Genomic DNA, 254,937 nt, shown 5'->3' on the forward strand with positions numbered 1-254,937 from the left:
AAAAAGTAGAAAAGGGGGTGTTAACAATAATAATAGTGTGGCATTCAGTCAGTGAGTTCGTCATGTAACTAACGTCAAAATGAATTGTATATAGGTTACCATGACAACAGGACTATGACACAAAATTTCCTTTGTTCATTAAGATGTTTCTTTTATTTTGAAATTACCTGTGGTGAAGAGGAAGTAAGTCACATAATCGCATGACCCGGAAGGGCCTGTGCGTAGAGCGGGAGAGAAAAAAGACAAGGAAAGTCAAAGCAGTATGTAAAAATCAGATAAAGACACAGAATCTGCTTATGGTATCATTCTACTGCTGGTCAAACAGGCGCACACGGTAAAAGTTATTTTATCATGCTGTTTTTTCTTGTTACAGCCAAAAATGTGTGATTTAGGTTTAATGTCAATATGAATATGAGTTTGAAATGTAGCATTTCGTCATTTTAGTTTTCACGGTGTTCCCCACGACTGTTCCATGGCTGTTACACGAGCTGAATAAAGAAATAAATGTCTGTGGACATCAGTAAGGAGCGTGAAGTCCTTTTGAGCAGACCAGCGTAGTTACATGTCAATTTTGTGGAACAAACAGGTGTGAATCAGGTGTCCCCTATTTAAGGATGAAGCCAGCACCTGTTGAACATGCTTTTCTCTTTGAAAGCCTGAGGAAAATGGGACGTTCAAGACATTGTTCAGAAGAACAGCGTAGTTTGATTAAAAAGTTGATTGGAGAGGGGAAAACTTGTACACAGGTGCAAAAAATTATAGGCTGTTCATCTACAATGATCTCCAATGCTTTAAAATGGACAAAAATAACCAGAGACGCGTGGAAGAAAACGGAAAACAACCATCAAAATGGATAGAAGAACAACCAGAATGGCAAAGGCTCACCCATTGATCAGCTCCAGGATGATCAAAGACAGTCTGGAGTTACCTGTAAGTGCTGTGACAGTTAGAAGACGCCTGTGTGAAGCTAATTTATTGGCAAGAATCCCCCGCAAAGTCCCTCTGTTAAATAAAAGACATGTGCAGAAGAGGTTACAATTTGCCAAAGAACACATCAACTGGCCTAAAGAGAAATGGAGGAATATTTTGTGGACTGATGAGAGTAAAATTGTTCTTTTTGGGTCCAAGGGCCACAGACAGTTTGTGAGATGACCCCCAAACTCTGAATTCAAGCCACAGTTCACAGTGAAGACAGTGAAGAATGGTGGTGCAAGCATCATGATATGGGCATGTTTCTCCTACTATGGTGTTGGGCCTATATAAATCAAATCAAATCAATTTTATTTATATAGCGCCAAATCACAACAACCAGTCGCCCCAAGGCGCTTTATATTGTAAGGCAAAGCCATACAATAATTACAGAAAAACCCCAATGGTCAAAACGACACCGTGAGCAAGCACTTGGAACAACTCCCCTTTTAACAGGAAGAAACCTCCAGCAGAACCAGGCTCAGGGAGGGGCAGTCTTCTGCTGGGAATGGTTGGGGCTGAGGGGAGAGAATCAGGAAAAAGACATGCTGTGGAAGACAGCAGAGATCAGTCACTAATGATTAAATGCAGAGTGGTGCATACAGAGCAAAAAGAGAAAGAAACACTCAGTGCATCATGGGAACCCCCCAGCAGTCTAAGTCTATAGCAGCATAACTAAGGGATGGTTCAGGGTCACCTGATCCAGCCCTAACTATAAGCTTTAGCAAAAACGAAAGTTTTAAGCCTAATCTTAAAAGTAGAGAGGGTGTGTCTTCCTGATCCGAATTGGGAGCTGGTTCCACAGGAGAGGAGCCTGAAAGCTGAAGGCTCTGCCTCCCATTCTACTATAGTAGAGAAGCTTGAATCCTCAGCTAAAATTCTTGCTCTGGTGGTCTGACTTCTGTCTTGACTCTTGTAGAGAATAATAATCAAGAAGGTACAAAAGCTGGAGTTTTAAACCTAACCAGACCCCTCCTACCGAGAGGCAGACTGCTATAGGCTAGTGACTAAACAATAGCTCTAATTAGCACCTATTGTGCTCTAGTTAGCACCCTCCTAATGACAGGGCAGCTGTCCCTCTCCTGATGGCTCCCATTCTACTCTTACAAACCCTAGGAACTACAAGTAAGCCTGCAGTCTGAGAGCGAAGCGCTCTATTGGGGTGATATGGTACTATGAGGTCCCTAAGATAAGATGGGACCTGATTATTCAAAACCTTATAAGTAAGAAGAAGAATTTTAAATTCTATTCTAGAATTAACAGGAAGCCAATGAAGAGAGGCCAATATGGGTGAGATATGATCTCTCCTTCTAGTCCCCGTTAGTACTCTAGCTGCAGCATTTTGAATTAACTGAAGGCTTTTCAGGGAACTTTTAGGACAACCTGATAATAATGAATTACAATAGTCCAGCCTAGAGGAAATAAATGCATGAATTAGTTGTTCAGCATCACTCTGAGACAAGACCTTTCTAATTTTAGAGATATTGCACAAATGCAAAAAAGCAGTCCTACATATTTGTTTAATATGCGCATTGAATGACATATCCTGATCAAAAATGACTCCAAGATTTCTCACAGTATTACTAGAGGTCAGGGTAATGCCATCCAGAGTAAGGATCTGGTTAGACACCATGTTTCTAAGATTTGTGGGGCCAAGTACATTAACTTCAGTTTTATCTGAATTTAAAAGCAGGAAATTAGAGGTCATCCATGTCTTTATGTCTGTAAGACAATCCTGCAGTTTAACTAATTGGTGTGTGTCCTCTGGCTTCATGGATAGATAAAGCTGGGTATCATCTGCGTAACAATGAAAATTTAAGCAATACTTTCTAATAATACTGCCTAAGGGAAGCATGTATAAAGTGAATAAAATCGGTCCTAGCACAGAACCTTGTGGAACTCCATAATTAACCTTAGTCTGTGAATGCGATATACGAGGTCTATTAGAAAAGAATCCTACCTTTTTATTTAAAAAAAAACTATATGGATTTGAATGACGTGCGATTACACCAATCATGCTTGAACCCTCGTGCGCATGCGTGAGTTTTTTCACGCGTGTTGGTGACGTCATTTCCCTGTGGGCAGGCCTTGATAACTCTACTGGTGGTTGGCTCTCACTGCGGTATTGTATCACTTCCTGTTCCGGAGCACAGCGGTGTTTTTCTGTATCTGTTAGCTGTTTAATCTGCGCAGTTAGATTGATCTAGTTATCTAGATTACGATTTGTTTCCCAGTGTAATCTTTACGTGCCTTAACTAAAGCACTCCTTCTGCTGAATCACCTCTAAATTATTTACACATTATTCACTTTGCGTGTTTTTAGGAATCCGCTAGCTTAGCGTAGCTACTAGCTCTTAGCCGATTTAGCATGGCGGCTTCTCCTGTCTCTCCCGCACTTTTCTGCTCTGGGTGTGAAATGTTTAGTTATTCCTCGGCCTCCTTTAGCAGTAACGGTACTTGTAATAAGTGTAGCTTATTCGTAGCTTTGGAGGCCAGGCTGGGCGAATTGGAGACTCGGCTCCGCACCGTGGAAAATTCTACAGTTAGCCAGGCCCCTGTAGTTGGTGCGGACCAAGGTAGCTTAGCCGCCGTTAGTTCCCCCCTGGCAGATCCCGAGCAGCCGGGAAAGCAGGCTGACTGGGTGACTGTGAGGAGGAAGCGTAGCCCTAAACAGAAGCCCCGTGTACACCGCCAACCCGTTCACATCTCTAACCGTTTTTCCCCACTCGACGACACACCCGCCGAGGATCAAACTCTGGTTATTGGCGACTCTGTTTTGAGAAATGTGAAGTTAGCGACACCAGCAACCATAGTCAATTGTCTTCCGGGGGCCAGAGCAGGCGACATTGAAGGAAATTTGAAACTGCTGGCTAAGGCTAAGCGTAAATTTGGTAAGGTTGTAATTCACGTCGGCAGTAATGACACCCGGTTACGCCAATCGGAGGTCACTAAAATTAACATTAAATCGGTGTGTAACTTTGCAAAAACAATGTCGGACTCTGTAGTTTTCTCTGGGCCCCTCTCCAATCGGACCGGGAGTGACATGTTTAGCCGCATGTTCTCCTTGAATTGCTGGATGTCTGAGTGGTGTCCAAAAAATGAGGTGGGCTTCATAGATAATTGGCAAAGCTTCTGGGGAAAACCTGGTCTTGTTAGGAGAGACGGCATCCATCCCACTTTGGATGGAGCGGCTCTCATTTCTAGAAATCTGGCCAATTTTCTTAAATCCTCCAAACCGTGACTATCCAGGGTTGGGACCAGGAAGCAGAGTTGTAGTCTTACACACCTCTCTGCAGCTTCTCTCCCCCTGCCATCCCCTCATTACCCCATCCCCGTAGAGACGGTGCCTGCTCCCAGACTATCAATAACCAGCAAAAATCTATTTAAGCATAAAAATTCAAAAAGAAAAAATAATATAGCACCTTCAACTGCACCACAGACTAAAACAGTTAAATGTGGTCTATTAAACATTAGGTCTCTCTCTTCTAAGTCCCTGTTGGTAAATTATATAATAATTGATCAACATATTGATTTATTCTGCCTAACAGAAACCTGGTTACAGCAGGATGAATTTGTTAGTTTAAATGAGTCAACACCCCCGAGTCACACTAACTGTCAGAATGCTCGTAGCACGGGCCGGGGCGGAGGATTAGCAGCAATCTTCCATTCCAGCTTATTAATTAATCAAAAACCCAGACAGAGCTTTAATTCATTTGAAAGCTTGTCTCTTAGTCTTGTCCATCCAAATTGGAAGTCCCAAAAAACAGTTTTATTTGTTATTATCTATCGTCCACCTGGTCGTTACTGTGAGTTTCTCTGTGAATTTTCAGACCTTTTGTCTGACTTAGTGCTTAGCTCAGATAAGATAATTATAGTGGGCGATTTTAACATCCACACAGATGCTGAGAATGACAGCCTCAACACTGCATTTAATCTATTATTAGACTCTATTGGCTTTGCTCAAAAAGTAAATGAGTCCACCCACCACTTTAATCATATCTTAGATCTTGTTCTGACTTATGGTATGGAAATAGAAGACTTAACAGTATTCCCTGAAAACTCCCTTCTGTCTGATCATTTCTTAATAACATTTACATTTACTCTGATGGACTACCCAGCAGTAGGGAATAAGTTTCATTACACTAGAAGTCTTTCAGAAAGCGCTGTAACTAGGTTTAAGGATATGATTCCTTCTTTATGTTCTCTAATGCCATAACAACACAGTGCAGAGTAGCTACCTAAACTCTGTAAGGGAGATAGAGTATCTCGTCAATAGTTTTACATCCTCATTGAAGACAACTTTGGATGCTGTAGCTCCTCTGAAAAAGAGAGCTTTAAATCAGAAGTGTCTGACTCCGTGGTATAACTCACAAACTCGTAGCTTAAAGCAGATAACCCGTAAGTTGGAGAGGAAATGGCGTCTCACTAATTTAGAAGATCTTCACTTAGCCTGGAAAAAGAGTCTGTTGCTCTATAAAAAAGCCCTCCGTAAAGCTAGGACATCTTTCTACTCATCACTAATTGAAGAAAATAAGAACAACCCCAGGTTTCTTTTCAGCACTGTAGCCAGGCTGACAAAGAGTCAGAGCTCTATTGAGCTGAGTATTCCATTAACTTTAACTAGTAATGACTTCATGACTTTCTTTGCCAACAAAATTTTAACTATTAGAGAAAAAATTACTCATAACCATCCCAAAGACGTATCGTTATCTTTGGCTGCTTTCAGTGATGCCGGTATTTGGTTAGACTCTTTCTCTCCGATTGTTCTGTCTGAGTTATTTTCATTAGTTACTTCATCCAAACCATCAACATGTTTATTAGACCCCATTCCTACCAGGCTGCTCAAGGAAGCCCTACCATTATTTAATGCTTCGATCTTAAATATGATCAATCTATCTTTGTTAGTTGGCTATGTACCACAGGCTTTTAAGGTGGCAGTAATTAAACCATTACTTAAAAAGCCATCACTTGACCCAGCTATCTTAGCTAATTATAGGCCAATCTCCAACCTTCCTTTTCTCTCAAAAATTCTTGAAAGGGTAGTTGTAAAACAGCTAACTGATCATCTGCAGAGGAATGGTCTATTTGAAGAGTTTCAGTCAGGTTTTAGAATTCATCATAGTACAGAAACAGCATTAGTGAAGGTTACAAATGATCTTCTTATGGCCTCGGACAGTGGACTCATCTCTGTGCTTGTTCTGTTAGACCTCAGTGCTGCTTTTGATACTGTTGACCATAAAATTTTATTACAGAGATTAGAGCATGCCATAGGTATTAAAGGCACTGCGCTGCGGTGGTTTGAATCATATTTGTCTAATAGATTACAATTTGTTCATGTAAATGGGGAATCTTCTTCACAGACTAAAGTTAATTATGGAGTTCCACAAGGTTCTGTGCTAGGACCAATTTTATTCACTTTATATATGCTTCCCTTAGGCAGTATTATTAGACGGTATTGCTTAAATTTTCATTGTTACGCAGATGATACCCAGCTTTATCTATCCATGAAGCCAGAGGACACACACCAATTAGCTAAACTGCAGGATTGTCTTACAGACATAAAGACATGGATGACCTCTAATTTCCTGCTTTTAAACTCAGATAAAACTGAAGTTATTGTACTTGGCCCCACAAATCTTAGAAACATGGTGTCTAACCAGATCCTTACTCTGGATGGCATTACCCTGACCTCTAGTAATACTGTGAGAAATCTTGGAGTCATTTTTGATCAGGATATGTCATTCAAAGCGCATATTAAACAAATATGTAGGACTGCTTTTTTGCATTTACGCAATATCTCTAAAATTAGAAAGGTCTTGTCTCAGAGTGATGCTGAAAAACTAATTCATGCATTTATTTCCTCTAGGCTGGACTATTGTAATTCATTATTATCAGGTTGTCCTAAAAGTTCCCTAAAAAGCCTTCAGTTAATTCAAAATGCTGCAGCTAGAGTACTGACGGGGACTGGAAGGAGAGAGCATATCTCACCCATATTGGCCTCTCTTCATTGGCTTCCTGTTAATTCTAGAATAGAATTTAAAATTCTTCTTCTTACTTATAAGGTTTTGAATAATCAGGTCCCATCTTATCTTAGGGACCTCGTAGTACCATATCACCCCAATAGAGCGCTTCGCTCTCAGACTGCAGGCTTACTTGTAGTTCCTAGGGTTTGTAAGAGTAGAATGGGAGGCAGAGCCTTCAGCTTTCAGGCTCCTCTCCTGTGGAACCAGCTCCCAATTCAGATCAGGGAGACAGACACCCTCTCTACTTTTAAGATTAGGCTTAAAACTTTCCTTTTTGCTAAAGCTTATAGTTAGGGCTGGATCAGGTGACCCTGAACCATCCCTTAGTTATGCTGCTATAGACGTAGACTGCTGGGGGGTTCCCATGATGCACTGTTTCTTTCTCTTTTTGCTCTGTATGCACCACTCTGCATTTAATCATTAGTGATCGATCTCTGCTCCCCTCCACAGCATGTCTTTTTCCTGGTTCTCTCCCTCAGCCCCAACCAGTCCCAGCAGAAGACTGCCCCTCCCTGAGCCTGGTTCTGCTGGAGGTTTCTTCCTGTTAAAAGGGAGTTTTTCCTTCCCACTGTAGCCAAGTGCTTGCTCACAGGGGGTCGTTTTGACCGTTGGGGTTTTACATAATTATTGTATGGCCTTGCCTTACAATATAAAGCGCCTTGGGGCAACTGTTTGTTGTGATTTGGCGCTATATAAAAAAAATTGATTGATTGATTGATTGAGTGAGATGTGGTCCCGCCCTCTCGGCTGAATTCCTTTGTTTCACACGCTGCTCGAGACGGCGCGCGTTGCTTTATCAAAATTTTTTCTGGACCTGTGAGGAATATCCGAGTGGACACTATTCGAGAAATTAAGCTGGTTTTCGGTGAAAAGTTTAACGGCTGATGAGAGATTATGGGGTGTTTCTGTCAGTGTAAGGACTTCCCACAGAGCAGGACGTCATGCAGCGCTTCCAGGCGCCGTCGGCGACTGTTTCGACCTGAAAACATTCTAATTTAAGGCTTAATTCACCCAGGACATCGTGAGAGAACAGAGAAGATTCAGAAGAGGCCGGCATGAGGACTTTATGCGGACATTCCACTGTTTAAGGACATTTTGTAATGAAAGACGTGCGCGCCGTGACAGGAAAAACACCTCCGTGTTCAATCAATCAATCAACCTTTTTTTATATAGCGCCAAATCACAACAAACAGTTGCCCCAAGGCGCTTTATATTGTAAGGCAAGGCCACAAGGCCTCTTGGTAGAGGGTGTTGAAAACCATTTGTAAAATTCAGGCGGCTTTTGATGGCTTTCAACAAGTGAGTAACTGAGAAATTGTTTAACAGCTTGGGCATGTTCCAACTTGCCCGTTAAGGTTTCCAACGGAGGTGTTTTTCCTGTCGCGACCCCCCGCGGTCGGGTCCGGCCTGACATGCGACTCTGCCCGCACGTTCTTTCATTACAAAATGTCCGTTAACAATGGAATGCCCGAATAAACTCATGTCGACTTCTTCTGAAAGTTCTCTGTTCTCTGACGACTTCCTGGGTCAACAGAGCCTGAAATGTGGAAGTTTTCAACTTGAAACGGCGAGACGCTGCCGCCTCGAACCTCGAAGCGCAGATCGCCGTCAGGCGCCATGGGCTGTCCTTACGGTGACACTAACAGACCAAAATCTCTCATCAGCCGTTAAAACTTTTACCGAAAACCAGCTGTATTTATCAAATGGTGTCCACTCAGTTGTGCCTTACAGTTTTGAAAAAATTTTGATCAAACAAAGCAGCAGTCTCTGAGCCATTCCTAAACAATGAAAAAAACGACGAGAGGGTGGGCGACTCCTCACTCAAAGACTGCCCACAGGCGAATGACGTAACCGACAAGCGTGAAAAAACTCTTGCATGCCCACGAGGGTTCAAGCATGTCTGATGTAATCACACGTGATTCAAATCCATATGGTTTTTGAAAAAAATAATAAGGTCGGATACTTTTCTAATAGACCTCGTATACCTGGTATATATCGCATACCAGGTATCATGGATCAGTTTGGATATGTCAAAATACTTGAAGAGGTCATGTTGCCTTATGCTGAAGAGGACATGCCCTTGAAATGGGTGTTTCAACAAGACAATGACCCCAAGCAATCTAGTAAACCAGCGAAATCTTGGTTCCAAACCAACAAAAGTAATGCCTCGCAGATGTGAAGAAATCATGAAAAACTGTGGTTATACAACTAATTGCTACTATTATTGTGAACACCCCCTTTTCTACTTCTTTTTTTACTAATAGCCCAATTTCATAGCCTTAACAGTGTGCATATCATGAATGCTTGGTCTTGTTGGATTTGTGAGAATCTACTGAATCTACTGGTACCTTGTTTCCCATGTAACAATAAGAAATATACTCAAAACCTGGATTAATTTTTTTACTCACATAGCACTACTATTATTCTGAACACTACTGTATTTTGCAAAAGGCACATTTGGAGCTCTGAGATTTTTCCTGCTGGACGTCGTCACTTCTGCTGAATGAAGTGGTTGATGAAGTCGTGTTGCTCCGCCTCGACTTTACACAAGGACTCGTACTCGACTCGATACCTAAAACAAAGTTGTGAAAGGAGCAGGATTAGGACAGTTTCATTTCAGATGGAAGGATATTCCAGCAAGCAAAACTGAATGCGTTCTTTCCCCTTTCTGTTCGCACACAGGGAACACAAAAATTCAAAATGTCATTCGAATGTAAGGCATTGCAGCTTACAGTTCTCCGCAAAAAAGTAGACAAGTACGTAGGAACTCGCCCAATTAGAGCCTCATACACCAAAGACATCCAATGCGTGTGTTGCCTGACTGCCAAAGAGGGCATCAATCAATCAATCAACTTTTTTTCTTATATAGCGCCAAATCACAACAAACAGTTGCCCCAAGGCGCTCCACATTGTAAGGCAAGGCCATACAATAATTATGAAAAACCCCAACGGTCAAAACGACCCCCTATGAGCAAGCACTTGGCCACAGTGGGAAGGAAAAACTCCCTTTTAACAGGAAGAAACCTCCAGCAGAACCAGGCTCAGGGAGGGGCAGTCTTCTGCTGAGACTGGTTGGGGCTGAGGGAAAGAACCAGGAAAAAGACATGCCGAGAAGGGGGGCAGAGATCGATCACTAATGATTAAATGCAGAGTGATGCATACGGAGCAAAAAGAGAAAGAAACAGTGCATCATGGGAACCCCCCACAGTCTACGTCTAAAGCAACATAACCAAGGGATGGTCCAGGGTCACCCGATCCAGCCCTAACTATAAGCCTTAGCGAAAAGGAAAGTTTTAAGCCTAATCTTAAAAGTAGAGAGGGTATCTGTCTCCCTGATCTGAATTGGGAGCTGGTTCCACAGGAGAGGAGCCTGAAAGCTGAAGGCTCTGCCTCCCATTCTACTCTTACAAACCCTAGGAACCACAAGTAAGCCCGCAGTCTGAGAGCGAAGCGCTCTAATGGGGTAATATGGTACTACGAGGTCCCTAAGATAAGATGGGACCTGATTATTCAAAACCTTATAAGTAAGAAGAAGAATTTTAAATTCTATTCTAGAATTAACAGGAAGCCAATGAAGAGAGGCCAACACGGGTGAGATATGCTCTCTCCTGCTAGTCCCCGTCAGTACTCTAGCTGCAGCATTCTGAACCAACTGAAGGCTTTTTAGGGAACTTTTAGGACAACCTGATAATAATGAATTACAATAGTCCAGCCTAGAGGAAATAAATGCATGAATTCGTTTTTCAGCATCACTCTGAGACAAGACCTTTCTGATTTTAGAGATATTGCGTAAATGCAAAAAGGCAGTCCTACATATTTGTTTAATATGTAGCTTTGAATGACATATCCTGATCAAAAATGACTCCAAGATTTCTCACAGTATTACTAGAGATCAGGGAAATGCCATCCAGAGTAACGATCTGGTTAGACACCATGCTTCTAAGATTTGTGGGGCCAAGTACAATAACTTCAGTTTTATCTGAGTTTAAAAGCAGGAAATTAGAGGTCATCCATGTCTTTATGTCTGTAAGACAATCCTGCAGTTTAGCTAATTGGTGTGTATCCTCTGGCTTCATGGATAGATAAAGCTGGGTATCATCTGCGTAACAATGAAAATTTAAGCAATACCGTCTAATAATACTGCCCAAGGGAAGCATGTACAAAGTGAACAAAATTGGTCCTAGCACAGAACCTTGTGGAACTCCATAATTAACTTCAGTCTGTGAAGAAGATTCCCCATTTACATGAACAAACTGTAATCTATTAGACAAATATGATTCAAACCACCGCAGCGCAGTGCCCTTAATACCTATGACATGCTCTAATCTCTGTAATAAAATTTTATGGTCAACAGTATCAAAAGCAGCACTGAGGTCCAACAGAACAAGCATAGAGATAAGTCCACTGTCCGAAGCCATAAGAAGATCATTTGTAACCTTCACTAATGCTGTTTCTGTACTATGATGAATTCTAAAACCTGACTGAAACTCTTCAAATAGACCATTCCTCTGCAGGTGATCAGTTAGCTGTTTTACAACTACCCTCTCAAGAATCTTTGAGAGAAAAGGAAGGTTGGAGATTGGCCTATAATTAGCTAAGATAGCTGGGTCAAGTGATGGCTTTTTAAGTAATGGTTTAATTACTGCCACCTTAAAGGCCTGTGGTACATAACCAACTAACAAAGATAGATTGATCATATTTAAGATTGAAGCATTAAATAATGGTAGGACTTCCTTGAGCAGCCTGGCAGGAATGGGGTCTAATAAACATGTTGATGGTTTGGATGAAGTAACTAATGAAAATAACTCAGACAGAACAATCGGAGAGAAAGAGTCTAACCAAATACCGGCATCACTGAAAGCAGCCAAAGATAACGATACATCTTTGGGATGGTTATGAGTAATTTTTTCTCTAATAGTCAAAATTTTGTTAGCAAAGAAAGTCATGAAGTCATTACTAGTTAAAGTTAATGGAATACTCAGCTCAATAGAGCTCTGACTCTTTGTCAGCCTGGCTACAGTGCTGAAAAGAAACCTGGGGTTGTTCTTATTTTCTTCAATTAGTGATGAGTAGAAAGATGTCCTAGCTTTACGGAGGGCTTTTTTATAGAGCAACAAACTCTTTTTCCAGGCTAAGTGAAGATCTTATAAATTAGTGAGATGCCATTTCCTCTCCAACTTACGGGTTATCTGCTTTAAGCTACGAGTTTGTGAGTTATACCACGGAGTCAGACACTTCTGATTTAAAGCTCTCTTTTTCAGAGGAGCTACAGCATCCAAAGTTGTCTTCAATGAGGATGTAAAACTATTGACGAGATACTCTAACTCCCTTACAGAGTTTAGGTAGCTACTCTGCTCTGTGTTGGTATATGACATTAGAGAACATAAAGAAGGAATCATATCCTTAAACCTAGTTACAGCGCTTTCTGAAAGACTTCTAGTGTAATGAAACTTATTCCCCACTGCTGGGTAGTCCATCAGAGTAAATGTAAATGTTATTAAGAAATGATCAGACAGAAGGGAGTTTTCAGGGAATACTGTTAAGTCTTCTATTTCCATACCATAAGTCAGAACAAGATCTAAAATATGATTAAAGTGGTGGGTGGACTCATTTACTTTTTGAGCAAAGCCGATAGAGTCCAACAATAGATTAAATGCAGTGTTGAGGCTGTCATTCTCAGCATCTGTGTGGATGTTAAAATCGCCCACTATAATTATCTTATCTGAGCTAAGCACTAAGTCAGACAAAAGGTCTGAAAATTCACAGAGAAACTCACAGTAACGACCAGGTGGACGATAGATAATAACAAATAAAACTGGTTTTTGGGACTTCCAATTTGGATGGACAAGACTAAGAGACAAGCTTTCAAATGAATTAAAGCTCTGTCTAGGTTTTTGATTAATTAATAGGCTGGAATGGAAGATTGCTGCTAATCCTCCACCCCGGCCCGTGCTACGAGCATTCTGACAGTTAGTGTGACTCGGGGGTGTTGACTCATTTAAACTAACATATTCATCCTGCTGTAACCAGGTTTCTGTTAGGCAGAATAAATCAATACGTTGATCAATTATTATATCATTTACCAACAGGGACTTAGAAGAGAGAGACCTAATGTTTAATAAACCACATTTAACTGTTTTAGTCTGTGGTGCAATTGAAGGTGCTATATTATTTTTTCTTTTTGAATTTTTATGCTTAAATAGATTTTTGCTGGTTATTGGTGGTCTGGGAGCAGGCACCGTCTCTACGGGGATGGGGTAATGAGGGGATGGCAGGGGGAGAGAAGCTGCAGAGAGGTGTATAAGACCACAGCTCTGCCTCCTGGTCCCAACGCTAGACAGTCACAGTTTGGAGGATCCAAGAAAATTGGCCAGATTTCTAGAAATGAGAGCTGCTCCCTCTAAAGTGGGATGGATGCCGTCTCTCCTAACAAGACCAGGTTTTCCCCAGAAGCTTTGCCAATTATCAATGAAGCCCACCTCATTTTTTGGACACCACTCAGACAGCCAGCAATTCAAGGAGAACATGCGGCTAAACATGTCACTCCCGGTCTGATTGGGGAGGGGCCCAGAGAAAACAACAGAGTCCGACATTGTTTTTGCAAAGTTACACACCGATTTAATGTTAATTTTAGTGACCTCCGATTGGCGTAACCGAGTGTCATTACTGCCGACGTGAATTACAATCTTACCAAATTTACGCTTAGCCTTAGCCAGCAATTTCAAATGTCCTTCGATGTCGCCTGCTCTGGCCCCCGGAAGACAATTGACAATGGTTGCTGGTGTCGCTAACTTCACATTTCTCAAAACAGAGTCGCCAATAACCAGAGTTTGATCCTCGGCGAGTGTATCGTCGAGTGGGGAAAAACGGTTAGAGATGTGAACGGGTTGACGGTGTACACGGGGCTTCTGTTTAGGGCTACGCTTCCTCCTCACAGTCACCCAGTCAGCCTGCTTTCCCGACTGCCCGGGATCTGCCAGGGGGGAACTAACGGCGGCTAAGCTACCTTGGTCCGCACCGACTACAGGGGCCTGGCTAGCTGTAGAATTTTCCACGGTGCGGAGCCGAGCCTCCAATTCGCCCAGCCTGGCCTCCAAAGCTACGAATAAGCTGCACTTATTACAAGTACCGTTACTGCTAAAGGAGGCCGAGGAATAACTAAACATTTCACACCCAGAGCAAAAAAGTACGGGAGAGACAGGAGAAGCCGCCATGCTAAACCGGCTAAGAGCTAGTAGCTGCACTAAGCTAGCGGATTCCCAAAAACACACAAAGTGAATAATGTGCAAATAATCCAGAGGTGATTCAGCAGAAGGAGTGCCCCAATCAAGGCACCAAACAGGCCATGAAGCAGCACAGGCAACGCACAACAACGGTGCTAAAATAAAATAGTTAGCTTGCCAACGCTAATGAAAGTTAGCTGATAAAAGTGCTCCGTCGCGATGTTTCGACCGTTAGAGGTCTTCCTTAGGCGTTGGAGCACAGTAAAAAAGTAAAAAAAAAAAAAAAAAGGTAAAAAAGTAAAAAAGTCTTGAAAAAGACTGTTAGTTCAAGTCCAAAGCAGCAGGTAGCAGTCTCTGTGTAAACAGTCCCAACCAAAAAAAATCTGTCAAAGTTATCGTCATCACCATGCTAACGTCCGCAAAGTAAGTTCAAAGGTGTTATTAGGCTCCAAAAACTGCGTTTTCACTTTTAGACGTGTTTGTTTCTCACTAGCTTTTACATAAAGCTAGGGCATGCCAGCTTTGGCATAAAGTTCACAGTGGTGGGTAAGGCGACTACTACCAGTAATAAATCTAAGAGCACAATGATACACTGGGGACAAGGAGTGTAAACAAATGTTTGAAGCACACAAATACACAACATCACCATAATCAAGTAGCATTTATCAGATGCTTCCGAGCTCTGAGGGAGAAACATGACTTGTTTCTATAAAAGAACCAGGGCCCATATCCAGGAACCATCCTCAGGCTAAAAGTAGCTCCCAGTGACGTCATTCTAAGAAAAAAATCTTTCTTAGAATTTTCCCTTGGTAAGATAAAAGTTATTCACAAAGCACCTTCAGCCTTAAGAGATGTGTCAAACTGTTCAGAGGAGGGAGGAGAACTTTTAAGAAGCCTAAGAATGTCTTAAACAGAGAAGACGGCAGAAAGATGGAGAGGAAGCAGAGACATTCTCCGTATGTAGGACGACAGTGAGTCAGTAACACGCTGCCGGCTTGATGGTGCAGGAATAATGTTTGTGGTTGACCTCATCAGGAATGAACTGACTTTCCCACCCACCGTAGTAACACAATGACGCCTGAGATACAGGTCATCACAACACTGTGATACCTGGATACGGGAAAAATGTAACTTAGATATACATACATATCAAATCAATTTTATTTATATAGCGCCAAATCACAACAAACAGTTGCCCCAAGGCGCTTTATATTGTAAGGCAAGGCCATACAATAATTACGGAAAAACCCCAACGGTCAAAACGACCCCCTGTGAGCAAGCACTTGGCAACAGTGGGAAGGAAAAACTCCCTTTTAACAGGAAGAAACCTCCAGCAGAACCAGGCTCAGGGAGGGGCAGTCTTCTGCTGGGACTGGTTGGGGCTGAGGGAGAGAACCAGGAAAAAGACATGCTGTGGAGGGGAGCAGAGATCAATCACTAATGATTAAATGCAGAGTGGTGCATACAGAGCAAAAAGAGAAAGAAACAGTGCATCATGGGAACCCCCCAGCAGTCTACGTCTATAGCAGCATAACTAAGGGATGGTTCAGGGTCACCTGATCCAGCCCTAACTATAAGCTTTAGCAAAAAGGAAAGTTTTAAGCCTAATCTTAAAAGTAGAGAGGGTGTCTGTCTCCCTGATCTGAATTGGGAGCTGGTTCCACAGGAGAGGAGCCTGAAAGCTGAAGGCTCTGCCTCCCATTCTACTCTTACAAACCCTAGGAACTACAAGTAAGCCTGCAGTCTGAGAGCGAAGCGCTCTATTGGGGTGATATGGTACTACGAGGTCCCTAAGATAAGAAGGGACCTGATTATTCAAAACCTTATAAGTAAGAAGAAGAATTTTTAATTCTATTCTAGAATTAACAGGAAGCCAATGAAGAGAGGCAAATATGGGTGAGATATGCTCTCTCCTTCTAGTCCCCGTCAGTACTCTAGGTGCAGCATTTTGAATTAACTGAAGGCTTTTCAGGGAACTTTTAGGACAACCTGATAATAATGAATTACAATAGTCCAGCCTAGAGGAAATAAATGCTTATATATAAACATATATAAATACATATATAAACTAAATATATTCCAAGGTTCTCCTCAGAAATTTTTAGTGTAGTGGTGCTGTTGGGAACTATCACCACGCGCAACGCTTCCACTCTTACTCTCCATTTGTCGGCATTTCTCAGAGTGTGATGCACATTTTAGGAAAAGCAGAAACATCAGGCTGACAGTGAAGAAACGAACACTGCTTCATCTGATAACAAAACTTGTGAGCTTTAATTTGAAAGTAAAGGATTTACAGAGGTGGTACAGAGACAGGAGGAGACACACTTGACCTAAAAACACTTAATTTTTTCAGAGTCTGTCAGATTTTGAATTCTAACGCGTGGTGACCCTGCTGTTTGTGTCGCTGGACACTAATTTAGTCCCACTGTGAGCGTGCACGCGGAGTGTCTCCATGACGCTGTTTCTTTACAAGCTGGACACGCAGATGGATTTTTTTTTTTACACTGGGAAAAAGTCGGAATACGTTATTTTCAGAAGAAAATGGACTTTCTATCTAACTGTGAGCGAACTTTGTGAGGAGCTCTGCAAAACCAGCTGGCGATCACACACGATCCGTTCGTGGGGACTCCTCTGGTGGAGCGGACTTTGGAAATCACAAGTGGATGACTGTTCAGGTTTTTTTTTAATTCTTCTCAGTGGAGCTGGTAGGGTTTATTTTTTATTTTACTTTGAGTGTCTGTCTTGACGTGAGACTGTTCTGTAACGTTTTTGCACAGTGGAAAGCGGCTCCTTTTACCGTGACTGCATCAAAATTAACAGTTATCACTTAAAAAAAATGAGTCATCATAACACCACAGCAGGCTTATATAAACTTTGTAATTTATCTGTGGTTCCGTTTTTTTTCATTCAAGTGCATGGTTTCCTCTAAGAAACTCTGTTGGAAACACTCTGAAATGTTCTGATTTCAGTGCGACATGTCCTTTAAAACAGAATGGAAATTATGCACGCAGCTGTCCAGCACCAAAATCTCAAAGTGTGTCTTGGTACCTGAAGAATTTTAAATTCCGTTCTGCCGTTTTCTTCATTAAAGCCTGTTCACTGTCACAGAGGCTGCAGTATCGTTTTTAGCCTCTAATCTGATCGATCCCACAGCAGACAGCGTTGATCGAGTCGGCTGTGCACCTGCCTCCGTGATGCTCGGCGCCGGCGTGCCTCCTCCCCAGATGGCCCAGCGATCGCTGCATCCCCATCAACACAAAACAAAAAATGCAGAGATCTGGTTTTGTCATGGTTTGTGTCATCTGGATGTAAACAGGATAGAATAAAGCGCTGAAACTGTTTATGTGAAATTTCCAGTAAAAGCAGATTTGGGTGCCATTAGATTCCCACCAAGTCTCCCGCTAAAGCATCATGAGATGACACTACACTACAGCAGTGCTAGATGGCAGTACGATGGCACGGCGCAATTGTTCCATTGTCTGGGGAGAACCTCTCCAGCCTAAGAGTGAACCAGCAGGTGTCTGTGAGCAAGTCACAGCAAGGAGGGGACAGAAACTCCTAGCTTTGTGAGGAGGCGGGGTTGACCCCATTGCTAGGTATGACACAGTCCTCTAAGAGCTGTGACTGGTTGTCACAAAAAGGGGAGGAGAAATAAAAAAACAAACAAATGCACCCCACCCTCCATGAATTATTACACAGCTTGAAGATGTTTGAACATATCTCATTCACATGCCGATCATCTACATATTAAAAGTGTGTGTGGGTGCGTGAGTTTATTAATAAGTTCAGTGTAACTACATAATATAATTGTAAATCCATTAAAATTACATGGATGATGTTATGTGTCGTCGCGAGTTGAGGAGCGGACCTGCGTCAGACAGAACCCAGCGCTAAAAATAACCAGAAAGCGGTTCCAACAACAGAAACAATTTATTTTTCACCTGTGCATAATAATGTGTACAAAACTAAAAGAACGTCCTTCTGGTAGAGTGACTGTTGGCACGCTCTTAAGCGCCCAAAAGGATAGAAGCCCAGCGTTCCTGGACCCACTACCACCAGACAAACACCCCCCAGGTGGACACGACAAACTGACTCTCTGTGAAGCAAAGAAGAGGTGAGGTAAGTCAGCAGTTACAACAATATCTTTCAAAAGACACACGCTATCAGCAACACATTCAGGTCTGTATTTTTTTACTTTATGCAAATGAGCAGCTTCTCACAACAAGTGGAGGATCACTTATCCGCACGCCACAGCAGTGAGAAGCAAACTGCACAATTCTCATCACAATTCCAGTATACTGCGTAACAAAACACCAAGTTACTATCAACAATTAGTCAAACACTTAATCACCTTTAATGTGTGCTGACAGCAAGTGTCCTCACCCTTCCTTGCTTCACGGGCTCGATGTGTCAAACCCAGGCGCGGTCCTCAGCGTCTCACAAACGGACATCACAAGGTCGAGTTCCCGGCAGTTCTGCTTGAATCACACATGACTTAAATGCAGAACGCCATCCAATTATCTGCTTCAGCTGAAAGTCTTTAAGGTTGCATGTGAGCACCATTCACAGGTGCTGCACATGATGTTGATGAGGGTGAGGACTCTTCAGCCAGCACCTTCTCCACAGACAAATCAGTTTCCATGCCACCTGAAGAGCAAAGAAAAGAAAAGAACACCAAAATATCCAGCCACACCCCCCAACACACAACAGTACCCCCCCATCAACGGGAAGCCTCCCGGCGACCGAGCAGACCAGGCCCGAGAACAGCCCCTCCCTCCGGGGTCCTCGTCAAGAAGCAGACAGCACCACGCTCCTAAGGGCCACCACAGACAGCAGGACAGGCACCGCAGCTGGAAGGCCGGCTGGCATCAACAAAAGCCCCAAAACATTCCCCAGTACAATTCAACACACAGAAAAAAACATAAAACCCACCCAAAACCTCCCCAGGGGACCGTCCCATCAAACCCCGGGAAGAAAAGAAAAACACCCAAACGCAAAAACCCAACACAGCCCCACAAACACAATACAAACATAAATGCATAAAAGAAAAATAACAAACAACCCCCCCAGAACGACCTGCAGAGCACAACCCCCCCCAGAAGGCCTTCATCGCCAGTTCCAGGAGGAACAGCCAGAACCATAATCCCACAAAGGTCCCCAGGTGTACATGGAGCAAACGGCGCCCCCCAGAGGACCGTACCATCAAACCCAGGAGGTACCCTCCCCACAACCCCGGAACCCCAGACCCGGTCACACTTGGCTAGTTGGCCCCAAGCCAATTCCCCGCCAGAGGACCGTCCCATCAACCCTGGAGGTGGAACCCGGAAGGAAACAGAACAAAATCAAAAATCAACCCCCGGAGGACTACCAAAAACAACCCCGGGGGGATATAAAACGACCATAAACCCTGTTACCCTCCCCGGCACCCCGAAAGACCCCAGGTCCCTCCCAGAGCCCCTCGGCGGCTCAACTTTGGCGAACGGCTCAAAACATTAAGCCGGAGAAGGGAACAGGAAAAAACTAACCCAGCTCCAACCCCAAGGCGCAGCGGAGAACCGGAAACACGTCCGGTGCCCCAACTCGACCATACCCCAGCCTCTCGGGAGGGGTGGAACTACCGAAATGGCGAACGGCAACAGATCGGCCCACCCCTCCGACTGAGGTAAGTCTCCGCTGCACCGCACCCCGGCAACACCAATGACGAACGGTACAAAGGCTCACCGAGGCTGGAGTGGAACCGGGCCCTAACCAAACCAAGAAAAACGCCTCTAACACCCCCCCCCCTAGGTGCAGAGGTCTTCTGAGAATGCCCAGCGTGACCAACCTGCACCACCCCACAACCCACAAGACAAACGGTCTTGGGGCAAGTGAGGTTGGGGTTAGGGATGTAGAGAAATAAAAAACAACAAAATAAAACGACCCAACAACCCAAACAGAAAATACCTAAAAACACATAAAAATTAACAATTAAGTGAGCCCAGGCGGACTTCTAACCGCCTAACAATCACTCCACCAGATACGCCTCTGACTCCCCATACAATTATAACCCCTATTTAAAGAAAACAAAACATTTACTCGTGCTAGATTTTATTTTTGTTTTTTTTTTATGTGTGTTATTTTGCCTGTCCCAGAACACTTGGAGATACGTCACCATTATTTCTCTTGACGCTTACATGTCGGGGCAATACAGTAATCTCTGCTGGTCCGAGCTGCATGGGCTCGTCAACAGGAGGAGCCAGAGGTCCCGTCGGAGGAGCTTCAGTGGGGCGAAGAAGAGGCAGCCCAGATCTGTGTCGGGGAAAGCCCCGAGACGAAAAAACCCGCTCTGATGGGCGTCCTCTCTTGCATCCACGCTCCTTCATCCGATCATCTAGACGAATCACCAATGATATTAGCTCATCTAAATCGTTTGGCTCGTCACTGACTGCCGGCTCGTCTTTTAATGACTCATTTAACCCATCTACAAACATTCCTCGTAAAGCTGCGGCGCTCCAACCTGACTGAGCAGAAACCAGAGAACATTGCATCACCGCACAAGGCTCCGGACGACAAACAATCGGTTCGGACGCCGAATCTCTGGGTGACGAAGTTATCTGCACTAGTATCGATGATGCCGCAGCTGGAGCAGCAGGAAGCGGAACGGCTTGCGCTGCAAGCTCCGTAACACTGGCGTCTGTTTGTTTAATTTGGTTTGCGAGATGCTGTAATTGCTCCCATATTTTCTCCAAGTGTTCTTGAACTTTTTCAGCAAAAAGCCGCTGGGTCCATTATGGAATGGCCGGGAACTACTGTTATGTGTCGTCGCGAGTTGAGGAGCGGACCTGCGTCAGACAGAACCCAGCGCTAAAAATAACCAGAAAGCGGTTCCAACAACAGAAACAATTTATTTTTCACCTGTGCATAATAATGTGTACAAAACTAAAAGAACGTCCTTCTGGTAGAGTGACTGTTGGCACGCTCTTAAGCGCCCAAAAGGATAGAAGCCCGGCGTTCCTGGACCCACTACCACCAGACAAACACCCCCCAGGTGGACACGACAAACTGACTCTCTGTGAAGCAAAGAAGAGGTGAGGTAAGTCAGCAGTTACAACAATATCTTTCAAAAGACACACGCTATCAGCAACACATTCAGGTCTGTATTTTTTAACTTTATGCAAATGAGCAGCTTCTCACAACAAGTGGAGGATCACTTATCCGCACGCCACAGCAGTGAGAAGCAAGCTGCACAATTCTCATCACAATTCCAGTATACTGCGTAACAAAACACCTAGTTACTATCAACAATTAGTCAAACACTTAATCACCTTTAATGTGTGCTGACAGCAAGTGTCCTCACCCTTCCTTGCTTCACGGGCTCGATGTGTCAAACCCAGGTGCGGTCCTCAGCATCTCACAAACGGACATCACAAGGTCGAGTTCCCGGCAGTTCTGCTTGAATCACACATGACTTAAATGCAGAACGCCATCCAATTATCTGCTTCAGCTGAAAGTCTTTAAGGTTGCATGTGAGCACCAGTCACAGGTGCTGCACATGATGTTGATGAGGGTGAGGACTCTTCAGCCAGCACCTTCTCCACAGACAAATCAGTTTCCATGCCACCTGAAGAGCAAAGAAAAGAAAACCAAAATATCCAGCCACACCCCCCAACACACAACAGATGACAAAAAAAGTGAAAACTTATTTCTGTTGTGGTCCATTTAAAAATAAAATGACAAAATAGAAGTAATAATAAAATATCAATAATACTGACAATAATAAGAAAAATAATGATAATATCATCAGTGTGTATGTGATAACAAGAACCTAAACAATTTCTGAATACATTAGGACAGTAACTTAACATAAAATAATGACGTAGATCAAGCCGGCAGCGTGTTACTGACTCACTGTCGTCCTACATACAGAGAATGTCTCTGCTTCCTCTCTGTCTTTTCTGCCATCTTCTCTGTTTAAGACACTCTTCGGCTTCTTAAAAGTCCTCCTCCCCACTAAATCAAATCAAATCAAATTTATTTATATAGCGCCAAATCACAACAAACAGTTGCCCCAAGGTGCTTTATACTGTAAGGCAAAAGCCATACAATAATTACAGAAAAACCCCAACGGTCAAAACGACCCCCTATGAGCAAGCACTTAGCGACAGTGGGAAGGAAAAATTCCCTTTTAACAGGAAGAAACCTCCAGCAGAACCAGGCTCAGGGAGGGGCAGTCTTCTGCTGAGACTGGTTGGGGCTGAGGGAGAGAACCAGGAAAAAGACATGCTGTGGAGGGGAGCAGAGATCGATCACTAATGATTAAATGCAGAGTGGTGCATACAGAGCAAAAAGAGAAAGAAACACTCAGTGCATCATGGGAACCCCCCAGCAGTCTAAGTCTATAGCAGCATAACTAAGGGATGGTTCAGGGTCACCTGATCCAGCCCTAACTATAAGCTTTAGCAAAAAGGAAAGTTTTAAGCCTAATCTTAAAAGTAGAGAGGGTGTCTGTCTCCCTGATCTGAACTGAGAGCTGGTTCCACAGGAGAGGAGCCTGAAAGCTGAAGGCTCTGCCTCCCATTCTACTCTTACAAACCCTAGGAACTACAAGTAAGCCTGCAGTCTGAGAGCGAAGCGTTCTATTGGGGTGATATGGTACTATGAGGTCCCTAAGATAAGATTCAATTCAATTCAATTTTTCAATTCAATTTTTTTTTTATATAGCGCCAAATCACAACAAACAGTTGCCCCAAGGCGCTTTATATTGTAAGGCAAGGCCATACAATAATGATGTAAAACCCCAACGGTCAAAACGACCCCCTGTGAGCAAGCACTTGGCTACAGTGGGAAGGAAAAACTCCCTTTTAACAGGAAGAAACCTCCAGCAGAACCAGGCTCAGGGAGGGGCAGTCTTCTGCTGGGACTGGTTGGGGCTGAGGGAGAGAACCAGGAAAAAGACATGCTGTGGAGGGGAGCAGAGATCGATCACTAATGATTAAATGCAGAGTGGTGCATACAGAGCAAAAAGAGAAAGAAACAGTGCATCATGGGAACCCCCCAGCAGTCTACGTCTATAGCAGCATAACTAAGGGATGGTTCAGGGTCACCTGATCCAGCCCTAACTATAAGCTTTAGCAAAAAGGAAAGTTTTAAGCCTAATCTTAAAAGTAGAGAGGGTGTCTGTCTCCCTGATCTGAATTGGGAGCTGGTTCCACAGGAGAGGAGCCTGAAAGCTGAAGGCTCTGCCTCCCATTCTACTCTTACAAACCCTAGGAACTACAAGTAAGCCTGCAGTCTGAGAGCGAAGCGCTCTATTGGGGTGATATGGTACTACGAGGTCCCTAAGATAAGATGGGACCTGATTATTCAAAACCTTATAAGTAAGAAGAAGAATTTTAAATTCTATTCTAGAATTAACAGGAAGCCAATGAAGAGAGGCCAATATGGGTGAGATATGCTCTCTCCTTCTAGTCCCCGTCAGCACTCTAGCTGCAGCATTTTGAATTAACTGAAGGCTTTTTAGGGAACTTTTAGGACAACCTGATAATAATGAATTACAATAGTCCAGCCTAGAGGAAATAAATGCATGAATTAGTTTTTCAGCATCACTCTGAGACAAGACCTTTCTGATTTTAGAGATATTGCGTAAATGCAAAAAAGCAGTCCTACATATTTGTTTAATATGCGCTTTGAATGACATATCCTGATCAAAAATGACTCCAAGATTTCTCACAGTATTACTAGAGGTCAGGGTAATGCCATCCACAGTAAGGATCTGGTTAGACACCATGTTTCTAAGATTTGTGGGGCCAAGTACAATAACTTCAGTTTTATCTGAGTTTAAAAGCAGGAAATTAGAGGTCATCCATGTCTTTATGTCTGTAAGACAATCCTGCAGTTTAGCTAATTGGTGTGTGTCGTCTGGCTTCATGGATAGATAAAGCTGGGTATCATCTGCGTAACAATGAAAATTTAAGCAATACCGTCTAATAATACTGCCTAAGGGAAGCATATATAAAGTGAATAAAATTGGTCCTAGCACAGAACCTTGTGGAACTCCATAATTAACTTTAGTCTGTGAAGAAGATTCGCCATTTACATGAACAAATTGTAATCTATTAGACAAATATGATTCAAACCACCGCAGCGCAGTGCCTTTAATACCTATGGCATGCTCTAATCTCTGTAATAAAATTTTATGGTCAACAGTATCAAAAGCAGCACTGAGGTCTAACAGAACAAGCACAGAGATGAGTTCACTGTCCGAGGCCATAAGAAGATCATTTGTAACCTTCACTAATGCTGTTTCTGTACTATGATGAATTCTAAAACCTGACTGAAACTCTTCAAATAGACCATTCCTCTGCAGATGATCAGTTAGCTGTTTTACAACTACCCTTTCAAGAATTTTTGAGAGAAAAGGAAGGTTGGAGATTGGCCTATAATTAGCTAAGATAGCTGGGTCAAGTGATGGCTTTTTAAGTAATGGTTTAATTACTGCCACCTTAAAAGCCTGTGGTACATAGCCAACTAACAAAGATAGATTGATCATATTTAAGATCGAAGCATTAAATAATGGTAGGGCTTCCTTGAGCAGCCTGGTAGGAATGGGGTCTAATAAACATGTTGATGGTTTGGATGAAGTAACTAATGAAAATAACTCAGACAGAACAATCGGAGAGAAAGAGTCTAACCAAATACCGGCATCACTGAAAGCAGCCAAAGATAACGATACGTCTTTGGGATGGTTATGAGTAATTTTTTCTCTAATAGTTAAAATTTTGTTAGCAAAGAAAGTTATGAACTCATTACTAGTTAAAGTTAATGGAATACTCAGCTCAATAGAGCTCTGACTCTTTGTCAGCCTGGCTACAGTGCTGAAAAGAAACCTGGGGTTGTTCTTATTTTCTTCAATTAGTGATGAGTAGAAAGATGTCCTAGCTTTACGGAGGGCTTTTTTATAGAGCAACAGACTCTTTTTCCAGGCTAAGTGAAGATCTTCTAAATTAGTGAGACGCCATTTCCTCTCCAACTTACGGGTTATCTGCTTTAAGCTACGAGTTTGAGAGTTATACCATGGAGTCAGACACTTCTGATTTAAAGCTCTCTTTTTCAGAGGAGCTACAGCATCCAAAGCTGTCTTCAATGAGGATGTAAAACTATTGACGAGATACTCTATCTCCCTTACAGAGTTTAGGTAGCTATTCTGCACTGTGTTGTTATATGGCATTAGAGAACATAAAGAAGGAATCATATCCTTAAACCTAGTTACAGCGCTTTCTGAAAGACTTCTAGTGTAATGAAACTTATTCCCTACTGCTGGGTAGTCCATCAGAGTAAATGTAAATGTTATTAAAAAATGATCAGACAGAAGGGAGTTTTCAGGGAATACTGTTAAGTCTTCTATTTCCATACCATAAGTCAGAACAAGATCTAAGATATGATTAAAGTGGTGGGTGGACTCATTTACTTTTTGAGCAAAGCCAATAGAGTCTAATAATAGATTAAATGCAGTGTTAAGGCTGTCATTCTCAGCATCTGTGTGGATGTTAAAATCGCCCACTATAATTATCTTATCTGAGCTAAGCACTAAGTCAGACAAAAGGTCTGAAAATTCACAGAGAAACTCACAGTAACGACCAGGTGGACGATAGATAATAACAAATAAAACTGGTTTTTGGGACTTCCAATTTGGATGGACAAGACTAAGAGACAAGCTTTCAAATTAATTAAAGCTCTGTCTGGGTTTTTGATTAATTAATAAGCTGGAATGGAAGATTGCTGCTAATCCACCGCCCCGGCCCGTGCTACGAGCATTCTGACAGTTAGTGTGACTCGGGGGTGTTGACTCATTTAAACTAACATATTCATCCTGCTGTAACCAGGTTTCTGTTAGGCAGAATAAATCAATATGTTGATCAATTATTATATCATTTACCAACAGGGACTTAGAAGAGAGAGACCTAATGTTTAATAGACCACATTTAACTGTTTTAGTCTGTGGTGCAGTTGAAGGTGCTATATTATTTTTTCTTTTTGAATTTTTATGCTTAAATAGATTTTTGCTGGTTATTGGTAGTCTGGGAGCAGGCACCGTCTCTACGGGGATGGGGTAATGAGGGGATGGCAGGGGGAGAGAAGCTGCAGAGAGGTGTGTAAGACTACAACTCTGCTTCCTGGTCCCAACCCTGGATAGTCACTGTTTGGAGGATTTAAGAAAATTAGCCAGATTTCTAGAAATGAGAGCTGCTCCATCCAAAGTGGGATGGATGCCGTCTCTCCTAACAAGACCAGGTTTTCCCCAGAAGCTTTGCCAATTATCTATGAAGCCCACCTCATTTTTTGGACACCACTCAGACAGCCAGCAATTCAAGGAGAACATGCGGCTAAACATGTCACTCCCGGTCTGATTGGGGAGGGGCCCAGAGAAAACTACAGAGTCCGACATTGTTTTTGCAAAGTTACACACCGATTTAATGTTAATTTTAGTGACCTCCGATTGGCGTAACTGGGTGTCATTACTGCCGACGTGAATTACAATCTTACCAAATTTACGCTTAGCCTTAACCAGCAGTTTCAAATTTCCTTCAATGTCGCCTGCTCTGGCCCCCGGAAGACAATTGACTATGGTTGCTGGTGTTGCTAACTTCACATTTCTCAAAACAGAGTCGCCAATAACCAGAGTTTGATCCTCGGCGGGTGTGTCGTCGAGTGGGGAAAAACGGTTAGAGATGTGAACGGGTTGGCGGTGTACACGGGGCTTCTGTTTAGGGCTACGCTTCCTCCTCACAGTCACCCAGTCAGCCTGCTTTCCCGGCTGCTCGGGATCTGCCAGGGGGTAACTAACGGCGGCTAAGCTACCTTGGTCCGCACCGACTACAGGGGCCTGGCTAGCTGTAGAATTTTCCACGGTGCGGAGCCGAGTCTCCAATTCGCCCAGCCTGGCCTCCAAAGCTACGAATAAGCTACACTTATTACAAGTACCATTACTGCTAAAGGAGGCCGAGGAATAACTAAACATTTCACACCCAGAGCAGAAAAGTGCGGGAGAGACAGGAGAAGCCGCCATGCTAAATCGGCTAAGAGCTAGTAGCTACGCTAAGCTAGCAGATTCCTAAAAACACGCAAAGTGAATAATGTGTAAATAATTTAGAGGTGATTCAGCAGAAGGAGTGCTTTAGTTAAGGCACGTAAAGATTACACTGGGAAACAAATCGTAATCTAGATAACTAGATCAATCTAACTGCGCAGATTAAACAGCTAACAGATACAGAAAAACACCGCTGTGCTCCGGAACAGGAAGTGATACAATACCGCAGTGAGAGCAAACCACCAGTAGAGGCCTGATTATTCAAAACCTTATAAGTAAGAAGAAGAATTTGAAATTCTATTCTGGAATTAACAGGGAGCCAATGAAGAGAGGCCAATATGGGTGAAATATGCTCTCTCCTTCTAGTCCCCATCAGTACTCTAGCTGCAGCATTTTGAATTAACTAAAGGCTTTTCAGGGAACTTTTAGGACAACCTGATAATAATGAATTACAATAGTCCAGCCTAGAAGAAATAAATGCATGAATTAGCTTTTCAGCATCACTCTAAGACCTTTCTAATTTTAGAGATATTGAGCAAATGCAAAAAAGCAGTCCTACATATTTGCTTAATATTTTCATTGAAGGACATATCCTGATCAAAAATGACTCCAAGATTTCTCACAGTATTACTAGAGGTCAGGGTAATGCCATCCAGAGTAAGGATCTGGTTAGACACCATGTTTCTAAGATTTGTGGGGCCATGTACAATAACTTCAGTTTTATCTGGTCATCCATGTCTTTATGTCTGTAAGAAATTCCTGCAGTTTAACTAATTGGTGTGTGTCCTCTGGCTTCATGGATAGATAAAGCTGGGTATCATCTGCGTAACAATGAAAATTTAAGCAATGCTTTCTAATAATACTGCCTAAGGGAAGCATGTATAAAGTGAATAAAATCGGTCCTAGCACAGAACCTTGTGGAACTCCATAATTAACCTTAGTCTGTGAAGAAGACTCCCCATTTACATGAACAAATTGTAATCTATTAGATAAATATGATTCAAACCACCGCAGCGCAGTGCCTTTAATACCTATGGCATGCTCTAATCTCTGTAATAAAATTTTATGGTCAACAGTATCAAAAGCTGCACTGAGGTCTAACAGGACGAGCACAGAGATGGGTCCACTGTCTGAGGCCATAAGAAGATCATTTGTAACCTTCACTAATGCTGTTTTTGTACTATGATGAATTCTGAAACCTGACTGAAACTATTTTATCCCATAACTCCATAGAATTCAGTTACAGACCGTCCAAACCATACCTTTTTGGAATCTTTATGATTAGGTAAATAATATGCCCTAGGTCAGTGATTCTCAACCGGGGTGCCGCGGCACCCTAGGGTGCCGTGATCGATCGTCAGGGGTGCCGTGGGTATTTTTCATATTCACGATTACCATGAATGATTTATTTTATCCATAAAGCATAAAACGACTCAGCCTCGCGTGCTGCAGCCTCGCTCTTGTCTTAAGGCGGGACAATAACAAGGAGGCTGACGGCCGATTAAAACAGTGCCTTCTCCTTCAAAAGCCGTCTAAAATGCGGAGCTGTTGGTGTGTGTGTCAGTGCCTGTGTGTGCGCGCGCGCGCGCGGAGTTAACAAGCTGCAGACTGCGAGGGAGGGGGTGGGTGAGGGAGATTCCTGAATGCAGGCGCGACACGTTCAGTGCGCAGCGAGCACGGAGCAGAGAGAGGATTTTAACCCAAGTGAACGTTAACAAAACGGAAACATGAAGCTGCCTTTACTTCTCTCTGAACTTTCTCTAAAGGTGTGATTCTGCCGTTACCGTCCTGTTCACACCATGTGCACGTCGTATGCTGAATTTATGAGATCATGAGATGAAATAAATGGTCAAATATCTTTAAAAACATATTTAAAAAATGAGAATATATGAATGAACTGAGCCACAAAAAAAAAACAATGTTCAGACGCAGAGATCACAAAAAGCAGGTAAGAACTCTGAACTTTAACAGCTGTTATTTTCCAAAGGTATTTATTTGTTCAATCTTGAGCTTAATGCAGTGTTTAAGCACAAAACGTGACTGATGAGGAGAAACAATTTCAGAAATGCAACAGAAACAACCACAAATCAGAAAAAGTTGGGACTGTATGTAAAATGAAGATAAAAATAAAAATGTTGCACCATTCCCAGTTTCTCCACTCACAGAAGCCAAACGTTCTTCCAGAGTTCTGTAATTATACTACAATAGTAGAATATATAGAAGGGAAAAAAAAGAAAAAAAATAGACAACATATTCGTCAATCGCAATTATTTGTCTGACAATTAATCGTCTCCAGAAATTCGTAATCGTGACAGCCCTACTTGAGATCAGAGCGCAAAATGCTTGAGGATTTTCGAAATGCGGTGTTTTCTGTATCGATTTTCTATTGCGATAATTGGGTTCTGCGCAAAACCAGAGGTAATAGCATTATAATATTATTCTGGTTGGTGGTGTGCCGCAGGATTTTGTAAATACAAAAAGGGTGCCGCGGCTCAAAAAAGGTTGAAAATCACTGCCCTAGGTTTCAATATGATTGGAGCATCTTTTAATTCTGACTCCTGTGTAATTCTTCAATTGACCTCTACCTGAACGCCAACTGAAAATTCAAGTGGCCAATCAGTTTTTTCAAAAGAGGATTGTCTGAGGACTATTTCTGCTAAATTTGAAGCTTTTATCACCATTTTCAGGATTCTGCTCTAAATATTCTCTTATCTGCTGCACTATCATACAATCCCACAACTCTTCTCTTGGCACCCTGTCATAAGCTTTTTCAAAATGCACAAACACAATGTAACTCCTTCTGGCCTTCTCTATACTTCTCCATCAGTATTCTCAGAGCAAACATTGCATCTGTAGTGCTCTTTCTCAGCATGAAACCATATTGCTGCTCACAGATCTTCACCTGTTTTCTAAGCTTAGCTTCTACTACTCTTTCCCACAACTTCATGCTGTGGCTGATCATCTTTTTGCTTCGTCGCCATTCCTCGGGTATCCTCTAACTTTCACAGACTTTATTAAGCAATCCGGATATAAACTCCACTGTCATCTCTCCTAGACATTTCCATGCCTCCACTGGAATGTCATCTGGACCAACTGCCTTTCCACTCTTCATCGTCTTCATAGCTGCCCTCACTTTATCCTTACTAATTCCCAGCACTTCCTGATCTACTCGCCATACTCTCCATATCCATCCTTCTCAAAAATCTCAAAATATCCCCTCCACCTTCTGTTTAGTCATTGTTCCTTTGTTTTTATACCACAGCCAGTCTTCAGTTCCTCTTTACTGTCTCTGCATATGTCTTGGATTTAGTATTCATTTAGGGTTTGGTTTTTGTGCTCCTCACTTTGCGTTCTTTGTGGTTTGATGCGTCGCTCTGTCCGTCAGTCTGTGTGTGTGCTTGGAGGCGTGGTTTGTCACTTCCTGTTCATCATCACTGTCACCTCAATGTCACTGTTCTGCCGTTAGTTTCCTGAATTATTCCGGCTTGTTCCCCTTTGTTGCATTAGTTCTGTTTGATGGTTGCAGCCTTTCTCTCTGCTGTAGACTCTCCTGCATTGTTCTCATCATTCCCCAGTTTTGGACTCACCGTGTTTTAACTTTATAATTCTGTGTGTTTTTGGGTTCAAATCTATGGTTGTTTTTGCACACATCACATGGTACCAGTCTGGAACTTGCACGCTGCAACGGGAACCATGATCTTCACATGCCGGTTCTTGACCACGAGTTTCCAGGAAACATGACTGTGACAGTGAGAACAGAGCTCGAAACCTAACGGACTGTGATGGTCCAACGTCTTCATTCCAGGACTCCATGCTCAGTGTATCTGTCTGTCAGACAAATACACTAGTCTTTTGTTACCAGAGTGAAGTCAGTAAATTTAAGAAATTGTCTGATGCTGCTGGAATCAGGTTTCTGTGAATCCAGTTTAAAATCAGACTCCACGTTCCTGAGTGGAACCTGCTCTGTAGTAACAGCTGCTAACATGCAGTTACCGTTCATATGAAACTCTTCCAGCTTAGACACGAGCGCGATGTTCATGCATTCGAGAAGAAATTACGCTCGTCGCACTTTAAAGGCTGGTCAGTAAATGCTGATCAGGTTTAGGACCGTGGACTGCTGAGAGTACCCATGTATTTGCTGGAGCCAGGAGACACGTGCCACAGTAGACAGTGAAGTTAGCTTCACAATGACATGTTTGAGTACCGTCTAACGTTTGACACTAAACGATTTGACAGTGAACCAACAGAGACATTAACTAAAGTTCCTGCACCTCTTCAGCTGCCTGGAGCCATGTGGAGACATTAAGACCCTGAGGTCCTGGTCCTCTAGTGTGAGGTTTTACCGTTCCAGCTGCATTTTCTTCTCAGTGATCAGAGCCTGCAGGTGCTGCATCTGGGCGTCTTTTTGCTGCGCCATCGACTTCAACAGGTTCCTGGCACCAATGGCCTGAAGCAAATTTTAAAAAAAGAAAAAAATAACAATGAGAAGAGTTCAGTCAGCTTGATGGAACCACAATCATGGTTCCACAATCAAGGTTCCACAGCCATGGTTTCACATGGTTTTATTATTTAAAAAAAAAAAAACCTGTTTCATTTTCTATTTTAAAAATAAATGAATGGATCATTAAAAATGTCCACAAAATCAAAGGTAAGTCAAAAGACATTTGCACAGGTAGAAGCTCTCCCTCCTTATTGTGCACAATTTTAAAACATTCACAATCACTAGTCAAATTCATATTTTAGAAATGACTCTGTCCTGATCACAACATTAAAGGCAATCACATGTTTTGATGTAATTACAAGTTGAAATGACTCAATTAAAAAATATTTCATCATGAGGTTTATGTCACAGAAATCCTACTTTACAATCACACTGCAGTCATTGTTAAATTACTTCCTGTTGCATTTATAATAAACATTTGTATTTATTTACAAAATTCTCTGTGAATTTTCAGACCTTTTGTCTGACTTAGTGCTTAGCTCAGATAAGATAATTATAGTGGGCGATTTTAACATCCACACAGATGCTGAGAATGACAGCCTCAACACTGCATTTAATCTATTATTAGACTCTATTGGCTTTGCTCAAAAAGTAAATGAGTCCACCCACCACTTTAATCATATCTTAGATCTTGTTCTGACTTATGGTATGGAAATAGAAGACTTAACAGTATTCCCTGAAAACTCCCTTCTGTCTGATCATTTTTTAATAACATTTACATTTACTCTGATGGACTACCCAGCAGTAGGGAATAAGTTTCATTACACTAGAAGTCTTTCAGAAAGCGCTGTAACTAGGTTTAAGGATATGATTCCTTCTTTATGTTCTCTAATGCCATATAACAACACAGTGCAGAGTAGCTACCTAAACTCTGTAAGGGAGATAGAGTATCTCGTCAATAGTTTTACATCCTCATTGAAGACAACTTTGGATGCTGTAGCTCCTCTGAAAAAGAGAGCTTTAAATCAGAAGTGTCTGACTCCATGGTATAACTCTCAAACTCGTAGCTTAAAGCAGATAACCCGTAAGTTGGAGAGGAAATGGCGTCTCACTAATTTAGAAGATCTTCACTTAGCCTGGAAAAAGAGTCTGTTGCTCTATAAAAAAGCCCTCCGTAAAGCTAGGACATCTTTCTACTCATCACTAATTGAAGAAAATAAGAACAACCCCAGGTTTCTTTTCAGCACTGTAGCCAGGCTGACAAAGAGTCAGAGCTCTATTGAGCTGAGTATTCCATTATCTTTAACTAGTAATGAGTTCATGACTTTCTTTGCTAACAAAATTTTAACTATTAGAGAAAAAATTACTCATAACCATCCCAAAGACGTATCGTTATCTTTGGCTGCTTTCAGTGATGCCGGTATTTGGTTAGACTCTTTCTCTCCGATTGTTCTGTCTGAGTTATTTTCATTAGTTACTTCATCCAAACCATCAACATGTTTATTAGACCCCATTCCTACCAGGCTGCTCAAGGAAGCCCTACCATTATTTAATGCTTCGATCTTAAATATGATCAATCTATCTTTGTTAGTTGGCTATGTACCACAGGCTTTTAAGGTGGCAGTAATTAAACCATTACTTAAAAAGCCATCACTTGACCCAGCTATCTTAGCTAATTATAGGCCAATCTCCAACCTTCCTTTTCTCTCAAAAATTCTTGAAAGGGTAGTTGTAAAACAGCTAACTGATCATCTGCAGAGGAATGGTCTATTTGAAGAGTTTCAGTCAGGTTTTAGAATTCATCATAGTACAGAAACAGCATTAGTGAAGGTTACAAATGATCTTCTTATGGCCTCGGACAGTGGACTCATCTCTGTGCTTGTTCTGTTAGACCTCAGTGCTGCTTTTGATACTGTTGACCATAAAATTTTATTACAGAGATTAGAGCATGCCATAGGTATTAAAGGCACTGCGCTGCGGTGGTTTGAATCATATTTGTCTAATAGATTACAATTTGTTCATGTAAATGGGGAATCTTCTTCACAGACTAAAGTTAATTATGGAGTTCCACAAGGTTCTGTGCTAGGACCAATTTTATTCACTTTATATATGCTTCCCTTAGGCAGTATTATTAGACGGTATTGCTTAAATTTTCATTGTTACGCAGATGATACCCAGCTTTATCTATCCATGAAGCCAGAGGACACACACCAATTAGCTAAACTGCAGGATTGTCTTACAGACATAAAGACATGGATGACCTCTAATTTCCTGCTTTTAAACTCAGATAAAACTGAAGTTATTGTTCTTGGCCCCACAAATCTTAGAAACATGGTATCTAACCAGATCCTTACTCTGGATGGCATTACCCTGACCTCTAGTAATACTGTGAGAAATCTTGGAGTCATTTTTGATCAGGATATGTCATTCAAAGCGCATATTAAACAAATATGTAGGACTGCTTTTTTGCATTTACGCAATATCTCTAAAATCAGAAAGGTCTTGTCTCAGAGTGATGCTGAAAAACTAATTCATGCATTTATTTCCTCTAGGCTGGACTATTGTAATTCATTATTATCAGGTTGTCCTAAAAGTTCCCTAAAAAGCCTTCAGTTAATTCAAAATGCTGCAGCTAGAGTGCTGACGGGGACTAGAAGGAGAGAGCATATCTCACCCATATTGGCCTCTCTTCATTGGCTTCCTGTTAATTCTAGAATAGAATTTAAAATTCTTCTTCTTACTTATAAGGTTTTGAATAATCAGGTCCCATCTTATCTTAGGGACCTCGTAGTACCATATCACCCCAATAGAGCGCTTCGCTCTCAGACTGCAGGCTTACTTGTAGTTCCTAGGGTTTGTAAGAGTAGAATGGGAGGCAGAGCCTTCAGCTTTCAGGCTCCTCTCCTGTGGAACCAGCTCCCAATTCAGATCAGGGAGACAGACACCCTCTCTACTTTTAAGATTAGGCTTAAAACTTTCCTTTTTGCTAAAGCTTATAGTTAGGGCTGGATCAGGTGACCCTGAACCATCCCTTAGTTATGCTGCTATAGACGTAGACTGCTGGGGGGTTCCCATGATGCACTGTTTCTTTCTCTTTTTGCTCTGTATGCACCACTCTGCATTTAATCATTAGTGATCGATCTCTGCTCCCCTCCACAGCATGTCTTTTTCCTGGTTCTCTCCCTCAGCCCCAACCAGTCCCAGCAGAAGACTGCCCCTCCCTGAGCCTGGTTCTGCTGGAGGTTTCTTCCTGTTAAAAGGGAGTTTTTCCTTCCCACTGTAGCCAAGTGCTTGCTCACAGGGGGTCGTTTTGACCGTTGGGGTTTTACATCATTATTGTATGGCCTTGCCTTGCAGTGTGGAGCACCTTGGGGCGGCTGTTTGTTGTGATTTGGCGCTATATAAAAAAAAAAATTGAAAATTGATTGATTGATTTACAGTGTCTGTTTATGGTTGAAATGAGATATAAATAATCTACCATACTTAAATGTACAAACTTTCATGCTATTTTATGTCTAAAAATAAATGTCCAAGGTTCCTTATGTTAAACAAGAAATTATCTAATCTGAAATAACAGGTGGTTTTAATTTACAGATGAAGAAAGGTTTCGAAAGAACCTTTTGTTTGCTATTTTAATTACAAGTGTTCTAAACTTTTTTTTTACAGTAATCAGAAATTTTGAGGTTAAAAAAAAACATTTGCAAGGATTTTTCTTCAGAAAACTCTATAAATGAGCGGTCCTGTGACACGTTTCTGTTTTGTAGAGATCAGTGGTTTCTGCCACAAGTCTTCCGTGTTTTGGCCCGACACGTCGTTCTTATTGGACAGCGCAAAGCTACATCACAGTTCAGAGCGGCACAAGGTAGACTGGGTTGAATTTTGACCAAGTAAGCCTGTCGACAAGCGGCAATGCGTACTCCCGTCAGACGCGTCAGTTTAGCTCAGCTTTCGACGCGACGCTTCTGACGCCTCTAAAAATCACTGCATCTCAGTGAAAATAATGCTTTTTAGACTGATTTGTGACGCCTCTGACACTTCCAAAGCGTCCAGTGGGAAAGGCCCTTAAGGTCTAACCTTACCAACCCCTAGAGCAAGCACACAGGTGACAGTGGTAAGAAAAAACTCCTTCTGATGATTTCAGGAAGAAACCTCAAGCAGACCAGACTCAATGGGGTGACCCTGTGCTTGGGCCATGCTACCGACACAGTTGACAAAACAAATGTACAGGAAACTTTGGGAGTCCATGATGGTGAACAGGATGGGAGGCTGGCTGGTGAGGGGGCGGTTTGGGTTCATAGATCCTGTCTATTTCATGACCATGACAGAAGAAGACACCCACTCCCATCTCTGGCTGGAGCTGCACCTTAAACAGAGAGAAAAAACAGAATCAGGCATCAGAAAGACAAGAAATACTGTATAATCTGTCAGCATTAAACAACAAGAAAAACAGGAAATGCTAAGGTGATCACCGGCCACTAGCCCTAAACTTCACTAAAAGACCCAGAATTTAGAATTTAGATAAAGTTGAGGCCGCGGCATGCTCCGTTTCCTAATAAAATTAATTTAAAAGGGTAAAAAGCATAGTAACATACTACGCCAGTATGCTGGCCATACAAAAGGGAAAAGAAGTGTGTCTTAAGTCTGGACTTGAAAGTCACCACAGAATCTGACTGTTTTATTGATGCAGGGAGATCATTCCACAGAACAGGGGCACGATAAGAGAAAGCTCTGTGACCCGCAGACTTTTTATTCACCCTAGGGACACAAAGTAGTCCTGCAGCCTGAGAACACAAAGTCCGGGCCAGTATGTAAGGTTTCATTAGGTCAGCTAAGTAGGGAAGTGCCGGTCCATGAACAATTTTATAGGCTAGTAACAGAACCTTAAAATCTGATCTCACAGGGACAAGAAGCCAGTGAAGTAGGGCTGCAGCTATTGATTATTTTAGTAATTGAGTATTCTATTGATTATTCTGGCGATTAATTCAGTCATCGGATAAAAAGTACTTCTGCATTTTTAAACAATATCAATAGTCGCAGGGCTCTCCCTAAGCAACGGTACAATGTTGCTGCACCCAAGTGTTGACATTTTGCTGAAATGGTGATGGGATGTGGTGTTCTGTTTTGTTTTTTCCCCAACTTGTAAAATGCAACCATTTTTGAGGATTTTTTTTTCTTAAGGTTAAGCCTAGTTCACACAGCAAGCTAATTAGGCAGATATCGGACCCGATCTTCCCCTTCCGACAATCTTAAGGACGCCCCGATAATCGTGATGACGCTAAATATAATCTTATCAGATATTCCTGCCACGTGTGGTGTGTTCAGAGCACTCTGATCTGTTTGAAAGGACGTCAGGAGTGCTCAGATCACAAATCGGGGATATTCAACATGTTGGATTGTCTTGGCCGATATTGCAGCGCATGTTGTGTCCCTCTGACCACAAAGGAGCACGCAGCCTCCTGAATGTGACGTGAAGCCAATCAGAAAGTGAGGTGACGGACGCACGGAGCGGAAAATAAAATCAGCTGTTCTGACTTACCAGAAAGTCCGGTGGTCGCGCTGTCTCCACTCCTTTAAAGAACACCTTTTCTTTTTCTTTTTGTATCATTTTTTCCCCTCTGTTTTAAATAGTCCACAAACTATCTCCGTCTGTTTACTCTGAAGTCACGTTTAATCTCGAGAGATTTTGCAAGATTTTCTGTCTGACCTGGGAATGTTCAAGTGTGAAATCTGTTTATGTGTGGTGTTGTTGTCCTCACCGTGTGACTGAACACCACACACTGTACCACCAAACCTGTTTAGCCCCTTTCACACCGGGGGTGCTCCCGGTTGCTCCCAGTTGCGCCGTGCGTCATTATGACGACACCGCGTGGAAGCAACTCAGTGCAGAACGATGCAGCTCGGTGCCACCACAGCGCGAGGGTGCAAAGGAGGAAGCAAGTCAGGCGCCGAAAAATTAAACCTGTTTAATTTTTTTGGCGTCCTGTGCTCGACACAGAAAGGAAGTGGTTCCAGCGCAAGTCGGGGCAAAGAGGCGTAATTCAGGGCAAAGATGCATTACCCAGCGTGACTCGGAAGCCAATTTATGATTCCTGCTGTGTTCCATTGTTCCCACAGTATAAATCATGCAGGATTGTTGTTATACCGTGTACTTAATGCAGTAAAAACTACATGCTGAAGAAAAAAAAAAAAAGCAGAATGATTGCCAGAAATATCCAGTAAAAAGTCCAGACATCTCTAGTCCACTCATGGACAGTCTGTCTGCATCCAAACTGTGCACTCTGACTTCTCTGTGAAGAGAACCTGCAGGCTGCGTTCTCACCTCCTCTCTGCCCCCTGCTGTGCGCACCTGATGCAGAAATTCCTGCGTCGTCATGACGCCACAGGGAGCAACTGGGAGCAGCCCCGGTGTGAAAGGGGCTTTAGATATATTATTTTTATCTCCATGTGTGGTCTCTTAGGTTTTGGAAACCGACAGATAATTTTAAAATCCTGTCATGTGAACCAGGCTTTGGTGGACTGGGACCCTGCATGATTTTTTTTAAGCCATCTTTCTCTGCGATTCAGCAGATGCATTTCAGCTGGAGCCTCACAGTCAGTTTTTTTTATTACTATTATTATTATTTTATTTAAGTGACCATGTTTGTGAAGTGTTGTGTGTTGCCCAAAAAAGTGAAAATTAAAAAGCGAAACACTCAGTGCAAGTCATGAGCAAAACACAAAAGAAAGAGTGGACTTCTGCTGAGAGGATCTTCTTTCAGAGATGGTTTGTCAGTGTGGCCGGGGACGGAGCTGTGACTCGCCCGGTGTGAGGGGAGTGCTGAGCCCCTCACACCGGGCAGAGAGAGACAGCAGCCGGCCGCTGGGCAAATGGTCATTCCCCACATCGAGCGGACCGTGTGTTTTTTTATAAACAAACACACTGCTTAGCTTTAAATGCACAGTCAGTCTATTTCAGATGATCAGCATGGACCCTCTTTCTCTTAAAAGGCTTTATTTTACTCTGTGTCACGTTGGAAAGCTGCAGCTCACTGTGTGCGGTAAATGGCATTTCTCATCAAAAGTAAGCATAATAAATGTTTCCCAGTATATTGGACTGTGTTGTCTTGTTGTGTTTTATATAATTTATGTCATGGCTTTGTTTGTCCCGATACCGGAAGTGCGCGCCTGCGTACTTGTAATGCTGAAGTGGCTTATTGGTTAGCATTTACATGGCTTATGCGCATGCTCTAGTCTTCTGGTTTTTGTTTTTTTTTGTTTTTTTGGGGGGTTTTTTTAGGGCGGGGGGTGCGTTACAGCGCCACACACAGCCCTGGAATATATACAACAACATTAAACAGAGTTTCGAGGCACAGAATTTGCCTCGAACATTACATGCAAACTTTTACTTTTTATTTTTAAGTGAAAAGACACTTATTTATGGAGTTAATTTTGTCTCATTAATACCTGCAAATGCACAGAGGGTGATCTTCAAATAGTCCTTGATTTGCACACGTTTTGTGATCCACAAACACAAATTTCTGATTTGTAACTTGTGTGTTGGCTTTTACAAATAGATGTGTATTTTGTAAATACATTATTTTTCCAATTTGTAAAAAAAAAAAAAAAAAAATGCTAAACTGAAAATTCTGTTTATGAAGTGTGACTCAGCATGTTGGCTGCTTTTTTCACATCCAGTAGATGGCAGTGTTCTATGCGTTTTGGGGGGGACAAGATGAGTTTGAGTTCCCATAATGCCTTTTAGTGCTTGTGTCGGTTTATCGCTCAAACCTTCTTTATTCTTTTTTCTTCATTACTTTAAAAGTGTGATATTTTCACTTTGTAAAAATGACAATATTGATGTTAATATGTTGATAAACTGTCTGGAATTAGTCTGCTTATAAATGAACCCATGAATGAAAGTGCCTTGCATTTGACCTACACTGCCACCGTGAAAGGTAACCGAGACGTCTTTGCAGCAGCGGACAGGGTGTTTAAAGACACAAGCGCCGCATTGAATTTGCTAAGAAGCTTCTGCAGTGCTAAAAGTCAGACAGTCTGCAAAGTCAATGCTAAAAGTTAGCTATTAGCTGTAACTTCCACTAATTTTTTTTTTTTTTTTTTTAGGAGTTTAACGATTTAGCGGTATAAAAGTTAACTTTTTAGTTAGCGGATTAGTGTTTATCGAAGCTAACCTTTTGGTCAGGTGTGCCCACCACTATCTAAAACCCACCAAAGAGGAACCGATTCTACCGCCCGGATCTGAAACAGGAGCTGATTCTACTGCCTGCATCTGAAACCCACCAAAGTGGAACCGATTCTACCGCCCATATCCAAAACAGGAGCAAATTCTTCCACCTGCATCTAAAAACCAACCAAAGTGGAACTGAGTCTAGCGGCTGTGTGAAAATCCTGCCAAAGTAGAACTGATTCTAATGGTTGTAGGTTAGATTAGATTAGATAGAACGTTACTGATCCCTTGGGAAGAATTCCTCAGGGAAATTGAGGTCCCAATTGTACACCAAAACCCACCAAAGTGGAACCGATTCTACCGCCCGGATCTAAAACAGGAGCCGATTCTACTGCCTGCATCTGAAACCCACCAAAGTGGAACCGATTCTACCGCCCACATCCAAAACAGGAGCAAATTCTTCCGCCTGCATCTAAAACCAACCAAAGTGGAACTGAGTCTAGCGGCTGTGTGCAAATCCTGCCACAGTAGAACTGATTCTAGTGGTTGTAGGTTAGATTAGATTAGATAGAACATTATTGATCCCTTGGGAAGACTTCCTCAGGGAAACTGAGGTCCCAATTGTACACCAAAACCCGCCAAAGTGGAACTGATTCTAGTGGCTGTATCCAAAACTCGCCATCCCTGAAGATGTTCCAAACTGATCTTACCTTCATCTTCTCTGTTTCCACCTCTTTCGCAAGTTCATCGACCTCTTCAATCAGACCTCCAACCATCTTCTGGAACTTATTGGTTTCTGTCAAAGTTATATTTAGATCCCATGTAGGTCAAATCCACATTGACAGGCACGTTCATGGCATGAAGAGACTGAATAAAAGTGCCCTTACGTTCCACAAAGTCTTTGCACTCCTCTCTGATTTCTGTGGACTGGTGGCTTACGTTTGGCTCCAGGACCCGAAGCTTGTTGAGTTCATCAAAGTACACGCCAGCCTCCGTTAGCGGATCTTTAGCCATAGCTGCAGTCCCTGTTAGCATCAAAAGAGGGCAACAAAGAGGTGTTAAAGACAAGCTGGTGCAGAACATTCTCACATCGTCACCTGACAGAACTGACAACTACCCAGTCCATCGTACAGTCACTTGCCCAATTCCGGATCATTGCCAGTTCCGGATCACTGCTGTAGTATTTGCACTGCCGTTTCTCGTAATCAGCGAGAATAAGCTAATACTTGGTACCAATGGAAAGACTGATGTTTTGTCTACAAACGACCACAAGCTCGACCGGATCCAACCGTCCTTATGATCAGCAGAGGAATCCAAACATCCCGGTCTCCGTGGTGTGCACGTGTTTTCTCACTCACTCATTCCTGCAAGTGTGAAAGTAACGATCTCTAAGACGTAGCAAAGGTGAGTTAGCCATTCAGTGTTTTTGGTTCTAGAGTGGGAAAATACTTACTTACTTGGGTAGAAAATGTCAGTGTGTTATGTCTTGCTGTTTAATTGCTGCACACATTTATCTCTGACTGAAAATGTGCCGGTTGTGGATCACTGAAGCAGCAGCCTCGTGTCAGTAGTTGTGATCCATGTGGACTTTGGGGGTCATCTCAACATCACAAATGGGCATGAATGTGGGGGCTTTTACTTTTTTAATTCAGGATAAATCTCACCTCCACACATTTAAAAGCCTCCTTTCCTCTCCATCTCTAACAATATAAGGTGCAAAATGATAGCAAGTTGGGGCATCTTGTGCTATCCTGACCCACTTCATTGAGTTAAAAGCTTAGGGGGAGATATCAAAATCCAAGAATGTTTATTACCACAGATTTTATTTTATCTTCATTTATTAAGGAATGCCACCCAATTTGAGTAAACACTTCATTTTTTGTCGTAAAGACATATAATGGCGCCTTTCAAAACTAAGTAAATTCTCATTTAATAAGTATAATTTATATCATTTTGTGTTCAAAACACATTCTCGGGCACAGTGTGTATCATTCTGCATTAGAAGGAATGCCCCCAAAATGTCACAGAGTGTCTGTGATCAAAACCAGGCAAAGTGATTCATTTCCGGCAAAGATTTGCACCACACATAATGTGGCTTCACACTTTAAGTAGAAGGTTAACTCCATCCAGACTTCTTCAGCTAGATAACATCGGACAGCCTGCCAGACGACCTCAATGCCTTCTACACCTGCTTTGACAGCCCCACCCCCACCACCTCTACAGAATACAGACACACCGGCCACTCAACCCCCCTCCCCCCCGCCAGTCATCACATCAGAACAGGTACACAAAGCCTTGCGGAGCGTCCGCCCCCGGAAGGCTGCCGGGCCAGACAATGTACCAGGACGCGCCCTCAGAGTATGTGCTAACGAGCTGGCTGATGTTCTCACTTCCATCTTCAACCTTTCCCTCAGGCAATGCATCATCCCGAGATGCTACAAGACCACAACCATCGTCCCCCTCCCCAAGAAGAACCCCCCATCTTGTCTGAATGACTTCCGGCCAGTAGCACTCACTTCAATCATTATGAAGTGCTTCGAGAGTGATACCGTCTCATATTCATAACAGCATCCCGGACACCACCGACCCACTGCAGTACGCCTATAGGCACAACTGGTCTACATCAGACGCCATCGCCACCGCCCTTCACATCTCCCTCTCTCATCTGGAAAATAAAGACTCCTAGATTAGGATGCTCTTTATCGACTACAGCTCCGCCTTCAACACAGTCGTCCCCCACAAACTCACCCACAAACTGTTAGCCGTCGGACTTCACCCCTCCCTCTGTGACTGGCTTCTCAACTTCCTGACTGGCAGACCACAGTCTGTCAGGATCGGGAGAAGGACGTCAGCCACCATCACTACCAACATGGGACCCCACAGGGCTGTGTCCTAAGCCCCATCCTCTACACCCTGTTCACCTACAACTGTTTGCCGATGACACCGTTGTGATAGGACACATCACTGGCGGAGATGAGGCGGCCTACAGGAGGGAAGTGGACAGTCTGGTGACGTGGTATGGAGACAACAACCTCACCCTCAACACAGACAAGACCAAGGAGATGATAGTGGACATGAGGAAGGAGAGGAGGCCTCATAGCCGCTGTTCATCCGGGGTCTTGAGGTGGAGAGGGTGAGGAACTTCAAGTATCTGGGGGTCCACATCAGCGATGACCTCACCTGGACATTCAACACCACACAGGTGGTGAAGAAGGCTCAGCAGCGGCTCTATTTCCTGAGGAGGCTGAGGAAATTTGGGTTGGCACCCAAGATCCTCAGCAACTTCTACAGCTGCATCATTGAGTCAGTCCTGACCACCTGCATCACTGTGTGGTACAGCAGCTCTACTGTGTGAGACCGCAACGCCTGCAGAGAGTGATAAGGACCTTGTCTAAGATCACCAGGACCCCACAACCCTCTCTGCAGAGCATCTACCACCGCAGAGTCCACAGGAGAGCTGTCTCCATCATCAAAGACCCCACTCACCCCAACATGGACTATTCACACTCCTCCCCTCAGGCCACAGGTTCAGGACTGTGAGATGCAGAACCACCAGGTTCAAGAACTCCTTTCCCACAGCCATTAGACTGTTAAACAGCTGAACACCCCCCCACCACAAGGACAGAGCCCCCCGTCACTGGTCACTTTATCTTCTATTGGACACCTTACTATATTACGGACACTTTATTCTATTACACTACAATACCTGTTAACTTGAATGCATTGGCTCAATTGCACTAAATTGCATGAAACCATTTACTGCTGAATGTTGCACAAAACAGTGCATCAGTGTGCAACATTCACTATCATGTACATATGTAACGGAGGCCAGCAGGTGTCGCTGTGCAGATGTAGTTAGTAAATCTCACTCCCAACAGCTCAAAAGGATTCTCTGGTCACAAGGCCAGAGCCCTGGGTTTTAGCCTTCTGGTTAGAGAGTCTGACTTCCATGCCAAGGATCGTGAGTTCGCGTCCGGAGGGGAGCGAATGGGCGGAGTCATAACAACACAACGCAGAGTGCAGCCACTACACATATCATGTAGGCCATTACACAAGCATATTTTATATTTCCCTTCTTACAGTGTACATTTCTTTTTATTACATCATTACATTTTTATTACATTGCTTGTTATATTCTGTTGTTCTTACCAGCATGCTTATTTTATGTTATTTTATTCTCCCCCCCCCACTTATATATTACATATTTAGATATTTTATACTTAGTTATTTATATATATTTGGGCATCCAGTGTGGCAGCAAAGTAAGAATTTCATTGCACAGGGAAACATGTTTCTTTACTGTGCATATGACAATAGAAGCTTTGAATCTTGAATCTAACATCCAAATACCCAATACAACAATATGCAATTAAAGGATATTCAACTGCATTATGGCTCCGTATAGCGGGACTTTAAAAAAGGTGATCCAGAACTGGGCAACTGTCTGTACAGGGTCATCGTGACAGCAGCCATTCACCTACTCACTGAGTAAGTGAATGACTGAGTGAATGATCACCAGCACCACGAGTTAGATCAGTGGCAGAAAACGAATGAGTGACTGAGCAAAAGAATGAGTTAATGAATAATCACCTGCACCATGACTTACATTAGTGGCAGAAAAAGAATGAATGAATAAATGAATGAACGTGTCGATGAATGACAAGTGAATGACAGCCTGAAAACTAGAAAGGAGAATCTGCCCAGTTGGGGTCCCACCTGGTTCAGTCGAACAGAGTTCTTCAGTGTGAAATCCGGATTTGGATGAACTGGTTTTAGTTTGTTGAAAAAAATGAATCACGCAGTCACTCTCTGATCGACTTTACACTGAACAGAGTTAATCTGCTGATTTTGTGCTTTATATAACCACTTTCGATTTTATATTATTCCGCTTCCACGCGTGTTTAAATCACCGGGGGAATCCCGATTGTCCCGAGAGGTGTGTATGTTTTTTTCTTTAATCCTGATTTAATTCCGATTTCACTTTTTACATGTGAACAGTCACACATGCTAACTAGCATTAGCTGCCCGCTCGGTCGGCTTTATCGGACAGGTGCGGTACTTTGTTGTCTCACACATTACTTTCTTTTCGTTACAGTTTTGTATGAATCGGTTCCGGATGTTTTACCTTTGTTAAAAGTTGTCTGATGTGGCAGCGGATAAAAAACGGAGTTCAGAGCCGCGACGTTTGACACCGACGCGCGAAGCTTATTTCGGTTCGTTCGACACGGTGTTGAAGCAATGTACCGTTTCCACGTGGCTGATGACGTTTGAAGCTTCGTAATTTTTTTACGTCTGACTTTCATTGAATGACTTTAATGATGTCAATTTCATTTCATTTTGACTTTAAAGTGCAGTGGCGACATTCACTGGAAATGAAAAACATTTGACCGCTGAAAGGAGAACAAAATAGTTTAATTTCAAAACTCTTAAAATTGAAAAGCTGTGAAAACAAGGGTTTAGTTTAGTTTTAAAAACATTGAAAGTTTTGTTGCCATGGACACCATCTTTAGAACTGAAAATGATCTACAGAACAGTAGAAATACTATTAATATTTGGGTTTGAAGATATTTAGATTTCCAGTTTAGTTACTGGAAACAATCAAAAAAGCTTTTTGTGGAAATAAATAAAACTTGTTTGAAGAGAAGAATGGATGATGTGAGACCTGAGATCTAAATGCTACAAAGAAATAAAAATAAAATGTGAGTTTTTGGGTTGATCCTCTCCAAAATTTCTCTGACATTTTGGTGACATGAATTTCTGATGATGTTACTTTGTCCTCCATGACATCATAAACAATCACTTCACCTACACAGAATAATAGAAGGATGTTAGTGACTTTAAAAACTGCTCTATTATTCTCTCATTAGTGTCAGGAGTGGACAATGAGTTGAGACCCCAACATGGAGAAAAGACGGGTTGGCATAACAGTTTTATTTGCCAGAGCCAGGAACTGAACAGAGGTCGATACACGGGAAAGCAATCAGAAATGAACAACAGTGTGCAATAAGTGGCAGGCAGTCTCACAAATATATGGGGGGGGGCAGGTTCAGCAACAAATCAAATGCAAGAAAACCACAAGAAACCTCAGGACCCAAAGCGGGCAAAAGCGCACAGTATTCAAGCAATGCACTGGAGGAACACAGGGGTATAAATAAACACTCAAGGTAATCACACAGATAGAAAACAGGTGAGGGTAACCACAAATTGGAAACAATTTGTGGTTGTGTCCCAACCACAAATTGTGGTTGTGTCAAGGGACACAGGAAGAAAGTTAATCAAAACCCACAAGGAAACTGTGACCACCAAAATAAGACAGGAAGAGCAACAAAGACACTGGGAGTAATAAAATACTTAAAGGCAAAGCAAACAAGTAGTTGAGTGGACACACAGGAAATTATTTATAAATTACACACATAAAACTGCAATAAATAATAAAACCAAACCCAGGGTGGACATGAGAGGGAAACAGAGGACAAAGACAGACACAGACATGAAAACCCACAGGGAACTCTAGCCTGACAACCGGCCCTGAATTGGGCCATATACTGGCCTCTCTCTCTTAACCTGTGTTTGGTTGGCGGCCAAGACGCTGACGTCAGACCATGGGTCAGCCTCACATTGATGTGGCGAGCACTACTCTCCTATTGGTCGTTAAGGAGAGGGAATTCCAGCTCTGGTGTCCTACTGGTCATTTAAGAGTGGGAAATCTCACTCCAACATGGAGGTCAGTATCCAGCCCAATTCATGGCTGGGCCGGTTGTTGGGCTAAGGAAACTCCAAATAATAACATCAGGAATATTCACAAGGGGCCGCAGAGCATAAGGGTAGAGTCCCTTAATTGAAAGAGTAGCGTCAACTCAGAATATGGCACCATTTTGGTTCCAGCTGTGCTGAGCTACTGAATGAACCTTTTATGTTTTCAACATTTTTTATCATTTATCCACATGTACAGGTACTATCAAAATAAATATAAAATAGCTAAGCTATCAAATTGACATAAATTTAAAATTCATGATGATTTATTTCATTAATTTAAAGCCTGATTTATGCTTCTACAGCTCTGTAACTCCCATGCAATGACGTGCATGACAGTTTTAAAGTTCTCTGGTGCTGGAATATACTTTATTCTGGACTAATTTGACCCTCAACAAGCTTTTCTTTCTACAGTCATCATGTCCAATTCAAAGGAAAGCTGTATATTTTCCTCTTTTACCGACTTCCTGCTGTAAATGTGGGGACTTTCCTGATCCATTCGTAATTGGCATGCGCACTGTAAAAACTATTAAAATATGAGAGGAAAGACTGAAAGAAGAAAATTGTCAAATCATAGCCTTTTCCTTTGTCTGATTTAACAGGTGCACATCAGGCTGCAGGTCTGAGTCTGAACATGATGTGAAAAAAATAATAAACAGCCAGTTTTTAATCACGGAAATGACTCTGATCCCACATGCTCGGGGTTTTTAATGGAAATACATTGTGATTGGATGGGACATTTTATCCGATGTGAGCGAAAAATCTGTTGTACAAAATCCGTTATATACGTTGTTTATTACATGGAAAACAATACAAAAACTTTGGGACTTTTTTGTCTAGTGACTGTGGATATCTGGTTTATACGATGATGGCTTGGGTGAGTTTTACTGTACTGAACAATAAAGTTACCTCTTAAAGCTTTGACGATGAAGTCACTTCCATCCCACACAGTTTATTTTCTCAAATTTTTCTTCTATTCGGATCTGAAGGGAATCTGTACATCTAGTCACGTGACCGATCCCCTCCAACGTGTCATGTCGTGACTCTCTGTATAAAGGGGCTCTAGGGCAGACAGACAGAGAACATGACAATTATATACTTTTGAGGTAATGTTTTGTGGTACTTTCATTTGTTCCAAATGGGAAATAAATAGCCGAAACCACAGAACATCTTTACTGAAACAGTTTACTGAAACAGTTATGAGATATGAGATCAAAATATTCTGGTTCTAATTTAAGAAAATGTAAAGTTTGGCCTTCAGTTTTCAATTTCAATTTATTTTTATTTTTATTTGTAGCACCAAATCATAACAAAGTTGCCTCAAGGTGCTTCACACAGGTAAGGTCTAACCTAATTTATTATATATATATATATTTTAAAGTGCTTTTATAACTTCAGCATTATTCTGTGTCAGTATTAGCAATAATACATCCATCTGATAGCATTGAAACCTTTTATGTTTTTAGAAATAAATACAACCCCAATTCCAATGACGTTTGGACGTTGTGTAAAATGTAAATAAAAACAGAATACAATGATTTTCAAATCCTCTTCAACCTATATTCAATTGAATACACCACAAAGACAAGATATTTAATGTTCAAACTGATAAACTGTTGTGAAAGTTTATTAAACTTAATAAACTTAATAAACTTTAATAAACTTTATTATTTTGAAATGGATGCCTGCAACACATTTCTAAAAAGCTGGGACAGTGGTATGTTTCCCACTGTGTTACATCACCTTTCCTTCTAACAACACTCAATAAGCGTTTGGGAACTGAGGACACTAATTGTTGAAGCTTTGTAGGTGGAATTCTTTCCCATTCTTGCTTGATGTACGACTTCAGTTGTTCAACAGTCTGGGGTCTCCGTTGTCGTATTTTGCACTTCATAATGCGCCACACATTTTCAATGGGCGACAGGTCTGGACTGCAGGCAGGCCAGTCTAGTACCCGCAATCTTTTACTACGAAGCCACGCTGTTGTAACACGTGCAGAATGTGTCTTGGCATTGTCTTGCTGAAATAAGCAGGGACTGTTGTGGTTCTGTCAGTGTTGGGGTTTTAGTCTCTTGTCTCCTCTGTCTCTTTTTCTCACATCTGTCCCCAGCTCCTATCTACTGTTATTTCTGCACTCATCTCCTTATGTCCTCACAGTTGATCCCAGAGTATCTACTCATATCTTCTTTCAGCTCTTGTCTCCTTGTTAGGTCATCACATCTTGTCTTTTCACCTTTATCTTGTCAAGTAGTAGTCTCTGCCTTTGTCTGTCTATTATTTATAGATCTTAGATTATATAGATTATTTATAGATATTATTTTTAGCTTATTAGCTGTTGGGGGTCACAAATATAACTCCTTTGAGCATCTGATTCTCTGCTCTGCTCAGGATATTACGCATTGCCAAGGTCAGAATAATAAAAATCAGCCGTATTACTTTGTCACTGTATATAGGCCTCCTGGCCCATACTTTGAATTCTTAGATGAATTTGATGCGTTTATCTCTAACTTGTCAATGAGAGCAGATAACATTCTGATCATTGGTGACTTTAACGTTCATATAAATAAGCCTTCTGATCCCCTCTGCAAATCATTTATGGAAATTGTGGATGCATTAGGATGTCAGCAATGCATTCGGGATTCGATGCACATTAGTGGAAATACCCTGGATCTGGTTCTCGCACGTGGTACTGCTGTCACGAATATTGACATCATGCCTCTTACATCAGTGGTGTCTGATCACTCACTTATTAAGTTTACAGTTTCGCTGCCGTGTTTAGTGGAACAACAACCTTATTTATCATTACGGCGATGCATCAACTCCTCAATTAAGACTGAACTCGAAGCTAGACTGCCTGATGTCTTAGCTTCCCATTTGACAAATACCCAGTCAGTAGACAGACTTGTGGATAGTTTAAACTTAGTGCTCAAAACAACACTCGACATGATTGCACCACCTGTGTTAAAACCCCGCTCCCCTAAATCACAGTCACCTTGGTTCAATGATTACCTGCGTGACCTCAAGCATAAAGCAAGAGGTCTAGAACGGAAATGGCGTCGTTCAAAATTAGAAGTATTCCACCTTGTGTGGTGTGATGCTATCTTAGACTATAAGCATGCATTATTGGCTACAAAGTGGACATACTACTCTGATTTGATCAACAAAAACAAGCATAAATCAAAGTTCTTGTTTGACACGGTGGCAACACTTACTCATGGACAACCACCTGTAGTTCACTCTCCTTTTACAGCACAAGATTTCCTAGATTACTTTGAGAAGAAAATAGAAGACATTAGGTTAAACATATCCCAGCATGCCTTAATCCAGCCACTACACCCTGCTATTGAGGTGGGCGCCACTACTGAGGTATTGCCTAGATTTACAGAGTTTGATAGTATCTCACTAGACATTCTGACAAAACTCCTCATGTCAACAAAAAGCACAACCTGTTTATTTGATCCTATACCAACAAAACTGTTTAAGGACCTGTGGTCCACTCTTGGGCCGACTGTGCTGGAAATGATTAATCTTTCTTTAACTTCTGGATCTGTTCCTAAACGTTTCAAATCTGCAGTGATTAAACCATTACTTAAGAAACCTAATCTTGACCCTAGTGTATTGACAAACTATCGTCCGATATCAAATCTTTCATTTTTCTCTAAAATCTTGGAAAAAGTGGTGTCACGGCAGCTCGTGGACTATCTTACTGAGAATAATCTCTTTGAGCCACTGCAGTCTGCATTTAGAAAATATCATTCCACAGAGACGGCTCTCACTAAAGTGGTGAATGATCTACTGCTTACAATGGATTCGGACACCACTACGGTTCTGTTGCTGTTAGATCTCAGTGCTGCATTTGATACAGTGGATCATCATATTCTACTTGATAGGCTGGAAAATCATTTTGGGATTAGTGGGAGTGCCCTTGCATGGCTGATGTCATACTTGACCAGTCGTTCTCACTGTTTTGTACAGTAACACTACCTCTAACCTTAGTGACATGAAATTTGGGGTTCCTCAGGGGTCTGTCTTAGGCCCCCTGCTTTTCTCCCTATATATAGCACCCCTTGTGCACATATTGTGGTGTTTTGGGATTACCTTTCACTGCTATGCAGATGATACTCAGTTATATATGCCAATAACTGCTGGTAATCTCGTTCACATAAATCCTTAGAAGATTGCATTGCAGCAGTGAGAAGTTGGATGTCTAGAAACTTCCTACTTTTAAATTCTGATAAGACTGAAATGATGGTTCTTGGTCCAGTGAGACATTGGCATCAATTTGAACAGTTAACACTCAGCCTAGACTCGTGTGTCATACATCACACTGACAAAGTGAGGAACCTTGGGGTAATTTTTGATCCTTCGTTGTCCTTTGGTCTCCATATTAGAAATATTACTAGGACTGCTTTCTTCCACCTGCGAAATATAGCGAAGATTCGTCCCATCCTGTCTATGGCTGATGCTGAGACCCTGATCCATGCATTTATCTCTTCTAGATTGGACTACTGCAATGTTCTATTTTCTGGTTTACCGCAGTCTAGCATTAGGGGTCTCCAATTGGTTCAAAATACTGCAGCCAGACTTTTGACACAAAGCAGAAAGTTCGACCACATTACACCCATTTTGGCGTCTCTTCACTGGCTTCCTGTCCCAGTGAGATCAGATTTTAAGGTTCTGCTACTAACCTATAAAATTATTCATGGACTGGCACCCTCCTACCTAACTGACCTATTTAAACCTTACGTATAGGCCTGGGCTTTACGTTCTCAGGGTGCAGGACTACTTTGTGTTCCTAAGGTGAATAAGAAGTCTGCGGGTCACAGAGCTTTCTCTTACCGTGCCCCTGTTCTGTGGAATGATCTCCCTGCGTCAATAAAACAGTCAGATTCTGTGGAGACTTTCAAGTCCAGACTTAAGATGCACTTATTCTCCCTTTCATATGGCTAGCATACTGGTACAGTTTTATTTTACACTTTTTACTCTTTTAATTCATTTATTGGTAATTGGAGCGTGCCGCAGCCTCAACTTCACCTAAATTCTGGGTCTTTTAGTGAAGTTTAGGGCTAGTGGCCGGTGATCACCTTAGTATTTCTTCTGTTTTTCTTGTTGTTTAACGCTGGCAAATTATACAGTATTTTTGTCTTTCTGATGCCTGATTCTGTTTTTTCTCTGTTTAAGGTGCAGCTCCATCCAGAGATGGGAGTTGTGTTTGTGTTGGCGACCCTCCTGTCCTGTGCACTGTCCTGTGGTCTGCTTGAGGTTTCTTCCTCAGAGGGAGTTTTTCCTTACCACTTTTGCTCTGGGGCTTGGTAAGGTTAGATCTTGCCTGTGTGAAGCGCCTTGAGGCAACTCTGTTGTGATTTGGTGCTATATAAATGAAAATAAATTAAAATTAAATTGAAATTTATTTCCTTCAGTTTCTAGCAATGTCTGGCTATCTGCTGCCATCTAGTGTTCCCTTTTATTATCTTCAGTTTCAGGTAATATCTGTTTACTGCCATCTGGTGTTCTCAAATTCTTTACACATCAGTCTCTAATTAAGTGCACCTGCTTGAGTGTCCACCTGCAACAATTAAGGCTGGCTATATATTGTGACTCCTGTTTGGCCTTAGTTGTGGGTCCATTGCATGTATGCATCTTTGAATGTTGCTGGTGTTACTGCTGGGTCACTGGAATCCATTTCCTCTTGTGAGTACTCTGCTTCACCCTGCATTTTTGGAAGTCCTGCTTTGGACTGCTATTTCCTAAGTGCTCTCCCCCTTCAAGGAGGAGGCTGTTTTTCCCTCTGTTTCCCAGCCTCCTTGCTATTTTTGTATTTTGCATTTATCTTTTACATAAGGAGGAAGTTGATGTTGATTTGGGACATTCTGCGTAGTATGTTAAGTTTCCCTTTTTTGATTGTGGACTTTATGCTCTCCTTTGGTGAAGAAGATATTCCTCAGAACTGTCACCATTGATGAAGCTTACTCCTGTGTTGAACTCACCTTGCACCAAAAGACTCTTCTTCAGTTTTTATCTTTTGTGAATTAATAAACTGCTGTTCTTGATCATCTGTCTTCTTGTTTGGCTGACCTGCTATCTGGGTTCAATTTAGTCTGTCCCTACGCCCAACCGTAACAGGGACGTCCCTAAAAAAGACGTTGCTTGGATGGCAGCATGTGTTGCTCCAAAACCTGGATGTACCTTTCAGCATTGATGGTGCCATCACAGATGTGTAAGTTGCCCATGCCATGGGCACTAACACACCCCCATACCATCACAGATGCTGCCTTTTGAACTTGGCGCTGGTAGCAATCTGGATGGTCTTTTTCCTCTCTTGCCCAGAGGACACAACGTCCATGATGTCCAAAAATGATTTGAAATGTTGACTCATCAGACCACAGCACGCTTTTCCACTTTGCATCTGTCCATTTCCAATGAGCTTGGGCCCAGAGAAGGCGGCAGCGTTTCTGGATGTTGTTGATGTTTGGCTTTCACTTTGCATGGTAGAGTTTTAACTTGCACTTGTAGATGTAGCGACGAACTGTGTTAACTGACAATGGTTTTCTGAAGTGTTCCTGAGCCCACACGGTAAGATCCTTTACACAATGATGTTGGTTTTTAATGCAGTGCTGCCTGAGGGGTCGAAGGTCATGGGCATTCATTGTTGGTTTTCGGCCTCGCTGCTTACATGTAGAAAGTTCTCCAGATTCTCTGAATCTTCTGATTATATTATGGACTGTAGATGATGGAATCCCTAAATTCCTTGCAATTGAACATTGAGAAACATTGTTCTTACACTGTTGGACAGTTGTTTAAAGTGGTGATCCTCGCCCCATCTTTGCTTGTGAATGGCTGAGCCTTTTGGAGATGCTCCTTTTATACCCAATCATGACACTCACCTGTTTCCAATTAGGTGTTCTTTGAACATTCATCAACTTTCCCAGTCTTTTGTTGCCCCGTCACTTGTGATTTGATAACATTTCATTTTCAATGTTTTATAAGTGATTTACATACGAGGTCTGTCAATAAAGCAATGGTCCTTTTTATTTTTTTCAAAAACTATATGGATTTCATTCATATGTTTTTACGTCAGACATGCTTGAACCCTCGTGCGCATGCGTGAGTTTTTCCACGCCTGTCGGTGACGTCATTCGCCTGTGAGCACTCCTTGTGGGAGGAGTCGTCCAGCCCCTCGTCGGAATTCCTTTGTCTGAGAAGTTGCTGAGAGACTGGCGCGTTGTTTGATCAAAATTTTTTCTAAACCTGTGAGACACATCGAAGTGGACACGGTTCGAAAAATTAAGCTGGTTTTCAGTGAAAATTTTAACAGCTGATGAGAGATTTTGAGGTGATACTGTCGCTTTAAGGACTTTTCACGGTGTGAGACGTCGCTCAGCGCTCTCAGGCGCCGTCATCAGCCTGTTTCAAGCTGAAAACCTCCACATTTCAGGCTGTATTGATCCAGGACGTCGTGAGAGAACAGAGAAGTTTCAGAAGAAGTCGGTTTCAGCATTTTATCCGGATATTCCACTGTTAAAGGAGATTTTTTTTAATGAAAGACGTGCGGACGGGTCCGCGCGTCGGGACGCAGCCGACGCGGTGCGGCGGCGCAGGAAAAACACCTCCGTGTTAACCATTTGTAAAATCCAGGCGGCTTTTGATGGCTTTCAGTGGAGTAAGTATATGAGAAATTGTTTAACAGCAGGACATGTTCCAACTTGTCCTTAAGGCTTTCAACAGAGGTGTTTTTCCTGTGGCGGAGCGTCGCGTCGGCTGCGTCCCGACGCGTGGACCCGTCTGCACGTCTTTCATTAAAAAAATCTCCTTTAACAGTGGAATATCCGGATAAAATGCTGAAACCGACTTCTTCTGAAACTTCTCTGTTCTCTCACGACGTCCTGGATCAATAGAGCCTGAAATGTGGAGGTTTTCAGCTTGAACAGGCTGACGACGGCGCCTGAGAGCGCTGAGCGACGTCTCGCACCGTGGGAAGTCCTTAAAGCGACAGAATCACCTCAAAATCTCTCATCAGCCGTTAAAATTTTCACTGAAAACCAGCTTAATTTTTCGAACCGTGTCCACTTCGATGTGTCTCACAGGTTTAGAAAAAATTTTGATCAAACAACGCGCCAGTCTCTCAGCAACTTCTCAGACAAAGGAATTCCGACGAGGGGCTGGACGACTCCTCCCACAAGGAGTGCTCACAGGCGAATGACGTCACCGACAGGCATGGAAAAACTCACGCATGCGCACGAGGGTTCAAGCATGTCTGACGTAAAAACATATGAATGAAATCCATATAGTTTTTGAAAAAAATAAAAAGGACCGTTACTTTATTGACAGCCCTCGTATATTCATTTCTGTAACAAGCTGAAGGAAAGGCTCAAGTTCATTCATTCATTTTCCTGACGTTTGTCCAGGTCACTGTGGCACCAGACCAAGTAGCTCATCCTACACTTTCCCATCCTCAGCCAAGTCCTGTAACTCTTCCCAAGGTGTTCCCAAGCCAGATGGGAAATATGATCCCTCCAACCTGTCCTGGGTCTTCCCCAGGGTCTCCTCCCAGTTGCATGTGCCTGGAAGACCTGCCTCAGGAGACCACCAGGGGGCATCCTCACCAGATGCCCGAAACACCTCAGCTAGCTCTTTTAAGAGCAAAGAAGCAGCGACTCTAATCTGAGTCCCTCCCGGTGTCAGGAGTTCAGCCCAACCCCTGGCCTTCACTCCGTCATTTCTGAGCGTCAGCCGTCATTCACCGATTATCACCTTGTCTGTTTCAAACTGCACTTCAGTCATCATCTATGTCAGCGACAGATATCTGAAGCTTTTGTACAACAATCATTTCCACATAAAAGATGGGGGAGCGATCACAATGCAACAGCAGCACGTCTGTCTGACTCTCTTCACTCAAAGCGATCAAAGGGATTAATGTGATTAGCCATCAGATGACAATGTAAAACCTCTTAAATCATTGTACGGTCAGTTTGAAGCAGAAACAAGACAATCTGTTAATCGCTGCTGGCAGTCCGCCATGACACTACTACGACTCCGCCGTGACGCATGCGCAGTTAGGGCAGGGGGAGTGCTGAGTCTTGGAGAGTGCTGAGTCCGTGACACCAGATGGTCGATCTTCTCATCCTGTCCAGGAGTGTAACTCCAGAGACCTGACAGAGGATTAATATTTATATCAATATCATTAGCAATAATGATGATGATTTTCTTTGCATTGTAATTCATTTAATTTTTTATTTTAATTTATTTAGCACCAAATCACAACAAAGTTGCCTAAGGTGCTTCACACTTTGTAATGGTTGTGTATTTTCATACCTTAATCATAATGACAGACTTAAATTATTAGGGCCCGAGTAGGAAAAAGTCCTACGAGGACCCTATTGTAATTGCGTTATTATTATTATTATTCTCACTATTGAAATCTAAATTTCGGCCTGTTCCCGTGCTCAAAAACTCACCAAACTTTGGCGAGCTTTTCGGAGCACGCCGTTTCACTTCAAACAGCTGTCATGCCCACATACTTCATTGTAGATCCTTTAAACTTGCTGGACATGAGAGCTCCGCCCTGAACGTCTACATATATTAAGCTCCCACCTACGCCATAGCGCCCCCCCCCCCCCCGGTGGTGGTGGGGAAACGTCCTAATTTTACTTTAAGAGGTCCTGATGTCACATACTTAACCCAATCAATTTCATTCCACTTCTAAAACATGCAGAACAGGTTGGTGAACGTAGGCGATGAACGTCGTGAAGTTACGAGTAACGGTGTCCGTGTGGCGGCGTGCCGAATATTGCCCATTCACCATGAAATTACGTTCTTCCTTTTGATGGCTTTAATTTTGTCACATCATCATGAAAATTGATACACAGGTCAAGCATGACAACCTCTTACAGTTCATAGGGGCGTCACCCATGGGCGGGGCAAAATGCCTCAATAGTGCCCCCTTGAAACTTTCAAAAAAACCCTCCCCATAGGGTTTTTTTTTTTTTTTTTTTGGAGTAGGGAGATGAAAATTGGTACACATGTGTGACTTGCATAGATGTACAAAAAGTCTCTTGCACCATTGGTTTACTCCAAACAGTATGTCATTTTGCCATGATTTCCACATGTTGTATTTGAACGAACTCCTCCTAGGGATTTTGTCCAATGCACTTCAAATTTCTTTGACAGCATCCAGACATGATACTGACCAAAAGTTATCGAAAGCTTTTCTCTATGTTGAAGGGTGTGGCCGCTATGGCACCGCCATTTTGACCCTTCGCCATAGAACATCAAGTCATGATAACTCCTTCATGCTTTGCCTGATTGACTTGAAACTTCACCTGTATGATCACAGTTGGCCCCTGAACACACCTGGCCACTCTGTTTGTACACTGAGTGCCCCCTAGTGGATGAACCATCAACATGTCATAACTCCTTCAAGCATTGTGTGATTTGCTTAAAATTTTAACTGTGTGATGAGTGGTTGCCCCTGTATGCACATGCCCACATCTGGTCACAAGGGCATGCATTAGCCTGGGTAGGCGGTCGTGCGGAACGAGGGCCCATATATGACTGCTTGCAGTCCTAGTTATTGTTGTTTTGTGTCTATCCATAATGTACATTATAATTTTAACCCAAATTTATTTAAAGATTGCAGGATTATCAAAACAGAGAAGTACCCTTTTACCCATATAAGATGGCGGCTGCTCCATCTGTCTTTTACCACAGCCAGATCTCCTATCTGGTGATTTTATGCCTAATATCAATCTGTTGTCATGGAAATCAAATGCAGCTGTTTGTTTTTAATTTGGATTCATAAGCTTTATTATTTATCAGAAGAATATCTGCAAACCAATAATTATTATATTACTGTTTTATGTTATTTTATTTATCATTTCTCCGATGATGTTAAAGTGCAGACAAGTGAGGAGAGTGTGTTGAGAAGGTGGAGGGAATATTTTGAGGGGCTGATGAATGAAGAAAATGAGAGCGATAAAGGCTGGATGATGTGGAGAGAGTAAATCAGGAAGTACAAGAGATTAATAAGGATGAAGTGAGGGCAGCTATGAAGAGTGGAAAGTCTAGAGGAGATGGCAGTGGAGTTTCTAACCAGATTCTTAATAAAATAATGGAAAGTGAGAGGATGCCTGAGGAGTGGAGACAGTGTGCTGGTTCCTATTTTTAAGAACAAGGGTGATGTGAAGATCTGTGAGCAGCAATATGTTTTCAGAGCACTGCGTTGCAATGTTTGCTGAGAATACTGTTGGAGAAGTATAGAGAAGGCCACCAGAAGGAGTTATATTGTGTTTGTACATTTAGAGAAAGCTTATGACAGGGTACCAAGAGAAGACTTGTGGTATTGGTATTGGACTTAAGTCTGGAGTGGCAGAGAAGTATGTGACGGTAGTACAGGACATGTGTGGATATTGTTACAGCAGTGAGATGTGCAGTAGAAATGGCAGACTCATTTAAGGTGGAGGTAGGATTACACCAAGGATCAGCTCTGAGTCCTTTCTTGTTCACAATTGTGATGGACAGGTTGACTGAGATCAGACAGGAGTCCCCATGGACTATAATGTTTGCAGATGACATTGTGATCTGTAGTGAGTGGAGAGCAGGTTGAGTCTAGTCTGGAGAAGTGGAGATATGCTCTGGAGAGCAGGGGAATGAAAGTCAGTAGGAGCAAGACTGAGTCCATGTGTGTGAATGGGAGGGAGCCCAGTGGAATAGTGCAGTTACAAGGAGTAGAAGTGGTGAAAGTAGATGAGTTTAAATATTTGGGGTCAACTGTTCAAAGTAATGGAGAGTGTGGTAGAGAGGTGAAGAAGAGAGTGCAGGCAGGGTGGAGTGGGTGGAGAAAGGTGGCAGGAGTGATTTGTGACCGAAGAATATCAGCAAGAGTGAAGGGGAAAGTTTACAAGACAGTAGTGAGACCAGCTATGTTGGACGGCTTAGACGGTGGCACTAACAAAAAGCTGAAGATGTTGAGATTCTCTTGGGAGTGAAGAGGATGGACAAGATTAGGAATGAACATATCAGAGGGAAAGCTCAGGTGGGACAGTTTGGAGACAAAGTCAGAGAAGAGAGACTGAGATGGTTTGGACATTTGCAGAGGAGGGACCCAGGGTATATAGGGAGAAGGATGCTGAGGATGGAGCCACCAGGCAGGAGGAGAAGAGGGAGACCAAAGAGGAGGTTCATGGATGTGCTGAGGGAGGACGCAGGTGGTTGGTGAGACAGAGGAAGATACAGAGGACAGGGTGAGATGGAAACGGATTACCCACTCATCTGTATACAGATCAGTGGGATGACCAAAGAGGGGGATGACCTGCTGTGTCGCCCCCTAACGGGAGCAGCTGGAAGAAAAAGATTCGTTTTGTTGTCGGCCCTCCGGCCGTGTGGGGGCGGTAACACACTAAAAAAAAAAAAAAAAAAAAAACCTCAAACAGTGAAGAAGACCTCTTCGGGGTTCTGCTGTTTCGAGCTTTTGTTTTAAGTTTTTTTCAGCCTTTATTTTTGTGTTGTTAAACGTGAATAACTGCAGAAAAAAATAAGTAATGTCGCGTCGACTTCGTGCAGTTGATCAGTTTTGCTGACGGTCATCATTTTAACTCTGGCGTGAACAGATTATTGTGTAAGTATAATAAAAAGTTATTACTAAACATTTACTGTTGTTTCACAAAGTTATATAAGTTTACTTGTTTTTAACAGTCGACAGTGTTTGCATTAAGTCAGCTTTTGGTTTCCCAGAAGTATTAGCCTAGTCATCATAAGTCACTTATCAAGTTTAACCGCATAAGTTGTTAGAGTCTCTTCTTAATTTCTGTACACTTTATTATCCAGTTTTACATTTGTTAATTTTGTCGGGAAAGTGATACTTTGTTGTTGGAACGCTGACGCAGAGTAGCCATCTTACCACTCCCTGTCCAGGTGTACGGTGGCGATGTTTATTTTCAAATAAAAAAAAATTAACTATTATCTTGATTTAAAAGTCAGTGGCTATACGTACGTAGCCTTTTTCGTGTAGTGAAAATCTGTTGGTACCTAGCATGTCGCTTATAGTCGTTATACGTCACGTGATCACGTCTTTGCTATTGATAGTAGATAGCAGTGGCGGCTGCTGCTAAAAATTTTAAGGGCGGGGGGGGCGCACATTTGGAGGAAAAAAAAAACACTTCATATGGGTGCAACAAAAGAACAAACTATAGACAAATCAAAATCACAACACAATCTACTTTATTGCTGCCCAACACTATTTGAACAGAAATATTGCCTTTCTTTCTGGATTGCAAATTTCTCAATGACCCTCTGATTAAAGTCTGTCATCAGTTTCTTTTCCATTGACAGCATGGCCAGTACATTCAACTTGTCCTGGTTCATGGTGTTTCTGAGAAACATTTTGATTCTTTTCAAGGTGGACAAACCTCTTAACTTCTGCAGTAGTCATGGGTGTGGTGATGAGGATATTTAGGAGAGTAACAGTCTCTGAAAAGATCTCTTCAAGATTATTTTCCATGAACATCTGGAAAAGGTCCACAGCACCACAGCAGGCCTTGAACTCCTCCTTGCTGTAGTTGTGCAGCAGATAACTTAAACAATCCTACAAATGGTGATAGAAGCACCAAATTTGGCACAAATACGCCTTAGACATTCTCTTAGACATTACTCTTTTGAAAAAAAAAACACAACTGGCTACTTGAGTTTTCAATAGGCAGCCAAGTAGGGGTCAACTGAAGAAGGGGTCCAAATTAAAAAATGCTCCAATCAAATTGAAACCTACACCACATTATATGCCTGATCACAAAGATTCCAAAAAGGTATAGTTTGGACAATCTGACTGAATTCTATGGAGTTATGGGATGAAATCAGCAAGAATGGTGACAAAGGTCAGTTTCAGTTTGTACAGGGATCAGAAGTTAAAGTTGCTGCAATTTTGGTAAAAAGTGATGTAAATTATTGGTTTAGCTAATAATATGAATACATGGAATACTTGTAGTTTTTACTGTGTTGAATGCTTGGTTTCTAAAGAAAAGGTCAATCAATCAATCAATTTTTTTATATAGCGCCAAATCACAACAAACAGTTGCCCCAAGGCGCTTTATATTGTAAGGCAAGGCCATACAATAATTATGTAAAACCCCAACGGTCAAAACGACCCCCTGTGAGCAAGCACTTGGCTACAGTGGGAAGGAAAAACTCCCTTTTAACAGGAAGAAACCTCCAGCAGAACCAGGCTCAGGGAGGGGCAGTCTTCTGCTGGGACTGGTTGGGGCTGAGGGAGAGAACCAGGAAAAAGACATGCTGTGGAGGGGAGCAGAGATCAATCACTAATGATTAAATGCAGAGTGGTGCATACAGAGCAAAAAGAGAAAGAAACAGTGCATCATGGGAACCCCCCAGCAGTCTACGTCTATAGCAGCATAACTAAGGGATGGTTCAGGGTCACCTGATCCAGCCCTAACTATAAGCTTTAGCAAAAAGGAAAGTTTTAAGCCTAATCTTAAAAGTAGAGAGGGTGTCTGTCTCCCTGATCTGAATTGGGAGCTGGTTCCACAGGAGAGGAGCCTGAAAGCTGAAGGCTCTGCCTCCCATTCTACTCTTACAAACCCTAGGAACTACAAGTAAGCCTGCAGTCTTGAGAGCGAAGCGCTCTATTGGGGTGATATGGTACTACGAGGTCCCTAAGATAAGATGGGACCTGATTATTAAAAACCTTATAAGTAAGAAGAAGAATTGTAAATTCTATTCTAGAATTAACAGGAAGCCAATGAAGAGAGGCCAATATGGGTGAGATATGCTCTCTCCTTCTAGTCCCCGTCAGTACTCTAGCTGCAGCATTTTGAATTAACTGAAGGCTTTTCAGGGAACTTTTAGGACAACCTGATGAATAATGAATTACAATAGTCCAGCCTAGAGGAAATAAATGCATGAATTAGTTTTTCAGCATCACTCTGAGACAAGACCTTTCTGATTTTAGAGATATTGCGTAAATGCAAAAAAGCAGTCCTACATATTTGTTTAATATGCGCTTTGAATGACATATCCTGATCAAAAATGACTCCAAGATTTCTCACAGTATTACTAGAGGTCAGGGTAATGCCATCCAGAGTAAGGATCTGGTTAGACACCATGTTTCTAAGATTTGTGGGGCCAAGTACAATAACTTCAGTTTTACCTGAGTTTAAAAGCAGGAAATTAGAGATCATCCATGTCTTTATGTCTGTAAGACAATCCTGCAGTTTAGCTAATTGGTGTGTCCTCTGGCTTCATGGATAGATAAAGATGGGTATCATCTGCGTAACAATGAAAATTTAAGCAATGCCGTCTAATAATACTGCCTAAGGGAAGCATGTATAAAGTGAATAAAATTGGTCCTAGCACAGAACCTTGTGGAACTCCATAATTAACTTTAGTCTGTGAAGAAGATTCCCCATTTACATGAACAAATTGGACAAGGTCAACATCCATTAGATTCTGTGACATGTGTTACCCTGTAACGTGATAACTACGTATGATACATGGTCCAAACTATTCCTTTTTAAAACCCTGTTAAGTAACACTGTGGCTTTTTAAAGTGTTAACATTGAGGGTTTTTTTTAATATTAGTACATTGTAATCTAGAATTATTTTCCAACATGGTCTGCTTCACTTTACCCCGCCAGAAATTTGGTATGATATATCGTTAGATTACCTACTAATACTTTTTCATCAAAAAACGTGGTACAAATTCGCCACCTCACCCCTGCAGATGCAAGAAAAGACCTTGCAGTACTTCTCAATAGTTTGGATAATGTTCTGTCCATTTTAATTACCAATCTGATGATCTGTGGAAAATGTTAACCACAGTACACTTGATGTACCAGAGGAAGCCACGTTTTTTCATCAACTGCACATCTTAAATTCATGAGCCCCCCACCCCAAGGTAGGGACCTTGATATTTGTGATCAGGGACACATTTCCTACAAACCCATGCCACTTTTAGGTTGCCCCCACCATTGTTGCACGACAGTGAATAATGAAGCACATTCATGACATGTCCCACGGCCTAAATCAATTTTATTTATATAGCGCCAAATCACAAGAAACAGTTGCCCCAAGGCGCTTGGCAGTAGCGCTACTGCCTGCTTGGCAGTAGAGCTGCTGCTTCATCACATTGAAAGGAGCCAGCTGAGGTGGTTTGGGCATCTGGTGAAGATGCCCCCAGTGGTCTCTTGAGGGAGGTCTTCCAGGCATGTCTAACTGGGAAGAGGCGTGTCATTGGTCTTATTCGATCCAGGGCATACTGGAGGCATTATATTTCCCAGATGGCTTGGGAACACCTTGCAATCCCCCAGGAAGACTTAGAGGACTTGGCTGAGGATGGGGAAGTGTGGTCTGCTGCCATCGCTATCTGGATAAACAGCAGAAAATTATAATATTTGGACATTATCATTACATGAAAACTAGCTGAAAATTTCAAGTTTCACTTATTGTTTTTTAATTTTACACCATAAACCTTTTCATCAATTTCCCTGGTGGAAGTCACTGAGGTAGTCAAACAACTCCGCAGTGGCAAGGCCCCGGGGGTTGATGAGATCTGTCCAGAAATGCTGAAGGCTCTGGGTGTAGAGGAATTGTCTTGGATGAGACGTCTCTTCAACATTGCGTTGAGGTCTGGGACAGTGCCTAAGGAGTGGCAAACTGGGGTGGTGGTCCCCATATTTAAAAAGGGGGACCAGAGTGTGTGCCAACTACAGGGGCATCACACTACTCAGCCTTCCTGGTAAATTCTACTCCAGGGTGCTGGAAAGGAGTGTTCAGCCGATAGTCGAATCTCTGATTGAAGAGGAACAATGCGGGTTCCATCCTGGTCGTGGAACAACCTACCAGCTCTTTACTCTCACAAGGATCCTGGAGGGTGTCTGGGACTATGCCCACCCAGTCTACATGTGTTTTGTGGACTTGGAGAAGGCGCATGATCGGGTACCCTGGGAGATACTGTGGGAGGTGCTGTGGGAGTATGGAGTGAGGGGGTTCCTTCTCAGGGCCATCCAGTTTCTGTACTCGGAATCCTGTTTGTGATATTCATGGACAGGATATCGAGGCGTAGTCAGGGGAGGAGGTTTTCCAGTTTGGTGGGCTCAGGGTCTCATCACTGCTTTTTGCAGATGATGTGGTCCTGTTGGCTTCATCGGCCGGTGACCTCCAACACTCACTGGATCAGTTCACAGCCAAGTGTGAAGCGGCTGGGATGAGGATCAGCACCTCTATATCTGAGGCCATGGTTCTCAGCAGGAAACTGGTTTGACAACTCCGGGTAGGGAATACAGCCTTGCCCCAAGTGAAGGACTTCAACTACCTCGGGGTCTTGCTCATGAGTGAGGGGATGATGGAGCGTGAGGTTAGCCGAAGAATCGGTGCAGCAGGGGCGGTATTGCATTCGCTCTACCGTACTGTTGTGACCACAAAGGGAGCTGAGCCAAAAGGCGACGCTCTCGATCTACTGGTCAATCTTTGTTCCTACTCTCACCTATGGTCATGAGTGTTGGGTCATGACCGCAAGAACTAGATCGCGGGTACAAGTGGCCGAAATGGGCTTCCTCAGGAGGGTGGCTGGTGCTTCCCTTAGAGATAAGTTGAGAAGTTCGGTCATCCATGTGGAGCTCGGAGTAGAGTCACTGCTCCTTCGCGTTGAAAGGAGCCAGCTGAGGTGGTTCGGGCATCTGGTAAGGATGCCTCCTCAGCACCTCCCAAGGGAGGTGTTCCAGGCACGTCCATCAGGGAGGTGACCCCGGGAAGACCCAGGACTAGGTGGAGAGATTATATTTCCACACTGGCCTGGGAACGCCTCAGGATCCCCCATCAGAGGTGGTCAATGTGGCCCTGGAAAGGGAAATCTGGGGTCCCCTCCTGGTGCTTTTGCCCCCGCGACCCGAACCCGGAAAAGCGGTTGAAGAAAGTCAATAAAACCTCAGATTAGTGTGCAGTACTGTGTACATTGTAGTACTGTATTTTTTTTTCTAGGTTGACAACCATCACAGATCCAATGAGGGGAGTCGCAACATGGAAGACATTGGCGTCACTGCTGTTGGGCGCTGAATGATGCAGTTTTTATGGACATCAGTGGTTTTGACGAAATGCACAGAGAACCATTACATGTGATGCACTGAGGGAGGTCGACCATTTGAAGTACCTGGGGGTCATGGGATCATCATTGACGGAGGCTGATACCGAGATCAGGAGCCATGAATAAGAGGAACAGCATCTGAAGTAACATACAGTGGTATGTAAATGTTTGGGCACCGTTAATGATTTCAATGATTTTCCTTTATAAATCATTGGTTGTTTGGATCAGCAATTTCAGTTATATATATATATATATATATATATATATATATATATATATATATATAATATAGCAGACAAAGTGATATTTGAGAAGTGAAATGAAGTTTATAGTATTTAAAGAACGTGTGCAATAATTATTTCAACAAAATTTGGCAGGTGCATAAATTTGGGCACCCTTGTCATTTTATTGATTTGAATACATTTAGCACTAAATTATTGGAACACAAAATTGGTTTGGTAAGCTCATTGACCCTTGACCTCCTAACACACGTGAATCCAATCATGAGAAAGGGTATTTAAGGTGGCCATTTGCAAACGTTTCCCCTCTTTGCATCTCTTCTGAGTGGCAACATGGGAGCCTCTAAACAACTCAAATGACCTGAAAACAAAGATTGTTCAACATCATGGTTTAGGAGAAGGATACAAAAAGCTATCTCAGAGATTTCAGCTGTCAGTTTCCACTGTGAGGAACATAGTGAGGAAATGGAAGACCACAGGCACAGTACTAGTTAAGGCCCGAAGTGGCAGGCCAAGAAATATCTCAGATAAGCTGAAGCAAAGGATGGTGAGAACAGTCATAGTCAACCCACAGACCTGCTCCAAAGACCTACAACATGATCTTGCTGCAGATAGTGTCTCTGTGCATCGTTCAACTATACAGCGCACTTTGCACAAAGAGATGCTGTAATGCAGAGGAAGCCTTTTTTGCGTACATGCCACAGAGTTGCTTGAGGTATGCTGAAACACATTTGGACAAGCTGCTTCATTTTGGAATAAGGTGCTGTGGACTGATGAAACTAAAATTGAGTTATTTGGACATAACAAGGGGCGGTATGCATGGCTGAAAAAGAACACAGCATTCCAAGAAAAACACTTGCTACCTACAGTAAAATTTGGAGGTGGTTCCATCATGCTGTGTGGCCAGTGCAGGTACTGGGAATCTTGTTAAAGTTGAGGGTCACATGGATTCCAGTCAATATCAGCAGATTCTTGAGAACAATGTTCATGAATCAGTGACAAAGTTGAAGTTGCACCGGGGCTGGATCTTTCAACAAGACCAAAGACTGTAAACGCTGCTCAAAATCTACTACATTCATGCAGAGGAACAAGCACAACATTCTGGAATGGTCATCTCAGTCCCCAAACCTGAATATTATTGAAAATCTGTGGTGTGATTTTAAGCGGGCTGTCCATGCTCAGAAACCAACAAATCTGAGATGTTTTGTAAAGAAGAGTGGTCCAAAATACCTTCATCCAGACTCTCATTGGAAGCTATAGGAAGCATTTAGAGGCTGTTATTTCTGCAAAAGGAGGATCTACTAAATATTGATGTATTTTTTTTTCTGTTGGGGTGCCCAAATTTATGCACCTGCCAAATTTTGTTTAAAGAATTATTGCACACTTTCTGTAAATCCTATAAACTTCATTTCACTTCTCAAATATCACTTTGTCTGCTATATGATATACGAGGTCTGTCCGAAAAATAACGGACCTTTTTATTTATTTTTTTCAAAAACTATATGGATTTGAATCACGAGTAATTGCATCAGCCAAGCTTGAACCTTCGTGCGCATGCGTGAGTTTTTTCATGCCTGTCGGTTGCGTCATTCACCTGTGGGCAGGCTTTGAGTGAGCACTGGTCCAGCCCCCTCGTCGGATTTTCATTGTCAGGGAAATGGCTGAACGACTGCCGCTTTGCTCCATGAAATTTTTTTCAGAAACTGTGTGAGACAGCCAGGTGGAAACCATTCGGAAAATTCAAATGGCTTTCGGTGAAGATTCTATCGGCGTCACACAGATTAAGGAGGATTACAACCGGATTAAAGACAGCCCACAGCGTCGGAGGGCGCACCGCGCTTCGAGCGGCCATCGACAGGCTGAAACGACCAGATAATTTCCAAAGTGAAGGCTGTGTTGATCCGGCACGTCGTGTGACTACCAGAGAAATCGCAGAAAATGTGGACATCAGCACTTTTGCGGTACATTCCACTGTTACAGGAGATTTTGTAATGAAAGACGTGTGGAGGAATTCACGCGTCGGGATGGAGCCGTTTATGCCGCGCAACAAAAAACACCTCCGTGTTGGAAGTCTCACAGGACATGTTGTGGCATGCCCAGCTGTTACACAATTTCTCGGATACTCACTCGACTGAAAAGCCACCGAAAGCCGTCTGAATCTTCCGAATGGTTTCCACCTGGCTGTCTCACACAGTTTCTGAAAAATGGAGCAAAGCGGCAGTCGCTCAGCCATTTCCCTGACAATGAAAATCCGACGAGGGGGGTGGACCACTGCTCAGTCAAAGCCTGCCCACAGGCGAATGACGCAACCAACAGGCGTGAAAAAACTCACGCATGAGCACGAAGGTTCAAGCTTGTCTGATGCAAGCACACATGATTCAAATCCATATAGTTTTTGAAAAAAATAAAAAGGTCCGTTACTTTTCGGACAGACCTCGTATGTAACTGAAATTGCTGATCCAAACAACCAGTGATTTATAAAGGAAAATCATGAAACTTATCAGGGGGCCCAAACTTTTACATACAACTGTATGTCTTTGGAAGCCAAGTTGAGCTTCTTCATTTTTATTGTAGAATCAGTCCACTGGTACAGGTGAGAAGCTTGGGCACTAACTCCAGCTTTGGATTGGTCACTTAATGGCTGTTACACCAGAACAGGCGCGTCACGAAAATTACTACAATCAGCTTAAGTCCACAACTGATGTGCTATTGAAACATGGCTTCTGCTCACGTCACTCTAACTGGCTATCACCAGGGTTGCAGGCTGGTCACAGTGGGGTCTCTGTGGTCGGAACAAAGATTCCCCCTGGTTGTCATCACTAGCCAACAGGTGTGTGAGTGTAATCAACTGTTTAAAACCCTCACAGCAGTTATTCAGGTTTGATCAGACCTGAGAGAGAAATAGAGAGACACAGAGAGAGAGAGTGAGTGATGGAGGGAGAGAGAGCGAGCAAGTGACCGACCTGCTGTTTCTGTGATTTCTGAGTTGAGGTTCAATTCCCTGTTCTGATCAGAGGCGCTGCAGCTGCGTGAGCCTGTTCTCCAGCTGATTCACTGTGGATGCACGCACTCAGTTTTTTGCATGTGTACAGGAGCGCCATGTTGCACAGACCTGCATGCAGTAACACTGTGTTGCGCAGACCTGCTTAAAACTGCTTGGGACCAGGAGGCAGAGCTGTGGTCTTATACACCTCTCTGCAGCTTCTCTCCCCCTGCCATCCCCCTATTACCCCATCCCCGTAGAGACGGTGCCTGCTCCCAGACCACCAATAACTAGCAAAAATCTATTTAAGCATAAAAATTCAAAAAGAAAAAATAATATAGCACCTTCAATTGCACCACAGACTAAAACAGTTAAATGTGGTCTATTAAACATTAGGTCTCTTTCTTCTAAGTCCCTGTTGGTAAATGATATAATAATTGATCAACGTATTGATTTATTCTGCCTAACAGAAACTTGGTTACAGCAGGATGAATATGTTAGTTTAAATGAGTCAACACCCCCGAGTCACACTAACTGTCAGAATGCTCGTAGCACGGGCCGGGGCGGAGGATTAGCAGCAATCTTCCATTCCAGCTTATTAATTAATCAAAAACCTAGACAGAGCTTTAATTCATTTGAAAGCTTGACTCTTAGTCTTGTCCATCCAAATTGGAAGTCCCAAAAACCAGTTTTATTTGTTATTATCTATCGTCCACCTGGTCGTTACTGTGAGTTTCTCTGTGAATTTTCAGACCTTTTGTCTGACTTAGTGCTTAGCTCAGATAAGATAATTATAGTGGGCGATTTTAACATCCACACAGATGCTGAGAATCACAGCCTCAACACTGCATTTAATCTATTATTAGACTCTATCGGCTTTGCTCAAAAAGTAAATGAGTCCACCCACCACTTTAATCATATTTTAGATCTTGTTCTGACTTATGGTATGGAAATAGAAGACTTAACAGTATTCCCTGAAAACTCCCTTCTGTCTGATCATTTCTTCATAACATTTACTCTGATGGACTACCCAGCAGTGGGGAATAAGTTTCATTACACTAGAAGTCTTTCAGAAAGCGCTGTAACTAGGTTTAAGGATATGATTCCTTCTTTATGTTCTCTAATGTCATATACCAACACAGAGCAGAGTAGCTACCTAAACTCTGTAAGGGAGTTAGAGTATCTTGTCAATAGTTTTACATCCTCATTGAAGACAACTTTGGATGCTGTAGCTCCTCTGAAAAAGAGAGCTTTAAATCAGAAGTGTCTGACTCCGTGGTATAACTCACAAACTCGTAGCTTAAAGCAGATAACCCGTCAGTTGGAGAGGAAATGGCGTCTCACTAATTTAGAAGATCTTCACTTAGCCTGGAAAAAGAGTTTGTTGCTCTATAAGAAAGCCCTTCGTGAAGCTAGGACATCTTTCTACTCATCACTAATTGAAGAAAATAAGAACAACCCCAGGTTTCTTTTCAGCACTGTAGCCAGGCTGACAAAGAGTCAGAGCTCTATTGAGCTGAGTATTCCATTAACTTTAACTAGTAATGACTTCATGACTTTCTTTGCTAACAAAATTTTGACTATTAGAGAAAAAATTACTCATAACCATCCCAAAGATGTATCGTTATCTTTGGCTGCTTTCAGTGATGCCGGTATTTGGTTAGACTCTTTCTCTCCGATTGTTCTGTCTGAGTTATTTTCATTAGTTACTTCATCCAAACCATCAACATGCTTATTAGACCCCATTCCTGCCAGGCTGCTCAAGGAAGCCCTACCATTATTTAATGCTTCAATCTTAAATATGATCAATCTATCTTTGTTAGTTGGTTATGTACCACAGGCCTTTAAGGTGGCAGTAATTAAACCATTACTTAAAAAGCCATCACTTGACCCAGCTATCTTAGCTAATTATAGGCCAATCTCCAAGCTTCCTTTTCTCTCAAAGATTCTTGAGAGGGTAGTTGTAAAACAGCTAACTGATCACCTGCAGAGGAATGGTCTATTTGAAGAGTTTCAGTCAGGTTTTAGAATTCATCATAGTACAGAAACAGCATTAGTGAAGGTTACAAATGATCTTCTTATGGCTTCGGACAGTGGACTTATCTCTGTGCTTGTTCTGTTGGACCTCAGTGCTGCTTTTGATACTGTTGACCATAAAATTTTATTACAGAGATTAGAGCATGTCATAGGTATTAAAGGCATTGTGCTGCGGTGGTTTGAATCATATTTGTCTAATAGATTACAGTTTGTTCATGTAAATGGGGAATCTTCTTCACAGACTAAAGTTAATTATGGAGTTCCACAAGGTTCTGTGCTAGGACCAATTTTATTCACTTTATACATGCTTCCCTTGGGCAGTATTATTAGACGGTATTGCTTAAATTTTCATTGTTACGCAGATGATACCCAGCTTTATCTATCCATGAAGCCAGAGGATACGCACCAATTAGCTAAACTGCAGGATTGTCTTACAGACATAAAGACATGGATGACCTCTAATTTCCTGCTTTTAAACTCAGATAAAACTGAAGTTATTGTACTTGGCCCCACAAATCTTAGAAGCATGGTGTCTAACCAGATCGTTACTCTGGATGGCATTTCCCTGATCTCTAGTAATACTGTGAGAAATCTTGGAGTTATTTTTGATCAGGATATGTCATTCAAAGCGCATATTAAACAAATATGTAGGACTGCCTTTTTGCATTTACGCAATATCTCTAAAATCAGAAAGGTCTTGTCTCAGAGTGATGCTGAAAAACTAATTCATGCATTTGTTTCCTCTAGGCTGGACTATTGTAATTCATTATTATCAGGTTGTCCTAAAAGTTCCCTAAAAAGCCTTCAGTTGGTTCAGAATGCTGCAGCTAGAGTACTGACGGGGACTAGCAGGAGAGAGCATATCTCACCCGTGTTGGCCTCCCTTCATTGGCTTCCTGTTAATGCTAGAATAGAATTTAAAATTCTTCTTCTTACTTACAAGGTTTTGAATAATCAGGTCCCATCTTATCTTAGGGACCTCATAGTACCATATTACCCCATTAGAGCGCTTCGCTCTCAGACTGCGGGCTTACTTGTAGTTCCTAGGGTTTGTAAGAGTAGAATGGGAGGCAGAGCCTTCAGCTTTCAGGCTCCTCTCCTGTGGAACCAGCTCCCAATTCAGATCAGGGAGACAGATACCCTCTCTACTTTTAAGATTAGGCTTAAAACTTTCCTTTTCGCTAAGGCTTATAGTTAGGGCTGGATCGGGTGACCCTGGACCATCCCTTGGTTATGTTGCTTTAGACGTAGACTGTGTTTCATAATTATTGTATGGCCTTGCCTTGCAATGTGGAGCGCCTTGGGGCAACTGTTTGTTGTGATTTGGCGCTATACAAGAAAAAAGTTGATTGATTGAAAACTGCATATTGTCTGCGTCTAGTGGTCTACGCCGAAAGTCCTAATGCACGTAACCCTCAGCATACTGATGCATAGGGAGAAAAACTCAACGTAGAGCTGCTTAAAGTGGGTGTAGAGCTGCTCAACTCGGTATAGACAGTACACCACAATACACAGCTGTACGTTTGTGCCGGTGTGAAAGGATGCTGGAGGAAGGATTTAAGATTCAAGAGTGTTTATTTATCTATCACTCTCACTCATAGGTGCTGTTGGTCACATCACACCAACAGAGAGCTCTGTGAAAGACAGACAACAAAAGATGTACGCATTATTTAAGTGATGACTGAACAATAGCCATGCAAGTTGTCAGATCTTGGCTAAAATAAATGTATAATAGACAGACAAGAAAAGAGGAAAGTAAGTGTATTGCTCTTACAAGGAGAATGCTGGTTAACACGCATCAGGACACTGGCAGCAAGGAAGACAACCGTAGGTCCCTCACAGAGCGCACACACAGCATGGAACAAATACACAGCACTCTTCAGCCCTGTGAAAGACAGACATTAAGTGATTACAAATTGGAAATTAACAACCTATGCTGTATGGGGGACCGGTTGATATAGCACTTCTGTCTTTCTCAGGCTGATGGTGAGACCGAAGGCTCTTGCTGCTTCAGCAAAACAGTTGACAATGTGCTGCAAGGCTTGCTCCGTATGGGCGATGAGGGCGCAGTCATCTGCGAAGAGCAGCTCCATGATTAGCTGTTCTGTGATCTTAGTGTGGGACAGAAGGCGCCGCAAGTTAAACAGACTTCCGTCGGTTCTGAAGCGGATATAGCTGCCGTCTGTCAAGTCTTCTTTGGCATCATGCTGAAGAAGATGGAGAACAGAGTGGGCGTGAGGATGCAACCTTGTTTGACGCCATTTGAGATGGGGAAGCTGCCGGACAGAGTCCTGTTGTACTTCACTTGTCCCATCTGGCCTTCATGCAGCTGGCGGATGATGGTGAGGAGCTTTGGAGGGCAGCCAAGGCGTGCAAGAATCGTCCACAAACCCTCACGACTGACCGTGTCAAAAGCCTTGGTTAGGTCTATGAAGGCTGCATAAAGGGCCATGTTCTGTCCTCCGCACTGACTCTCGGAGTATTTTCATGCGCTATGGTAGGGGTAAGCCTGTTGAGCAGCACTCGAGCCAAAATCTTACCTGCTATTGAGAGGGGAGTGATGCCCCGGTAATTAGAACAGTCAGACTTCAATCAATCAATTTTTTTTTATATAGCGCCAAATCACAACAAACAGTTGCCCCAAGGCGCTTTATATTGTAAGGCAAGGCCATACAATAATGATGTAAAACCCCAACGGTCAAAACGACCCCCTGTGAGCAAGCACTTGGCTACAGTGGGAAGGAAAAACTCCCTTTTAACAGGAAGAAACCTCCAGCAGAACCAGGCTCAGGGAGGGGCAGTCTTCTGCTGGGACTGGTTGGGGCTGAGGGAGAGAACCAGGAAAAAGACATGCTGTGGAGGGGAGCAGAGATCGATCACTAATGATTAAATGCAGAGTGGTGCATACAGAGCAAAAAGAGAAAGAAACAGTGCATCATGGGAACCCCCCAGCAGTCTACGTCTATAGCAGCATAACTAAGGGATGGTTCAGGGTCACCTGATCCAGCCCTAACTATAAGCTTTAGCAAAAAGGAAAGTTTTAAGCCTAATCTTAAAAGTAGAGAGGGTGTCTGTCTCCCTGATCTGAATTGGGAGCTGGTTCCACAGGAGAGGAGCCTGAAAGCTGAAGGCTCTGCCTCCCATTCTACTCTTACAAACCCTAGGAACTACAAGTAAGCCTGCAGTCTGAGAGCGAAGCGCTCTATTGGGGTGATATGGTACTACGAGGTCCCTAAGATAAGATGGGACCTGATTATTCAAAACCTTATAAGTAAGAAGAAGAATTTTAAATTCTATTCTAGAATTAACAGGAAGCCAATGAAGAGAGGCCAATATGGGTGAGATATGCTCTCTCCTTCTAGTCCCCGTCAGCACTCTAGCTGCAGCATTTTGAATTAACTGAAGGCTTTTTAGGGAACTTTTAGGACAACCTGATAATAATGAATTACAATAGTCCAGCCTAGAGGAAATAAATGCATGAATTAGTTTTTCAGCATCACTCTGAGACAAGACCTTTCTGATTTAGAGATATTGCGTAAATGCAAAAAAGCAGTCCTACAAATTTGTTTAATATGCGCTTTGAATGACATATCCTGATCAAAAATGACTCCAAGATTTCTCACAGTATTACTAGAGGTCAGGGTAATGCCATCCAGAGTAAGGATCTGGTTAGACACCATGTTTCTAAGATTTGTGGGGCCAAGAACAATAACTTCAGTTTTATCTGAGTTTAAAAGCAGGAAATTAGAGGTCATCCATGTCTTTGTCTGTAAGACAATCCTGCAGTTTAGCTAATTGGTGTGTGTCCTCTGGCTTCATAGATAGATAAAGCTGGGTATCATCTGCGTAACAATGAAAATTTAAGCAATACCGTCTAATAATACTGCCTAAGGGAAGCATATATAAAGTGAATAAAATTGGTCCTAGCACAGAACCTTGTGGAACTCCATAATTAACTTTAGTCTGTGAAGAAGATTCCCCATTTACATGAACAAATTGTAATCTATTAGACAAATATGATTCAAACCACCGCAGCGCAGTGCCTTTAATACCTATGGCATGCTCTAATCTCTGTAATAAAATTTTATGGTCAACAGTATCAAAAGCAGCACTGAGGTCTAACAGAACAAGCACAAGACTTGTCACCCTTGTTCTTGTACAGGGAGACAATGACCGCATCCCGAAGGTCATGTGGAACCATTTCCTTTTCCCAGCAACTGGAGAAGAGAATCTGAAGCTTGTCGAGGACTGCCTCACCTCCATTTTGGTACACCTCTGCTGGGATGCCATCTATGCCAGGAGACTTCCCTGGATTCAGCTGCTTGGTGGCCTTTCGGATCTCTTCAAGTGTTGGGGGGTCATCAAGTTCCCATTTCACCTCCACCTGGGGAATCTTCTCGATTGACTCTTGCACAGTGCACTTGTCACTGAAGAGGTTTTCAAAGTGTTCTGACCAACGCTGCATAATGGTTTCCTAGTCTGTCAGAAGGGTGGAGCCGTCTGAGGAGCGCAGGGGTGCTTGCACTTGATGTGCTGGCCCATGGATGGTCTTAAGGGCTTCATAAAAGGAGCGCATGTCTCCAGCATCGGCATGTTGTTGTCTTCTCCGCAAAAGCTAGCCACCAGTCGTTCTGCAGTATGCGGAGCTTGCTTTGCAGTGTGGAGCAGGCATTTCTGTAAGCTGTCTTGGCAGAGTGGTCATCATCAGGTTTAGCTAAAGTCTTGTGGCATGCACGTTACTTTTCTAGTAGTTTCTGGATCTGTGCATCAGACTCATCAAACCAGTCTTTATTTTTCCTGGCTGAGAAGCCCACTACTTCTGTTGCCGTCTCCTGAAGGATGGTCTTTAATCTCATCCACTGTTGTTCAGGGTCGTCAGGCAGGCCTTCTTCTCCACCCAGTCTCCTCTAGTTTGGCCTGGAACTCCATTTTTGTGTCTGTCTTGCAGCTTGTGGACTTGTAGCTTCTTAAACTGTGGGCCTTTCTTCTTAGGAGGGGGCTTTAAAGTGAAAGCAATCTTGGAACGGACCAAGCGACGATCCGTATAGCAATCCGCGCTAGGCATCACCCTGGTATGTAGTACATCTCTTCTATCACGCTGTCGCGTCAGAACGTAGTCCAGAAGGTGCCAGTGTTTGGAGCGTGGGTGTCTCCAGGTTGCTTTGAATCTCTCTTTCTGTTGGAACAGGCTGTTGGTGATCGTCAAGTCATGTGCAGAGCAGAACTCCAGCAGCAGGCGGCCATTGTCGTTACAGTTGCCTATGCCATGTTTCCCTAGCACATCCTTCCATACATCAGAGTCGCGGCCACTCTGGCGTTGAAATCTCCCATGATGAGGAGCTTGTCCTGGGTGTCGACGCACTGTAGAAGGTTGTGCAGATCGCTATAGAAAGCCTCCTTAACTCCGATGTTGGCCTGCATGGTTGGGGCATACACACTAACAATAGTGGCAAAATCCTTGTTGTTGATGGGGAGCCGGAGTGACGAGTCGGTCAGAATGTCCAACTGGCAAACTGTGTAACCTATGTGCTATGGCGCTCTTAATCATGAACCCGACCCCTGAGAGTCGACGATCTTCTTTAGCCTTCCCTGACCAGAACAGTGTGTAGCCTGTACCTTCCTCTGTGAGTGACCCTTTGTCTGCAAAGCGCACCTCGCTGAGTGCAGCAATGTCTATGTCAAGCCTTGCTAGCTCTTTGGCGACTAAGGCTGAGCGTCTTCAAGGACGATCACTATTGTCTGAGTCCATCATTGTGCGTACATTCCAGCACGCAATTTTCAGGTTCTTTGTTTTTCTTTTCGCACCGCGTGTAGTGATGCCCGTTGGCAGCGGTGAGCCAACCGGGTCTAGTGAGACAAGCCATTTTTAGACCACCTTTTCTAGGTCTGTCTCCATGTGGAGCAAGCAGGGCTATCCCTAAACAGGGCTGCTTGGTCACCCAGGGCCCTGCCAGATGATGCTGTTGTCTCAGGTCAGCAATCAAACGACCATAGCTCCTGAGCCGCCTGCATGCAGGATCGAGACTGCAGCTCCCAGTGCCATCATGCACCTGCTGTTTTCAATCAATCAATCAATCAACTTTTTTCTTGTATAGCGCCAAATCACAACAAACAGTTGCCCCAAGGCGCTCCACATTGTAAGGCAAGGCCATACAATAATTATGAAACACAGTCTACGTCTAAAGCAACATAACCAAGGGATGGTCCAGGGTCACCCGATCCAGCCCTAACTATAAGCCTTAGCGAAAAGGAAAGTTTTAAGCCTAATCTTAAAAGTAGAGAGGGTATCTGTCTCCCTGATCTGAATTGGGAGCTGGTTCCACAGGAGAGGAGCCTGAAAGCTGAAGGCTCTGCCTCCCATTCTACTCTTACAAACCCTAGGAACTACAAGTAAGCCCGCAGTCTGAGAGCGAAGCGCTCTAATGGGGTAATATGGTACTATGAGGTCCCTAAGATAAGATGGGACCTGATTATTCAAAACCTTATAAGTAAGAAGAAGAATTTTAAATTCTATTCTAGCATTAACAGGAAGCCAATGAAGGGAGGCCAACACGGGTGAGATATGCTCTCTCCTGCTAGTCCCCGTCAGTACTCTAGCTGCAGCATTCTGAACCAACTGAAGGCTTTTTAGGGAACTTTTAGGACAACCTGATAATAATGAATTACAATAGTCCAGCCTAGAGGAAACAAATGCATGAATTAGTTTTTCAGCATCACTCTGAGACAAGACCTTTCTGATTTTAGAGATATTGCGTAAATGCAAAAAGGCAGTCCTACATATTTGTTTAATATGCGCTTTGAATGACATATCCTGATCAAAAATAACTCCAAGATTTCTCACAGTATTACTAGAGATCAGGGAAATGCCATCCAGAGTAATGCCATCTTTTCGCCTCTTCCCATCGCTGCAGGGCTTTCCTTCCCGCCTGCGCTCGTTGCTTAAAGTGAGGATCAGCTTGCGCACACCAATTCCACTCTTTAGGCAAGGTGGCACTCCACAGTGGCACAGACGAGCTGAGACGGCTGTGGCAACCACCAGGCTGTAGGTTTTACATCAGAGTGACCTTCTCCTAGCCTCTGGCTAAAGAACCTTCCTCGGAGGCACGGGGGCAGTAACTCAGGCTGGGGTTTAACATCAGGGTTTTCCTTCCCCTAGGTGGACCACCTTAACAGGGCTAATGAGTCCCATCTACCCACTGCGATAACCCAGTCAGCTGGGAGGCTCGTGATGGCGGGAGCGCCTAGATCCCGTATAGGTCATGGACCTACCACTGCCATACTTGAATAAACAATATCTGTGTTGTAAAACAAAAACACAAAGCCAACCTAATCAAAACCAAAGTGAGTGCAGCTCCAGGAAAACCTACCTGAAACAATCTAAAACTGACTGAAAATAAATCTGACTCAATCTAAACTGAAAACAGTTCATCTAGCGCAATGTAACTATAGCTTGTAAGCTAACAAACGGAATATCAAATCAATCAAATTTATTTATATAGTGCCAAGTCACAACAAACAGTCGCCCCAAGGCGCTTTATATTGTAAGGCAAGAGCCATGCAACAATTACAGAAAAACCCCAGCGGTCAAAATGAAACTGTTGAAAGGACAATAAACCATACACACGGTCTGAAACAAATATGTAAAACATGGATATTAGTGATGTTGTTAGATCAAAGTCCTTCATGAACAAATTGGACTCTGGGTGTGTTAGTGGATGTTGACGCTTTAAACACTTTAACTCTGGTGACCTGATTTGGGGGACGTCATTATAGGTAGAAATAATCAAAAACGGAAAATAGCAAGTCTTCATGTTCAAAGCACATCACACTACAACATGTGAGCTATAAACTTGTGGATCGGCAGTTATGTGGCATCCTTTGATGAAAGTGTAAAATAATGGTTAAGTGGTTATTAATGAACGCAACTAATCAGTTGATCAGGATATGAATATATTGTTTTCCAATAGTTTTGATAACTAACGTGTAACACACCACACTATGTAGTTACTATGAGAGTAGATTGATTTGAACGTTTATGGATTAACTCATTTATATGAATGATGAGTGACGCACACCAGCAAAAGGAGCGTGAGATCTTGGCAGCCCACACTGTGTAGGGCTTTAGTGGGTCTTCATTTCCACACCAGATGTCTGCAATACCACTGCAACAGTCTTTGAAGTACCACGCTCGGTAGTGAGTTAGCTATACTGAACCAGCTAAGATATCATGACAGCACATTGAATTAACAGTTTGGTATGTACATGGACACATGTGACAACTTGCTCGAACAATCCCACCAGTGTAACCGAGCCCACAAGGGTTCGTTGCAGACGTGTTGAGCATTAAAGCACAGGACAACTGAAGGTCATTCTTATTTATTCCGTGCCCCCACACTAACCACACACGTGCAGGCGGGGGGCACGTTGCCTTGCACCTCCCGTCCAGTGGCAACACAAACATGCCAAAATTAAAGCCCATACAACATACTGATAAATAAAAGCAAAACATCAGAAAGTCTCTTACATTATCATGAAAAAAAAACTACACCAGACTTGTGTGAAGCGCCTTGAGGCAACTTTGTTGTGATTTGTCGCAATATAAATTAAATCGGCTCATTTATTGACTGGCCCACCAGAAAAAATCCCGGTACTCTTAATGGGCAATCCGCCTCTGCCTCTGACTGTGGACTGTTGGGACTTGGCAGATTAATGCTTCTGCTGACTGTGGACGGTTGGCTCGTGGCTGAATGATGCCTCCCTCGTGTCGCAGAAGCTCGAGAGACAGTAATTTTTGCTTTACCTTGAAGGCATTTTGCGAATTCTGTCTCTTTCCAGGAATGAGCTGTAGCACTGAGCGTTGTCATCAATAGCAGTCACCACGGCGGGGGAGCCACGAACCTCCATCTGCAGGGTGGTCATCTACCTACAAAGGGACATGTCCAGGAACAGCTGCCTACACCGGCACCATACTCAGTCCATCTGTGCCTCTCCAAGCCTGGCCTGTCCCAAGACCTGCAGTTCCAGTGGACCATTTGGTTTGGGGAACAAGTATGTGCGACTCAATGTGGGCGGGAGTTTGTTTTACACCATGCTACAGGTGCTAACCAGGCAGAACTCCATGCTGAAAGCCATGTTCACTGGAAAGAAAGAAGTCTTCACTGACAAAGAAGGTGGGTGCTCTGAACTTTTTGAGCTGTTGCCGACTTTTCAAAGCTACGAACACCATGCTGAGACACGAGCGGAACCCCATGAACACATATGGCTCACCTGAACAGTTGTTAAGAAGAGCCTGATCTGTAAATATGACTCTTTTTTTTTTTTTTTTTTTTTTTTACAGAAAGCAGTGTTTTAGATATGAGAAATGTGACCTTCAAAACCTGTTTATAGTGCAAGTAATTGAGGAAAAAAAGAGAAGGTCTCTGTACGCTGGATTCAGAACTCCCTCATGGCATTTATTACCCAGTGCTTCAACTGTGACCTTGTCTAAGGCAGAGGTCTTCTCAGGTCCAAAATTTTAGAATCCAGTCTGAATGGACAGAGATGGGGGGCAGGTTGCCTTTAGCTTTGTGATTTAAAAAAAAAAAAAAAAAAAATATATATATATAGTACATACAACTACTACATTTATTATTTGCATGCTTTTTAATTAGCATACAAATGTATGTAAAATGACAGTTTTCTATACTTAAATATGTATTATTATTATATAAAGGTTTGTGACCATATTAGCAATTTAACATTTGATTGTAGTATGAAGGTTGCTTAACTCTTTGATGGCTTTTATTGAAAGTGTTTGATCATCATAATTTAGGAAGAATTGATGGAATAAGTTTCTGTCAGACCTTTCATCCTGCACAATAACACACTCAAATAGATTTTTGCATCTCTCTCTCACACACAAGCTGTAAAGATGTTTTCAGCACATGTCAATGATTAAGTCCATTGTGAATCGCAGCTTTAAGTCGCTCCCCTTGCTCATTTTGTCAGCTGCAGTTGACTTTTTAAGCTTTTATTGAGCGATGTGTCAGTTTTCTGATTCAAATGCGCGCCCCTAAAAGAAACATCTGAACAGCATTATTCAGCTGTGACTACATGTGAGGATTAACGGTCTACTTCCTCCTGTTCCCACTGTCGCCAAGTGCTTGCTCATAGGGGGTCGTTTTGACCGTTGGAGTTTTTCTGTAATTATTGTATGGCTTTTGCCTTACAATATAAAGTGCCTTGGGGCGACTTTGTTGTGATTTGGCGCTATATAAATAAAATTGATTTGATTTGTTTCATGTTCATTGACAGAAGATTCTCAAAAGCACCTCATTCAGTACCAGCAGAAGTTCAGCAGGTGGCGCAACAGTGCTAATGTGTGTGATCATGTGTTCAGGTTGGATCCTGATTGACCGTAGTGGGAAACACTTTGGCAGCGTCCTATGCTACCTGCGGGAGGGAACAGTCGCCTTGCCCAAAGGCCGCCAGGCAGTCCTGGAGTTACTGGCTGAGGCAAAGTATTACCTGATCCAGGGTCTGGTGGATCTCTGCCAAAACCATCTGCAGGTGAACAACGCCCACAGTTAACTGACACAAACATGTTCAAACCTTACATTAGGTTTTCAAACAGACCTCTGCAAGAGCTGATTTTAAAATCATTACAGTGGTTTTTATGATGCTGATTAAAATGTTTCAGCCAATCAGATCCAGGGATATGATTCTGTCTCCATATCGGACCAGGGTCAGCTGAGGAAATGTGGTCGTGCATCGGTCCATCCATTTTCTATACCTGCCTACTCCAACTAAAGGTCACCGGGGGGTGGAGCCTATCTCAGCAGTCATAGGGCCTGAGTCGGGGTTCACTCTGTTTCTGGGCAGCTTGTACATAGTTCAGAATTTTTTAATCATGTTAACAGAGACATTAGACATTATAATCAGCAACACTTCACGAAAGACAGAGATTAGAATGTCATCTTGTTAAATGGACTGCATTTCTATAAAGAGCTTTTCCATCTGAATTAGAAGCTTAAATCACTTTACGATCTTGCCTCACATTCATGCACAGATGTCAGTGCTGCCATGCCAGACACTCAACTGCACATTGGGAGCAACTGTGGGATTAAGTGGGTGTGTGCAGCACAACACACTGATCCTGAGACACACACACGTTCACAGTGGACCAACAAGGCTTCAGTCCAAACACCAAAACAATCAGCGTGGATCCACAAGATCGCTAGTTTTTCAACATTTCAAGACATTTTATTTGACTCTGCACTCGTCAGTGTTGAAGAGCTCATGTTTGACCCTTTGACCTTCTTTGTCATGGGGTCTTGACCTTTTGGATTTGGCCATTGCCCAAGCAGAGGGTCGCCCCCCCTGAGTCTGGTGTGCTTGAGGTTTCTTCCTCAAATCATCAGAGGGACTTTTTTTCTTAACACTGTCACCTGTGTTCTTGCTCTGGGGGTTAGTAAGGTTAGACCTTACTTGTGTAAAGTGTCTTGAGGCAACTTTGTTGTGATTTGGCACAATATAAATGAAAATAAATTCAAATTGGATTGAGCACCTTTCCCAAGGGCTCTTAGTGATTTTTCCAATCTGGCTGGGGTTTGAACCAAGAACCCTTTGGTCTCAAACCCAACATTTAACTACTAGACCATCACCTCCCCTCCCTTGTTCTTTTGCTGGTGTCCATTAGAGGGCACCACAGCAGGTCACTGGTCTCCATATTGCGTTGTCTTCTGTTACACTGGGATGATGAAACGGTTCATAGAAACATCAGAGGGACGTCAGTGCTCGGGTAAATTAATTATTCAAACAGCTGCACTCGCAGATTCGCGTTGCTCGTCCCGGACAATGTGTTAAGGGGCTGACCCTCATTACACATGTGAAGTTTCAAGTCAGTCAGGTAATGCATGACGAGTTGATGGTTCATCCACTAGGGGGTGCATAGTGTACAGAGGGGCAAGGTGTGTTCAGGGGCCAACTGTCTTCACACGTGAAGTTTCAAGTCAGTTAAGCAAAGCATGAAGGAGTTATATCATCATGACTTGATGTTCTATGGCGAAGGGTCAAAATGGTGGCGCCATAGCGGCCACACCCTTCAACATAGAGAAAAGCTTTCAATAACTTTTGGTTAGTATCATCTCTGGATGCTGTGAAAGAAATTTGAAGTGCATTGGACAAAATCCCTAGGAGGAGTTCATTCAAATACGTGTGGAAATCATGCCAAAATGAGAAGAAAATTCAAAATGACCGACTTCCTGTTTGGAGTAGACCCATGTTGCAAGAGACTTTTTTTTGTATGTCTATGCAAGTCACACGTGTACCAATTTTCATCTCCCTACTCCAAAAAATCTATGGGGAGGTGTTTTTGAAAGTTTCAAGGGGGCGCTATTGAGGCATTTTGCCCCGCCCATGGGTGACACCCCTATGAATTGTAAGAGGTTGTCGTGTTTGACGTCTGTATCAATTTTCATGACGATATGACAAAATTAAATCCGTCAAAACGAAGAATTTAATTTCATGGCGAAGGAGCGAAATTCGGCACGCCGCCACATGGATGCCGTTAGTTGTAACTTCACGGCGTTCATCGCCTACATTCACCAACTTTTTTTGCATGTTTTAGAAGTGTAATGAAGTTGATGGGGTTAACTATGTGACATCACTACCTGTTAAAGTAAAAATAGGACATTTCCTGTTACCACCGGGGGGCGCTATGGTGGAGGCAGGAAGTTAATGTATGCAGATGTTCAGGGTGGAGTCCTCATCATGTCCAACAAGTTTGAAGGATCTACAATGAAGTATGTGGACGTGACAGCCGTTCGAAGTGAAATGGCGTGCTCCGAAAAGGTCGCCAAAGTTTGACGAACCCTAGCAGCCACGCCTTTTGACCTAATTACATTCTTTTGATAACTTTTGATCACCATGGGTTCATGATGATATTGACCAAATTTGAAGACGATTGAATGAAATCCCTAGGACGAGTTTGTTCAAATGTAAGTAGTGGAAATGGCAAAAATTTGCTCAAAATCGAAACTTAAAATCAATATGGCCGACTTCCTGTCAATATTTCACCATGACAGTAAGACTTTTTCGTGCGTCCTGGCATGGTAAATATGTGTGCTAAATTTCGTGAGGCTACGACGAAAAAAGCCCAATGTGGAGGGGTTTTTGAAAATTTCTAGGGGGCGCTATTTCACGATTTTTCTGCGACCATGTGTGACGCCCCCAAAATATCGAATTTCGGATCCGGCCGGACAAGTTTGGAAAGTTTGAGTTTTTGAGCATGGGAAGAGGCCGAAATTTCGATTTCAAGAGTGAGAATAATAATAACTATGACTGCAAGCAGTCATATACGGGCCCTCGTTCCGCACGACCGCCTACCCAGGCCAGTGGGTGCCCTTGTGACCATGTGGGCATGTGCATGCAGGGGTAACCACTCATCACACAGTTAAAATTTTAAACAAATCACAATGCATCAAGGAGTTATGACATGTTGATTGTTCATCCACTAGGGGGCGCTCAGTGTACAGAGGGGCCTGGTGTGTCCTCATAGGACGTTGCCTACTCGGGCCCTAATAATAAATAATTAATAATAATAAACAGCGCAATTACAATAGGGTCCTCGTAGGACATTGCCTACTCGGGCCCTAATAATAATAAACAGCGCAATTACAATAGGGTCCTAGTAATAATAAACAGCGCAATTACAATAGGGTCCTCGTAGGACTTTTTCCTACTCGTGCCCTAATAATAAACAGCGCAATTACAATAGGGTCCTTGTAGGATGTTGTCCTGCTCGGGCCCTAATAATAAACAGCGCAATTACAATAGGGTCCTCGCAGGACGTTGTCCTACTCGGGCCCTAATAAAACAGAGTAAGCCCCTGGGCCTGAATAAGCCCCCAAACCTGCTTTTTAAAACAAACCCAAGAAAATATTGATGCTCATCTTTTTGTAATGGAGAAGCAAAGTTTATAACCTGTTCTCCCCAGAAGGTTATACAGTGGGGAAAATAAGTCTTTGACCCCTTGTCAGTTTTGCAGGTTTTTCCACCTAGAAAGAATGGAGAGGTCTGTAATTTTTATCGTAGGTATACTTCAACTGTGACAGAATTTAAAAAGAAAATCCAGAAAATCACATTATATGATTTTTTTTTTTTTTTTTAAATAATTAATTTGCATTTTATTGCATAAAATAAGTATTTGATCACCTACCAACCAGCAAGAATTCTGGCTCTCACAGACCTGTTAATTTTTCTTTAAGAAGCCCTCTTATTCTGCACTTTTTACCTGTATTAATTGCACCTGTTTGAACTTTTTACCTGTAAAAAAGACACCTGTTCTCACACTCCAACCTGTCCACCATAACCAAGACCAAAGAGCTGTCTAAGGACACCAGGGACAAAACTGTAGACCTGCACAAGGCTGGGATGGACTACAGGACAACAGGAAAGCAGCTTGGTAGAAGACAACTGTTATGATTATTTATTAGAAAGTGGAAGAAACACAAGATGACTGTCAGTCTCCCTCGTTCTGGAATTCCATGCAAGATCTCACTTTGTGGGATAAGGATGATTCTGAGAAAGCTCAGAACTACACAGGGGGACCTGGTCAATGACCTGAAGAGAGCTGGGACCACAGTCACAAAGATTACATTAGTAACACATGATGCTGTCATGGTTTAAAATCCTGCAGGGCAGCAAGGTCCCCCTGCTCAAGCCAGCACATGTCCAGGCCCATTTGAAGTTCACCAGTGACCATCTGGATGATCCAGAGGAGGCATGGGAGAAGGTCATGTGGTCAGATGAGACCAGAATAGAGCTTTTTGGAATCAACTCCACTTACCATGTTTAGAGGATGAGAACAACCCCAAGAAAACCATCCCAACCGTGAAGCATGGGGGTAGAAACATCATACTCTGGTGGTGTTCTTCTGCAAAGGGGACAGGACGACTGCACTGTATTGAAGGGAGGATGGATGGGGTCATGTATTGTGAGATTTTGTCAAACAACCTCCTTCCCTCAGTAAGAGCATTGAAGATGGGTCATGGCTGGGTCTTCAGCATGACAATGACCCCAAACACACAGCCAGGGCAACTAAGGAGGGGCTCTGTAAGAAGCATTTCAAGGTCCTGGAGTGGCCTGGCCAGTCTCCAGACCTGAACTCAATGGAAAAAAAATTTCTAGGAAGCTGAAACTCCAAACCTGAAAGATTTGGAGAAGATGGAGGTGTGGACCAAAATCCCTGCTGCAGTGTGTGAAACCCTGGTTAAGAACGACAAGGAAACGTCTGACCTCTGTAATGGCAGACAAATGTTTCTGTACCAATTGTTAAGCTCTGTTTTTCTAGGGGGTCAAATACTTATTTTATGCAATAAAATGCAAATTCATTATTTAAAAATCATATAATGTGATTTTCTGGATTATTTTATTTTATTTTTTTTAGATTGTCTCTCACAGTTGAAGTGAACCTGTGATAAAAATTACAGACCTCTCCATTCTTTGTGGGTGGGGAAACCTGCAGAACTGACAGGGGGTCAAATACTTATTTTCCCCACTGTAGGTCATTAAGAATAACAATGTGAGACAGCAAGTCTGTTTTATAGTGCCGTTTGTTAAGTCGACCAAACAGCTCTCCTTGGACTCTTGTGCCAAAATAGATTTTGTTTGTTTGACTTCATTATGGACCAGACTGTTCCGAAATTATGGGTTCAAATTTTCTAACCCCTTCTTCCTTTTCTGGGGGGTGGGGGGTTACTTCCACAATGTACAATGTGAGATTAATTTAAGGTGGAGGTGGGATTACATCAAGGATCAGCTCTGAGTCCTTTCTTGTTCAGAATTGGACAGGTTGATGGATGAGATCAGACAGGAGTCTCCATGGACTATGATGTTTGCAGATGACTTCTTTGTGAGATTAAAGAGCAGGTTGAGTCTAGCCTGGAGAGGTGGATATATGCTCTGGAGAGCAGGGGAATGAAAGTCAGTAGGAGCAAGACTGAGTCCATGTGTGTGAATGGGAGGGAGCCCAGTGGAATAGTGCAGTTACAAGGAGTACAACCCCTGGCAATAATTATGGAATCACCGGCCTCGGAGGATGTTCATTCAGTTGTTTAATTTTGTAGAAAAAAAGCAGATCACAGACATGACACAAAACTAAAGTCATTTCAAATGGCAACTTTCTGGCTTTAAGAAACATAAGAAATCAGGAAAAAAAATTGTGGCAGTCAGTAACGGTTACTTTTTTAGACCAAGCAGAGTGGAAAAAAATATGGACTCCATCAATTCTGAGGAAAAAATGATGGAATCATGAAAAACAAAAGAACGCTCCAACACATCACTAGTATTTTGTTGCACCACCTCTGGCTTTTATAACAGCTTGCAGTCTCTGAGGCATGGACTTAATGAGTGACAAACAGTACTCTTCATCAGTTTAGCTCCAACTTTCTCTGGTTGCTGTTGCCAGATCAGCTTTGCAGGTTGGAGCCTTGTCATGGACCATTTTCTTCAACTTCCACCAAAGATTTTCAATTGGATTAAGATCCGGACTATTTGCAGGCCATGACATTGACCCTATGTGTCTTTTTGCAAGGAATGTTTTTCCTCTATGGCAAGATGCATTATCATCTTGAAAAATGATTTCATCATCCCCAAACATCCTTTCAATTGGTGGGATAAGAAAAGTGTCCAAAATATCAATGTAAACTTGTGCATTTATTGATGATGTAATGACAGCCATCTCCCCAGTGCCTTTACCTGACATGCAGCCCCATATCATCAATGACTGTGGAAATTTACATGTTCTCTTCAGGCAGTCATCTTTATAAATCTCATTGGAACGGCACCATACAAAAGTTCCAGCATCACCTTGCCCAGTGCAGATTCAAGATTCATCACTGAATATGACTTTCATCCACAGTCCACGATTGCTTTTCCTTAGCCTATTGTAACCTTGTTTTTTTCTGTTTAGGTGTTAATGATGGCTTTTGTTTAGCTTTTCTGTATGTAAATCCCATTTCCTTTAGGCGGTTTCTTACAGTTCGGTCACAGACGTTGACTCCAGTTTCCTCCCATTCGTTCCTCATTTGTTTTGTTGTGCATTTTCGATTTTTGAGACATATTGCTTTAAGTTTTCTGTCTTGACGCTTTGATGTCTTCCTTGGTCTACCAGTATGTTTGCCCTTAACCTTCCCATGTTGTTTGTATTTGGTCCAGAGTTTAAACACAGTTGACTGCTTTTTTTTTTCTACAAAATTAAACAACTGAATGAACATCCTCCGAGGCCGGTGATTCCATAATTTTTGCCAGGGGTTGTAGAAGTGGTGAAAGTAGAGTTTTAATAGTTGGTGTCAACTGTCCAAAGTAATGGAGAGTGTGGTAGAGAGGTGAAGAAGAGAGTGCAGGCAGGGTGGAGTGGGTGGAGAAAGGTGGCAGGAGTGATTTGTGACCGAAGAATATCAGCAAGCGTGAAGGAGAAAGTTTACAAGACAGTATATCTCCCTGCGTCAATTAAACGGAGATTTTCAAGTCCAGACTTAAGACGCACTTATTTTCCCTTTTGTATGGCTAGCATACTGGTATAGTTTTGTCTTACACTTTTTTTTTTTTCTTTTAAATTCATTTTATTAGTAAACGGAGCGTGCCGCAGCCTCAACTTTACCTAAACTCTGGGTCTTTTAGTGAAGCTTAGGGCTAGTGGCCGGCGATCACCTTAGTTTTTCCTGTTTTTTTGTTGTTTAATGCTGCCAAATTATACTGTATTTCTTGTCTTTCTGATGCCTGATTCTTTTTTCTTTCTGTTTAAGGTGCAGCTCCATCCAGAGATGGGTGTGGTATTTGTGTTGGCGATCCTCCTGTCCTGTGCACCAACAGCATTTCCTGTATATTTGTTTTGTGAATTGTTCTGTACTTTATACTGTCTGTAATTTATGTCTGTATCATGACCCAAGCAGAGGGTCACCCCTTTGAGTCTGGTCTGCTTGAGGTTTCTTTCTCAGAGGGAGTTTTTTCTTACCACTGTTGCTTTGGGGGTTGGTAAGGTTAGACCTTACCTGTGTGAAGCGCCTTGAGGCAAGTCTGATGTGATTTGGTGCTACATAAATGAAAATAAATTGAAAGTAGTGAGACCAGCTATGTTGGATGGTTTAGAGATGGTGGCACTAACAAGAAGACAGGAGGTGGAGCTGAAGATGTTGAGATTCTCTTTAGGAGTGACGAGAATGGACAAGATTAGGAATGAACACACCAGAGGGACAGCTCAGGTGGGACGGTTTGGAGACAAAGTCAGAGGCGAGACTGAGATGGTTTAAACATGTGCAGAGGAGGGACCCAGGGTATATAGGGAGAAGGATGCTGAGGATGGAGCCACCAGGCAGGAGGAGAAGAGGGAGGCCGAAGAGGTTTGTGGATGTGCTGAGGGAGGACATGCAGGTGGTTGGTGTGACAGATGGAAACGATTGATCTGCTGTGGCACACCCTAATGGGAGCAGCTGGAAGGCAAGTTTGTAAATTGGTGTTTGTGTGATTGACAGGTGAGTCAGGAACACGCCCTGTGTGTGATCCCTGTGGTCACCTCCATTAAGGAAGAGGAGAGGCTCATCCAGTCCTGCACGAAGGTAAAACCACAACTCAGTCCAACAGTGATTTTTCCAGGAAACTAAAGCACAAGTTGTTTGATAGCAAACATTTAAACTGGGACTGTTTTAGGACTAGATCTTGTTGTAAACCAGACTTGTGTTCTTTTGTCAGCCTGTGGTGAAACTGGTATACAACAGAAGCAATAACAAGTACTCCTACACCAGGTAAGACAGCGCCTCCTGCAGGTCACAGCGGTGTAGGTTTGTGTCCCCACTGCCGTGTGTTTGTGGTGTCAACAGTAACTCTGATGACCACCTGCTGAAGAACATCGAGCTGTTTGACCGTCTGTCTCTGAGCTTCAACGGGCGTGTCCTCTTCATCAGAGACGTGATCGGTGATGAGATCTGTTGCTGGTCGTTTTACGGTCTGGGCCACAAGTTCGCCGAGGTCTGCTGCACCTCCATCGTCTATGCCACCGAGAAGAAGCAGACAAAGGTAATGAGCAGCTGCCTGCCAAAGCCCTTCTGCCCGTTCGCTGGGTTCAGTCCTGTTAGACTCCCTTAATTGAGAGAGTAACGACATGACGAGTGCCATCTTGGGGCCAAAATAGCGTTCGCTGTTAATCTGTCTGCATGTAAATACAGCTAATTTATTTATTTATTCACTGAAAATGCTGGTGTCGCAGACCGAACGGCCCCTAAAAACCGGACCATCTTTTGCATCTGCGCATGCGTCATTTCGGACCACAGCAGCACGTCTGAGATGGAGTCTCTTCACCCAAAGTGATCAAATGGATTAATGGGATTAGTAACCATCAGACGATAAAGGTAAAACCTCTTAAATCATTCTAAAGTCAGTTTGAAGCAGAAATGAAGCAAAATTCTATGACGCTTTGAAATGTCCTACACACAGTGAATGCATCAGCTAGCAGTTCGTTTAGACACGGTGCTCTGATCACTTTCACCGCCTTTTCTGATGAAATAATGCAGAATTTGTGGCAATGATTGTTCTACAAAAGCTTCAGATGTCTGTCGCTGAGACAGGTGATGACTGGAGGCAGTTTGAAGCAGAAACGAGGTGATAATCTGTGAACCACGTCTACAAGGGGACCGATTTTTAGGGGGATTGTTCGGTCTGCGACACCGAGTTGTTGTGCGCTTGGAGGCACAAATAGACACAACAAGGGCTTCAAGATGTACAGATTCCCTTCAGATCCAAACACTAGAAAAATTTGGGAAAATAGTCGGCCGTGTGGGATGGAAGAGACTTCATCACCAAAGCTTTGAGAGGTAAATTTATTTTAAGTCCATGTAGAGTAAAACTCACCTAAACTGTCATTGTATAAACCAGATAGTCTTTATATTGTTTTCCATGTAATAAACACCGTATGTAACGGATTTTGTATAACGGATTTTCACTCACATCAGATAAAATGTCCTGTCCGATCACAATGTATTTCCATTAAAAACCCTGAGCAGTCTGGACATGCACAGGTTCAGCAGTGACACTCGCTGATTTGAGTAAAGTGGGACCGGAGTCATTTCTGTGATTAAAAGCCCGACCGTTTTATTTTTTTCACACCTGCCTGACATGCACCTGTTAAAATCAGACACAAAAGCCTCTGATTTGACACTTTTCTGCTTTCACTGCTTTGTCTCCCATCATATTTTAATAGTTTTTGCAGTGCGCACGCTGATTACATTTCAAGATGACATTTGGTGGAAAAATCCGCAAATTTACAGCACAAACTCAGAAAAAGAGCAACATATTCAGCTTACCTTTGATTTAGAGGTGATGATTGTCGGAAGAAAAGCTTGTTGGGGTCAGATTTGTTCAGAATAAAGTATAATCCAGAGACGGAGAACTTTAAAACTGTCACGCACGTCATTGTATGACACGGAGTTACAGAGCTGCAGCTGCATAAATCAGGCTTTAAATTATCATAATTGTAAATTTGATGTCTTAATTATTTTTGTTTTTATTTTGATAGCACCTGTACCTGGATGTGTTGCTGTATGTGGTTAAATGATTTTAAAAAAATGTTGAAAACATAAAAAGTTCATTCAGTAGTTCAGTGCAGTTGGAACCAAAATGGCACTGTGTTCTGAGTTGACGCTACTCTCTCAATTAAGGGACTCTGCGTCCCGTGGCACCCTCCCCGCTAATGGGGGTGCAACAGGACAAATAAATTTGGTTTATTGCAAACAAACATGTCATTGTTGTAGGATTTTCTGTTTGCTTCAGCTGCATTGAGTTTTATGATATACCGAGCAACAGAGTGTGAAAATATATGTGATGTGTTTCAGGTGGAGTTTCCTGAAGCTCGTATCTACGAGGAGACCCTGAACGTGCTGCTGTATGAGACCACGCAGCTGCCCAATGACTCACTACTGGAGGCCGCGTGTCACGGTGACGCCGGCTGTGGTTTCCACAGCGAGGAGGACGAGGGGTCCGGAGGAGCCGAGCCTCGTGAGTACATCCGTCAGATCCATGTCAAGAGGTACAGCACGTACGAGGAGCGGCCGCTGGGACACTGAGACTGAATCACCGCATGTATTTAACGTTCACCGTCATGTGAGCCAACAAATATCACACCTCCAACAAGTGCTGACCACCTGGTCTTTGTCTTTTTATTTTTTGACATAAAAAAATAGTGAAAGTGAATCTCCAGAAAACTGTTGACCTGAGAAAACCTGGACTTCTTCTACAGAAGACACGTGGCAGACTGTCTTTGTGTGTCCTACCTACGTGACCTGAAACTGACTCGAGAAGCAGTAAACAAGTCTCCAACCACAGCCGCTGAAACCTGGACCTCCTTCAGTATTACTGTGGGTGCTTTGGTGGGATGAAAGAGTGGTGATAGGAGCAGACTTCAGTGGGCATGTTGGTGAAGGGAACAGAGGTGATGAGGAAGTAATGGGTAGATATGGTATCAAGGATAGGAATGGGGAAGGACAGATGGTAGTTGATTTTGCAAAAAGGATGGAAATGGCTGTGGTGAATACCTACTTTAAGAAAAGGGAGGAGCACAGGGTAACATAAGAGTGGAGGAAGGTGCACACAGGTGGACTACATTCTTTATAGGAGATGCAAGCTAAAAGAAATCACAGACTGTAAGGTGGTAGCAGGAGAGTGTCACTAGACAGCATAGGATGGTTGTTTGTAGGATGACTTTAGAGGTAAAGAAGAAGAGAGTGAGAGCTCAACAAAGGATCAGATGGTGGAAGCTGAAGGAGGAAGACTGCTGTGTGAAATTTAGAGAGCAGGTGAGAGAAGCACTGGTTGGAGGGGAAGCCAGTTTGGACAACTGGAAAAGTACTGCAGATGTGGTGAGGGAGACAGCTAGGACAGTACTGGGTATGACATCTGGACAGTGGAAGGAAGACAAGGAGACTTGGTGGTGGAATGAAGAGGTCCTGGAAAGCATAAGGAGAAAGAGGTTGGCGAAAAGGTTTTGGGATAGTCGGAGAGATGAAGAAAGTAGACAGGAGTACAAGGAGATGCGGCGTAAGGCGAAAAGAGAAGTGGCAAAAGCAAAGGAAAAGGCATATTGCGAGCTGTACAAGAAGTTGAATAGTAAGGAAGGAGAAAAGGACTTGGGAAAATTTGGCCAGACAAAGGGACAGAGCTGGAAAGGATGTGCAGCAGGTTAGGGTGGTAAAAGATGCACATGGTAATGTGCTGACAAGTGAGGAGTGTGTGCTGAGAAGGTGGAGGGAATATTTTGAAGAGCTGATGAATGAAGAAAATGAGCGAGAGAAAAGGCTGGATGATGTGGTGAGAGTAAATCAGGAAGTACAAGAGATTAGCAAGGAACAAGTGAGGGCTGCTATGAAGAGGATGAAGAGTGGAAAGGCAGTTGGTCCAGATGACATTCCAGTGGAGGCATGGAAATGTCTAGGAGAGATGGCAGAGTTTCTAACCAGATTGTTTAATAAAATCTTGGAAAGTGAGAGGATGCCTGAGGAGTGGAGACGAAGTGTGCAGGTTCCTATTTTCAAGAACAAGGGTGATGTGCAGAGCTGCAGTAACTACAGAGGCATAAAGCTGATCAGCCACAGCATGAAGTTATGGGAAAGAGTAGTAGAAGCTAGGCTTAGAAAACAGGTGAAGATCTGTGAGCAGCAATATGGTTTCATGCCGAGAGAGCACTACAGATGCAATGTTTGCTCTGAGAATACTGTTGGAGAAGTACAGAGAAGGACAGAGAGTTACATTGTGTGTTTTCATAAGGAAAAGCTTATGATAGGGTGCCAAGAGAAGAGTTGTGGTATTGTATGAGGAAGTCTGGAGTGGCAGAGAAGTATGTTAGGGTAGTGCAGGACATGTACAAGAATAGTGTGACAGCAGTGAGATGCGCAGTTGGAATGACAGACTCATTCGAGGTGGGATTACACCAAGGATCAGCTCTGAGTCCTTTCTTGTTTGCAGTGGTGATGGACAGGTTGACAGATGAGATCAGACAGGAGTCCCCATGGACTATGATGATTGCAGATGACATTGTGATCTGTAGTGAGAGTAGAGAGCAAGTTGAGTCTAGTCTGGAGAAGTGGAGATATGCTTTGGAGAGAAGGGGAATGAAAGTCAGTAGACACAAGACTGAGTACATGTGTGTGAATGGGAGGGAGTCCAGTGGAATAGTGCAGTTACAAGGAGTAGAAGTGGTGAAAGTAGATGAGTTTAAACATTTGGGGTCAACTGTTCAAAGTAATGGAGAGTGTGGTAAAGAGGTGAAGAAGAGTGCAGGCAGGGTGGAGTGGGTGGAGAAAGGTGGCAGGAGTGATTTGTGACCGAAGAATATCAGCAAGAGTGAAGGAGAAAGTTTACAAAACAGTAGTGAGACCAGCTATGTTGTACGGTTTAGAGACAGTGGCACTAACAAAAAGACAGGAGGCAGAGCTGGAGGTGGCAGAGCTGAAGATGTTGAGGTTCTCTTTGGGAGTGACAAGAATGGACAAGATTAGGAATGAACATATCAGAGGGACAGCTCAGGTGGGATGGTTTGGAGACAGTCAGAGAGGTGAAATTGAGATGGTTTGGACATGTGCAGAGGAGGGACCCAGGGTATATAGGGAGAAGGATGCTGAGGATGGAGCCACCAGGCAGGAGGAGAAGAGGGAGACCAAAGAGGAGGTTCATGGATGTGCTGAGAGAGGACATGCAGGTGGTTGGTGTGACAGAGGAAGATGCAGCGGACAGGGTGAGATGGAAACGATTGATCTGCTGTGGCGACCCCTAACGGGAACAGCCGAAAGACAAAGAAGAAGCTTTGGTGGCTTCCCTCACCGGTCTCCTTCATGCACGCTGCTTTGGAGGATGACTGCAGCAAGTCATAGACTTCACATTTCTTCATCATTGATTTGAACACACATAGACAGGAAGCACCAAAGACGATAAAGACATGGACTTTGAGCTGCAGGAGAACAAAGGTCCAAGTCTTTAGGGTTCTGGTGCTTCCTGTCTGGTTGCCAGACTTGGACTCGAGCCAGTGACCCACTGGACGTCTTTGGCACCAGGTCTCTGGAGGATCCGTGGTTACGTTTTGAGGTGTGAGCTGTCTCTGGTCCATGCTGTCTACAGTGAGACGGGTTCATTCTTTCTGATCTGTGATTGGCACTGCAGCAGGATTAAGTGCCTTTTATTAAACCACACATTTTTGTATCTTAAATGAATTTCATAACACGGTAAAAAATATGTTGACCGTCAATCGGCTGTTTGTGGTCATTTGGGATTTTTCTTCATTCTCATTGGTTGTTTCCATATTCATGTTTTAATTTGTCTTAAGCACCTTTCACATCGGGCCCACTTCGAGTTGCGGCATCATGACGACACCACGTGGAAGCAACCCAGTGCTGAGACGGTGTAGCGCAACACCACAACAATGCAAAGGACGAAGCGAATCGGAGGCCAAAATTTAAACGTTTAATTTTTTTGCGTCCTGTGTTCAACACAGAAATTAATGGTTTCAGCGCAAGTCAGAGCAAAGCGACGGTACTCAACGTGACTAGAAGCCACACCCTTACAAGACAACGTTACCCGACACCAATTTATGATTCCTGCTGTGTTCCATTGTTCCCGAAGTATAAATCAGACAGGATTGTATTTATACCGTGTACATAATGCAGTAAAACTACATGCTCAAAGAACGCAGAAAAAAAACATGCTGATTGCAGCTGCAGCTCCTCGCTCTTCCCCAGTCAGACGGTTCGTTCGCGCGTGCACATGTGAACAATTAATAAAGGACAAAAAGGACATAAGTCCTACTCACAGACGGATTTCCAGACATCTCCACATTGTGCATGTTTCTGTGTAGGCTCTAGTTGTCCAGGTGGTTTCCATATTAGAGAACCTTGAATCTTCGACTGGACTGGATTGGCTTCCTAGGCTAAAATTCTTGCTCTACTAGTCTGACTTCTGTCTTGACTCTTGTAGAAAAGAACAAACAGATGCCACAAAAGCTGGAGTTTTTAACCTAACCAGACCCCTCCTACCGAGAGGCAGACCTGCTATAGGCTAGTGACTAAACAATAGCTCTAATTAGCACCCTCCTAATGATGGGATGGACGCCTCTCCTGATGGCTCCCCTGACGACTCTCCTCATGACGTGAATGACTCATTACCATGAACAAAAGACTGAAACTGCTTTGACCTGTGTACCCCATTGTAAACAGGAGACAAAGCGTGTCTGAGACCCCCCTCCCCGGTTAAGGCTGGGTTTCAACTGTTTCACATAGAATGCCTCCTTGATCCCTCTCTCAAACCATTTCTTTTCTCTGGCTAAGATTTTAACTTCCTTGTCCTCAAATGTGTGGTTGGTGTCTTTCATGTGCACGTGCACATGTGAACAATTAAAAGAAAAAGAAAAAACTGTCTGGCTGCTGCAGCTCCTCATGCTCCCTGCAAACTCTCTCATACAGTAGTGTTCAGAATAATAGTAGTGCTATGTGACTAAAAAGATTAATCCAGGTTTTGAGTATATTTCTTATTGTTACATGAGAACAAGGTACCAGTAGATTCTCACAAGACCAAGCATTCATGATATGCACACTCTTAAGGCTATGAAATTGGGCTATTAGTAAAAAAAAAAAGTAGAAAAGGGGGTGTTCACAATAATAGTAGTGTGGCATTCAGTCAGTGAGTTCGTCAATTTTGTGGAACAAACAGGTGTGAATCAGGTGTCCCCTATTTAAGGATGAAGCCAGCACCTGTTGAACATGTTTTTCTCTTTGAAAGCCTGAGGAAAATGGGACATTCAAGACATTGTTCAGAAGAACAGCGTAGTTTGATTAAAAAGTTGGAGAGGGGAAAACTTATACACAGGTGCAAAAAATTATAGGCTGTTCATCTACAATGATCTCCAATGCTTTAAAACGGACAAAAAACCAGAGACACGTGGAAGAAAACGGAAAACAACCATCAAAATGGATAGAAGAATAACCAGAATGGCAAAGGCTCACCCATTGATCAGCTCCAGGATGATCAAAGACAGTCTGGAGTTACCTGTAAGTGCTGTGACAGTTAGAAGACTCCTGTGTGAAGCTAATTTATTTGCAAGAATCCCCCGCAAAGTCCCTCTGTTAAATAAAAGACGTGCAGAAGAGGTTACAATATGCCAAAGAACACATCAACTGGCCTAAAGAGAAATGGAGGAATATTTTGTGGACTGAGAGTAAAATTGTTGTTTTTGGGTCCAAGGGCCGCAGACAGTTTGTGAGATGACCCCAAACTCTGAATTCAAGCCACAGTTCACAGTGAAGACAGTGAAGCATGGTGATGCAAGCATCATGATATGGGCATGTTTCTCCTACTATGGTGTTGGGCCTATATGGAATCACCAGCCTCGGAGGATGTTCATTCAGTTGTTTAATTTTGTAGAAAAAAAGCAGATCACAGACATGACACAAAACTAAAGTCATTTCAACTGGCAACTTTCTGGCTTTAAGAAACACTATAAGAAATCAGGAAAAAAAATTGTGGCAGTCAGTAACTGTTACTTTTTAAGACCAAGCAGAGGGAAAAAAAATATGGAATCACTTAATTGAGGAAAAAATTATGGAATCACCCTGTAAATTTTCATCCCCCAAACTAACACCTGCATCATATCAGATCTGCTCGTTAGTCTGCATCTAAAAAGGAGTGATCACACCTTGGAGAGCTGTTGCACCAAGTGGACTGACATGAATCATGGTTCCAACACGAGAGATGTCAATTGAAACAAAGGAGAGGATTATCAAACTCTTAAGAGGGTAAATCAACACGCAATGTTGCAAAAGATGTTGGTTGTTCACAGTCAGCTGTGTCTAAACTCTGGACCAAATACAAACATGGGAAGGTTGCTAAAGGCAAAGATACTGGTAGACCAAGGAAGACATCAAAGCGTCAAGACAGAAAACTTAAAGCAATATGTCTCAAAAATCGAAAAATGCACAACAAAACAAATGAGGAACGAATGGGAGGAAACTGGAGTCAACGTCTGTGACCGAACTGTAAGAAACCGCCTAAAGGAAATGGGATTTACATACAGAAAAGCTAAACGAAAGCCATCATTAACACCTAAACAGAACAAAAACAAGGTTACAATGGGCTAAGGAAAAGCAATCGTGGACTGTGGATGACTGGATGAAAGTCATATTCAGTGATGAATCTTGAATCTGCATTGGGCAAGGTGATGATGCTGGAACTTTTGTTTGGTGCCGTTCCAATGAGATTTATAAAGATGACTGCCTGAAGAGAACATGTAAATTTCCACAGTCATTGATAATATGGGGCTGCATGTCAGGTAAAGGCACTGGGGAGATGGCTGTCATTACATCATCAATAAATGCACAAGTTTACGCTGATATTTTGGACAATTGAAAGGATGTTTGGGGATGATGAAATCATTTTTCAAGATGATAATGCATCTTGCCATAGAGCAAAAACTGTGAAAACATTCCTTGTAAAAAGACGCATAGGGTCAATGTCATGGCATAGGGTCAATGTCAACGAGCAGATGTGATTTGATGCAGGTGTTAGTTTTGGGGATGAAAATTTACAGGGTGATTCCATAATTTATTCATCAGAATTGAGTGAGTCCATATTTTTTTTTCCTCTGCTTGGTCTAAAAAAGTAACCGTTACTGACTGCCACAATTTTTTTTTTCCTGATTTCTTATAGTGTTTCTTAAAGCCCGAAAGTTGCCATTTGAAATGACTTTAGTTTTGTGTCATGTCTGTGATCTGCTTTTTTTTCTACAAAATTAAACAACTGAATGAACATCCTCCGAGGCCGGTGATTCCATCATTTTTGCCAGGGGTTGTAGAAGAGAAATCAGAGTGCAGTCAGTCTGCAGACAAACTGTGCACTCTGATTTCTCTGCGTCCTCACCTCCTCTCTGCCCCCTGCTGCACGCACCTGATGCAGACATTCCTGCATCGTCGTGACGTCACACAAAGCAACTCGAAGCAGCCCCGGTGTGAAAGGGGCTTTAAGCTGAACATGGGATGTCCTGGTGCTGATCCAAAAACACCTACTGGGTTTGAGTGAGTCATTTTTTGATTGAGCAACTTGTTTGGCTGCGTTGCTGCTCCAGTTGTCATCAACACCTTTAATGTTTGAGTCATTTGGATGAATTCTCCACTTTATTTCCAACAACATAAACTAACTTCCTGTTTTTACAGTCAACCAGGTAGAAAATAGAAAATGATTGTCACTAGCATTGTACTTTAAGAAGATGAACCTTCGTTTATCGTCATGTTATTAATGTCTTATTTAAAAAAAAAAAAAATAGAATTATACACCAAGAAAAATTCAGCTTTATAAAACATCACACAGGTGTCCCGTGTTGGGTCTGGGTCACTGTGGCAGCAGACTCAACAGCTCTTCCCATACTTCCCTATCTTTGACCACACCCCCTAACTGACTGACACTCATTAATATTAATAAATATCTAAATAAGCTCACAGAAAACATCCTCTATATATCCAGTAAAACAAGCCGTCTTGTGATTGGCTGTTTCAGATGTTTGTCATGTTTTGATGGCTGTTGTTGAATCTTGAATTATCATGGTGTCATGTGTTTTACAGTCAAACTTCATTTTTCTGTTCTTTGGCTGCACGTCCTCTCGTCACCTTTAGATTTTATAATCCTGCGCCCCCATTTATCAAACTGTAGAAAATGTCCTAAATGCGGTTTGTACGCACATCAGTATCAGCTGCTGAAAATCTCACGTGTTCTAAAGCTCCAACATGCTTTGTGGTCATTTGAATTTAATTCAATTTATTTTTATCTATATAGCGCCAAATTGCAACAAAGTTGCCTCAAGGTACTTCACAGAAGTAAGATCTAACCTTACAACCCCCAGAGCAAGAACACAAGCGACAGTGGTAAGAAAAAACTCCATCTGGTGATTTGAGGAAGAAACCTCAAGCAGACCAGACTCAAAGGGGTGACCTTCTGCTTGGGCCATGATACCAACACAATTTACAATACAAATTTACAGGAAATTTTCACAGGATAGGAGGCAAATGACACCCACTGTTTCCAGAGATGAATATTATTGTAAATCTGTGGTGTGATTTTAAGCGGGCTGTCCATGCTCAGAAACCAACAAACCTGAGATGTTTTGTAAAGAAGAAGGGTCCAAAATACCTTCAACCAGAATCCAGACTCTCATTGGAAGCTATAGGAAGCATTTAGAGGCTGTTATTTCTGCAAAAAGAGGATCTACTAAATATTGATGTATTTTTCTGTTGGGGTGCCCAAATTTATGCACCTGCCAAATTTTGTTTAAAGAATTATTGCACACTTTCTGTAAATCCTATAAACTTCATTTCACTTCTCAACTACCAGTGTGTTTGTCTGCTATATGATATATTTAACTTAAATTTCGGATGCAACCAACCAACCAATGATTTATAAAGGAAAATCATGGAAATCATCAGGGGGCCCAAACTTTTACATACAACTACATTTCAGGAGCATGTAAACTTTGTGCTTCCTGTCCTGTAGCGGCAGGTGGCTGGTCTCTGAGGTCAGAGGTCAGAAGCTGCTGTCTTTGTAGGTTTGGACACGTGTGTGTGTGTGTGTGAGAGAGAGAGAGTGTGAGAGACTCCACATTACTGATCGTGTTATTAATTGGAGGAAATAAAGATCCTATGTGGATGGTGTCACTGTTACGGGAGCTGTGCTCTCTAGTTGCAGTTCCACTGTTCTACCACTAGATGCTGTGTGTCCACACAACCTAACCCTTAAACCCAGACGTGTATAAATGTTTGTGCACATGGTTTAAGCACAAATCTGTGTATGAACGGCGGATAAATGCTTCTGGACTAGAGCGTGGCCTTGGACCCTCAACCTAACCTGCATGTCTTTAAATGTGCGAGTAATCTCACGCAAACACGTGGAGAACCATATGCAAACTCCAGGCTCGGACCTCGAGCCTAACGTGCATGTTGTTGTTGTTAAGTGTTGCCTCTACTGGTGGTTGGCTCTCACTGCGGTATTGTATCACTTCCTGTTCCGGAGCACAGTGGTGTTTTTCTGTATCTGTTAGCTGTTTAATCTGCGCAGTTAGATTGATCTAGTTATCTAGATTACGATTTGTTTCCCAGTGTAATCTTTACGTGCCTTAACTAAAGCACTCCTTCTGCTGAATCACCTCTAAATTATTTACACATTATTCACTTTGCGTGTTTTTAGGAATCCGCTAGCTTAGCGTAGCTACTAGCTCTTAGCCGATTTAGCATGGCGGCTTCTCCTGTCTCTCCCGCACTTTTCTGCTCTGGGTGTGAAATGTTTAGTTATTCCTCGGCCTCCTTTAGCAGTAACGGTACTTGTAATAAGTGTAGCTTATTCGTAGCTTTGGAGGCCAGGCTGGGCGAATTGGAGACTCGGCTCCGCACCGTGGAAAATTCTACAGCTAGCCAGGCCCCTGTAGTCGGTGCGGACCAAGGTAGCTTAGCCGCCGTTAGTTCCCCCCTGGCAGATCCCGAGCAGCCGGGAAAGCAGGCCGACTGGGTGACTGTGAGGAGGAAGAGTAGCCCTAAACAGAAGCCCCGTGTACACCGCCAACCCGTTCACATTTCTAACCGTTTTTCCCCACTCGACGACACACCCGCCGAGGATCAAACTCTGGTTATTGGCGACTCTGTTTTGAGAAATGTGAAGTTAGCGACACCAGCAACCATAGTCAATTGTCTTCCGGGGGCCAGAGCAGGCGACACTGAAGGAAATTTGAAATTGCTGGCTAAGGCTAAGCGTAAATTTGGTAAGATTGTAATTAACGTCGGCAGTAATGACACCCGGTTACGCCAATCGGAGGTCACTAAAATTAACATTAAATCGGTGTGTAACTTTGCAAAAACAATGTCGGACTTTTCTCTGGGCCCCTCCCCAATCGGACCGGGAGTGACATGTTTAGCCGCATGTTCTCCTTGAATTGCTGGCTGTCTGAGTGGTGTCCAAAAAATGAGGTGGGCTTCATAGATAATTGGCAAAGCTTCTGGGGAAAACCTGGTCTTGTTAGGAGAGACGGCATCCATCCCACTTTGGATGGAGCAGCTCTCATTTCTAGAAATCTGGCCAATTTTCTTAAATCCTCCAAACCGTGACTATCCAGGGTTGGGACCAGGAAGCAGAGTTGTAGTCTTACACACCTCTCTGCAGCTTCTCTCCCCCTGCCATCCCCTCATTACCCCATCCCCGTAGAGACGGTGCCTGCTCCCAGACTACCAATAACCAGCAAAAATCTATTTAAGCATAAAAATTCAAAAATAAAAAATAATATAGCACCTTCAACTGCACCACAGACTAAAACAGTTAAATGTGGTCTATTAAACATTAGGTCTCTCTCTTCTAAGTCCCTGTTGGTAAATGATATAATAATTGATCAACATATTGATTTATTCTGCCTAACAGAAACCTGGTTACAGCAGGATGAATATGTTAGTTTAAATGAGTCAACACCCCCGAGTCACACTAACTGTCAGAATGCTCGTAGCACGGGCCGGGGCGGTGGATTAGCAGCAATCTTCCATTCCAGCTTATTAATTAATCAAAAACCCAGGCAGAGCTTTAATTCATTTGAAAGCTTGTCTCTTAGTCTTGTCCATCCAAATTGGAAGTCCCAAAAACCAGTTTTATTTGTTATTATCTATCGTCCACCTGGTCGTTACTGTGAGTTTCTCTGTGAATTTTCAGACCTTTTGTCTGACTTAGTGCTTAGCTCAGATAAGATAATTATAGTGGGCGATTTTAACATCCACACAGATGCTGAGAATGACAGCCTCAACACTGCATTTAATCTATTATTAGACTCTATTGGCTTTGCTCAAAAAGTAAATGAGTCCACCCACCACTTTAATCATATCTTAGATCTTGTTCTGACTTATGGTATGGAAATAGAAGACTTAACAGTATTCCCTGAAAACTCCCTTCTGTCTGATCATTTCTTAACATTTACATTTACTCTGATGGACTACCCAGCAGTAGGGAATAAGTTTCATTACACTAGAAGTCTTTCAGAAAGCGCTGTAACTAGGTTTAAGGATATGATTCCTTCTTTATGTTCTCTAATGCCATATAACAACACAGTGCAGAGTAGCTACCTAAACTCTGTAAGGGAGATAGAGTATCTCGTCAATAGTTTTACATCCTCGTTGAAGACAACTTTGGATGCTGTAGCTCCTCTGAAAAAGAGAGCTTTAAATCAGAAGTGTCTGACTCCGTGGTATAACTCTCAAACTCGTAGCTTAAAGCAGATAACCCGTAAGTTGGAGAGGAAATGGCGTCTCACTAATTTAGAAGATCTTCACTTAGCCTGGAAAAAGAGTCTGTTGCTCTATAAAAAAGCCCTCCGTAAAGCTAGGACATCTTTCTACTCATCACTAATTGAAGAAAATAAGAACAACCCCAGGTTTCTTTTCAGCACTGTAGCCAGGCTGACAGAGTCAGAGCTCTATTGAGCTGAGTATTCCATTAACTTTAACTAGTAATGACTTCATGACTTTCTTTGCTAACAAAATTTTAACTATTAGAGAAAAAATTACTCATAACCATCCCAAAGACGTATCGTTATCTTTGGCTGCTTTCAGTGATGCCGGTATTTGGTTAGACTCTTTCTCTCCGATTGTTCTGTCTGAGTTATTTTCATTAGTTACTTCATCCAAACCATCAACATGTTTATTAGACCCCATTCCTACCAGGCTGCTCAAGGAAGCCCTACCATTATTTAATGCTTCGATCTTAAATATGATCAATCTATCTTTGTTAGTTGGCTATGTACCACAGGCTTTTAAGGTGGCAGTAATTAAACCATTACTTAAAAAGCCATCACTTGACCCAGCTATCTTAGCTAATTATAGGCCAATCTCCAACCTTCCTTTTCTCTCAAAAATTCTTGAAAGGGTAGTTGTAAAACAGCTAACTGATCATCTGCAGAGGAATGGTCTATTTGAAGAGTTTCAGTCAGGTTTTAGAATTCATCATAGTACAGAAACAGCATTAGTGAAGGTTACAAATGATCTTCTTATGGCCTCGGACAGTGGACTCATCTCTGTGCTTGTTCTGTTAGACCTCAGTGCTGCTTTTGATACTGTTGACCATAAAATTTTATTACAGAGATTAGAGCATGCCATAGGTATTAAAGGCACTGCGCTGCGGTGGTTTGAATCATATTTGTCTACTAGATTACAATTTGTTCATGTAAATGGGGAATCTTCTTCACAGACTGAAGTTAATTATGGAGTTCCACAAGGTTCTGTGCTAGGACCAATTTTATTCACTTTATATATGCTTCCCTTAGGCAGTATTATTAGACGGTATTGCTTAAATTTTCATTGTTACGCAGATGATACCCAGCTTTATCTATCCATGAAGCCAGAGGACACACACCAATTAGCTAAACTGCAGGATTGTCTTATAGACATAAAGACATGGATGACCTCTAATTTCCTGCTTTTAAACTCAGATAAAACTGAAGTTATTGTACTTGGCCCCACAAATCTTAGAAACATGGTGTCTAACCAGATCCTTACTCTGGATGGCATTACCCTGACCTCTAGTAATACTGTGAGAAATCTTGGAGTCATTTTTGATCAGGATATGTCATTCAAAGCGCATATTAAACAAATATGTAGGACTGCTTTTTTGCATTTACGCAATATCTCTAAAATCAGAAAGGTCTTGTCTCAGAGTGATGCTGAAAAACTAATTCATGCATTTATTTCCTCTAGGCTGGACTATTGTAATTCATTATTATCAGGTTGTCCTAAAAGTTCCCTAAAAAGCCTTCAGTTAATTCAAAATACTGCAGCTAGAGTACTGACGGGGACTAGAAGGAGAGAGCATATCTCACCCATATTGGCCTCTCTTCATTGGCTTCCTGTTAATTCTAGAATAGAATTTAAAATTCTTCTTCTTACTTATAAGGTTTTGAATAAGGTCCCATCTTATCTTAGGGACCTCGTAGTACCATATCACCCCAATAGAGCGCTTCGCTCTCAGACTGCAGGCTTACTTGTAGTTCCTAGGGTTTGTAAGAGTAGAATGGGAGGCAGAGCCTTCAGCTTTCAGGCTCCTCTCCTGTGGAACCAGCTCCCAATTCAGATCAGGGAGACAGACACCCTCTCTACTTTTAAGATTAGGCTTAAAACTTTCCTTTTTGCTAAAGCTTATAGTTAGGGCTGGATCAGGTGACCCTGAACCATCCCTTAGTTATGCTGCTATAGACGTAGACTGCTGGGGGGTTCCCATGATGCACTGTTTCTTTCTCTTTTTGCTCTGTATGCACCACTCTGCATTTAATCATTAGTGATCGATTTCTGCTCCCCTCCACAGCATGTCTTTTTCCTGGTTCTCTCCCTCAGCCCCAACCAGTCCCAGCAGAAGACTGCCCCTCCCTGAGCCTGGTTCTGCTGGAGGTTTCTTCCTGTTAAAAGGGAGTTTTTCCTTCCCACTGTAGCCAAGTGCTTGCTCACAGGGGGTCGTTTTGACCGTTGGGGTTTTACATCATTATTGTATGGCCTTGCCTTACAATATAAAGCGCCTTGGGGCAACTGTTTGTTGTGATTTGGCGCTATATAAAAAAAATTGATTGATTGATTGATGTTGTGACGGTGGGAGGAAACACGAGGACCGCATGCAGACTGGAACCTGGAACCTTCCTGCTGTTTATCTACGCAGTGATTCTCCTGTCTAAGGGGGATTTGAACCGTGGATCGTCTGCTGTCTTGTGCCCACCCAGGTCGTACTAACCGCTCGCCACCATGCACACCATCTGTCCAGCAGGTGGCAGATCGGGCTGCAGGATATGAAACGTCAAACGGCTGCACCAAAATGATTCAAGTTCTTGGTTTCCTGAGTTACATTCCCTTCGTGCATTCAATAGCAAAATTAATATTAAAACACACATCTTCAACCGCTTAGTCCACTGAAGGGTCGCGGGTTCACCTGGACACGACGCCAGGAATGAATGAATGAAAACTGTTTATTTCGAACATTTGATACAACAACAATTACAAGATAGATCAGTAAAGACAACAACAAAAAAGTTCCTACTGTGTACCCAACATGTCCGAAAAGGGGTAGGGTGAAGCATCAGCTTATTTATCCCTACACCTTCTTCCCCACAACCAGTAATACCCTTTGCCACATATACACATAGATTCCTACACACCTAAACCGATATCAATATATATATATATATATATATATATACATACACACATCAACATACATACACACATATATATACATACACATATATACACAAACATAAATATACACCTTCACATACCTACTTACATACAAAATACTATATATTTACAAGCCGAAGCAAAAAACAAAAACACCCTAACCCTCATTACCCTTCCTCCTCCCTATACCCAGAAAAAAACATATTTTTGTACCGCTGTTTGAACTGGTTCATGCTTGGACATTGCTTGAGCCCCACTCCCAATCTGTTCCACATCCTCACCCCACAGACAGAAATACAGAAACCTTTTAATGTTGTTCGTGCCCACTGATGCTTTAAATTAAATTTCCCCCTCAGACTGAAATCCCCTGATCTGTTAAAAAACATATTTTTAATATTTGCTGGAAGTAAATTGTTTATTGCTTTATACACAATTTGTACTGTTTGAAAATGAACCAAGTCTGTGAATTTTAAGAATTTGGATTGTAAAAATAGTGGATTTGTATGATCTCTATAGCCAGTAAAATAAATAATTCTTATAGCTCTTTTCTGCATTACTGATAGTGATTGTGTTGTACCTTTATAAGTATTACCCCATACCTCTGCACAGTACTGTAAATATGGTAAAACCAGTGAGCAGTAAAGAATGCGGAGTGAGTTGTGGTCCAGAATATGTTTCGCTTTGTTTAGAACTGAAATGCTTCTTGACAGTTTACTTTGTATATGTTTTATATGAGTCTTCCAGTTTATCTTATCATCTATTATCACCCCCAGAAACTTATTTTCATGTACCCTCTCAATATCTACCCCCTCGACTTGTAACTGAACCTGTATGTCTGTATTACAATAGCCAAATAACATGTATTTTGTTTTACTTAAGTTTAATGATGATTTGTTTGTCAAACCATATTTTCAATTTTCTCATTTCTATACTGATCCTCCTCAGTAACTCCTGCAAATCCCCCCCTGAACAAAAAATGCTTGTCATCTGCAAATAATACTAATTTTAATATTTTGGAAACATTGACAATATCATTTATATAAATTAGAAACAGTTTTGGACCCAATACTGACCCCTGTGGGACGCCACAAGCATTGTCCAAGCATGATGATGTATATTCCCCCAACTTCACAAACTGTTTTCTGTTACTTAAGTAGCTTCTCACCCAGTGCAACACCAACCCCCTAATCCCATACTGTTCAAGTTTATTGATTAATATGTCATGATTGATTGTATCAAAAGCCTTTTTAAGGTCTATAAATATTCCAACTGAATGTAATTTGTGGTCTATGGCGTTTGTAATCTCCTCAACTGATTCTATTAATGCAAGTGATGTTGAACTATGTGCTCTGAATCCATATTGACTATCAGTAAGTAATTTATGTTTATTTATGAATTTGTCTAATCTATTATTGAATAACTTTTCTAATAATTTGGAAAATTGTGGAAGCAAAGAAACAGGTCTATAATTTGTGAAGTGGTGTCTATCCCCAGTCTTATACAGCGGCACAACCTTAGCTATTTTCATTTGATTGGGAAATTTACCGGTTTGAAATGATAAGTTACAGATGTATGTTAATGGTTCTACAATCCATTCAATGACCTGTTTTACCACCACCATATCAATTTCATTTAAATCGGTAGATGTTTTATATTTACAATTATTCACAATGTCTATAATTTCATTTCCATCCACTGCTGTGAGGAACATTGAACAGGGATTTCTTTCTATGAGATTATTATCCCAATCCTCAGGTTGGGAATCTGGAATTTTTTCTGCCAAGCTTGGTCCAATATTTACAAAAGAAATTATTAAAACCGTTGACTACCTCATCCTTATTTTCCTTCTTGACATTATTATCAATGAGATACTGAGGGTAACTCTGTTTTTTATTACCATTTTTGATGCTATTTAATATATCCCATATTCCTTTAATATTGTTTTTGTTATTATATAATATGTTACTATAATATTCCTTCCTACATACCCGTATAATATTAGTTAATCTATTTTTGTATTTCTTATATCTATTTTCTGCCTCTTTAGTCTTTAGTTTTATGAATTCTCTATACAGTGTATTTTTCTTATTACATGCATTTCGTAACCCTTTCGTCATCCATGGTTGAGCTTGGATTTTGTTTTCTGTAGTCTTGTTTAATTGGACAATTTTTATCATATAATGATGTAAATATTTGTAAAAAAGTTTCATATGCACTATCAACATCACTTTCACTGTATACCTTTTCCCAGTTTTGCTCCTGTAAATCCTTCTTTAGTGTGTTCATGTTTTCCTCTGTCCGCACTCGCCTGTATTTTATTTTCTCCTCTGGCTGATTCCGCCGATGGTTTCTATTATAAACGATGAAAACTGGTAGATGATCACTAATGTCATTGATTAATAATCCACTCAGTGTTATTCTCAATATCATTGCTGAATATATTATCAATTAAGGTGGCACTATGGGATGTAATTCTGCTTGGCCTGGTGATTTTTGGATATAAACTCATACTGTACATTATACTGATAAATTCATCTGTTATTTTATGCTTATTTGGATTGAGCAGATCAATATTTAAGTCACCACAAATGAACACAGTTTTTTGATTAGTTTTTGAGAACATTTTTCCCATACAGTCAGTGAATGTTTCAATACTAGATCCTGGTGCTCTATATATACAGCTGACTAATACATTTTTGCTTTTTTCTTCACATATTTCAATAGTTATACATTCTAATAAGTTATCAATCACAGTTGTCATATTGTCTACTATTTTATAATCCATGTTCTTATCCACATACACAGCCACTCCTCCTCCACTCTTATTCTTTCTGTTTACACAATTAAATTCATATCCATCCAGTTCAAAATCCATTCCTTTATCTTCATTGATCCATGTTTCTGATATAGCAATTATGTTAAATATTTTTTTAAACTGACTTAAATATTCTTTAATGTTGTTAAAGTTTGCATATAGACTTCTGCTGTTGAAATGGATTATTGATAATTTGTTATCCGTTTTAATGATCCGATTAAACTGTTCATCTGTATAATAGCAACAACTGTCATTGATATTTGAGAAGAAATTATTGTCCGGGTCTATATCGTGCTCCAAGTCCAGTACATTGTGGTCTGTGTATTTAAATGTTCTCAGTTCTACTTTTCCATGATCAGCAATCCTTTGAGTTATATCCTTCTTGTCTCCAGATGTAGATGATGTAGTAGATGAATAGGTTCCTCTGGTCTGTGTCATGGTGTTGTGATGTGTTTGTGTCCTCATACCTTATTGGTCGTATTTGTCCAGATCCTCGATGTTCCTGATTATCATAACCTTCGCTTGTTCTGGTGTTTCGTTCAATTTGATAAATGTTTTGCAGTTGGATGTCCATGTCTGTTGAATTTTTCCCTGCTTTTTTAAGAAACGAGCTTTCCTGGCGATGTCTGCGTTTCTTTTGGTCAGATGTTCATTGATGAATACGTTTGTTCCTTTGAGTTTCTGTCCCTGTTTTAACAATGCCATTTTATGTTTTCTGTTGACAAACCTCATTATAACTGCTCGCTTGTCTCCATCCTCTCTCCTGGGCAGGGAGAGAACATTTTAACATTCTATTTTTTTCAAAGTGGCTGTTGTAAAATTCTGGTTCTTCGCTGCAAGTTAATTTTTTGGCACTGTCACGCACGTGCACCCTGACCGACGACGACTGACGCGTTGAAGCTCCGCCTCCGTCCTCACGTGAAGGGGAGGAGCTGCACGCGCAGTGATTTTTTTTTTTTCTTTTCTTTTTTCTTTCACGCCTCCTTACAGGAGGGCGTGTCCTGCCGTGACGTCAGAGCGGCGCTGCTGGGCGTCCTGCTGGAGGAGGAGAGAAGAGGAGCAGCGCCATGGAGGACAGCGCGGAGGAGCAGCGCAAGCAGAAACTGCTATGGAGCGTCAAACGGGAGGTGAGACTCCAACTACCGATCGATCCATCGATCAGTCACTCGGTGCCGTCACGCGCGCCTTCTTATTTCTCAAAATATTGAAATGTTCGTTATAATTAATCCATAACTGTATCGATTCTGCACCAAACATGAATTACTGACTATAATCTTTTTTTCTTTCAGAATCTCTAGATTTGAGCTAAAATTAATTAAATTTAAAGTTTTTGTCAAATTATTTTCGGTTTTACTGTTATTTAAATATAATTTTTGATTTAATTTTCCTATTTCCTGGTGTTTTAGTCAAACAAACACAAAATCAACGGATGACAGAAATGAGGGTTCCCACACGTGCCTTCTAGCAACCAGAAACTTTTTTTTTTTCTTTTTTTTTTTCGTCATCTTCCTGTGTTGCCTCTGTGGATGCAGCAGCAGGCAGAAGTTTCTCTGAGTTGTTTTGGTGGCTTCCCTCACTTGTCTCCTTGCTGTCAGTGTGTTTATGTGCTCTGTTCTCAGAACACCTGATTTTAACCTGCAGAGACACTGAATGGTTAAAATCGACTCCAGCTTTCACCTGCTTTGTTAATGAAGTAAAGTGTCCAGTTGCTTTTGGTCCCTCTGTCTGATGGACAGTCCATCAGTCCAGAAAATGAGTCTGAAAATACTTTAGTTCCTGGTCGTGGCTGGAAATGTAGCATTTTAAACCAAGTCTCTGTGGTTTCTCTGCTGCAGTTGCGTTTCTCAGAATGCCGGTGTCACGCTCTGATGACACAGAAGCGCTGCGATCAGGTGGGATCAAATAAAGTGCTGTAACTTTTGAAACCTTTAATGTGCTGTTGGTGTGATCATCAGACGACCTGATTGATCGGGGTGATCAGAGGTCAATGAAGTGTTGTTTCTTTAAACTTTTAAAGGGCCGTCGTTGTGATCAGCGGACCTGATCAGAAAGCGTCCAGCACTTTAAAAGTTGAGTCACAGCACTCCATTCATTCATTCACAGCAGCGTTTACCACAGCCAGTCAGCTCATCAGCATTCTGTACACAGTCAAAATGGTCCACCAAGATAAAAAAAAAAAATAAAACTAGGACTGCAAGCAGTCATGGACAGGCCCTCGTATCCCCGCACCACCGCCTCGCCACACTACTGCATCCCCTTGCTACTGTGGCACCGCGGCGGGCTCGCAGTACGGCTGAGCAGCGATTGTGGGATTGTGCGAAAGACTGAGTTCCAAGTCACGTGTACCAATTTTTGTCTCCCTACTCCAAAAAACCTCTATGGGGAGGGGTTTTTGAAAGTTTCAAGGGGGCGCTATTGAGGCATTTTGCCCCGCCCATGGGCGACGCCCCTATGATTGTAAGAGGTTGTTGTCCTGGACCTGTGTATCAATTTTCAATCAATCAACTTTTTTCTTATATAGCACCAAATCACAACAAACAGTTGCCCCAAGGCGCTTTATATTGTAAGGCAAGGCCATACAATAATTATGAAAAACCCCAACGGTCAAAACGACCCCCTATGAGCAAGCACTTGGCAACAGTGGGAAGGAAAAACTCCCTTTTAACAGGAAGAAACCTCCAGCAGAACCAGGCTCAGGGAGGGGCGGTCTTCTGCTGAGACTGGTTGGGGCTGAGGGGAGAGAACCAGGAAAAAGACATGCTGTGGAGGGGAGCAGAGATCAGTCACTAATGATTAAATGCAGAGTGGTGCATACAGAGCAAAAAGAGAAAGAAACAGTGCATCATGGGAACCCCCCCACAATCTACGTCTAAAGCAGCATAACCAAGGGATGGTCCAGGGTCACCCGATCCAGCCCTAACTATAAGCCTTAGCGAAAAGGAAAGTTTTAAGCCTAATCTTAAAAGTAGAGAGGGTGTCTGTCTCCCTGATCTGAATTGGGAGCTGGTTCCACAGGAGAGGAGCCTGAAAGCTGAAGGCTCTGCCTCCCATTCTACTCTTACAAACCCTAGGAACTACAAGTAAGTTTTCATGATGATATGACAAAATTAAAGCCGTCAAAAGGAAGAATGTAATTTCATGGCGAAGGAGCGATATTTGACACACCGCCACATAGACGCCATTACTCGTAACTTCAAGGCGTTCATCACGTACTTTCACTAACTTGTTCTGCATGTTTTAGAAATGGAATGAAGTTGATTGGTTTAAGTATGTGACATCAAGACCTCTTAAAGTAAAAATAGGACATTTCCTGTTACCACCGGGGGGCGCTATGGCGGAGGTGGGAAATTAATATATGCAGACATTCAGGGTGGAGCCCTCATCATGTCCAGCAGGTTTGAAGGATCTACGATGAAGAATGTGGGCGTGACAGCCGTTTGACGTGAAACGGCGTGCTCTGAAATGCTCGCCAAAGTTTGACGAACCCTAGCAGCCACGCCTTTTGACCTACAGAAATTATTTTGATAACTTTTGATCAGCATGGGGTCATGATGATGCGCACCAAATTTGAAGACAACTGGATGAAATCCCTAGGAGGAGTTTGTTAGGGCTGTTCATGTTAATTAGTGAAAAAATAAAAGTTGTGAGAGACTTCGGGCCACATGTCGTTTTTGTTCCATTTGTGGTTTTATAGGTTCAGACCAAATTTGAAGTCCATCAGATAAGATTTAGAGGCCCCCCCACAGTGACACATGCTCCTCTCCCTCCGCTGGCAAGACAACGTCACCCTAACGGGAAACGACTCTAATGACATTATTTTTCTTTTACAGCTACATGTGGCGCTTCTAATCACAGAGTGGTGGTTGGTTGGTCACCCAGAGAAGAACATGACTGGAATTTCTGGATTACTACATTGCTTGTTTGGGGAAAATTGTTGCTTTGTGGGGACCCGTAAACAATGTCCCATTACAATAACATTTGGCACAGATCTTTTATTTTATTAGTGGAACAAGAACAACATGTGGCCCAAAAGATTTTGTAACATTTGACAATTTGAACAGGTCTAGAGTTCGTTCAAATGTAAGTCGTGGAAATGGCAAAAAAAAAAAAAGTCAAAATGGCCAACTTCCTGTTGACATTTCACCATCACGTTAAGAGACTTTTTTGTGCGTCCCAGCATGGTAAATGTATGTACCAAATTTTGTGATGCTATGACAAAAAACCCCAATGGGGAGGATCTTTTGAAAATTTGTAGGCGGTGCCATTTCGCTGTGAGCATGGGCGTGGGCCCACAAATATCAAATTTTGGATCCAGATGAACAATTTTGCAAAGTCTGAGTTTCTGACCATGGGAAAGGGGCAAAATTGGGGCTTGAAAAGTGTAAATAAATAAACAGCGCAATTACAATAGGGTCCTTGTACGACGGCTTTGTCATCACTTGGGGCCTAATATTGTTAAATTACTCTGTTTCTGACCCACACCACACTGTGCAGTACCAACCTGAACCACTTGGTGGAAACAAGGCTTAATCATAAGAATATGCTGGTTAATCATCAAGGTGTGGCAGCTGCATTAATTTATTAGATGTATGTATGCCAGCGTTTTTAATACTGTTATTTACTGTTATATATATATATACCGCACCCACAATTATACAAGTTCTGTATAATTGTGGGCATGGTCACTTGTACCATCCGTAACTTGTCTGCGCGGTACGTCTGCTAGCTGCTGTTGTTGTGTCTGTCTGTTCCAGCAGTTCGTAATATGTCTGTCTTGCTGTGATATTTGGACTGAGTGAAACTCTTCTCTGATTTGATGTTGAATGCTAACAGCATTAGCCATTATTGGTAGCCTGAGCCATTAAACCCCATTAATTCATGACTACTGACAAAATAGCAACTCATAATTTTTAATGGTTACATCAAAGTAAATTGTTACGAGGACCACTGAACAGTTCCCCAAAATATGATTTAATAAACACCCAAACTCAGGTTAGCCTGTTAGCTTAGCTGGAAGGGAGGGGTGTGTTCAGGCGTCTTTGCTCACACACTGAGACCCCTATGCTCCGCCCCTTTATGCATTAATGAGCTCAGTCTAACATAGCCGAAGTCACTGCTACCAACATGGCGATGCTCAGATACGGGTTTCGTTTGAGCTGTTCCGGCTCTGGATGGATACGCTTAGAGGAGCAGGATGTCCAGGATGTAGACGGTCTGTGGCTCAGACACACTGCACGTGGTGGAGTTCAGAGGGCGCGGCACCAGGTGATCATGTTGCGTTCCTCCACATGTGGGTTTTCGTTGCGTATTGTGTGTTTAGTTTTATGTGTAAGAAGAAAAATAATAATAATGGTAATAATTGACAAGTATTTGTTGTTTGATAGGAGCAGCATGTTTGTCCTGGTGTTTGGAGACATGACGCACTGACAGCGGCGTCTGTCTCTTTAAGATGCTCTCTGCGCCTCAGCGTTGCCTGGCAACAGGAAGCTTCAGCCTCTTGCAGAGACGTTAAATTGCATCAGTCGTGGGTTTAATATGGCAGCACTGAGGCGGCGTGTGTCCTGCACTCTGTCGAGGTGCGACCGATGACAGAGCAGCTGTGACATCATATGGATGCCTGACAAGCCGGCGTGATGGCAGCATGGTTAGGTTTCAGCTGGAAGTCACTTCATTCATAACGCACCTGTGTGGCGCTGCAGCTCACGTGTGTCTGAGTGTGGACGGTTCACACAAAGATGGTTGAAGAAGAAGAAGAAAACGATGTGCAGGCATCATTCTAAAAAAAAAAAAAGGCCCAGAGTGGGTGCTCCTGTCCACAAGTGATCTTTGTGGTGACTGCTGTTTGACGCTGGCCGTCCTCAGAGCGTCACTGAGCTCAGGACGGAGAATCTTTTCACAAAGCTTTGATTCAGTTTCTGCGGCTGGAGCAGCCTGACAATTCAGAGGATCCCACGAGGTTCTCGTCCCCGTCAGAGAGGGAGATTTTTTTTCAGAGGACTCAGGAGTGAAACACGAATGTGCTTCAGGTGAAACATCACATCTTTTTTCTGGGTTGAGGACAACAAAATCCTTCAACACCTGGAAGGAGAGGGGGAATGGCTTCAGCATCTTTTCAACCTCACTTTCTGTAGCAGGAGGTGTGTGATCTTTCTCCTGGATCAGGAAGGCTCTTTTCTCATTACCAGTGTTGAGATCCTCATCAGGTCGCTGGTTTTCTTTTACTTTGTACTTGATTTTGGTCAAATCCAGGTTAACAATGGGCCGGACAGTGATGACATTTCTTGATAACACCTTCCACTGCACCATGGAGGTTATGCAGCATCACTCCTTTAGGCTGGAAAGCTAAGTTAAAGTCAGCCAGTGGATTCAAGACAGATGACAAGAAGTAATGTACAATAGTAAATTTTCATTTCTTTGTTCTCTAGCTACTGATGACACTCTTTGATATGACCCCTGTTCTTCTCATCCTCATGGCTGGTGAAGTAAGACTGGAGTGCTGGCCACTGGCAAAGAATTCTCTGGATGCAGGCCAGCAAGCTCAACCAACAGGAATCTTCTCTGATTCCACACCAGCAAACCCTTGAAATTCCTTGTAGATCTCTGAGCTCTTTGCATTTTTATCAAAGTAGAGGGAATTTCTTGATTCCAATTCCAACAGCAGGGTTGGCAAGATGACAGATGCCCCCAGGTCAAACACACTTGGTTGCTGTGTCTTGATCCAGAGAGAACAGAACTGTGTGGCCCTTCATAACACTGGCGCCGTCACTGTTGAAAGCCAATCCGTTGTGCCGTGGTATGTTGCATTCACTAAAACTGTTATTCAGTGTGCCACAGCTTTTGTCCTGTGCCAATATTGCAGATTGGCATATCAATGAATCTTGTTTGAACTTCACAGGAGTCCTGGTCATTGAGCCTTGCAAGGAGCACAAAATTCTTCTCTTCACACCCGTCATTGCTTCCATCACACACGAGTCCAAAGGGCTGGTTTCTGCACATCTCAGTGACTTTTTGGTGGCTAATGAGCCTGTTACTAAAGTTTTGGTTAACGTTGAGACCAATAAATAATTTTGGTATAAAATTATTAACACTAGTCCACAGTACCATATTTTCAGTTGGCTATGATCCACAAAATAAAAGTGCTAAAAATAAAGCAGTTTTATAGTTTTACTTCTGTGGGAGGTGATGGTCTAGTGGTTAAGGCATTGGGCTTGAGACCAGAAGATCCTCGGTTCAAATCCCAGCCTGACTGGAAAATCACTTGGCAAGGTCCTTAATCCCCTAGTTGCTCCATCAGTAGTCACATGATGGCTAAACACTGGTGATGGGGTTCTGCTGGCTGCCCAACACGACCATAACACTGACTGACGGATGATGTTCGACTTCAGATCTTGAGCCTTTACAGCTCCAGACTCTTCTCATCATAAGTGTTCTGCTGGAGGTTTCTTCCTGTTAAAAGGGAGTTTTTCCTTCCCACTGTAGCCAAGTGCTTGCTCACAGGGGGTCGTTTTGACCATTGGGGTTTTACATAATTATTGTATGGCCTTGCCTTACAATATAAAGCGCCTTGGGGCAACTGTTTGTTGTGATTTGGCGCTATATAAAAAAATTGATTGATAAGTTCATCTTGCTTTCATCTTTCCAGAGAATCTTCTTCCAAATGTTTTCTGCTCTTCCTGAGTCATACCAGTGGTTTGGGCCTTTACCTAAACTCTATGTTTACATTCCTGATGATGTCTCTTGATTGTAGACATTGATAAAGGTCCTCTGACCTCTTCAGAGTCTTCTGGACTCTTCAGAAATGATGTCATTCTGTCATTGTCCACTTCAGTAGTGTTCTGTGGTCTCCCAGGTCTTTTGGTGTTGATTAGGTCACCGTTTGACATTTCTGCTGTTGGTCTGATAGAGTAATTTTGTTTGTTTTTTTTCCCATCAAGCAACTCGATGTCGTGATAATTCGGTCAGTCAGTTGTGTGACGTTTAACTTGGGAGTGAGATATCTTCATTCGCACTGGTCCAGTTGTCACAAAAGTTAGTATATTTATTCAGCATATTGACCCCAAGAAGCCAATTGATTTTCAGGGTCAATAGGTCAAAAGTTAAGGTCGCTCAAGTATACATTATAGAGGTCTTCTGAAGAAACGCATCACTTGTTAGTGGTCATCTTATCACCATTTGTCCACCATTAGTGATCGATCTCTGCTCCCCTCCACAGCATGTCTTTTTCCTGGTTCTCTCCCTCAGCCCCAACCAGTCCCAGCAGAAGACTGCCCCTCCCTGAGCCTGGTTCTGCTGGAGGTTTCTTCCTGTTAAAAGGGAGTTTTTCCTTCCCACTGTAGCCAAGTGCTTGCTCACAGGGGGTCGTTTTGACCGTTGGGGTTTTACATAATTATTGTATGGCCTTGCCTTACAATATAAAGCGCCTTGGGGCAACTGTTTGTTGTGATTTGGCGCTATATAAAAAAATTGATTGATTGATTGATTTGTCCAGGGCACCGCAGGTTCCTGCTCTTTCATGGACCCGTCTTCAGACTTTGTTTTGACACTTAAACCCAATGACTACATAATAAAAAGTCAACACTCGGCATCAACTCCAGACCTTTTATCCACTTAATTTGCCTAATAACGAGGAAACAGGACACACCTGGTTATGTCCAAATATGTCTGGTCTCTGTGAATAGACAGACTGTCAAAAGATGTCTGTAATTCCTAAATGATGGTTGGTGTTCTGGGGACACATTTTAGAGACTTTGTTCAAATATGTCTTTGCCTGGCTGTACATGACCCGTGTGTGGCCGATAAATATGTGCTGAGGGCCGCAGGTTAATGGTGAAGTGTAGCTCGGATCGTAGACTTCAAGCTCCGGTGATGAGGATTTGTACTGGTTCCAGTTTCTACGTAGAATTTCGTTTCAGAGGTTTTTTTGTTTTTCCTCTCCTCTCTGTTTGACGTGCAGCTCCATCCAGAGATGGGAGTGGGTCTCTTCTTCTGCAGGCCTCCCATCCTCGACACCAGCATGGACTCCCAAAAATTCCTGTATATCTGTATTGTCAGTTGTCTGTATCATGGCCCAAGCAGAGAGTTGCCTCTTTGAGTCTGGTCTGCTTGAGGTTTCTTCCTCAAACCATCAGGAGTTTTTCCTTACCACTGTTGTTCTGAGGGTCAGTAAGTTTAGACCTTACTGTGTGAAGCGCTTTAGGGCAACTCTGTTGTGATTTGGCGCTACATATAGTAAGTCCCTTTGGCTGCTCCCTTGTTTGCACTCAGGATCTCCACAGCAAATCCAAGGTGGATCTGCATGTTGAATTGGCACAGGTTTTATGCCGGATGCCCTTCCTGACGCAGCTCCACATTACATGGCGAAATGTGGCGGGGGTGGGATTTGAACAATTTCAATTTATTTTCCTTTATATAGCGCCAAATCACAACAGAGTTGCCTCAAAGCGCTTCACACAGGTAAGGTCTAACCTTACCAACCCCCAGAGCAACAGTGCTAAGGAAAAACTCCCTCTGAGGAAGAAACCTCAAGCAGACCAGACTCAAAGGGGTGACCCTCTGCTTGGGCCATGATACAGACACAAATTACAGAAATAATTCACAGAACAATTCACGGACGAATATACAAGAAATGCTGTTGGTGCACAGGACAGGAGGATCACCAACACGAATACAACTCCCATCTCTGGATGGAGCTGCACCTTAAACAGAGAAAAAAAAACAGAATCAGGCATCAGAAAGACAAAAAATACTGTATAATTTGTCAGCATTAATCAACAAGAAAAACAGAAGAAATACTAAGGTGATCGCTGGCTGCTGAACCCGGAATCTTCTGCACTGAAACCAAGCGCTTTAACCACTTGGCCACGAAATTAAATTATTTCCTACTACTATTTACTCTTTATTTTACTTTATCTTTTATTTGTTTTATTGGCTGTTGCAACTTTATTTTTAATTTATTTATTTACAACCCCAGTTCCAATGAAGTTGGGACGTTGTGTAAAATGTAAATAAAAACGGAACACAATAATTTTCAAATCCTCTTCAACCTATATTCAATTGAATACACCACAAAGACAAGATATTTAATGTTCAAACTGATCAACTTTATTGTTTTTGTGCAAATATTTGCTCATTTTGAAATGGATGCCTGCAACACGTTTCAAAAAAGCTGGGACAGTGGTATGTTTCCCACTGTGTTACATCACCTTTCCTTCTAACAACACTCAATAAGCGTTTGGGAACTGAGGACACTAATTGTGAGTGTCATGATTGGGTATAAAAGGAGCATCTCCAAAAGGCTCAGCCATTCACAAGCAAACATGGGGTGAGGATCACCACTTTGTGAACAACTGCATGAAAAAATAGTCCAACAGTTTAAGAACAATGTTTCTCAGCATTCAGTCACAAGGAATAGGAGCAGCTGTGACATCTACATCATCTACAGTCCATAATATAACCAGATGTTTTAGAGAATCTGGAGAACTTTCTACATGTAAGCGGCAAGGCCGAAAACCAACATTGAATGCCCGTGACCTCAGGTGGCACTGCATTAAAAACTGACATCATTGTGTAAAGGATCTTACCGCGTAGGCTCAGGAACACTTCAGAAAATCATTGTCAGTTAACACAGTTCGTCGCTACATCTACAAGTGCAAGTTAAAACTCTACCATGCAAAGTGAAAGTCAAAGATCAACAACATCCAGAAACACCGCCGCCTTCTCTGGGCCCGAGCTCATTTGAAATGGACAGACACAAAGTGGAAAAGTGTGCTGTGGTCTGATGAGTCCACATTTCAGATTGTTTTTGGAAATCATGGACGTCGTGTCCTCTGGACAAAAGAGGAAAAAGATCATCCAGATTGTTACCAGCACAAAGTTCAAAAGCCAGCATCTGTGATGGTATGGGGGTGTGTTAGTGCCCATGACATGGACAACTTACACATCTGTGATGGTATGGGGGTGTGTTAGTGCCCATGGCATGGACAACTTACACATCTGTGATGGTATGGGGGTGTGTTGGTGCCCATGACATGGACAGCTTACACATCTGTGATGGTATGGGGGTGTGTTGGTGCCCATGACATGGACAACTTACACATCTGTGATGGTATGGGGGTGTGTTAGTGCCCATGACATGGACAACTTACACATCTGTGATGGTATGGGGGTGTGTTAGTGCCCATGGCATGGACAACTTACACATCTGTGATGGTATGGGGGTGTGTTGGTGCCCATGGCATGGACAGCTTACACATCTGTGATGGCACCATCAATGCTGAAAGGTACATCCAGGTTTTGGAGCAACACATGCTGCCATCCAAGCAACGTCTTTTTCAGGGACGTCCCTGCTTATTTCAGCAAGACAATGCCAAGCCACATTCTGCACGTGTTACAACAGCGTGGCTTCGTAGTAAAAGAGTGCGGGTACTAGACTGGCCTGCCTGCAGTCCAGACCTGTGTGGCACATTATGAAGCGCAAAATATGACAACGGAGACCCCGGACTGTTGAACAACTGAAGTTGTACATCAAGCAAGAATGGGAAAGAATTCCACCTACAAAGCTTCAACAATTAGTGTCCTCAGTTCAAAATGAGCAAATATTTACACAAAAACAATAAAGTTTATCAGTTTGAACATTAAATATCTTGTCTTTATGGTGTATTCAATTGAATATAGGTTGAAGAGGATTTGAAAATCATTGTATTCTGTTTTTATTTACATTTTACACAACGTCCCAACTTCATTGGAATTGGGGTTGTACAATTGTGAGTAGAGCTGCTGCTCCTTCCCATTGAAAGGAGCCAGCTGAGGTGGTTCGGGCATCTGGTAAGGATGCCCCCTGGACGCCTCCCTAGGGTTAGGGTTAGACATGTCCATCTGGGAGGAGACACCGTGGAAGACCCAGGACTAGGTGGAAAGATTATATCGCTATAGTGGCCTGGGAACACCTCGGGATAACCCCAGTCAGAGGTAGTCAATGTGGCACAGGAAAGGGAAGTCTGGGGTCTCCTGCTGGGGCTGTTGCCCCTGCGACCCAATCCTGGATAAGCGGTTGAAGATGAATGATTGGGGGTAACTTGGTGCCCATTTTTTAATTATGTGCAGCACTTTGGTCGACTGTTGTCATTTTAAACGTGTTTTAGAAATAAAGGTTGAGAGAGTTATGAAGGTCTTCCAGGCACATCCAACTGGGAGGAGGCTTTGGGGAAGACCTAGGACACACGAGAGAGATTATATTTTCCAGCTGTCTTGGGAACACCTCAGGATCTCCTGCGAAGTGTTACAGGATTTGGCCAAGGATAGGGAAGTGTGGGTTGAGCTGCTTGCTCTGCTGCCACCGTGACCCGGACAAGCAACTGAAAATAAATGAATGACAAACATCAAGAAGGCTGACTTTTTTTAAGAAAAGTCCACCGTCCCTAAACATGCTGACTGCAGATGTGAGCTTGACGTGCAGCATCACTTCACTTCTTCTGGTTCGGGGGTGGAGATTTCCACGGGGGGGTTGATGACATTTTTATTTGGTGTCAGGTTGTCCACAGTGTTCATGTGACATAGAATAATTCTTTAAAATGATCTCTGCTGTCCTTTGGACAAACAGGCAACTCTGGTTAATGTATTTGGGTTCAGTTTGTTTTTGCCAAAAACAAAAATTGTAAAATGTCGCTTTGTTTTGTGGGCGGCCATTGCCTCTGCATGGGTGGTCGTGGTCAAGTTCGGAAATGTGCGGTGTCGCCGTGTCGACCACATGAGGGATCCACTTTGGTCAGACAGCTGACAGCGCTCGCGGTGTTTTTAAGGTGTACTGCTCCGGTCTGAGCTCTGTTCTGGTTTTACTCATACAGCAGGAAGTGTTTTTGTCTGAGTGCACAGATCCACAGAGCAGAAAGATCAGATCCGGTCAGACCAGATCTGAATCCCGTCCAACAGCCACATAGTTTGCATTTTCAAGCCTGGTGATGACAGTGAGGGATAAACGGGTCAAAAGCCAGGGAATCCCACACAGACCAGAACGTGAACTCATCCCCGTTTAATTGTCATTGTTCTCACACCACTGAGTATTTAACTTCTTCCTGTGGTTGAGGTGGCGTGTGAGACGAGCCGCAGACTGACCGTCCACCGAGACACTGCACCACCAACACTTGTGTCGGGCTTTCAGTGAAGCTCTGATGTTAACTGGAAGCTGGTGGTGCACGAGTCTGGAAGGGTTTGTCGTAGCTGACAGACGTTAACGATACACTGCTCAGTTTTCAGGGTTTAGTTGGACACTGAAAGATTTAAATATATAGCGTTTTTTGTTTCCAGGGTTGGATGATTTTTCGCTGAGTCGGTCTGATCCTAAACACAGTGACCTCATCCTTGGCTGGAGAAGGTCCTCCCCCCTCCTTTTGGGGGGGTTGGACACAGTTTCTGCACTGTGTGGGTGAAACTCTGACCCGCCTTCTGTCACACAACCGCATAAAGGCGAGTTTGGAAAAATTGTTTGAGGATCTTAAATTTGAAGATCCAGAGTGATTTTACAGCATCAGTTCAGTTTATTTTTCTACCTCAGAACACAACAGACATCATCAGAACGTTCTGAACCCAAACCGTACGGGCTCGACCTGAACCCTAACCCAGCCACCAGCAGGGGGCAGTAGGGGTTGGTGTGGGCAGTCCCCCAAAAAGAGAGAAACAAAATATTTAATTTTGAGAAGTGTTACCGTTTTAGCAATTTAGAATCCATTTAAGTGGGAGTTTACACATTCTTAACGTTAAAAGCCGATAAAGGAAATAAAAAGAATATTTAGGAGCAGGAAGTGAATTTCAGACCCCAACAGTTGGCTGATCGGTTTCTTCCGTTGGTGGTTCAGCGCGGTCACTGTGATGCTGCCGTTCAGCCCCATCAGGTGTCACGTGATCTTACAAAATGTCCAGTGAACATAGTGAGACTTGGATGAGGATCACTGAGATTGAGGGAACATCAGACACCACATTTAGTCCATGTGGGGAGTTGAGAGGACACAGGTGTCTCAGTGAGGAGGACCCCAGAGACTGGAGAAGGACACGGACACGCCCAACAGTTGTCTTCCTGAGTGGTTGCCATCCAGGATCTGTGAAGATTCTACAGGCTGGCTCTTGTTTCTCGACCTGACTTAAGGTCTTTGTTTTTAAATTAATCCACTGATGACATAAAAATTATCTTCAAAAGAAATCAACTTCAACAAACTCTCATCAGCAGGTGTTTGGTTTAGTGACGCTTGTGAGGTGTTTCTGTTTTTTGCTGCAGTAAGGCTCTTATAAGACTGTGTGTGTGTGTGCTCGCAGGTGAAGCAGATTATGGAGGAAGCTGTGACAAAGAAGTTTGTCCATGAGGACAGCAGCCACGTCATCGCTCTGTGCAGTAAGTGCCTCCTGCTCTCACGTGCACACGCACATGAGCACAGACACGTTCAGAAAAACAGCTCCAGAAGTTACAGCTTCAGGAAATCAAAGCGGAGGGGGGAGGGGCTCATGTCAAGATGAAAGTTTCTGTAAATGGTAAATTTATGTAGCGCTTTTCCATCTGCATCAGGCGCTCAAAGTGCTTTACAATAATGCCTCACATTCACCCCAATGTTAGGGTGCTGCCATACAAGGCGCCTGCTACACACCGGGAGCAATAGGGGATTAAAGACCTTGCCCAAGGGCCCTTAGTGATTTTCAGGCTGGGATTTTCCTGTCAATCACTGTGACATCACATGTGGTTCCAGTGTTCCTTTGTTTTTTTTTTTTTTTTTTTTTTCCCCCCCAACTATTGTTTGCGTTAACGCTGTGCTGTGCACAGTCTCAGTGACACGGCCGCGGGTTTGAGTCGTTCAGACGTGGTGAACGGAACACGATGTCCATTTTTACTTCAGAATCCTCTTCGACTCCAGTCTGACAGTCGATCTGTTCTTTGTGGACGACTGAGAGATTCTACTGAAAGTATCTCATGCAGCAGATGGCAGAGTGGGCGGAGCTTCTCGCTGCAGCTTCACCGTGTTTCTGGATGGCTGTTGGTTTTTCCTGTTGTGTGTCCAGCACACAGCCTCGTTGGGCTCGTTAGGTTCGCTGCATGGAGGCGTTGCACCCTGAGCTGTGTAGTTTGCTAAAAACAGTTTTCTGCCAAAAAACGCCTAAAAAGTTCTTGGCCCTGAAATCTCTGAGAACGCCTGTGAAGAAGGAGTCGGTGCATTTAGTCTTTTGTTTGTTTTGTTTTTTACGCGATGGTGGATGATGTAACTGATGGCTTTCAAGGAAGAGCTGATTCTGTTTTTAATGGTGTATCAAAATGTGTTTTCTTTTTCCTTTGATCTCTGCTGAAAATACTTGCCTTATGATGTCACAAAGCTCTGTGATCACTTGTGTACCTGCTCGTCTCTGGGTACATCTTGGGCTTCATGTGGTCCACTCCGTTTTCGAGGGTCGCTGTGGGTTCTTTCCTGACTCATCGTCCCAGTGCTGGAGAAGAGAGGACGTTGCATGTGGAACCTCTGAACCCTGTTGTCTCTTTCGGTGCCTGCAGCTGGATGTCAGTTTGAGCTCCTTGGTGGCAGGAGAAGCTTCAGTTGGTGGTTTTTAGTGGACAGGAGTCCAGGTTGACATTGATAGAACTCAAAGTTTCCTTCATCTGAACTTTTGATCACCACAAATGTACTGTGGTCAATCTTGCAGCTGATTGGTTATTGATGAGATGAGGGGGAGGAGCAGGAATGAGGTGCTTAACTGCACCAACGTGTTTTCAGCATGTTGATCATGAAAAAGTATAATTTACTTTATAATGTTAAATCAGCTCCTTCTAGAAGTAATAATCAGCATCAACTAATGTTCCTAATGAAGGGTTTTGACTTCATAACCTGCTGAAACAGGGCTGCTGCTCCTGTAAACGACCCGCTGCACGCTTCGCTCACAGATCCGATCCCTTGCCAGAAACCCTCTCGCTTCTGTCACTTAAATCACAGTGTGACACGTTCAGTGTGTACCAGCTGACGAGCTGATGGATTTAAAAGGCGCCCGTGACAAACTAGCCAGCCTCTGCGCGCGGGGTTACCGTCACCATAGCAACAGTGACCTGCATATTAATTAAGTTTTGGGGAAAAGATTACTCCAGTTAGACAAGCAGAAACTTTAATCGACCCTGCAGCAGCTGCTTGGAACCAGGTGACCTCAGCGTTTAGGCCGTGAGGTCGGAGCCGAGCTCAGGATCTGCAGGTTCCAGTGGAAACGTGTTAAATAGAACAGGAAGCACCTGCTCACGTTAACGGCCGTCTCGCTTTCATCTGGAGTTTGTTTTTTTTGTTTTTTTTTTTGGGTGGGGGGGTGTCTATAAGTTTTCTCTGGCCAACGGCGCTACGTTTGCTTCCTGCAAAATCTTTTTACAAAAGCAACGTTCGATGTTAAACAAACCAGATTTCCAAATCCAGTCCTCATCCGTGTAAATGACGTAAAAATCAGTGCAGCTGTTTTGCGTTTTGGGCAGAACCTTCCTTCTGGAAATATGGAAGGAGATGAAACGGTGATGATTACAGTTAGTGACTGATTGTCATCATTTCCTAAGAAAAGGATGTGATGAGATTCAGTGTAGAAGAAGAAAGGAAGGGACAGAAGGTCTTCTGCGGCACCTAATGGACTCATTAGGAAACCGGGTTTTGGCATAATGACCTGCCTCGCCGCAGACGGATGAACCTGCAGACACAGAAGGAGGCGATGATGAAGGTCATAATCAAAGAAATAGAAGATATATAATATTAAAATAATGAAGGGGAGCGGTCTGGACCGCCAGCCACCTCCCACCGAGCTCAGAGAGCCGACTGCACTGCGGAGGTTGGACTGGTGAAAGCGGCAGTAAATCTCCAGCGTGGGCCAAAGACCTGCCAGATACGGATCTCTGTCCACCGTATGGTCCTATCAAACTGATTTAGGAGTCAGAGAGGCTGGCAGCGCTCAGGTGGAGGTGTGTGGTTAATTGTGTTCAGACTAGCAGGTTGACCACAAGCTGTGGGGTGGCAGTTGTGATTTAAAAATCAATAATGATCTGCATCTGGCCACAGGAAAACTTGGTTTGGTTTTTCCCCACGACATTAAGAAAATAGTAAACATGCTAATTATGGTACCACACGCGGTATTAACCTAAAACAACAAAAAACCCTGTTGCTGATCTGCATTTATGGCTTGGTGCCCCCTACTGGCCACCCTGTGTTGTTGTTCTACAGACATCTGTGCTTGTTTTCCTGCAGAACCTGTTTGTTTTAGTTTCTCTCCCTGCAGTGAAGTTGGATAAATCCTTTGTGTAATCAGTCTGGTGTGTGTTTGCTGTTCACTGTGATTGGAGCTGCACCGTCTGCAGCTCACTGATTCTCTGTAACGTACCAACACCACGCTGACGTCCACCAATGCATCAGGGAACCAGAAACATACAGACTTTCTCAGCTTCTCATCTTTTCTCTGAAACCTCTTGAGAGTTTGTGGATGTCATGTCCAGCCTGCATACAGATACTGTGAGGATGGAGTCTTAGACTTCCTCCCAATGAGTTCTGGTGTTCCTCAGGGATGTGTTGTGGCTGAGACACTGTTCCAGTCTTGCATGAACTGGGTGTCAGGTTGGGTTGTGGAAAGCAGCTTCTGTTGATGAGGAAGAGTTCTCTGACTTTGACTTTGTGGACGATGCTGTGATGTCTAAGCTGGAACAGAGTGTCTGGGTTTGAGATTGTCCTGGATCCAGTCTAGCATCCAGGTTTTCAGTGACATCCTGACTCATTCATCAGAAGTGTCACTGTCTGTGTTGAAAGAGTTGAACTTGTGGAGACATTCACTAATCTCAACAGTGACCTTTATGTCTCTAGGTCCTTGTCCTTTGACACCCAGAAGCATCTGGGAAGATCTTATGGCATCATGAGGTCAAAGGTGATTGGTGATCCACTGCACTACTGAACTGTCATGGGTCCTGGATGGCAGCCACACAGGCACCAGCACCTCTCCAAAGAAACCATGTATGTGCTGCACGTAGGTGACTTGTGGGCGGATCCTCTTCTAGGTGACCTGTGGGCGGATCCTCTTCTAGGTGACCTGTGGGCGGATCCTCTTCTAGGTGACCTGTGGGCGGATCCTCTTCTAGGTGACCTGTGGGCGGATCCTCTTCTAGGTGACTTGCGGGCGGATCCTCTTCTAGGTGACTTGCGGGCGGATCCTTGGCTTTGTCTGAGCTGGAACATGAACCTGTCCGACAGAGCCGTGAGCTGGATGTTGCTTTATTTATTTATTTTTCTCTTTTCTGTATCTGTAGGAAATCTGAACCTTTTGGAGAGTAAAACCTGATGTCGCTGCTCACTGAATATAAGTGATGCACAGATCCACATTTTTTCACTTCTGATCCTGATATCTGCTAATACCGATACTATTCTGATACCAGAGCTCTGTTTGCTTTAATATTAATATTTTCATTATTGTTGATTTCATGAGGGTATTTTGTATCCTCAGTTATACAGCTTCATGATGAAGTGATATAGAGGTTTTTTCTTATAAAGAAGACCTGAAAGTTCAGCTACAATTTGCCAGAAGGTACATCCAAGATGCAGGCCTAGATTTGATATTTTGGTGAAAAAATTAAGTACATTTATTTATTGTTGGGTCAGTGGCTGAAGTTTCATTTCTTGAACACCAGATGGCACACCTGGCCCGAGTACATATACCATTTTAAAGATGGAGTGCATTTCCAAAATGCAACAAGAAACCACCAGAAAATAAATAAAAGTACTTAATTGACTCATATTTGGTGTTCTTGAATGAAGGGTTTTCTCATTACTCTGCATCTCCTTGGGGCATGTCTCCGTTGGGGAGGTTCCTTCTGTTCGCAGCCAGCAGAGAATCTCTTCTGGAGGAAAAAAAAACATGCTCATGGATCGGAAAACTCTGCAGGTTGTATTGGAAATTTTCAATCCGTGAATTATGTTGGTACTGGAACCCGATACCAATATTGGATCTGATTGGCCCCATCCCTAGAGGGTGTGCCCTTGGTCAGGTGACATGCGGGTGTGCCACCTGTGTGCAGAAATGTGGGCATGTCAGGGTTTTTTCTAAAAGTGATCCTGTATAAAGTTTGTCAGTCCTGTTTCCCGGAGAAGATCATTTGTGTCGTGTGTTCTGTTCGTGAAAGTCGATGTTCTGTGTCCGAGTCGCTCTGGTACGTCCACATGAGTCAAGGAGACTTCAGAAGTTTTTGTTTGATGCTGTTGATGGTTGAACACTTAGTTCTGGTTCTGTTCTGAACCTGATGAACTTTGTTTCATTTGTGCATGTGTTGCAGCATGCGCACATCGCTGTTTCCTCAGTGTGTGATGTCACTTCCTGTGTGACTCATCTCTCCCAAAATTGTGATTTGACAGTACACGCTCTGAAAAGCTTCCGCTCCGCCTCACATCATCAGGGCTCAGCGCGGTGCACAGAGCCGAGGACGCGCGCTGTCTGTGCGCGCCGCCGCTGCAGCTCTTCACTTTCCACCAGCAGCTGAAAGCAGATGCGCAGCAGTTGTCATGCCAACCCCACTGACCCCATGACCATCTCAGCTCCTGCCTTCCCTCCTCTTTCCTTTCACCATCCTCCCATCCCACGCGTCAGGGACTGAACCGCTTCATGCTCTGTCTGCCTGAGACGCCACGCCACATGCACATTGCACCGTGCGCAAACATCACCATTGATATTTTTAAATCTGACTTTGATCTCTGGCTGTTCCCAGGAAGTTTCTTTCATGCTACAGACCAGTGAAAGAAATCAAACCTGCAGCACCTCTTCAGAGATCCAGCGTCCGCCGGACTCCTTGAATTTCAAAACCTTTGGTCCCAAATATTTCAGGCCAGACATGGAGTCAAACTGCCCCGTGCCGTGTCAGGGGTGTGGCCCACATCTGTGCATCTTGATAAGGAGAAAGAGATTTTTGTGTAAGAGCTATGAACAAGTGTTTTACTTTGATCACCATCTGCTCATTAAGCTGCACAAATGATACTGATCTCAGGATGCTGGAGACCAGACGTCCACCACTCAGATAACGAAGTTGGAGTACAGCATCAAGCCAGTTCAACTTCTGGGATATTGATTGGGTTAGTTAATTAGTAGAGGGGGTTGTTCATCAGTTTCAGCTGCTTTGGTGTTGATGAAATTAACAACAGGTGCACTAGAGGGCAACAGTGAGACAACCCCCAAAACAGGAATGTTTTTACAGCTGGGGGCGATGGACATTTTTCCATCCCCATCAATTCTGAATGATTTTTTTTTTTTTTTTTTTTTTTTTTACTAGTTTTACATTTGTCTGGGGTCAGTATCCCTGATGGTACCATGGTGCCGTACCTGGACCCTACAGAGGGGTGCACAGGTAGTCCAACTCCTCCAGGATGGTACAGCATTAGGTGCCGAAGGTTGACAGAAGGTTTGCTGTGTCTCCCAGCACAGTCTAAAGAGCATAAAGAAGATTCCCAAAGAATCAGAAACAGACTTCATGAGGGGGGCCTGAGGGACCAACATCCTGTAGGGGGTGCTATGCTCACTGGCCATGGAGCTCAGTTGGTATTTGCCATAGAACACCAGAATTGGCAGGTCAGCCACTGGCACCCCGTGCTTTTACCAGATGACAGAGGCTTGAACCTGAACACGTGACAGATGTGAGCAGGTCTGGAGACACCATGGAGGACCTGATTCTGCCTGCAACATCATTCAGCCTGACTGGTTTGGTGGTGTGTCAATGATGGTCTGGGGAGGGACACACAGACCTTGACAGACTAGACAACGGATGAAATCCTTGGACCAGTTGTCAGACCCTAAGCTGGTGCAGTGGGTCCAGGGCTCCTCCTGGTGCACAACAATGCCCAGCCTCATGTGGTGAGAGTCTTCAGGCAGTTCCAGGATGATGAAGGAACTGATTCCATTGACTGATCCCACACTCACCTGACCCAAATCCAACAGTACACCTCTGGGACATTATGTTTTGGTCTATCTCACACCACCAGGCTGCACCCCAGATGTTGTCAGTTATGCATACAAGCACACAGGGACCAAACAAACTACTGAGGACCATTTGGAGTTGCTGCAATGAAATTTTGTCAAAAAGGACAAACCTGCTGCATCTTTTTTTTTTTTTTTTTTTTTTTTTTTGCTTTGGTTTTTGGGGTGTCTTTGAATTCAGCCCTCTGTAGGACAAAACTTTGTCTGAAAAAAAATAAACGCTTGCCTTAAATAGGCACCAGCTATTATGTGCATTAAAAAGATTACATTTGGTCCAGTCACTCTTTTTTTCTAAGTCTGCTGCGGAGTGGTACCTTAAAAGCCTAACTTAGAAGTCATTAAATTTTGGTAACGATCCGGAACACAATCCGGATCCAGTAATTTTTTTTTAAGGATTCTTTATCATTGCAGGGTAGGGCCAATTTCAACATTTTTGCATCTAACTTCATGAAGATGGGTCACAAAGGCTGAACAAAAATTAAGTTATGAAACAACAATAATTTAGCATTTGTTTCTCCTCATTGAATAAACTTATTAGAAAATTAAAAAGCTTGTGTAGTTCATGCAGTTTCTCTTTATAAATACATTTGCTGAAGATCTAAGGGTTTAACCACTGAATCGGAAACATGATGGTAGATACGTGAAGTGGCGTGGAATCAGGCCTATGGCCTTGGTGGAGGTTTGCGCTCTCCAAGTGCTTCTAGTTAAATTTTTAATTCACTTTTTTTTTTCTGTTTTTATTATGCTCTGTGACACGCCTCGAGGCAGTCTCATCATGAATTGGCGCTATATAAATTAATAAATTTGAATTTTTGAAATTTGAATCAACCTCCAAACCAAATGTTCCATACGTACAATTTCTCTCAAGAATTGTGGATCATTTGAGTGTCTTTTTCTGATTCCATGTTGTGAAGTTGGTCATATTTCTGGACTTTCCTGCCAAACATAATTGATCCATGATCAGAATGTAATCAGCGGGCGCACTGCAAAAACTATTAAAATATGACGGGAGAGGAAGGAGTGAAAACGTAAAAGTGATGAATCGCAGTCCTTTGTGGTCTCAGTCATTTTGCAGGTTCGCCGCCCCACAGAGGGCTCTGATCTAAAGCGGTTTGGTTTGTCACACCTAAGGATATGTGTGAAACTTACCACCATATTACAGTGCAGGCAGCAAGCAGCATTTTGTTAATTATCACCTGCCTTAAATTATGCCATGCCTTGTTTAGGTCCTGGGTCTGAGCACGGTTTGAAAAAAATAAACTCAAGGAAATGCAGCTATCAAATGGAATAAATGAATATGTGTGGAAAATGATGGCCGAAAGCCAGACTGTAACTCATGTAAGAGTTGTAGAGTTTGCGTGTTCTCTCCATGTTTGTGTGGGTTCCCTCCAGGTGCACCGGCTTCCTCCCACATCTGAAGACATGCAGATTAGGTGGATTGTTTGCAGGTGTAAATGTGTTTGTTTGTCTGTCTATGTGTGTCCCTGTGACAGACTGGCGCCCTGTCCAGGGTGAACCCGCCTCACGCCCTGTGACTGCTGGGATAGGCTCCACCCCCATGACCCTTAACTGGAGTAAGCAGTTGAAGATGAGTGAGTGAGTGCGATTCACCCTTAACCTCAAAGTGTCTGGTTTCAGGTTTAAACCAGGACGCACTCACAGCAAATACATCTGCCAAGACCCAACAGTTGTCCATTTGTCTGTTATCCTAAAGCACAAAATCCATCACCATCAGACTCCAGATCCAGAAAACCAGCCACTGGAGTGTCAACAGACAGATGAGGTGGAACGAAGGAAAGAACTAATGAAAGAGAAAAGCTTTAAAACTGAACCCTTTTGAGTCTGGACACACAGATTCAGCCCCATTCTTAAAGCATCACTCACTCATCTTCACCCGCTTACTCCAATGAAGGGTTTCAAAATATCTTCTGACATAAATCAAATCAATTTTATTTATATAGCGCCAAATCTCAACAAACAGTTTATATTGTAAGGCAAAAGCCATACAATAATTACAAGAAAAACCCCAACGGTCAAAACGACCCCCTGTGAGCAAGCACTTGGCGACAGTGGGAAGGAAAAACTCCCTTTTAACAGGAAGAAACCTCCAGCAGAACCAGGCTCAGGGAGGGGCAGTCTTCTGCTGGGACTGGTTGGGGCTGAGGGAGAGAACCAGGAAAAAGACATGCTGTGGAGGGGAGCAGAGATCGATCACTAATGATTAAATGCAGAGTGGTGCATACAGAGCAAAAAGAGAAAGAAACAGTGCATCATGGGAACCCCCCAGCAGTCTACGTCTATAGCAGCATAACTAAGGGATGGTTCAGGGTCACCTGATCCAGCCCTAACTATAAGCTTTAGCAAAAAGGAAAGTTTTAAGCCTAATCTTAAAAGTAGAGAGGGTGTCTGTCTCCCTGATCTGAATTGGGAGCTGGTTCCACAGGAGAGGAGCCTGAAAGCTGAAGGCTCTGCCTCCCATTCTACTCTTACAAACCCTAGGAACTACAAGTAAGCCTGCAGTCTGAGAGCGAAGCACTCTATTGGGGTGATATGGTACTATGAGGTCCCTAAGATAAGATGGGACCTGATTATTCAAAACCTTATAAGTAAGAAGAAGAATTTTAAATTCTATTCTAGAATTAACAGGAAGCCAATGAAGAGAGGCCAATATGGGTGAGATATGCTCTCTCCTTCTAGTCCCAGTCAGTACTGTAGCTGCAGCATTTTTAATTAACTGAAGGCTTTTCAGGGAACTTTTAGGACAACCTGATAATAATGAATTACAATAGTCCAGCCTAGAGGAAATAAATGCATGAATTAGTTTTTCAGCATCACTCTGAGACAAGACCTTTCTAATTTTAGAGATATTGCGCAAATGCAAAAAAGCAGTCCTACATATTTGTTTAATATGCGCATTGAATGACATATCCTGATCAAAAATGACTCCAAGATTTCTCACAGTATTACTGGAGGTCAGGGTAATGCCATCCAGAGTAAGGATCTGGTTCGGATCAGGGAGACAGACACCCTCTCTACTTTTAAGATTAGGCTTAAAACTTTCCTTTTTGCTAAAGCTTATAGTTAGGGCTTTCTCTTTTTGCTCTGTATGCACCACTCTGCATTTAATCATTAGTGATTGATCTCTGCTCCCCTCCACAGCATGTCTTTTTCCTGGTTCTCTCCCCTCAGCCCCAACCAGTCCCAGCAGAAGACTGCCCCTCCCTAAGCCTGGTTCTGCTGGAGGTTTCTTCTTGTTAAAAGGGAGTTTTTCCTTCCCACTGTCGCTAAGTGCTTGCTCATAGGGGGTCGTTTTGACCGTTGGGGTTTTTCTGTAATTATTGTATGGCTTTTGCCTTACAGTATAAAGCACCTTGGGGCAACTGTTTGTTGTGATTTGGCGCTATATAAATAAAATTGATTTAATTTGATTTGTGGGGCCAAGTACAATAACTTCAGTTTTATCTGAGTTTAAAAGCAGGAAATTAGAGGTCATCCATGTCTTTATGTCTGTAAGACATTCCTGCAGTTTAGCTAATTGGTGTGTGTCCTCTGGCTTCATGGATAGATAAAGCTGGGTATCATCTGCGTAACAATGAAAATTTAAGCAATGCTTTCTAATAATACTGCCTAAGGGAAGCATGTATAAAGTGAATAAAATTGGTCCTAGCACAGAACCTTGTGGAACTCCATAATTAACCTTAGTCTGTGTAGAAGACTCCCCATTTACATCAACAAATTGTAATCTATTAGATAAATATGATTCAAACCACCGCAGCGCAGTGCCTTTAATACCTATGGCATGCTCTAATCTCTGTAATAAAATTTTATGGTCAACAGTATCAAAAGCTGCACTGAGGTCTAACAGGACAAGCACAGAGATGAGTCCACTGTCTGAGGCCATAAGAAGATCATTTGTAACCTTCACTAATGCTGTTTCTGTATTATGATGAATTCTGAAACCTGACTGAAACTCTTCAAATAGACCATTCCTCTGCAGATGATCAGTTAGCTGTTTTATAACTACCCTTTCAAGAATTTTTGAGAGAAAAGGAAGGTTGGAGATTGGCCTATAATTAGCTAAGATAGCTGGGTCAAGTGATGGCTTTTTAATAATGGTTTAATTACTGCTACCTTAAAAGCCTGTGGTACATAGCCAACTAATCAATCAATCAATCAATTTTTTTTTTTTTTTTTTTTATATAGCGCCAAATCACAACAAACAGTTGCCCCAAGGCGCTTTATATTGTAAGGCAAGGCCATACAATAATGATGTAAAACCCCAACGGTCAAAACGACCCCCTGTGAGCAAGCACTTGGCTACAGTGGGAAGGAAAAACTCCCTTTTAACAGGAAGAAACCTCCAGCAGAACCAGGCTCAGGGAGGGGCAGTCTTCTGCTGGGACTGGTTGGGGCTGAGGGAGAGAACCAGGAAAAAGACATGCTGTGGAGGGGAGCAGAGATCGATCACTAATGATTAAATGCAGAGTGGTGCATACAGAGCAAAAAGAGAAAGAAACAGTGCATCATGGGAACCCCCCAGCAGTCTACGTCTATAGCAGCATAACTAAGGGATGGTTCAGGGTCACCTGATCCAGCCCTAACTATAAGCTTTAGCAAAAAGGAAAGTTTTAAGCCTAATCTTAAAAGTAGAGAGGGTGTCTGTCTCCCTGATCTGAATTGGGAGCTGGTTCCACAGGAGAGGAGCCTGAAAGCTGAAGGCTCTGCCTCCCATTCTACTCTTACAAACCCTAGGAACTACAAGTAAGCCTGCAGTCTGAGAGCGAAGCGCTCTATTGGGGTGATATGGTACTACGAGGTCCCTAAGATAAGATGGGACCTGATTATTCAAAACCTTATAAGTAAGAAGAAGAATTTTAAATTCTATTCTAGAATTAACAGGAAGCCAATGAAGAGAGGCCAATATGGGTGAGATATGCTCTCTCCTTCTAGTCCCAGTCAGTACTGTAGCTGCAGCATTTTTAATTAACTGAAGGCTTTTCAGGGAACTTTTAGGACAACCTGATAATAATGAATTACAATAGTCCAGCCTAGAGGAAATAAATGCATGAATTAGTTTTTCAGCATCACTCTGAGACAAGACCTTTCTAATTTTAGAGATATTGCGCAAATGCAAAAAAGCAGTCCTACATATTTGTTTAATATGCGCTTTGAATTACATATCCTGATCAAAAATGACTCCAAGATTTCTCACAGTATTACTAGAGGTCAGGGTAATGCCATCCAGAGTAAGGATCTGGTTAGACACCATGTTTCTAAGATTTGTGGGGCCAAGAACAATAACTTCAGTTTTATCTGAGTTTAAAAGCAGGAAATTAGAGGTCATCCATGTCTTTATGTCTGTAAGACAATCCTGCAGTTTAGCTAATTGGTGTGTGTCCTCTGGCTTCATGGATAGATAAAGCTGGGTATCATCTGCGTAACAATGAAAATTTAAGCAGTACCGTCTAATAATACTGCCTAAGGGAAGCATATATAAAGTGAATAAAATTGGTCCTAGCACAGAACCTTGTGGAACTCCATAATTAGCTTTAGTCTGTGAAGAAGATTCCCCATTTACATGAACAAATTGTAATCTATTAGACAAATATGATTCAAACCACCGCAGCGCAGTGCCTTTAATACCTATGGCATGCTCTAATCTCTGTAATAAAATTTTATGGTCAACAGTATCAAAAGCAGCACTGAGGTCTAACAGAACAAGCACAGAGATGAGTCCACTGTCCGAGGCCATAAGAAGATCATTTGTAACCTTCACTAATGCTGTTTCTGTACTATGATGAATTCTAAAACCTGACTGAAACTCTTCAAATAGACCATTCCTCTGCAGATGATCAGTTAGCTGTTTTACAACTACCCTTTCAAGAATTTTTGAGAGAAAAGGAAGGTTGGAGATTGGCCTATAATTAGCTAAGATAGCTGGGTCAAGTGATGGCTTTTTAAGTAATGGTTTAATTACTGCCACCTTAAAAGCCTGTGGTACATAGCCAACTAACAAAGATAGATTGATCATATTTAAGATCGAAGCATTAAATAATGGTAGGGCTTCCTTGAGCAGCCTGGTAGGAATGGGGTCTAATAGACATGTTGATGGTTTGGAGGAAGTAACTAATGAAAATAACTCAGACAGAACAATCGGAGAGAAAGAGTCTAAACAAATACCAGCATCACTGAAAGCAGCCAAAGAGAACGATATGTCTTTGGGATGGTTCTGAGTAATTTTCTCTAATAGTTAAAATTTTATTTGCAAAGAAAGTCATGAAGTCATTACTAGTTAAAGGAATACTCGGCTCAATAGAGCTCTGACTCTTTGTCAACCTGGCTACAGTGCTGAAAAGAAACCTGGGGTGGTTCTTACTTTCTTCAATTAGTGATGAGTAGTAAGATGTCCTAGCTTTACGGAGGGCTTTTTTATAGAGCAACAGACTCTTTTTCCAGGCTAAATGAAGATCTTCTAAATTAGTGAGACGCCATTTCCTCTCCAGCTTACGGGTTATCTGCTTTAAGCTGCGAGTTTGTGAGTTATACCACGGAGTCAGGCACTTCTGATTTAAGGCTCTCTTTTTCAGAGGAGCTACAGCATCCAAAGTTGTGCTCAATGAGGATGTAAAGCTGTTGACGAGATAATCTATCTCACTCCCAGAGTTTAGGTAGCTACTCTGCAATGTGTTGGTATATGGCATTGAAGAACATAACAAAGAAGTAATCATATCCTTAAACCTAGTTACAGCGCTTTCCGAAAGACTTCTACTGTAATGAAACTTATTCCCCACTGCTGGGTAGTCCATTAAAGTAAATGTAAATGTTAAGAAATGATCAGACAGAAGGGGGTTTTCAGGGAATACTGTTAAGTCTTCAATTTCCATACCATAAGTCAGAACAAGATCTAAAGTATGGTTAAAGTGGTGGGTGGACTCTTACATTTTGAGCGAAGCCAGTTGAGTCTAATAATAGTAAATGCACTGTTGAGGCTGTCATTCTCAGCATCTATGTGGATGTTAAAATCACCCACTATAATTATCTTATCTGAGCTAAGCACTAAGTCAGACAAAAGGTCTGAAAATTCACAGAGAAACTCACAGTAACAACCAGGTGGACGATAGATAATAACAAATAAAACTGTTTTTTGGGACAAGACTAAGAGTCAAGCTTTCAAATGAATTAAAGCTCTGTCTGGGTTTTGGATTAATTAATAAGCTGGAATGGAAGATTGCTGCTAATCCTCCGCCTCGGCCCGTGCTACGAGCATTCTGACAGTTAGTGTGACTCGGGGGTGTTGACTCATTTAAACTAACATATTCATCCTGCTGTAACCAGGTTTCTGTTAGGCAGAATAAATCAATATGTTGATCAATTATTATATCATTTACCAACAGGGACTTAGAAGAGAGAGACCTAATGTTTAATAGACCACATTTAACTGTTTTAGTCTGTGGTGCAGTTGAAGGTGCTATATTATTTTTTCTTTGAATTTTTATGCTTAAATAGATTTTTGCTGGTTATTGGTGGTCTGGGAGCAGGCACCGTCTCTACGGGGATGGGGTAATGAGGGGATGGCAGGGGGAGAGAAGCTGCAGAGAGGTGTGTAAGACTACAACTCTGCTTAACATAAGAGGATGGTTCTGTGCAGCCTGTCCCGGTTCTGTGCTCGTGATTCTGACATCCACATCTTCAGCTGGTCTTTGTGGCGGTTTTCCTCACTGATGATCTCGGAGCCTCGGCTCCTGTGGAATTAAAGGATTTAAAGCGTGTGTTTTTCCTCCTCGTCATTAAGAGGAAATTATTGAGATACAAGAACGGATGTGATGATTCATCAGAACCACGCAGACCCGGCGCCGAGGCGCTGGGTGTGGTCCGCGTCTCGTGGGAGAGATATTCGCATCCGTGATTTTTGTGTTGCCCCAGAAACGAGAGTGCATTAGTGTTTCCTCCAAACGTCCACGTCTTCAGTATCAACCAGCTTCTAGTCCTGGAAATCTGCTGTTTGAATCAGTGTCACATTTTCTTTGAATCTGTCAGAATCAAACCTCAAGCAGCAATAAAATCACATCATGGCTTCTGAAGTTGCTTTTTCTAGGTGAGCAGCAGCTCAGCATTAATCTGCTTCTAGTTTAACCTGAGAAATCTGTTGCCTGGTCAGAACACAAACCGTGCAGCTCAGCCGTGACCCAGATGTTTCTGTTTCAGCCTGAAATGATCATTAATGCAGAGTCACCTCCTTATCATTGACGTCCCGGCGCCGAGCGGTCCACACCCGTTAGGTAGTTTGGAGCTATGAACTTCACGGTACTGGACACAGGTTTTATTTCTGATCCAGATCCTCCGGGACCTAAAGATTGCTGACCTCATGAAGCTGCGGACTGTGGACGGCGTTCCTGACAGTCTTGTTATCAACAAGCGACTGAAGCAAGGGTTTTATTTTTCTGTGGTTCTAGTTCCCTCATTTGTTTTTATTCATGTTTTTTTTTTTTTTTTTTTTCGCACTCAGACACTTATTTGGGTTCTGTGGGATTAGGTTTGTGCTGTCGTGCAGAGTTCAGCCTACAAGAGTGTCATGGAGTGATTTTTGTTTGTTGAAATGCAGCCAGGGGACAGCGCCACCTTGAGGGAGGCTGATTTTCTGTCGATACAGTCTGGTGCGGTTGCCATTGGGATCCATGGCATTGAACAGTGTAGAACCCAGAACACATCTCTGAGGGACACCAGACTTCACTGTGTTAAAGTCAGAGACTCCGCCCCCACTCCACTCATGGTCCCTGTGTATCAGCTAGTTTTGAAATTCAGAATTCGATGGGGGATCCGGTGAATTCTCAGTTTAGTGAGAGCTCAGATGAGGTCAGATGACTTCTTATGTGTGAATCCAGATTGTTCCAGTCGCTAGAACTGAATCCTGTTTAGAATAATCTCTGTGAGCACCTTCCCTGGCAGAGAGACACCCCGCAGCTGTTTTTATCTTGTAGACGAGGGTCTGTGGTCTCGGTTGGTTTGTTTCTGCTTAAGTCTGTTTTTCTTGCCGTTCTTAATTATTGAGCACTAAAAACTTTCCACAGATTTGATGATCTGTTTTTCTTGGGTTTGTTTTGTTTATGTTCGTTTTTTTATTTTATAGTTTTCACATCTTTCACCTTCTTTGTCTCTGATCTCTGCTGGATTTTGTCCCCTTGCAGCTGCCGTCGAGGCATGTATGACTCACCTGCTGAAGAGACGAGCCGCCGGATTTCTTCGCAGCGACAAGATCGCCGCCCTCTTCACCAAGGTGGGCAAAGTCTATGACATTGCCGCCGATGTTTGCCGCAAAGTGCAGGAGCAGCTGCAGCAGCAGGCTGACCTCACCAGGTGGGTCACATAGGCCCCGCCCACAACCACGCCCACCACACAGCAACACCAACAAGCTGCTGCTGGTTTTATGTCACATCTTCAGTTTGAGTCCAGTTTACAAAACATGGTTATTGGAAATTTCTCCTGGAATATTGTGAAGTTTGGATCACGTGACTGTGAGCAGGAATGCTGTTTGATCATGTTCTCAAAAACTCTTTGTCCTCTTGGGACCTTTACATTTTTTGTTGCAAAAAAATAAAATAAAAAAGGCTTCACACATAAATGGAAACATGATTCTTTCATCTCAGAATAAAAAAAATGTCCTTAATTTAAATATCATTTAAATAAAAACAGTTGCATAGATATTCACCCCTTTAACATATGAAATGATCACTTTTACAACCATCTGTCTGTAGACGAGTGCGGGAAGAACTTCTTTGTTGTATTTTAAATAGCTGGTGAATAAATGTGAAGGTTTTGATGCCGTACGTGTTGGTGTGCACCGGGTGAGGGAAGCTTCAGTCCATGTGACTGGACAGACTTCTGTCTCTTATTGCCACAGTCACAGCGACTCGCCTAAACACCAGTCTGATAAATGAAGTGTGTCTGAACTGCGTCTGACACGAAGCACAGACTGGGGCTGTGGCGGGTTCTCACTGTGGCTCAGTTCCTGTCTTCTGCTTAGAGTTCTGGTCCGGTGTTGGCTCAGTTCTGTTCAGTTGTGTTTGGTCTCACTGAAGAAATGCTCAGACAATATCTCTAACTGGCTGCACACTAAACCACAGCCCCGCTGTCGTAACACATCTCTGTACCGGCTCACAAATGATGTCACTGCGTGTTCAGTCTGTGAGCTGCAGTTGGTTCAAGGTTTCTTTATTGTCCCTGTGGGGCAATTTGTTTGCAGCAGCAGTTACAAACTCAAACAAACACAACAACAGTACAACTAAAACATTTACAAATGTGCATTGAGACAGCAAATAGCATTTGGAATCGGGGACTTTTTAAACCTGTTAGTTCTACACCGAGGGACAACATAACGGCGGCCGGATGGCAGCAGTGAAAACTCATGCCAAAGAGGATGAGAAGGGTCAGTTATAATGGCCTTAAATATTTCATTAAGATCGTTAAGTGAACCTCTGGGGATTTTACAACACACCTTCATAATGTCCATAAGACGATTTCGCTGCTTGATGGACAAACAGTCAAACCAGCAAATGTAAGAAAAGGTTAAAATAGATTTGATAAAACATGAATAAAATATTTTCATAAAAGAAGTGTCCACATGAAAGTTCTGAAGCTTCCGTAAAAAATACATGCGCTGGTTGGCTTTTTTACAAACTGCATCCACTTGGGGCTCAAAGCACAGTTTATCAAGTATTTGTACTCCTGGACCTGCTCTATACACTGGTCATTTATGAGAGCTGGAGGGAGAACAGAAACTGACCTGCCAAAATTAATAACCATTTCTTCGGTTTTGGTCACATTGATATCTATAAAGGATGTGTTGCACCAGTCGATAAAATCTGATAAAACAGTTTGATTTAATAAAACAGCGTGTCATTCCAAACCAGGATCTGCTCTTCTTTCAGGTTTTTGGTGTGCATGCACACAGCGGCTCCACATGCAGCCATTTAGGGGCTGAGTTGTTTGCAGACACATTAATTTTGCATTAACTGGATGTGTGTGTGTATGAGAATGAGCAGAGACAAAGACTCTATCACTGGTTGACACATAGCGTGCACACGCCTGCGGCATGTTGCCATCTGTGAGTGTCGGTCACCAACCAGCTGACCTGCTGCTGAAGGCAAGTCCGTTCAACGTGTCATAAAGGATCCAGTTCGGTAGGACTCACACAAGCTCCTCCCCTGCAGAGCACAGACCTTGGTCTCGAGGACTGTCAGTGACCCAGCTGCTCTGGGCTCAGCCACACTGTAAAATCAGCTGGATTTTTATTTTTTAACTTGTTGAAATCATCTGCTGAGAAATTAGCACTTTTTCAACACGTTCTTTTTCCTCGAATGAGCAACAGTGACTTCTAGTGGCCACATGAAGCTGCAGTAAACTTTATTGGCCTGTCCTCTTGTAAATAATGTTAAAATATGCCAACATGACCCCAAATAGGTGGTTCAAAGGTCTCGACCCACATGGATCAGAACCCCAGATGTGCAGATTCTTTTACTTCCAAAACTTTTGCAGACTGACCAAATCCATTCATCCTCCATGTGTCGTGATGACAGGAAAAAAAAAAACAAAAAACATTCTGTGTGTCTCAGGCTGCACAGAGAGATCTGGATCCTGTATCATTCATGTGGATCTGCTGATCAGGTGTTGTACTGATTCAGGATCAGGAGGGTCGTCTGTGTTCTGGACTCGGTGAGCATCGTTAGAGCCACGCCCACAATAACCATCCCTGGTTCTCAAGACCAGGCACCTAAGTGGCTCTACTCTACTCTTTTCTACTCTCCTATTTTTGTCTTCCTTTTTAGATATTTAGATATACCTTTGTATACTGGCATAGTTCCACCTTAGAATTGGAATATAATATATAGGATAAACCTCACTGAATTTTCATGGCTACAGACAAACAGGATGTAGTGTGGGAGACAAACACAGGGTCACACAGGCCACGCCCTCCTCCCCTTGCCGTACAGTTCTGCTTCAGTTCTCATGACCTCCGGCTGCCATGGCAACGAGGCCGCCTGACTGAATATGTGACACGATGTTTCAGTCAACACGGAGCTTTTTAAAACTAGGAGTAGGTTTTAATTCAGGGTTTAGAGTTCATCCTTTCCCACGGTCCACGACACGCTGTCGTTCAGTGTAACAACCTCCTCCGACCAGCAGAGGGCGCTGCAGGTAATGTGATCATTTCCAGGTCCAGTTCAGAACTGGTCTCTGTCGTTGTCTTCTGGTCTTCAGTGCAGGTTTCTGATTAATGTTGTCCTTTGTCTTACAGGAGAACCCAGAGTGTGGTACACGAACCCGTGAGGAGACAGGGCTCGTCCACCTCCAGCCGGGCGCCTCAGTTGCTCTCGCCTCAGGCCATCAAACACATCTGGGTCAGAACTGCTCTGTTTGAGAAAGTTCTGGAGAAGATTGTGCAGCACATCGTGGACAACTCCAGGTGACATCTGCTTGGACTCGATGCCACAGTGGAGGTTCTGTTGTAGTTCTGCTGGTGCACAAACTGTCCAGACTCACTGAAGTCCACAGTCTTTCTTTAGGGGGGCGTCATGTCCCAGCACACTGCCGGAACCTGTGGCATCGCTGCCGTTAAGGTTCTTCTGTGTCTCCATGTGAAGCTTTTTTACCGGATCGATAATATTAATTATTGACATTTCTCAGCGTCTAAGTCCAAATAGCTTAAGTTTAAATAAACTAAAGAGTTCTTATGTGGAATTCTAACCCAGTTACATTTTGTACACAAATCTGATTGGTTAATTGTGTGAGATTTCAGACCGTATAATATCAAGTGTAAGGTCACAAAATATTCAACCATTTCACATTTAATGTATTACTCCGTGCCCTGACCGCTGTTGGAGCGACGCCGCCTTGACAGTAAGCCTCGCCGACCGAATTACCTACAGAAAATAAACCGTGCAAACGATGGAATTTGATTAGAATGGGAATAACACTGTTGTGTCTGATTTGCGGACGTTCACGCTGGATTACGGTTGCAAATAGCCATTATAACCAGTATGAGCGTCTGCAAATAAACTAAATTCATAAATCTGGAATTGTTTTACACAGTTATTGTAAAATAAACTGCAAAACCTTATAGTGCCGTTACATCCATGTAAATTAGCTACATAATGAGAATATATCATAAGAATCACCACCTTTAAAATATTTCAATGTTACAGGACGACAAACAAAATCATTTTCGGGGCAATAAGTTGCACTGGAAAATTAATTGCATCTGTCCAAAAATGCTTCATGTAGAGTTAAAAAACACAACGTATATGTTGCATTTATTTTTGAAAATGTGGTGCACTGCTCCAGCCAACAAGAAACACAATGGATGTAATCAGTTATCAGAAAAAATGTAATCAGATGTTCATGGGCTATTTGTTTTTGTAGAAGACACAAAGAACTCAAGGGTAAATTTCTTAATGTCATCGCTAAACAGGTGAAAATGTTCAGTGCTAAACGTGTACATGTTTATCACACCAAATGTAATTAAAACTCCCATAGATTTTTTTAAAGCATTACAACTAGCCTTGATACCTTAGCCTAGCTGTCATCCTAGTTTCTGTTTTGGCTTTTCCACAAAGCTCAACAAGTGGAGTGCTGAGTAGTATGAAGGCTATATTCTCTCTCTTTATTCAACAGTGTGGGCTTTCAGTTCAAGAGCATGGTTTATTAATTTCGCTCATTCTCAAAGACCCAGCATATCCTTCTCATTCAGACCGTCTTGTTTTACGGCAGTTGGCATCCGCCTTAATGGTGCATTACAACCACCTTTTGCTCCAGAGTGTGAATGGCAGCTCTTTCAGATCAGTATAGTACAGTACAGTATACAGCAGCGGAGAAGATCATGGGCACCTCTCTCCCACCCCTCCAAGAACTGTACAACACCCGCCTCACCCGGAAAGCCACTAAGATCGTAAGTGACCCCACTCATCCATTACATAGTCTCTTCAGCCTGCTGCCGTCGGGGAGGAGACTGCGCAGTCTCCAGGCCAAGACCAGCCGGCTGAGAGACAGCTTTTTCCACCAGGCTGTCAGGTCACTCAACTCCCTCCCTGCTTTGCCCCCTTTCCCCCTGCTGCCCTCCACTCACACATAAACACAAACTGGACTGTTTCACTTTCCACTCCCGTCTATTCCCTAACCTCCCTAACCTAAGCTGCTGTGAAGATATTGCACTTTATACTGACAATACTCTCTGCACAATGATCAACAACTGTATATATTCTTGCTCTGGTCATGGAATTTGCACATATCCATTACTGCTGAATGTTGTCCTGCCACTTTGCACTACAAGTATTTGTTTGTTTACAATTCTACACTTGTTACTTATACTTTATTATATTTCTACACTTGATACTTGTACTTTATTACATTTCCACACTTGATACTTATACTTTATTATATTTCTTTAATACCTTCTTTTGTGAGGTCAGGGAGTCCAGAGATCAGGTATTTCAGTTCTCAATATGTCTGTGATGTATTGTAGAAATGACAATAAAGCTGACTAAGACTAAGAGTTTCAGTCAGGTTTTAGAATTCATCATAGTACAGAAACAGCATTAGTGAAGGTTACAAATGATCTTCTTATGGCTTCGGACAGTGGACTTATCTCTGTGCTTGTTCTGTTGGACCTCAGTGCTGCTTTTGATACTGTTGACCATAAAATTTTATTACAGAGATTAGAGCATGTCATAGGTATTAAAGGCACTGCGCTGCGGTGGTTTGAATCATATTTGTCTAATAGATTACAGTTTGTTCATGTAAATGGGGAATCTTCTTCACAGACTAAAGTTAATTATGGAGTTCCACAAGGTTCTGTGCTAGGACCAATTTTATTCACTTTATACATGCTTCCCTTGGGCAGTATTATTAGACGGTATTGCTTAAATTTTCATTGTTACGCAGATGATACCCAGCTTTATCTATCCATGAAGCCAGAGGATACGCACCAATTAGCTAAACTGCAGGATTGTCTTACAGACATAAAGACATGGATGACCTCTAATTTCCTGCTTTTAAACTCAGATAAAACTGAAGTTATTGTACTTGGCCCCACAAATCTTAGAAACATGGTGTCTAACCAGATCGTTACTCTGGATGGCATTTCCCTGATCTCTGGTAATACTGTGAGAAATCTTGGAGTTATTTTGATCAGGATATGTCATTCAAAGCGCATATTAAACAAATATGTAGGACTGCCTTTTTGCATTTACGCAATATCTCTAAAATCAGAAAGGTCTTGTCTCAGAGTGATGCTGAAAAACTAATTCATGCATTTGTTTCCTCTAGGCTGGACTATTGTAATTCATTATTATCAGGTTGTCCTAAAAGTTCCCTAAAAAGCCTTCAGTTGGTTCAGAATGCTGCAGCTAGAGTACTGACGGGGACTAGCAGGAGAGAGCATATCTCACCCGTGTTGGCCTCCCTTCATTGGCTTCCTGTTAATGCTAGAATAGAATTTAAAATTCTTCTTCTTACTTATAAGGTTTTGAATAATCAGGTCCCATCTTATCTTAGGGACCTCATAGTACCATATTACCCCATTAGAGCGCTTCGCTCTCAGACTGCGGGCTTACTTGTAGTTCCTAGGGTTTGTAAGAGTAGAATGGGAGGCAGAGCCTTCAGCTTTCAGGCTCCTCTCCTGTGGAACCAGCTCCCAATTCAGATCAGGGAGACAGATACCCTCTCTACTTTTAAGATTAGGCTTAAAACTTTCCTTTTCGCTAAGGCTTATAGTTAGGGCTGGATCGGGTGACCCTGGACCATCCCTTGGTTATGTTGCTTTAGACGTAGACTGTGTTTCATGATTATTGTATGGCCTTGCCTTGCAATGTGGAGCGCCTTGGGGCAACTGTTTGTTGTGATTTGGCGCTATACAAGAAAAAAGTTGATTGATTGATTGATAAGACAGGAGCAGGTTGACATTCATGCAGATGGTGCAATCTTCTGGCCATGGATGATAATGCAGTATTTTTTTCCATGTATCTGTCACTTTATATATTATCATAAGACCTCCCAAATGAGAAAAAATGTTTGGTTTTTTTTTGGGGGGGGGGGGGGGCCATCACTAACAGCTTTTTTAGCTCTGTGCTGTTTTAATTGATTACATTCTGTGTTCTGATTGCTCGACAATAAATTTGCCAAACGTGATTTTGAAACATTCATATTTTTTGGCTCTGCGTTTGCTACTGTGTATCTCAGTCAGCTTTGATTGACTCACTGAAGCCATTTCTGTCACTGCAGTAAGTACTACGAGCGGGAAGCTCTGATGCATGACCCGGTGTTCGGCCCGATCCTGGCAGCCCTCCTGGGTGAGTCCGATCAGCAGAACGACAAACTCTTCCTGCCCTCCAGGTGTCATTGTGTTTTAAAATAATCAGTGGTCCTGCTCCTGCAGATTTTTTTTCTTTAGTTGGTCACAGCTAATTAACTCAGCCAATGGGGAGCTGGAAGACTAACAAAATATGGATAGAGCAGGAAGAGTGATTTGAAATGGCAGTTTTTGTTTTTTGCTGGCCACACCCCCTCTTTGGAGTGGGTGGAGTTGCAGTTTCTTGGGCACAAGAGTGTTACTTCAGAGTGTATTTTCAAGTAGCTGAAAATACTGCAAATGCTTGGGAGGTTATTGCTGCAGAAACCCTGACACTGAATGAGCATAATTGTCACATCTGGATTTTGTTGTGTTTGAAACAGAAACCGTCATGTGGTCTTATAAGTTGTATTGTTAGCTGTTGGGAAATTTCCCTGATAATCTTTAAAACATTTTAAGATCTCTGGGTACTGCTGTCTGCTAAAGAAACAAGTTTTGTATTTTTCACATTAAAGCACGGTGGATTAGTGGTTAGCAAGAAGGTCATGGGTTTTATTCCCACCTGCAGCCTTTCTGTGTAGAGTTTGCGTGTTCTCCCCAATGGGACTAATGTGGTTAAATAAAGGTTAAAAAAATTTAATCAAACTGACTGAAAATAAAATTTCATTATATTTAGCAAATGTTTATTTTCTTTCGAAGTACGGTAATAAGTTGACTCACTTATTTTAGCCATTTTCACTTAAAATATCAAATGATAAATTTGATATTTTGATATATGATAAATTTTAAAAAAAAGAGCGTGGTCATTTAAAAAAAAAAAAAAAGAGCGTGGTCATTTAAAAAAAAGAGCGTGGTCATTTTTAAAAAAAAAAGAGCGTGGTCATTTTAAAAAAAAAAAGAGCGTGGTCATTTTTAAAAAAAAAAAAAAAAGAGCGTGGGTCATTTTTAAAAAAAAAAAAAAAGAGCGTGGTCATTTTTAAAAAAAAAAAAAAAAAAAGAGCGTGGTCATTAATTTTTTAAAAAAAAAAAAAAAAAAGAGCGTGGTCATTTAAAAAAAAAAAAAAAAAAAAAAAAAGCGTGGTCATTTAAAAAAAAAAAAAAAAAAAAGAGCGTGGTCCTTTACAAAAAAAAAAAAAAAGAGCGTGGTCATTTTACAAAAAGAAAAAAAAAAGCGTGGTCTTTTAAAAAAAAAAAAAAAAAAAAAGAGCGTGGTCATTAAAAAAAAAAAAAAAAAAAAAAGGCCGTGGTCATTATAAAAAAAAAAAAAAGAGCGTGGGTCATTTTAAAAAAAAAAAGAGCGTGGTCATTTAAAAAAAAAAAAGAGCGTGGTCATTTTAAAAAAAAAAAAAAGAGCGTGGTCATTTTTAAAAAAAAAAAAAAGAGCGTGGTCATTTTTAAAAAAAAAAAAAAAGAGCGTGGTCATTTTTAAAAAAAAAAAAAAAGAGCGTGGTCATTTTAAAAAAAAAAAAAAGAGCGTGGTCATTTTTAAAAAAAAAAAAAAGAGCGTTGGTCATTTTAAAAAAAAAAAAAGAGCGTGGTCATTTTTAAAAAAAAAAAAAGAGCGTGGTCATTTTAAAAAAAAAAAAAAAAGAGCGTGGTCATTTAAAAAAAAAAAAAAAAAGAGCGTGGTCATTTAAAAAAAAAAAAAAAAAAAAAAGAGCGTGGTCATTTAAAAAAAAAAAAAAAAAAAAAAAAAAGAGCGTGGTCATTTAAAAAAAAAAAAAAAAAAAAAAAAAAGAGCGTGGTCATTTTTGGGCTGTTCGTCCCAGATAGAGGTTTTGACAACCCAGTGAACAACTTGGGGTACCACGTTGTTCATTGGGGTGATATTGGTCTAGAACAGGTGAGTTCTAGACTAGTCCTCTCCTAAATGATGTGCACACATCTAAACTAGATCATCTACTATTATGACATCACCTGATATTTTGACCCTTTGAAATTTCAGTTTGGTCGACTCTGGTAAAAATTAAAACATCTGTTATTGATAAGTATCAATCAGGGCTGATATGGAGCTGAATTATTGATCAGGCTTTCTGCTGAAAAATAACCTCAAAGTTCTGACGTTACTGACCTCCTGAACCTGACTTTTGACCTTTTTGAAATAATCAATTCTGCATTTGTGGTGAACTTGGGTCTGAATTTAAGGTTCTGTGTGTTTGTGCCATGATTCAGTGGGACCCTGTGCGCTAGAGTACACAAAGCTGAAGACGTCAGATCATTTCTGGACTGACCCGTCAGCCAATGAGCTGGTCCAGCGGCACCGGATCCACGGAGCGCACCAGGGCCCTGGCCCCTTCGCCAGCCGCCGACCGGCTCTGGGGGTGAGTTTAGAGGCGGTTTCTAACCACGTTCACATGTGTACCTGAACACGAGGGGGAATGTTCTCTGGTCTCATTGTGTACCAAAAGTGGACCTTCACTGTAATAACCATGATGTCATTTTGCTCAGTCAGGATGTGTGATCCTCTCTCCTCATATTACTGCTTCGACTCTTTCAAAGCGACTTCTGAATCTTAAACATGATGATCCTCTAAAAAGGATGACGAGATGTCTTTAAGCATGGTTCAGGGTGTATGGGGGAGGAAAGATCTGGGGTAGAAACAAGACCAGATTCCATGTAAAGACGTTCTGCTTCAGGAATCTTCCTGAAGTTCTTTTTCACTTCGTTATGAATGATTAAAGACGAGTCCACCTGCTGCAGCAGTTTGCAGATGAGTGTTGTGCAGCACAGGAAGAAATGAAGCTCAAAGAATGAAAGCCTTCAGAAGATTAACGGGAAGAAACCAGAACATCTGAGCTTTCAGGAAGTTCAAGATCCAAGTTCCATCCTGTCTGGGAAGGGATTCAGATCCACCAGGAGAACAAATTCCTGTCTTTCTATTTTCCATTAAGCAAGTAGCAGGGGAGAGCAGAAGCAAAAGCAACAGGCCAAGGCCTTTCGGATCCCAGCCGGTCAGGTCCATAAGTATTTGGACGGTGGCATTTTGGGGGGAGGTGTGTTTCCTCTGTTCACCATCATGGTGGAGTTAAAATGAACCCATCCTTGACTTCAAAAACATCACACAAACTGTTTAGGAAATAGACATTTCTGGACAGTCCCACCATTTTCAGAGGCCATAAGTCTCTTTTTCCTGGTTCTCTCCCTCAGCCCCAACCAGTCCCAGCAGAAGACTGCCCCTCCTTGAGCCTGGTTCTGCTGGAGGTTTCTTCCTGTTAAAAGGGAGTTTTTCCTTCCCACTGTCGCCAAGTGCTTGCTCACAGGGGGTCGTTTTGACCGTTGGGGTTTTTCCGTAATTATTGTATGGCCTTGCCTTACAATATAAAGCGCCTTGGGGCAACTGTTTGTTGTGATTTGGCGCTATATAAATAAAATTGATTTGATTTGAAGTATTTGGACAAACTAAATATAAGGATTATGCTTCAACCAGGTCATTGCTTTCACAGCCAGTTTTCTTTAGACAAGTCTGGATGAACACTATGAACATTTCCATCGATCATTAGGAACCAGTTTGGTGCCGTCCAGTAAATCTATCTGCAGTAGTCAGCTGTGAGTCATGTGACCAGTCAGTTGAACTGTTCTATGGGCTGAATAAGGTGTTCATTTTCTTTTTAAGCTCCACAAGCGTCAGTCCAGCAGCAGTGCGTCGGAAGACAGGTTTGCTGCATCTGCGAGAGAGTACGTGGAGTCACTCCACCAGAACTCTAGAACCCACCTCCTGTACGGCAAAAACAACGTCCTGGTCCAGCCGGTATGAGCACAGTTCACATACCCAGCACCAGAATAGCCACACTGGCCCTTAAGGAGGTTCTGCTGCTCGTTAGTGCCAGACAGATACAAATTCTGTAAAAAGACAAATTCAACAAATCATATTTCAGAGAACTCCAACAACACCATGTGTTGGAGTTCATCAGTCCACATGTGTTTTGTGGATCTGGAGAAGGCGTTTGACCGTGTCCCTCGAGTCACCCTGTGGGGGGTGCTCCGGGAGTACAGGGTCCTTTGCTAAGGGCTATCCGGTCCCTGTACAACCGCAGCAGGAGCTTGGTTCGCATTGCCGGTAGTAAGTCAAACCTGTTTCCAGTGCACGTTGGCCTCTGCCAGGGCTGCCCTTTGTCACCGGTTCTGTTCATTATCTTTATGGACAGAATTCCTAGGTGCAGTCAGGGTGTAGTGGGGGTCCGGTTTGGGAACTACAGAATCTCATCTCTGCTGTTTGCGGACGATGTGGTTCTGTTGGCTTCATCAAATCAGGACCTTCAGCGTGCACTGGGGCGGTTTGCAGCTGAGTGTGAGGCGTCCGGGATGAAAATCAGCACCTCCAAATCCGAGGCCATGGTTCTCGACCGGAAAAAGGTGCCTTGCCCTCTTCAGGTCGGTGGAGTGTCCTTGCCTCAAGTGGAGGAGTTTAAGTATCTCGGGGTCTTGTTCACGAGTGAGGGACGGATGGAGCGTGACAGCGACAGACGGATCGGTGCGACATCTGCAGTAATGCGGTCGCTGTATCGGACCATCGTGGTGAAGAGAGAGCTGAGTAGGGGGGCAAAGCTCTCGATTTACTGATCGATCTACGTTCCGATCCTCACCTATGGTCATGAGATTTGGCTCATGACTGAAAGAACAAGATCGCGAGTACAAGCGGCCGAGATGAGTTTCCTCCGCAGGGTGGCTGGGCGCTCCCTTAGAGATAGGGTGAGGAGCTCGGAGTCGAGCCGCTGCTCCTCCACGTCGAAAGGAGCCAGCTGAGGTGGCTCGGGCATCTTTTCCGGATGCCCCCTGGACGCCTCGCTGGAGAGGTGTTCTGGGCACGTCCCATCGGGAGGAGGCCCTGGGGAAGACCCAGGACACGCTGGAGGGACTACATCCCGCAGCTGGCTTGGGAACGCCTTGGGGTTCCCCCGGAGGAGCTGGAGGAAGTGTGTGTGGATCAGGAGGTCTGGGCGGCTTTGCTTGAGCTGCTGCCCCCGCGACCCGACTCCGGATAAAGCGGAAGAAAATGGATGGATGGATATTTCAAAGATCAGGAAATTCAATTCAGGTTTATTTATATAGCACATTTAAACACAGCTGCAGCTGATCAAAGTGCTTCACAATAATAGCAATACAATAACTGTAAAATATTAACAAAAGGAAAGGAATAACAAATCTAAAAATACACAGCAAAGCATACACCACTTAGCCAGTGTTGAAAGCCAGGGAGAAGAGATAAGTTTTCAGTCTGGACTTAAACTGTCCCACAGACTCTGAGGACCTGACAGTCAGTGGAAGATCGTTCCAGAGTCGTGGTGCTGCCACAGAAAAGGCTCTATCACCTCTGGATTTAAGCCTGGCTTTAGGAACAGCCAGGAGAAGCTGGTCAGCTGACCTCAGAGCCCTACATGGAGTGTACGGCTGCAAGAGCTCACTCAGATACATCGGGCCTATACAGTGCAGACACTTAAAAACAATCAGCAAAACTTTATATTTAACACGAAAGCCGACAGGGAGCCAGTGTAAGGTGCAGAGCACAGGGGTGATGTGCTCATGCTTCTTTGTTTTAGTCAAAAGGCCAGGAAGTTTAAGAAGATCAATTTTAGGTCAAAACAACCAGAGACAAAGGTTGATTTAAGTTTTGATTTGATCTCTAAACTTCCTGCTTTAGGACATCATAAATGGTAAAACAAAAAGATCTTGTGTAGAATTCACTCAGTTAAATAGATCAATTTAAAGATGCTTCAGCTGGTTTTCTGGGTAACAGAACGTCTGTTCATTTCTGACTCTGTTGTTGAGCAGAAGAAGGACATGGAGGTGCTGCGGGGCTACCTCTCACTCCATCAGGCCGGAGAGACCCTCACGCTGAAGTGGACGCCCAACCAGCTGATCAACGGCACGCTGGGAGACTGCGATCTGGAAAAGAGGTGCGAAAAAAACAACAGGGATCCTTTGAACTGTCTGTGGACGTGTTCACCACTCTCTGAGGGTGAACGCTACATTTAGAGAGTGTTTGTAGACCAGAAGGTGCCGCCAGTTCAAATATGATAAAGACCAGGCTCAGTCACAAACTGTGTCCATCTCTGGACTGAAAACCTTCACAAAGCTTCTGCTTTGTTCCTGGGTGACATTTTATTTTCTTCTGTTTCCTTTTGTGTTAGTATCTACTGGGATTATGCACTGACTGTTCCTCTGCGCCAGATCGTCTGCATCCACTGTCACCAGCGAGGTGAGTGTTCCGTCACCCGCCCGCTCCTCCCATCATCCACCTGAGATTAATCTTTTGTATCAGTCGTAAAGTTCTGACATGTTTAACATCAAAACTTAATCATATTTCCCTCTAAACAAGCAGATTTTTTACACAGAATATCTTTTTTTATTGCTCAGGGGTTTTTTTTTTGTTTTTTTTAATTTTCAGTGACATACAGGTATTAAAAAGGTAAATGTAACAAGAATCCACATTCTGTTATTCAAGTATAACATAGAAAAAAATAGAGGGCACTGAAGACCCACATGAATAAAATCAAGTGACCAGCTCCTTGTGGCGAGGAAGCTCGATTAGTCAACAGATCAGTGGTATTTTACCACATTGATTAATGATCATCAGTAACTGTCTGGCATTCGTGATGCCTGTTTTTCTGTCTTTTCTTACATGGTGGTATGATAGAGGACTGTGGCGGTACCCTGGTTCTGGTCAGTCAAGACGGGATTCAGAGGCCGCCGCTCCACTTCCCCCCTGGCGGTCACCTTCTGGCCTTCCTGTCCTGCCTTGAGACTGGCCTCCTCCCACGGGGTCAGCTGGAGCCGCCACTGTGGTCACAGAAAGGCAAGGTGGGACACTGTCCTCAGCCTTACCTTCACACTTGCAGGATGATCTAGCACAATAGTCCAACATTACCTGGTAAATGAATGAGCTAAACTGGTTTGTTTATCTTCCCACTACATGCTAACTATAGAGTAATCCTTGCTATTACCTTCCTCGGCACAGAGAGCAAACGTCTTGTTGACTGTGTTTACTGTCCCAGGCATATTCAGGATATTCTAGAATATTCTATTCTAGATATCAAGATCAAAACCACATTGGGTGCACAAACAGAGTAGGGTTACATCAGGAGGACATCCTGTGTAACCAAACATGTAACCAACATTACAAATCAATCTTCCACAATCAGTCAAGGACTGAGTTATCAATGACTGCCATCATTGCTGTTGTTCAACAGAATGGCAGCAGAAATTCTTAAAAATGTGAAAGTGAGAGTGGGGACGTTGAATGTTGGCAGTCTGACTGGTAAAGGGAGAGAGCTGGCTGATGATGGAGAGGAGAACGGTAGACATATTGTGTGTGCAAGAGACAAAGTGGAAAGGAAGTAAGAGCAGGAGTATCAGCGGTGGGTACAAGTTGTTGTACCATGATGAGGACAGGAAGAGAAATGGTGTTGGGGTCATTTTAAAGGAAGAGTATGTTAAGTGTGTTGGAGGTTAAGCGAGTGTCTGACAGGTGGACTACATTCTTTATAGGAGATGCAAGTTAAAAGAAATCACAGACTGTAAGGTGGTAGCAGGAGAGAGTGTCACTAGACAGCATAGGATGGATTTTGTAGGATGACTTTAGATGTGAAGAAGAAGAGAGAGAGAGAGAGGCACTGGATGGAGGGGAAGCAATTTTGGACAACTGGAAAAGTGCTGCAGATGTGGTGAAGGAGACAGCTAGGATCGTATTCGGTGTGCCATCTGGACAACGGAAGGAAGACAAGGAGATGGAATGGAATGAAGATGTCCAGGAAAGTATAAGGAGAAAGAGGTTGGTGAAAAAGACATGGGATAGTTGGTGGCATAACAGCTTGCGCATTGGACTGGGACACCAGCAATTAGGGTTCGCTTCCTGATTGCAGCCACGCTCCCTACTGGCACTCCTGACAACAGTGCTGGGGAGGAGTGAGAGACACGTGCTGTGGGCCCTTCTGGAAATAAGTCCTTCATTGAGACTATATTGGTTACCCACATTAAATAAGAGAACCTCAACCTCTGAAGGAAGACTTTAGAGGTAAAGAAGAAGAAGAAGAGAGTGAGAGCTCAAAGGATCAGAGGGAATAGTTCGAGTAGGAATAGAAGTGATGAAAGTAGATGAGTTTAAATACTTGGGGTCACTTGTCCAAAGTAATGGAGAGTGTGGTAGAGAGGTGAAGAAGAGAGTGCAGGCAGGGTGGAGTGGGTGGAGAAAGGTGGCAGGAGTGATTTGTGACCGAAGAATATCAGCAAGAGTGAAGGAGAAAGTCTATGACACAGTAGTGAGACCAGCTGTGTCTGAGGGAGGAGACAGAGGTGGTTGGAGAGACTCAAGAAGAGAACAGGGTGAGATGGAAACAGATAATCTACTGTGGCGCCCCCTAATGGGAGCAGTTAAGAGTTTCTGTTGTGATCTGAAATTCTTCAAATTTTAAATTAAATTTTAATGTAGAGATTGACTGCCCCCTGGTGGTTGTATGAGGATGCTGACATTTCCTGGTTCCTGGTTGTTTGAGGTCCACAGTGGATCTGATCGGATGCAACTTGTGTTCCAGCTGACCGTCTGAGTGATATTGATCTGGTATTGGAACACTCGTGTCGTCCTGTTGGATTATTTGAGGTGATGTCACTCATCACTTCCTTCAGTGCATTGCTGGATTTGGAAGAGTTACACCAAAATTAATTAAATTCACAAACAATTCAGCTGCTAATGTAAACAAGGTAAAATATTAAATCATGTGATAGATTTTGCGTGGAAGAGACGCCGTATGTGTCATCGGTTAATTATTGCGTTCATGTTATGAACGTGCACGGTGACATGTTTGTGTGTCCTGCAGGGCAAAGTCTTCCCGAAGGTGCGGAAGAGGAGCAGCACGGCCCGGCTGACGGAGCTGGACCGGAACGCTGACGAGCACACGGCGGCTGACTACGTGTTTCGTATTGTTTTTCCTGGACTTCGGTACGACGCCAGTAAGTGGCGCTGTCACACTGACAGACTGTGAACACGCGTGTAACCCTGAAGTCTTCCTCACATCTCTGTAGTCTGGCCCATAAATATTTGGACATTAAAGCAGAATCCGCCCAGATCACGTCCTTTCAGATCTGCAACACTTGTTTGCGGTTTGTCAGTTTAATGGGACCAAAAGTAAATGGACAATTGGCAGCTCAACATCAACTGTCCAATTACTTTTATGTCAGCTTTTACCCATTCTAATGTTTTTTATTATTAAAAACACTGACATAAAGAATTTAGAATTCTCTGTTAGAAGTTTTTAATTATGCTCATGAAGTCACAGTGAAATAAAAAGATCAAAATCCAGAGTAACAGATTGTAAAGACCATTAAGTTGAACCCAAATCATCACTTTTACAGCCAACTGATGTCAGACAAGAACGGGAGTCACAAACAAGAACTTTTCCAAGTCCCTGTTCTGTCTGAGTTCTGTCTGGTGGTTCTGCTGGGGGGTTCTGTCTGGGGGTTCTGTGTGGGGGTTCTGCCTGGTGGCTGTGTCTGGGGTTTCTGTGTGGTGGTTCTGTCTGGTGGATGTGTCTGGGGGTTCTGTGTGGGGTTCTGTCTGGTGGCTGTGTCTGCAGGTTCTGTGTGGTGGTTCTGTCTGGTGGTTCTGCTGGGGGGTTCTGTCTGGGGGTTCTGTGTGGGGGTTCTGTCTGGTGGCTGTGTCTGGGGTTTCTGTTTGGTGGTTCTGTCTGGTGGCTGTGTCTGGGGTTATGTGTGGTTTTTCTGTCTGGTGGCTGTGTCTGGGGGTTCTGCGTGGGGGGGGGTCTGCCTGGTGGCTGTGTCTGGTGGTTCAGTCTGGTGGCTGTATCTGGGGGTTCTTTGGGGGTTCAGTCTGGTGGCTGTGTCCGGGGGTTCTGTGTGGTTTTTCTGTCTGGTGGCTGTGTCTGGGGGTTCTGCGTGGGGGGGGGTTCTGCCTGGTGGCTGTGTCTGGGGGTTCAGTCTGGTGGCTGTGTCTGGGGGTTCTGTGTCTGGGGGTTTTGCCTGGTGGCTGTGTCTGGGGGTTCTGTCTGGTGGCTCTGCATGGTTCTAGGCTAAACACGTTAATTAGTTTTTTCTGTTGGACGGGTTTCAGCTTCCCACAATGTCTTGAGTGTTGGTGTTTTTTCCATCGGTGGCCTGTAGGGGCGCTGTTCTAACTGTTGTCTCTGTTTCCCCACTGGTGCGCGCAGTCACTATAAACTACCACCACAGCACGGGCAGCCGCGCTCCGTCGTTGGATGACGATGAGGAAGAGGAAGATAGGCTCCATGCTATGATCTCAATGATCTGCTCGCGGAACCTCACAGATCCCAATGTCATGAAAGGTTTTTATCACCTTAACACAAACAAACAAACCCCGCCCTCCCTCCCACTCCTCAGACTCCACCCCTGGCTGTGGATGCTCCTCCCACCTCACCTCCCCCCCAGCTTTGTGTGGCTGTGTGTGTGCTGCATGAGGCTGAACCCAACAGTGTGGTTTTCATGCTGATCACCGCTAAACTGTTTCCAATTATTATTGATCATGTGATTATACTTGGCGTGTAGGAATAAAGAGCTCAGATTGTTCTGTAGGTCGAAAGGAATCTGAATATACAACCCCTGGCAAAAATGATGGAATCACCGGCCTCGGAGGATGTTCATTCAGTTGTTTAATTTTGTAGAAAAAAAGCAGATCATAGACATGACACAAAACTAAAGTCATTTCAAATGGCAACTTTCTGGCTTTAAGAAACACTATAAGAAATCAAGAAAAAAAGATTGTGGCAGTCAGTAACGGTTACTTTTTTAGACCAAGCAGAGGAAAAAAATATGGACTCACTCAATTCTGAGGAATAAATTATGGAATCACCCTGTAAATTTTCATCCCCAAAACTAACACCTGCATCAAATCACATCTGCTCGTTGACATTGACCCTATGCCATGACATTGACCCTATGCGTCTTTTTACAAGGAATGTTTTCACAGTTTTTGCTCTATGGCAAGATGCATTATCATCTTGAAAAATGATTTCATCATCCCCAAACATCCTTTCAATTGTCCAAAATATCAGCGTAAACTTGTGCATTTATTGATGATGTAATGACAGCCATCTCCCCAGTGCCTTTACCTGACATGCAGCCCCATATCATCAATGACGGTGGAAATTTACATGTTCTCTTCAGGCAGTCATCTTTATAAATCTCATTGGAACGGCACCAAACAAAAGTTCCAGCATCATCACCTTGCCCAATGCAGATTCGAGATTCATCACTGAATATGACTTTCATCCAGTCATCCACAGTCCACGATTGCTTTTCCTTAGCCCATTGTAACCTTGTTTTTTTCTGTTTAGGTGTTAATGATGGCTTTCGTTTAGCTTTTCTGTATGTAAATCCCATTTCCTTTAGGCGGTTTCTTACAGTTCGGTGACAGACGTTGACTCCAGTTTCCTCCCATTCGTTCCTCATTTGTTTTGTTGTGCATTTTTTGATTTTTGAGACATATTGCTTTAAGTTTTCTGTCTTGACGCTTTGATGTCTTCCTTGGTCTACCAGTATGTTTGCCTTTAACAACCTTCCCATGTTGTTTGTATTTGGTCCAGAGTTTAGACACAGCTGACTGTGAACAACCAACATCTTTTGCAACATTACGTGATGATTTACCCTCTTTTAAGAGTTTGATAATCCTCTCCTTTGTTTCAATTGACATCTCTCATGTTGGAGCCATGATTTATGTCAGTCCACTTGGTGCAACAGCTCTCCAAGGTGTGATCACTCCTTTTTAGATGCAGACTAACGAGCAGATCTGATATGATGCAGGTGTTAGTTTTGGGGATGAAAATTTACAGGGTGATTCCATAATTTATTCCTCAGAATTGAGTGATTCCATATTTTTTTCCTCTGCTTGGTCTAAAAAAGTAACCGTTACTGACCGCCACAATCTTTTTTCTTGATTTCTTATAGTGTTTCTTAAAGCCAGAAAGTTGCCATTTGAAATGACTTTAGTTTTGTGTCATGTCTGTGATCTGCTTTTTCTACAAAATTAAACAACTGAATGAACATCCTCATAGGCCGGTGATTCCATAATTTTTGCCAGGGGTTGTATGAAGACATGCTGGTTGCGTTTATACCACTCCATGCCTGAAGGGTGCAGACAAGGGTTAGGCCTGCTCTTGTCTCAGACACTCACGGTCATGGAAACACAACACAGAACTGCAGAAGCTCTAATTCCCCCCTCTGACCAGGCTGTACCTGGGTTTAAATTGGGTGACATCATGCACTCACATAGACAGAATAGGAGCTTCCAGACACAAAACTAGAATAAAACTAGAAACTAGAACCCAATGTCCTGCAACATGTCCAGAGAAAAACACCACATGGACAAACTTGTTCTCTGGACTGTTTCAAAGTTTTTTGTTCTCCCATTTGCTTGAGGTCGATTTGAGCGACTTTATACTGCGGCTTGATAAAACTGTTCATGTCGCCGACCGAACGGTCCCCCTTAAAAATCAGTCCACCCTGCGTTCACTGTGCATGCGTCATCAGCCGCGGTTCACTGATTATCACCTCGTTTCTGCTTCAAACTGCCTCCAGTCATCATTTGTCTCAGCCACAGATATCTGAAGCTTTTCTACAACAATCACTTCCACATAAATTCAGCATTTTTTCATCGTAAAAGATGGCGGAAGCGATCAGAGCGCCGCAGCAGGACGGCAGATGTCTGATGGAGGTTTCTTCCTGTTAAAAGGGAGTTTTTCCTTCCCACTGTCACCAAGTGCTTGCTCACAGGGGGTCGTTTTGACCGTTGGGGTTTTACATAATTATTGTATGGCCTTGCCTTACAATATAAAGCACCTTGGGGCAACTGTTTGTTGTGATTTGGTGCTATATAAAAAAAATTGATTGATTGATGTGCAGCTGCGCCTCCGTCATTTTAGAGCATCAGTAGCAACTCACAGATTATCGCCTCGTTTCTCCTTAAAAGTGACTTTAGAATGATTTAAGAGGTTTTACTTTGTCATCTGATTGATAATAATCACATTATTCCCTTTGATCACTTTGGGTGTAGAGAGTCAGACTCTCTGACCGTTCGGTCGGCGACACGTCAGTGACTTTTCTGAGGGGTTAAGTTGACAAAAAAATCTAATGGTTGGTTAAGAGTTGATGAATGAATAAACTGATGCAGAACAGTGTTTATTCCCATGATGCTTTACTGCTGTGAAATGCTGGCCATTTGTGTTTTGCTTATTTCAGCCCTGAACTCACAATGTTCAGAACAGTGACAAAGATCAAATTATTTTTGATTCTCTTCATGAAATCGGTTCTTCACAAAGCTAACATCATGGTGCTAGCTTGAATTAGAGATGTGAACTAATAGCTAATTAGCATAGTATGTTTTTGACGCTATGCAACATTCTGCGGGTCAGATTCTGTTTAAATCCACGTCCACACTGAACAGGAGGCGGTTCTAACCCAGTTCGCTTCACGACGCTGCCATTTTAATGCTCAGTTTCCATATTTGTCTTGTTTGCTGTCGAGCGTGTCTTCAGTGACATCATAAACACCTGTGACATCATAAAGGTGTCCTACCTGAGTCTCCTGCAGCTGTAGTGGTGATGAAGAAAGCAGGAAGCTGAGGTGGTGTCAATGGTCCAGTCTGTGTTGTGGATCTTCTGAGACTCAATTATGGTGTGTTGACGTTGGTCAGCATACAGTAACATGGATTTGACTTCAAACACACGTGAAGATGACAAGATCACAGATATAAATTAAACTGGACCTTCTGTCACGTGCAGATCAGGTTTGGAACCATGTTCTGGTCTTCTGTGTTTCTCACAGAACTCCAGCCGTTCATCCTGAGGTCCTGATGTTCTCCTCCTGCAGATGTCCATGTCTTGTCCAGTCTCAACTTTTTTTTATTATTATTTATTTCAATTTATTTCATTTATAAGGCGCCAAATCACAACAAAGTTGCCTCAAGGCGCTTCACACAATTAAGGTCTAACCTTACTAACCCCAGAGCAAGAACAGAGGTGACAGTGGTAAGAAAAAAACTCCCTCTGATGATTAGAAGAAGAAACCTCAAGCAGACCAGACTTAAAGGGGTGACCCTCTGCTTGGGCCATGATACAGACACAATTCATAAAACGAACATACGGGAAACGTTGGCGGTGCACAAGACAGGAGGGTCTCCAGCACGAATCCCACACCCAGCTCTGGATGGGAGTGATGTCTGGTTCTTGGCACTGAGGAACCTGTGCATGTTGTCAAAGTGATGCTCCATACAGTCAGCCTCAGGTAGATGGTGGGGTTGGATTGATTTTCTGCCTGGGTGGTTGTCATCCAGGATTCAAGGCGGTTCTGTAGTGTGGAGGACTTTGTGTGCCGCCTTTGTCAGATTGACTGTAATGCCTCAAAACCAGTTTTCAGACGTTTTATCTCGAAGGCTTTTGAAGAACCATCAGGAATCTTCCTGTTGTTTGTTGTCATGACGACCGTCTTTATCGCCTGCCTCGGACGCGTCGTAAACGGTATGATTTCTGGTTTCCAGGGAACCTGAAGGCAGCATTCTTTCAGCACTGTTGGGTTTCATTCATGTGGCTCAGAACTGCACTGATACCTGCTTAGTATTTTTTATTTTTACTCGATTGATTGACTTCATTTCTGTCTCTGTGCTCCATGGTTCTGCATGACACACGTCTCCACGTTCTGATTTTAATCCTCTCCTCTGACTGTTGATTTTTCTTCTTCTTGCCGTTTTTTGTGGTGATGCTGTTCACTGTAATTCTTCACTAACTCCTCCCCCCTCCCCTGTCCTCCTCTCGACCCCGCCTCCTCTTCACTCCTCCTCATTATGACTATTTGGTCCTGTGAGGTTCTGCAGTAGGACACATGGAGTCCTCCTCTGTGCGGCTTTGATTACTGGGGCCTAAAAACCAAAGCCAGAATCGGCCTTAAAGTCAGGCGGGCCGAGTCCACGTCTCGGTCTCGCTCCAGCACGTTCTCGTGTTTGTTTGATGGTTAATAATCAAAGTGCAGCTTCATATTAATGACGGGTCACCAGCTCCAACCTGAAGAATTAAGGTGAAGAGCATTTTGACTGCTGGAGCTTTGGCGTGTTCCCTCCCTGTGTCGTGCTCTTTGTGCCGGTGTCAGTTTGTGTGGGTGTTCTTGTTCTGGCTTTATGCATCCTGCATGGCCTGAGTGGCAGCCTGGTCCCTGCCTTCTTCTCCTCTTCTCTCATGTCCTCCTCCTCTCTTCTGTTTGAGCTCCTCGTGTCTCCGCTCTCCCTCTGGAGGATGTCAACCAACATGACTTTCCAGAATCCTCTCTGCCTGTTGCTCCCACAGTACAGCTTCCTAAAATAAATTTTTGCACCTTTCCTCCTCTTTTGGTTTTCTGTTTCCGTCTGTAGAGCCATCCATTTTCCTTCATGTGTCCACCTCTTGGTGCTGAAGATGGAGACGGTGTTTCTGGTTGAGCTGAACGACCTTTGTCATAATATGGACGGTGTGATGGTACTGCGTCCGTTTTGTCTCTGAGCTTTTGCTGTCCTCTCTGCTCTAGACCACGGGGAGATGATGGAGATGCAGCGTTTCACTGGAGGCAGCCCGTCACCATGGCAACAGGCTGAAGTAGCTGCTCACGTGTCTGTGTGCTCGTCATGCTCTGTCGGCGCCGTTTCCTTCGACTGTCCGGGCGCCTGCACGTGCATCCAGAACACAGCCGACATCCACACGTATGAAACACCTTCAGCTGCTCACACGTGCTCATTGCTCTTGGATTTTCACTTGGGCCGAAAAATAACTGGACAGTCACACAGACGGTCCTAGTGGACCCTTTTTTTATTTATTTATTTTAGATTTTATTTTTAATCAATAATAATAATAATACATTTTATTTGTAATGCACTTTACATTCATGGAATCTCAAAGTGCTAATCAATATATGTAGCGTGCCTAAGACTGATGTGTTTGTTGTTGGATAAAAAATGACCCTAAAGAAACAAAAATGCTGATGTGACAGATCCTCTGACGGGGTGCCCAACCTTTTTTGAACCCAGACCTACTTTTAAACTTGACAGTGTATTAAGATCTGCTGAGCCATGTGGAACACCACAGCGTAGCCACAATTTATTCTGCACCAATATAATAACACAAAGATAAAGTTTTAACAGTCATAATGCATCATTGAAGTAAATGTACACGGCGGAAAACAATAAGCACAAGTATGCCTCAGAAGCTGGTCTCTGATAGTCTGGACAGTAGGAGCTGAGTGCAGCTGTAATCAGGCACTCAGACTCTCTGTCTGCATTAGAGTCCACATTTGGGCGTTCGTGTCAGGTGTTGCTCTGATTTGAGCTCAGTGTCAGTTTTCAGTGTGAAGATCCAGGTTGAAGAGTGACGCCACTTTGGACGATATACAGTCCACATCTGTATTTTCCCCAAATGGAAAACAGAGAAAACTGACAACAGGCTCTTTGGAGGCAAAGTCAGTGAAGTGCCTGTCAAAACCCCTCCCTCCCCCAAAGACCCCCAGTCAGCAACATCACTACAGCTGAGCTGAGGAATGTGCTGCAGAGGATCAACCCCCGAAAGGCCCCGGGCCCTAACGGACTACCAGGGAGGGTCCTTAAAGACTGTGCACACCAGCTGTACGAGGTCTGTTAGAAAAGTATCCGACCTTTTTATTTTTTTCAAAAACTATATGGATTTGAATCACGTGTGATTGCATCAGCCAAGCTTGAACCTTTGTGCGCACGCGTGAGTTTTTTCACGCCTGTCGGTTGCATCATTCGCCTGTGAGTAGGCTTTGAGTGAGCACTGGTCCACCCCCCTCGTCGGATTTTCATTGTGAGGAAAATGTCTGAACGGCTGGAGCAGCGCTGCATCAAATTTTCCCAGAAACTGTGAGAGATAGCCAGGTGGACACCATTCGGAAAATTCAGATGGCTTTCAGGGACGATTTTATGGGGATTACACAGATTAAGGAGTGTTACAGCCGGTTTAAAGACAGGGCACGCCGCGCTCTGAGCGGCGATCTACAACTGAAATGACCAGATCTTTTCCAAACTGAATGCTGTGTTGATCCGGGACGTTGTCTGACTACCAGAGAAATGGCAGAAAAGGTGGACATCAGCACTTTCCCGGCACATTCCACTGTTAAAGGAGATTTTGTCATGAAAACGGGAGCGGAGGAATTAGCCACGGAGCTGCTAATGGCGCGGAATGAAAGCATCACCATGTTGGTCTCACAGGACATGTTGGGACATGCTCAGCTCTTCGACAATTTCTCGGATACTCACTCGACTCAAAGGCCACCCAAAGCCGTCTGAATCTTCCGAATGGTGGAAGAGCTGAGCATGTCCCGTGAGACTTCCAACACGAAGGTGCTTTTTGTTCTGCGCCATTACGCGGCTCCGTCCTGATGCGCGAATTCCGCCGCACGTCTTTCATTACAAAATCTCCTGTAACAGTGTAATGTGCCGAAAAAGTGCTATGTCCACCTCTCTTGCCATTTCTCTGGTAGTCAGACGACGTCCCGGATCAACACAGCCTACACTTTGGAAATGATCTGTTTGTTTCAGCCTGTCGAATGGCCGCTCGAAGCGCGGCGCGCCCTCAGCCGTTGTGGGCCGTCTTTAATCCGGTTGTAATGATCCTTAATCTGTGTGATGCCCATAAGATCTTCACCGAAAGCCATCTAAAGTTTCCGAATGGCTTCCACCTGGCTGTCTCTCACAGTTTCTGAAAAACTTTTGATGCAGCAAAGCGGCAGTCGATCAGCCATTTTCCTGACCATGAAAATCCGCCAAGGGGGCTGGACCACTCCTCACTCAAAGCCTGCTCACAGGCGAATGACGCAACTGACAGGCGTGAAAAAACTCACGCATGCGCACGAAGGTTCAAGCTTGGCTGATGTAATCACACGTGATTCAAATCCATAAGGTTATTGCAAAAAATAAAAAGGTCTGATACTTTTCTAATAGACCTCGTATTCAACACCTCTCTGTCCCAAGCCAGAGTTCCACCGTGCCTCAAGACATCAAGGATCATCCCTGTGCCAAAGACCTCTGCACCATCCTGCCTCAACGACTACAGGCCAGTTGCACTCACCCCCATCACCACAAAGTGCTTTGAGAGGCTGGTGATGAGGCGCCTGAAGCAGACCATCGATGTGACTGTAGATGAGCACCAGTACACGTACAGGCAAAACCGGTCTACAGCTGATGCCATCTCCACCATGGTGCATCAGGCCCTCTCCCACACAGAGAACAAGGACTCCCATGAAGGCTGCTGTTCCTGGACTTCACTTCTGCATTCAACACCATCATCCCGCAGAAACTGGTGTCCAAGCTGGCTGAACTAGGAGCCCCCTCAGCACTGTGCAACTGGATCCTGGACTTCCTGACTGGGAGGCCACAGAGTGTCAGGATCAACACCACCTCATCCTCCACCATCATCCTGAACACTGGCTCACCCCAGGGTTGTGTGCTCAGTCCACTGCTGTACACATTGATGACCTTCGACTGCAGGGCCCAGCACAAGAATAATCTTGTTAAGTTTGCAGACGATACAGCAGTGATCGGGCTCATTAGCGTACAGGCGAGAAGTGGAGAACGGAGACAACAACCTCATCCTCAACACCCAGAAGACCAAGGAGATAGTTGTTGACTTCCGCAGGTCAGCCCCCACCACCCCCCTCCCCCCTCTACATCAACGGAGCAGCGGTGGAGATCGTCTCCTCCATCAGGTATCTCGGAGTCCACCTCCCCAACACTCTCACCTGGCACACCGACACCACGGCTGTCATCAAGAAAGCCCACCAACGTCTCTATTTTTTGAGGAAATTGTGAAGGGCCGGACTGAACACCGAGGTCCTCAGGGCCTTCTACACCTGTGCAGTGGAGAGTGTCCTGTCCTGCTGCCTCTGTGTGGTATGGTGGCTGCACGGTGGCGGAGAAGAAAGCGCTGCAGCGGGTGGTGAAGTCTGCACAGAGGACCATCGGATGCAGCTTACCACCCATTGGGGACATCTACATCTCCAGATGTAGAGACAAAGCCGCCTGCATCCTCTGAGACTCCACCCACCCTGCGCACACTCTGTTCACACCCCTTCCCTCTGGAAGGAGACTGTGCAGCATCCGGGCAAAAACATCCAGACTGAAAAACAGTTTCTACCCGAATGCTGTCAGACTGTTCATTTAATTTAATTTATTATACAGGAAAAGGTTAAAAGCACAATTGCACATTACCCCAGGCCTGACTCAGTTAAAAACTGTTTTACAGCAGGTTCCTGTTTTACACATAAACCTACACACAAACAATCATTTCATTCAATCATGTGGACAATAGACCTAACATGTACAGCACACATTCATAAAATGATCAGACAAGTGGGAAAGGTAGATCAGTGGTTACACGAATAACTTCAATAAATCCTCTCTGTAAGTTTTTTTTAAATAGTATCTCTGAGCTGATAGTTCTAGTGCCCAGAGGGATATCATTCCACACCTTAGTATAGATGGAGAAGAATAATCTTTGTCCATAGGTGTTTTTATAAGAAGGGACATGGAGCTGTTCCGCCGATGTTGATCTGGTGCTCCTTTGTTGAACAAAGATTTTCAAAAGATATATGGATTTGATTCATATGTTTTTACGTCAGCCAAGCTTGAACCTTCGTGCGCATGCGTGAGTTTTTCCACGCCTGTCGGTTGCGTCATTCACCTGTGGGCAAGCTTTGAATGAGCACTGGTCCACCCCTCTTGTCGTTGTTTCATTGCGAGGAAATGACGGAATGATTTGGGCTTTTTTTTCCATCAGAATTTTTTCAGAAACTGTTAGAGACAGGCAGCTGGAAACCATTCGAAAAATTTATCTGGCTTTCGGTGAAAATTTTACGGGCTTCACAGAGAATAAGGAGTGTTACTACAGCTTTAAGGACGCCCCACAATGGCGCGCGCCGCGCTCCGAGCCACCATCGAGAAGCAGAAATCACTAGATCATTTCTAAACGGATGGCTGTGTGGAGCCAGGACCGTCGTGTGCAATTTCTCTGGTTATCACAAGAGCTGGACATCAGCCATTTTCTGGCAGATTTCACTTTTAACAAGATATTTTGTCATGGAAAGACGCGCGGAGGCTTCGCGCGTCACAACCGATTCGCTGATGAAGTGAGACAAAGGAACACCTCCATTTCGGAGTGTTAAAGGACAAGTTGGGACATGTCTATCTCGGCTTTCAGTGGCTTACCAGTCGAGTGAGTATAAGAGAAATTGTGGAGAGCTGGGCATGTCCGATACGAGGTCTGTGAGAAAAGTATCGGACCTTTTTATTTTTTCAAAAACTATATGGATTTGCATCAGCCAAGCTTGAACCTTCGTGCGCATGCGTGAGTTTTTTCACGCCTGTCGGTTGCGTCATTCACCTGTGAGCAGCGGTCCACCCCTCTCGTCGGATTTTTATTGCAAATAAATGTCTGAACGATTCGGAGCTTTGCTGCATCAATTTTTTCCAGAAACTGAGAGACCTCCAGGTGGACACCATTCGGGAAATTAATATGGCTTTCAGGGACCATTTTATGGGGATTGCACAGATTAAGGAGTGCTCCAGCCGGTTTAAAGACCGCCCACAGCGTCTGAGAGCGCGGCATGCTCTGAGCTCCGATCGACAGGCTGACACCCCGCTGAAACAGCCAGATCATTTCCAACGTGAAGGCTTTGTTGATCCGGGACCTCGTCTGACTTCCACAAAAAAAAGGCAGAAGACGTGGACATCAGCACTTTTTCGGCACATTCCACTGTTACAGGAGTTTTTTTCCATGAAAAAAGAAGCGGACGGATGCGCCACCATGCCGCTCATGGCGCGGGACAAAACCACCTCCGTGTTGGTCTCACAGGACGGCTTTCAGATGGATTTCAGACGGCTGCCGTGGCTTTTTAGTCGTGTGATTATCCGAGAAATTGAGCATGAGCTGGACATGCCAGAACATGTCCTGTGAGGCTTCATCACGGCGTTGCTTTGCGCCATGCGGCTCCGCCGCAACGCGCGGAATTCCTCCGCACGTCTGTCTCAATGTGCCAAAAAAGTGCTGATGTCCACGTCTTACGCAATTTCTGTGCTAGTCAGACGACGTCCCAGATCAACACAGTGTCCAGTTTAGAAATGAACGGCACAGAGGAGCGGAGGAATTCCGCGCGTCGCGGTGGAGCCACATGGCGCAAAGCAATGCCGTGATGAAGCCTCACAGGACATGTTCTGGCATGTCCAGCTCATGCACAATTTCTCGGATAGTCACACGACTAAAAAGCCACGACAGCCGTCTGAAATCCATCTCAAAGCCGTCCTGTGAGACCAACACGGAGGTGGTTTTGTCCCGCGCCATGAGCGGCACGGTGGCGCATCCGTCCGCTTTTCTTTCCATGAAAAAAACTCCTGTAACAGTGGAATGTGCCGAAAAAGTGCTGATGTCCACGTCTTCTGCCTTTTTTGTGAAAGTCAGACGACGTCCCGGATCAACAAAGCCTTCACGTTGGAAATGATCTGGTTGTTTCAGCGGGGTTTGAGCCTGTCGATTGGCGCTCGGAGCATGCTGCGCTCTCAGCCGCTGTGGGCGGTCTTTAAACCAGCTGGATCACTCCTAAATCTGTGTAATCCCCATAAAATGGTCACTGAAAGCCATCTAAATTTTCTGAATGGTGTCAACCTGGAGGTCTCTCACAGTTTCTGGAAAAATTTCATGCAGCAAAGCTCCAAATCGTTCATTTATTCGCAATAAAAATCCGACGAGAGGGGTGGACCACTGCTCACACAAAGCCTGCTCAGAGGCGAATGACACAACCGACAGGCGTGAAAAAACTCACGCATGCGCACGAAGGTTCAAGCTTGGCTGATGCAATCACACGTGATTCAAATCCATATGGTTTTTGAAAAAAATAATAAGGTCTGATACTTTTCTGACAGACCTCGTATATTCTATGTCCACAGGGGTGAGCATATTGCACACTGCAAAAGTTTAGATTGCAAACGTTTATACGATAGGTTAGGTTAAAAAAAAAATTTGTCCCAGTTAACTGCACTGAGACCTGGAGAAACTGCATTTCGTTCTGCCTGTAAGGGTCGAGTGACAATAAAAGTGAGTGAGTCTGAAAAGCTGTGCGTATTCAGCATGATTTGAACGTTCCACAAATTTCCCTCTGCTGAGCCGCCTAATGTCTGTGTGCAGCAGACGTGTGTCTCCTCCGGCTGTGAACAGAATAAATGTGTCCTCAGTCTCCTGGACCGAACAGAACACTGCAACCTTGTTCACCAGATAATCACTCTTCATATTTATGGATTGTGAGTCATTGTGCTGCTCGCCGACTTTTCAGTTCCTTTACGTTTCGAGCGAGCAGAGGGGATTTAGCCGGGTTAGCATTAGAAGTTAAAGTTAAAATTTAAAAAAGAAATTGACACTGAGTTTTGCATTTTCATTGTGTGAAGTTTGTCCCTGAGTTTTGGTCACAGGTGGGTTTTTGGTTTTTGTCCAGTGTGCCTCTGAAGCTTCTCTGTCAAAACATGAAGAGGCAGATTGTCTCCAGAGCATTCTATGGATGTAAGTCTTTATGACATCACAACACTCAGATGTTCACAAAGACTCCAGCTTCAGATCGACCAACACAGTCCTGTCTCACCTGTCCAGGGTTGGCGTACTGTCGACACTTGTCCACGGTGCGGACTCACCTGTCTGCTCTGGTCAACCACAACATCGTCCCTCCAGATCGACCGTGTGAGGCGTCCGGAGGTCTCAGCAAAGACGTGTGGAGCAAGTACCAGAAGGACTGCAAGGTGGGGGCCTGAAAAACTCCCATGTTCCATTTAGACATTTTTTGTTGATGGTTGAACCCTGTTCCTAACCCTGACCCTAAAGAGACTCTCCACAGGCATTTATTTCTTTTTCTTCCGGTGCTGTCGACTTAAACTGTTTTAAAAAACACGCCCCCTGTTGGTGGAGATAATAAATGAGTAAGTGTTAATTTAAAAGCCAGACTTTAATTGACTCGTGAGGTAATGAAGTCCGTGTTCTGGCGGAGAACTCGTCTTTTCTGTGCATTTCGTCACTCTAATGAGAATTTAATGAGTTTCAGTGCGCTGAAATCTAATTATGATTTGATGGCGGTTATTTAAAGACTCGCTGTAACTCATTTACAGTCTTCATATCTCCTGCACTTCCTTCCTTACTATTTCTCCTCTTCACTCGTAGTGAAAACACTCTGGTTTTTGTTTCTTTGTTTTTTACAAACACCTGCTTCAAGGCTGTTCAGGAAAAGAACATATGAAACGAGTGGAAACATGTTTCCACCACTCTGCATTTAATCATTAGTGATCGATCTCTGCTCCCCTCCACAGCATGTCTTTTTCCTGGTTCTCTCCCTCAGCCCCAACCAGTCTCAGCAGAAGACTGCCCCTCCCTGAGCCTGGTTCTGCTGGAGGTTTCTTCCTGTTAAAAGGGAGTTTTTCCTAACCACTGTAGCCAAGTGCTTGCTCACAGGGGGTCGTTTTGACCGTTGGGGTTTTTCTGTAATTATTGTATGGCTTTGACTTATAATATAAAGCGCCTTGGGGCAACTGTTTGTTGTGATTTGGCGCTATATAAATAAAATTGATTTGATTTGATGTTTAAAGTCACATGAATGAAACATAAAGTAGAGGCAAGTAGACAAAAAACATTTAAATATATATTTTAGTCAATTAAATTAAATTCATGTATCTAAAACCTCCCAAATAACAGAGATTATTATGATCACAGCCAGTGACTTTGTCTATAATCTGTTGAATAATTACTCTTTTCCAAGAGCAGTTATTGGTAAAATACTGAGAAACATGTTCAGTATCCTTCTAAATGATAAATATTTCATCCAGGTACAGTTGATAATCAGTAAATGTTCTCATTAAGTTGCAGAACTGTTTCCTTATTTTAATGAAGTTACAGTCTTTATATAATGTGTTGTTTGACTAGTTTGGTGCTAGCTTAGCATTAGTGTCATTGTGCTGACATCACAGCTAACGTTAGCCTGAGCTAAGTGCCTCCACTGTGATTGACAGCATTTATGTGCTTTAAAAATGACTTTCTTCTGGTGTTGGAGAGTGTGTGTGAGAGGAGAACCTTAAAACAGAGATTGAAAGTGGATTTAATCGCTCACACGTCTTAAACTCTTGAGCGCCTCGTAGCACTATGGTAATGTTAGCATGGAAACGTGCTAGCATCACATAATGGGATGCTAACATGCTAACGTTAGCATGAGCTGCACATTTCCACTGTGAGCGACGAGATTCATGATGTGCTGAAAAACATACTTCAGAGTTTTGCTCTTAAAAGTCTCGCTTCAGATCTTCAGGTCATTTTATTCACTGCCTGAAGCTGCGCGGTTTTTGATGCACAGAAGTTGCCTGAGAGAATTATGGTGCAGATGGAACATTTTCTGTGGGAAAACAGTTAAAGGTTTGAGTTTTTACACTAACAGCTGCCCCCTGTTTAGAGCAGACTTTATCTGAAGCTTGTCTGTCATCAGTTGCAAATGTCACTAAATGAAATCATATAAATTCAATATCATATAAATATTTAGGACTGCAGCTATCAATTCTTTTAGTAATCGAGTATTCTATTGATTATTCTATTTTCCTTCCCACTGTTGCTCTGGCGGTTGTGATTTGGCACTATATAAATGAAAATAAATGGAAATTGAAAATTATTCAGGCGGTTATTCAAGTAATCAGATAAAAAATACTTTTGTGTTTTTAAACAACATCAATAGTCCTGGACTCTCCCTGAGCAATGGCACAATATCGTTGCACCAATGTCTTGACATTTTGCTGAAATGGTGATGGAATGTGGCTTTGTTTTGTTTTTTCCCCAACTTGTAAAATTTAACCATTTTTTTAAAGGTTTTTTTTTTTATATGTATATGTCACGGACGGGCAGCACGGTGGCTTAGTGGTTAGCACTGTTGCCTCACAGCTAGAAGGTCATGAGTTCAATTTCCGCCTGTGTCCTTTCTGTGTGGGGTTTGCATGTTCTCCTTGTGTTTGTGTGGGCTTCCTCCCGGTGTTCCGGTTTCCTCCCACATCCAAAGACATGCAGGTCAGGTGGATTGAAATCTTTAAATTGTCTGTGGGTGTGTATGTGTTTGTGGCCCTGTGACAGACTGGCGTCCTGTCCTGGTAAACCCCGCCTCACACTCTGTGACTGCTGGGATAGGCTCCAACCCCCCGCAACCCTTAATTGGACTGCGCAGTTGAAGGTGTGTGTGTGTGTGTGTGTGTGTGTCGCGGACATGAACAAGCGAAGCTCTACAACATCTCACCATGTCATTTAGGTCCTTCAGACTTTTTTGAGTAAATGCTTCAGGGGAGCATTGGTGTGGTTAAAACCTTTCAGGTTCTGGGGGGTTCCACCAACCCTCCCCGACCCCCACCTTTTTAAGCATTTTCCTTATTTTGCCTTTCAGCTTCTGGAGGGGCTCTGCCCCTATACCCCCATCTTTTTAAGCATTTCAGCTGACCCCCCTAATTACAGCCCTCTTAACCCCCTGCCACTTACTTTAAGCACTTTTTTATGTAGATATAAATTAATATTCAAAGTTTTCAGCTAGTTGACAGTAGGGCTGTACAATATGGCCAAATTATCGTATCTCAGTATTGTCATATAAATTGTCATGTAAATGTCACTTATATACATTCTGTCCATATTCTTGAGCCTCTTAGGTGGGTAGGGAGAGTTCCCATGGGATAAAAAAGATTTTCAACTGACCATCCCTGGTTCTCAAGACCAGGCACCTAAGTGGCTCTACTCTCTCTCTCTCTCTCTCTCTCTCTCTCTCTCTCTCTCTCTCTCTCTCTCTCTCTCTCTCTCTCTCTCTCTCTCTCTCTCTCTCTCTCTCTCTCTCTCTCTCTTTCTCTTTTTAAAGATATTTATGTGTACCTTAGTAAACACTAGTAGAGTGCCACCTTAGATTTGGAATGTATAATAGAAGATATACCTTACTGAATTGTCATATCAATATGATAAACTATATGGCTATGATTTGACACAAAGTGCAACAACAGGGAAAATTAAACCTTCTTAAACAAAACAATAATAATGTCACACTCATTTTGCACTAAGGTTAGGATACTGTGCCCTCCAAAAATATTGGAACACTTGGAATTTCACACATTTTAATTTGTTTATGCCATTTTAAATACTAGAAATACAAAAAATAAAGAATAAAAATTTGTAAAATTATCTTCCTCAAACTGAAAGCAAATCTCTAAAACTTGTTAAAACCTGTAAATAATAATCAGTTTTATTGCCAGTTTTTTTTTTTTTTTAGACAAGACAGGGGATGGAAACATGAACATTTCCAAGTCACTGAATATGTCTTGGACTTTATTTACATCAATTATGAAGAAATACAAAAGTTTCTTTCACCAAAACATCAAATCTAGTTTTTCATCTCAAATGTACTTTCTGTCAAATTGTCGCTGAACTTTCAGGTCTTCTTTTGAAGAAAATCCTCCTCTACACCACTTCATCAGGAAGATGGATTTTAGATTTTTAATTCATTTATATCAAGTTGTAGAGATTTGCTTTATTTTAAGAAAGATCATTTTAGAAAAAAATGAAACAAATTAAAATGTGTGAAATACCAAGTGTTCCAATACTTTTGAGGGCAACTGAGAAACACTGAGGAGCAGCATCGAACATCTCATATACTGTATAGTGCAGCAGATAAGAGAATATTTAGAGTAGAATCCTGCAAATGGTGATACAAGCATCAAATTCAGCACAAATAATCCATAGACATGAACTCTTTAAAAAAAAAAAACAAAAAAAACTGATTGGCCCCTTGAATTTTCAATAGGCAGCCAGTAGTACAGAAGCTTGAATCTTTGACTGGACTGGGTTGCTTGACGCGAGGACGTTTTGCTTCAAATCGCCGAAGCTTCCTCAGCTAAAATTCTTGCTCTGGTGGTCTGACTTCTGTCTTGACTCTTGTAGAGAAGAATAATCAAGAAGTCACAAAAGCTGGAGTTTTTAACCTAACCAGACCCCTTCTACCGAGAGGCAGACTGCTATAGGCTAGTGACTAAACAATAGCTCTAATTAGCACCTATTGTGCTTTAGTTAGCACCCTCCTAATGATGGAACAGACCCTCCCCTGATGGCTCCCTTGACGACTCTGCTGATGACGTGAATGACTCATTACCATGAACAAAAGACTGAAACTGCTTTGAAAATAGGCAGCCAGGTAGGGGTCAATTGAAGAATTACACAGGGGTCAAAAATTAAAAGATGTTCCAGTCATATAGAAAACTACACCACATTATTTGCTCACTCAATAATTTACATCACTTTTTTACCAAAATTAGAGCAACGCTTTTCCTTTTGACCCCTGTACAAACTGAAATTGACCTTTGTCACCATTCTTGCCGTTTTTACCCCAAAACTCCATAACATTCAGTCATAGATAGGGATGGGTATCGAGAACTGGTTCCTTTCGTGTATCGTTAAGAAATGATCCACAAGAAAATCCACTGACATCAATAAGCTTTGTGCTTAACGATTCCCTTATCGGTCCTTCAGAGTGGCCGTTGTTTTGGGGGGTGTTTGTTAGGAAAATGATCATTTCTCTACATTGATTACGGACCCTGCAGCGGGTCCGTAATCAACTTTGCTTTGAACCTTGAACCAATTGAAGCAGTGGTTCGCAGATTGAAGCAGTGCTTCGATCTATTGCTTCGTTTATTCTTTTTCTTTAGCTTAATTTTCCCCCGCTAAAACCCTAAAGATCATACGTCTGTGAGTATTATTTACCTGTTCTGTCTTAAACCGACCTGTTATGGTCTTCTGAAACAGTTGATAGATGTATTTTATAATAAAAACGGGAGCAGTGCTAATGCATTAGCATGTCTATGGCATTTTCAGTGTTAAAAGTTAGCATTTAGCAATTGCAGCCGTCATCACGTTCGGGTGTTCTCTAATGTCATATACCAACACAGAGCAGAGTAGCTACCTAAACTCTGTAAGGGAGTTAGAGTATCTCGTCAATAGTTTTACATCCTCTTTGAAGACAACTTTGGATGCTGTAGCTCCTCTGAAAAAGAGAGCTTTAAATCAGAAGTGTCTGACTCCGTGGTATAACTCACAAACTCGTAGCTTAAAGCAGATAACCCGTAAGTTGGAGAGGAAATGGAGTCTCACTAATTTAGAAGATCTTCACTTAGCCTGGAAAAAGAGTTTGTTGCTCTATAAAAAAGCCCTCCGTAAAGCTAGGACATCTTTCTACTCATCACTAATTGAAGAAAATAAGAATAACCTCAGGTTTTTTTTTCAGCACTGTAGCTAGGCTGACAAAGAGTCAGAGCTCTATTGAGCTGAGTATTCCATTAACTTTAACTAGTAATGACTTCATGACTTTCTTTGCTAACAAAATTTTGACTATTAGAGAAAAAATTACTCATAACCATCCCAAAGATGTATCGTTATCTTTGGCTGCTTTCAGTGATGCCGGTATTTGGTTAGACTCTTTCTCTCCGATTGTTCTGTCTGAGTTATTTTCATTAGTTACTTCATCCAAACCATCAACATGTTTATTAGACCCCATTCCTGGCAGGCTGCTCAAGGAAGTCCTACCATTATTTAATGCTTCAATCTTAAATATGATCAATCTATCTTTGTTAGTTGGTTATGTACCACAGGCCTTTAAGGTGGCAGTAATTAAACCATTACTTAAAAAGCCATCACTTGACCCAGCTATCTTAGCTAATTATAGGCCAATCTCCAACCTTCCTTTTCTCTCAAAGATTCTTGAAAGGGTAGTTGTAAAACAGCTAACTGATCATCTGCAGAGGAATGGTCTATTTGAAGAGTTTCAGTCAGGTTTTAGAATTCATCATAGTACAGAAACAGCATTAGTGAAGGTTACAAATGATCTTCTTATGGCTTCGGACAGTGGACTTATCTCTGTGCTTGTTCTGTTGGACCTCAGTGCTGCTTTTGATACTGTTGACCATAAAATTTTATTACAGAGATTAGAGCATGTCATAGGTATTAAAGGCACTGCGCTGCGGTGGTTTGTATCATATTTGTCTAATAGATTACAGTTTGTTCATGTAAATGGGGAATCTTCTTCACAGACTAAAGTTAATTATGGAGTTCCACAAGGTTCTGTGCTAGGACCAATTTTATTCACTTTATACATGCTTCCCTTAGGCAGTATTATTAGACAGCATTGCTTAAATTTTCATTGTTACGCAGATGATACCCAGCTTTATCTATCCATGAAGCCAGAGGATACGCACCAATTAGCTAAACTGCAGGATTGTCTTACAGACATAAAGACATGGATGACCTCTAATTTCCTGCTTTTAAACTCAGATAAAACTGAAGTTATTGTACTTGGCCCCACAAATCTTAGAAGCATGGTGTCTAACCAGATCGTTACTCTGGATGGCATTTCCCTGACCTCTAGTAATACTGTGAGAAATCTTGGAGTCATTTTTGATCAGGATATGTCATTCAAAGCGCATATTAAACAAATATGTAGGACTGCTTTTTTGCATTTACGCAATATCTCTAAAATCAGAAAGGTCTTGTCTCAGAGTGATGCTGAAAAACTAATTCATGCATTTATTTCCTCTAGGCTGGACTATTGTAATTCATTATTATCAGGTTGTCCTAAAAGTTCCCTAAAAAGCCTTCAGTTGGTTCAGAATGCTGCAGCTAGAGTACTGACGGGGACTAGCAGGAGAGAGCATATCTCACCCGTGTTGGCCTCTCTTCATTGGCTTCCTGTTAATTCTAGAATAGAATTTAAAGTTCTTCTTCTTACTTATAAGGTTTTGAATAATCAGGTCCCATCTTATCTTAGGGACCTCGTAGTACCATATTACCCCATTAGAGCGCTTCGCTCTCAGACTGCGGGCTTACTTGTAGTTCCTAGGGTTTGTAAGAGTAGAATGGGAGGCAGAGCCTTCAGCTTTCAGGCTCCTCTCCTGTGGAACCAGCTCCCAATTCAGATCAGGGAGACAGATACCCTCTCTACTTTTAAGATTAGGCTTAAAACTTTCCTTTTCGCTAAGGCTTATAGTTAGGGCTGGATCGGGTGACCCTGGACCATCCCTTGGTTATGTTGCTTTAGACGTAGACTGTGTTTCATAATTATTGTATGGCCTTGCCTTGCAATGTGGAGCGCCTTGGGGCAACTGTTTGTTGTGATTTGGCGCTATACAAGAAAAAAGTTGATTGATTGATTGATACAGACAGAAATAAGTGTTTCCTGTGAACACCTAGTGACTCTTACACCTCCACTTCATCCCTGTCTTATTTAAGTTTAATGACAGTTTGTTTCGGTCAAGCCATATTTTCAGTTTGTTAATTTCTTCAGTGATTTCCTCCAGAACTATCTGCCAAACTAGAAAACTGCTGCATCCTAGTAAGAGCGGAATACTACTGGAATAAATCTGAATAAGGAAAGTTGGGTTTTTTCTCACTAAATGGATGCTGCACTCACTGCAGTTTGTCTGGAATAGTCCCAGATTCATTTCAGAGCTTCTAGAACTCAAACATTTTCATGCAGGTGGTGTTGGGGGGTAAATTTGGGTTACAGCTTTTTTTTGTTTTTCACCACTTTCATCCCTGAATATGTCAATCGTGAGTCACTTTTGTGTGGATTAAAGTCACTAACTGGGACTCCTGTCTTGTTGCAAGAAAGAAACCAGAATCGTCCTCTGTTCTGTTCACACAGCTCCAAATGCTGCGCGGCTCTCTGCCGAGTCAAGTTAGAACGATAGAGTCCAGTCGGAATTAATAACTTCAAAGTGAAACACCGTTTTGTTTATTTTTAATGTCCAGAGATCAAGGATACAGTGACCAATTTCATATTTATTCACTTTAAGACTTAATGAAATACATAGAAAACCTGTAAAGCCTACTTTTAGTACAAAATTCATGAGGTATCGATAAGGGAATCGATAAGGAATCGGATCGATAAGCAGAATCGATAATGGCATCAATATCGATAAAATCTTATCAATACCCATCCCTAGTCATAGATAGTCCAAACTATACCTTTTTGGAATCTTTATGATCAGACAAGTAACGTGATGTAGTTTTCAATTTGATTGCAGCATTTTTTTAAATTTTGACCCCTGTGTAATTCTTCAATTGACCCCAACCTGGCTGCCTATTGAAAATTCAAGTGGCCAGTTTTTTTGTTGGTTTGTTTGTTTTGTTTTTGTTTTAAGTGTAATGTCTAAGGTGTATTTGTGCTGAAATTCATGCTTGTATCACCATTTAAAGGATTCAAATGGTGCACTAATAATCTGCTGCACTAATAGGACAACAGAGCATGAACCAGCTGCTGTCTGTTAGCTTAAACATGTGTATATAAGACCCCTGAATTAAAGGAGAAATGCTGCTTTTAACAACCTGGACCTCATTTCTGGCCTAAAATACGGTCATTTACTCACCAATATAAGTTTGGTGTCATTAGAAATACATAGTAGAGGTGGGACGAAGTCACCGTCAAGTCGTGAATCGGCAAGTCACAAGTTTCATCTCAAGTCAGCTTGCAAACAATTGGTGGTCATTTTGAATTGAGACTTGACTTGGGACTTGACTTGAGACTTGTGACTTGCTGGTGACTTCGTCCCACCTCTGGTTCAAACGACGTGTTCAGTTCAAATCTGAGGCAAACTTTTTTCTTCTTCTACTAAGGTGGATTAGAACTTTTTGTGGTACACAGCACCAACTACTGGACAGGAAGAACCTAGCAGTCAGTGTGACTCACTGATCTCAAAATGGAGCTCTTTTCAACCAGACGTGTGGTGCCGTGACATGTCAGTCATCTGTGTCCAATCAGATTTCAAATCAATCAGTTTTCTTTATATAGCGCCAAATCACAACAAACAGTTGCCCCAAGGCGCTTTATATTGTAAGGCAAGGCCATACAATAATGATGTAAAACCCCAACGGTCAAAACGACCCCCTGTGAGCAAGCACTTGGCGACAATGGGAAGGAAAAACTCCCTTTTAACAGGAAGAAACCTCCAGCAGAACCAGGCTCAGGGAGGGGCAGTCTTCTGCTGGGACTGGTTGGGGCTGAGGGAGAGAACCAGGAAAAAGACATGCTGTGGAGGGGAGCAGAGATCAATCACTAATGATTAAATGCAGAGTGGTGCATACAGAGCAAAAAGAGAAGGAAACAGTGCATCATGGGAACCCCCCAGCAGTCTAAGTCTATAGCAGCATAACTAAGGGATGGTTCAGGGTCACCTGATCCAGCCCTAACTATAAGCTTTAGTAAAAAGGAAAGTTTTAAGCCTAATCTTAAAACTAATTTCAGGGGAGTCCAGTGAAACCGTGGCCTCCGCTCTAGCTCCACCCATGCCAGGAAGTGTTCAACATTTGACATTTCCTGTTTCACTGTGACTGAAAATTTGGCACTTCCTGTTTGAGTGTGAGCTTGCCAATGAGTTCCCGTGAGATTCCATGGGATCTTGTCTGTCAATCCAGGAAGTGTTTGACATTTGAACATTTCCTGTTTCATTGTGGATTAAGAATTTGGCACTTCCTGTTTGGGCCACAGTGTAAAATGAGCGAGCATCACAGTGCTGCGCGTCACTTCTCTCGTGTTATTTTATTTAAGTTACAGTGTTTTAGTGTTGTGTTGCGAAACACACAACGCTTCACAAGCGAAACACTCAGTGCGAGTCTGAGCAAAACGCAGAAGAAAGAGTGGACTTCTGCTGAGAGGATCTTCTTTCAGAGACTGTCGACCGAGCTGTGACTAGCCCGGTGTGAGGGGAGTGCTGAGAGCATCTCACACCGGGTAGAGAGAGACAGCAGCCGGCCGCCGGACAAATAGTCCCCACTTAGAGCAGACTGTGTTTTGTTTTTTTAATAGACAAACACACCGCTTCACTTTAAATGTGCAGTCAGTCTCTTTCAGATGATCAGTGTGGACCCTCTTTCTCTCAAAAGGCTTTATTTTACTCTGTGTGTCGCATTGGACAGCTTTAGCTTTTGGTGCTAAATTGATGCCTGTTTAGGCCTCTACTGGTGGTTGGCTCTCACTGCGGTATTGTATCACTTCCTGTTCCGGAGCACAGCGGTGTTTTTCTGTATCTGTTAGCTGTTTACTCTGCGCAGTTAGATTGATCTAGTTATCTAGATTACGATTTGTTTCCCAGTGTAATCTTTACGTGCCTTAACTAAAGCACTCCTTCTGCTGAATCACCTCTAAATTATTTACACATTATTCACTTTGCGTGTTTTTAGGAATCCGCTAGCTTAGCGTAGCTACTAGCTCTTAGCCGATTTAGCATGGCGGCTTCTCCTGTCTCTCCCGCACTTTTCTGCTCTGGGTGTGAAATGTTTAGTTATTCCTCGGCCTCCTTTAGCAGTAACGGTACTTGTAATAAGTGTAGCTTATTCGTAGCTTTGGAGGCCAGGCTGGGCGAATTGGAGACTCGGCTCCGCACCGTGGAAAATTCTACAGCTAGCCAGGCCCCTGTAGTCGCTGCGGACCAAGGTAGCTTAGCCGCCGTTAGTTCCCCCCTGGCAGATCCCGAGCAGCCGGGAAAGCAGACTGACTGGGTGACTGTGAGGAGGAAGCGTAGCCCTAAACAGAAGCCCCGTGTACACCGTCAACCCGTTCACATCTCTAACCGTTTTTCCCCACTCGACGACACCCGCCGAGGATCAAACTCTGGTTATTGGCGACTCTGTTTTGAGAAATGTGAAGTTAGCGACACCAGCAACCATAGTCAATTGTCTTCCGGGGGCCAGAGCAGGCGACATTGAAGGAAATTTGAAACTGCTGGCTAAGGCTAAGCGTAAATTTGGTAAGATTGTAATTCACGTCGGCAGTAATGACACCCGGTTACGCCAATCGGAGGTCACTAAAATTAACATTAAATCGGTGTGTAACTTTGCAAAAACAATGTCGGACTCTGTAGTTTTCTCTGGGCCCCTCCCCAATCGGACCGGGAGTGACATGTTTAGCTGCATGTTCTCCTTGAATTGCTGGCTGTCTGAGTGGTGTCCAAAAAATGAGGTGGGCTTCATAGATAATTGGCAAAGCTTCTGGGGAAAACCTGGTCTTGTTAGGAGAGACGGCATCCATCCCACTTTGGATGGAGCAGCTCTCATTTCTAGAAATCTGGCCAATTTTCTTAAATCCTCCAAACCGTGACTATCCAGGGTTGGGACCAGGAAGCAGAGTTGTAGTCTTACACACCTCTCTGCAGCTTCTCTCCCCCTGCCATCCCCTCATTACCCCATCCCCGTAGAGACGGTGCCTGCTCCCAGACTACCAATAACCAGCAAAAATCTATTTAATCATAAAAATTCAAAAAGAAAAAATAATATAGCACCTTCAACTGCACCACAGACTAAAACAGTTAAATGTGGTCTATTAAACATTAGGTCTCTCTCTTCTAAGTCCCTGTTGGTAAATGATATAATAATTGATCAACATATTGATTTATTCTGCCTAACAGAAACCTGGTTACAGCAGGATGAATATGTTAGTTTAAATGAGTCAACACCCCCGAGTCACACTAACTGTCAGAATGCTCATAGCACGGGCCGGGGCGGAGGATTAGCAGCAATCTTCCATTCCAGCTTATTAATTAATCAAAAACCCAGACAGAGCTTTAATTAATTTGAAAGCTTGTCTCTTAGTCTTGTCCATCCAAATTGGAAGTCCCAAAAACCAGTTTTATTTGTTATTATCTATCGTCCACCTGGTCGTTACTGTGAGTTTCTCTGTGAATTTTCAGACCTTTTGTCTGACTTAGTGCTTAGCTCAGATAAGATAATTATAGTGGGCGATTTTAACATCCACACAGATGCTGAGAATGACAGCCTCAACACTGCATTTAATCTATTATTAGACTCTATCGGCTTTGCTCAAAAAGTAAATGAGTCCACCCACCACTTTAATCATATCTTAGATCTTGTTCTGACTTATGGTATGGAAATAGAAGACTTAACAGTATTCCCTGAAAACTCCCTTCTGTCTGATCATTTCTTAATAACATTTACATTTACTCTGATGGACTACCCAGCAGTAGGGAATAAGTTTCATTACACTAGAAGTCTTTCAGAAAGCGCTGTAACTAGGTTTAAGGATATGATTCCTTCTTTATGTTCTCTAATGCCATATAACAACACAGTGCAGAGTAGCTACCTAAACTCTGTAAGGGAGATAGAGTATCTCGTCAATAGTTTTACATCCTCATTGAAGACAACTTTGGATGCTGTAGCTCCTCTGAAAAAGAGAGCTTTAAATCAGAAGTGTCTGACTCCGTGGTATAACTCACAAACTCGTAGCTTAAAGCAGATAACCCGTAAGTTGGAGAGGAAATGGCGTCTCACTAATTTAGAAGATCTTCACTTAGCCTGGAAAAAGAGTCTGTTGCTCTATAAAAAAGCCCTCCGTAAAGCTAGGACATCTTTCTACTCATCACTAATTGAAGAAAATAAGAACAACCCCAGGTTTCTTTTCAGCACTGTAGCCAGGCTGACAAAGAGTCAGAGCTCTATTGAGCTGAGTATTCCATTAACTTTAACTAGTAATGACTTCATGACTTTCTTTGCTAACAAAATTTTAACTATTAGAGAAAAAATTACTCATAACCATCCCAAAGACGTATCGTTATCTTTGGCTGCTTTCAGTGATGCCGGTATTTGGTTAGACTCTTTCTCTCCGATTGTTCTGTCTGAGTTATTTTCATTAGTTACTTCATCCAAACCATCAACATGTTTATTAGACCCCATTCCTACCAGGCTGCTCAAGGAAGCCCTACCATTATTTAATGCTTCGATCTTAAATATGATCAATCTATCTTTGTTAGTTGGCTATGTACCACAGGCTTTTAAGGTGGCAGTAATTAAACCATTACTTAAAAAGCCATCACTTGACCCAGCTATCTTAGCTAATTATAGGCCAATCTCCAACCTTCCTTTTCTCTCAAAAATTCTTGAAAGGGTAGTTGTAAAACAGCTAACTGATCATCTGCAGAGGAATGGTCTATTTGAAGAGTTTCAGTCAGGTTTTAGAATTCATCATAGTACAGAAACAGCATTAGTGAAGGTTACAAATGATCTTCTTATGGCCTTGGACAGTGGACTCATCTCTGTGCTTGTTCTGTTAGACCTCAGTGCTGCTTTTGATACTGTTGACCATAAAATTTTATTACAGAGATTAGAGCATGCCATAGGTATTAAAGGCACTGCGCTGCGGTGGTTTGAATCATATTTGTCTAATAGATTACAATTTGTTCATGTAAATGGGGAATCTTCTTCACAGACTAAAGTTAATTATGGAGTTCCACAAGGTTCTGTGCTAGGACCAATTTTATTCACTTTATATATGCTTCCCTTAGGCAGTATTATTAGACGGTATTGCTTAAATTTTCATTGTTACGCAGATGATACCCAGCTTTATCTATCCATGAAGCCAGAGGACACACACCAATTAGCTAAACTGCAGGATTGTCTTACAGACATAAAGACATGGATGACCTCTAATTTCCTGCTTTTAAACTCAGATAAAACTGAAGTTATTGTACTTGGCCCCACAAATCTTAGAAACATGGTGTCTAACCAGATCCTTACTCTGGATGGCATTACCCTGACCTCTAGTAATACTGTGAGAAATCTTGGAGTCATTTTTGATCAGGATATGTCATTCAAAGCGCATATTAAACAAATATGTAGGACTGCTTTTTTGCATTTACGCAATATCTCTAAAATCAGAAAGGTCTTGTCTCAGAGTGATGCTGAAAAACTAATTCATGCATTTATTTCCTCTAGGCTGGACTATTGTAATTCATTATTATCAGGTTGTCCTAAAAGTTCCCTAAAAAGCCTTCAGTTAATTCAAAATGCTGCAGCTAGAGTACTGACGGGGACAAGAAGGAGAGAGCATATCTCACCCATATTGGCCTCTCTTCATTGGCTTCCTGTTAATTCTAGAATAGAATTTAAAATTCTTCTTCTTACTTATAAGGTTTTGAATAATCAGGTCCCATCTTATCTTAGGGACCTCGTAGTACCATATCACCCCAATAGAGCGCTTCGCTCTCAGACTGCAGGCTTACTTGTAGTTTCTAGGGTTTGTAAGAGTAGAATGGGAGGCAGAGCCTTCAGCTTTCAGGCTCCTCTCCTGTGGAACCAGCTCCCAATTCAGATCAGGGAGACAGACACCCTCTCTACTTTTAAGATTAGGCTTAAAACTTTCCTTTTTGCTAAAGCTTATAGTTAGGGCTGGATCAGGTGACCCTGAACCATCCCTTAGTTATGCTGCTATAGACGTAGACTGCTGGGGGGTTCCCATGATGCACTGTTTCTTTCTCTTTTTGCTCTGTATGCACCACTCTGCATTTAATCATTAGTGATCGATCTCTGCTCCCCTCCACAGCATGTCTTTTTCCTGGTTCTCTCCCTCAGCCCCAACCAGTCCCAGCAGAAGACTGCCCCTCCCTGAGCCTGGTTCTGCTGGAGGTTTCTTCCTGTTAAAAGGGAGTTTTTCCTTCCCACTGTAGCCAAGTGCTTGCTCACAGGGGGTCGTTTTGACCGTTGGGGTTTTACATAATTATTGTATGGCCTTGCCTTACAATATAAAGCGCCTTGGGGCAACTGTTTGTTGTGATTTGGCGCTATATAAAAAAAATTGATTGATTGATTGATTGATTAGCCTTTACAAGGCTTATGTACATGCTCTAGTCTTCTTCTGTTTTTTTTTTCTGAGGACGTTACAGCGCCACGCACAGGCCTGGCATAGGTACTACAACGTTAAATGGAGCTTTGGGCACAGAATTTGCCTCGAACATTTTTTGTATTATTAATTATTCGAGTTACGCGACTAATCATTTTAGCCCTAGTCATATTAATAAATAATTTATGATGGTGTATAGTGGGTGCCTTGTATGGCAGCACCCCCACATCAGGGTGAATGTGAGGCATTATTGTAAAGTGCTTTGAGCATCTGATGCAGATGGAAAAGCACTATATAAATGCAGTCCATTTACTCTTTATTTATTGGAACATGTTCAGACCTCCATGGTAAGGTTGACTCAGGAAGTTGCCGATCTTGACCGTGATGGACCCAAAAAGTGTCCAGAACTGTTAACCTCTGATCTTCAACAGGTACTGACTGCAGCTGTCTTTCTGTTCAGAACTATAAGGAGCTGGAGCTGCTGCGGTTGGTTTATTATGGAGGTGTTCAGCATGACATCAGAAAGGAGGTGTGGCCTTTCCTGCTTGGGCACTACAGGTTTGGCATGGCCAAAAACGACATGAGCCAGGTACCTATTCTACATGTGTCTGTACTTTGATAATCTTTTATGCAGATGATCAATCAATCAACTTTTTTCTTGTATAGCGCCAAATCACAACAAACAGTTGCCCCAAGGCGCTCCACATTGCAAGGCAAGGCCATACAATAATTATGAAACACAGTCTACGTCTAAAGCAACATAACCAAGGGATGGTCCAGGGTCACCCGATCCAGCCCTAACTATAAGCCTTAGCGAAAAGGAAAGTTTTAAGCCTAATCTTAAAAGTAGAGAGGGTATCTGTCTCCCTGATCTGAATTGGGAGCTGGTTCCACAGGAGAGGAGCCTGAAAGCTGAAGGCTCTGCCTCCCATTCTACTCTTACAAACCCTAGGAACTACAAGTAAGCCCGCAGTCTGAGAGCGAAGCGCTCTAATGGGGTAATATGGTACTACGAGGTCCCTAAGATAAGATGGGACCTGATTATTCAAAACCTTATAAGTAAGAAGAAGAATTTTAAATTCTATTCTAGCATTAACAGGAAGCCAATGAAGGGAGGCCAACACGGGTGAGATATGCTCTCTCCTGCTAGTCCCCGTCAGTACTCTAGCTGCAGCATTCTGAACCAACTGAAGGCTTTTTAGGGAACTTTTAGGACAACCTGATAATAATGAATTACAATAGTCCAGCCTAGAGGAAATAAATGCATGAATTAGTTTTTCAGCATCACTCTGAGACAAGACCTTTCTGATTTTAGAGATATTGCGTAAATGCAAAAAGGCAGTCTTACATATTTGTTTAATATGCGCTTTGAATGACATATCCTGATCAAAAATAACTCCAAGATTTCTCACAGTATTACTAGAGATCAGGGAAATGCCATCCAGAGTAACGATCTGGTTAGACACCATGCTTCTAAGATTTGTGGGGCCAAGTACAATAACTTCAGTTTTATCTGAGTTTAAAAGCAGGAAATTAGAGGTCATCCATGTCTTTATGTCTGTAAGACAATCCTGCAGTTTAGCTAATTGGTGCGTATCCTCTGGCTTCATGGATAGATAAAGCTGGGTATCATCTGCGTAACAATGAAAATTTAAGCAATACCGTCTAATAATACTGCCCAAGGGAAGCATGTATAAAGTGAATAAAATTGGTCCTAGCACAGAACCTTGTGGAACTCCATAATTAACTTTAGTCTGTGAAGAAGATTCCCCATTTACATGAACAAACTGTAATCTATTAGACAAATATGATTCAAACCACCGCAGCGCAATGCCTTTAATACCTATGACATGCTCTAATCTCTGTAATAAAATTTTATGGTCAACAGTATCAAAAGCAGCACTGAGGTCTAACAGAACAAGCACAGAGATAAGTCCACTGTCCAAGGCCATAAGAAGATCATTTGTAATACACACGATCATGATACACACGTTTATCTGTGTAACTGTCACACCACAAAAAATGCTTTGCTGTGATCACATAATCCTGTCGGGCCAGAGGGCACGGACTGATGCTGGGCATTACAGCATCCACCACAGCACGGAACTCTCAGGTCCTGAATGGCAACAACCCATTCAGACGACTGGTCCAGCTACGCCTGTCCGAAATGACCATTTATCTGGTGCAGCCAGGAGAAACATGGACGTGTCCTTGAGCTTGATCTGTGTGCTGGATCATGTCCAGAGAAACACACCACATGGACTAAATGTGGTGTCTTATGTTCCCTCCAAGTGTCACTCAGCCTCCTCGTGTGAGTTTCACAAGACAAGATGGCAGCGTGTGTGGAGGCAGCCGCTCTGTGCACTCACTTTCAGTGCTTTGTTTGCTTATGTACATCCTAATTGCTTTAGCGACTTTCTGTCGAGCTAATTCCACCTACAGTTCACATGATCTTTTAAAAATTGGAGCTTCGTGTGGAAGGAGTATTTCAGTGGAGTCTTCCCCTTCTTTCAACATGCCATTACACATAACAAGGGACCCCGGCTCTCTGGATCACCGTCCCAACGAGAAGGAAGCGGAGGCGATGCAGGGAGCACAGGCAGAAGCGTGGATGCAGGGTCAGTGGGAGAGCCAGGCTACGTACGCCACCACACAAACCACCGCTTCCCAGCATCTCCCTCTCCAGCGTAAGATCCCTCTCGAATAAAATGGATGGACTGATGCTGCAGGCGGCTTCAGATAACTTCACCACAGACGTCTGTGTCCTAGTCTTTACAAAAACCTGGCTACACTCATCCATCCCAGGCTCGGCTATTGAGTTAGCATGCTGTTCAATGCGGTGCCTCAACGGGACCAGTGACTCCGGTAAGAAGAGCGGAGGAGGGTTCTGTCTATACATCCACCACCACTGGAGTAGGAACACAGCGACGGCAGCCAGCCGCTGTTCCCAGACCTGGACTATTTGACTGGTAAACACTGATTTGCAGCTCATTACTTGGGTTATATATACTGCTGATTTTGCTCTGTTTCTTTGCCAGATTGATGCGCCCCATGCCTTCTTTCCAGCTCTGTTTCATGTTCCATAGTCCAGCCTGCCTCATCGTGTTCTCAATCTCCTGCCCGTTTGTTCTGACCTTGCTTAAGCCTGATGATTGTTGTACTGCTGCTGTTTTTTTGGACTGCCTTCCTGACCATTGCTAACCTCACCACTAAAGTCTTTCAACCAGAGCTGTTGGTGTGAGCCTTGCATTTGTGTCCAAACCAACCCACCTGTCAGAATGGATGGAGGTCCAGCACCTCACCAACTACAAACCCAGCATCAGAGCTGCTGAAGGTGTCACTCTCAAGGAAGGTATCTGCAGAGTTCCTCCCACAGAGAGCAGAAACCAGACTTTTTTGGTGCAGAGCTTCACAAAGCCGCTGAAGTGCAAATGCTGCCGTCCACTCCTGAAAAGTGCCACCTGCAGGCTGGAGGACCTGCCTGCAGTCCCTAGATCCAGAATAGCACCATGTCCACGACAGGCGTACATAAAATACATTTAATAAAATGCTTTTTTGCCCATTTTTGGTTCTTTGTACAGTACAAAGAAAATAATAAACAAAAGAAAACATGGATATGTAATATGCAAAACTGCTTTTTTTAAATCATGAAAACAAAAAATAAGACTGAAAAATGTAAATCAAACTGGTTTTTAACAAAATCAAATGATGTAAGGGTGATTCTTAGACTACGGGCACTTATGTCCTTTGATCATATTGTATGAAAAACAGAAAAAAGGGGAAATGTCACACTTTTATAGTTATCTTTACAATGAAAGTGTTAAGAAATTTCTTCTAGTAGTCTATGATGACTTTTTCAGCATCATTATATGCAAATATTGCCGTTTTGTGCTTGTCCCACACCCAGACTTTTGATCTTCAATGATAAAAATGAATGGTAAAGAAACGTTTTTTCTAATGTTTTAAAATATCAGTAAAATAATCAAAACATAATTGGGGTATTCAATGTCATACAACTGTGGATTTTTTTTTTTAAACAAAATGTAGTTGTCCCACACTATTGCCGTAATTTCCACCACAACACTGTAATGTCCCTTTAAACAGTTTGTATGAAAGATTGTTTGGGTAGTTTCTATGGAGATAAACAGTGACATCAGAGCACATGTATATAGCGCCAAATCACAACAAACAGTTGCCCCAAGGCGCTTTATATTGTAAGGCAATGGTGTGGTGGAAATTACATTTACAAGGCCAATAATGCCCGTAGTTAAAGAATCACACATAAACTCAATGGCATCAAAGAATCTTAATGTTAAAAAGCATATCAAAGAAATAAAAGATAAAAAAAAAACTATTTGGTATTAAAAAATGTAAAATTTTTGCCTTCTGGTAAAATCTGATGTTTTATTCTCACCATCATCTACATGTGATAAGTTTTTGCCGTGTTTCTCATGGCTGACAGTGTTTTTGTTGCTTTCTTCCTGAGGTCGACTCAAAGGTCAGCGAGCGGTACCAGCAGGTGTTGCGCGAGTGGCGAGCGTGTGAGGTGATCGTCAAGCAGAGAGAGAAGGAGATGCAGTCGGCTATCTTAGCCAAGCTGTCGTCCGGCAGCAGCATCGACAGTCACGTCCTGCGGCTCGTCCACCGAGACTCCACGCTCAGTAACGAGGTGACGCAACCGCGAAAAGTCATGATTTATTGAAGGCCCGACTTTGATGGCTTAGGTTCTGGGCCTGGTCCTTCCTGATGCAGGAGGTGTTTTTCTGCACTTGGTGTAAATGTTGTAGATAAGCTGCTCCCAGAGACAGGAAGTGAAGACGGGGACACCAGTCTGATCAGGACATCCAGGGGATTATGATGTCATTGACGTCCTCATGTGGTGGCAAGTACTCCTCTCTACTTGGTAACTCCTCTCACTCACTCCCCTCGGGACACGAACTCACGATCTCCAGCACAGGAGGCGGATGCTCTGTCCAGTCGACTAAAACCCGCGTTCTGGCCGGAGTGTTCAGAGAACCCTTTGGCTGTTGGGAGAGTGAGGCTTATTGACTACCACATGAACAGCACCTCCTGCTGGCCTCAGTCACCATTACTCCCATCCGGGTCACGGCACCAGTGTAGTAGCTTGTTCTGCATTATTTTTACTTTTCAGCGCCATAAAGAAAATAGACTTTATTCCGGTAACCTGGTTTAAGAAACATATCTCCCCCCCCAAAGAAAAAAGAAGAATGCTGTCACTCTCCAGCGACACATTTGGTACATGATGCCAGAACAGGTAAAAATAGATGGAACATGGATTGCTCTCTCCCTAAGTAGCAAGGGTCCAGGTAGGACACACCCACACTTCCCATCTCCTTCCCCACCTGTCTAACCCATACATCCTCAAGTGGTGACATACCCACATTACAGGTACGAAGTAAAATAAAATATTGGGAAAATAGACACACAAATGACAATGGACATCATAGCTTCTAACACTCTGCTGCGTTCACATCGCCACACACTGGAGAAACTGAGATCACCCTGAAAGCACCGCGAGGTGGAGGAGCTGCCAGATCTTAAAAAAAGAAACAGAATCCTGTGTTTCAACACTGAATTTGAACTGAACTGTTTTTATTTTCAGTAAAAATGATCATAAACATGATTCAGTTCCGTTTACTTAATTTCATTTATATTGTGCCAAATCACAACAAAGCTGCCTCCCTCAAGAAGGTAGTTTTTGTTTTCGTGCACTGTTTTAAATCTGTGTATAAAAACCAAACCTTATAAAAACATGGTTTCAGTGATGTCATAAAAACTACATTTCTTGTTTGTTTCTTTCTTTTTGGTTGCTTCCTGAATTTCTTTAGGTTTTTATGTCTGTGGATGACCCGGATGCTGGAAGTCAGGAGACCCCTAGTGGTGAGGACAGCACCCCCACCGCCACCACCCTGATGCCCTCCTCGGCCCTCGCCCCAGAGGAGCGCCCCCTGTTGGAGTTTGACTCTCCGGATTCAGGTCTTCCTTCTTCCAGAAACTACTCAGTGACGTCCGCTCACTCCCAGGTTCTGTCCAGCATTGATGATGGCGGGAGCACAGAGGAGGAAGGCAGGGCCGGGGACGAGTGCGGGACGCCGTTAGTCCTGACAGCCAGTCAGGACTCTTTGACAGAGGACAGACTGTGCACTCAGCTGGACAAACTGGAGACCACTGGAGCAGCGGCCGGGGTCGTCTCTCCTTTACTGACCTCCTACAGTGTACGTATTCAAGGCATTTGGAAGCTAGCGCCCCATAGAGGCTGCACTGTTTCTTGCACAGAGAACAATGACTGAGTGGTTACTATGACAACAGTATCTAGTAATACTTAAATACTCTCAAGCTTTATTGTGAAAAATGAATCACATGGTGGTTTTAGTGACTTTATATTGATTAATTTGCTGATCTTATTTATTAATCACAGATCGAACTGCTGGACACGGTCGCGCTGAACCTGCACCGGATTGACAAAGATGTGCAGCGCTGCGACCGCAACTATTACTACTTCACCACCACCAACCTGGACAAATTACGCAACATAATGTGCAGGTAGATGCGGGCACACGCTTCGCAGGCTGATTCGCGTGCAGGTAGATGCATGCACACACTTCACAGGCTGATTCAGTGACGTAGATTCTCTTGGGACCACGCTTGGTTGCGCAGCATGAAGCTGCTGCAACTCACAGTCACATTGCCTCAATTTGTCTGATGTAATTGGGTGTGATATGAATCGCCCTTTTAGGGATCAATAAAGTTGTTTGAATCTTGAATTTTGACTTACGTGCAGGTAGACACATGCACAGGCTTCGTAGTCACGTTTCTTGAAGCAAGGCGTGGGTGTTGCTTTTATTTATAAATCCAGGTTTACCTTATTAGCTGTTGGGGGTCATAAATATAATTCGTTTGAGCATCTGATTCTCCGCTCTGCCCATGATGCCACATATTGCCAGGGTCATAAAAATGGAAATCTGTTATGTTAGCTTGTCACTGTATATAGGCCTCCTGGCCCATATTCTGATTTCTTAGATGAATTTGGTGTGTTCATCTCTAACTTGTCAACTTCTGATTATTGGTGATTTTAACATTCATATAAATAAGCCTTCTGATCCCCTCTGCAAATCATTTATGAAAATTGTGGATGCATTAGGATTTGTGGAAATACCCTGGATCTGGTTCTGGCATGTGGTTTTGCTGTCACAAATATTGACATCATGCCTCTTACATCAGTGGTCTCTGATCACTCACTTGTTAAGTTTACATTTACGCTGCCGTGTTTAGTGGAACAACAAGCTTGTCTCTTGTGGCAACGGATTAAACCCTCAACTACGACTGAACTCAAAGCTAGACTGCCTGAAATTTTAACTTCAAGTTTGGTGAATGTTCACTCAGTGGACAGTCTTGCGGATAGCTAAATTCAGCGCTAAAAACCACACTTGGTAAGATTGCGCCTCCTCTATTAAGGCCATGCCTTCCCAAGTTACAGTTGCCTTGGTTCAGTGATTACATGCGTGACCTCAGGCAGAAAAGGTTTGGAACGGAAATGGCATAGCTTCACGCTGTTTTATTATAAGCATGCACTATTGACTACAAAGTGGACCTATTACTCTGATTTTATTAATAAAAACAAGCATAACTCAAAGTTTTTGTCTGACACGGTAGCATTTCTCATTCATGGACAGCCACCTGTTAGTCATTCTACTTTTTCAGCACAGGAATTCCTGGATTATTTTGAGAAGAAAATAGAAGACATTAGGTTAAACATATCCCAGCATGCCTTAACCCAGCCACTACACCCTGCTATTGAGGTGGGCACCATTACTGAGGTATTACCTAGATTTACAGAATTTGACAGTATCTCTCTAGGCATGCTGACAAAACTCGTAACATCTATAAAAAGCACAACCTGTTTATTTGATCCTATACCAACAAAACTGTTTAAGGACCTGTGGCCCACTCTTGGGCCAACTGTGCTGGAAATTATTAATCTTTCTTTAACTTCTGGATCTGTTCCTAAATGTTTCAAATCTGCAGTGATTAAACCATAACTTAAGAAACCTAATGTTGACCCTAGTGTATTGACAAACTATCGGCCGATATCAAATTTATCATTTTGCTCTAAAATTCTGGAAAAAGTGGTTTCACGGCAGCTCGTAGACTATCTTACTGAGAATAATCTCTTTGAGCCACTGCAGTCTGCTTTTAGAAAATATCACTCCGGTATTTCTGGTCCCACCTCCAGGAAGATGGCATCTTAATTTGCGAGCTCTCTGACGTAGTTGTAAAAATAACCCCATAAATTTGGGTCATCTTAAAATACATATAGTTTAAAAAAAAACAATAGAGAAAGGGGTTACTACTCTAAGTAGGGCGACCACAGCTGTGATGGAAGACTAATACAATCTAATTTGAAATTCTCAAACCACTGTAATTCTATTATTCGAAAAGCTCATTTTGTAATTAGAAATATTTTTAACACATCAAGGGGCACAATTATGTTTTATGTATCTTTGTTTTTTGTAATTTATTTTTTATTAGCATTTCGTGTCAAATATATACATAACATACTGTAACCACTGTGTGTTCAACATCAATGTACATTCATTTCAAAAGCACACATACCTCGACATAAAATGCTGTAAAGCAATATTAGAGAAAAAACAACAAAAAAAAAAACAACCCAAACAGAACCGAAACAATTAAGGAGTAGATTGCTGTTATAACTTTACTAATTATCTGAGAAAACAAAATCAGGCCTATGAGATGTTACATAGTGGATCCATTTTCTCTAGTATGAGGTAAACTGTTCCAATTTGTAGTTGATACACGCTGTTATCTTTTCCATATTGTAAATGTCCATTGTAATGTTCATCCATTCAGTTAGTCGGCCTTTCCTATAATAACCATTTCCTGGTTAATGCCTTTTTAGCTGCGACCAACAAAATATTTAATAAATATTTGTCTTTTTTTTAACAATTTCTGAGGTACATTTCCAAAATATATAATCTTCATCTCAAGAGGCATTACATCTTTAAAAATGTCTTGTAGAGCCATGTGTATTTCTCTCCAGAAGTTCTTGAAAACTGGGCAGTCCCAAAAGATGTGGTGGTGGTTTGCATGTTGATTACCACAGTTTCTCCAACATATAGGGGGAGTTCCATCATAGTGAGACAGCTGAATTCCCTCCAGATCTGTGAACTAGTACATTTCCAATTAAATCTCCACATTGTTGTCCATTCCTCCTCAGATATACTTATTCCTCCTTCTTGCTCCCAATTTTCTTTAACGTATGTAGTTGACTGTGTTTTATGATTGGACAAGCCTTTGTATGCACATTATATAATTCTACCATTAATATCATCATCATCAATTTTATTTATATAGCGCCAAATCACAACAAACAGTTGCCCCAAGGCGCTTTATATTGTAAGGCAAGGCCATACAATAATTACATAAAAACCCCAACGGTCAAAATGACCCCCTGTGAGCAAGCACTTGGTGACAGTGGGAAGGAAAAACTCCCTTTTAACAGGAAGAAACCTCCAGCAGAACCAGGCTCAGGGAGGGGCAGTCTTCTGCTGGGACTGGTTGGGGCTGAGGGAGAGAACCAGGAAAAAGACATGCTGTGGAGGGGAGCAGAGATCAATCACTAATGATTAAATGCAGAGTGGTGCATACAGAGCAAAAAGAGAAAGAAACACTCAGTGCATCATGGGAACCCCCCAGCAGTCTGCGTCTATAGCAGCATAACTAAGGGATGGTTCAGGGTCACCTGATCCAGCCCTAAGTATAACCTTTAGCAAAAAGGAAAGTTTTAAGCCTAATCTTAAAAGTAGAGAGGGTGTCTGTCTCCCTGATCTGAATTGGGAGCTGGTTCCACAGGAACTGAGCCTGAAAGCTGAAGGCTCTGCCTCCCATTCTACTCTTACAAACCCTAGGAACTACAAGTAAGCCTGCAGTCTGAGAGCGAAGCGCTCTATTGGGGTGATATGGTACTATGAGGTCCCTAAGATAAGATGGGACCTGATTATTCAAATCCTTATAAGTAAGAAGAAGAATTTTAAATTCTATTCTAGAATTAACAGGAAGCCAATGAAGAGAGGCCAATATGGGTGAGAAATGCTCTCTCCTTCTAGTCCCTGTCAGTACTCTAGCTGCAGCATTTTGAATTAACTGAAGGCTTTTCAGGGAACTTTTAGGACAACCTGATAATAATGAATTACAATAGTCCAGCCTAGAGGAAATAAATGCATGAATTAGTTTTTCAGCATCACTCTGAGACAAGACCTTTCTAATTTTAGAGATATTGCATAAATGCAAAAAAGCAGTCCTACATATTTGTTTAATATGCACTTTGAATGACATATCCTGATCAAAAATGACTCCAAGATTTCTCACAGTATTACTAGAGGTCAGGGTAATGCCATCCAGAGTAAGGATCTGGTTAGACACCATGTTTCTAAGAGTTGTGGGGCCAAGTACAATAACTTCAGTTGTATCTGAGTTTAAAAGCAGGAAATTAGAGGTCATCCATGTCTTTATGTCTGTAAGACAATCCTGCAGTTTAGCTAATTGGTGTGTGTCCTCTGGCTTCATGGATAGATAAAGCTGGGTATCATCTGCGTAACAATGAAAATTTAAGCAATGCCGTCTAATAATACTGCCTAAGGGAAGCATGTATAAAGTGAATAAAATTGGTCCTAGCACAGAACCTTGTGGAACTCCATAATTAACCTTAGTCTGTGAAGAAGATTCCCCATTTACATGAACAAATTGTAATCTATTAGATAAATATTATTCAAACCACCGCAACGCAGTGCCTTTAATACCTATGGCATGCTCTAATCTCTGTAATAAAATTTTATGGTCAACAGTATCAAAAGCAGCACTGAGGTCTAACAGAACAAGCACAGAGATGAGTCCACTGTCTGAGGCCATAAGAAGATCATTTGTAACCTTCACTAATGCTGTTTCTGTACTATGATGAATTCTAAAACCTGACTGAAACTCTTCAAATAGACCATTCCTCTGCAGATGATCAGTTAGCTGTTTTACAACTACCCTTTCAAGAATTTTTGAGAGAAAAGGAAGGTTGGAGATTGGCCTATAATTAGCTAAGATAGCTGGGTCAAGTGATGGCTTTTTAAGTAATGGTTTAATTACTGCCACCTTAAAAGCCTGTGGTACATAGCCAACTAATAAAGATAGATTGATCATATTTAAGATCGAAGCATTAAATAATGGTAGGGCTTCCTTAAGCAGCCTGGTAGGAATGGGGTCTAATAGACATGTTGATGGTTTGGATGAAGTAACCAATGAAAATAACTCAGACAGAACAATCTGAGAGAGAGAGTCTAACCAAATACCGGCATCACTGAAAGCAGCCAAAGATAACGATACGTCCTTGGGATGGTTATGAGTAATTTTTTCTCTAATAGTTAAAATTTTATTAGCAAAGAAAGTCATGAAGTCATTACTAGTTAAAGTTAAAGGAATAATCGGCTCAATAGAGCTCTGACTCTTTGTCAGCCTGGCTACAGTGCTGAAAAGAAACCTGGGGTTGTTCTTATTTTCTTCAATTAGTGATGAGTAGTAAGATGTCCTAGCTTTACGGAGGGCTTTTTTATAGAGCAACAGACTCTTTTTCCAGGCTAAGTGAAGATTTTCTAAATTAGTGAGACGCCATTTCCTCTCCAACTTACGGGTTATCTGCTTTAAGCTGCGAGTTTGTGAGTTATACCATGGAGTCAGGCACTTCTGATTTAAAGCTCTCTTTTTCAGAGGAGCTACAGCATCCAAAGTTGTCTTCAATGAGGATGTAAAACTATTGACGAGATACTCTATCACCCTTACAGAGTTTAGGTAGCTACTCTGCACTGTGTTGGTATATGGCATTAGAGAACATAAAGAAGGAATCATATCCTTAAACCTAGTTACAGCGCTTTCTGAAAGACTTCTAGTGTAATGAAACTTTCAAATGAATTAAAGCTCTGTCTGGGTTTTTGATTAATTAATGAGCTGGAATGGAAGATTGCTGCTAATCCTCCGCCCCGGCCCGTGCTACGAGCATTCTGACAGTTAGTGTGACTCGGGGGTGTTGACTCATTTAAACTAACATATTCATCCTGCTGTAACCAGGTTTCTGTAGGGCAGAATAAATCAATATGTTGATCAATTATTATATCATTTACTAACAGGGACTTAGAAGAGAGAGACCTAATGTTTAACAGACCACATTTAACTGTTTTAGTCTGTGGTGCAGTTGAAGGTGCTATATTATTTTTTCTTTTTGAATTTTTATGCTTAAATAGATTTTTGCTGGTTATTGGTGGTCTGGGAGCAGACACCGTCTCTACGGGGATGGGGTAATGAGGGGATGGCAGGGGGAGAGAAGCTGCAGAGAGGTGTATCAGAGTTATATGCTTTCCTAAACATTTCTGTAAAACTCACCTTTGTTTCTGAGACATTTTTCATTTTCATATTAATATGGTATGGTATGATTTTATTTCTCAGGGACAGTGCACAATAATACATTGACCTAAACCTAAAAACAGTAAAGATGCATTGTGCCAGGTTATAGCAAAAATACTAATTTCCACCTGTAGTCCCTGGACAGGTTGATGTCTAACTATAAGTGACAGAGTTTGTAAGTGAAAAGAAAGTCCATTTAATCAATCAATCAATCAATTTTTTTTTTATATAGCGCCAAATCACAACAAACAGTTGCCCCAAGGCGCTTTATATTGTAAGGCAAGGCCATACAATAATGATGTAAAACCCCAACGGTCAAAACGACCCCCTGTGAGCAAGCACTTGGCTACAGTGGGAAGGAAAAACTCCCTTTTAACAGGAAGAAACCTCCAGCAGAACCAGGCTCAGGGAGGGGCAGTCTTCTGCTGGGACTGGTTGGGGCTGAGGGAGAGAACCAGGAAAAAGACATGCTGTGGAGGGGAGCAGAGATCGATCACTAATGATTAAATGCAGAGTGGTGCATACAGAGCAAAAAGAGAAAGAAACAGTGCATCATGGGAACCCCCCAGCAGTCTACGTCTATAGCAGCATAACTAAGGGATGGTTCAGGGTCACCTGATCCAGCCCTAACTATAAGCTTTAGCAAAAAGGAAAGTTTTAAGCCTAATCTTAAAAGTAGAGAGGGTGTCTGTCTCCCTGATCTGAATTGGGAGCTGGTTCCACAGGAGAGGAGCCTGAAAGCTGAAGGCTCTGCCTCCCATTCTACTCTTACAAACCCTAGGAACTACAAGTAAGCCTGCAGTCTGAGAGCGAAGCGCTCTATTGGGGTGATATGGTACTATGAGGTCCCTAAGATAAGATGGGACCTGATTATTCAAAACCTTATAAGTAAGAAGAAGAATTTTAAATTCTATTCTAGAATTAACAGGAAGCCAATGAAGAGAGGCCAATATGGGTGAGATATGCTCTCTCCTTCTAGTCCCCGTCAGCACTCTAGCTGCAGCATTTTGAATTAACTGAAGGCTTTTTAGGGAACTTTTAGGACAACCTGATAATAATGAATTACAATAGTCCAGCCTAGAGGAAATAAATGCATGAATTAGTTTTTCAGCATCACTCTGAGACAAGACCTTTCTGATTTTAGAGATATTGCGTAAATGCAAAAAAGCAGTCCTACATATTTGTTTAATATGCGCTTTGAATGACATATCCTGATCAAAAATGACTCCAAGATTTCTCACAGTATTACTAGAGGTCAGGGTAATGCCATCCAGAGTAAGGATCTGGTTAGACACCATGTTTCTAAGATTTGTGGGGCCAAGAACAATAACTTCAGTTTTATCTGAGTTTAAAAGCAGGAAATTAGAGGTCATCCATGTCTTTATGTCTGTAAGACAATCCTGCAGTTTAGCTAATTGGTGTGTGTCCTCTGGCTTCATGGATAGATAAAGCTGGGTATCATCTGCGTAACAATGAAAATTTAAGCAATACCGTCTAATAATACTGCCTAAGGGAAGCATATATAAAGTGAATAAAATTGGTCCTAGCACAGAACCTTGTGGAACTCCATAATTAACTTTAGTCTGTGAAGAAGATTCCCCATTTACATGAACAAATTGTAATCTATTAGACAAATATGATTCAAACCACCGCAGCGCAGTGCCTTTAATACCTATGGCATGCTCTAATCTCTGTAATAAAATTTTATGGTCAACAGTATCAAAAGCAGCACTGAGGTCTAACAGAACAAGCACAGAGATGAGTCCACTGTCCGAGGCCATAAGAAGATCATTTGTAACCTTCACTAATGCTGTTTCTGTACTATGATGAATTCTAAAACCTGACTGAAACTCTTCAAATAGACCATTCCTCTGCAGATGATCAGTTAGCTGTTTTACAACTACCCTTTCAAGAATTTTTGAGAGAAAAGGAAGGTTGGAGATTGGCCTATAATTAGCTAAGATAGCTGGGTCAAGTGATGGCTTTTTAAGTAATGGTTTAATTACTGCCACCTTAAAAGCCTGTGGTACATAGCCAACTAACAAAGATAGATTGATCATATTTAAGATCGAAGCATTAAATAATGGTAGGGCTTCCTTGAGCAGCCTGGTAGGAATGGGGTCTAATAAACATGTTGATGGTTTGGATGAAGTAACTAATGAAAATAACTCAGACAGAACAATCGGAGAGAAAGAGTCTAACCAAATACCGGCATCACTGAAAGCAGCCAAAGATAACGATACGTCTTTGGGATGGTTATGAGTAATTTTTTCTCTAATAGTTAAAATTTTGTTAGCAAAGAAAGTCATGAACTCATTACTAGTTAAAGATAATGGAATACTCAGCTCAATAGAGCTCTGACTCTTTGTCAGCCTGGCTACAGTGCTGAAAAGAAACCTGGGGTTGTTCTTATTTTCTTCAATTAGTGATGAGTAGAAAGATGTCCTAGCTTTACGGAGGGCTTTTTTATAGAGCAACAGACTCTTTTTCCAGGCTAAGTGAAGATCTTCTAAATTAGTGAGACGCCATTTCCTCTCCAACTTACGGGTTATCTGCTTTAAGCTACGAGTTTGAGAGTTATACCATGGAGTCAGACACTTCTGATTTAAAGCTCTCTTTTTCAGAGGAGCTACAGCATCCAAAGTTGTCTTCAATGAGGATGTAAAACTATTGACGAGATACTCTATCTCCCTTACAGAGTTTAGGTAGCTACTCTGCACTGTGTTGTTATATGGCATTAGAGAACATAAAGAAGGAATCATATCCTTAAACCTAGTTACAGCGCTTTCTGAAAGACTTCTAGTGTAATGAAACTTATTCCCTACTGCTGGGTAGTCCATCAGAGTAAATGTAAATGTTATTAAAAAATGATCAGACAGAAGGGAGTTTTCAGGGAATACTGTTAAGTCTTCTATTTCCATACCATAAGTCAGAACAAGATCTAAGATATGATTAAAGTGGTGGGTGGACTCATTTACTTTTTGAGCAAAGCCAATAGAGTCTAATAATAGATTAAATGCAGTGTTGAGGCTGTCATTCTCAGCATCTGTGTGGATGTTAAAATCGCCCACTATAATTATCTTATCTGAGCTAAGCACTAAGTCAGACAAAAGGTCTGAAAATTCACAGAGAAACTCACAGTAACGACCAGGTGGACGATAGATAATAACAAATAAAACTGGTTTTTGGGACTTCCAATTTGGATGGACAAGACTAAGAGACAAGCTTTCAAATGAATTAAAGCTCTGTCTGGGTTTTTGATTAATTAATAAGCTGGAATGGAAGATTGCTGCTAATCCACCGCCCCGGCCCGTGCTACGAGCATTCTGACAGTTAGTGTGACTCGGGGGTGTTGACTCATTTAAACTAACATATTCATCCTGCTGTAACCAGGTTTCTGTTAGGCAGAATAAATCAATATGTTGATCAATTATTATATCATTTACCAACAGGGACTTAGAAGAGAGAGACCTAATGTTTAATAGACCACATTTAACTGTTTTAGTCTGTGGTGCAGTAGAAGGTGCTATATTATTTTTTCTTTTTGAATTTTATGCTTAAATAGATTTTTGCTGGTTATTGGTAGTCTGGGAGCAGGCACCGTCTCTACGGGGATGGGGTAATGAGGGGATGGCAGGGGGAGAGAAGCTGCAGAGAGGTGTGTAAGACTACAACTCTGCTTCCTGGTCCCAACCCTGGATAGTCACGGTTTGGAGGATTTAAGAAAATTAGCCAGATTTCTAGAAATGAGAGCTGCTCCATCCAAAGTGGGATGGATGCCGTCTCTCCTAACAAGACCAGGTTTTCCCCAGAAGCTTTGCCAATTATCTATGAAGCCCACCTCATTTTTTGGACACCACTCAGACAGCCAGCAATTCAAGGAGAACATGCGGCTAAACATGTCACTCCCGGTCTGATTGGGGAGGGGCCCAGAGAAAACTACAGAGTCCGACATTGTTTTTGCAAAGTTACACACCGATTTAATGTTAATTTTAGTGACCTCCGATTGGCGTAACCGGGTGTCATTACTGCCGACGTGAATTACAATCTTACCAAATTTACGCTTAGCCTTAACCAGCAGTTTCAAATTTCCTTCAATGTCGCCTGCTCTGGCCCCCGGAAGACAATTGACTATGGTTGCTGGTGTCGCTAACTTCACATTTCTCAAAACAGAGTCGCCAATAACCAGAGTTTGATCCTCGGCGGGTGTGTCGTCGAGTGGGGAAAAACGGTTAGAAATGTGAACGGGTTGGCGGTGTACACGGGGCTTCTGTTTAGGGCTACGCTTCCTCCTCACAGTCACCCAGTCAGCCTGCTTTCCCGGCTGCTCGGGATCTGCCACAGGGGAACTAACGGCGGCTAAGCTACCTTGGTCCGCACCGACTACAGGGGCCTGGCTAGCTGTAGAATTTTCCACGGTGCGGAGCCGAGTCTCCAATTCGCCCAGCCTGGCCTCCAAAGCTACGAATAAGCTACACTTATTACAAGTACCATTACTGCTAAAGGAGGCCGAGGAATAACTAAACATTTCACACCCAGAGCAGAAAAGTGCGGGAGAGACAGGAGAAGCCGCCATGCTAAATCGGCTAAGAGCTAGTAGCTACGCTAAGCTAGCGGATTCCTAAAAACATTCCTAAATACACTAAAATATCATCCGCATAGCAGGCTAATTTATACTGTGTACCTTTTTTAAAGATTCCCTTAATTTTATTGTTTTGTCTAATGTGCTGAGCCAACGGTTCTAAATATAATGCAAAAAGTAGAGGTGACCATGCACAGCCTTGTCTGGAGCCTCTTTCCAGAGTAAAGCTCTTTGATAAGGATCCATTTATTTTGATTCTAGCAGTAGGATTGTTGTATAATGAATGTATAGTTTTAACAATTGTATCATGGAAGCCAAACCTATATAACACCCTATACAAAAAATCCCAGTTAACCGAGTCAAATGCTTTTTCCGCATCGACACTTATCACTATTGCCTTAGTCTTATTTTTTTGTATATGATCTATGATGTGTAATGTCTTTTGTATATTATCTTGTGTTTGGCGTTGTTGTATAAAACCTGTCTGGTCATTATGTATTAATGTAGGTAGGAACTTCTCTATTCGTCTGGCCATAATCGAGGTGAATAATCGGTAGTCTATGTTAAGAACAGATATTGGTCGATAGGATCCACACTCCATTTTATCTTTGCCTTCTTTTGGTATAGCCGATGTGATCGCCTACTTCCAACTCGGCAGTGTTTGTGCCTTTTTTAAAACCCAATTCAATGTGGGAAGTATAATAGGTGTTAATTCATCTCTAAATTTCTTATACCACTCAGCTGTGTAGCCATCTGATCCTGGTGATTTATTTAATTTGAGTCTAGTAATTGCATTTATTCATTCCCCTTCTGTTATATCAGCATTCATTATTTCATTTTGTTCCTCATTTAATGTGGGCAGCTCTAAAGAATTTAGATAAGCATCAATTTTATCTAAATTATCTCCTGGTACCTTAGAATATAAAGTTTTATAAAATACTTAAAATCATTTCTGAATATCACTTAATTTATTTATTTTTTATTTTGCTTGTTCTTGGATCCCTAATTCTATAAATTGTATTTTCTGCCATTTTTTTTTCGTCAATTTCCAGGCAAGTATCTTCATCGATTTAGATCCACTTTCATAATGTCTGTTTTAAAAACATTAGTTTCTTTGTAATTTTTTGTGTGGCTATATTATTAATTTCATTCCTAATTTTTTTAATATCCTCTAATAAATTTTGCTCCAAATTTAATTTGTGTTTTCTCTCCAGTTCCATTAATTTATTTTGCAATTCTTCATTTTTTTGATTAATTATTTTCTTATATGATGAGAATGCAATAATTTTCCCTCTTAATACAGCCTTTAAGGCATCCCACAGGATGGGGGGTGAGACCTCACCATTATCATTGTATTCTAAATATAGGCTGATTTCCTTTTTGATTTTTTTTTTTTCCTTAAATTGAGAATCGTTTAATAAACTTGAATTTAGTTTCCATGTAGTATTCTTTACCTGCAGGCTAAAATCAACATTTAAGTAAATAGGTGCATGATCACTTAGATCTATTGTCCCTATTCCACAATCTTTTAATGTTAGAAAATAATCGATTCTTGTATATGAGGCGTGTGGGGCAGAATAGTGTGTATAGTCTCTTCTAATGGGGAAGACGTTTCTCCATATATCTATTAACAACGTCCTCCAATAGTGCCTTTATTTTGTTATGAAGGGACTTTCCTACAAGGTGTTTTTTATTGGAACTGTCTAACTGGGGTTTTAAGTGTATATTTAAATCTCCCCCACAGATCAAAATTCCTTCAGTTTCTGTTACCATAATATCAGTAATTTTTTGAAAGAAGCTAACATCACTTCCCTCTATCTTTCCTTTTACCAAAATAAATCTTCCCTCTGTCTCTCATTTCAAAAATCTTTTCAAAATTTAGCCTGTTAGAAATAAGGATGGCGACTCCTCTTCTATGTCCTGTTTTATAAGATGAAAAAAAATAAATTAGTGAAACCCATGCGTGTAAGTTTTCAATGTTTATTGTCATTTAAGTGAGTTTCCTGTAGGTATACTACATGGGCTTGTTCCTTCTTCATTTTTGACAGAATTTTACTACATTTGATTGGATTCAACACCCCATTGACATTATATGAGATGAATTTCACTATGCCAGTAGTCATATAAATCAGTCTGCCTATGTGTTGGGTATTTTCTCCTCCAAACATTCTTAAAACCTTTGATAAGACAAACAGAGTCAAGAAACACCAGTGAGACAGAAAGTCAAATTAATCACGCGCGGAGTGCGGCCAGGCTGTACACCAAGGCTACACTAAAGTCTGGCCTGTGCTCCCGCTCTTTTTATTAGAGATGCCCTCATTACATCATAAAACTTGTCCTAAGGGGGGGGGGGGACAACGCGAGACAAGTTTCTTCCCGTAACATAAACACATACGTCAATAAGCGCAGCTGTAAGGAAAAACAGTTTCTTTCTTTTACTCTTATCGTCGGAGGTCAGCACATCTCGTTCGTCTGTTGCAGTTATCAGCTGTTGTGCATCTGCCTGGAGTGTCCTGGTCTTCACGCTAAGCATCACATCACAACAGTCAAAACAACCTTCAGGTCTATTACTCCCAGTTCAGCCTGACCCCGTCATGCTTCACTCCCAGTCGTTAGCGGCTACGAAAACAAGTTGTATAATAATAATAATAAGTACATCCAGCTCCTCATTCCCAGTTCAGATTGACCCCAGCATGCTAAAACAAGGTTGAATAACACGTACATTCTCGGGGTCAGGTGCAAACAGCACAACACCGTTCTCATCAGAAAGAAGACAAAAGGTACAAATGTTTAACAGTGATAACATATATATAAAATCTTTAACATTCCCCTCCTGTTTATCACCTGTTAAACATACAGTAGTAGTTATCACCTAGCTTAGCACTTCTTTTTGAGATTTTCACTAAGAGGTTCATCATGGTATGTTCTATAGGCTTACACCCCAGAGGTGATGTCATCATTGTCACCATCATCGGTGTCTGGGTCATCATACTTCCATTGGTCTGGGTACAGGTCATGGGAGTCATCGTCCTCCTCGGTGTCGTCTTGCCCCAGGAGTGGATATGATGCTGGTCCCCCTCCTGGTCCTGGACTTATTGCTGTGGTTATCATTCTATTTACAAGGCCTCGGAGACATGGAATACAACAACATCCACACAATGTTAGAATTGCAGCAAATACTGCTATAGACACTAATAGTGAAGAAATCAAAGACCTCCATTTTTCCATCCCTTCCAGCCACCAATCCCAGCCTTCGGTGTTTACTCCACTGTGCTCTTTCATCTTCCTGTTCAACGTTCTCAGCCCGTCAATGGCTTGAGTGAGACTGCCGTCTGCAGCCGTGTTGTTGGGAATGAATGTGCAGCATTGTTCTCCGAACATGGCACAAACACCTCCTTTCTCCGCCAACAACATATCCAGAGCAATACGATTCTGGAAGGCCATAAGGGACGTGGCTTCTAACTGTGAATGGACAGCCTTAAATCCTTCCTCAGTCCAATTTCCTAATTTCTGTACATTGTAGTGGATGTAGTTTATTCTGTCCACGTTTTTATTAATTGAACACCACCAACAGATGGAAGATTCGAATCCAGCTGCTATTTGATCAACCAGTTTATACTCGTCAGGCACTCCTCTGGGGACTCCTATTGCGTCAATATATGTTGGATTTCCTACTCCTTTCCAATCTCTTTTTACTCTATGTCTGGCTATGCCTTTCTGCCAATCTTCAGGAATAAGAGAGGCTGCATATGTCGTAACGTCTTCAGGGGTCATGGGTATGGCTTTAACTGGTAACAATAATGATATTAATGCACAATAACCTGACACATTTCGTGGCAGTCTGTCAAAGATTCTGTTATCACCACACCACCACCATACGTCACTCCTACCGACAGGTTTGAATGTGGGAGTACTATGGACCACATTCTTACACCAGGCAGTGTGGCTTAAGCTACCCAAAGTCTTACTTGTCCCTGTCAAGTGTACACATGTATGGTTAGCATGCCCAACTTTGCTTGAAAATAAAGGTTTGATCTTAGTCAATTTGGTCAATGGATAGATCTTGTCCCACTTAGAACATTTGTTGTTTGCTGCAATGTATGTCTGTGTCATAACCGTCAGCAGACAGTCTTTGGGTAATGCTGCCGGTATTACCTGTAATATAGGTCTGGGTCCCATACATACAACACAGTCCTTCTTTGCTGCTAGTCCTGCTTGTTCTGCCATTAAAAGCCAATTGTTATTTTGTCCACTAATTCCTGTAGTTACTAGGAACCAGTCATCTGCCTTCATGTCTTTTGTGCCTTGTACGGACATCCCCTTTGCTTGTATGGGCACCCCCTTTGCTTGTATGGACACCCCCTTTGACGTACTTAATTCGGTCAATATTGGTTGCTGTACTCTATCTGTTTCACAGAGGAAAAAATGGAAATACGGATCTTTTCCTTGTTTGTATACCCAAAGGAGGAACAACCAACAGTCTCCCTCTATATCAGGTGGGAATATGGTTCCTTTTTCTGTGGTATTCACCACTATAGACAGCTTATCATCTGTTTGATACATTTTGAGAATTTGACTCTGGTACTTAGCCCACTCGGTTTGTGCCCATCTTGGTGTCCATCTACTCCATTCATCGGCTACCAACGTTTCCCATCTCTTATCTTGTTGATCATTGGTCATATACCATGAGAAACTATTTCCGTAATTAGTCCCTCTGTCACCATCCCCACCATCCCATATTCCATGGGTAAGAGCACTATATGGTACAGAGATGACCACAGAAGCTTTTCTAGGAATGCAGGCTTGTATACCAAATCGGTACGCATTGTTCCTATCACAGCTATGTACTGTGGCATTTATTATCGGACTGGGGTCTTCGTTACTTCTTTTTGGTCTCTGCAATCTGCGGAGGTGATCCTTATTATCATGTCCCGTGCTTATGGCTTTTAATAATAAGCCCAATCCGAAAAAGAAAAGTAGCATAACAAGGACTGTCCATGGGGTCCAGAAACCCTCGTTCTTTTGTTTTTTTTCTTTCGCCATTTCTGCACACTACAGCACACCTATGTTCAGAACAGTGGCTTCTTAATGTCTTCTGCTAGCTTTCGTGTCTAACCTGGATCTTAACACCAAGCTCACACACTATTACTAGTCTTGTCCTACTGTTCTTACTGTTTGTCTGTGTCTGCAGAAATGACTTTCTTACAGTGAGTCAAATGAATCCATGTACTTCTTTCCCCAATTTTCAAGGCTGTGGGTGTTGTGAGTAGTACTTGATGGGGCCCTTCCCATTTAGGTGAATGCCAGTGTTTTCTCTTGATGCTTCTTATCAACACCCAGTCTCCAGGTACCACTTTAGGGTCCTCCTGTGGAGAAATGGGATCATCAGTGTTTGGAACTCTCCCTCGTTGTCCTTCTAACATTTTTCTCATGTAATCCGCCAAATTGGCTTCCTCAGGTACATCCCAAATTTGCCCATAATATGGCAATCGATATTTTCTGCCAAACAATGTTTCATACGGTGTCAACCCCATGGTACTACTTATGTTTATATACATTTTTACCAAATCTACACAATGTGTCCATGGTCTGCCTGTTTCCTCCATTGTCTTTCTAAGTCTGTTTTTTACTGTTCCATTCATCCTTTCCACTAATCCGGCGCTTTGTGGATGATAAGCACAATGATTTTTGAGATTGACCTGTAGCGCTTCTCCTACGTATTGCACTATTGTATTAACAAAATGCGCTCCATTATCTGAATAGACTGTTTCTGGTATTCCAAATCGTGGAATGATGTCTTTGCACAATGCCTTAGCCACTGTAAGTGCATCTGCATGTTTTGTAGGGAACAATTCTACCCATTTTGAGAAGGCATCAATTATGACTAAACAAAATTCCTTCCCTTCATGTTTACTCAGCTGTATATAATCCATATGAATCACTTGAAAGGGATATTGTGGTGCTGGAAATTTGCCTCTTTGGGGTCTCAAATTGCCTTGTGAGTTGTGTTTTGCACATATCATGCATGCTCTACAATGCTGTTTTGCATATGCATCGAACCCATAAAGACAAAAAATAGATTGCAATTGCGATATCATACCCCCTGATGAGACATGCGTCACACCATGGCTCATAATAGCTGCCCATTTAAACATATTTTTTGGCAATATGGGTTTCTTTTGTGGTCATACGTACAAATCATTTGCATACGTAGCCCCTTTAGCTATCCACATTTGTTTTTCTCTGTCAGTTGCCTGCTGTTGCATGTCAGCAAGCAGTGTATGACCTAAATGCAAATCTGGAGTAGTGTCCTGTACAACAAAAATAGAAGAAGCTGCTGCTGCCTCTTTTGCTGCTCTGTCAGCAAAATCATTCCCTTTGAAATACTGTCAGAGCCTTTGGTGTGAGCCGCACATTTGCATATAGCAATTTGTTTAGGCAATTTCACAGCCTTCAGTAGTGCAGTTAGGAGTGTGGCATGAGTCACTGGCTTTCCAGATGATGTCACCATTCCACGCTCTTCCCACAGTTTTGCAAACACATGCACTGTGCTGAAAGCGTACTGGCTGTCTGTATAAATTGTTACAGCCGTACCTTTAAACAGATAGCAAGCTGCAGTTAAAGCAACTAATTCAGCTGCTTGTGCTGAAAATGACGATGGCAATGAAGCAGAATCCAATACTTCTGAATTTGTGACAACAGCATATCCAGATTGTGTTTGTCCGTAAGCGTTTTTAGTGGAAGAACCATCCACATACACAATTGTACTGTTTGGGATGGGTGTGTCCTGGAGGTCTGGGCGTGCTTTCGTACAGACCGTAGCTACATCAAGACAATTGTGCGCTCACCATCCTCAGGTAAAGGTATCAATGTGGATGGATTCAATGTTGTACAGCGCTCTACCGTAAGATGTGGTTGTGATAATAGCAAGGACATACACAAAAGATGTCTTGCTGGGGACAAAAGGCTCATGTTTGTCTGCAACAGAAGTGCAGAAACTGCATGTGGAACTTCCAGTGTCAACTGATGGAATAGAACAACATTACTGCTACTTTGAACAGCCATAGAGGCTGCAACAACAGCCTGTACGCATGGTGGTAAAGCACTTGCTACTGCATCCAATTTAGATGAGTAGTAGGCAACTGGCCTCAATTTTGAGCCATACACTTGAACCAAAACACTAGTCATGAACTTATTCTTACAATCAACTGTTTGAATGAATGGTTTACTATAATCTGGTAGTGCCAAAACTGTGGATGACACTAATGTTTGTTTTACTTTTACAAAAGCTTCCTCAGCTTCTTTGTTCCATTCCAACACGGTTGACATTGAAATATCATCCTTGTACATCAAATCAGAAAGTGGACTAGTCAACTCTGCATAGCAGGGAATCCATGCCCTGCAGTAATTAGTCAATCCAAGAAATGACATCATCTGCTTTTTGGTTTGTGGTGTTGGAGCGTGCAAAATTGCTTCCTTCCTGTCAGACAGGATAGTGCGCCCTGTGGCTGATAATTCATGTCCTAAATATTTTACTTTATCCCTACACAACTGAACTTTGTTTTTACTCACTTTGTGGCCATTATCAAATAAGAAACACAATAATGCTACTGTGTCAGTTATGCAGTTTTCTCGTGTGTCAGAGGCAATCAAAATGTCATCAACATACACTAATAGTTGGCTATCTGCCGGTGGAACAAAATTGGCTAAACATGCTGACATGACTTGAGAATAAATAGTTGGACTCTCTGCGTAACCCTGCGGTAATCTGGTGAATGTATATCGTTGTCCTTTAAAGGTAAAAGCAAACCAGAATTGACTATCTGGATGTACTGGCACAGAGAAAAATGCATTACTTATGTCAATTACTGAGAAACTATTAGAATTTGGTCTCAGCGAATTTAACAAGGTGTGTGGATCTGGGACACATGGTGCTCTGTTAATCACAGCAGCATTTACTGCCTGCAGATCTTGAATCATTCTCCACCCTACTGAGGGCGGAGCCTTTTTTACGGGAAATATGGGTGTGTTACATGGTGAATCTGGACATGGCACTATTACTCCTGCTGTTAATAAATTCTCTACTACTGGCCTGATTCCTTCAATTGCATCAGGTTTCAATGGATACTGTCTTACACATGGTCTGTATTCTGTTTTTGGTCTTATAACTACAGGTTGTGCATTTTTTATCAGTCCTACGTCTGAAGGACCTGTTGTCCACAATCCTGATGGTACAGAAGAGAGAAGATCATCCTCTTCAGGACTCAACTGAAACACTCAGGATTGTGAAGTGGACACATCAATGTGTGTTCCAGCTGTCAGCACCAATGAGACATTAACTGGCACTTTATACAATTTAGTTGATGGACTGAACTCAAAACAAAAACTAACAAGTCTACTCCCTGAACATTCCCGAACAAAAAAGCACACATGAAAAGAAGATCAAACAAGTGTGGCTCCAAGGTTGGGGTCTCTTGGAAATGACCCTGCACTAAGCTAAAGAGAACCTTTAGCTGTGGGGGAAAACCTCTGCTACCTGTAGGGTGAGGGCCCCCAAAGCAGTCTCTGTCCATCATCTGGAAATGGAACATTATATTCCTCCCTTGTGTATATATTCTCATTTGTTTGAGGGAGAAGGATATATGTACCAATAATACAGTTCACACTGATCCATGCATTTTAGCAAGTTTAACTTAATACAGTCTAAATCTGATTCTGTCAGCTCTCCCACTTATTCAGAACTTAGTAGAGAAGCTTGAATCTTTGACTGGACTGGGTTGCTTGACGCGAGGACGTTTCGCTTCAAATCGCAGAAGCTTCCTCAGCTAAAATTCTTGCTCTGGTGGTCTGACTTCTGTCTTGACTCTTGTAGAGAAGAATAATCAAGAAGTCACAAAAGCTGGAGTTTTAAACCTAACCAGACCCCTCCTACCGAGAGGCAGACTGCTATAGGCTAGTGACTAAACAATAGCTCTAATTAGTACCTATTGTGCTCTAGTTAGCACTCTCCTAATGACAGGGCAGCTCTCCCTCCTAATGATGGGATGGATGCCTTTCTTGATGGCTCCCTTGACGACTCTCCTGATGATGTGAATGACTCATTACCATGAACAAAAGACTGAAACTGCTTTGACCTGAGTACCCCATTGTAAACAGGGGACCAAGCGTGTCTCAGACCCCCTCCCCGGTTAAGGCTGGGTTTCAGATGTTTCACATAGAATGCCTCCTTGACCCCTCTCTCAAACCATTTCTTCTTTCTGGCTAATATTTTAACTTCCTTGTCCTCAAACGTGTGGTTAGTGTCGTTAAGGTGGAGATGAACTGCAGACTGAGGTCCACTGGCGCCCTCTCTGCGGTTGGTATAGCCTTTTGTGTAAAGGTTGTTTAGTCTCACCTATGTAGTGTTCGTTACAGTTTTCCTGACATCTGATAGAACACTACATTGCTCTGTTTGTAACTAGGGATCCTGTCCATAGGGTGAACTAATTTCTGTCTCAAGGTGTTAACCGGTTTAAAGTAAACTGGGATTTTGTGCTGTCTGAAGATCCTGCACTTTGTCTGAGAAAGTCCCAGAAAACAAAGAGACCAGATAGACAGGAGACGGAGACAAGAAGAAGAGGAGTATCTCTCCCTTATTTAGCAGGAGTAGGGGAAAAACTACAGAGGATCTTCAGACAGCACAAAATCCTCTGTCCTTCATGTCTTTGGTCGCTTCCACCGCTGTCTGGTACAGTCTCATCTCGTCCTCATAGAATACTTGTAGTTTAGCAGGAAACGGGGTCTGGAAGCAGATATTTTTCTGCTTTAATACTCACTTTGCCTCAGAGTAATCTTTACGCTTCTGCAGAACTGCTGGGGTGTAATCCTGATCAAAATATATCTGTCTCCCGTTCAAAAACACCTTCTTTTTGCCCCATGCCCTCCGCAGAATGTCCTCTTTAGTTGTGTAGCGGAGAAACTTGATTATTATTGACCGCGGTTTGTCCGTATCTCCAGAGGGTCTCGGGGCAAGCGCCCGGTTGGCTCTCTCAATGCCAAGCTCCGTGGTGGCGGTGGACCTCCAGGGTCTCTCGTAATATCTTCTCAACATACTCCACCGTCAACGGCCCCTCGGCTCCCTCGGGTACATTACACAGCTGTATATTCTCCCGTCGGGATCTTCCTTCGTGTTCGAGCAATTTATCTTCTTGCTGATTCATCACCTTTATCACCTTGTTTAGAATTTGCTCAATATTTTGAACACGGTTTTCCACATTTTTCAGTTCGCATCTCCACCTCCGCTATTTTAGCACTGACGTTGGTGAGTTCAGATTTGATTTCATCCAGTTGCTGTCTCACGTCTTTACGAAAGTTCTGTATCTCTTCCAAAACGTTTGCTAAGCTAGCCACATGTGAGTCGGCGTTAGCTTCTTCATCGCGTACCTGTGCAGGGGAGCTGCTCGCTGTATTTTGCCCATTGTCAGACTCTGCAGCTGAGTTTTTCTTTTGTCCATCCTTTTTCCCCATTTTCGCCTCGTCAGCACTTTCTAGTATTTGTCGAAAATGTCCTATTTGGCTATGATATGAGGCGAGATTAATAATTCGTTGTGGAGAGGTTACTTTAGGCTGCCATTCGGTATGGTGACGTCACCGGAACCCCGTTTTATGTATCTTTGTGCAAAAGTTATGTTCGGCCTATCCTGGAAACTTCCAATTGTGTATGGTAACCTAGGCTGAAAACAAATATAGACAACATTGAAGCAGTCCAGTGGTATTTCACTCGTAGATTAAATGTTTGTACAGGGTTTTCTTACCCAGATACACTTAGACTTTTGAAGTTGGAATCCATGCAATGCAGATGCACTAAAGCAGACTTGTTAGTGTATTTTAAGGTGCTGAATGGTCTCATTACTCTAAACAGCAACAATTGTATAAAGCCTTACAGAAGTAGTAGAGGTCATGAATGCAATTTGTTCCATTTTTATAGTAGAACTGATATTCGTAAACATTTTTGGGCTAATAGAATTGTAAAAATCTGGAACTCATTAGACAGAAATATTGTGAATTGTAATAATGTCATTTCATTTAAGAATGCTTTAAGAAAGTTAAATTTATGAGGTAGGGGGAGTTACATGTCAATACACCCCTTGATTTTAGATAGATTTTTTTATGGTGAATAAAGTATCTATCTATCTATATCTATCTACCCTTAATTAAGCCGAAGTAGCCGTGCGGGATCACCGAGCCTCCCCGCACATGGTGAGGATACTCCAGAAGCTAGCTTAAAACATATCCTCCATGAGCTTTGAGAGTTCAGAAACGATAACAGGGAGCAACTCTCTGATATAAAACACGAGCTTAAAAGAGCTAAAGACAGCCTGGACGAGGTGGAGGAGAGATTAATGAAACTGAGAACGTGCTTCAAGTAATGTCGATGGTAATTAAGAAACGAATGGAGCGCCAAGCTAATCTCGAGGAAAAACTGATTGACTAGGAGGGGAGAGGGAGGAAAGCCAACATGAGTATCTACGGCCTACCTGAAGGAAAAGAGGACTGATCTGGTTGGTGTCCTAGACAATCTTTTGAAAAACACACTCAATTTTGCCCATGAGAAAGATTTCAAGATCGAACGGGCTCACCGAGCCCTGGCACCGAAGCCGAAGGACCTGAATACCAAACCCCGATCCATCGTGCTCCAGTTCGGAAGAAAAAAGAAGTGCTTTGTGATGGTGTTTACTTTTATGTGGACCATGACTTCTCTCCTGAGGTGCTGAAGAAGCGCAATGAATACGCTGAAGCCAAGAAAGTTCTGAAAGCAAATAAAGCTATCCATCCATCCAAAATAAAGCTCCAGACTCCTTATCCTGCACAGATACGAATTTTTTATGAAGATGCCACCCGGATGTTTCAAAATGCTTCAGAAGTGACGAGTGACATGATCTCACGAGGGTTTGCAGTTAATGTGATGAAACCCGCTGCTGACCCGGTTCGGGAAGAAATCCAGCAGCTGTCCGTGTGGCTGTCCGTGTGGCAGACCGTGTGGCGACGGTGGGACTGGCGTGATGAAGTGGAGGTTGGGGAAGCGGCTGACGTCACTCGTAAAAAAGGCCACCACCACTCTCAATACAAGGAGAAACTCCAAGCTTTCAGAAGGTGCTCTCCTACAGCAGACAATTAGCTTTATCATTTTATTAAAATAAAGATGATGATCACAGATATGTAAGTGTTAAAATGTTCTGATCCTGAGCTCTAGTAATACTGTGAGAAATCTTGGAGTCATTTTTGATCAGGATATGTCATTCAAAGCGCATATTAAACAAATATGTAGGACTGCTTTTTTGCATTTACGCAATATCTCTAAAATCAGAAAGGTCTTGTCTCAGAGTGATGCTGAAAAACTAATTCATGCATTTATTTCCTCTAGGCTGGACTATTGTAATTCATTATTATCAGGTTGTCCTAAAAGTTCCCTAAAAAGCCTTCAGTTAATTCAAAATGCTGCAGCTAGAGTGCTGACGGGGACTAGAAGGAGAGAGCATATCTCACCCATATTGGCCTCTCTTCATTGGCTTCCTGTTAATTCTAGAATAGAATTTAAAATTCTTCTTCTTACTTATAAGGTTTTGAATAATCAGGTCCCATCTTATCTTAGGGACCTCGTAGTACCATATCACCCCAATAGAGCGCTTCGCTCTCAGACTGCAGGCTTACTTGTAGTTCCTAGGGTTTGTAAGAGTAGAATGGGAGGCAGAGCCTTCAGCTTTCAGGCTCCTCTCCTGTGGAACCAGCTCCCAATTCAGATCAGGGAGACAGACACCCTCTCTACTTTTAAGATTAGGCTTAAAACTTTCCTTTTTGCTAAAGCTTATAGTTAGGGCTGGATCAGGTGACCCTGAACCATCCCTTAGTTATGCTGCTATAGACGTAGACTGCTGGGGGGTTCCCATGATGCACTGTTTCTTTCTCTTTTTGCTCTGTATGCACCACTCTGCATTTAATCATTAGTGATCGATCTCTGCTCCCCTCCACAGCATGTCTTTTTCCTGGTTCTCTCCCTCAGCCCCAACCAGTCCCAGCAGAAGACTGCCCCTCCCTGAGCCTGGTTCTGCTGGAGGTTTCTTCCTGTTAAAAGGGAGTTTTTCCTTCCCACTGTAGCCAAGTGCTTGCTCACAGGGGGTCGTTTTGACCGTTGGGGTTTTACATCATTATTGTATGGCCTTGCCTTACAATATAAAGCGCCTTGGGGCAACTGTTTGTTGTGATTTGGCGCTATATAAAAAAAAAAATTGATTGATTGATTGATTGATTGATTGATCCTCACCCTGAGAGACAGTTAAGGGTTTTTCCACCAGTATGTGTGAGTTCTACAGTGTGTTACTTTATTTAAATAGGTCGGGACTCGCGAATGGACAGGTTACCTTCAGTTCATACCACATATTTTTTATTGAGACATTGACTAAAATGCGGCTGCTCTGTAGGGCCCCACCACTAACAAGACCTTTGGCTCCACAAGGCTCCATTGAAACGAGCCTCTACTTTGGAAACCACAAGTTTTTTTTAAGGTTTTGTTCAAAATTGTTCTTTGTGTGCAGTTGTTCTTTTTTTGAGGGGGGGGGGATAATTGTGTATAATTTTACTTTCAAAAATAACAGAGAGCTCTAACAAGTGCCAAATATAGATAAACATGAATAAGGGAGAAGTTAGTTATTTCTTTTAATGTGAAAGGGATTCTAAACCCAACTAAAAGTCAAATATTGTCCAAAATGAAAATGGGCGGATGGTACTCTTACAGGACACACCTCAGCCCAATGCAACATGAAAAATGTAAAAGAATGGGTTTCTCAAGAGTATATTATTCATCTTATAAGAGTGGGTGTAGGAGAGGGGCAGCAGTATTAATATCACAAAAAATACCTTTTGAATTAGTTTTGAAAGTAACAGACAAAGAGGGAAGATTAATATTAATAACTATGTGCAACATTTATGCCCCCCCTGGAAGTGACTTTGCCTTTTACAGAAGGATGTTTGATTTAATGATAGAGGCTAAAGTCATTATCATATGTGGTGGAGACTGGAACATCCATCTGAATCCAAAATGGGACTCATCAAGAACGTCAACTACAACACCTTTGCATAAAATGAATGCTCTTATATGTGAACTTGGCATTTTAGACCTCTGGAGAGACTTTAACCCATCAGGCCGGGATCACACATTTTACTCATGCCCCCATGATACTTATTCAAGAATTGATTATTTCTTTGTTTTTAAGAGAGATAGAGAACGAATGCGCAGCTGTGATATAGGACACATTGATCTGTCTGATCAGGCTCCTCTCTCCTGCATTGTACATACTGGTGATAGTCCAGGTGATGTGCCCCAGCTCTGTGGAACCATCTGCCCGCTGCACGTAAGGCAGTCGGACACTGTGGAGACTTTTAAATCTAAACTGAAGACACATTTTTCTTTTGTGTTTTATCACTAGTATTTTATGTTACTGCGTGTCTTCTTTTATTCTTTTTACTTATTTATGTTTTTATTCTTTTATTGTGTTTTTAATCTTCTGATTCATTTTGTTCTGCTTTTTAAAATGATGTTCTGTGAAGCGCCTTGAGGTGACCTTGTCGCGATTGGGCACAATATAAATTAATGAATATGAATTCTGGTAGGCTGACTCGCATACAGGTAGATGCGTGCACCTTTTCCAGGTTGAATGTGTTTGTTGCCTGTTTGACGCCTGCTGTTGTCTGCAGCTACGTGTGGGAACACCTGGAGATTGGATATGTTCAGGGAATGTGTGACCTGCTCGCTCCCCTCATGGTTATTCTGGACGACGGTGAGAACGTGTGATGTCTTTGAGTTTGATGTCTGTTGGTCTGTGTGACACCAATGTGTCCAAGAACAATTTTACAGAGCTGAAGGACGGATTATTGGAGGCATCTTCTTCTTGCGGTGAAGTTTGTTGTGTTAATCTTTAATAATAATAATCTTTAATATTGTGTCTTATGACCTGTGCAACCGTACTGTTGATGTTTTTCAGTCATCTGTTGCCAGTGGTGGGCACAGTTCCGCTAACCGTTAATTATCAAAGCTGATGTTTTCATTATCGGATTAGCTTTTCAGATAACTTTGAAAACCATCAGAGGACCAATTAGCTTCCGATAAATTTAAGATAAGACTTTATTGATCTCACAGTGGAGAAATTCACGTTATGTCAGCTCTTAAAAAACACAAGATGAGTGTGAACGATTTGTGGACATATTATTGCATGTGGTTATTTTACAGTGTTATTGTACAGCAGCAGGGAGGAACGACCTGCGGTATCGTTCCTTCTTGCACTGAGGGTGCCTCAGTCTGTCACTGAACGAGCTGCTCAGCTCCACTACAGTCTGGTGCAGAGGGTGAGAGGAGTTGTCCATGATGGATTTGAACTTGGTTAACACCCTCCTCTCAGCCACCTCCTCCAGAGAGTCCAGAGGACAGCCCAGGACAGAGCTGGACTTCCTGACCAGCTTGTTCAGTCTTTCTCTCCCCCTCTGTGCTGCCCGGGGCCCAACAGACGACACCATAGAGGTGGTGGTTTCCTCCTGAAGTCGCTCACCATCTCCTTCGTCTTACTGGTGTGAGTGGTTGCGCTCACACCAGTCCATGAAGTCTGTGATGACCGACCGGTACTTCAGCTCGTTCCCCCCAGACATGCGACCCACAATGACGGAGTCATCAGAGAACTTCTGGAGATGGCTGATAACTTTTAGACTGCTAACATATTTTTGCAGGCATAGCGAATAAAGCTTAACAGTTAAAAACATTTGAAGTCTGAAGTGAAAGATTTTAGTACCTACCTGTTAAATGTTTCCTAGCAGACAGACAGCTCTGTCCGCTGCAGGCAGAGGTTAGAGCGGGTTACAGGAGAGAAAGGAAGAGAGAGAAAAAAGATAATTTCTCTTTATACCATAATGACTCGCCGGCATATCACGCAAGTCATTAACAGGCATACAGGTTTAACTTATAGGTAAAATTTTAACCAAACTAATTCCAGAGAGGTTATTTAAATTAACATCATGTCTGGCATTTCATGAAGTGAAAATATCAGCTATATGTTTTAGTTTTAAAGTAATGCACTAATGTTGAAGGTTTTAGTGTTTGGACCACACATGCTGCAGTGCATTATGGATAAAGTTTCACGACAGGAGAAATGCATTGAGATGCTTTTATCTGTAACTTCTAATTTTTTTTAGGGGTTTATCAGTTTAGCTTTATAAAAGAGAACTTTTCAGTTAGTGGACTAACTGTTATCAAAGCTAACTTTTTGGTTAGCTGTGCCCACCACTGTCTGTTGCATTGCCTGATTGCATGCCAGGCGTTACAGCCTATAGAATGAGGATTATCACACATATGACGTAGTAAGAAGGCAGACCAGAAGATGGAAGGAGACCTGAATGAGGCTAATAAGCTAAACTTGTTCTTCAACTGGTTTGGCAACATGGACTTTGTTCCCCCTTCCCCCAGCATCTCTCATTGCTCCCCCTCCCCTGTGCATTCATCACACACCCCGCTCCTCCCACCAACCTGCCACCACTCGCTCACTCTCCTCAGTGCCTCCCATCACCATCACTGGAGAGGAGGCGAGAGGAGAATTTAGTCCTCTGTGTCCAGGAAAGGCTGCGGGTTCTGATGGCCTCAACCCCAGAGTGCTGAAGAGATGTGCTGTCCAGCTGTGTGGGATTTTCCAGCACATCTTCAACTTGAGCCTGAGCCAGATGGTTGTCCTTGAGTGGTGAATTACCTCATGTCTGGTTCCTGTGCCTAAGAAGAAGAACCCCAACACACTTAATACTACAGACCCGTGGCCCTGAAATCACATGTTATGAAGTCACTGGAGAGGCTCGTCCACACAGTCACTGAATCATCACTGGATCTCTTGCAGTTCACATACCAGCCCAACATGGGAGTGGAGGATGCCATCAGCTTCATGCTGCACAGACCTTATTCTCACCTGGAGGAGGCAGGCAGCACTGTGAGAGTCATGTTCTTTGACTTCTCCAGTGCCTTCTACATCATCCAGCCTGACTTGCTCAGTGATGAGACACAGGACATGAAGGTGGAGGCTCCACTGGCTGTCTGGATCACCAACTACCTCACAGGTACCGCCCACAGTATATGAGGCTTTGGGGCATTATATTCGACACCATCAGGAGCAGAGGAGGCACCACAGGGAATGGTCCTGTCTCCCTTCCTATTCAAACTCTACACCTCAGACTTAAAGTTCCGATCACAGTCCTGCAACCTGCAGAGGTTTTCGGATGACTCTGCCATTGTGGGCTGCATTGGCAGTGACCAGGACGCTGAGTACAGGAGTGTGGTGGATAGGTTTGTGGAGTGGTGTGGACTCACCCACCTGCAGCTCATCGTATCTAAGATGAAGGAGCTGGTGGTGGACTTCAGAAGACCAAAGACCCGTCCGAACCCAGTTACCATTAATGGAACTGAGGTGGATGTTGTGGACTACTGCAAGTATCTGGGTGTCCACATAGACAAAAACATGGACCGGACTGTAAACACAGATGCTGTGTATAAGAAAGGTCAGAGCCGACTGTACGTCCTCAGGAGGCTCAGATCTTTCAAAGTCTGCAGAAATATGTTGCAGATGTTTTATCACTCAGTGGTCTCCAGTGTCATCTTCTACGCTGTGGTGTGCTGGAGCAGCAGGCTGAAGGCAGCTGACCTGAACAGACTCAACAAGCTCATCAGGAGAGCTGGCTCTGTCCTGGGGGTGGAACCTGGAGTCTGTGGTGGAGGTGTCAGAGAAGAGGATGCTGAGGAAACTGTTGACCATACTGGACAACACCTCCCACTCCCTGCATGCCACACTGATGTCCTGTCAGAGCACCTTCAGCCACAGACTGAGATCACTGAGGTGCACCACTGAACACCACAGAAGGTCCTTCCTGCCTGTGGCAATCAGACTGTATAGCTCCTCCCCCTTCTGCAACTCAACTCAAGCTTTATTGTCATATGCACAGTAAAGAAACACGTTTCCCTGCCAAATGAAATTCTTACTTTGCCACCCGACACTGAATGCCAAAAACAAAGAAAAGCAATATCAATAAAATAAATCTAAGTATAAATCTCAGGATAAAATATGTACATGAAAGATAAATAAGCAATGTACATAAATGTGTGGTGCACTACATTCGCTAATTATAAACCTATGCAAAGTATTCTGTACAGTGGAATAAAATGATCATGATCAGGAAATCTCACTATATCAATAATACACTTTCTTTAAAGTGGGGGGCTCTCAGAACAGCTGTTGAACAGTCTGATAGCCACAGGAAAAAAAGAGTTCTTGAGTCTGGTGGTCCTGCATCTCACACTCCTGTATCTCCGGCCTGATCGGAGAAGTGACAACAGAACATGCTGGGGGTGTGTGGAGTCTCTGATAATGGAGGCAGCTCTCCTGTGGACTCTGCAATGCTAAAAGCTCTGCACAGAGGGCTGTGGTGTCCTGGTGATCTTAGATGCAGACCTTACCACTGTCTGCAGACGTTTGCGGTCCTTCACAGTTGAGCTGCCGTACCACACAGTGATGCAGGTGGTGAGGACGGACTCAATAATGCAGCTGTAGAAGTTGCCGAGGATCTTGGGTGACATGCCGAATTTCCTCAACCTCCTCAGAAAGTACAGCCACTCCTCACCACCTGTGTGGTGTTCAGTGTCCATGTGAGGTCATCACTGATGTGGACCCCCAAATACTTGAAGCTGGTAACCCTCTCCACTTCAAGATCTTGGATAAACCAATTCTGATGAGGTCCCCTCTTCTTCCTCATGTCCACTATCATCTCCTTGGTCTTGTCTGTGTTGAGAGTGAGGTTGTTGTCCCCATACCATGTCACCAGGCTGTCCACCTCCCTCCCGTAGGCTGCTTCATCACCGCCAGTGATACATCCTATCACCACGGTGTCGTCAGCAAACTTCAGGATGGTGTTGTCATGGTGGGAGGCGACACAGTCATGGATGAACAGGGTGTAGAGAATAGGACTAAGGACACAGCCCTGTGGAGTTCCAATGTTGGTGGTGATATTGGCTGAAGTCCTATTCCCAATCCTGACAAACTGAGGCCTGCCGGTCAGGAAATCCAGAACAGACCTGTAGTCAATAAAGAGTATCCTGCCATAGGAGTCTTTATTTTCCAAGTGAGAGAGGGAAATTTGAAGAGCGGCTGCGATGGCATCGGATGTGGACCTCTTGTGCCTGTAGGTGTACTGCAAGGGATCAGTAGTATCCAGTATACTGCTCTGAATGTGGGCCAGTACCACTCTGTCAAAGCACTTCATAATGATTGGAGTGAGTGCCACTGGCCGGAAATCATTCAGGCAGGATGGGGGATTCTTCTTAGGGAGTGGAACAATGGTGGTGGTCTTGTAACAGGCTTGAACGATGCCTTGATTGAGGAAAAGGATGAAAATGTATGTAAGAACATCAGTCAGCTTGTTACCTGGACTGGTGTAATGACTAGCAGGGGGGAGGTGTGTATGTATAGACCCATTTACTGTTTACAAACATTGATGGCTGCGCGCGCATTCTGGCAACAGAAGCATGGCGGCGAATGGAGGCTTGTCAAGCTACGCTGGTGCATTATCAGTGAAGGATCGCAAAGCTTACTTTAAAAAGCTCACTTTAACGAATGGCAAGTGGCTCCCAGATCCCTCCACAGTTACTGAATGGGACCATGTCATTAGTAAGTGGCCTGATATTCAGTGGCCTGATATTTACCTGTATTTGGTTGAGAAACCTAGCGTGTACACAAGAGATAAGCTGCGAGCATACAGATTTCTTGATGCGTATGACTACATAATTTGCGGACATGTACAGGAGGTGAGATACCACGACATTGAGTTCATTGAGTCTTAAACCACAGTTACCTGATATAATATGGGCACCGCAGATGCACGCATTCCTTATGGTGTCCTCGGCCCAATCCTCCCGCTTGATGGCTTGAAGCCACAGCCGCCTGCAGTGGCTCTGGAACAGCCGAGAACCCCTCGGTATGCGAAAAATCTTCAGTCCCTCCTGCATGTTTCGATTCGTACAACCATAGACACAACAGCCGGACATTTTGATGATGAATGTTGTTATAAATGTTATTTTTGCGTTCTCCTTCCTTGTCTGAGTTTGACAATGCCACGTAAACAATCCAAAGCGATACTTCTGTTGCCTCAATGCATGCGCAGCTTCATGATGATGTAGGCTGTAAATGGGTCTGTTCTGAAGTAATGGGGAGGGACTCTCAAAGCATGTGTAGAACGCATTGAGGTCATCTGGCAGGCTGTCTGAAGAACTGATATGGATGGTTGCATTTTATCTTATCTTCCTCTGTGTCTGGGGGATATTTTTGGCTCCAAAGTTAAAAATGTGGGACTTTTTTATTTAAAAAAAAAAAAAAGTCATGACCCCTTTCAGGTGTACCTTGCCAACACGCCTCACAGACCTCACACACAATCCACAACCTGTGACCTCTGTTGTTTGTTTGTTTCAGAGTGTTTGGCGTACAGCTGCTTCACTCAGCTGATGAAGAGGATGAGTCAGAACTTTCCTAACGGCAGCGCCATGGACGCACACTTTGCTAACATGAGGTCACTCATCCAGGTGAGGAACAGATGCCGAGTTGTTACCAGATTGAGAGAAAAATAAAAACATTGTTCAGAATGTATTTTTAAAAATGATGTCAAAAGACAAATGAACAGAAATAAAAAATAATCAGCACCTCTAAATCTGAGGCCGTAGTTCTCAGCAGGAAATCAGTGGACTGCCTACTCCGGGTAGGGAATACGGTCTTGCCCCAAGTGAAGGAGTTCAAGTACCTCGAGTCTTGTTCCCGAGTGAGGGGATGATGGAGTGTGAATTTGGACAGAGAATCATGGTCCTGTTCTGGGGCAGTTTGCCCAGTGGTGCGAGGACAGTAACCTTGATCTGAATGTTTTAAAAACCAAAGAGATGGTGATTGATTTTAGACGTGCTTCACCTCACGGTGTTAGTGTCATTAGTGGGGAAAATGTAGAGATTGTCAGCAGCTACAAGTACCTGGGCACTGTGATTGATGATAAATTGAAGTTTGACCTGAACACTGATAGCATTGTTAAAAAAGGGCAGCAAAGAACTTACCTTCAGAGGAAGCTGAACTCTTTTAATGTGAGTAAAACTATTTTAACCAATTTTTATTGTTCTTTTATTGAAAGTTTGACGTTTTCTTTTATCTGCTGGTTTCAATCCCTGTCTGTGAAGGACAAAAACAAACTGCAAGGCATTGTCAAAACCTGTTCTAAAATCACAGGCGTTAAATTGAGAGACTTGCAGTCACTGTTGGAGCAACAGGTGCCGAGTAAAGCAAAGTGTCTACTGGCTCAGCTGCTCCATCCTTTGACTCCAGAATTCATCTTGATGCCTTCAGGGCGTCATTTTTATGTTCCAGCTCGGAAAACTAATCGTTTCTCAAATTCCTTTGTGCCTTCTGCTATTAAATTGATGAACTCTAAGGGGACTGGGTTTTTTTAAATGTCGTATAACTTTTATTGTTCCACCAGAGTTCCACTTGTAACTGAAATGGATGGTAGTGTGTTGTGTGTATGCGAGAACTGTTCTGGAATGCTGCAAACGAATTGCCCTCTGGGATCAATAAAGTTTTCTGAATCTGAATCGATGCAGCACGGGCGGTGTTGCATTCGCTTTACCGTACTGCTGTGATGAAAAGGAAGCTGAGCCAAACGGCGATGCACTCGATCTCAACTCATGCTTTATTTATAGACCAGATTTTAAACAGCTTGGGTTGACCAAAGTGCTGTAGCATAATTTAAAATAATTATTTTCAGTTTAAAGTTTGGCCACACACGGTGGCAACATAAGCTGTAGCAAGTTTAAATATTTCATAAATATTTGGATCAGATGGGCAGACTAAATGTTTTGGTTAGGGGTTCGGATGGAACCACACTGTTTCAGACTATAGACCCAAATGCAGGGAGTGGGACATGGAGAGGAGTACAAAGGAAAAATCTGATTTATTTGTAATGAATAAATGAAAATGCTGCACTGGGGTGCCTGCAGTATGGAGAGTGGCCCGCCCTCTTGTGGTGAAATTAGGGAGCTGCAGTTTCCCGAGCCAGTCTTGAAGGAATGTGTAACAAAGGATTCTGAGACCAGGACCAGGTGGGACGTTCGCCTCTGCGACTAGGAACTAAGGAAGAAGATACAGAGGGTGAATGGAGGGCACTCGTAATGCTGGAGTCTCACACTGTCAACGTTCATAGAGAGTTTGACGCAGGCTGTAGCAGAGTACACAAAATAAAGTCCTCTTCTTAAGAAATCCAGTTCACTGTTAAGCAATTGTTCATAGTTCATAAGCTGTATCCAGATGTCAAGTGCTGCATGTTGAAGCGCAGTTCCAATTAAGCAGGACTTGATACAGCTGGGCAGAGTTCCAGTGGTGGGCATAGCTTACCAAAAAGTTAGCTTCAGTAACCATTAATCAGATACCTGAAAAGTTATCTTTTATGATGATAAATTGCTAAAAAAAAATGTATCTTTATTACAGATAACCGATAACTTTTAGTATTGATTCGGATGCGGCCACATCAGATTACACTATCGGCTTCTGATAAACCAGTTTCACTTTAAGCGCCACAGGGGCTGCTGGGTAAATTCAAAGAACACATGGAAAATGAATGAATAAAAAAAATAAAACCCCAAACACTGTCATCATCTTTCAAAAGCAGTAAAACACAGTATTAGAAGTCACAGTTTATCTTGGTGTTAGATACACTGTCATTTACGAGCTAAAAGCTGCCGCTTTTTTCACACGCTTTGAACCCTGCAGCTTAAACAAAAATAAAAAATAGGGCCGTTAATGCATTGATTGGCAGAATAAAAGACACGTAGTAAATATAAATTCTTATCTATTAGTTTCAGTGGGATTCATCTGAAAAATAATCATCCTGAGATTATCTAAATAATTTAAACAGTGAAGAAATGTCCCAGTCTGTACACAGCTGCACCGTGAGAGCTCCTCTCTCCTACTGAGTTTTGGCGGTACCATCAGCCACATCCATCCATCCATCCATCCATTTTCTTCTGCTTCATCCAAGGTTGGGTCGTGAGGGCAGCAGCTCAAGCAAAGCCGCCCAGACCTCCCGATCTGCACACACCTCCCCCAGCTCCTCCGGGGGAACCCCGAGGTGTTCCCAAGCCAGCTGAGAGACGTAGTCCCTCCAGCATGTCCTGGGTCTTCCCCGGGGCCTCCTTCCGATGGGGTGTGCCCGGAACACCTCTCCAGCCAGGCGTCCTGGGGGCATCCGGAAAAGATTCCCGAGCCACCTCAGCTGGCTCCTTTCCATGTGGAGGAGCAGCAGCTTGACTCTGAGCTCCTCACCCTATCTCTAAGGGAGCGCCCAGCCACCCTGCGGAGGAAACTCATCTCGGCCACTTGTACTCACGATCTTGTTCTTTTGGTCATGAGCCAAATCTCATGACCATAGGTGAGCGTCGGAATGTAGATCGATCAGTAAATCAAGAGCTTTGCCCCCCTACTCAGCTCTCTCTTCACCATGATGGTCCGATACAGAGACCGCATCACTGCAGACACTGCACCGATCCGTCTGTCGATCTCACGCTCCAGCCGTCTCTCACTCGTGAACAAGACCCAGAGATACTTAAACTCTTCCACTTGAGGCAAGGACACCCCACCGACCCGAAGAGGGCAAAGCACCTTTTTCCGGTCGAGAACCATGGCCTCAGATTTGGAGGTGCTGATCTTCATTCCGGATGCTTCACACTTGGTTGCAAACCACCCCAGTGCACGCTGAAGGTCCTGGTTTGACTAAGCCAACAGGACCACATCGTCCGCAAACAGCAGAGATGAGATTCTGTGTTTCCCAAACCGGACCCCCTCTACACCCTGGCTGCACCTAGAAATTCTGTCCATAAAGGTAATGAACAGAACCAGTGACAAAGGGCAGCCCTGGCGGAGGCCAACATGCACTGGAAACAGGTTTCGACTTACTACCAGTGAGGCGAACCAAGCTTCTGCTGCGGTCGTACAGGCACTGGATAGCCCTTAGCAAAGGACCCCGTACTCCTGGAGCACCCCCCACAGGGCGCCCTGAGGGACACGGTCAAACGCCTTCTCCAGATCCACAAAGCACATGTGAACTGGTTGGGTGAACTCCCATGAACCCTTGAGCAGCCGATGGAGGGTGTAGAGCTGGTTCAGTGTGCCGCAACCAGGAAAAAACCACACTGCTCCTCCTGAATCTGAGGTTCGACTATTGGTCGAATTGTCCTCTCCAGTACTCTGGAATAGACCTTACCGGGGAGGCTGAGGAGTGTGATCCCCCTGTAGTTGGAACACACCATCCGGTCCCCCTTCTTAAACAGAGGGACCACCACCCCGGTCTGCCAGTCCAGGGGCACTGTCCCCGACCTCCACGTGATGTTGCAGAGACCTGTGAAGCTTATGGCTAGCGGCCGGTGATCACCTTAGTATTTCTTCTGTTTTTCTTGTTGATTAATGCTGGCAAATTATACAGTATTTTTTGTCTTTCTCATGCCTGATTCTGTTTTTTCTCTGTTTAAGGTGCAGCTCCATCCAGAGATGGGAGTTGTGTTTGTGTTGGTGACCCTCCTGTCCTGTGCACCAACAGCAATTCTTGTATATTCGTCCGTGAATTGTTCTGTGAGTTATTTCTGTAATTTATGTTTGTAGCATGGCCCAAGCAGAGGGTCACCCCTTTGAGTCTGGTCTGCTTGAGGTTTCTTCCTCAGAGGGAGTTTTTCCTTACCACTGTTGCTCTGGGGGTTGGTAAGGTTAGACCTTACCTGTGTGAAGCGCCTTGAGGCAACTCTGTTGTGATTTGGTGCTATATAAAGGAAAATAAATTGAAAAATTGAATTGTGTGAACCAGGACAGTCCCACAACATCCAGAGACTTAAGGTACTCAGGACGGATTTCGTCCACCCCAGGAGCCTTGCCACCAAGGAGCTTTCTGACCACCTTGGTGACTTCGGCCTGGGTGATGGATGAGTCCACCTCTGAGTCCCCAGTCTCTGCTTCCTCTTCGGAAGACATGACGATGGGATTGAGGAGATCCTCAAAGTATTCCTTCCAACACCCGACAACATCCCCAGTCAGGGTCAACAGCTCCCCACCCGCACTATAGACAGTGTTGGCGGAGAGCTGCTTCCGCCTCCTGAGGCATTGGACGGTTTGCCAGAATTTCTTCGAGGCCTACCGATAGTTCTCCTCCATGGCCTCCCCGAACTCCTCCCAGACCCAAGTTTTTGCCTCTGCGACCGCACAAGCTACAGTACGCTTGACCTGCTGGTACCTGTCAGCTGCCTCCAGGGTCCCACTTACCAACAAAGACAAGTAGGACTCCTTCTTCAGCTTGACGACATCCCTTACTTCCGGTGTCCACCACCGGGTTTGGGGATTGCCGCCGCGACAGGCACCAGAGACCTTGCAACCACAGCTACGGGTGGCCGCATCGACATTGGAGGTGGAGAACATGGTCCACTCGGACTCCATGTCTGCAACCTCCTCCGGGATCTGGGAAGCTCTCCCAGAGGTGGGAGTTGAAGACCTTGCTGACAGAGGGTTCCGCCAGTCGTTCCCAGCAGACCCTCACGATACGTTTGGGCCTGCCAGGTGTGACCGGCTTCCTCCCCTCCCAGCGGATCCAACTCACCACCAGGTGGTGATCAGTCGACAGCTCAGCCCCACTCTTTACCCGAGTGTCCGAGACATGTGGCCGAAGGTCAGATGATAGGACTACAAAGTTGATCATCGACCCCCATCTCAGGGTGTCCTGGTGCCACGTGCACTTATGGACACCCTTGTGCTCGAACATGGTGTTCGTGATGGACAAACTGTGGCTGGTGCAGAAGTCCAACAACTGAACACCACTCGGGTTCAGATCGAGGAGGCCGTACTTCTCAATCACCCCCCTCCAGGTCTCACTGTTGCCACCCACGTGGGCGTTGAATTCCCCCAGGAGAACAATGGAGTCCCCAGTCGGAACACTGTCTTGTACCCCTCCCAGGGACTCCAAGAAGGTTGGGTACTCTGCACTGCCGCTTAGCCCATAGGCCGAGACAACAGTGAGAGACCTGTCCCCAACCCAAAGGCATAGGGACACAACCCTCTCGTTCACTGGGGTGAACTCCAACACATGGCAACTGAACTGGGGAGCAATAAGCAATGCTACCTCAGCTCGCTGCCTCTCCCCGTGAGCAACGCCAGAAAAGTGGAGTGTCTAGCCCCTCTCCAGGAGTTGGGTCCAAGCTGTGTGTGGAGGTGAGCCCGACTATCTCTAGTTGGTACCTCTCAACCTCCCGCACAAGCTCCGGCTCCTTCCCCCCCAGCGAGGTGACGTTCCACATCCCAATAGCCAGAGGCTGTGAGCACGGACCGATCTGCCGAGCCACCCGCCCTCGACTGCCCCGCACTCAGTCCCCTCTGCACACAACCCCCATGGCCCCCTCTGCAGGTGGTGAACCCACAGGAGGGTGGGCCCACATCGCTGGGCTGAGCCCGGCCAGGCCCTGTGGGCTAAGGCCCGACCACCAGGCATTCGTGCGTGAGCCCCAACCCCAGGCCTGGCTCCAGGGCGGGGCCCCGGCTCCGCTATACTGGGCGACGTCTTGGTCCTTGATTTCGTGTCGGTCATGGGAGCTTCTGAACTGCCCTTAGTCTAACCTGTCACCTAGGACCTGTTTGCCATGGGAGACCCTGCCAGGGGCACGAAGCCCCCGACAACACAGCTCCTAGGATCGTCTTTTTGCACGATGTGTGATGGGTTTTGCAGCAGATTTCCAAGGGGTGGAAACACTGTCACGTCCAAAGTGAACCTGAACTACACTACCCACAATGCTCCCTGCGTTGACCGGCCAATCACATTTTGCGCTTAATGATGACATCATCAGCAAGCGACAGCCAGTCTGCCATAAATAAACACACAACAGGCAAACTAAAATGTTTGATTTTAGGGTTTACAAACATTTTTGACCGTTAAACTTTGCTCAAACATTTTATTGGAAGATGATCAGTCCGATGATGGTTTTAAAAGTCATCTGAAAAACTAATCTGTTAGCAGAAACTTTAGCTTTGATAATTATCTGCTATCGGATTAGCTGAACTGTGTCCACCACTGCAGAGATCTCAGTTGTTTGATAAGATAAGTCACTTTAGCAAAGAATATTTCATGGAATGATATTTAATTTCCTCAGAGTTTTAGGGACGTCACCTAGTTTTTTTAAAAGACCAAGAACTTTAATTTAAACATTTATCAATAGTCATTAATCAGTCTCAAATCATTTATTAGTCACAAATCTAAAAGTTGTAACTCATACGATACGATTGGCCAACACAGTTTCCTCCTGAACACAATAAAACCACTACAGGGGTATTTACATTTTTATTTACATATGTATATACAATAAATGAACAGGTTACTGGCATTTTGAGGATTTGAACAATTAGTTATTATGGACACATTTTGTCACTCATGAGACATTGAAAGTTAAAGCAGTGAAATCAAGTTTAAGGTATTAAGTGAATAAATCTGATTGGAATTTAGTGATGAATTTTGGGTCACCAATTATTATTATTATTGTTAAGAAAATTGTCAAATAAATCTGTATGAAGCCACTTTGTACCACTTAACAAAGCCCTGCTGAATCTTTCACGGGGGTCACTTAGCTTGTCCTTTGAAGATCACAGTCCGATCGCCTTCCGTCATTGATGGGCCAGGTTCTGACTTGAGCTTGCCTGGTTCTGGGGTTGAACCGCTGGTTTCCCCAGTGATACCAGAAATGGTTTCAGTTTGGTTTGCGGGTAAGACAGATTGATGGGTCAGTGGGTCAGTCTTGGTTTGGGTTGACCCAAGGGATGAAGGTATCTTTTATAAAGTTAACCAATAAACCACCAAAAAAATTATCGGAAGCTACAGATAACCGATAACTTACAGTATTGTCTCCGGTACACTTGCAACTACTAACAAACTGATTTTGAGTTTTAACACCACGATCGCTCCTGGTAGCATCAAAGATAACCCTAACCCTAATGAAAGATGACCTAACCCTAACAATGAGTCAGCACTTCTGTCTTTGAGCACCCTGCTCCCTGCTGGAAGCTCCTGTTTATTACATAGCTTGCAGCTGAGACGTGGTTGAGAGGAGCAGTGAAGCTCAGTTCTCTACTCATTAACAGTGTTGCCGTGAGGCGGAGTTCTTGGAAAATAAAGCAGTGCTGACTTATGGTTTGGATTTATAAATAAAGTTAATACCAATAGAATAACTCCATTAATGTCAATTCTGTCATTTGTACAAAGGTAAAATATAACATATCTTTTAATGTTAAATAATGCACTAATTCTAAAGTTTTGTAACAAACACAGACAGATGGCAAAGGATTATGGGTAAAATGTGCCTCTGCTAAACACTGGTTGACTCATTCATTCTATGTAAAAACCAACACGTTAATGTGAGGTGTGTGTTGGGTGTTTACATATATAAATGTGCTTTTGTTTTGTAAAATGTGCCATTTTTTATTTGTAAAAAAAAAAAGGCATTTGTATGGAGCCGCCTGGGGACATGGTGATTAATTTTTTGGGGGGGGCAGATTATTACATTCCCTCACAATAGTTTTTGCGTTCCCTCGCAATAACCTAATATCATTAAAGCTCATGCCTATCAGAGCACACAGTGAGTGGAATCAGGTGGGGGAGAGACTGAACGCATATGCATATTTAACCACCATGTCCCCAAGCGGGCTTCATACATTTGCAAAAAAAAAAAAAAAAGTCAAGTTATAATTAAATAACCGTCTGATATAACTGGTGTCAAAATAAATAGAACACTTCCATCTCCTGGCGTCCAGACGCTCATACTGCCATGAACACTACTGGCCAGTAGATGGCAGTAGAGACCTTGAAAACTTGCCAAAACAAAATTCCAGACAATCCATGTCTGTTACATTTAAGATGCATACAAACACAATAACGTCTGTGAACCCAGAGAATATATTCATGAGTGTTTTAGGCACTATATACAAAGAGTTTAATGCTGTTGTCTGTGTGGAGCCTGATCAGAGTGTCTCAAATGCATTTCTTCTGTTGTGAATGTACTGAGATAATGCACCTGGACACAGCATGTCCACACTAAAACCTTCAAAATTAGTGCATTACGTTAAAACTAAAACATATCTGATATTTTCACTTTATAGAACTTCAGACGTGACGTTAATTTAAATAACTTGTCTGAAATTAGTTTGGTTAAAATTTTAACCATAAGTTAAAACTCTATGCCTCTGGATGACTTGGGTGATATTGTCAGCGTATCAGTATGGGGTAAAAAAAAGTTTTTCTTTTCTGTGACCAGTTCTCCTTTGCCTGAAGAGGATAGTGGTTTCTTCTGGGACTAGCTGTCCTCTGTTTGTAGAGGGTAGAACTGTGCATCTACTACAAAACATTTAACAGGTAGGTACTCAACTGATTATGGGCTTTATAAATGGTTGTAACTGTTAAGCTTTGTTTACCACTTTTGCAAAAATATGTTAGCGGTCTAAAAATTATCGGACCAAAACTTATCGGAAGATAATTGGTCCAATGGTGGTTTTCAAAGTTATCCAAAAAGCTAATCCGATAATGAAAACATTATCTTCGATAATTAGCAGTTAGCGGATTAGCGGAACTGTGCCCACCACTGCATTTATCACACTCCAAGTTATAAAAGAAAACATGTCAGATTAAGTTGGATATATGCAAATAGTATTTTTCGTAAATAGGCACACAAGAAAAACATTATCATTTTCATATGTAGATAAAATAATGTTATTTGTAACACAAAGTGGTTGTGTCCTTCCCACTGTTAAAGCCTGAAGGAAAAGCTGTGGTTTTGTCAAGGTTCTGAGTTTATGGTCCTGTTATCTTTGAGGAGATATTCTGGCTGGTCTGGAAAGCTTTTGGCATTAACGTGTGGCAATTAGAATGTTCAATAACTTACACTGACCAGAATTCCACCGATGACAAGTTTCAAGATCACCTTTGAAGAATACTGAATTATAAGTAAGTGTGGAGGCTGATGGGGGAAGGTTTTGGAGACATCCCCAGTTCGCACCAGGATGTCAGTCAAAAGTGTAGCAACAGTGTTTTTTCAGTCTGAGATCAGCCTTTTAGGAAAGAGAATTAATGTACTTTATTGGATTAATTCTTAATGACGGTATCTTTGCTACCATGCTGTACACATTAAAAGCAAGATAATCAATAAAATGCAGCAATTACAATAAATAATACTAAAATACATAACAGTGCAATAAACCAGAATCAAATTAATTAAAATGAATTAATCTCGTTTTACTGGTCAATTTTCATTCCTACTCTCACCTATGGTCATGAGGGTTGGGACATGACAGAAAGAACTAGATCGTGGGTACAAGTGGCCGAAATGGGCTTCCTTAGGAGGATGGCTGGTGTCTCCCTTAGAGATAGGGTGAGAAGTTCAGTCATCCGTGGGGAGTTCGGAGTAGAGCCGCTTCTCGGGGGAGGTGATGGTCTAGTGGTTAAGGTGTTGGGCTTGAGACCAGAAGATCCTCAGTTCAAATCCCCGCCTGACTGGAAAATTACTAAGGGCCCTTGGGCAATGTCTTTAATCTTCTATTGCTCCCAGTGTGTAGTGAGCGCCTTGTATGGCAGCACCCTGACATCGGGGTGAATGTGAGGCATAATTGTAAAGCACTTTGAGCGTCTGATGCAGATGGAAAAGCGCCATTTACCATTTTACCATTTCTCCTTCACGTTGAAAGGAACCAGCTGAGGTGGTTCGGGTATCTGGTAAGGATGCCTCCTGGGCGCCTCCTGAGGGATGTGTTCCAGGCACGTGCATCTGGGAGGAGACCCCGGGGAAGACCCAGGAATGGAGAGATTATATCTCATCCCTGGCCTGGGAACACCTCGGGATCCCCCAGTCAGAGGTGGTCAATGTGGCCTGGGAAAGGGAAGTCTGGGGTCCCCTGCTGGAGCTGTTGCCCCCGTGACCTGAACCCAGATAAGTGTTTGAAGATGAGCTTTGGGGTGAATCAGCTTTGGGTGAAGTCTGGATGTGTGGCCTGTAAAATGCAATGAATGAATGAATCTGCTCCAGATTATCACTCCCAAACATTAAACATGTCATCTCGTCATTGTGCAGCGTGTTGACGGTTTGAGCCGGTTGTTGACACTTGGTGGTCATGTGACCTCCGCTGTCGAGGCAGTGTGTTGCACTTAGGGAGGAGATCAAACTGAAACAAGCAAAACATTTTATAGTTTCTAAAACATGAATACATTTCAAACTTGTGACCTTTGACTTCTGCCCAGAAGGCTTACAAAGTTTTGATCTTATAAATATAAAAAATCTGCTCAGTCTTTAACGGCTTTTAAAATCCAGCGGTTTCGTTGAATTTTTTTTTGTCTTCTGCAGGTTCTGGACTCGGAGCTCTTCGAGCTCATGCAGCAGAACGGCGACTACACACATTTCTACTTCTGCTATCGCTGGTTTCTGTTAGACTTCAAGAGAGGTGAAAAGCTGCGGCCCGTTTCTCCTGTGGAGGCGGGGCCACGCCATGTCTGATGCTGTTGTTTGTCTTCTGATTGGTTGTGTGCGTGTGCAGAGCTCCTGTATGAGGATGTATTTGCTGTGTGGGAGGTCATCTGGGTCGCGCCCAGGATTTCCTCGCACCACTTCGTGCTCTTCCTGGCTTTGGCGCTGGTCACCGTTTACCGTGACATCATCATGGACAACAACATGGACTTCACTGACATCATCAAGTTCTTCAACGGTGAGACAACAAACATGATAAAAACAGGAAATGACCTCCCTGGGCATTTCTCTAATGTGTAGGTCAAAGGTTACTGTGAGTGTGTTTATACTGCTGATCTGGCTGCGGGTTATCGCCTCCAACCGCGGACTCCAAATGAGTCCCATGTTTACCTTTGACTAATTTTGCAATAAGTCTTATCAAAGACCACCACCTACAGGACAGGGAGGAAATAGCCTGTAATGGTGCTGTGGCGTGTTTGTGGCTGTCGGTGAACTCTGACCTTCCTGTTGCTGTGACCTGCAGAGATGGCTGAGCGTCACGATGTACAGCACATCCTGAAGATGGCCCGCGAGCTCGTCCTCCGAGTGCAGTTGCTGATGGACAACAAGTGACGACCAGTAGGCTCCACCCAGTACCAGGCCTGTGTCCAGGTCAGGGTCCCGGTGCCGCGGCGGTGGTGCAGCGGCCCGGGTGTGTTTACATTAACCCTGTGGTGTGCGTCCAGATGTGTGGTCTGCATGCTCGTGAGTCTGATCACACTGTGAATGCCTTCTTCAGTCCTCCAGCCCATCTGCATGAAAACTAACGGGTCCGGTTTGTCCCGAGCGCCGGTACCGCCTGATGGAGCCGTGCAGGAGTTCCGCCGGAGGAGCCACCGTGAAGAAGTTCTCACTGTGCCAACGACCTTCACTCCCGAGTGTTTCTCCAGCATGTTTGTTTGTTTCCTCACACAGATGTTGCCTTTTCCCAGCGCATGTTGTTGCACTTTTTGTTTCTTTCATGCTGCCTGTGAATGCCTCGCCACCTGTTGGAGGCAGGAGGTACTGCAGGAACTGCAGAGAAACTCAGGATGAACTGCGGCCGACTGTTTCAAACGTTTGATTTTTGTTTTGTTTTCCCCAACATGGTGGATGTGGAAGCACAACAGTCCGGACGACGACACAGTTTCACAAACACAATCAGTGCCACAAAGTTTTTATCCCAAAAGTACCTCATCCCACAGCGCCACGGCCGCTTTAAGGACACTACGGTAACCACAGAATACACAGACCGCCTTGACAGGCGGTCGTGGCCAAAAACACAGGTTTGACGCACTCACTGCTCTGTGTGATTTTTTTTTTTTTTTTTTTTTTTTTCACAATTTTTATTACATTTTGATGTTTTCCAATCATGCCAAGTTTTTTTTTTCTTTCTCTCCAGCTGATTTATTGATTTTCTTCCAACCTGCTGCTTAAGTTCACAGACCTTAAACCGCCGTCAGAGCACAAAAACCGACCTTTAAACTGACTTACAATACTAACATCAGGATTCAAACCTACGACAAATACCTTAAGAATCCACAAATGGCAAACAGATCACATTTCTGTCTGCGTCCAAACGTGTTTGAAGGGAGACGAGAAACCAGAACCTGAATTACAAAAACACGTCAGATTTGTTTTTGTTTCTGACATCACAATCGGGACTTTAATGATGAAATATTTAAGTCTCCGCCCATCAGGACTCATTTCCTGTCTCAGCAGATGGTATTTAATGACTTTGATCACAAACTGTTAGTTAGCCCCGCCCATTTTGAGGGTGTGTGCACATAAGGTTTCCTCACGTGGTTGCAGCACAAAATTACCAAACTCTGGTTTCTGAAGGACATTTTTAATTATTGATTATTGAGCGTTTGTTGTTTAGAGTCGGCAGCACTTCCAACTGAAGACAGTCAGTTTGTTCATGTATGTGGTTAACATGTTTGCTTCAGGTTCAAGTTGGTCCCACTGATGTGTTTGAGGAACCCGTTTTCTAAGTTTCCTGAGATGAAGCTGCCAAACTAAGTGTTCCTCATTAGTCCTGAAGCTGTGCTTCACTTCTGCTTCTGGATCCTCTTCAGAGCATCACCTGGAGTCCAGATGGGAGTCCTGCTAGTTTCTTTGTGTTCTGTTTGTCTGGTGCAGCACCATCTTCAGTCAAAGCCAGTGAAGTGATTATGAGTGATCCAGTCTTCATGGTGAAGGTTCTGGGTTTAGTCTAGCTAGTTCTGTCAGAGTCTGAGGTTCTGTGGACTTTTGTGGACAGCTGTTTATTTAATTATTATATTTGTTTATAGGATTCACGACTCGGTTACTTGGCACTCAGAAGCCGGAACAGTCTGACTTCACACCCAAGAAATCATCCATCGCCTGCTTCCTCGCTCTGAGTACTCGCTGAACGCAGGTGCAAATATCGGCACCTCTTTGCAGAAAGTGTTTGATTCTGTTGATCAGGGGACTCTCTAGGATGTCCTCATGAAGTGTTTGGACATTATACTGGCCTCTGTCCAGCACTGGCGGGAGGGAAGTCTCCAACTTCTTCCAAGTGAAAACTGGTGTTCCTCAGGGATGTATTGTGGTTCCTGTACTGTTCAGTTCTTGCATGGACCAAGTGTTGGATCAGGTTGTGGAAACTAGTGATTGTAGGTGCTTTGGTTGGTGAGGAAAGGTTTGCTGACCTTGACTTGATGGATGTGATCTCTGTGGAATCGATACGCTGAGTGGCGACTCAGTGTCGGGTTTGTGGTTATAGTGGATCCAGACCAGGAATTTATCAAACTGTAGAAAATGTTCTAAACGCGGTTTGTACTCACATAAAGTATCAGCTGCGGATAAATCCCACATGTTCAAAAGCTCCTGCAGGTTTGTGGTCGTTTGCATTCAGAAACACCCTCATTACCATATATGGTAAGAAAACATCCATCTGGTCCTTGTGTTCCTCAGTGGAATAACGGAACGAGAAAGAAGAAAATCAACATTTGTTCAACGGAGATCAAGGTGTTTATATTAGGAAAAAATTACAAATAAATACAATATGTGCACCAGCAGGTGGTGATGAGTCCACAGAAGGTTTTGAACCCAACCGCTGGTGACAGCTGTTCATAGTGTCACGTTATGAACGTAATCTTAACAAGCTCACCACAAGAACCAGCATCAAACATTCCAGTTTACAGAATAACTATCATTACAGTTTTCCCAGAATCATTTGTGCTCCTGTAACATCACCGGGTGCTGTTTTTATTAACAAAAAATCTATCTTAATGAAATTTGTCTGGTGAAAATAATGTGGGTTCATTTTTAGTACATTTCAGGAGTATGTAAACTTTGTGCTTCCTGTCCTCTAGCAGCAGGTGGCTGGTCTCTGAGGTCAGAGGTCAGAAGCTGCTATCTTTGTAGGTTTGGACGTGTGTGTGTCACTCTACATTATTACTGATTGTGTTATTAATTAGAGGAAATAAAGATCCTATGTGGATGAGGTCACTGTGACGGGGGCTGTGCTCTCTAGTTGCAGTTCCACGGTTCTACCACTAGATGCTGTGTGTATGTTTATGCATATTCCGAAGGACGAGTTGTTATATTCCACACTTTGTGTGTGCACAGCTGACAAATGAGACCTTCAGTGTCTTCCTAGACTCATCCATCAGAAGTATCTCTGTATCTGCTGAAAGTGTTGAGCTCGTCGGGATGTTCATGTCTCTGGATCCTTGACCTTTGATAGTCTTGAGGTCAAAGGTTATAGGTGTTTGATGATGCTGATGTCTTTGGAGAAGAATGAAGACTTTAGGGTCCTGTTGCTTCCTGTCTTACTGTCTGGACTCTAACCAGTGACCTAAGGTGAGGACTGGATGTCTTTGGTCCCAGGTCTCTGTGCAGGATCTTTGGGTCCTGCTGCAGTGACTTTGTGTCCAATGAACAGATACTTAGTGAGACTCAGATGAGGAGGATCACTGACACTGTGAGGGAACATCAAACACCATGTTTATTCCATGTGGTGAGTTTATTTGGATGTGATCCAGGACACAGGAGGACCCCAGAGACTGGAGACGGTCGAGGACACGCCCACATCTCATGTGACTGCAGCAGCTAGATGGTTATTGTGAAGATGGAGCAGTTGTCTGCCTGGGTGCCTCTGTGGTCCAGCGGATCCTCCTCCCAGACTTGATGGACTTATTCAGGGGATGTTGACTGAAACTTTGTCATTTTTCCTTTCAGCTCTTTCATTTGAAGTCCTTCTGAAGAAGGACCTCCTGCTGTGTGTGCGCCTGGTAGTAGACAGCAGTAGATTCATGTCTGTGATCTTTTGAAAGGTGTCACACTTCTGGCCCTCAGTTTGACCTTTCACAGTTGGCTAAGGCCAAAGGTCACGTAACCTTTACTGAAAAAGGTTTCTGTTTAATTGCATCCAAATTAAAAATCTGTTATAAGAGCACCGGACTGAAAATGTGACCTATGACCTTTCTCAAAACATTTATTTTTTTGTTTCAGTAGCTCCGCCCCATTCCCGCTGCACGTGGGTTTAGAAAAAGAAGCAACAGAACCTTTTTTTTTCGTACTGCTGCCTTTAGAGGAGGCGGGGCCTGAGCAGGGTGTGTTGATTGGTCAGCCTGTGCTAACGGTCTTCCCCAAACCAAGGTGTACTGTACTCATCCAGCTCACTGTTTCCAGGAATGGGCAGTGGCCTTGGATGTGTTGAACTTTGCCACGACCCCTCCACCCTGCTGGAGATGGGTCAGAGAGCTTTTTCTTCCAATCAGGATGACGCACCAAAGCTTGCTGTGTGGCGTAACTATGATGAAGGCGTCCTAAAGACTGTTTAACGTGAGCGAGTCTTGAAGTGCTGTAAATATGAACCCAAAGCCGGATCTTTGTACCCGGAACCTGAATATTATGGAAGAATCTATTTTGGTCATGTGACTTGTGCAGACGATGTTGACTGTTACGTGTTGAGACTTTTCACATTTCTATTTAGATGATCACGTTGGACGTGTTGTTTGCCTTGAATGTAACATTATTAAAGGAGTTTATTAATCAGTCTGTGGCTCTTCTTGAACCTCTAAAACCTGATCAGTCAATAAAATGTCAAACAACCAAACTGTCCAAAGGTGAGGACTAGATGTCTTTGGTCCCAGGTCTCTATGGAGTCCAGTGAAAGGTTACTTAGTGGGACTTGGATGAGGAGGATCACTGACACTGAGGGGAACATCAGACACCACAATTAGTCCATGTGGGGAGTTTCAAGAGCACAGAGATGGGAGAAGGTCAAGGACATGCCCACATTTTACCTGGCTGTAGACTGGCTGTGGATCTGAGTGGTGCTCAAAGACTTGATCCTTTGAATTTTGCACTTATGACGTCTGCCAAGAACTTAATACCGAACATCAAGTGAGGGAGAAGAAATCCAAAAGGCCATCAGCCATGAGGACCCCAAGAACCACGGATGCTGACATTTTGAATGGTCACACGTGCCATCTGTTTCATCTGCCATGAGGACCCGGTCGTGGTGACATCACTTCCGGTTTGCTTCCCTGTCAGGTTAGTGTCCGCCTCGTAGCACACGTAGAAGCAAAGGTCATATGATGTGATCTAAAATAGCGTGGGGGACGAATAGAAGGGATTGCTGTTATTTACTTCAGACGATAGGCAGAAAACTCCAGGCTCCAAGCAGATGTGGTGAGAAAATGCACAGGAAGATGACTAAAGACTACGTGTCAACTCTTGATCCCGAAGATCGAAAGCAATATTGTGAGAAATTAAATCTTGGAGACGACGACATTGAAGTTCAATGTCATGTTTTTGGAGGCATCCAATTATTTTATCAGCGGTCTTGTGAGGGATCGCTGTTATCGGCCTGCTGATGTCTGTCTGAGCTCTCTGCTGGCTGGTCCCGTCTCTGTGGGCTGAGAGCAGCAGCAGGACATGCTTTGAAGTAGTGGAACTTTTTAAACGCGGTCCATAAAAGACACTCCCACAGAGTCCAGCCGGTGTGCGTATCATGCGTCAGGCTGCAGGTCACCTGTGTTCAATGGTGGGCACAGCTAACCAAAAAGTTAGCTTCGATAACAGATAATCAGCTAGCTGAAAAGTTATCTTTTATGAGGCTAAACCAATAAACCACCCAAAAAATTATTGGAAACTACAGCTAATCAATAACCAATAACTTTCAGTATTGTCAGTGGTACACTTGCAATGAACAAGCTGAATCGCTTCTGGTAGCATTAAAGGTGATCACAGACCCAAACAATGAGTCAGGACTTCTGTCTTTGAGCATCCTGCCCCCTGCTGGAAGCGCCTGTTTACTACATAGATTGCAGCAGTGAAGCTCAATTCTTTACTCAATAACAGTCGCCGTGAGGCAGAGGTCTTGTAAAATAAAGCAGTGCTGACTTGTGGTTTTGATTTATAAATAAAATTAACACCAATAGAATAACTCCATTAATGTCAATTCTGTCATTTGTACAAAGTTAAAATATAACATATCTTTTATAATGGACTAATTCTGAAGTTTTGTAACAGACAGATGGAAAAGGGATTCTGGATAAGATGTGCGTCCACTAACACTGATTGGTTGACTCAGTCATTCTATGTAAAAACCAACACATTAATGTGAGGTGTGTTGGTGTTTACATATATCGTTATCTTTGGCTGCTTTCAGTGATGCCGGTATTTGGTTAGACTCTTTCTCTCCGATTGTTCTGTCTGAGTTATTTTCATTAGTTACTTCATCCAAACCATCAACATGTTTATTAGACCCCATTCCTACCAGGCTGCTCAAGGAAGCCCTACCATTATTTAATGCTTCGATCTTAAATATGATCAATCTATCTTTGTTAGTTGGCTATGTACCACAGGCCTTTAAGGTGGCAGTAATTAAACCATTACTTAAAAAGCCATCACTTGACCCAGCTATCTTAGCTAATTATAGGCCAATCTCCAACCTTCCTTTTCTCTCAAAAATTCTTGAAAGGGTAGTTGTAAAACAGCTAACTGATCATCTGCAGAGGAATGGTCTATTTGAAGAGTTTCAGTCAGGTTTTAGAATTCATCATAGTACAGAAACAGCATTAGTGAAGGTTACAAATGATCTTCTTATGGCCTCGGACAGTGGACTCATCTCTGTGCTTGTTCTGTTAGACCTCAGTGCTGCTTTTGATACTGTTGACCATAAAATTTTATTACAGAGATTAGAGCATGCCATAGGTATTAAAGGCACTGCGCTGCGGTGGTTTGAATCATATTTGTCTAATAGATTACAATTTGTTCATGTAAATGGGGAATCTTCTTCACAGACTAAAGTTAATTATGGAGTTCCACAAGGTTCTGTGCTAGGACCAATTTTATTCACTTTATACATGCTTCCCTTAGGCAGTATTATTAGACGGTATTGCTTAAATTTTCATTGTTACGCAGATGATACCCAGCTTTATCTATCCATGAAGCCAGAGGACACACACCAATTAGCTAAACTGCAGGATTGTCTTACAGACATAAAGACATGGATGACCTCTAATTTCCTGCTTTTAAACTCAGATAAAACTGAAGTTATTGTACTTGGCCCCACAAATCTTAGAAACATGGTGTCTAACCAGATCCTTACTCTGGATGGCATTACCCTGACCTCTAGTAATACTGTGAGAAATCTTGGAGTCATTTTTGATCAGGATATGTCATTCAAAGCGCATATTAAACAAATATGTAGGACTGCCTTTTTGCATTTACGCAATATCTCTAAAATCAGAAAGGTCTTGTCTCAGAGTGATGCTGAAAAACTAATTCATGCATTTATTTCCTCTGGGCTGGACTATTGTAATTCATTATTATCAGGTTGTCCTAAAAGTTCCCTAAAAAGCCTTCAGTTAATTCAAAATGCTGCAGCTAGAGTACTGACGGGGACTAGAAGGAGAGAGCATATCTCACCCATATTGGCCTCTCTTCATTGGCTTCCTGTTAATTCTAGAATAGAATTTAAAATTCTTCTTCTTACTTACAAGGTTTTGAATAATCAGGTCCCATCTTATCTTAGGGACCTCGTAGTACCATATCACCCCAATAGAGCGCTTCGCTCTCTGACTGCAGGCTTACTTGTAGTTCCTAGGGTTTGTAAGAGTAGAATGGGAGGCAGAGCCTTCAGCTTTCAGGCTCCTCTCCTGTGGAACCAGCTCCCAATTCAGATCAGGGAGACAGACACCCTCTCTACTTTTAAGATTAGGCTTAAAACTTTCCTTTTTGCTAAAGCTTATAGTTAGGGCTGGATCAGGTGACCCTGAACCATCCCTTAGTTATGCTGCTATAGACGTAGACTGCTGGGGGGTTCCCATGATGCACTGTTTCTTTCTCTTTTTGCTCTGTATGCACCACTCTGCATTTAATCATTAGTGATCGATCTCTGCTCCCCTCCACAGCATGTCTTTTTCCTGGTTCTCTCCCTCAGCCCCAACCAGTCCCAGCAGAAGACTGCCCCTGCCTGAGCCTGGTTCTGCTGGAGGTTTCTTCCTGTTAAAAGGGAGTTTTTTCCTTCCCACTGTAGCCAAGTGCTTGCTCACAGGGGGTCGTTTTGACCGTTGGGGTTTTTCATAATTATTGTATGGCCTTGCCTTACAATATAAAGCGCCTTGGGGCAACTGTTTGTTGTGATTTGGCGCTATATAAAAAAATTGATTGATTGATTGATATAAATGTGCTTTTGTAAAATATGCTTTTTTTTATTTGTTAAAAAAAAAGGCATTTTAAAAAAAAAGCCAAGTTGTAATTAGATAACCCTCTGATATAACCAGTGTAAAAATAAATAGAACACTGCCATGATCTACTGGTGCCCAGATGCTCAGTACTTAAGCTGGGTTTACACTGTGTGAGTTTTGGCCCTTTTTCAGCCAATTTTTCACTCATGCGAGAATTTTTTAGATCACGCCGAGTTTCAGCTTAATCGTGCGTCCTGCATCGTGTAGTATACATGGAGTAACGAGCTGCGTTTGTAACGAGCTGAAGTGCCTCAAATCAAATCAATTTTATTTATATAGCGCCAAATCACAACAAACAGTTGCCCCAAGGCGCTTTATATTGTAAGGCAAAAGCCATACAATAATTACAGAAAAACCCCAACGGTCAAAACGACCCCCTGTGAGCAAGCATTTGGTGACAGTGGGAAGGAAAAACTCCCTTTTAACAGGAAGAAACCTCCAGCAGAACCAGGCTCAGGGAGGGGCAGTCTTCTGCTGGGACTGGTTGGGGCTGAGGGGAGAGAACCAGGAAAAAGACATGCTGTGGAGGGGAGCAGAGATCAATCACTAATGATTAAATGCAGAGTGGTGCATACAGAGCAAAAAGAGAAAGAAACACTCAGTGCATCATGGGAACCCCCCAGCAGTCTAAGTCTATAGCAGCATAACTAAGGGATGGTTCAGGGTCACCCGATCCAGCCCTAACTATAAGCTTTAGCAAAAAGGAAAGTTTTAAGCCTAATCTTAAAAGTAGAGAGGGTGTCTGTCTCCCTGATCTGAATTGGGAGCTGGTTCCACAGGAGAGGAGCCTGAAAGCTGAAGGCTCTGCCTCCCATTCTACTCTTACAAACCCTAGGAACTACAAGTAAGCCTGCAGTATGAGAGCGAAGCGCTCTATTGGGGTGATATGGTACTAAGAGGTCCCTAAGATAAGATGGGACCTGATTATTCAAAACCTTAGAAGTAAGAAGAAGAATTTTAAATTCTATTCTAGAATTAACAGGAAGCCAATGAAGAGAGGCCAATATTCAAAGATTCAAGATTCAAAGAAATTTATTGTCATATGCACAGTACAGAAGAACATCTTCCCTGCACAATGAAATGTGGCTACTGCATTTAACCTAATCCTATTTGCCAGTAGGAGCAGAAGTCGCCATTAGGCGCCCGGGGACCAGCTCCAGATGTACATCCCTGCCTTGGTCAACAGCAGGGCTGAGCAAACCAACACCGACCCATAACAAACAACACACACACAACACGTAGGCCGGCCCGGTACATAAAACATATATATGAAAGCAAAACATGAGGGAAAAGGAGAAGAAAAAAAAACCCTCATAGCTGCTGCATTACACAGCGGCAATGAGGAAAAAAAATCCCCATCAACACAGAAAAACAATAATCACAGAGACAAAAACAAGGACACAGGACGACAACCGAGATTTGAAAGGACCAGTTTATCAGAACACTCCGGAGGCAGCCTGTTCAGCACCGTCAACGGCCTTGTCTGACAATCTGTAGGGGGGAGGGAACAGCCCTGCAATGAGCAGTCCTGGACAGTTCTAACACAGTTACATCAGAGCTGGAGAAGCTGAGGGGAGGGGGGAAGACCAGGGAGCGAGGCTTAAGTGTTGATCTTCTGAGGAGGTTTTTATCACAGCGACCTTGAAGTGCAGCTGTATTTGGGGAAGCCAAATGAATAGCCAGATTAGCAGACGCCTGAAAGATTCCACAGTTCTGAAAACAGAGTGGCTCTCAATGCATATGAATGTAGAATGTGGTCTTCACAGACGGTCATAGCGGGTTTCCAGGGCTGCAATCTTGCTCGAGATGTTGTCCAACGCGCGGTTAACCCCCGCCGACTGCGCAGCCACTGCCTTCCCAATCGAATCAATCATATAGGGCAGCCGGGAAGGACCAATCAAAGCTGCTTCCACTTTCTTGATTTTCCGGTAAACCAGCAGAGTGCCCGCACCACACATCAGAAAGCCGGTCACCACCAAGCCAAATATGTACACATCTTCGACGTCCTCCACAGAAAGCATGTAAAGGCACGTGACCTGCCATCTCCTCCACGAGTCCATCACGTAACCCATCACATGCGTCCCAGCAGGACAGGTCGGGTCCTCCGCTCCCGAATGTCTTGTAGAAAAAATAGTGTCAATTGCGTTCAGAGACCACTTTAACAGATCCATTTTTGTCGTTTCCAGAAGAGCAAAGCTGCAGCCTCACAGACAACACGCCACAGAAGCAGGAAAGATAAGGAGGGAGGGAGAAGAGAAAAGTGCGTCCGTCTCGGTCGAGTGCAAGCTGGCAAAAAAAAAAATATATATATAGGTGAGATATGCTCTCTCCTTCTAGTCCCCGTCAGTACTCTAGCTGCAGCATTTTGAATTAACTGAAGGTTTTTCAGGGAACTTTTAGGACAACCTGATAATAATGAATTACAATAGTCCAGCCTAGAGGAAATAAATGCATGAATTAGTTTTTCAGCATCACTCTGAGACAAGACCTTTCTAATTTTAGAGATATTGCGCAAATATAAAAAAGCAGTCCTACATATTTGCTTAATATGCACACTGAATGACATATCCTGATCACAAATGACTCCAAGATTTCTCACAGTATTACTAGAGGTCAGGGTAATGCCATCCAGAGTAAGGATCTGGTTAGACACCATGTTTCTAAGATTTGTGGGGCCAAGTACAATAACTTCAGTTTTATCTGAATTTAAAAGCAGGAAATTAGAGGTCATCCATGTCTTTATGTCTGTGAGACAATCCTGCAGTTTAGCTAATTGGTGTGTGTCCTCTGGCTTCATGGATAGATAAAGCTGGGTATCATCTGCGTAACAATGAAAATTTAAGCAATGCCGTCTAATAATACTGCCTAAGGGAAGCATGTATAAAGTGAATAAAATTGGTCCTAGCACAGAACCTTGTGGAACTCCATAATTAACCTTAGTCTGTGAAGAAGACTCCCCATTTACATGAACAAATTGTAATCTATTAGATAAATATGATTCAAACCACCACAACCCAGTGCCTTTAATACCTATGGCATGCTCTAATCTCTGTAATAAAATGTTATGGTCAACAGTATCAAAAGCAGCACTGAGGTCTAACAGAACAAGCACAGAGATGAGTCCACTGTCCGAGGCCATAAGAAGATCATTTGTAACCTTCACTAATGCTGTTTCTGTACTATGATGAATTCTAAAACCTGACTGAAACTCTTCAAATAGACCATTCCTCTGCAGATGATCAGTTAGCTGTTTTACAACTACCCTTTCAAGAATTTTTGAGAGAAAAGGAAGGTTGGAGATTGGCCTATAATTAGCTAAGATACCTGGGTCAAGTGATGGCTTTTTAAGTAATGGTTTAATTACTGCCACCTTAAAAGTCTGTGGTACATAGCCAACTAACAAAGATAGATTGATCATATTTAAGATCGAAGCATTAAATAATGGTAGGGCTTCCTTGAGCAGCCTGGTAGGAATGGGGTCTAATAAACATGTTGATGGTTTGGAGGAAATAACTAATGAAAATAACTCAGAACAATTGGAGAGAAAGAGTCTAACCAAATGCCAGCATTACTGAAAGCAGCCAAAGATAACGATATGTCTTTGGGATGGTTATGAGTAATTTTTTCTCTAATAGTTAAAATTTTATTAGCAAAGAAAGTCATGAAGTCATTACTAGTTAAAGTTAAAGGAATACTCGGCTCAATAGAGCTCTGACTCTTTGTCAGCCTGGCTACAGTGCTGAAAAGAAACCTGGGGTTGTTATTATTTTCTTCAATTAGTGATGAGTAGTAAGATGTCCTAGCTTTACGGAGGGCTTTTTTTTATAGAGCAACAGACTCTTTTTCCAGGCTAAGTGAAGATCTTCTAAATTAGTGAGATGCCATTTCCTCTCCAACTTACGGGTTATCTGCTTTAAGCTGCGAGTTTGTGAGTTATACCACGGAGTCAGGCACTTCTGATTTAAGGCTCTCTTTTTCAGAGGAGCTACAGTATCCAAAGTTGTGCTCAATGAGGATGTAAACTATTGACAAGATAATCTATCTCACTCACAGAGTTTAGGTAGCTACTCTGCAGTGTGTTGGTACATGGCATTAGAGAACATAAAGAAGGAATCATATCCTTAAACCTAGTTACAGCGCTTTCCGAAAGACTTAGTCCATTAAAGTAAATGTAAATGTTATTAAGAAATGATCAGACAGAAGGGGGTTTTCAGGGAATACTGTTAAGTCTTCAATTTCCATACCATAAGTCAGAACAAGATCTAAGATATGATTAAAGTGGTGGGTGGACTCATTTACATTTTGAGCAAAGCCAATTGAGTCTAATAATAGATTAAATGCAGTGTTGAGGCTGTCATTCTCAGCATCTGTGTGGATGTTAAAATCGCCCACTATAATTATCTTATATGAGCTAAGCACTAAGTCAGACAAAAGGTCTGAAAATTCACAGAGAAACTCACAGTAACGACCAGGTGGACAATAGATAACAACAAATAAAACTGTTTTTTGGGATTTCCAATTTGGATGGACAAGACTAAGAGTCAAGCTTTCAAATGAATTAAAGCTCTGTCTGGGTTTTTGATTAATAAGTTGGAGTGAAAGATTGCTGCTAATCCTCCCCCTTGGCCCGTGCTATGAGCGTTTTGGCAGTTAGTGTGACTCGGGGGTGTTGACTCATTTAAACTAACATATTCATCCTGCTGTAACCAGGTTTCTGTAAGGCATAATAAATCAATATGTTGATCAATTATTATATCATTTACCAACAGGGACTTAGAAGAGAGAGACCTAATGTTTAATAGACCACATTTAACTGTTTTAGTCTGTGGTGCAGTTGAAGGTGCTATATTATGTTTTCTTTTTGAATTTTTATGCTTAAATAGATTTTTGCTGGTTATTGGTGGTCTGGGAGCAGGCACCGTCTCTACGGGGATGGGGTAATGAGGGGATGGCAGGGGGAGAGAAGCTGCAGAGAGGTGTGTAAGACTACAACTCTGCTTCCTGGTCCCAACCTTGGATAGTCACGGTTTGGAGGATTTAAGAAAATTGGCCAGATTTCTAGAAATGAGAGCTGCTCCATCCAAAGTGGGATGGATGCCGTCTCTCCTAACAAGACCAGGTTTTCCCCAGAAGCTTTGCCAATTATCTATGAAGCCCACCTCATTTTTTGGACACCACTCAGACAGCCAGCAATTCAAGGAGAACATGCGGCTAAACGTGTCACTCCCGGTCCGATTGGGGAGGGGCCCAGAGAAAACTACAGAGTCCGACATTGTTTTTGCAAAGTTACACACCGATTCAATGTTAATTTTAGTGACCTCCGATTGGCGTAACCGGGTGTCATTACTGCCGACATGAATTACAATCTTACCAAATTTACGCTTAGCCTTAGCCAGCAGTTTCAAATTTCCTTCAATGTCGCCTGCTCTGGCGCCCGGAAGACATTTGACTATGGTTGCTGGTGTCGCTAACTTCACATTTCTCAAAACAGAGTCGCCAATAACCAGAATTTGTTCCTCGGCGGGTGTGTCGCAGAGTGGAGAAAAACGGTTAGAGATGTGAACGGGTTGGCGGTGTACACGGGGCTTCTGTTTAGGGCTACGCTTCCTTCTCACAGTCACCCAGTCAGCCTGCCTTCCCGACTGCACGGGGTCTGCCAGGGGGGAACTAATGGCGGCTAAGCTACCTTTGTCTGCACCGACTACAGGGGCCTGGCTAGCTGTAGGATTTTCCAAGGTGCGGAGCCGAGTCTCCAATTCGCCCAGCCTGGCCTCTAAAGCTACAAATAAGCTACACTTATTACAAGTACCATTACTGCTAAAGGAGGCCGAGGAATAACTAAACATTTCACACCCAGAGCAGAAAAGTGCGGGAGAGACAGGAGAAGCCGCCATGCTAAATCGGCTAAGAGCTAGTAGCTACGCTAAGCTAGCAGATTCCTAAAAACACACAAAGTGAATAATGTGTAAATAATTTAGAGGTGATTCAGCAGAGGGAGTGCTTTAGTTAAGGCACGTGAAGATTACACTGGGAAACAAATCGTAATCTAGATAACTAGATCAATCTAACTGCGCAGATTAAACAGCTAACAGATACAGAAAAACACCGCTGTGCTCCGGAACAGGAAGTGATACAATACCGCAGTGAGAGCCAACCACCAGTAGAGGCAAGCAAGAGTCAGAGAGGCCAAGTGAGAGCAAGCAGACAAGAGTCCAACCTCTCGCTCTGTGCCTGTGCAAAAGTGACCACAGACCCAAACAATGATCATCTCTTTGGGAGAGCAGCTTCTTTTTCTTTCCCCCCTTTCTTCAACTCATGTAAACTCTTGTAATGTTTTTTTTTTTTTTACTTTGATGTCTCCCATTGAGAGTTTTTGTAAAAATAAATGTAAATAAAGTTTGAAAAAAAAAAGCTGTTTACATTGAGTAGAGTTGAGCTTCGCTGCTGGAAGCTATGTAATAAACAGGAGCTTCCGGCAGGGGGCAGGACGCTCAAAGACAGAAGTGCTGACTCATTGTTTGGGTCTGTGGTCACTTTTGATACTAACAGAAGCGATCGTGGTGTTAAAACTCAAAATCAGCTTGTTAGTAGTTGCAAATGTACCGGAGACAATATTGGAAGTTATCAGTTATCTGTAGCTTCCGATAAATTTTTGGGTGGTTTATCAGTTTAGCTTTATAAAAGATAACTTTTCAGTTAGCTGATTATCTGTTATCGAATCTAATGTTTTGCTTAGCTATGCCCACCACAGGCTCCAGAGAAGATCACTGGGTGCCCTCTTCCCACACTGGGGGACCTTCATTTCTACCCAACTGCTGTTAGGCCTTTGAATGGAACCAAACCGCCAGGTCATATGACACACTAGGAATGAGGGAAATATTTGTTTATGTGCAATATCCACTGCCACTGAAATATCCAGTTTTGCACTTACTTTTCTCTTTTATATATATATATATATATATATATATATATATATATATATACACTCACATACACACACGCTCTCCTTATAAATGCTAAATGTGATTCAACATTGAATCTGGGAATGCTAAAGTGGGAGGCAGCACGCATCTTGACAGAACATCAGGTCAGTCAGTGACTATTCAGTGTGTAACTTGCATGAAGTGTTTTTAGCCATGCTAATGCTGCCCAGAAGCATTTACTGAAAAAAGTGTGAAGGATCTAAATGTAATACCATCTCCATAGCACCCCCAAGAAAATAATTCCTCATTATTTTAATGTAATTTCATCCCATGTTTTTAAGGCCTTGTCTACACTGAAACAGAACTTCCCCTATACAATCTTATTCTTTGTCATTTTCAAAAATTGTTCCATTCCAGAAATATCTCCATTCTCACAGATCCTGTGAAACTGCTTGAAAATGCTGTAGTACATAGGCCAGGCCTGTACATGCGCTGTAACGCTTGTACAAAAAATGGAGAAGACGACATGGAGCAAATCAATGGAGCAAAAGAGGCTAAAACTTTAGAAGACGGTACACAGATTAGTCTCTTTTTTAATCAGACCTGTTGCCTGGATTCATCATCGCAGATGAAAATTGTTCTCCACATGGCACCCTTGTTTTGGAAGATGACATCTAGAAATGCATTAATTCCTTATGATGGATGTTACTTGTTAAGGGGCTTTCTTAAGGGTTTTTTTTTTTTTTTTTTAAGAAGTCCCTCAGTGTTTGTCTGCTCTGAGTGCATTTCTCAGCTTGTGCTGGAGGATGCCGGCACATTAAGAAAAAAAAAAAAAAAAAAAAAAGCAAAATTAGACTTGTCAACATAACCGGTTTCATCATGGTAAGAGCTCACCACGATGTAAAGATGTGTGGAAAATCTAAGGGCGGTGGACTTGCTTTGTTGGTGAACAACAGATGGTGTAATTCTGGTCACATAACTGAAGCACAAGAGCTGTTGTTGAGATGTAGAGCTTTTGGTAACTAGTATAAGCCATACTACTTACCCTGAGAGTTTTCTCACATTGTTGCCATTGTTTACATCCTGCCCCGAGCAGAGCCTACTGTTGCGTGTGACGTCATACAGGAGGCTGTTGCGAAGATTCAGTCTCAACATTCAGATGCATTGATTATAATGTCAGGGGACTTCAACCATAGTGATGTGAGCACTCGTTTAGGAAGTTTTATACAATATGTTGATTGTCCTACCAGGCATAACAATATTTTAGATCTGTATTATGTTAACCTTAAGAATCCATACAATGTTGTGGCTTTGCCTCCCCTTGGCAAGTCTGACCCATCATCCACACCTTGTGTGATGAGACTGCCCATAACAAGGAGAGCTTTCAGACAGTGGACCCCAGAGGCTAGTGAAGCTATGAGGGATTGTTTAGCTTCTACTGTTTGGGACATAATGTTGGGTTCAGGGGAGACCAACTCTGACATGGATGTAGTTGTGGACTGTGTTACAGGCTACATTAATTGCTGTGCAGATGTGGTGGCACCTATTAAAACTTAGATGTTTTCCAAACAATAAACCTTGGATTTGAAGTGACATGAAACAGCTCCTTAACAGAAAGAAGGAGATGTTTAGGGTCAGGAGACTGCCACAGGCTTAGGATGGTGCAGTGTGAGGTGAGGAGGAGCACTAGGAGGGCCAGGAGAGTCCACAAAGAGAGACTTGAGAGGAAACTGCAGAACAGCACCACACAGGGAGTTTGGGGGAGCATGAGAGCCATCACAGGCTACAAGGAGGGGGTGTGTGTGGCAGATGAGTTCAACTGTTTTTATAACCGGTTTGACTCTGTTCCTCTGACATGGACATGTCCATCCAGCAGCACCTCCACCTCTGCTGCTGATGGCTCCTGCTGTGCTCCACCCACTGGCTGTTCCATCTCTTCTACTGCTTGTGAGTGCTATTTCACAGTGGAGGAGGTGTTGGGAAAGTGTAGTGACACGGACCCACAACAGGGGGCGTAAATGAACGGACAATGGATGAGTCAAGAAAATAACAACACTTTACTGTTGTGAAACGTGCACAACGGAATACAGACAGATACAGAATTTGGATTACAGTCAAATATACAAGGGTGACGTGTGGGCAGGCTCGAGGGTAGGAGACAACCGTCCAGAGAAGAGCCGGGCCCCACACGATTTCCACTGCCACCGGATCTGGAACACACCGGAGCCGCCAAGTCCCAAATCCCCAGGTGGCCACCATCTCCAGCTGTCAGATCAGGTACTGCTGGCAGGGCAGAGAACAGTTAATGGTGGGTGTGTGAAAACACGTCCAGTAAACAGTCAGCAAGTTCGTTCTTTCAGTAGTCGGGTGGGAAAAACACCTCCACCTTTGCACCAGATCACAGTGCAGAATCAGTCTCCTATTTTACGTGGTTCGGAGTGAGGAGTGAAAACCGTTATCTCCTCGTCAATCCACGAACCCCCAGCCTCCCGCTGGAAATAGCGAGTTGACTATCCTGCAACAGATCACAAAAACCAGAACAACAAGTACGTGCGTAGGCACAATCAAGGCTGAGAATTTACCTATAAGGTAGATGATATCTCGGCAGCAAGGTGGAGATGCTGCCCGGCTTTTATGGTGATGATCAGTGACAGCTGTCACTCCCGGTTGCTCTGGCGCTCTCTCGTGCCTGAAGCCCGCACTTCAGGCAGGGCACCCTCTGCTAGTGGGCCAGCAGTACCCCCTCTTCAGCGGTCCACACAACAGGACCCCCCCAACGGGCGCCTCCTGGCACCCGACCCGGCTTGTCGGGGTGTCGTGAGTAGAAGTCGGCCAGGAGGGCCGGGTCCAGGATGAAGCTCCTCTTCACCCAGGAGCGTTCCTCAAGTCCATACCCCTCCCAGTCCACCAAGTACTGGAATCCCCGGCCCTTTCGGCGGACGTCCAGGAGCTGGCGCACTGTCCAAGCCGGCTCCCCGTCGATGATCCGGACAGGAGGCGGCGCCGGTCCAGGAACACAGAGGGGTGAGGTGTGGTATGGTTTGAGTCTGGAGACATGGAAGACTGGTTGGATCCGCAGTGAAGCTGGGAGTTGGAGCTTCACTGCGGCCAGACTGAGGACCTTGAGGACCTTGAAGGGGCCGATGTACCTGTCCTTCAGTTTTGGGGAGTCCACCTGGAGAGGAATGTCCTTCGTGGATAACCACACCTCCTGCAGGGGCCAGGGAATGCCGGCGGTCTGCATGGGCCTTAGCCCTCGTCCGGGCCTTCAGTAGGGCAGAACGGGCAGTGCGCCACACCTGACGGCATCGTCGCAGGTGGGCCTGGACCGAGGGCACACCGACCTCTCCCTCCACCATTGGAAACAATGGAGGCTGGTACCCCAAACACACCTCAAACGGGGAGAGGCCGGTGGCGGAGGACACTTAACTGTTATGCGCACACTCGATCCAGGCCAGATGTTCACTCCAGGCCATCGGGTGCTCGGATGTTACACAATGTAGGGCCTGTTCCAGTTCCTGGTTGGCCCGTTCTGCCTGTCCGTTCTTCTGGGGGTGATACCCGGACGAGAGGCTCACGGTGGCCCCCAGTTCCCGGCAGAAACTCCTCCAGACTTGAGAGGAGAACTGGGGACCACAATCCGAGACAATGTCCGTTGGTATCCCATGCAGACGTACGACGTGGTGAGCCAGGAGGTCTGCTGTCTCCTGGGCTGTTGGGAGCTTCGGGAGGGCCACGAAGTGGGCCACCTTGGAGAATCGGTCCACTATCATGAGGATGGTCGTCATGCCCTGGGATGGCGGGAGGCCCGTAATAAAGTCCAGGCTGATGTGGGACCAGGGGCGATGAGTTACCGGCAGCGGTTGAAGGAGTACTCGGGTCCTCTTGTGGTCTGCTTTGCCCCTGGAACAGATGGTACAGGCCTGAACGTATTCCCGGACGTCGGCCTCCATGGACGCCCACCAGAAGCGCTGCCGGACCACTGCCACGGTTCGTCGCACCCCTGGGTGACAGGAGAGCTTGGAACCGTGACAGAAGTCCAGGACGGCAGCCCTGGCTTCTGGTGGGATGTAAAGACGGTTCTTCGGGCCGTTCCCCGGGTCCGGGTTCCGTGCCAGGGCCTCCCAGACGGTCTTCTCCACATCCCAGGTGAGGGTGGCCACGATAGTGGACTCGGGTAGGATGGATTCCGGTGGATCCGGTGAACCCGGGACAAAGCGTCAGATCGTTGATTCTTGGTCCCGGGGTGGTAGGTGATCCGGAAGTCAAAACGCCCGAAGAACAGTGACCAGCGGGCTTGCCTGGGGTTCAGACGCTTGGCGGTCCTGATATACTCCAGATTCCGATGGTCCGTGAAAACCATAAATGGTACCGCAGCTCCCTCCAACAGATGTGTCCTCTTTCACCGCGAGGAGTTCCCGATTGCCCACGTCATAGTTCCGTTGAGCCGGGGTCAACCTGCGTGAAAAAAAGGCACATGGGTGGAGAACCTTATCGGACTCTCCGCTCTGGGACAACACGGCTCCTATCCCTGAGTCAGAGGCGTCCACTTCAACCACGAACTGGCGGCTAGGATCGGGCTGCACCAGAACTGGTGCAGTCAAGAACTGGCGTTTCAACTCCCTAAACGCGGCCTCGCACCGGTCCGACCAGGTGAAGGGGACTTTAGAGGAGGTCAGAGCTGTCAGGGGACCAACCACCTGACTGTAACCCTTGATGAACCTCCCGTAGAAATTAGCAAAGCCGAGGAACTGTTGCAGCTTCCTACGGCTTGTCGGTTGGGGCCAGTCTCTCACCGCCGCAACCTTGGCTGGATCAGGGGCGACGGAGTTGGAGGAGATGATAAACCCCAGGAAGGACAAAGAAGCGCAGTGGAACTCGCACTTCTCGCCCTTCACAAACAGCCGGTTCTCCAACAACCACTGCAGGACCTGACGTACATGCTGAACATGGGTCTCAGGATCCAGGGAAAAGATAAGTATATCGTCCAGATATACGAAGACGAATCAGTGCAGGAAGTCCCGCAAGATGTCATTTACCAAGGCTTGGAACGTCGCGGGGGCGTTAGTGAGGCCGAACGGCATGACCAGGTACTCAGTGACCTAACGGGGTGTTAAATGCCGTCTTCCATTCGTCTCCCTTCCAGATACGAACCAGGTGGTACGCATTCCTAAGATCCAGCTTTGTGAAAATCTTGGCTCCATGCAGGGGCGTGAACACTGAATCTAACAAGGGCAACGGGTATCGATTGTGAACCGTGATCTCGTTCAGCCCTCTGTAATCAATGCATGGACGGAGTCCGCCGTCTTTCTTGCCCACAAATAAGAAACCAGCACCCACCGGGGGGGTGGAGTTTCGGATCAACCCGGCAGCCAACGAGTCCCGGATGTAGGTTTCCATTGATTCGCGCTCTGGATGTGAGAGGTTGTACAGCCTGCTGGACGGGTACTCAACGCCCGGGATCAAATCAATGGCGCAATCATACGGACAGTGCGGGGGAAGAGTGAGTGCCAGATCTTTGCTAAAGGTGTCAGCAAGATCGTGGTACACCTCAGGCACCGCCGTCAGATTGGGGGGGGGCTTTAACCTCCTCGTTAGCAGTCCAACCGGGGGGAACCGAGGATCCTAAACACTCCCGGTGGCAGGTTTCGCTCCGCTGAGCCACAACCCCAGACGGCCAATCAATCCGGGGATTGTATTTTACCATCCACGGGAAGCCCAAGATTACGCGGGAGGTACAAGGAGTCACGTAAAACTCGATCTCCTCCCGATGATTCACAAACACTACCAGAGTTACAGGTAGTGTCTTGTGTGTGATTAAAGGGAGAAGGGTGCCATCTAGTGCCTGCACCTTCAATGGTGAAGGGAGCACCACCAGAGGGAGCCCTACTTCCCTTGCCCATCTGCTGTTCAGCAGATTCCCTTCTGACCCCGTGTCCACCAGTGCTGGGGCTTGAAGGGTTAAATCCCCACTCAGGATTGTAACTGGGAGACGTGCAGAAATGCGCGTGTGTCCCACGTGAATTTCTTGGCCCGCCCTTAGCACAGTTTCTAAGGGCGGGCGTTTGGTGTTTAACCGCTTGGGGCAGTCTCTCTGCTGATGCTCGCTTGAGCTGCAGACAAAGCACTCCCCGCGGGCCAGTCTCCTCTGTCTGTTAGAAGTTCTTAATTTGGCCCTGCTCATGTCCATAGCATCGTCAGCAGGGGGAGCTGTTACCACACAGAGCGTTGAGGCTGTGGAGCGTGGAGAGGGCGGAACCTTTTCGGACCCGGAAGGGAGAGGGACGGCGCGTGCCCGGCCACGTCCTTCGTCTCGCTCCCGACGGTGTTCCTCTAACCGATTGTCTAATCATATAACTAGGTCAATAAGCCCGTCCGAATCCCGCGGCTCATCCTTAGCCACCAGGTGCTCCTTCAGGACCGACGACAGTCCGTTTACGAAGGCGGCGCGGAGCGCAACAGTATTCCAGCCGGACCTCGCAGCCGCGATGCGAAAGTCGACTGCATACTCGGCTGCGCTCCGACGCCCCTGCCTCATAGACAGCAACACTGTTGAAGCGGTCTCGCCTCTATTTGGGTGATCAAAGACCATTCTGAACTCCCTCACAAACCCAGTATATGTTGTTAGGAGCCGTGAATTTTGCTCCCAAAGCGCCGTAGCCCAGGTGCGTGCCTCACCTCGAAGCAAATTAACCACATAAGCCACCCGGCTGGAGTCTGACGCGTACATTACCGGACGCTGTGCAAAGACGAGCGAACACTGCATCAAGAAGTCTGCGCATGTCTCGACACAGCCTCCGTATGGCTCCGGAGGACTTATGTATGCTTCAGGGGATGGTGGGGGGGTTCGTTGAATGACCATTGGAACGTCTATATTCGTCTATATTCAGCAGGAGGAGTCGCAGCAGCGCCCTGTGCGCGCACTTCCACCTGTGCGGTGAGAGCCTCCATCCTGCGATTGAGAATGATATTCTGCTCGGTCATTAGATCCAACCGAGCAGTGAAGGCGGTGAGGATTTGCTGCAACTCACCTATCATGCCTCCCGCTGGCGCCTGTGCACCCTGCTCTTCCATTGGTTGTTCAATCGTTGGTTGACGCCCCTCGGAATCCATGACGCTGGCCGAGATATCCTGTTGGGAAAGTGTAGTGACACGGACCCACAACAGGGGGCATAAATGAACGGACAATGGATGAGTCAAGAAAATAACAACACTTTACTGTTGTAAAACGTGCACAACGGAATACAGACAGATACAGAATTTGGATTACAGTCAAATATACAAGGGTGACGTGTGGGCAGGCTCGAGGGTAGGAGACAACCATCCAGAGAAGAGCCGGGCCCCACACGATTTCCACTGCCACCGGATGTGGAACACACCGGAGCCACCAAGTCCCGAATCCCCAGGTGGCCACCGTCTCCAGCTGTCAGATCAGGTACTGCTGGCAGGGCAGAGAACAGTTAATGGTGGGTGTGTGAAAACACGCCCAGTAAACAGTCAGCAAGTTCGTTCTTTCAGTAGTCAGGTGGGAAAAACACCTCCACCTTTA

At 43.1% G+C, this 254,937-nt stretch overlaps 3 protein-coding genes and 1 long non-coding RNA gene across 9 annotated transcripts; 2 read left to right on the forward strand and 2 right to left on the reverse strand.

Annotated features, from left to right (window-relative positions):
* Positions 1-9,411: 9,411 nt before the first annotated feature.
* ift20 (intraflagellar transport 20 homolog (Chlamydomonas)) lies at positions 9,412-45,030 on the reverse strand. Of its 3 annotated transcripts, XM_034165280.1 has the most exons (6): positions 44,756-45,030; positions 44,605-44,654; positions 40,776-40,913; positions 40,599-40,684; positions 31,624-31,727; positions 9,412-9,563 (listed from the first exon to the last, which is right to left on the reverse strand). In XM_034165280.1, exons 3-6 carry the CDS (start codon positions 40,900-40,902, stop codon positions 9,482-9,484), a joined length of 399 nt encoding a protein of 132 aa, XP_034021171.1. In that variant the 5' UTR covers positions 40,903-40,913; positions 44,605-44,654; positions 44,756-45,030; the 3' UTR covers positions 9,412-9,481. The 3 variants fall into 3 exon arrangements, with proteins under 3 accessions (XP_034021171.1, XP_034021172.1, XP_034021170.1); XM_034165281.1 differs by lacking the exon at positions 44,605-44,654; XM_034165279.1 differs by lacking the exon at positions 44,756-45,030 and having other exon boundaries at positions 44,605-44,740.
* A 14,036-nt stretch (positions 45,031-59,066) lies between these two features.
* tnfaip1 (tumor necrosis factor, alpha-induced protein 1 (endothelial)) lies at positions 59,067-91,501 on the forward strand. Of its 2 annotated transcripts, none has more exons than XM_034165277.1 (7): positions 59,067-59,254; positions 78,821-79,155; positions 80,364-80,533; positions 88,498-88,581; positions 88,715-88,767; positions 88,843-89,038; positions 90,850-91,501. In XM_034165277.1, exons 2-7 carry the CDS (start codon positions 78,921-78,923, stop codon positions 91,078-91,080), a joined length of 969 nt encoding a protein of 322 aa, XP_034021168.1. In that variant the 5' UTR covers positions 59,067-59,254; positions 78,821-78,920; the 3' UTR covers positions 91,081-91,501. The 2 variants fall into 2 exon arrangements, with proteins under 2 accessions (XP_034021168.1, XP_034021169.1); XM_034165278.1 differs by lacking the exon at positions 59,067-59,254 and adding an exon at positions 67,418-67,558.
* LOC117505728 lies at positions 82,971-112,257 on the reverse strand. The gene is made up of 3 exons (XR_004559235.1): positions 112,192-112,257; positions 111,832-111,835; positions 82,971-83,054 (listed from the first exon to the last, which is right to left on the reverse strand). It is a non-coding gene; the product is annotated as an uncharacterized LOC117505728 (long non-coding RNA).
* sgsm2 (small G protein signaling modulator 2) lies at positions 109,025-236,761 on the forward strand. Of its 3 annotated transcripts, none has more exons than XM_034165274.1 (24): positions 109,025-109,158; positions 122,336-122,411; positions 138,205-138,373; positions 141,312-141,479; positions 145,292-145,359; positions 147,531-147,679; positions 148,972-149,106; positions 151,128-151,252; positions 151,487-151,554; positions 151,993-152,156; positions 154,169-154,301; positions 155,516-155,650; positions 160,872-161,043; positions 167,832-167,896; positions 167,984-168,129; positions 183,511-183,639; positions 187,537-187,719; positions 188,900-189,286; positions 189,490-189,614; positions 214,846-214,928; positions 220,632-220,741; positions 231,596-231,692; positions 231,786-231,953; positions 232,239-236,761. In XM_034165274.1, exons 1-24 carry the CDS (start codon positions 109,099-109,101, stop codon positions 232,325-232,327), a joined length of 3,204 nt encoding a protein of 1,067 aa, XP_034021165.1. In that variant the 5' UTR covers positions 109,025-109,098; the 3' UTR covers positions 232,328-236,761. The 3 variants fall into 3 exon arrangements, with proteins under 3 accessions (XP_034021165.1, XP_034021166.1, XP_034021167.1); XM_034165275.1 differs by having other exon boundaries at positions 151,996-152,156; XM_034165276.1 differs by lacking the exon at positions 155,516-155,650.
* The last annotated feature ends 18,176 nt before the right edge of the window (positions 236,762-254,937 follow it).

This window comes from Thalassophryne amazonica, unplaced genomic scaffold, assembly GCF_902500255.1.
Source record: "Thalassophryne amazonica unplaced genomic scaffold, fThaAma1.1, whole genome shotgun sequence".
In the NCBI taxonomy this organism is placed as follows: domain Eukaryota; kingdom Metazoa; phylum Chordata; class Actinopteri; order Batrachoidiformes; family Batrachoididae; genus Thalassophryne; species Thalassophryne amazonica.

Coding starts and splice junctions, on each gene's coding strand:
- tnfaip1 (XM_034165277.1), top strand. CDS start 78,921: ATGTCCAGGAACAGCTGCCTACACCGGCACCATACTCAGTCCATCTGT. Junction 79,156..80,363: donor AGTCTTCACTGACAAAGAAG/GTGGGTGCTCTG, acceptor TCATGTGTTCAG/GTTGGATCCTGATTGACCGT. Junction 88,582..88,714: donor TCATCCAGTCCTGCACGAAG/GTAAAACCACAA, acceptor TTCTTTTGTCAG/CCTGTGGTGAAACTGGTATA.
- sgsm2 (XM_034165274.1), top strand. CDS start 109,099: ATGGAGGACAGCGCGGAGGAGCAGCGCAAGCAGAAACTGCTATGGAGC. Junction 147,680..148,971: donor GCCGCCGACCGGCTCTGGGG/GTGAGTTTAGAG, acceptor TTTCTTTTTAAG/CTCCACAAGCGTCAGTCCAG. Junction 161,044..167,831: donor AACACAGCCGACATCCACAC/GTATGAAACACC, acceptor GTTTTTGTCCAG/TGTGCCTCTGAAGCTTCTCT.
- ift20 (XM_034165281.1), bottom strand. CDS start 40,902: ATGGCTAAAGATCCGCTAACGGAGGCTGGCGTGTACTTTGATGAACTC. Junction 31,728..40,598: donor TGGAAACAGAGAAGATGAAG/GTAAGATCAGTT, acceptor AATTTGCTTCAG/GCCATTGGTGCCAGGAACCT. Junction 9,564..31,623: donor AAGAAAATGCAGCTGGAACG/GTAAAACCTCAC, acceptor ACTTTGTTTTAG/GTATCGAGTCGAGTACGAGT.